Genomic DNA, 247,137 nt, shown 5'->3' on the forward strand with positions numbered 1-247,137 from the left:
AAAAGTGACACAAGAACAAATAGAAAAGTTTTCTTTGTGGGTTTTTTTTTCACAACTATTCAATTTCTTTAATAGGTAGAGGACTATTTGAGTTATTTGTGTCTTCTTTCATAAGCTTTGAATTTTAAGCTGTGAAGAAATTTGCCTATTTCATTTAAGTTGTCAAGTTTATAAGTTTACAGTTGCAAGTGGTATTTATTATCCTTTTAATGTCTGTAGGGTTGGTAATTATGTCCCTTTTGTGTCTTCACTCTTTTTTTTTTTTTCTCAATCAGTTTGGCTAGAGGTTTACCAGCTTTACGAATCTCATCAATTAACCAACTTTTGATTTCATTGATTTTCTCTATTGTTTTTATGTTTCCTATTTCACTGACTTCTGTTCTTAACTTTATTGTTATTCTGCTCACTGCTCACTTTGGGCTTGATTTCTCTTCTTTTTCTATTCCTTTTTGGTTTTTTTTTTAGAGAGAGAGATGGGGTCTCACTATGTTCTCAAACTCCTAGGCTCAAGCAATCCTCCTGCGTTGGCCTACCAAAGTGCTAGGATTACAGGAATGAGCCACTGCACCTGGTCTCCCTTTTTTTATTTTAAGGTGGGAGCTGATAAAGGACATCTACAAGAGAAACTTAAAATTAATATCATATTTAATGATTAAAAACTGAATGATTTCCCCTTAAGATCAGGAACAACACAAGGATGTCCACTCTCACTATTTCCATTCCATATCATAGTGCAGATTGAGTGGAATAAAGCAAGAAAAAGAAATAAAAGACATACACATTACAAATAAAGAAATAAGCCTATCTCTATTTACAGAAACCATAATTTTCTATGTAGAAAATCCTAAAGAATCTATTTTTAAAAAAGACTAGAAACCATGAGTTTAGTAAGGTTTCAGGATATAAGATAAATATTTTAAAATATCAATTGCATTCTATATAATAGCAGGGAAGATTTAGAAATTGAAATTTTAAAGCAGAATTACTTACAGTAGCATCAAAAAAAAAAATACTTAGGCTGGGCGCGGTGGCTCACGCCTGTAATCCCAGCACTTTGGGAGGCCGAGGTGGTCGGATCACAAGGTCAGGAGATCGAGACCATCCTGGCTAACATGGTGAAACCCTGTCTCTACTAAAAATACAAAAACAAAATTAGTCAGGTGTGGTGGTGGGCGCCTGTACTCCCAGCTACTCGGGAGGCTGAGGTGGGAGAATGGCGTGAACCTGGCAGGCAGAGCTTGCAGTGAACCGAGATCGTGCCACTGTACTCCAGCCTGGGCAACAGAGCGAGGCTCCGTCTCAAAAAAAAAAAGAAAAAAATTACTTAGAGATAAACCTAAAAAATAGTGTAGAAGCTGCACACTAAAAAGCATAAAACATTATGAAGAAAAATTAAAGAACTACATAAATGTACTGAGTTGACAGATCAGGATACTCTATATTGTTCAGATTTCAATCCTTGCCTAATAGAGCTACAGATTCAATGCATATCCAGTCAGTATCCTCTCAGGTATTTATTTAAAGAAATAACCAAGTTTATTGCAATATTTATATGGAAAGAAAATAAAAAACAAAGAATAACCTATTTTCCCACCAGGCATTCACAGAGTTCCTATACTCATATTTCATACTATATTTAGGATTTAGAATTTCCCCTAACTAAAGTCATTTGCTCTATGCTCATTGCTTAATATACTGTACATTGGATGAGTGTACATTTTTTAAAACACATACAATCATATTTTATTAAAAGCAATGATTGACATAAATACATTCAATTAAAATAATTTTTTGTTTGGCCTGTTGGGAAGAATCAAGAAATTCACATATCAATATATAAATTTACCATGTAACCCTTTATCTAAAAAAGAAAAGTGTGAATCTATATTTCCTTACTTGTAAGCAATAGAAGTAATGAGGATATTCTTCTGCATATTTTGCACGCAGCTTCTGTCACTAACATCTGCTGCTCTTTATATGATGCTTATGTGAAGATATGTGCCAGTTATGGTAAGCTCTATGAAAAAAGGAAGATAGAACATGTGTGAACCAAAACCGTAAAATATGAATATCAGGATCCTATTTTTAAAGCACTGCCTATGTGTTATTTCATCACGCATTTACCTCTAGTTTTGACTTCACCTATTTATGTGAATGTTTCCACAAAGTAATTAACCAAAATCCATGTCATTTGGCCTCTTCACCCCGTACATTCTGCCAACACTTACTTGACCCAATCATCTCCCACATCCTGTGTGTGGCGTGTCTCCAAAGCCTCCTAGAAATTCAGGGTTGATTTCTGCTGCACCTATTTGATTAGCTCATTTTGCAAGTTTCTGGGTCGATGCAGACGATCACAAAGCCCGCTTGGCCAAGGGACAGAAATCAATAAGGAGGGAGACAGCAGGAACGACAGGGGTCGGGTTCAGAAACCTTGCCACACAGTGCGCTGGCTTTGTTGAGCTTCATGGCACAGGCCCATGTTCTGTAAACTTTTCATCTGCACACAAATTGCATTTCACAGCGATACTAAAAGGGTGGGTTACTGATGGTGCATGTGGGAGGTATGTGCACAAATCCTGTTATCAGATAATGGGATTACCATGCATGCCTCCTGAGTATGCTTTGAAAGTTTACTCCCGAATCTACATATACAGCCATGGGCCAGCCATTTTATAGCACAACAAATAAAATTGCTGCCAAATCACTTTTAAAGTGGCTATTATTGTCATTATTTCTGTCATCACTTCTGAGTTGGGCTGTAGCAACAGCCATATCCAGGTAAGCAGTGTTTTCATCATACCCCCACCCACCCTGAGTAACACCAGATTGTTTCTTAGTGTTTGTTCTGAAGCCTATACAAAACTATAGGCCTTGAGGAAATAAAGAATAAAAATCAATGGGGAAAAAGGAAAATGCCAGGTATTTTAGCAACACAGATAAGATGTCTTCTACAAAACTTATAACCAAAAAACTATTTTAAATGGTCATTTACCATTCATGTTGTCATTGGCTTTGGTGTAAGTTTTCACTTAGTCTTAGGTTATAGGCGGCACAGGTGCAGGTTCCAGCTTGTACCCATTTCAAAAATTTCATGTCCAAGACTCTTGCCCTCTTGTGGCTAAAAAGACCTCATACTGTGCTCCAACTTCACTACTCCAGGTGGAGAAATTGTTCTGTGTGGGAAGACCAGGCCATAATCCTCAGGACTATGGTAACTATTGATCAGAATCCCTGAACCAACAGTCATAATGCACAATCTATCTGTTAAAATAAAACTTTTTTTTTTATTTTTTGAGACAGAGTTTGCTCTGTCACCTAGGCTGGAGAGCAGTGGCACAATCTCAGCTCACTGCAACCTCCACCTCCTGGGTTCAAGCTATTCTGTCTCAGCCTCCCGAGTAGCTGGGATTACAGGCATGCACCACGACACCCAGCTAATTTTTGTATTTTTAGTAGAGATGGGGTTTTACCATATTGGCCAGGCTGGTCTCGATTTCCTGGTCTCAAATGACCCACCTGCCTTGGCCTCCCAAAGTGCTGGGATTACAGGTGTGAGCCACCATGCCTGGCCAAAAGAAAAACTTCAGACAGGCAGGAGCAATGGCTCACGCCTGTAATCTCAGCACTTTGGGAGGCCGAGGTGGGAGGATCACCTGAGGTCGGGAGTTTGAAACCATCCTGGCCAAATGGCAAGACCCTGCCTCTACTAAAAATACAAAAAAAAAAAAAATTAGTCAGGCATGGTGGTGTGGACCTGTAGTCCCAGCTACTCGGGAGGCTGAGGCAGGAGAATCGCTTGAACCCAGGAGGTGGAGGTTGCAGTGGGCCAAGATTACACCACTGCACTCCAGCCTAGGTGACTGAGCAAGACTGTCTCAAAAAGAAAAAAAAAGAAAGAAAAACTTTGGAAAAATTAAATTTAAGAAAGTTAAATTGAGCAAAGAACCATTTAAGAATTGGGCAGCCCCTAGAATTAGACTAGGTTCAGAGCAACTCCAGGACTGCCACATGTTTCAGATCATATTTATGGACAGAAAAAGGAAAATGATGTACAGAAACAGTTGGATTGGTTATAGCTCAGCATTTGCCTCATTGAAATACAGTTTGAACAGTTGGCCCCTTTGATTGGCCAAAACTCTGTGATTGGTATAAGAGGTAGGTTATAGTCTGTTTACACATTCAGCTAGGTTACAGTTCACTATGTATGGAGAACCCTTTAAGCTGAATTTAAAATATATAAGGAGACAGCTTTAGGCTTGACTTAATTTAGCAATTCCTCCTTTTGGTTAACCTCTCAAAACTGATTTTTTTTTTAGAGATTTTTTTGACCCCTTTGAAAACTTTAGGCATTGATATCGCTCTGTCACCATCATAAATGGACTTATTTGGTCTCAAATCCCACTAACAGTGGATTTTGTAAGGTGGGAATAAACAGAACAATAGAAAAAATACTGATTAACATCAGGCTACTTCAGCCTACTTTTTTGTAAGGGCTAGAGGAGACTTCTTTATTATGCTGGAATCTCCTGTTTTCAGGAGGGAAAACAAAAACTGATCTGTTTTAGGATGCACCTGCTTCCTCAAAGTTTCCATTTGATTACATCACATTTAGCATGAGTGACTCCATTTTGGTTTGGTTTGTTGGGGCCTCGTGCACAAGCTCAGTCCAAAATAATGGCTACTCATAATTTTGTTCAACAATTCCCCCCTTTTGGTCAGGTTCTTACCTGGGTGAGAATGTGACAAAAATGTAAGGCATTACCACCACTTTGTTACCATCATTTTGGGTTTCCAGTCTCAGCATGTCATTCATAGGTTATGGTGCCCTTGTGGTTGTGCATTTCTTTGAGTTTTTGTCATTCCAGTCTAAGAGAAACAATTTGACATTTTATAGATAGCTGTGGGCAAATATTTACAACTTTCAAGAAAATACAGCACACTGGGGAAACTACTATCATGACCATCAGGAGGTCCAAGAGTTTGGAGTATGGTCCTTAGCCAGGGTCCCCATGAACCAAACCAAGTGAAATCAAGTAGATCAAAGAAAGAGCCAAATGAGGAGACTGCTCATTTTAACTGAGCAGCCTGTTCATTAATCCCCTGCAACCAAGTCTCTGCAATGTCTGTGTATTCATCCACATGCAACAAGAATGTCAGCAACTGCATAGATTCTTACATTTTCAGCCACTAGGTAATCTAGAACAATTCTATTATCTAACACATCTATAGCAAGAGAATTTAAAGAAGTCTGTTATGCAACCATAGCTTTTGCAGTAAGATCTAGTATAAAGCCTATTAAGAGGAATAAATTTTTAATTTTACATCATTTACTCCAAATCATGGAAAAATAGACCTAAAAAATGATGCCCTTTCAGAAGTGTGAAGGCCTCCTGGCAATGTTCTCTTTAACCTCTGATAAAGGTTAAGAGGAGTGAACCCTGTTCTGTTTCTCACTGATTATGGTTTGCAACATATCAAAGATTTTTCCCTCAAATGCAATTTTATTTATTTGGAAATTATTCAGGAACGCAAATAAATTCCTTTTACATATTTATACTTAATGGATCATTTTTACTACAAATCATATGACGAGAAATACAGTATTTGTATAAAGATAAATATACAATTTAGCGAGTGATATATCTGATGAGTATATAGTTTTACCTCAGTGAGTTTCTGGGGTTTTTGTTGTTGTTGCTGTTTTGTTTCATTTTTATTGTTTTTTGAGACAGAGTCTTGCTCTGATCATGCCAGACTGGAGTACAGTGGCATGATCATGGCTCACTGCAGCCTTAACTTTCCGGACTCAGGCAATCCTCACACCCTACCCTTGCACATAGCTGGGACTACAGGTGCGCCACTACACCCAGCTAATTTTTTTATTTTTTGTAGAAATGAGGTCTCGCTATATTGCCCAGGTTGGTCTTGACATCTGGGCTCAAGCAGTCCTCCCACCTTGGCCTCCCAAAGTGCTGGGATTACAGGTGTGAGCCACCATGCCTGGCCCTCACTGAGTTTTAATTTGCATGGTCTTGATTACTAATGAGTATAAATGCCTTTACGTATATTTATTGGCCATTTGGATATTCTTTCTCATGCATTGTCTGTTCCAGTCTTTGCATTTCCCTATTGGATTGGCTTTTTTTTTTCTTATTGAATTGTAGATCTTTTTATATTTGGGATATGAGCCCTTTGTCTGTTAGATGTGTTACAAGTATTTTCTCCCTGTCTGTGACTTTTGTTTTCATTCTCTTGATGTGCCTTAATATGTCTTCTGACACATATAGTAAAATTTAACAATCTTTTTTTCCCCAAGCCCCATTGAAAAATATCTTTCCCTGGCCCATGAGCATAAAGAAATTCTTTTTTTTAATTGTTTATTTCCATAGGTTATTGGGGAACTGATGGTATTTGATTACATAAGTTCTTTAATGGTGATTTATGAGATTTTGGTGCATCCATCACCTAAGCAGTATACACTGCACCCTATTTGTAGTCTTTTATCCCTCGCTCCCCTCCCACCCTTCCCCCTCAAGTCCCAAAAGTCCGTTGTATCATTCTTATGCCTTTGTGTCCTCACAGCTTAACTTCTACATATCAGTGAGTACCTCTGATGTTTGGTTTTCCATTCCTGAGTTACTTCACTTAGAATAATAGTCTCCAATCTCATCCAGGTCACTGCAAATGCCATTAATTCATTCCTTTTTATGGCTGAGTAGTATTCCATCATATATGTATATACCACAGTTTCTTTATCCACTTGTTGCTTGGTGGGCATTTGGGTTCGCTCCACGTTTTTGCTATTGTGAATCATGCTGCTATAAACATGCACGTGCAACGATCTTTTTCATAAAATGACTTCTTTTCCTCTAGGTAGATAGTAGTGGGATTGCTGGATCAAATGGTAGTTCTACTTTTAGTTCTTTAAGGAATCTCCACACTGTTTTCCATAGTGGTTGTACTAGTTTACATTCCCGCTAGCAGTGTAGAAGTGTTCCATGATCACCACATCCACGCCAGCATCTACTGCTTTTGATTTTTTGATTATGGCCATTCTTGCAGGAGTAAGGGTGATATCACATAGTGGTTTTGATTTGCATTTCCCTGATCATTAGTGATGTGGAGCACTTTTTCATGTTTGTTGGCCATTTGTATATCTTCTTTTGAGAACTGTCTATTCATGTCTTTAGCCCACTTTTTTATAGGACTGTGTTTTTCTTGCTGATTTGTTTGAGTTCATTGTACATTCTGGATATTAGTCTTTTGTACAATGTATACATTGTGAAGATTTTCTCCCACTCTGTGGGTTGTCTGTTTACTCTGCTGACTGTTCCTTTCACCATGCAGAAGCTCTCTAGTTTAATTAAGTCCCAGCTATTTATCTTTTTTGTTGCATTTGCTTTTAGGTTCTTGGTCAAGAAATCCTTGCCTAAGCCAATGTCTAGAAGGATTTTTCTAATGTTATCTTCTAGAATTTTCGTAGTTTCAGATCTTAGATTTAAGTCCTTAATCCATCTTGAGTTGATTTTTGTATAAGGTGAGAGATGAGGATCCAGTTTCATTCTCCTACATATGGCTAGTCAATCAACCCAGTACCATTTGTTGAAAAGGGTGTCCTTTCCCCACCTTACATTTTTGTTTGCTTTGTCAAAGATCAGTTAGCTGTAAATATTTGGGTTTATTTCTGGGTTCTCTATTCTGTTCCATTGGTCGATATGCCTATTTTTATACCAGTACCATGCTGTCTGGGTGACTATGACCTTATAGTATAGTTTGAAATCAGGTAATGTGATGCCTCCAGATTTGTTCTTTTTGCTTGGTCTTCCTTTGGCTATGTGGGCTGTTTTTTGGTTCCATATTAATTTTAGAATTGTTTTTTCTAATTCTGTGGAGAATGATGGTGGTATTTTGATGGGCATTGCACTGAATTTGTAGATCGCTTTTGGCAGTATGGTCATTTTCACAATATTGATTTTACCCATCCATGAGCAGGGGATGTGTTTCCATTTGTTTGTGTTGTCTATGATTTATTTCAGCAGTGTTGTATTCCCAGGTCAATGGAGGATCCTAGAAGGATTGTGGCTGTCTCTACTGTGTCATGCAAGTTGTCAGGGAAATTGGGGAAAGCTGGCAGTCACAGCCCTCGCCCAGCTCCCCTGTAATCTGAAGGGCCAGTCTCATTCCCACCGTTCCTCCACCAACAGCACAGAGTCTGTTTCCAGGCTGTGGGCAAGCAGGGCTGAGAACTTGTCCCAGGCTACCTGCCTGTCAGCTGCAGAAGCAAGTATGGATTTCCTTCTTCCCCACCTATGGAGTCTGCACACTGGAGTCACGCCCTCCCCTGAGTTCTGGCCAGGAGGCTTCTCAATTAGTTCAAATTGTTACAGAGTTCAGCTGGAGATTTCCTTCTCCCTGTGGCCTATTCCCAGGGCCTCTAGCTGCCCTCCCAAAGGATCCCTGTGAGGCCAGGAAGGAATGGCCTTCCTGGGGACCCAGGAGCTCCCAGCGCCTTTCCGGCTGCTTCCTCTACCTCTGTATTTTGCTCAGCTCTCTAAATTGACTCAGCTCCAGGTAAGGTCAGAACCTTCTCCCTAATCTAGACCTTCAGTTTCCCTAGTTGGGGTGTGTGTTCGGAAGCAGATGATCTCCCTTTCCCACTTCCACATTTTGGGCACTCACGGTATTTGGGGTGTCTACTGGGTCCTGCAGGAGCAGTCTGCTTCCTTCAGAGGGTCTGTGGGTTCTCTCAGGTTTCCTGGTTTATTCCTGCAGTCGTTCCAGAGCTAAAATTCACAATGCGAGCCTCCACACGCTGCTCTGTCCGTCCGAGTCAGAGCTGCAATCTAGTCCTGCCTCCTGTCCCAAGACAGTCTTTTAAATCATCTACAAAATCCTTATTGTTTTGCATTTGACATCGAGAAGGTCTACCTTTCACCTAAAATGTACATGGGTCATAGTGTACATTATGGGTCCAATATCTTTTTTACTCTTTCTTTTCTTTTTCTTTTTTTTTTTTTTTTTTGGCATTTATGGCCTATTTGTCCTAGCATCTTTTATTCTTTTATGGAAAAGATAGTCCTTTCCCTACTGCTCCACAGCAGTAATCAATATAATTAATTCATAAGTATATATATGAGTTTTAAGCTCTCTATTTTGTTCATTTATCTATTATTAAACCAAAGTGATGCTTCATAATTACCAATGCTTTTAGGTCTTGGTATCAAGTAGAGCAAGTGTTCCCACATTAGTCTTCTTCCTCAAGAATATCCCAGCTATCCTTGGCCCTGTGCAGTTCCATATAAATTTTGGGATTAGTTTGTCAAGTTTACACACACATGGAGAAAAACATTGTCGCTATTTTTGACTGGGATTACATCGAATCTGAAGATTAATTTGAAGAGAATCAATATTCTTTAAATGTTGAGACATCAACTCCACATCTATATTCAATTATTTAAGTTGCCTTTATTTTCTCTTATTAAATTTTATAATTTTCACAAGGGTTCTGCACATTTTTTAAAGATTTATACCTAGGTACATGACTTCTTATGCTATTTTGAATGCTATTTTTTATTTCATTTTCTAAATATTGATTGCTGATTATAGACTTGCAATTAATCTTTACACTGATTTTGCATCCACTGCTGAATTTGGTTATAAGTTCTAATAATGTATTCATAGATTCTTTTGGATTGTCTGTGTTACCGTCATACCATCTTCAAATAATGACAGTTTTGTTTCTCTCCAATCCTTGTATTTCTCTCCCTCCACCCCGCGTCACCTTATCTTACTGCTCTAGTGCTGAGCTGAAATTCTGAATAGAAACAGTGGTAGCGGGCTTCCTTGTATTTTTTCTGATTGTCTCATTTGCACCCATGGAATTTTTGTTTATAGAGGTGAGTGAGTGACAGCACAGAGAGATTAATGCCATTGAAGAAGAATTTATTTTCCAGGAAAACGGGACATGCTACACCACACAGGCCCACTTGGGGAGCACCAGGTGTGGTCAGGAGGCAGCAGCAGAAGCAGGGGAAAGCCCAGGCCAGAGCCTGTATTAGGCTTCCTTGGGAAAGGCAAGGCAGGGCAGAGTCAGCAGTTTAGGAATGGCAAATTTGAGTAAAAATCAGCAGGCTTTGGGGTATAGGGAGCTCTCTAGTTGGCTCGTACCTGGCCCTGCGATGATTTAAAGCAGGGGAAATGTTGGCGTGGTATGTGAGAGTTTGATAAAGGGGAGTGGTTGGTTTGCATTTTAGAGGCCTGCTCCCAAGTTGTTTACTATTTTGAGAAATTAGCTAGCCCTGGGAGGGCAGTCTCTCCTTGGCCAGCAAGATTTTTAAGAAGTCAAGACGTCATAAGATACTGAAAATGAAAACATAATAAACACTGATCCAAAAGAGAAAGCTTCCAACATTCCATTCAGGTTTTTTGTTTTATTTTGTTTTAGATATCCTTTATCCTAAAAAGGTTCTTTTCTATTCCTCAGTTTTCAACAGTGTTTTTCCTAATTATGAACAGATGTTGGATTTTATCAAATATTTTTCCCTGAATCAATTGATTATATGACTTTCCTCATATCTAGCAATACGAATACTCAATATATTGAACTTTTAACGTTAACCAATATTTTTATTTCTGAGAATAAACCCAACTTGGACATGATGTACTCATTTTTATACATTGTTAGATTTGGTTTGTCAACATTTTGTTAGAATTTTTGCAACTGTACTTATAAGAGAAATTGGTCTGGTTTTCCTTTTTTGTGCTGTCCCTATTGGATATTGGTACAAGGTTATGTTAGCCTCCTGCAATTAGTTGAAAAGTATACCTCAGGAATATTTACCAAGAAAGAGTTGGGCGGGCATGGTGGCTAAGCCTATAATCCCAGCATTTTGGAGGCTGAGGTGGGTGGATAATTTGAGGTCAAGAGTTCAGGACCAACCTGGCCAACATGGTGAAATCCCATCTCTACCAAAAATATGAAAAACTTAACCGGGCATGGTGGCACACACCTGTAATCCCAGCTACTTGAGAGGCTGAGGCAGGAGAATTGTTTGAACCCAGGAGGCAAAGCTTGCAGTGAGCCAAGATCATGCCACTGCACTCCAGCCAGGGCTACAGAGTAAGACTCTGTCTCAAAAAAAAAAAAAAGGCCAGGCGCAATGGCTCACACCTGTAATCCTAGCACTTTGGGAGGCCAAGGCAGGTGGATCACTTGAGGTCAGGAGTTCGAGACCAGCGTAGTCAACATGGTGAAACCCCGTCTCTACTAAAAATACAAAAATTAGTTGGACATGCTGGCAGACGCCTGTAGTCCCAGCTCCCCTGGAGGTGGAGCTTGCAGTGAGCCCAGATCATGCCACTGCACTCCACCCTGGGCGACAGAGTGAGACTCTGTCTCAAAAAAAACAAAAAAAAAAGAAAAGAAAAGAAAGGGTTAATAGAATATTGGCATTTTTTTTCTTGTTTGGTAGAACTGTCCAATTAAGCCAATCAGGCCTAGAATCTTCTTTACAGGAACAACTTTAACTGGGATGTCATTGCTTTAATAGTTATAAAAGTATTTCAATTTTCTATTCTTTTTTGTATCAATTTTGATAAGTCAGTAAGTTTGTGTCAGTTTTTAGAAGTTTGCTATTTTTCTGGACATTTCATCTAAATTTTCAATTTTTTGGCATAAGCTTCTTCATATTATCCTTTTATAATCTTTTTAATGCCTGCAGGATTGGTAGTTTTTTTGTTTCTGATATTGTTTATTTGTTCTTTCTTTTTTTCTTGATAAATCTCACCAGAAGTTAATCAACTTTTTTAGTCTTTTAAAATAACTCTCTTTGACTTTGGCAGTGCTTTCTATTAAACATTTGCTTTTCTCTTTATTAATTCATGTTCTCATCTGTTTGACTTTCTCCCTTCTAATTTCTGTGGATTTACTTTTCTGTTGTTTTCTAAGTGTTTGAGATTGATGTACAGCTACATACATTTCAACCTTTTTCCTTTCTTAATACATACATTTAAGGCAATAAATTTTCTGTTAAACTGTTCTAATTCCATCTTTAAAATGTTTAAATGTACCATTTTTACCATTATTCCGATAAAAGTATTTTCTAATATTTCCTGTGATTTCTTCTTAGAGTCGTGGGTTACTTAGAAGCATACTGACTAAACTCTAAGCAAATAGGAATTTTTTTAATTAATCTTTTTTATTACTGATTTCTCTAATACATTGTACTAGAGAACATATTCTATATGATTTCAGTACTCTCACATTTATTAAAAACCTTCTTTACAGCTGCTGTGCATTGTCAATAATTGCATATATTCTGCATGACTTTTTGAAAAGAATATGCAATACATAGTAGTTGTTGTATGTCTGTTTGGTCAAATATGTTAAGCATATTGCTCATATCATTTCTATACCTCATGATTGTTTTCTCAATGAGTGAAAACATGTATTGAAATCTTTATGGTGAACTTATTTCTTCTTGCAGTTCTGCCTGGTTTTCCTCTCTATATGTTGATATGGCCATTAAAAGCACGCAAATTTAGAATTGCCATATCTTCCTGCAGAGCTTAACCTTTTATCATTATGAAGCAAAGCCCTTTAATTCTAGTAATGCTTTTTCCCTAAATTCTATTTTGTGTGATATTACTGTAGCTGCTCCAGTTGTAAAACAAACTGGGGAGGAAGGAGGAGTAAGCATTTCACTTTCTATGTTTCTGTATCATTATCATGTTTATCCTTTATGGATATAGATTTGGATATATCTATATTTGTGGATAAATATAAAAGATTGCTTGAAAAAGTATATATGTGTATATATAGTCATACATACAGTTCTTTAACTGGAGCATTTAATCCATTTATAATTAATGTAATTACTGTTGTCTTAGAGCTATATTTATCATCTTACTGTATGCCCTCTGTTTGTATAACAGCTCTATGTTCCTTTTCCTTTCTCTCTTCTCTTGCATTCTTGCGTAGTGATTGCTTGGGGGTTTATTTATTTTGTTTTGTTTTTATTGTGCTATTTTCCCTGTTAGTTTGAAAGACATATACTCTTTTTAGATTTTTTTCTTTAGCGATTACCCTAGAACTTAAGAAATAGATCCTTAATTTCTGATGCCTAATGAATTGAAAAATTATTTGTAGAACTAATTGAATGGCAACAGTAGCATTATAATGTTCCAGGTGTTATTTTTATCTGCTCCATTCAGGCACCTAGAGGCACTAGCAGTCAGCATCACCTTGCTTGGGATTTTCCAGGTCACCCATATGATCAGAAAGGTGTAAACCATACACGATCTGCTTTACTGCCGGTGTAATTTTATTGCTATGTTCCCAGTCGAAAAGGTAGGAGCGGGGTGTTATTTATCAGGACATGTGCACTTTGCACACCCTGGATTCAAATCTAGCACCCCTAGCTCAGGAAGACCTCAGGTCTGCCTCACAGCTGCCTTTTCCGAATCAACAGCAAAAGTGATCCAGTGGTATATTCACACCCTGACCTCCCACCCTCTGCTAGATCTCAGTCCAGTCATTGTTCACTGTGTTGTTTAGTCTTTGATGTATTTTAGAAAAAAGTTTAATACATTTCATTCAGCTCTTTAGTTGCAATGCCTGAGAAAAATTACCCTCTCAGTTCCTGCCCCTGAAGTTCCTGGAGCTACCTATAGCTTGGTTACTCCTCTACCAGTACTTACTGAGAGCCTACTATCTGCCTGACCCTATTCTATGCTCTAGAGATTCTGCAGTAAAGTCCAGGCCTCAAGGAGTTGACATTCTGGCTGAAGAAAGAGATGTTAAACAAGTCAACTTGTCTAAATAGATTGAGAGGGTGAACTACACAACGTCCTGGCAAAGAGCTTCTTAGGCAGGTGAAACAAATCCCAAGGCCCTGAGGCAGGACAGTCAGAGTGCCTGGAGCAGACTGAGAGAAAGGAGGGTAGCAGAGATGAGGTCAGGGTGGCCAAAGCCAGACTGCATAGGGACTGGTAGGGTTTTATTCTAGGTTTAATGAAAAGTCCTTAGTGTGGAAAGATTTGAAAGACTTGTGTTTGTATTAAGTTGCTCTGGTAGCTTTGTGGAAAATAGCCTACAGATCTTTTCTCTGATTCTAATCTAACACACTCCAATACATTTCTTTTCCCTTCTGAATTAGCTACAGTCACATAACCACAAAAGAAAAAAAAAATCCTAAATAATATACCTAGAGTGGTGACTGCAGAGAAACATGAGGTATTTCATTCGATTTGGAGGAAGACAGTGAGGACTCCTATTCATATTCCAGGCTGGGAAATTAGCAGCCATGGGTGTACAGGACTCAAGCCCTACTACGGCAAGTCTGGCCTCCCGAGACTCTGACTCCTTCTTTGACACAGCCACACCTACAGCAAAAGACTTGAGCAACGTGCTGCTGCCCAGCCCCAGGTGGTTCTAGGAACCAGCCACTCTCCTGAAACAATCAAGGCCCTGATTTCAACCTAGATCACCTGTTCTGATTTCTCCTCCTTCATCCCCAGTGGGCACGTTGTTACCCTCTGCCACCCAATGCTTCGATTGAGATCATCTGTGTCACCTGACATGTTCTCAGAATAGAAAATGATCAGGCCCTGGCACCAGGGATAAAAGTTACAGGTAGCAGATAGGTAACCCCTGAATAGTAGCTGAACACATAGTCAAACTTACTACTGCGGAAACCAAACACATTCATAGACTGGTGCAAAACTTCATAGAGCAGTTTTTGACCGCCCTTGAAAAATAAAGTGGGAGAAAGCAATTATGGCATAAATAGGCCGATGCTCACGTGAAAAACTCTGGAGAAAGTGGTGGGCCGGACACAGTGGTTCATGCCTGTAATCCCAGGAATTTGGAAGGCCAAGGCAGGTGGATCACCTGAGGTCAGGAGTTCGAGACCAGCCTGACTAACATAGTGAAACCCCATCTCTACTAAAAATACAAAAATTAGCCGGCTGGGTGACTGTAATCCCAGCTACTCGGGAGGCTGAGGCAGGAGAATCACTTGAATCTGGGAGGCGGAGGTTGCAGTGAGCTGAGATCGCACCATTGCACTCCAGCCCGGGCGACAGAGCGAGACTCCGTCTCAAAAAAAAAAAAAAAAAAAAAGAAAGAAAGAAAGAAAATGGTGTCCTTGTAATCCCAGCACTTTGGGAGGCAGAAGCGAAAGGATTGTTTGAGCCCAGGAGTTTGAGACCAGCCTGGGCAACATGGCAAGACCTTGCCTCTATTTTTGTATTTAATAAATTTTTTTAAGAAAATGGTTTCCCATTTCTCAATTTTGTGTGAACAGATGCTAAATATCACATATACTAAGATGGGCCATGAAGTCAAAGTAACCGTTTTTATTCCCATGTATAGCAACACTTCATCTCCTCAGAATCCAGCTGTCTAGACATTTCAGCTATCCAGAATGTAGATATAAGAAAGGCGGCAAACAAAAACGTATCCAAAGAATTCAAATATATTTAACAAGTTTTACATTTTAAAGTATCTCTTTTATCTCAGGTTATTCACATTTATCTCAGTTCTCTTTTATCTTAGTTCTTTTTTCCCTGAGTTGTTCACTACATCTTGATGTTAGAGGTGAGAGACGGGCTACCATAGGAAACAACCAGAAATAATAGTCTGCTCTCTAGAGGCCAGAGTAAAAATTTGAAAATACAGATGCAGCATCTCAAAAAATACAGCAATTTTGTCTCTGGGCAAACAGCACTACGATTTTCAGTGAAGGCATTGCAGCACTGTATGATAGCTGAAGTATACAATGATTTCCCTTAAAGATCAAGATCAATGCTTGAGCATGGGAGGTCGAGGCTGCAGTGAGTCATGATTGCACCACCGCAATCCAGCCTGGGCAACAGAGCAAGACCCTGCCTGAAAAAAAAATGTCCAGAGGTCCAGATCAAGATCAAGAAAATGTTAAGTTGTTTTCCTGGAAGGGCAAGAAATGTGTATTGCATTATAGAACAAATCCCACTAAAACATAACCAGGATTCATTTTGTAAAGTGAGTGAATGTGAAGGTATAACTCACCTGTTCAAAACACCATTTTACTTGGAGTAACTTTTTTTCTTCTCTTCACATGTGATTAGATAAGCTCTAATAAACTAATTGTGTGGTGAAGAACCTGGGTTCTGATATCAGACAGACCTAGACTCAGTTAACAGCTGTGTGACTTCGGACAAGTTACTTAACTTCCCTAAGCCTAGGTTCCTGATCTCTAAAATGAGATTATCAGTACCTCCCTTACAAGGTTAACATGAGGATTAAGTAAGATGAAGCATTGTGAGGCACTTCCGCTTCACAGTAATTGCTCAATAAATGAAAACTATTACTTCTACTATCTCAATACTGGAGACAGCACTGCCTAATAACTATGGACTCTGCAGCCAAAATGCATAGGCTCAAAGTTCAAATCCTGGCTTGGCTACTTACATAATAGTGTGACCTTGAACAAGTTACTAAATCTCTCTGCGCCTCCATTTCCTGGTATTTAAAATAGAGACAGTGATTGTACCTACCTGATAGAGTTGTGTAGAGGATTAAGTGAGCTAAGGCAGGGGTCTCCAACCCCGGTGAGCGGTAAGAGAGCATTACTGCCTGAGCTCCGCCTCCTGTCAGCTCAGCAGTGGCATTAGATTCTCATAGGAGTGTGAACCCCACTGTGAACCGCGCATGAGAGGGATCTAGGTTGTATGCTCCTTATGAGAATCTAACTAATGCCTGCTGATCTGAAGTGAAACAGTTTGGTCCCAAAACCGTCTCCCCAACACACAGTTTCTGTGAAAAATTGCCTTCCATGAAACTGGTTCCTGGTGCCAAAAAGGTTGGGGACCGCTGAGCTAGTGCATTAGAATTGCTTAGATCAGGGCCTGGTGCATAGTAAGCACATTTAAGTGTTGACTGTCATTGCTGTTAATGACTGATCATGCCATTGTTAGGAAGCACTTTTCCTCCTTTGATTTAGCCATGACTTCCTCCTTTGTCCTCCCCTGGCAATCATGTCATATACAAAGTCCTTTTATGTGTATCATCCCAAATGAGTCTTAGGACATGATGCCAATGTTTATAAATTTCACACAGGTATTTGTCCAAAACAATATTTAACTGAATCATGAATCCTAGTATCAAACAAGTATCACATCACATAATAATACATTTTTAAAACTGAAAGAAACTAACATCTACAGTTAGAAAAATACGTTCCTCCAAAGCAACATGGTATTGGTACAAAAACAGACACATGGACCAATGGAACAGAGTAGAGAACCCAGAAATAAAGCCACTATCCTACAGCCAGCTGAACTTCAAAAAGTCAACAAAAATAAAGGCCGGGCGCAGTGGCTCACGCCTGTAATCCCAGCACTTTGGAAGGCCGAGGCGGGCGGATCATGAGGTCAGGAAATCGAGACCATCCTGGCCAACATGGTGAAACCTTGTCTCTACTAAAATACAAAACATTAGCCAGGCGTGGTGGCACGCGCTTGTAGTCCCAGCTACTTGGGAGGCTGAGGCAGGGGAATCACTTGGACTGGGGAGGTGGAGGTCGCAGTGAGCCAAGATAGCGCCACTGCACTCCAGCCTGGCGGCAGAGTAAGACTCCATCTAAAAAATTAAAAAATGAAAAAAATAAAAAATAAAAAGTCAACAAAGTTAAGCAATGGGGAAAGAGCTCCCTATTCAATAATGGAACTAGAATAGCTAGCCAGCCATCTGCAGAATAATGAAACTAGATCCATTTTACCTTATACAAAAATTAAATCAAGATCTATTAAAGATGTAAATGTAAGACCTCAAACTATAAAAATCCTAGAAGAAAACCTAGGAACTACCCTTCTTGACATCAGCATTGATTTATGGCTAAATCCCCAAAAGCAATTGCAACAAAAACAAAAATTGGTAAGTGGGGCCTAATTAAACTAAAGAGCTTCTGCACAGCAAAAGAAACTCTCAACAGAGAAAACAGACAACCTACAGAATGGGAGAAAATCTTCACAAACTATGTATCTGACAAAGGTCTAATATCCACAATCCATAAGGAACTTAAATCAACAAGCAAAAAACAACCCCATTAAAAAATGGGCAAAGGACATGAACAGATACTTCTCAAAAGATATGCGAGCAGCCAACAAACATATGAAAAAATGCCCCACAACACTAATCATCAGAGAAGCAAATCAAAACCACAATAAGATACCATCTCACACCAGCCAGAAGGGTTATTATTAACAAGTAAAAAAATAACAGATGCTGGAAAGGCTGCAGAGAAAAGGGAACACTTATACACTGTTGGCAAGAATGTAAATTAGTTCAGCCACTGTAGAAAGCAGTTTGGAGGTTTCTCAAAGAATTTAAAACAGAACTACCATTCCACCCAGCAATCCAAAATCCCATTACAGGGTATATATCTAAAGGAAAATAAATTGTTCTACAAAAAAAGACACATGCACTTGTATGTTCGTTGCAGCACTATTCACAATAGCAAAGACAGAAGCAATCTAGGTGCCCGTTAATGGTGGACTAGATAAAGAAAATGTGGTACATGTGCTTCATGGCACACTATGCGGCCATAAAAATGAACAAATTCTGTTTTTTGTAGCAACGTGGATGCAGCTAAAGGCCATTATCCTAAGTGAATTAACACAGAAATAAAAAAAAATACCGCATGTTCTCACTAATAAGTGGTAGCTAAACATTGAGTACACATGAACATAAAGACGGCAACCACAGACACTGGGTTCTACAAGAGGGAGGAGGGAGAGAGGGGAGTGTAGGCTGAAAAACTACCTCATTCTATGTACTGTGCTCACTACCTGGTGATGCAATCATCCATACCCCAAACCTCAGCATCATCACACAATATACCCGTGTAACAAACCTACACTTGTATCCCTGAATCTAAAATAAAAGTTGAAATTATTAATAGAGAGAGAGAAAAATGGAAGCAAGGAAGGAAGGAAGGAAGAGAGGGAGGGAGGAAGGGAGGGAGGGAGGGAGGGAAATAGGTTCCTTATCTCTCTAATTCCTGGAGATTATAGCTACTGAGCCTAATTTTGAAATCAGTTTAAATAGGTGCAGTTTCTCCCACTTAGCATAAGGTGGCACCAAAGGATGTTTTAATTTGTTGCTCAATGCCTTGGACAAAGTGCTCCAGCTAGTCAGAATACCTAGGAATACAAGCAAGATCTTCTGAACTAACTGAATAACCCTGAGAAGCCTCAGTTGTCAGCAGCTTCCTCGAACCTTTTGTGCCCAAACTTCTGAAACTGTTTCATCTTGCGTAAGAACAGAAAAGTTCTCTTACAAAAATATGCCTAAAAATATCCTACTGTTGAACTATTACTGGGGTCTATTGTTTGACACCTGCCAGGAAGCTGTGCTTCCTGGTAAACAAAAAGTAACCCATGTACAGTATAGGAAAGCCATCAAATTTAAAATACTAACAAAAAATCATCAGTACTACAACTCAGAGATAACCATAGCCTCTCCCCAAAATTTCGACCTCCCAAATTGCCTATTTCTCGCTTCCCACATTTTCTCTTTCCCAATTTCAGCCTCCCAAGTTCTCTACCAATATTTTCCAGTTGTCTAAATTCACAATATTTGAGACATTTTATTCTTTCCTAACAAAAATAGTAATATCTCCCCTAGAACTGTATTGTTTTAAAAGTGCTTAATCGTTGGAGATCTGTGGCACAGCCATGTGAATATACTTAACGCTACTGAACTACACATTTTAAAATGGTTTCAATGCTAAATTGTATGTTTTTACCATAATTAAATTTTTAAAAATTGTTTTCAAAAAGAAAAAGTGTTTAACCATTAACATTTTTATACATTTAGTTCAAATTAACTTAAGCAGTCCTGTCCATAGTACATTGAATTGTACATAATACATTGCATTTAAAAATGGGCCAATAAGCAAGCTTATGCTAATAAAATAAATAAAATAACCTTGTGACTTTGGGACTCACTGGGCATGTGTTCCAAAGAGCATACCATGCCTAGTGCTGAGGGTATCAAGAGGGCAAGATAAATGTGAAGGTTAAGAGTAGCCCTTCAACTTCAACTGCAATTTCTCCAGCGAGTTAGCCACAAGGTCCAACTGACCACAGGTGTCTCTTTAGATTAGGTGGTGAGAAAAAGACTGCAAAAGTCCTAGTCTTTGGCAACTACAAGATCATTGAGTGTCTACGTTGTGAGGAAGGAATAAGAGAAAAAGTGAACTAGTTTGTGGTCAGTCCGAGACCCCATCTAGATTTTAGGATGGAGTGGCAGTGAGGGGTTTTGTAGGAGGGGCTTTCACAGATGGAAGTCATACCAAAGTGAGAGTCTATCATCTTAGAATCTCCAAAGGCAGATGGCATGGGTTCAAACCCTAGCTCTGCCACTTACTAGGTGTGTGGTTAGCTTCACAAATAACTTTATCTTAGTGTGTCTACTATCCTCCTCTGTGAAACAGGAACTACAATGGTAATAAATTAGTACCTATCTCATAAGATGGGTAAGTAAATTAAAAGAATTAATAGTGTGAGGCCAGGCACAGTGGCTCACACCTGTAATCCCAGCACTTTGAGAGGCTGATGTGGGCGGATCACCTGAGGTCGGGAGTTCAAGACCAGCCTGACCAACATGGAGAAACCCCATCTCTACTAAAAATACAAAATTAGCCAGGCATGGTGGCGCATGACTGTAATCCCAGCTACTCAGGAGGCTGAGGCAGGAGAATCGCTTGAACCTGGGAGGTGGAGGTTGTGGTGAGCCGAGATCGTGCCATTGCACTCCAGCCTGGGCAACAAGAGCAAAACTCTGTCTCAAAAAAAAAAAAAAAGAATTAATAGTGTGGCACTTGACATACAGAAAGCACCCGTGTTAGCCAGGATGGTCTCGATCTCCTGACCTAGTGATCCGCCCACCTCGGCCTCCCAAAGTGCTGGGATTACAGGCTCAAGTCTGCTTTTAGCTTCCCTATCTTAGTACACCTAAAAGGGAAAGGAATGTGCTTATTAAGGCCCACTGTTTCACTGAGACCCACTGTATAGGTGTGAAGTTTGGTGATTACCCAGGAGACTTTCCCCAGCTCCTTCTGTGTGGGAGCTGTCTTATCTGTGTTTTACTGTTTGCTCTTTCAGGCTGCTTGTTGTTAGAAGAGAAGTGACTTCTTTGAACTGCATGAGATTAGAAAGGGAGCTATGTCTGAGCTGCTTTTTGTTAAAAGGAAAGTTTTCTGCCAGGGACTCACCTAAATAATTTCTCTCTGCCTCCTATAACATATTTCCCCCCTCTGAAATGGAATCCCTAACTGCCGTTAGGGGGAATTGGGTGATGACTTCTTCTGGCTACTTCCTGCTGAAGAGGGGCATTGTGTGGGGAACAGCAGCTAGGGCTCCTCCTGGGGTTAATTTAAGGGTTCCTGGTAGAAGGGAGGTTTCATTTTCAGCTTTATTTAAAGCACCATTTGAAGCTTGGTGGTTTCTAGGTGAGAAGAGATAAAGTTTACAAGGGGGTTTAGAATATAGGGTCAACTGTGAGTATTAAGACTGCCATTATTAATGGGGGCACAATAGGCCATAACCATGACTACTGAGTTTGTTTGATACCTGCAAGCCATTTAAATGGGTTGTGCTATTGTAAGTTGGTGTATGGGGCTTGGCTTTGTTTAGCTTCCTTGGTCTCACTTTCCCTGAAAAAAAGGAAACCTTGGGGTTATAGGTTACCTGTCAGTATTTGTAGGATAATTGCCCAGAACTAGAACATGTTTCCAGATTTTTACATTACCCGTGCTTTTTTGTTTCCTTTGAGCTGCAGCCAGAGATTGACAGAAATAAACAGGGTTGGTTTAAAATGTAGGCAAGAACTTAAAAACAATTAATGAGACTACAAGCCAATGACAGATGTATAAGTTTTAAAACATAATTTTTCTCTCTTTAGTCCTCATTTTTGTTAAAAACAACTTATGGTAGGACTGAGCTGTTTGCAAAACAGACTTTAGTTTTAAACTTGGTCTGATTATTTGCATAAAGTCCAGCAAGAATAACCATCTTTTAGATCAGCTTTGATGGAAACTTTTTCCATAAAGAATCTCAGATAGGACCTTTTAAAGCCAAGCCCAGGAATGGGTTGAAACCTTTAAATACATGCAAATTGGGTAAACTTCTTTCTTCTTGAGGTTCCAGGTGCATGGGGTTTCTAGGCCTGTTAGAAAGTGACATTCTTTACTCACCGCAGGCTAGGAGCCCGGTACTGAGAAGCTGTAGTCTAGGTATGAGGCCAGTTTCCTAAGGTGCTTTTTATTGGCTTTGCTAGTCAAGCCTGACTCCTTAAACGGGAACACACCCTTCCAGTTAAAGCCTTGGTAAAACAACCAGTTTTTCCAATTGTGTCCTGTTGCAAAAGAAAATGGATTCTTGTTGCATTGATGCAAACTATATTGTTGTAATTTAAGAATACTTATAACTAGTTTTCAAATTCTAGAGGAACTAGGCAGAGAGAAACAAACACACTTCAAATCCTATTTACAGGAGTATACTTTACTTAGTTGTTAAAGGCTGTAGCTAGCTCAAGATAAGTTTCCTTGACTCTGAAAAATAAAATAAGGATTAGCGGTGTTCCAAGCAAAAGCCAAAAACTTGCTTCTGTTTTCCATTAGTTCAGTCCATTCTATTAACTTTTGTTTTGCTTGATATTTATAAACATTTCAGCTTTTCATGAGTTCTGTATTTTTGTTGTTGTTGTTATGAGAAACCCACATTTGAGAGCACTTGTTCAAGTCCCACAGCTTGATTATAAAACATCTTTTGAAGAGAATTAAAACAAAACAACAATTATCTGTAAATGACAAAATGTCCAGTTTGGATACTGTCAGAAACACAATTGACAAAGAAACTTGGTTATTTTTATGATTTACAATAACCCAGCATAACAACCTTAATTGTGATTGATTGCACATATTCAGACACTAGAACCCTAGACATCCCATACAGTTGTGGAAAACATGTTAATATTATTCCCTAAAATATAACCTACTAGACATCATTTTGTCAATTCCATGTACCTAAACATGTTAAATAATCCTGTTTACCTCTCTTCTGGATGCTCCATGGGCCCTCTGCAACACCCCAAAGCCAAAGTTTAGGAAAGACAAACTTCAGACTAAAGTTTGATTTTGGGAAGCCTGTTAAATATATTCAAAATTCAAAACACTTGATATTATGAAATAGAATTTTAGATTACCATAAGTTTTTTTTATTTGTTTTGTTTCGCCAAAATAAGTCAAAAATTTGAAAAAGCAAAAACCATTCATCAGCCTTTTCTATTACATGAAAATCCTGTTCAAGAGAGAAGGTTAAATTTTACCCTTGCATTAGTATGCTATTAATGTTAACACTAATTTTTAATGAATCCTTATAGACAATCCTATTTAATTTTAACCAGTTTGACCATGAAGTGAGATTTTCACAGACCTGTTGACAAGTTTTCACAACCCTTGACAAGTTTTGGTGAAGAGTAGATTAGCATTGTAAGAAAATCTTGTCGTGCTTTTGTTTTGTGTTTAATTTACAGAAAAAAAAGCATATAATACCCTTTTGAATTTAGTTAATATGGTCACACACGCAGTTTCCTTTGCAGGACTAATTTTTACAATCTCCTCACAACTTGCTTTAACCATCCACTTTATTTTATTTAATTGTAAGACAATTCTTTATTCCTAAGCAAAATGTATACTTTCATGCTATCATATAATTTTTAACTAAAAACATGTTTTACTGTTTTTATATGTCTTGCATGCAAATCCATGTTCAGTAGTTTTAATTACATGTCATAATGGTAATGTTTAGCAATTTTTAACTTTAATGTAAAACCTGCTACGTTTTTTAAATTATGCGCTGGATGCAGATGAAGTTTGACTCCTTCTAGCATAGTTAGGGACATGGCTACTTCAACATGTTCTTGGCCTTACCAATTGTGAAGCAGGCAAGTTGAAAGTTCTTAAAGGCTAAGGAAGCAGTTTACAGCCACGCGCGGTGGTTCACGCCTGTAATCCTAGCACTTTGGTAGGCCGAGGCGGGCAGATCACAAGGTCAGGAGATTGAGACCATCCTGGCTAACACGGTGAAACCCTGTCTCTACTAAAAACACACAAAAAAATTAGCTGGGCGTGGTGGCGGGCGCCTGTAGTCCCAGCTTTTCGGGAGGCTGAGGCAGGAGACTGGCGTGAACCCGGGAGGCGGAGCTTGCAGTGAGCCGAGATCAGGCCACTGCACTCCAGCCTGGGTGACAGAGCAAGACTCTCTCAAAAAAAAACAAACAAACAAAAAAAAGAAGCACTTTACAACCTTAAAACATTTAGCAAACCTAGTATCTGACCTGCATAATTTAGACCACATTTTTACACCTTGAAGACATTTGTATTTTACCAATAATTCCTAAGACCGCTTTTATTTTTAAAGATTAAAGTCATGTGAACTGAAAGGTACCACAGCTTTTACTTTTCCTTTAAAAATATTTGATTTAAGTGCTTATTTTTCTTAGGCCAATTAATTAGAGCTCTTTTTAATAGACATTGCACACATAACACATATATAACCACACAGACAAACAGAATAAGATCCAGTAGTTATAAAACTTACATTTGCCAATTTCCCAATTAGATTATTGGCCTCTAGGTGAGGCCCTATAAGAACAGGGCTAGGAGTACAATTTCCAGGGCCTAATAAACAAGCATAGCCAGAAGACAAGGACAGATTTGGAGAGGTACTTATTCACGTCTAATTCCAGGGGTTCCATAAGGAGAACAGAGATTTTTCCCAGAATGGAATTTGTGGCACCTTTTCTGATGTCCCAAGGCAGCCCAGGCCACCAGAAGTCATTCTAGGGGCTTTCATGCATGCAACAAGAGTGGCAAGACAGAGTGGAGAAAAGTAATTCAGTTGAGTGAGAAAAAAAACCTTTTCCAGGAAAACTAGATTTATGAAGAGAAAAACATGAAGGCCTTTTGGATGTACTTATAGCTTGGATATCCATTTTTAATTAAGCTGAGTGCTCTTTAAGAAAATCCTTTTTCACGAATTAACACTTTGCAGATAAGATAAACAGTAATTCTTACCATTTGTTTTTCCAGTTTGCACCACTACCTGTTCACAATTATGTTCAGGTTCTCCAGTTTTCTCTGGGAGAAAGTGACTGGGCTCAGGCAAGGGCGGGTTTTTAACTGGACTGCAGATCCCTTTAGCAGCAAAGCTTGATATTTGAGGAGGCAATTGTCTGTTAGCCAGAGACTTTCCTTAGTGGACAACATTCCTGTTATATTGTGTGGGGTTAAACGGCGAAGTTATTTCTTTTTTGTTTGTTTGTTTTGAGACGGAGTCTCGTTCTGTCACCCAGGCTGGAGTGCCTTGGCGCGATCTCGGCTCACTGCAAGCTCCACCTCCCGGGTTCACGCCATTCTCCTGCCTCAGCCTCCCGAGTAGCTGGGACTACAGGCGCCCTCCATCACGCCCGGCTAATTTTTTTGTATTTTTAGTAGAGACGGGGCTTCATCGTGTTAACCAGGATGGTCTCGATCTCCTGACCTCGTGATCTGCCCGCCTCGGCCTCCCAAAGTGCTGGGATTACAGGCGTGAGCCACCGTGCCCGGCACAGCTAAGTTATTTCCCATGGTTAACCCAGAGGTTTCTGGCACCAGCAAAGCCACCACTGTAACTGCTTGGAGGCAGGCTGACTATTCTTAAGCCACCAAGTTAAGGTCCTTGCTTAAGTAACCCACTGGCTGTTGAGCTGGACCTCAAGCCCTAGTTAAAACTTTCAGGGCTATTTCCTTCCTTTTCAATACATAAAGATTAAATACCTTCCCTATGGGAAGACTAAGAACTGGTCCTTTTTTGGGGGGGGGAGACTGAGTCTCGCTCTGTCGCCAGGCTGGAGTGCAGTGGCGCTATCTCGGCTCACTGCAACCTCTGCCTCCTGGGTTCAAGCGATTCTCCTGCCTCAGCCTCCCTAGTAACTGGGACTACAGGCACGTGCCACCACGCTCAGCTAATTTTTGTATTTGTAGTAGAGACGGGGTTTCACCATGTTGGCCAGTATGGTCTCGATCTCTTGACTTTGTGATCCACCCTCCTCAGCCTCCCAAATTGCTGGCATTACAGGCGTGAGCCACCTTACCCGGCCAGAACTGTTGCTTTAAGTAAGGCTTGCTTTAGCTAGTTTAAGGCTTTTGTGTTTTTAGGTTCCTAAAGGGGGTTGAGTTTTAACTGTTTTTCTTTTATGAGGTGGTATAAAGGATGAGCTACTTTCCTGTGCCCAGGTACTTACAGTCTACAAAATCCAATAATGCCTAAGAATTTTCTTAACTGTTAAAGGAAATGGGCTTAATCCTTTCCTCACCAGGTGCTCAGGTCCCTTTTGATAAGACCAGAACTAGGTACTTTGCTGAATTCTGAGAGAGCTGAGCTTTAGATTTTGAGACCCTATTCTTCTTTTTTTTTTTTGAGACAGAGTTTCACTATTGTTGTCCAGGCTGGCCTGCAATGGTGTGATCTTGGCTCACTGCAACCTCCGCCTTTTGGGTTCAAGAGATTCTCCTGCCTCAGCCTCCTGAGTATCTGGGATTACAGGTGCCCATCACCATGCCCAGCTAATTTTTTTTTTTGTATTTTTAGTAGAGACGGGTTTCACCATGTTGGCCAGGCTGGTCTCGAACTCCTGTCCTCAAGTGATCCACCCACCTAGGCCTCCCAAAGTGCTGGGATTACAAGCGTGAGCCACCGCGCCCGGCCAACCCTATACTTCTTTCAGCTAAGAAATTGAGGAGAATCTAAGTGCCTTCCTGAGACTTTCTTGATTGGGGCACAGAGGAAAGTGTCATTTACACACTGCAAGACCCTGACCTGAGGATGGGAGAACTTAGAAAGGTCCTTTGACAGTGCTTGTCCAAACAAGTGAGGGCTGTTTTGAAATCCCTCAGGCAGCACCATCCATGTTAACTGGGCGGTCTGACTGGGGGGAATCCTCAAAGGCAAACAGGTATTGAGAGTCAGGATGTAACAGTATGCAGAAAAAGGCATCCTTTAAATTTAGGACTACAAACCATTTAGTTTCCTGCGGTATCTGTGCCAGCAAGGTGCAGGGATTAGGGACCACTGGATGAATTGGGACTATGGCCTCATTCATGAGACGAAGGTCCTGAACTAGTCTCCATTCCCCATTGGGCTTTTGCACTCCTAGTATCGGGGTGTTGCAAGGACTGCTGCAGGGTCTGAGGAGGCCCTGCATTTTCAGGTTATTAATAATAGCTTCTAGCCCTTTCCTGGCTTCTGGCCTTAGGGGATATTGTCTCAGGTTAGGAAAAGAGGGTGCATTTGAACTGGCCTAGCAGTTTTAGCTCAACCCATTCTTTCTTGAGTTGCCCACACTTTTAGATTAATATTGGCTTCCACTAAGAGAAGACAAAGAGTTTATCCTGGGGCCACGAGGATGCAGACCCCCATGTGGGCTGAAATGTCTCTATCTAATAAACGAGTGGGACGGTCAGGCGTAATCAAGAAGGTATGTGTAGATAATAAGTACCCACAACTACAGCTAAGGGGTTGAGAGAAATGTCGGATTAGAGTCTTTGCTGAGATACCCACCACGGTTGTGCTATGGGAAGAGGGGAGGCCTGGATTGGAGAGGACAGAGAGACTAGCTTCAGTATCCAGGAGGAGGCCCACCCTCATCCCTTCAATTTCCAGAATCACCCAGGGCTGCTGAGCATGATGGCAGCCTGAGCCGCTGGAGCTGGGGGTTTGAGCCCCAGAATCCATCAGTCCTGCTGGATCCTCTGTGAGACTGGTTCTGGACCAGGTGACTTCTGTCCCCAGGGGCAGTCTGATCTCCAGTGATCTCCACCACATGCTGGACAGCATTGAGGTGGCTTTTTCTTGTTGCCTAGGCAATTCTTAAAGTGCACTGGCTTGCCACACTGATAGTGATGAGTGGATGCTCCTTGGGGATGCTGAATTCTGCAAGGCTGCAAAGCGGCCACTAGAGCCTTAGTCTTTCTCTTGTGCTTCTCTTTTTCTCCTGGGCCTCCTCCCGGTCCCTATTGTAAAAGACCGAAGTGTCCAACTTCAGGAGGTCTTCCAAGGTACTACCCGGTCCTATGGCCTGTTTCTGTAGCTTCCTTCTAATATCTGGAGCTGCCTGCTTTTCAGCTGCAGTGTGGGTTTGGCTTAGAAGCAGCATAACGTCCCTGCATGTGAGGTAAAGCACTTGAGTTACATTTTGGAAGGCCTCAATATACCTATCAGGGTCATCAGAAAACCAGCCCAAGTCTCCCTTTATTTGCCTAGGGTTCTGTAATGAGGAGGGAACAGGTACCTTAGTGATGCCCCTTCCATCTGGCATTTTTTTGTAGGGGTAGGAGTGAAGCTGGGGCAGTGGGGAGCTTTGCAGATGGTGGAGCTGGAGGAGCTGATGGCACAGTTGGAGGGGGCCCAGATAAGGAAAACTAGAAGGACTGGGACACTTAGAAGCCGCCTCCAATGGCTCCTCCAGAACTTGCTTTTCTAACTTAGGGGAACTACTCTCCACAGACACCTGCCTGATATGATTGCCAAGAGGGCTGAGTCAACTGTGCAATACTTGCAAAGGTCTGGATTGTCCCGCAGGGCAAATAAAGCCTGTACATAGGGGACCTTGGGCCATTTGCTCTCCCATCTACAGAAAAGATCTAATTGTTGGATAAGATTAAAATCAAGGCTCCCTTCAGCTGGCCAGGTCTGTTCATTCCTGAGATGGTAAGAAGGCCACAGCATTGTGCCAAAAAAAAAAAAAAAAAAAAAAAAAGCTATTATTAATAATAGCTTCTACCCCTTTCCTGGCTTCTTCTAGGCCTTTCCTGACTTTTTCTTCAAAGTTTCAGGGTCAAAGGAGTCCCAGTACTTCAGAATGCACGCCAGAGGAGTGCAGGCCGAAGATGGCTTGTTACCCATCTTAAAAAAGAGGTAAGAATCAAGGTGTTCCTCAGTCTCCTGGTTCTTTTCAGTGTGACCCAGGGTGGAGGGGACACAGTGTGAGCATCCTCTGACTGTTCTCCCTCCCTACTTCCTGGGTCCTGGCACCATAATTGGTACCCCATGGTTGCAGGCGTGACCCCCAAACATGGTACCAGAGGACCTAATCAATGGGGCTAGTCATGTTTACCCCAAGTGAGTTCAGTCCTCTGCCTAATAATTGGGTAACTACCCTCTGACCTTCTAGACCTGTGTGACCTGCGTGGCTCCTTGATGGATGGGTCTCGGGAGAGATTATGTAACAGTTGCTTTGAGCAAGGCCCCTTAATGGAGGGAGTGCACTGGACTGAGCTTTGTACTCTGCTACTACGGCCCGGACTAGAGAAATTATTCTTAGGTGGTGGTTCCAGTCAACTTCCCAACATAAAATCCCCTTTCTGGCCGGGCACGGTGGCTCATGCCTGTAATCCCAGCACTTTGGGAGGCCGAGGCGGGCGGATCACCTGAGGTCAGGAGTTCAAGACCAGCCTGGCCAACATGGTGAAACCCCGTCTCTACTTAAAATACAAAAAATTAGCTGGGTGTGGTGGGTATGCACCTGTAATCCCAGGTATTCAGGAGGCTGAGGCAGGAGAATTGCTTGAACCCGGGAGGCGGAGGTTGCAGTGAGCTGAGATTGCGCCATTGCACTCCAGAATGGGGGACAAGAGAGAGACTTCGTCTCAAAAAAATGAAATAAAATAAAAACAAACCCCCTTTCTATTTAGATGCCATTATAGTTTTAGGTAAAATAGGTGTCTTAAGAGAACATAAGGGTCATATGGTGGCCTTCCTGCTAATAGAGTATTGAGACTAAAATTCGGATTTGGAGGATATGTTCCTCCTCACTGCTGAAAGCAGAGTTCTTCCGCCCGCAGAGGGGGCATAAGGTTTGGTCTCTATTAGAGGCGGCATAAGGTTTGGTCTCTCCCGCTCGCAGAGGCGGCATAAGGTTTGGTCTCTCCCGCTCGCAGAGGCGGCATAAGGTTTGGTCTCTCCCGCTCGCAGAGGCGGCATAAGGTTTGGTCTCTCCCGCTCGCAGAGGGGGTATAAGGTTTGGTCTCTCCCACTTACAGAGGGGGCATAAGGTTTGGTCTCTCCCGCTCGCAGAGGGGGCATAAGGTTTGGTCTCTCCCGCTCGCAGAGGGGGCATAAAGTTTGGTCTCTATTAGAGGGGCATAAAAGGGAGAAGAACTGGAAAGCTAGAGGCTTTTGGCAAACGGCAGGCAAGTTTCCCCCTGGAGAGGATTCCCATTCTACTAGGTGACGCTAGTGGAACACCAGGCAGTAACTTTGCCTCTGTATGCTCTTTAAACAAAGAACAGAGAGAGAAGTTTGACCTGTGGCAAGCTGTCCCCACAGCATACCTCCTAGCAGGAGAAAGTTAATTCGCGTCCTAGAGGGACTATCCAGTCCGACTGGGCAGTGCTGGCTCCTCATATGGGAAAAGAAACAGCCTAGGTGGACAGAGGGGCTTTTACTGGGGGGAAAGTAACCTCCCACCCAACCCCAGGAAGTGCTATGGTTAGGAGTTAAAGAGTCTGAGATCTGGATCATGAAATCCTCCTGTCTGTAAAGAGTCACAGAAACAGCAATCCCTTGACCTGCATTCCTGGTTGCTAAGGTGGTTGCTAAGCCTGCCTAATTGAATTATTTCCCTGGGCTGTAAAAACTCCCGCAGCATTGCATAGAGAGAGAGGATGGGAGGTATGGTGAGTGCCGGAAAGGAAAGGAGAAAAATAAAATTTGCGATAGGAAAGCCTGGAGATCCTGTGGCTGACACCCAGTCGGGCGGACGGAGCCTGGGATCAGTCCAGGAACCTTTTGAATAGCACCAGGGTGTGGCCCTGGCCAGAAATTCTCAGTTGCTCCAAGACCTATTCCAGCACCACAGCCAGGCTCTCCGTGAAAACAAAACAAAACAAACAAACAAAAGTTTGGACAGAGCCAACATTCCCAGCACTCTGAGGGCACCGGGGGATTGACTAGGTCCTCCCCAGCAAGCCTCACATGAGTCTTTAAGACCGGCGGCAGGCTCTCGTGGCTCCTTAATCGGCCATCAGATGCCCAGTGTTTTCGATAGTTCTTTGAGAGAATAAAAAACTGAGGCTGAGAAGCCTCGGAAGTGAAAGGACAGAGTCTGCTCCCCTACTCACCCTTCCGATGAATTCACCTTCAAATCCCAGATAGGCCCCCAAAATGAAGCACCCTCATTGTCTGGGGGGTAAATACCAAGGCTCTTGGTCTTACAGCCAAGGAGATTGAGGTCACAGACACACACACAGACAGAGTTTGGAGCAGGAGTTTCATAGGCAAAAGGAAAGAACAGCTCTCTGTTACAGAGAGGGGTCCTGAGAGGGTTGCCAAGGTAGAGCAAAAATGTCAGGGTTTTTATAAATGCGATAGTGAGGAGGGGGCTCATGAGGAGGGGATGTCTTATCCTCCCAGGGCCTGACGGTTCAGTTGGGACCAGATGTGCTATCTGTATCGACCAGAGGTTTTATCAGCTCTCATCCCATTTCTGGGCCACATAGGCTGACTTTTAGTCTGTGTTTCTTTGTCTTGCCTAATCTATCTGGAAGGGAGAGTTTCTGTGTCTGTTCCCATACATCTTCTTGCAGCTGCAGGCATACCCCTCAAGTCTGCTTTTAGCTTCCCTATCTTAGTACACTTAAAGGGAAAGGAATGTGCTTATTAAGGCCCACTGTTTCACTGGGGCCCACTGTATAGGTGTGAAGCTTGGTGATTACCCAGGAGACATGCCCCCACCGCCCCGCCCCTTCTGTGTCCGAGCTGCCTTACCTGAGTTTTACTGTCTGCTCTTTCAGGCTGCCTGCTTTTAGAAGAGAAATGACTTCCTTGAACTGCATGAAGTTAGAAAGGGAGCTATCTTTGAGCTGCTTTTTGTTAAAAGGAACGTTTTCTGCTGGGGACTCTCTTTACCCTGTCTACCTAAATAATTTCTTTCTGCCTCCTATAACAACTTGGGCCTGGCTGTGGCTCCCGGAGATATGGGTTTTAGGGGAGTCATGAAACCCCTCCCAGCCTCCTCTATTCCTCTGTCAGTTTGGAGAATATCTTCACTGCCTCCTTCACAGGTTGTTGGCACAAGAAAATTAAATGGTATGCATTAAAACACCTGTAAAGCAATAACGATTACAATATTGCAATCTAGATACAATCTAGATTAATAATATAATCTAGATACATATTATAATATTTTTATTTGTATTGTTTATAAAATGTCTCATAGGTGAAATTAGTCAAGTGGAAAATATTGGCACAATTTTCTAACAAAATAGGGAATTTGGGAGGTTGAAATTTCATGAAGGGCATAAAGATAATCCAATCAAATCTGCAGCTGTGGAATAGAAATATTCAGAAGACTAAAACTAAAGAGCCAGATCTTGGGGCCAGGTGTGGTGGCTCCTACCTGTAATCCCAGTGTTTTGAGAGGCCAAGGTGGGAGTATCACTTGTGCTCAGGTGTTTGAGGCTGCAGTGAGCTGTGACTGTGCCACTGCACTCCAGCCTGGGCAACAGAGCAAGACCCTGTCTCAAAAATAAATAAATAAATAAATAAATGGATGGATGGGTGGATGGCTCACGGAAAGTGAAGGTGGCAGATTAGCTTCCCCAAAATATGCTGCTTTGACATAAGAATTATTTTGAGCTAAAGGCACTTAAAAAAATAGCAGATTCAGAAGAGTATTCTAATGTTCCCCTTTTCTTCCTGAAAAACTCCTTTGTGCAGGTCTGGCATGGTGGCTTACTCCTGTAATCCCAGCACTTTGGGAGGCTGTGGCGGGTGGATCACCTGAGGTCAGGAGTTCGAGACCAGCCTGGCCAACATGGTGAAACCCCATCTCTACCAAAAATACAAAAATTAGCCAGGTGTGGTGGCGGGTGCCTGTAATCCCAGCTACTTGGGAGGCTGAGGCAAGAGGATCACTTGAACCTGGGCGGCAGAGGTTGCAGTGGGCAGAGATCACACCACCGCACTCCAGCCTGGGCAGCAGAGCAAGACTTTGTCTCAAAAAAAAAAAAAAGAGAAAGAAAAACTCACTTGAGAAAAATGCCCTCCTTGTATCTCCTTGTTCGATGGTGGAGTCATAGCCAAGAGAATTCTGTACAAACAGACCTTGTTAAAACAATTCTTATCTTCCTTTAACCTTCCCACATAATTTAGTTATCTGCATAACTGGCTATCTTTGTTCAACCTAATATAAAGGCATTTGGGTTTTCCCACTTCTTTGCATCTTCATTTCCTTATGAGGGCTCCAGTGTCACACAAAACATATTAAATTGTATGCTTTTCTTCTGTTAATCTATTTTATGACAATTTAATTCTCAGGCCCACCTGGGAACTTTAAGAGGATAGTGGTTAAGTTCTGTCTTCCTTACAAAATGATTTTTTTAAATTCCGTCATGCATTGTTTGAAGAGACATAATTAAAAACAAATTGAACCACTAAATGAAAAGGCTGATTTCTGGTTAAACTAATAGTTTAATACATACATCTATTTCTTTTCTAAAATGTCACTAAGTGAGGAAAAATGTATAAATCCATAAGGACAAAGAGAATAGGAGAAGAGACAACAGTAGATATAACACTTTTTTTTTTTTTTCTTTGAGATGGAGTCTTGCTCTGTCACCAGGCTGGAGTGCAATGGCGCTATCTTGGCTCACTGCAGCCTCCGCCTTTCAAGCGATTCTCCTGCCTCAGCCTCCCGAGTACCTGGGATTACAGGCGCACACCACCAGACCCAGCTAATTTTTGTATTTTTAGTAGAGACGGGGTTTCACCATGTTGGTCAGGCTGGTCTCGAACTCCTGACCTCGTGATCCGCCTGCCTCGGCCTCCAAAGCACTGGGATTACAGGCGTGAGCCACTGCACCCGGCAGACATAACACATTTTCATACAACAAAAAGCAGATTGTCTAGCTCATTTCTCAGGAAAAGAGCTACCACATTGTAGGAGGGGATCCCCAGTAAAAGCAAACCACCTTGCGCTGTATAACAGTCAAGAAGCTTACAGTGGAGAGCCACAGAAGGCAAGAGATGCTGTGAAGGTCAAAAAGCAGAACATTAGTTGGAAATCCATACATGGACCATTGGTGGACCCTCCATCCCCACCCCCAGTATGGCTGTCACTCAAAGTGTCCATTGGTTGGGGGGACTAGGGGTGGAGAGGAGCTGCCTGTGTCCAAAGTTAATGCTTTCTTGTTGTTCATTTAAAAACTGTGAGGCCGGGCACGGTGACTCATGCCTGTATCCCAGCACTTTGGGAGGCTGAGGTGGGCGGATCACCTGAGGTCAAGAGTTCGAGACCACCCTGGCCAACATGGTGAAACCCCATCTTTACTAAAAATACACAAATTACCCAGGCGTGGTGGCTCATGCCTGTAATCCCAGCTACTCGGGAGGCGGAGGCAGGAGAATTGCTTGAACCCGGGAGGCGGAGGTTGCAGTGAGCCAAGATCATGCCACTGCACTCCAGCCTGGACGGCAGAGGGAGACTCTGTCTCAAAATAAATAAATAAATAAAAACTATGGGACCTGTGCATTGAGGGAGTAGACTTAGTATTGAATCTCAACATCACCAATCCCATCTTCCCAAAGGGAGGTTAGGAAGGGGAACAAACTCCCTTCCCAGAAGCAGTATTTTAGTTACTGCCCAGTCTTGTAAGTAAAATCCCCTCCCGACCCCAAACCCGAAAATTGAGAAGCGAAACTTCTCAGACATTCAGAAGGATGAAGAAGTGGAAAAGATCTCACAAGCAGAGGGCTAGAAAGAGCAAAGTATCATACTGCTGTTCAGCATGGTTTAAATGGATGCAAAAATGGCAGTCAACACTTTAATTTCTTTGTATCCTAAAGTTTCTATCTCTTTGCTCACAAACTAGGAGCAACTCAGAGAAAGGAGTCACTCTTGATTTTGGTTTGTGACCCAAACACAAAAACTGAAACTTGGAGACAGAAAAAGAAAGATAGGAAACCACCAGCTTTACATCAACCCAATCAGACACATCTAAAACACTCAGTGTGACTCTTTTTTCTGAAAGTGGGCCAGGCGCGGTGGCTCACGTCTGTAATCCCAGCACTTTGGGAGGCCAAGGAGGGCAGATCAGGAGGTCAGGAGATAGAGACCATCCTGGCCAACATGGTGAAACCCCGACTCTACTAAAATACAAAACATCAGCCGGGCGTGATGGTGCATGCCTGTAGTTCCAGCTGCTCGGCTGAGGCAGGGGAATCCGTTGAACCTGGGAGGCGGAGGTTGCAGTGAGACGGAATCGCGCCCCTGCGCTCCATTCTGGCGACAAAGCAAGACTCCGTCTCAAAAAAAAAAAAAAAGAAAGTAAACAGTCTGAGAAAAGGGAAGGTAAATGTCTGTTACCCACCTTCTCACTCTTCATATCTTAGTAAAGGACCCTAGAAAATAATCAGTAATATTAGCTTCTATCTGCAACCCCTCTTGCTATGTCATCAGGCAAATGCCAACCTCTTTGTGACTTGTTTCTCAATAGTAAAATGTATATAATGATAAGTAAAAGTGCATAATCATTAACAGGACAGGCTCTCTAAAGTGAGACAGAGCTGGGCTCAAATCCCAGTGTGCCTCTACTTACAGCTGAATGGTGTTAGGCCATTCATTACTTAATGTCTCTGAACCTCAATTTCCCCATTATAAAATGGCTTAATAGCAGCATGAGAACTGTCGTGGGTTGGGGGGAGGGGGAGGGATAGCATTAGGAGATATACCTAATGTAAATGATGAGTTAATGGGTGCAGCACACCAGCATGGCACATGTATACATATGTAACTAACCTGCACATTGTGCACATGTACCCTAAAACTTAAAGTATAATAATAATAAAATAAAATAAAAATAAAAAATAAAATAAAATGGCTTAATAGTATATATGCCATAGAGTCATTGTGGGGATCCAATAAGAGTATGTAAATAAATCTTTTTTGCTATATGCTATGGTTTGGATATTTGACCCTTCCAAATTTCATATTGAATTGTGACCACCGACCAGGTGCAGTGGCTCACACCTGTAATCCCAATACTTTGGGAGGCCAAGGCAGGAGGATTGCTTGAGCTCAGGAGTTCAAGACCAGCCTGGGCAACATGGTGAAACCCCATCTCTACAAAAAATACGAAAAAGTCAGCCAGGCATGGTGGCACACGCCTGTAGTCCCAGCTACTCGGGAGGCTGGGGCAGGAGAATCGCTTGAACCCTGGAGGCAGAGGTTGCAGTCAGCTGAGATCGAGCCATTGCACTACAGCCTGGGTGTGGCAGCAAGACTCCGTCTCAAAAAAAAAAAAAAATTAGCTTGGTATGGTGGCTTACGCCTGTAGTCCCAGCTACTAAGGAGGCTGAGGTGGGAGGATGACCTGAGCCTAAGGAGACTGAGGCTGCAGTGAGCAGTAATCACACCACTGCACTCCAGCCTGGGTAACAGAGTGAGACCCTGTCTCAAAAAACAAAAAACAAACAAAAAAAAAACTGTGACCACCAGTGTTGGAGGTGGGGCCTAATGGGAGGTAATGGGAGGTGTCTGGGTCTTGAAGGCAGATGACTTGTGAATGGCTTTGTGCCCTCCTCATAGTAATGAGTGAGTTCTTGCTCCATTTGTTCCCACCAAAGCTGGTTGTTAAAGACAGCCTGGCACCTCCCCACCTTCTCTCTTGGTTTTGCTCTCACCATGTGACCTCTACATATACCAGCTCCCCCACCCCTTCTGCCATAAGTGGAAACTTCCTAAAACCCTCACCAGAAGCAGATGCCGGTGTTGTGCTTCTTGTACAGCCTGCAGAATCATGAGCCAAGTACATCTCTTTTCTTTATCAATTACTCAGTCTCAGGTATTCCTTTACAGCAGAACAAATGGACTGAGAGACCATGTAAAATAACATTGTAAGTTTCCAGAGATTAGGACCTAGCTATCTTTGGGGCCATTATACAGGCTGCAACTTGATACAGGCTGTATAATGACCTCAAAGATATCCAGGTTTTAATCTGGGTGGGTACTCCGGAGGGAAGACTCCCACCCCCACTCCCAGTGCCCTTCTCTGTTGGAGCTCCACCACCTGCGTGCATGCTCTGGCGTTTGCAAGTAGAGCCCCAGTGGGGCAGGCAAGGCACAGGGGACAAAGCAAAAGCAGCAAAGTATGCTTTAGGGGAGAAAGGGGAAATCTACAAAGTATGCTTTAGGGGAGAAGGGGAAATCCAGTGACATTTTAAAAACTTCATCAAGTACATTGAACACAAAACGATCCTGCCAACCTGTCTCTCCCTTATCCTACTTCATCCTGGGTTAAAATCAGCTTCATAGGAAAATACTTCTATCCTGGCTATGGCAAATCAAAAAAGAAGCTTCATAAGTCACCCCGTCATAGCATAGTCTTCACGAAGCCTGGGAAAATGGCTCTTCAGAGTCATTGCTGCTTTTGCTCTGTCGCCCCTGCCTTGCCTGACCAGCTGGGGCTCTATTTGCAAATGCCAGAATGTCCAGGCAGGTGGCAGAACTCCAACCGAGAAAGGCACTAGGGGGGTGCGGGGGGATTCTTTCCTCTAGAGTACCCACCCAGAGGCCACCCAAGGCCTGCACCAGAGGTTGGGACTACGTACTGTACTGTTCTCTCCCTTGGGTGAAGACTGGGCGTATGAGGCCCTCTGTGTAGATAAAGAGCTTCCATTTAGACAGCACCATCTAGCATGGTTCCCTTTCATGATTTTGCAATGTTTTTGCTTTTAATTTAGCAAGGCTTATGGCCATGTAGTTCCCAAGCCGTGTCATTCTCAAATATTTCACTTGCCGTATCTTACAGACTCAGGATGCTCTCAGTATGTGTGAGGGGGCCTACAAGTGAGAAATGAGGGAAGCAGAGAGAGCCACATTTGTTCAGTGCCTACTATGCACCAAGCACTATCCTAGGGGATTTACTTACGTCATTTTATTTTGTTCTTACAAAAACACGTCATGCACATGAGGGAGCTGAAGTTCTGCTAAATTATAGGTTGTTATTTTCTCAAAATCATAAAGTTAGTAAGAGGCAGAGTTTGGAGTCATACTGAAGTGTGTCTGCCTCCTAAGCCACCATGTTTTCACAGCATCCCTCCACCTAAGGGGAGGGGAGGGGAGAAAGCAGCCAACCACAGCCATGACTCCAGTTTCGCTTGGAGTTCTTGAATTACCAGCAGTGGATTCCTCCTTACCTATAGGCTTGTACTCCTAGCCACCAACCCAATGGCTAAATTACAAGAACACAATTGAGAAATTGCTCAGCAAACTAAAATCTAATCTATTCTGCTTTGTATGCCAACTGATTGCCTTATGGACCAGTGGTCTCCAATATTTTTTTGAATGTGTATCTTAGTAAAAAACTGTTGATCACATACCCTCAATAAACCTGTGTTTATTTTTTAGAGGCTATCTGAAAAATAGAAAAAAACAAAAGTGAACATTCATAATATGATATTCTAGCAGTTAGAAGTTTTAATATTTTTCTTTCCACGTTTGCATGGGTCAACTTGCACTCATTGCTGTATTAACAGTCATTAACCCGGAAGACCACTGTCATATTCAGTTACTGTTGAGATGCAAACCCACTGCTATATACCAAGACTCATCCGTCAACATTTAAGAAAACCCTACCTAGCAATGGTTATAAGTACCTATAATGGAAGACTACTATTTCAGTAGCCAAAAAACTCAGGTGACTTCATGGCATCTTCCACATTGCTAATCAGAATCCTCCTAGATCCTTTCATGCCCAAGTGGCATTCTGGTCCCTAAATGTAGGGCACATTTGCCTAGCTCCTTCCTAAATGATCTGATTACCATAGTTAATTCGTTTAAAAGTGGGCCAGAACTGAAGAACATACCACAAAAACTCAGATTTTCGTGTAAACTTTCATCATGAAAAACGTGCCCTGAATTTGAAGTGGAGAAGAGCTTGAAACTTCTTCATTTCTATATTGTAGAAAGTTATTTGGTCACAAAAGAGCATCCACTCTGCATCCCACTGAAGTCTAATTTATGTTTCTTGGTCACAAGTTCCTCTTTGGGATGCCTACAGCTCTAATCCCTGAGTGAGGAGGCTACATGTCTTATCTTTTTAAGTACCCCTTTCCATGGCTTGTCTGAGCTGAGGAGAGAGTCTGCCTAAGAAGGACCCCACTAACAGGGAGTTCCCTCTCCTGAGCCACAGGTGAGGTGTATCCAAATGAAGGGAGTATATCGGGCAAAGCAGCCAGTGGAGTGTGTGCAGTTTGGGGGATGAGAAAACGGATCAGGAAAAAGGTAACTGTCGAGAGAAGACTGTTCAGGAAGGTGATCAAACAAGGAGAAGGGTCCATGGCAAACATCACAAGTCAAATTTCAAACCCAAGAGCTTAAAGAACCTGGGGATTTCAGCAGAGCCAAAACTGGATAGGCCATCCGGGCAAATACCAAAGAGACTGTTCTCTTCAGGCGGCTTTTACATGCTCACTGAGACACGGCAGAGGGAAGAACAACTCCAAGCTGAAATGCCCTTGTTGTCAAACTTTCTGAGCCTAGGATCAATGGGGACTTTCTCAAAAATGAGATTCTAGTTCAGTATATTTTGGAGGGGGACAGGGGATGGAGACTATGAATCTGGATTTTTAACAAATACCCCCAAGAAATTCTCATGCAAGTGTTCCATGGACCAGGTTTTTAAAAGCACTGAAATTAGTTATTGTCATGCTCAGGTTAATAGGCTCCATTAAAAAAAGTATCTCCCTGGGGTTTAAAGTGTATATATACATAAATGATTTAAACTATCATATAAGTTAATACATACTTTGTATTTTTCCCACTGAAAGAGGTACCCCAAAATTATCCCCTGTCAAATTAAATACTACCAATAAAAAAGTTCAGTACCAGGAGGCAAGGAGTGTAGTGAATGACAGGCAATAGTACTTATGATACCCTCCTAATGGCAGGATGCTGCAACATAAAACACTCTTTAAGAGTTATCTTACAATTAACTGTGTCATAGGGCACAAAGCTGATCCGTGTAGAGTTTATATTAGCCCTGTAATAATTTCTATTTCTCTTTATAGTTATCTCTCTTTCTTTTGCATAACTCATGGTTCAAAGGCAATACAAGCATCTCTCTAACATTAAAATCAGTTTAGTATTTTAAGACTTTGAGAGAAAGGACCATAATAGGGTTGCCAAGTAGTATTCGGATCTTGCAACAACCAAGAAAATTACAAAGACTTGGAGAAAACAGTAAAAATAGCAGTGAGTTGATAGTAAGCACTCTATTGTAAAGGAAAAGATAGTGGTGATATCAGTCTGTTAAAAATGTGGATTTCTTGTTTTTAAGGCATGTCAGCTCCATTTCTAGGGCAGTGACAGCCAGCAATGAAGATTCAGCAGTACAAAGGGTATGGGCTTGATGTTTGGCTAGCGTTAAAGAAAAAGTCTTCCTAGGTTCTGATAATAAAGAGTGAAACCTCTATGGTGCTTTTTTTCATGTGTCTGTTCATTTTTATGGGAATATGGTATGAATTATAGTGCTGGTTTCTGTTGGAATTCAGTCTATTTCCTTGTTGTTTTCTGTATCCTAACATTCTGCAAAATATTTGATATAACTGCCTGCATGACTATGATATTGGCATTCCTTCAAATGCGGTAATTTACTCCAGTACTTAATGCTAGCTTTTACTGAACTATTTATTTGGCTACATGTGCTGTCACTACCTTTATAGAAAGACATTCAAATTTATGTTGCTGCCTGCTTTGTGCCCATTTTAATTGATATATTTACTTTTTACAGACTATGCAGAAATTTATTCTAATATATTTTGTATTGTAACTCACTTTTTAGTACTAGTATTTCCATTAGAAATAGCAGTACAAACTGTGCTAGTACAGTTCCATTATTTTTCCTTTTGCAGCACCACATGTATGGCAGAAGGCTTAATTAACCAGTCTATTTGTGATGTTTTATTTCTATCTTAGGTACCAATATTTAATGGTAATCAACATATTTCGTTAGAGCTATGTATTTTATATTTTTCAAAGGTTAATAGAATATTATATGTTATACTGTACTACATAAACAAAATTATATCTTCCCCTAAAAACATTTTAAAATCACTTTTAATAAAAGTTTAGAGATAAGGCCGGGTACAGTGGCTCATGCCTGTAATCCCAGCACTTTGGGAGGCCAAGGTAGACGGATCACCTGAGGTCAGGAGTTTGAGACCAGCCAGGCCAGCATGGCGAAACCCTGTCTCTTCTAAAAATACAAAAATTAGCCAGATGTGGCGGTGGGCACCTGTAATCCCAGCTACTCAGGAGGCTGAGGCAGGAGAATTGCTTGAACCCAGGAGGCAGAGGTTGCAGTGAGCCGAGAGATTGCACCACTGCACTCCAGCCTGGGTGACAGAGCGAGACTGTGTCTCAAAAAAAGAAAAAAAAGTTTAGAAATAAGTCTCCTATCGAGTGTTTGCTATGCTGCGGGCAACTTTTTTTTTTTTTTTTTTTTTTTTTTTTGAGACGGAGTCTCGCTCTGTCGCCCAGGCTGGAGTGCAGTGGCGCGATCTCGGCTCACTGCAAGCTCCGCCTCCCGGGTTCACGCCATTCTCCTGCCTCAGCCCCCCGCGTAGCTGGGACTACAGGCGCTGCTGCGGGCAACTTTATGCGGGTTATTTTATTTAATCCTTATGATAACCTTAAGAGGTAGGTACTATTATTATCCCTATTTTATATATGGTGGAAGTAAGACTCAGTGAGAGGAAGTGACTGGCCCAAGTCACACAACCAGTAAGTGGGCTTTGAGGAGGACACCAGGAGCCCGTAGGCTCTGCCCCTATCTGTATAATCCTATCTGCCCCCAACGGGACGCTTCTGGCTTCTGCTGTATACACCGAACGAGGAAAAGAGTAAGTGAAAATCTTAGATTCCCATGCCTTGTGATGTCAACCGTGAGCAGAAAGAGTCACAAACAGGAGTCAGTCCATTTAGGTTCTATTTCCACCTCCAATTCCTACACCACTCACCAAGTGAACCCAGACACGCCACCACCTTCTCTAGTCTTGAGTGTCCTCAAAGTATCAATGAAGCAGCTAGACTGGATGAGTATCGAAGGCCTGTCAGTTCTAAATGCTAGGAATTAACTTTCCTGTCATATCTGTAGTTGATGGGAAGCAGTGCTGGAAAATTTCACTTCTCTTAGGTGCATTCAGTCCTGTCCTCATAACATTCCGACCCTACACTCTTAATCCAGCACTTATTCTACACCAAACATTAGACACCATCTCTAATTTAACCCCTCAAAGAACTTGAAAATGTCAGTGGCGTTATTCCCATTTTATAAGAAAGGGAATTGAGTCTCAGAAAAGGTAACTAATTTATCTAAAGACACACATAGTAAGTAAGTAATAGAATTAGGAGGCTGGGTGCAGAGGCTCACACCTGTAATCCCGACACTTTGGGAGACCAAGGTGGGCGGATCACCTGAGGTTGGGAGTTCGAGACCAGCCTGACCAACGTGGAGAAAGCCCGCCTCTACTAAAAATACAAAATTAGCCGGGCGTGGTGGCACACACCTGTAATCCCAGCAACCTGGGAGGCTGAGGTAGCTTGAACTTGGGAGGCGGAGGTTGCAGTAGCCGAGATCACGCCATTGCACTCCAGCCTGGACAACAAGAGCAAAACTCCATCTCCAAAAAAACAAAAAATAATTAGGAGTAGGCCCCAGGTTTGTCTCCCTCCAAAGCCCACCATGGACCATCACACTTCTTTGAAGTAACTGCCTCCCTCCAGCTGTGCTACACATAGATTCAATGTGGAGATGGGAGAGATCAACCATGGTAACTGTAAACCTTCCCTCTTTTCTATCTGTGGCTACAATTTCGTGAATGAGAATGTGTATAGGGTATGACTTGTAACCTTTCCAAGCACTCTACTTCCTTCCTCTTCTGTCCTCTAAGATGGCTAAGATAAACTGCTTATGAACTATTAAGCAGAATGCAGAGCCAGGAACAGTGGCTCACGCCTGTAATCCCAGCATTTAGGGAGGCTGAGGCAGGTGGATCATCTGAGGTCAGGAGTTCCAGACCAGCCTGGCCAACACAGTGAAACCCCATCTCTACTAAAAATACAAAAAATTAGCTGGGTGTGGTGGCGGGCACCTGTAATCCCAGCTACTAGGGAGGTTGAGGCAGGAGAATCGCTTGAACCCAAGAGGCGGAGGTTGCAGTGAGCCGAGATCACACCATTGCACTCCAGCCTGGGCAACAAGAGTGAAACTCCATCTCAAACACACACACACACACACACACACACACAACAGAATATTCGGTGTAGGGGACTTAAAACACTTAGGTTCTGCTCTAGCTTTACCATTTATGTGACTTTGGTAAATTCAGAATCTCTGTGAAATAGGATTGAGTATATTTTCTCTGCCTATCTCACAGAACTATTATGAAAAAAAAGCAAATTTATTCTTCCATTAACAAATATTTGGCAAACACCTAATACATGAAAGGCACCGTTCTAGATGCTAGACACCCCACACATGTCCAAACACCCATTGAGTGTGTTGACCCATCCCAGCAGAGACCCACAAGTTGTGCACTTATTACAACCTTTGACCCTGGGTAATCTCATCTATCATAGTCAGATGATCTAACTCAATTATGTCATCACTAGTTCATGATACTGAGGTGGTTTCAGCAATTTATTTTGCAAGAAATCATTGTTTTCCCACACTCTTTTGCTCCTACAGGTACCAGCTTGGACTTTTTGGCGAGTTCCCTTACGCTTACACTTCTTTGAAGTAACTGTCTTTAAGTAAGAAAGTTTTAATGAGAGTTCTGCCCTGCTTTACTCACCTGCCCGCCCAGTCCTTCTACCATCTGTGCTTTTTATTTCCTTATATAGACCCAAGGACGGGTGTGCCCAAGAGCACAGAAGGTGCCAGGAAGGAGCAATGTTAAAGAGGTTTACATGCCAAATGACTGGATCAAAAAGGGAGGAAAGGCCATCACAGCACACCATTAGCACAGGCTGCATTTCTGGGGAAAAAGGTATTGCCTTGAAGAATAGTTCAATTTTGCTAGAGAGAGAGAGAGAGAGAATGCAGCAACCTTCATCAAACATAGGCATAATGACTCGCTCCTTTCCAGCAGGTTTCACCAGTTCCTCCACCTTTCAATAGTCTGACCTGATAGTAAGAATCAAGGGTGGACTACTTCCTGGCTCTGCCTCTGATTAAATCATAGCAAGTTTTTCTTCTTGTTGTGATGAATTTATTACTCACCAAAGTAAACCACAGCTGCCAAACTTGATAATTGACTTCTCTGGGATTCTCCCAGAAAAAGGTGTACATCCTTCACAGCACACAGTTATGAAATTTATGTCACCTTCAATTAAATCTGTATTTTTACTCTATATAAGTGATGACAAGTTGTGTTGTACGTATTAAGTCATGATGAGATTGCATTATCTACTTCTTGTCATAAAAACACCAACAGTTGCCCCATTTTCACTGAAAGTTAAAAGCTAAGGTATACAGCAGAGACTGTGTGTCCTTTTAAATTTTTTTCCTAGCTCAAACATCAGTTTGCAGTAACATAATCTTCTGTGAGGTCTCATGGGGAGTAAAGCAATTTGGACATCCCCACTGCAACTTGATCCACAGACACTGTTTAATGCAGCAGACATCTCATGTTACTGTCTTATCTATGCTGGAAACACATTAGAGATGCCTCATCTCCTCTCCCTTCGGCTTCCAAGCATCTCTCCTTACACCCTTTCTTTCATCCTCTTCACCAGTCTCAGACAGGGAATGTACTACTCCCCTCTTTATCTGTTCTCTCTACTACTGTCGGTCTTACCTTCTTCCTTATTCCATTGACTCTCTCTCTCTCTTTCTAGTAACTTCACTTAGTTAGTGTCTTCTGGTTCACTGCGGCTTCTCTCTGTCTACCCTTCAGAAAAAGCCTCCTTGGCTCGCGCGGTGGCTCATTCCTGTAATCCCAACACTTTGGGAAGCCAAGTCGGGCAGATCACGAGGTCAAGAGATCGAGATCATCCTGGCCAATATGGTGAAACCCCGTCTCTACTAAAAATACAAAAATTCGCTGGGCATGGTGGCGCGCGCCTGTAGCCCCAGCTACCCAGGGGGTTGAGGCAGGAGAATCTCTTGAACCTGGGAGGCAGAGGTTGCAGTGAGCCGAGATTCTGCCACTGCACTCCAGCCTGGCAACAGGGCAAGACTCTGTCTAAAAAAAAAAAAAAAAAAAAAAAAAAAAAAAAAAAAAAGCCTCCTCTGCCCTAGAAACAAAAAACCTTGGTGAAGTTGTTCCATTCGTACACTACCCTGCTCCTCTCCTTCGTTTCTCTGCCAAACTTCTGTTCTCCACCCACTGCTTCCACTTTTATATCATCCATTCGGTTTAATCATCTTCAACCTCAAGTTCCAGTGAATCTACATTGTCCAGTGATGTTCATCTTGTCTATCTGCAGTTTTCTGAAGCTGATGATCCCCTTTTTGAAGGATTCTCTTTCTTTGAATTCCAAGAAGTTTTCTAATCCTCCCATCTCTGTTTTCTTCATTCTTCATTCCTTTCTTCTCTACAACCGCTCCCCCAGAAATCTCACCCAGACTCAGGTCTTCTAACTGCTCAATTCAAGCCTTACAGGGCACTTTTAAGTAGCTGTGCCTACCTAAGCGGCATGTCACTATTTCACAGACTTTGCTTCCTGAACGGCAGCAGGTGGAGACTGGATGTCCGGTGGGGAAAAAAGGCCTGACTCATTCCTAGCCCTGTTCTCCCTGATGTTCCTGTCCATCAGCTCCTTGCTCATTCTACTGTTACAGACTCACCGCTCTCACATCACCACATTGTTCCACCTTGGCGGCACATTTATTTATTGTATCTCGGATCCTGAGTTTTCTCCTGAAGTGTAGTTCTACATTTTAACAACTTCCTAAATATTTCCCCTTGCTTTTCCTATCACTTCAAACTCAAAGCATATGAATAAATGTATTTACCTGTGGGGGAGTTGGGGGAACATGGTACCCTTTCTGACATTATTATATTATGTCATGATGAGATTGCATTACCTACTTTTTGTTATGATAACACAGACAGTTGCCCCATTTTCACTGAAAGTTACAAAGCTAAGGTGTACAGCCAACTATGTGCCCTTTTAATTTTTTAAATGTTAATATTTTAATTTTAATGTTGACAAATGTTATCAATTTTTAATTTTTTAATTTAAATTTTAATTGTTTAATTATTTTAATTTTATAATTTTTAAATTATATAAAGATATATATTTTAATATATATTTTTAATTTTATTAAAGAGTATAAAAATTATATAAAATTAAAATATTTTTAATTTTAATATTTTAATTTAATTTAATTTTTTTTTTGAGATGGAGTTTCACTCTGCCACCCAGGCTGGAGTGCAATGGCACGATCTCGGCTTACTGCAACCTCTGCCTCCCGGGTTCAAGCAATTCTCCTGCCTCAGCCTCCTGAGTAGCTGGGATTACAGGCCAATGCCACCATGCTCAGCTAATTTTTGTATTTCTAGTACAGACAGGGTTTCACCATGTTGGTCAGGCTGGTCTCGAACTCCTGACCTAGTGATCTGTCCGCCTTGGCCTCCCAAAGTCCTGAGATTACAGGCATGAGTGACTGCACCAGGCCAATATTTTAATTTTAATATTGACAAATGTTATCAATGTCATTATCATTCATTTAGTCAATCTCAAAAACCAGTCATTTTTGCTCCCTCCTCGTGTTCTAACTACCAAGCCCTCTTAATTCTTTCTCTGTGCTTCTCTTTTCTTTCCTTACCATTTCCAGTGCCACCACCTTGCTTTCTGTAATCCATCTGCTACTGGCTTAATCTTCATAAAGCACCAGTCACAAACATTTAATGCCTACATTAGTCAGAAGTTTTCCATCATAAACAAAAATGCCAGTTCAAACAAAAATGTATAAAGAAAATTTGGCAAACACTTAAAAGAAATAGCAAAAATCTTCAAGCATGGTTGAATCTAGATACTCAAGCAACGTCATTAGGAATCTCTCTCCTCACACCCTTGGGCTGTTGGTTGGCTTTACTCTCAGACGCATTCTTCCTGAGTGTTGACGAAAGAGTAGCTACCACCTGTAGACCGATACTGTGAAAGTGCAGCATCATTAGCAGAAAGAAAGAGTACTCTTTCCCAATTGTCCAGCAGAAGTACTGAAACTGACTTCCATTTGAAAGAGCAGGGTCGGCCGGGTGCGGTGGCTCATGCCTGTAATCCCAGCACTTTGGGAATGTGAAGCAGGTGGATCACGAGGTCAGGAGATAGAGACCATCCTGGCTAACACGGCGAAAACCTATCTCTACTAAAAATACAAAAAATTAGCCGGGCATGGTGGCACGTGCCTGTAATCCCAGCTACTCGGGAGGCTGAGGCAGGAGAATCACTTGAACCCGGGCGGCGGAGGCTGCAGTGAGCCAAGATCGCACCACTGCACTCCATACTGGGCGACAGAGTGAGACTCCATCTCAAAAAAAAAAAAAAAGAAAGAGCAGGGTCATAGGCCCAACCCTTGAATCAGGAGGGTAATTTTCGTGCGTGTCCATGTGAAGAGACCACCAAACAGGCTTTTTGTGAGCAACATGGCTGTTTATTTCACCTGGGTGCAGGTGGGCTGAGTCCGAAAAGAGAGTCAGCAAAGGGTGGTGGATTATCATTAGTTCTTATAGGTTTTAGGATAGGTGGTGAAGTTAAGAGCAATGTTTTGCGGGCAGGGGTGGATCTCACAAAGTACATTCTCAAGGGTGGGGAGAATTACAAAGAAACTTCTTAAGGGTGGGGGAGATTATAAAGTACATTGATCAGTTAGGATGGGGCAGAAACAAATCACAATGGTGGAATGTCATCAGTTAAGGCTATTTTTACTTCTTTTGTGGATCTTCAGTTACTTCAGGCCATCTGGATGTATACGTGCAAGTCACAGGGGATGCAATGGCTTGGCTTGGGCTCAGAGGCCTGACAGTAATGTCAACCCACTGCATGGATTAAGAGTAGAAAAAGCATGTCTCCCATAGAATATAAAGGTACTAGTACCAAAAGGGAGCATGGTTCTGGGTAAACAAAAACAACCAACGTCCAGTTGATTCTCCCACGACTACATGGTGACGTTAAATTCCCTTAGTCTGACTGACATTCAAGATCCTTGTACCCAATGTGGCCTAAAACTTCCTTTTCTATTTCCTCATGCCTTATTCAATGCAAAGCTTTCGCTTGAGCCAATCTTAACTATTTGTTATCGCCTGCTATCTCCACGGTCTTTCCTATCTCTATACCTTTGTTAATGTCACTAGCCCTACCATGTCTTCAAATTCTGCCCATCCTCCAAAACCAAGATTAGGCCACCCTCTTTCTGGTCTACTTAACCCTCCCAGATTGCAATACTTTATGCTTTTATTGACTCAATTAATATTGATTGACTACCAGATGGTCAGATAGGAGACCATGTCTGTTGTCAGATAGTAAACACTTAACCAAAAGATTGATAAAGATAGAAAAAGCTGATATGAAAGTGAATACTTATTTAGAATGGGAAAATAAATCACAACTAATTATTAATTTTGAAAAGCTGCCATGTCACAAACACTACAAGATCCAAAAAGCAACAATATTTTTATTAATTAACTGCCTGGCCCCCCACTATAATACTTGTTTGCTACATTTTTGGCTGTGTATTCTTTAATCAGCTCTTCATTTGATAATTGCTTTGTAATATTTTCTGTAAAGAAAACAGAGGGGTAACTCAGTATTTCCTCTAGCCTGGGTGAGCTTTTCTGCTTTTTTATTATTGATATATTTCAAAACATATTTCAGCTTCATACTTCACATTTGGTAATGTCAGATAAATATTTAGAATGCCGTCAAATTTGGGGAAAGTGCTACTATCAAGTTTTTAAAAGCCTATGATCTTTAAGGCTTTGAAAATTTTTCAACAGACTAGTTTCTGGCTCTTAATATTTAAAACCTTGCTACTTCTCCACAACCCACTCCCTCTAGTGCTGGGTGCTATGGGATGTACACATATCATGATGAGAATTCTGGTCCTGCTCTTTTGGGTGAAGAATGACAAGTGAGTCACCAAGAGGTTCGAAGCCATTCTGTTTCTATAGTGGAATGGCTAGCAATCACTTTACCCATGGGGGTGACAGTGAACATACAAATATATCTTATTAAAATCTTCACTAACTATATTTCTAGCTTAACTGTCCCTTAGCTGGATCCCAAAACTGTTCACGGCCCCTCCAAGGCCATGGGGAAAAGTGTTATAGACGGGAAGTTGGAGTGGAAAATTATACCAAATAAATCTATTATGGCTAAATATGTGACTATTGAAATTTTTAAAAACATATGACCATACTGCCAGGAAAAAATGTGAATCACTTTGAAATGGACCAGAAAAAAGAAGGTAATGAGAGCCTTATTGGCACAGCCTACTTGGTTTTCTATACGGGATTCTATACATATAGAATCCTACTTGGATTCTATATGGGCCTGTGTCTCTTCATAAATGATTGCTGTCCATAGAAACGCAAATGCATGTTACCTTGTGGAATACTATCGATTACTGCTCTGTGGATACTTACTACTTTTTGAGTGTGTAAGTGCATCTGCACAATCCTAGTTGCATATATACATATATAAAGTGTGTGTGTATATATATATGTGTGTATACATATATATAAAATGTGTGTGCATCTATATATAAAATGTGCATATATATACACGTATATAAAAAATGTGTGTGTGTGTGTGTGTATATATATATGTGTGTATATATATATATATATATATATGTATATATATATATATATGTATGTGTATATATATATATATATATATATATATATATATATATATAGTGTGTGTATAGGCCGGGCACGGTGCCTCACGCCTGTAATCCCAGCACTTTGGGAGGCCGAGGCTGGCAGATCATGAGGTCAGGAGTCCGAGACCAGCCTGGCCAACATGGTGAAACCCTGTCTCTGCTAAAAAATACAAAAAATTAGCTGGGCATGGTGGCGCATGCCTGTAATCCCAGCTACTCAGGAGGCTGAGGCAGGAGAATCGCTTGAACCTGGGAGGCAGATATTGCAGTGAGCCAAGATTGCACCACTGCACTCTAGCCTGGGCAACAGAGTGAGACTCCGTCCCCAAAAAAAAACAAAGTGTGTATATATATAAAATGTGTGTGTATCTATAAATGTGTGTATATATGTAAAATGTGTGTATATATATGTGTGTACGTGTATATATAAAATGTGTGTATATATATAAAATGTATGTGTGTATATACACACACACATTAGATATATGATGTATATGTAGTTCAAATTTTCCTTCAAACCAGTTGTAATCTCTTATTTGTTCCTTTATTAATCAATGAATTAAATAAAATTTTTGATACATGTTCATTTCATCTCTATGAAAGTCATGATTTTACCTTTAGAAAATGTATCCTTTATCTTTTAGCAATATACCAATATAAACACATTGCAAGATAGAGCTCTAGTGATAAAGTTTCCTTAGCTTCATGGAAAGCCAACCTTGCTTCTGGCTCTGACATTTTGTGACACAGGAGACTAGGGTCACTAGGGTGACCTTGTGTGCTTTGAAAGGCACCTTAACTTTATGTCAAATTTAAATTTTAGGAGGGAGCCAACAAGAGAAACAGAAGGAGCTGTGAACTGACATGATCATATTCAGAGCAAGAATAGTTCCCAACACCATCCGAGATTGTGTGGAGCACCCAGGAATCAAATCCCAGGGGTTTTCTTCTACCAGGTTTCTTCCCATATTCCCCTAAATCTGACTGGGAACTCTTTATTCCAGAGCCCCTCCCTTCCTTTTTTCTTTTTATTTTTTATTTATTTATTTATTTTTGAGACAGAGTCTCCTTCTGTTGCCCAGGCTGGAGTGCAGTGGTGCGATCTGGGCTCACCGCAACCTCCGCCTCTTGGGTTCAAGCGATTCTCCTGCCTCAGCCTCCCGAGTAAGTGGGACTGCAGGTGTGCACCACCACGCTCAGCTAATTTTTGTATTTTTAGTAGAGATGAGGTTTCACCATATTGGCCAGGCTGGTCTCGAACTCCTGACCTTGTGATCCACTCTCCTCGGCCTCCCAAAGTGCTGGGATTACAGGCGTGAGCCACTGCACCCGGCCACACCTCCCTTCCTAAAGGAGAACATGCCAGATCAGCAAGTACAGGTATCCAGCTGCTGAGGTTTGTCCCATCACCTAGACTAGTTTGACAAGTCCTTCTGGGTTTAAAGAAGTGCGAGCCTAAGGGAACTGGCGCAAAAGTCCAAGGGAATGCTTGTAGGAGCAAAAGAGTGATGCTGAGTTAAAATACAGCCTCTTAAATGATGAACTATAGAATTCTAATACCTGTTTACTAAATGATGTTCCCCAAACAATTAATACCTATACCTATCAGTTCTCAGACTAGAGTACCGGCAGCCACCAGCAGACCCACACCTGATCAACCGAGAGCATTAACTCTTTCCTCTTCCCTTTAACTGAGCTGAGAAAGGTTGCAATTTTTCAAGGTGAATTTTAATTTGTGAAATTCAAACTAGTGCTGTCTCTTTAGCAGTCTCTCATTAGAGCTGAAACTCAACTTTCAGGTCCCATTCTTCTTGTACCCGATAGTGCTTCTTCCGTGGAAGAAACAGACCTCAAAGAACTGTGCAAAGGCCTGGCCCAGAATAACCTGAAGCTTTTGAAAAATGCAGGCCTCCATCCTTGATCCTCGATCATTCTTTTGAATAGCTTTAAGGACCAAACTCCGTGGTTAATACAAATGTAGGAGAAATAGCCCATCAGGAGCCAAAAAATTTCCCCAGGTTAATGCTATGTAGAACACTGTAGTTGAGTCGAACATTCTCCAAATTCTTCCCGAAGTACAAGAGATAGTAACAGTTAACATTTATTGAATGTCACTATGTGTCAGCCTCCAGCATAAGCCCTTTACTGGTGTTTACCATATCCTAGATGAGTCGATTGTAAAGGCTTTGTAAGTATTAGCTATCATTAACTCACCTGGAAGGGTGGTAAGGGTTAGAAGTGGTAGATAGCTAGTGCCTGGCACATAGCAGGCACTCAGTAAATGTTTGCTAATATTGGTTTATACAGAATGCTTGAAAACTATGACTTTTAACTGGAGTGATTCTTTTATCTTACATGGAGAGATGTACATAAAGATGATAGTAACTATTTATCTCCAGTGAGTTGTAGCGGAGACTGGATTTGTTTGTATGGCCCTGAGGAAAAGATTTTTTTTAAGTTGGTATACGTCATAAGGAGCTGGTAAAAGGAAAGAAAAGGAGAGAGAAGAGAGAAAAGGAAGAGCAGAAGAAGGAAGTTAGGAGGTACGTTTAGAAGTGATGAGCTCTTAGCTATCTGTGGGGCTGTTCTGGAAGGGGCAGGACAGACTTTTTGTTTTTTTGTGTGTGTGTTTTTGTTTGTTTGTTTTTGTTTTTGAGACGGAGTCTGGCTCTGGCTCTGTCACCCAGGCTGGAGTGCAATGGCATAATCTCTGCTCACTGGAACCTCCACCTCCCGGGTTCAAGCGATTCTCCTGCCTCAGCTTCCTGAGTAGCTGGGATTACAAGCACCTGCCACCATGTCTGGCTCATTTTTGTATTTTTAGTAGAGATGGGGTTTCACCATGTTGGCCAGGCTAGTCTCAAACTCCTGACCTCAAGTGATCTGCCTGCCTTGGTCTCCCAAAGTGCTGGGATTACAGGCGTGAGCCACCGTGCCCAGCCAAGTTTTTGACAAGGATAATTATAAGGAGAATTCAAACACCAAATAAGCTTGCAGATCAAGGAAAATTTTACTCTAGCCTAATACCAAGTGCCGTCTCAAATCTACCTGGATGGCTTGAGATATGAGAGTGAGCACCATGGAGATTTTTCAAGGGCCTCCAACTTCACAGGACAAAGAGTTTTACAACAAATGAAATGCTGATCAATTAAGAAAAGGATAAGTGTTATTCCTGAATAAACAATAGGTAATTTCCACACCATTTATTTTTAAAAGCTCCTTGGAATTAGCAAGAGAGTGAACTTTCCCCTATCAGATCAACATTCCCGAGGCCAGTACTAAGTTACTTTTTTTTTTTTCCTTTCTGTTGTCAGAGGACAGTGGACAATATTTGTAAAGCATCAGGTTCCTTTTCCTCTGTTGATGGAACCTAATGCTCTCCGAGTATTGCAGTGATGTGGAACCAATCTAAATGCCCATCAATGACAAACTGGATATGTGTGAAAATTTTGTACATATATACCATGGAATACTATGCAGCCATAAAAAGAATGAAATCATATCTTTTGCGGGAACATGGATGAAGCTGGAGGCCATTATCCTTAGCAAACTAAACAGGAACAGAAAATCAAATACTGTAAGTTCTCACTTATAAGTGCAAGCTAAATGATGAGAATTCATGAACTTAAAGAAGGTAACAACAGACTGGGCATGGTGGCTCACACCTGTAATCCCAGCACTTTGGGAGGCCAAGGCAGGTTGATCACCTGAGGTTAGCCTGGCCAACATGGTGAAACCCCATCTCTACTAAAAATATAAAAATTAGCTGGGTGTGGTGATGGGTACGTATAATCCCAGCTATTTGGGAGGCTGAGGCAGGAGAATTGCTTGAACCCTGGAGATGGAGGTTGCAGTGAGCCAAGATCATGCCACTGCACTTCGGCCTGGGTGACAGAGTGAGACTTCTTCTCAAAAAAAGAAAAGAAAAAGAAGGGAACAACAGACACTGGGACCCATTTGAGGGTGGAAAGTAGGAGGATGCAGAGAAGCAGAAAAAATAGCTATTGGGTACTAAGCTTAGTAGCTGGGTGACAAAATAATCTATATAACAAACCCCCATGAAACCAGTTTACCTATGTAACAAACCTGCACATGTACCCCCGAACCTAAAATAGAAGTTAAAAAGTAAAAAGCATTATGGAATTTGTTAGTTAAATAAATGTGAAAATGAAATTCTTAGAATATGCTGGACTTTTTTGTAAAATGAAGAATTTCTCCTCCTGTAGTAAGGAATTCTACACCTATAGACATTTTAAAAATAAAACACTTGACAAATATATAATGATACTTTTATTATCAGTCAACGTAGTCCTTGACAAAGTGAACTTCGTTATAGAACTGTTTTTAGGAAAAAAAAAAACAGAGCTTAAAAAACAAAATATATGTTAACTGGATAATATGTATTTCTGTAGGCTGGGTGCAATGGCTCACGCCTGTAATCCCAGCACTTTGGGAGGCCAAGGAAGGTGGATCATGAGGTCAGGAGTTCGAGACCAGCCTGGCCAACATAGTGAAACCCCATCTCTACTAAAAATACAAAAATTAGCCAGGCATGGTGGCATGTGCCTGTAGCCCCAGCTACTTGGGAGGTCGAGGCAGGAGAATCGCTTCAACCTGGGAGGCAGAGGTTGCAGTGAGCCGAGGTAGTGCCACTGCATTCCAGCCTGGACAACAGAGTGAGACTCCATCTCAAAAAAGAAAAAGAAAAAATATATATATACATATATATTTTTCAATAAAATATTTTACAAAAATATGATAAAAGTTTATTGTAATATAATCAGATTTCTGATTTTCACTCGATTTAAACCCAACCTAATGGCAAATGCAAACCCTAGTAAGGCATTTTGTGGAACATCATACAGTTAACTCACCAACAGATACCTTGGTGTATAGTATGGTATAGTGGTTAAGTGAGTTGGCTTAAGAGCCAGACTGTCTGGTTCAAATCCTGACTCTATAACTCACTAGCTATTGACCTTAGGCAAATTACTCAAACTTTAATGCTTCACCTCCAAAATGGACATAACCAGTATCCACTTCATAGGGTTGTTTCAAGTTAATAAAAGGAAAGCACAGGCATGAAGTAATTGGCCAGTCAATGTCAGGTATCATTGTTATTAGGACCAATTTTTTTTTTATACAGGGTCTTACTCTATCACTCAGGCTGGAGTACAGTGGAGGGAACACAGCTCACTGCAGCCTCAACTTCCCAGGCTCAAGTAATCCTCCCACCTCAGCCTCCCAAGTAGCTGGGACCACAGGCGTGTGTCACCACGCCCAGCTAATTTTTTAATTTTTTTGTACAGACAGGCCCTCAGGATGATGCTCAGGCTAGTCTTGAACTCCTGGGCTCAAGTGATCCTCCTGCCTCAGACTCCCAAAGTGTTGGGATTACAGGCGTGAGCCACTGCGCCCAGCTAGGACTAATATTAAAGAAAGAAGAAAACACATTACTCTTCAGAAAGGTTGACTGAGATGCTAAGTTAAAATACAGAGCCACAAATGAGCAACTGTAAAATCTGAATGTCTCTGTACTAGATGTTCCCCAAGTAAAAATACATATGTTGGCATAAAAAGCCAATATTGTATTTTTGGAGACATAGATTTTCTTTTTTGCTTTTTAGCATGCATACAATGAGACAAACAGTACCTTTCGCTACATATGTGAAGGTGTAGGTATTGTTTAAGAGGTGGGTATTTATCAGAGAATTTCATGGGGTATTCCATGTGATCTCAAAGTGAACTTTTTCCACTCTAATGATTGAGATCATACCCCATAGCTCTTGAAGACAATCACATTTGATAACACACTGTGGATTTTCTGAAACTTCATTGTTATCGTAAGAAGTAAATATGTCAAATATATCATACACAATAATGTTTTCACAAAAGAATGTATAACAGTTGTTCGTAAATAATTGGTGGGATGGATTGTATACCATGATTATTCCCAGTGGTGCCTTGTTTTATATAAAAAGCATTAATAATAGCTAACATTTACTGAGTACTAAATATGTGTAAGTAATAGTTTATGGGCTTTACATGTATTTTCTCATTCTATCCCCATGACAGCTGTGAAGTAGATATCATTATTATTCAAATCTTTTTTGTTTGTTTGTTTGGTTAGTTTTTGTTGTTTGTTTTTGTTTTTGAGACGGAGTCTCGCTCTGTCGCCCAGGCTGGGGTGCAGGGGTGCAACCTTGGCTCACTGCAAGCTCCTCCTCCCGGGTTCACGCCATTCTCCTGCCTCATCCTCCCAAGTAGCTGGGACAACAGTCACCCACCACCATGCCTGGCTAATTTCTTTTTGTATTTTTAGTAGAGATGGGGTTTCACTGTATTAGCCAGGATGGCCTCGATCTCCTGACCTGGTGATCTGCCAGCCTCAGCCTCCCAAAGTGCTGGGATTACAGGCATTAGCCACCGAGCCCAGCCTATTATTCTAATCTGATGGAAGTTCTGAGAGGTTAAGAAGTTTGTTCACTATCACATAGAAGTTGTAAAGATGATTCAAAACCATGCAGTCTGATCTCTTAACCCATATTATTAACCATCTCATTATGCCACAAAGACATAAACTATCAGGTATCTCTTCACTTTTCAAAAAAAGTTTACTCAAAGTTTTATCAGCACATCCTAATGCTTTTAAAATATGATATCACTTATAAAACCCTGTATCACACACATCTCAGGAGCATACAATTTGCATAAAATTATTTTTTATCAGTTCACTCTGGAAAAATAGCATATTACTCTCCTTTTAAAATAATTTTTACCTTCAAATCATCTGGTTAAATGCTTTTAAATCAATCTATACATGATTACTCACTTAATGTACTTGAATTACAAATCTAAAACGCACAAAACCAAAAATATCATTTTCTATTTGGAGATGCATATATATGTAACAGTTTCCTGTGATAGAGGATACTGCAGGGTATAAATAAATTTCAAAAAGGCTATGATTAGTATCTTTAGAGAAAAAAGATAAAACACTGAATCCATGAAACAAAAACAGGCTCACATTAAAACAAGAATTCTTGGAGAACAGGAAATGTGCAGCAGCCAGCTTCCAAGATGGTCCCCAGTGATTGATTCCCGCCTCCTAAAACTCAAAGCCTATGTTCTCTCCTCCTACACTGTATCAGGGTTGGTCTTCTTGACCTATAGAATACAACAGAAGTGATGTTATTTGACTTCTGAGACTGAGATGTAAAAGACGTTGTGTTTCTGCCTTGTTCTTTCTCAGGTCACTTAACCTTGAGAAGCTAGCTGCCATGTTATGAGGCTGCTCAAGTAGCTTTATAAAGAAGTCCACACAACAAAGAAGTGAGGCCTTCTGCCAAAAGCCATGCAGATTACCATCTCAGATGCCCATCCTCCAGCCCCAGTCAAGCCTTCAGATGATTGCAGCTCTGGCCAATGTCTTGACTGCAACTTCACAGGAGTCCCTGAGCCAAACCACTCAACTAAGCTATTCCTGAATTCCTGGGCCATAGAGACTCACACAATACATATTTGAAGGCTTAAGTTGCTATATTTTGGGGTGATTTGTTACACAACAGTAAATAACTAGTACAAAAGATTACTTTAAATTAAAAATACAACAGCAGGAGTTAAAAATACAATAGATGTTTAAAGATAAAGTTGAGGAAATCTCCCTTACTAGAATAAGTGGCAAAAAGGTAGAGAACAGGACAGATAAGATTAGAAACCTAGAAGACAAATCTACCATATCTAACCAGAAAGAGTTCCAGAAAGAGAGAACAGTAAAAAGGGGTGAGGAGGAAAAGGAGAATATTATGAAATAATTTTGTAAATGTTTCAGAAGACCATGACTTTCTAGATTGAAATAATCCACTTGGTCCTCAGCAAAATGAATGAAAAACCCATGGAAATCAAAGCAAGTGATTATGAAATTCCAGAATCTCTGAGTGTACAGAAAGATGCTGAAAACTTCCGTGAAGAAAAAAACATGTCACATACAGAAAATCAAGGGTTAGACTGACACTTGACTTCTCACCATAACATTAGAAGATAAAAGACAATAAAGCAAAGCCTTCGAAATTCCAAAGACAGATGATTTCCAACCTATGTTTCTATATCCAGTCAAGCTATCAATCAAGTATGAGATTAAATAGTCATTTCATATATGTTACTCAAAAACTTTATCTCCATGAATTCTTTCACATGAGGCTACTGGAACACGTGTAACTATTGAAATGAGGTATTAAATCAAGAAAGAGAACATATAGGAGGGGGAATTAGGGGGAAAAAAGAGCACACAGTCTTGATGCAGAATTTAGAATTAAAGGTTTATATTAATTAACATATCAATTCATCCATCTCCTTTTAAAAGGGAAACTCCTGCCTGGCCTCCCCCAACCAGGGCCATTCTCAGGTGGGTTGGCAACCTTTGGGTAAAAAGTGTGGCCTGCATCTTCTATTTTTCCTAGTCAATTCCATTCTCACTCCCTAGCTGCTGTTTCAACTGCCCTGAGGTTGGGGTGAAGGGCATGAAAGGAGGGCAGGTATGTTCTCACTTAGATGGTACTATTGTACATTGGCTTCACACTCTTTGAGCCTCCTGGACCATTTCTTTAAGGGTGTTTTTTTCTCAGAGGTGCTTTCATTAGTTCCTTGGTGATTCCCTGGCATGTGAAGCTTTTCTGCATAGCCTTCCGTTTTTTTTGTTTTTGTTTTTGTTTTTGTTTTTTTTTTTTGGAGACAGAGTCTCGCTGTGTTGCCCAGGCTAGAGTGCAGTGGCGTGGCCTCGGCTCACTGCGACCTCCACCTCCCCAGTTCAAGTGATTCTCCTGCTTCCGCCTCCCAAGTAGCTGGGATTACAGGCACCCGCCATCAAGCCTGGCTAATTTTTTGTGTGTTTTTAGTAGAGACAGGGTTTCACTATGTTGGCCAGGTTGGTCTCAAACTCCTGGCCTCAGGTGATCCCTCCACCTCAGCCTCCCAAAGTGCTAGGATTACAGATGTGAGCCACCGCACCCAGCCTCTGCATAGCTCCATTGACTTAAGCAATACATTTCTAGTCTGGCTGGTCACTTTGCTCTTTCCACAGCCTCAAGAATCTGGTGGTTCATCTCTAGTTTCTATCTCCTTAGTTCCCATTGCCTCTCTAAAGGGCTCAATTAGACAGAATCTAAGATAATTCCCAAGACATTTCACTCTCTCTTGCACAGTGCACATCTAGAAACATTCTTTACCAGAACAAACTCTGAGTAGCCAGGACATTCATAATTTAGAGACAATGTTTCCTCACTCCCACAATCAGAGAAACTAGTCAGCCACAGGTGTGAGTCACACATGAGTCTTTGTGCCTTGTGGCTCAAGGACACGTCAAGCTCTCCAAATGGTCCTATTAACGTATCTCTCATTAGACTTGAGGTGAAGGGGGAGGTGCCCCACATTCTTCTCCCATATTTATTTATTTATTTATTTATTTATTTATTTATTTATTTATTTTTGAGACAAGGTCTCACTCTGTCACCCAGGCTGAAGTGCAGTGGCATGATCTCAGCTCACTGCAACCTCCACCTCCTGGGCTCAAGCGATCCTCCCACCTCAGCCTCCCGAGTAGCTGGGACCACAGGCTTGCACCACTATGGCTGGCTAATTTTTTTTTTTTTTTTTTTTGTATTTTTTGTAGAGATGGGGTTTCGCCATGTTGGCCAGGCTGGTCTTGAACTCCTGAGCTCAAGCGATCCATCCTCCTCAGCCTCCCAAAGTACTGAGATTACAGGCGTGAGCCACCACGCCCGGACCTCCTCCCATCTTTAATAGCTGGGAATCAGCACAGCTTTGCCAAAGAAATTTATTTCACAAAATCCTTTTCCAATCTTCACTCTTTATACTTCTCTATCTTCCTTATGGGTAAGGGATTATCTGAATCATGAAACCGGTATATATCTACACAGTTTTTTGGGGTTTTCTTTGGAAATTTCTTCTTGGTCTAATACTGACACTGGAATTTCATATCGATTGTATGTCAGTGCCTAAATCAAAACTTCCAGTTCCACCAACTGTCACACTCACATGATCATCATAATGTAGCCTGAATTTTGATTTAACCAGGATTATGACACAATTATATTTACTATAGTGGGAGAAGAGGGTTGGGGGGGACAGTATCCAGTAGGGAAACAAGCTAAATCTTCATCTTCCATAGAACACTGTCAATTAAAAATTTAAGAAATAACAGTATATTATTTATAAATACGGAAGCAAATGCCAGAAGAAATTGTTAAAAGTGTTGAAAGTGGTGGTCTCTGGGGAGTAGGGCTGGGGAACCAGCAGTTTTTTAAGATCAAACAGCCGTAAGTGGTTTATAATAAAAAAGAGTGTTTGACTTCATAAACGAGGCTCACGTGTTACTTTAATAAATAATTTAAATTAGCAAAAGGGAGACATCTGGATTTTTTTTCCCAAAACATATAATAAAAGGCAAACAGCAGTGGCATAAAGTATATAATAAAATGTATTTTTTTCAATTAAGGAAAGAATTTCCTGTGAGTGCAGTTGTAATCTGTATCACAGCAAGAATGATACATAGCTATGTCCCTGGAATGTCTAACAGGAAGAATGTTTACTTATATTACAAAGGAGTGCTTTGGAATCTGTTTTCCCCTCATACACCAAATAAAAATGTCTCTACCTAATATAAGAAGTTTTAAATGACCCCATGAACTGCAGTTAAGAAAGGAAATGCCACCAAGAAAATAGGGGACCAAGAGTGCTCAGATTTGAGCAAGACTGAGGTCTACACATCAGTCACCCTTCCCCATGTTCCCAGGTACAGCTGATGCCTGGAGTTCGTCAGCCTGGTAAATAGAACAATCCACCTCAGCTAATGCAGGGATAGTGTCTACAAAGAATTTAAAGAAAACTTTAATGCATACATTAGCAAAGGCTTAAGAATCCAATGTAAAGGGACCCTGTTATAGCAAACTGACATCCTTACTAGACAAGGCCAGTGTGAACCTCACACAGAAAGGGATCAACAGAACCTGGCGGGAAAGGAATGCAGATCAAACCTCAAACCAGGCTACAGGTACCTCCCAGTTCCAGGAGGCACTGGAAATGTATGTGAGAATCGTGTATTTATCTTTAACATAGTTTACAGCAAAGAGTTTTCATGCTCAAGTAGATTTAATCAAACATAAATGCTTTTACTGTCCTTATAAAACCCCAAGTTAAAAAACCTCTCTGAGCAATTGGCATAGATCTGTGTCTGGATAGTTTTTGAGACAGTGTCTCACTCTGTCATCCAGGCTGGAGTGCAGCAGCATGATCTTGGCTCACTGTAGCCTCGACCTCCCAGGCTCAAGCGATCTTCCCACCTCAGCCTCCCGAGTAGCTGGGACCACAGGCGTGCGCCATCACACTCAGCTAATTTTTGTATTTTTTGTAGAGATCGGGTTCTGCCATGTTGGCCAGGCTGGCCTCAAACTCCTGGACTCAAGCAATCCACCCACCTTGGCCTCCCAAAAAGCTGGTATTATAGGTGTCAGCCATCACCCTGTCCCTAAATTCTGATTTATTCAATTATCCTGCAATTCTCCTTCAGTCTCAAGCAAGAAGGAAAGTCCTTTGTAACTTTTTACCTAAGGAATTTTTACAGAGCCCAAAACATATACATATGAAGTCAGGGGCTCTTCTGGTCTCTGCAAAACCAAAGTCCATAGAAGACATAACCCTGTGTGTCTTGCAGTAGAAGTAGAGAGTAAAATATGTTTAAGAATGGGAGAGAGAGAGCACAGATTCTGGAGACTGGACAGGGGACAGACGTTGGTGGGTTCTGAAAAGTATCAGGAGCCTATACATAGCTTGATAGCCATGTCCAAATGACGAGGAAAGATCTCCAAGGGGAAGGCTTGTCATCCTCCTAAGGAGAACAGACCCCCAGACACAGGGACTCCCAGGATCCCCAAAGATTCTCCTACCCCGGGCATGGTCCAGAAGCAGCTAAGCACTTAAACCTTGCTGGTGAGACACAGGTCCATCAGCAGAAACCAGCATGAGCCATCGCTCACTAAACAGAACGATCAGTGTTCCCCCAGAATCTTAGCATAGTCCCACGGGAAGAGCCAGTCATGACAGTGAATACTGTCCCTGTTCTGCAGGATAGGGGCTCAGAGTCAGATTTCTGTTGATTTGAGGAAAATAAGGAAATGCGATATTTTCTGCACAGCTGAGCTCGTGAACTGGAATTCATTCCCACAACAGACAGGTATCTGGAACAATGGATACTACCTGACTGCCTGACTACAGGCACCGTTTTCATGTCCAGTGGAGATAAAAATCAGATAATTGACCCCTCTTACAGAATGATGTCTTAATAAATTTCAATGAATAAATGGAGTGGAGAAGTTTTTAAAAAGTAATTCCTCATTGGGAGCAGTTATCATCCCATTTCTGACTAGTTAGGTATATTGTTTGATGGATTAAGTTTAAAGTGTGGAAAATAGGTAAATCAGTCCAGTTTGTTAATTCTGATAGTTCAAATATGGAATGCATTTATAGTTACAGTATGTATCATGAGAACTTCAAGAGATTTAAGAATACTATGAAGGTATATTTGCCTCTAACAAAGAACTCCCCCTAAGATCAAAAATCGATTCATGGTTCCAGCATACCTCTTATTGCTTAATAACATTATAGAGGAAAGGAAGGTATATTCTACATGAGTCAATTAGATTTTATTTCTTTTGATCCGTATAGAATCCTTAGTATAATTATTAAAATTCACATTGGAAAAAAATATTTTAGCTAATTTTAAAAGACTCCATCAAATACTTTCAATTCATTAATTTAGTGGGGTTCCCAAGCCTAATGTTTTCATGCCTTTGTAATTTCAAAAGCCATAGTTAGGGAGTTTATTCTTAACATAACAAGAAATTTAAGACATCGAGATTAGTGCAATAGACAAAGTATGAGATACTCTCTCTTGATCTAAAGCAAAATCAATCGGAACAGATTCCTTACCCAAACCAGAAGCATTAACAAAATGTAATCTGTTAATTGCAAACAAACTAAAATTATTAAATAACCTGAAGTTAAATTACATTTCTCATTCCAGAAATATAAATACTAGTAGGTTTTTTTTCCCCTTGGCATTACAAAATTATATGGAAGGAAGGAAGAAGGAAAGGAAGGGAAGATGGGAGAAAGGGAGAAGAGGAAGGCAGGAGAAAAGGGAGAAAGGAAGGGGCTGCCTTGCCTTAACAATCTTACAATCCTTTTTTTTTTTTTTTTTTTTGGTCTTATTCTGTCACCCAGGCTGGAGTGCAGTGGTATGATCTCAGCTCACTGCAACCTCCCCACCTCCGGGGTTCAAGCGATTCTCCTGCCTCAGCTTCCTGAGTAGCTGGGACTACAGGCACACACCACCACACCCCGCTAATTTCTTTTGTATTTTAGTAGAGATGGAGTTTCACCGTGTTGCTCAGGCTGGTCTCGAACTCCTGAGCTCAGGCAATCTGCCTGCCTCAGCCTCCCAAAGTGCTAGGATTACAGGCATGAGCCACCTCGCCTGGCCTCTTTTTTTTTTTTTTTTTTTTTTTAAACAGAGTCTCACTCTGTCACCTAGGCTGGAGGGCAGTGGCTTGATCTCGGCTCACTGCAACCTCCGCCTCCTGGGTTCAAGCGATTCTCCTACTTCAGCCTCCCAAGTAGCTGGGATTACAGGTGCCCGCCCCATGCCCGGCTAATTTTTGTTTGTTTGTTTGTTTGCATTTTTTTTTAGTAGAGATGGGGTTTCACCATATTGGCCAGGCTGGTCTTGAACTCCTGACCTCAGGTGATCTGCCTGCCTCGGCCTCCCAAAGTGCAAGGATTACAGGCCTGAGCCACCGTGCCCAGCCCAATCTTACAATCTTATTGAGAGAAAAAAATACAACTGAAAAAAAATTAATAAACAAAGCAACACAATCACATGCTAGATTAGATGCCACAATCAGCTGATACATCATTTCACTAAACAGGCTGAAAATTAAACAACCGTTCCGTTTTGTGTATGTGGAATATTTTATTATCAATTATTAGGTGCCCAATGTATGTCAATATCAAATAAAGGGCAAGGAACCTGGAAAAGAATTGAAGACAGATTAAATCATTCATCAAGAAGTGGTTCTCTATTGATTTCACTGAAACCCAAGGTTACCTTTAATATTTTTATGTCTCCATTTTTTGGAGAGTTTTTTGGTTTTAATTTTCTTCTTCTCCTTTGCATTTCAGTCTTCTCCAGCAACAAAAGCCAGTAGGCCCAGGTAGTAGCACAAAGTGTTCAAGGTAAAAAAGACCTGAGTTAGAGTCTTACCCGGACCTTTCCATAACAACATTTTGTTTGTTTGTTTTGCTTTGTTTTTTTTAGAGCTGGAGTCTCGCTCTGTTGCCCAGGCTGGAGTGCAGTGGTGTGATCTCAGATCACTGCAACCTCCACCTCCCAGGCTCAAGTGATTCTCCTGCCTCAGCCTCCCAAGTAGCTGGGACTACAGGCATGTGCCACCACACCCAACTAATTTTTGTATTTTTAGTAGAGACGATGTTTCACCATGTTGGCCAGGCTGGTCTCAAACTCCTGACCTCAAGTGATCTGCCCTCCTCGGCCTCCCTAAGTGCTGAGATTACAGACGTGAGCCACCGTGCCCAGCCCCGTGACAACTTTTGGGAGAAATTTACTAATTTGAGTCTAGATTGGTGTATTTCTGGATATGGTGTCTTAAAACCAGTTAAGCATGTCATACTGAAAACAAAATTAAAGTTACACTTTATTAAAAATCATTGTTTTTTGTGTCTGCCATACATAGTCTTGGGCTAAGGAGTTAATTCCGTTTGTCTCCATTTCTTCACAGGTAAAGAGGAGACGTTAGTGCTAAGCTCACAGAGTAAGGATGAGAAAAGTGCAGTTAAGAAGCTAGCATCTGGAACAGACAAGGCGTGGAATCAGATCAGTGGTGGCCGTTATTCTTTCCCGTAAAAAAGTGAGGATGTCTATTGTAGAGCAGTGTTTCTCAAGCTTTAACGCGTATATGAAACATCTAGGATATTGTTAAAATGCAGATTCTGATTCAGTAGGTCTGGGGTAAGGCCTGAGATTTGTCATTTCTAATGTTGTTGATTCAGACACCACTCTAAGCAGTACAGTTTCGGAGGTAAAAAGAACGTGGAAATGTCAGAGGAGAAAGATTAACGTGAAGGGAAATAAACCAACATTTATAGAATGCCTACTGTATGCCTAGAAATATATACATAAAATATACATAAACACATTTTTTTTTTTTTTGAGATGGAGTCTCACTCTGCCAGCAGGCTGGAGTGCAACGGCGCAATGTTGGCTCACTGCAACTTCTGCCTCCCAGGTTCAAGCGATTCTCCTGCCTCAGTCTCCTGAGTAGCTGAGACTACAGGCGCCTGCCACCATGCCCAGCTAATTTTTGTATTTTTAGTAGAGACAGGGTTTCACCATGTTGGCCAAGATGGTCTCGATCTCCTGACCTCCTGACCCTCCCGCCTCGGCCTCCCAAAGTGCTGGGATTACAGGTGTGAGCCACCGCGCCCAGCCAAACACACCTTTTTTCCCCTCATTTTATCCTTAAAATAACTCTGAGAAGTAGGTTTTATTTCCTTTATATACAGCAGGAAATTGAGAATCAGGTGCCCTTGTTCATAAGAGATTGCTATAATCTAAAGTTCACATTCACTGCACACCTTGAGAGAGGACACTGAGGTAGCCACATCAACGGAAGTAGATAAGGACAAAGGAGTCTAAGTGCGAGAGAGTGACCACATACGGGCAGGCACCAGGGGCCTGCCGAGGGAAAAGTGAAGGGGCTCAGGGATGTGTGAGTACAGAAACAGACTGCAGGGGTAATAAACCGCCTTGTTCCCAAACACCTTTAAAAGCCAGGCTAGCTGCCGTTCTAAGTCCATCACCTTTTGGGTCAAATCATCATTGACAACGCACTGATGCAACTGTCGCCTTCCATGCAATAAAAAAATGGATCTGGTGCGACTTCACCTCTCCAATTTGTTTCTATGGTTACCAAGATAAGGAAGAAAATGCAAAGAGGTAAAAAAAAAAAAAAAGAACAAAAGTCCTGCAATTCTAAAGGGACTTTCTCCACCACTGAGCTTGGCAAAGAGTTCATATCTAATCTAAGTTCAACACTGCACTAGCAAACAAGAGCTGGAGCCAAAGTTATGAGTCCATGATTATAATGAGGTCTAACAGGTGAATGTCACATGGCAAGAGAAAAATGCTGCCATAAGACAATTGCAGTGTTTAGGTTCCATAAACTGTGAACTTCATTTAGGGCAGACACAAAAAACGTAATTGTTTTTAACAAGCTACAACCTTAATTTTGTTTTCAGGATGACATATGTAACTGTTTTTATGGCTCCATATTTAGAAATATACCAATTTGGGCCCAAGTTAATACATTTCTTCAAAAGTTGTCATGAAACCTATAATTGTTAAATAGAAAGAATTCACGTAATCTGTTTCATTAAACTACCAACTCCATTCCTTGAGGATACAGAGCCTGGGATTAATTGGATTGAATAATTCCTCCTCCTTGCCTGCATGAGTAGGACCTAGCTGTGATAATCCCTCATAGTAATCATGATCAAAGAATCAAAATAACACCAGGAAAATGGTAAAGGAACGTGATCAAGAGAAAAGCAGGACCAACTTCATGACAAGGGAAACCAACACGTATTTAGTCTACATAAATGAATTTTATTTAATCTTCACAAACTTGTGAGCTAGGTAATGATATGCCAATTTCACAGATACTAGGACTGAGGTTCAGCTAAGTTAATTAACTTGTTCCTGATCATACTACTAGTAAGTGGCAGTTAGGATTTAAAAAGACAAGGGCAATGCTCTTACAAAGCATATAGGGATTGTAATACAAAGTGTTGGCCGGGCACGGTGGCTCACACCTGTAATCCCAGCACTTCGGGAGGCCAGGGCGGGTGGATCACGAGGTCAGGAGTTCAAGACCAGCCTGGCCAAGATGGTGAAACCCTGTCTTTACTAAAAATACAAAAATTAGCCAGGTGTGGTGGTAGGCACCTGTAATCCTAGCTACTCAGAAGGCTGAGGCAGAGAATTGCTTGAACCTGGGAGGCAGAGGTTGCATTGAGCCGAGATCACGCCACTGCCCTCCGGCCTATAGTCCCAGTCCCTGTAGCTGGGACTACAGGAGCATGCCACTTCACCCAGTTTATTTTCTACTATCTTATCAATAGAGCGAGACTCCATCCAAAAAAAAAAAAAAAACAGAAATGTTACGTGGGACTTTGGAAAGTATTAACAGCAATCTCTCCTGTGTACCATCAACTCGCATCACTGGCCTCCTTTCTGAGGCACTGGGTGTTAGTTCCAGGCCATCCTGACTAGAATGACTCCAACTGTGAAATCCATCACAGGCCAGGCGCGGTGGCTCACGCCTGTAATCCCAGCACTTTGGGAGGCTGAGGCGGGCGGATCACGAGGTCAGGAGATCGAGACCATCCTGGCTAACACGGTGAAACCCCGTCTCTACTGAAAACACGCAAAAAAAAATTAGCCGGGCGTGGTGGCGGGCGCCTGTATTCCCAGCTACTCTGGAGGCTGAGGCAGGAGAATGGCATGAACCCGGGAGGCGGAGCTTGCAGTGAGCTGAGATCGCGCCACTGCACTCCAGCCTGGGAGATAGAGCGAGACTCCGTCTCAAAAAACAAAACAAAACAAAAAAAAAAAAAAGGAAATCCATCACAATTGGCTGAAACCTTTACCCCTCCCCAGCCTCAGCTTCACTCCTACAGGCTTCTCCCATGGGGATGATGCTCATCTGCTCCCCTGAGCTCCCCATGATGAAAAGCAAGCCCTGGATGCCCACATGAGCACCAAGGAGCCACTATTTCTATCTAAAATTTTAGACTGAAATTTCACTAAAAATGACCGGGTTCATAGCTGGCCCTTGGTGCCTGGTTGTACCCCCTTCCTGAATCTCTGTGGGATTGGAGCCCAGCTCTGAACCCCAGGAAGCTGGCTGGGGACCGCACTGTCTCCTGGGTACTGCTGGCCGTTTCCAGAGCTGAACTATGGTATGTCTCATCCCATCATGAACACACCTCTCTGGTTTACAATCTAGTCCCCACAGCATCCAAAACTACTGCTGCCTGCTCTGTCCCTTCAAATTGGATTCCATTCGGCCACTGACCCCTGCATGAAACAAACGATCTTTGTTGTATGCCATTACCCTCCAACCTCAGCAAGGTATTGTCGAGCTGTTATGTTTTCCAAACCACCACAGGTACACCCTAGTCATAATATCATTAGCCAGTAAGTCTCAAATCTGTCTCAGCTCAAAATTGCTCCTGCTTTCTTCCAGAAATGCCATTCATCCAGAATGCCATTCTGTGAGAGAAGAAGGGAGAGTGAGGGGCAGAAATCTTTTAATGAAAATGAAATATACCTACCCTAGCCTCTCTTGATTTAAACTTTTTATATGTAAATTTTACATGTATAATTAGATCAGTTTTAAATAATAGAATTATGCCTAAAATCTGATAATTATTTTCTACTCTCTTTCTCTTTAAAAAAATCTTTTTTTTTTTTTTGATATGGGGTCTCGCTCTGTCACCCAGGCTGGAGTGCAGTGGCACGATCTTGGCTCATTGCAACCTCTGCCTCCTGGGTTCAAGCAATTCTCCTGCCTCAGCCTCCCAAGTAGCTGGGATTACAGGCACGTGCCACCACGCCCAACCAAAAAAAAATCCTTTTTAGAGATGGAGTCTCACTATGTTGCCCAGGCTGGAGTGCAGTGGTTATTCACAGGTGTTATCATTGTGCACTGCAGCCTTGAACTCCTGGCCTCAAGAGATCCTCCTGCCTCAGCCTCCCAAGTAGCTGGGACTACAGGAGCATGCCACCTCACCCAGCTTATTTTCTACTGTCTTATCAGTAGATGTAAACAAAGTATTAGTATTCTAATGTGGAGATTTCAATTGGCTCAAGAAAGTTTCCAGGAAACACAAATTGGCAAGAAGTCCAATTTGAGAGCAATCTAGTTCCAGCATGCATTCTCTTTATGATTGAGCAAGTAGGCATAAAGGAGCTGCTTGTAAGGTAACAGTGGCTTCTTTTCCTTCCTTCCTTCCCTCCTTCCTTCTTTCCTTCCTTGTTTCCTTCCTTCCTTCCATCCTTATTTCCTTCCCTCCCTCCTTCCTTCCTTTCATATAACCACATTTCTCTTCCGGAAAGATCGAACTCTTAAATATGACCTCTCAGGCTTGGCTCCCAAGTAAAACCAATTCAGAGAAGGGATAAAATAGAAGAGCTCGGAGTTAATTATTTTGAGCAATCCTTAATTGCATTAGTGTGTGAAAAACCAATAGAGAAATGAATCACTATCAGAGATCTGCTACTGGGGTCAGAAACAGATATTATTGATCTAAGATAAGAGAAAAAGGGTTGTGACTCCAGTTTGGACATGCATATTTTTATTCAGCATAATTTTGCTCAGAAACCCACCCTTCAAAGACTCTGTAAAGGCCGGAAAGAGAAAAAATGAAATTGCCTAGGAAAACATGAGTTCCTCATAGATATTAAAGTAGAATCCTTATCAATCTTACAACTAGGTAGAGAAGGCCAAGCAGCAAGAAAAAAAAAAGTAGAATAGGTATTTCTTTTGTGTTGATGCAACGTGGAGCTTGCCTTAGGTGAAGGTCTGAAAGAAAAAAATCTGTCTGTGATACCCTACCAAAATATATTTTTGTGTTAAAACTAGTTTCTGGATATCTTCCTGACTCTCCTACAGGTTTAGACACCACTTCTTTGTACCCATTACGCTTGGTACATGCCTCCAATACAGCAGGTATTATAGTGTCACAGTTTTAGCTTGTCTGGCTCCCAACTAAGCTACTTGGGGTCAGGGACTATTTGCTGTGCCTAGCATAGGGTCTGCCAATGTGTACTAAATTAATAAATAATTTTATTTCATGAAATAGTAGAAGGTCTGCCTTTCTGTCAATGGAATTATATTGTAAAAAATGATGATGACAAAACTTAAGCCTATTTCCTTTAGCTTTTTGTCCAAGACAAAATCAAACATAGCAGGTAGGACCATCTGCTCATGATTTTTGGAAGCACGTTACTTCAGGAATTGATTCATAGGAAGAAAAGACCACTTTCCTATAAAGTTATTATATGTCAGTGTTGCAAAATTTAGTGGTAATTTATACGACCTTCTTTCTATTTGGGTTTCTTGAAATACATTTGTATTAGTCAGAGTTCTCCAGAAAAATAAAACCATAAAATATACTTCTATATCTCTAGAAAGGGATATATTACAAGGAATTGGCTCATATGATTATGGAGACTGGCAAGTCCAAATCTGCAGGCAGATTTGCAAGCCCACCAGGCAGAGAGGCAAGAGAAGACCCAATGATGTAAATGAAGTCTAAAGGTTGTCTTCTGGAGAATTCCCTCTTACAAGGGTCTTTAGCTGGTCTTTACATTCTAGTCTGGTCTTCAACTGATTGGACAAGACCCACCCACATTATGGAGGGCAACCTATTTTACTCTACCAATTAAAATGTTAATCTCATTATTCTGGGTGGTCTTTGAGAGTGTTTTTGAATGTTTGACCAGCTGACACATAAAATTAACTATCACAACATTCATGTGTCAATGTTTGAATAGGCAAGGTTTGCTGTGTATTGCTGCGCAGAATGAAGGTTCAGAGTAAATCTCAATTGAAGAGGATACTGCTAGTTTTGTGCAGTTGTACCTAACATGAGCTTTTGCTTCAGAGAGACTGGGGTCTAGGATCTACTATGCCAATCTACTATCTGTGCGACACTGAGCGAGTTATCTAAAGTTTGTACACTTCAGTTTCCTCTTTTGTACTTTAGGAGTAATAATAGTACATAGTACCTATTCATGGAATTCTGAGGATTAACTGCACATAAAGCACTTAGCTAAGTACTGAGCACATACACAGAAGTCAATAAATGTTAATTGTTGTTATAGTTGTTTCTGTATGATTTTTTCCTCTGGCTAAATGGTCTATTCTTCAAGGCAGATTTTTTTTAGCCTCTCTCAATCACACTCTACGCTTAATGCATTATGTGCATTTGATAAGTTTAGCTGCTCTCAGATTCTATGACTCTACTTTTATGATAAGAATACCAGGGTCAGGGGTATATTTTAATAGCAAAATTTGTCCTTGTGTGTATGTGTGTTTTAAAAAGAAACCAATGTAAAAAATAGCTCATATGCTACTGAAGGGTGGAGGATGCTAGACAAAATCCATGAAACAGAAATAAGCTCTAAATAGGCCCTGGTGAAGAAAGATAAGGACCTTCAAAGGAATAAATAAATTTACAAACGGAAAGATCTGGAGCACACTAACAGCATTCTGCAGGCTTTAGTCACATAACAAAATCGATGTGAGTTCTATTCAAAGAAACTCCAGATTATTTTGAAGCAAACTTAAGATACATCATTTCTTCTATATATATTTCAATATCCATCTATAAAAAGGACTTCCCTTTTCAAATAGCTACAGTGCCTCCACTCCCCTAAGAATAAAGGAAAATTATTTAATATTACTAAATATCAAGTGCTCACATTTTCCTTATTGTAACTATACAATCATTTAAAAAAAAAGTTTGTCCATATCTAGATACAAATAAGTCTGCCTGTTATTGGTTGATATATACCTTGAAGTTTGTTTGTTTTTTTAATCCATAAATTTCTCCCTAAATTTTTCTCTTTTTTTCCTGTAATTTTACTGTTGAAGAAAAAGGGTCATAGTCTTACAGAAGTCTCCACTGTCTGAATTTGCTGACAATATCTATGGAGACATTAAACATGTTCTTGTAGCCTGAGTATTTTCTATAAATTAAAATCTTAAACTTGATAATTTTTAGATTTTGTTTTTGGTGAAGGACAAGATTACCTCATAGGTTTTAGGTGCTTCCATCAGAAGCTACATAGTGTCTGGTTGTCTCCCTGGGATGCTAGCAGCCATATTGAGTAATGTCTACTTAGTGAGATCCTGATTCTGCTATTCCTTCTTTATTTGTTGGCTATAATGCTGTAAAACATACACTTTCCCTCATCAACCATTAGGTTACTTTGAGGCACAGGTCATATTAGGATCAATGGCTATTGAAACCATACCCTTATTAAAAGTTTGGTAACTAAATTTTATAAATTTGACATTACCTTGTAGAATCAATCAGTTACTCACTGTCAGCTGCTGAATTGTGTCTATAGTCTCTATAATGCACGTTTGTATTATGAAATAGGTACTCACTTTCTTTTTTTTTTCTTTTTCTTTTTTTTGGGGGGGTAGGGGATGGGGACAGAGTTTTGCTCTTGTCACCCAGGCTGGAGTACAATAGCGCAATCTCGGCTCACTGCAACATCTGCCTTCCAGGTTCAAGTAATTTTCCTGCCTCAGCCTCTGAAGTAACTGAGATTATACACACCCGCCACTATTCCCAGCTAATTTCTGTATTTTTTTTAGTAGATTCAGGATTTCGCCATCTTGGCCAGGCTGGTCTCGAACTCCTGACCTCAGGTGATCCACCTGCCTTGGTCTCCCAAAGTGTTGGGATTACAGGCATGAGCCACCGCGCCCGGCCTATGAAATAGGTACTCATTTTCAGTTAAGGTTGATGAAGGAGTGTGGTAGATGATCAATCAAAATTTTAATCTGTAGCCTAATATTAATTATTTAGTTAACACCAATGTCTTATTATTATGGATAAAGATGTAATGGATGGGGGTATTCATGTATCTATGTTTTCATTTCTTTTGGATTATTTCAAAGTAGAATTACTAGAACAAAGGACTTTACTGTATTTATGGCTATTGTTCCTTATCGCCATATTTCTTTTCAAAAGGAATGTATTAATTTACAGTGCCATCAAGGATGAGTACATGGCCAGCTCCAGTGGCTCACACCTGTAATCCCAGCGCTTTGGGAGGCTGAGGCGGGTGGATTGCTTGAGCCCAGGTGTTCAAGACCAGCCTGGCAACATGGCAAAACCCCATCTCTACAAAAAATATAAAAATTTGCCCCGCATGGGGGCATGTGCCTGTAGTCCCAACTATTCTGGGAGGGTGAGGTGGGAGGATCACTTCATTCTGGGAGGCATAGGTTGTAGTGAGCCTAGAGGGTGCCACTGCACTCCAGCCTGGGAGACAGAGTAAGACTCTGTCTCAAAAAAAAAAAAAAAAAAAAAGTACAGAATTTCACTTTAACATTGATTGACAATTGTTACAATAAAAAGCTCTACATTTTTGTTTTTTCGTAGATATAAAATGATATTTCAAAGTTGTTTTCTCTTGCATTCCTTTCATTACTGTCAAGAATGAACATTTTCCATGTATTTATTTACTAATTATATTGCCTCTTGGATAGAAGAGATATTTTTCTTAAACTATGAAAAAGCATGTCTGAACAAGATAACTATATAATGAGAGCAGGACATTTCAGAATCTGGTGAATTTTCAGTTTTCATGAATTGGCTTAGTAGGAAGGTATATAAATATTTCTCATTTTAATTTACTTTTTTGTAAAGTTGGACTGAATATACTTTAGCCACAACAGAAGGTTTTTCAGAAAATTCCATGAGTGTGCATACCTTAAATTCTTGTGAAAAAGGATGTACCCAATAATTACATTAGGTATTTTTAAAAGCATAACTTTAAAATACATATTTAGCATTACAGACTAAAAATTAACCCAAGATTATCCCTGAATCTTCTTACATTTAATTATATCCCCGAATCTGTGTCTTAGTCTGTTTGGGCTGCTGTAGCAAGATATATTAAACTGGATTGCTTATAAACAACAGAAATGTTTCTTACATTTCTACAGGCTGAGAAGTCCAAGATCAAGGTGCTAGCAGATTCCCTATCTGGTGAGCATTCACTCTTCCCTTCATAGATGGTGCCTTCTTGCTGCATCCTTACGTGGTGGAAGGGCAAACAAGCTTCCTCAGGCCTCTTTTATAAAATGCTATAAAATCCTATTTCAAAGTTGTTTCTGCTTACATTCCTTTGATTACCATCAAGAATGAACATTTTTCCATGTATTTATTTACTAATTATATTTCCCCTTGGGTAGAAGAGATATTTTTGCTGAACAAGATAACTATAATGGGAGCAGGACATTTCAGAATCTGGTGAATTCTCAGTTTTCATGAATTGGCTTAGTAGGAAGACATATAAGTATTTCTCATTTTAATTTCCTTTTCTGTAAAGTTGAACTGAATATACTTTAACCACAATCCCATTCATTTGGTCATGACTTAATCATCTCCACAAAGGCCCCACCTCTTAATACTATCACATTGGATGTTATGTTTCAACAAATACATTTTGGAGAGAGACAAACATTCAGACCATAGCATTTGGAATTGGGAATAACACAACTATTAGCCTCTATGCATTCCTATTTAGGGGGATAAATGGAGTGAATGTAAATTAAACTTTTTTTCTTACAAAAAAGCAGTTCTAAAACTCAATTTATTTAGCAAACATTAATTATCTCATTGGATTTCTTGAGAATGGGAATGGGGGTAATGTTTTGGGGAGGAAGCTTCTCTGGGGGTTGGAATACATGATGACATTCCCTCTCATTTTGTTTTTCCGTCAGAAAACCCAGTGGATTTGACAGGAAACCTGTGGCCAATCCAGATATAGGTCAATGGATCCTCCTCCGGGGTGGGGGGTGATTTTCCAAGCCTAACCAGGGCTCTGGTAGAATCCAGAGGGTCATACGAGAGAAGAAGGGGGTTCTGGGGAAGACATTGACAGAACAGCTAGCCACACCTGACCCTAGTCTAGACCTTGCATTGGAGTCAGAGTTCTCATTGGCAAGGAACCAAATTGACTTTAGCTTGTTTAAAACTGACAGAATTCTTGCTTATCTATTTTGAACAATTTCTTGGCTTTAGCAATTTTCTTGACCCATAGAGACACAATCACAGTGTTAGAAAGCCCAGGTGACAGTGATTTTACAGAACATTTTCTATTTCTGTAGGGCCACATTCTGATTTTATTTCTAGGAAATTTAATCAGTTATTTCCCTAGGATATAGTGGACTTTTCTTCTTTTAATTGGCACCTTAGTGCCCAATTAAACAAGCATGCTAATTAAAACAGTAATAATAATACAGAATTAACTTTTGACGCTAGTGAATTTATCAAAGGCTTAGGTATTAGGAAACTCTAATATTAAACCTAGCATGTTATTGACACACTGTATTTTCATTATCCCTATTTCTTCTATTTTTGAAACTAATATACAATTGAAAATTAAATCAAAATAATTAATAGCTAAACATTCAACAATTGCTCTTATAAATAGTACATAAGGGGAAAAATAGTACATGGAAGATCAGGTGCAGTGGCTCATATCTGTAATCCCAGCACTTTGAGAGGCCAAGGTGGGCAGATCACTTGAGCGCAGGAGTTGGAGACCAGCCTGGGCAACATGGCAAAGCCCCATCTCCACAAAAAATGCAAAAATTAGCCAGGTGTGGTGATGTATGTCTGTAGTCCCAGCTACTAGGAAGGCTGAGGTGGGAGGATCACTTGAGCCCAGGAGGTCAAGGCTGCAGTGGAGCTGAGATCTTACCACTGCACTCCAGCCTGGACAAAAAAGTGAGAGCTTGTCTCAAAACAAAACATATTTCTGTTTTCATATGTCATTCTGTTGGAAGGTTTGCTAAACTGAACATTCTACATCTGATCAACTTCAAAATATTGATAAGACAAGTTTGCTAATCCTGTGATGTTGGAACAGACTCTATAATAAACAGTCATTACTCCAAGTCTTTCCCAGGTAATCCCTTCTGTATTGACGAATGTCAAGGAAACCTTTTCTATTCTAAAATTTTCACACCTAGTGAACAGGGTGTGCTCCAGGTCACACTTCAGCTGCAGAATGTATTATAAACATGATGGGTATGTACGGCATGACATCCGGGAAGTTCACTGTTTCCTTCAGGCTGTGTAGACCTCACTTATTCCATCTCCATTGAACTATGTGGTAGCTAGTACAGTTCCTAGCACATAGAAGGTGTTCATAAATATGTGTTAAAATGATGGTTGCACTTGCACAAATATGATGATCTCTCACAAGAGGGATGGAGGCAGCTTGCCATACTGAGAGTATCTTCTATCTTCCTGACTACTAATACATGACTGGATCATTTCGTCTCAGAATGTGGCCCTAAAGAAAACAGAACTTCTCATTATTTGGTTGACTTCAAAAAATGATACATAATATTTTATATATTTATGGGGGTACATGTGATATTTTGTTACATGCATGAATGAGTAATGATCAAGTCAGGGTATTTGAGGTATCCATAACCTATTTATTATTTTTATGTGTAAGAACATTTCAATTCCTCTCTTCTAGCTACTTTGAAATACACAATACGTTGTTGCTAGCTATGGTCATTCTACTCCGCTATGGAACATTAGAACTCATGCTTTGGAAAAAATAATAATAATAAATCCTGAATCAAGGACCAGATTAGGAAAAAAAAAACTTATACCTTCTATCTAACTATATATTTGTATCCATTTACCAACTCTGTTCATCCCCCCTCCCACCCACACACCCTTCCAAGCCTCTGATATCTATTACTCTACTCTCTACCCCCATGAGATCAACTTTTCTCGCTTCCACGTATAAATGAGAACGTGTGATATGTGTCTTTATGTGCCTGCTTATTTCACTTAACATAATGATCTTCAGTTATATCCATGTTGCTGCTGATTACATGATTTCATTATTTTTACGGCCAAATAGTATTCCACTGTATATGTATACATTTTTTAATCCATCCGTCTGCTGATGAATCCTTAGATTGAATTCTTATCTTTGCTATTGTGAATAGTGCTGCAATAAACATGCAAGTGCAGATATTCCTTTGATATACTGATTTCTTTTCCTTTGGATAAAACCCAGTAGTGGGATTGTTGGATCATATGGTAATCATATTTTTAGTTTTTTGAGACATCTCCAGACTATTTTCCCTAGTGGCTCTCCTAACTTACATGCCCACCAACCACGTATAAGAGTTTCCTTTTCTCCATATCCTTGGCAGCATCTGTTATTTTTTTGTCTTTTTATTAATAGCCATTCTAACTGGGGTAAGATGGCATCTCATTGTGGGTTTGATTTTCATTTTCCTGCTAATATAAAAAAAGTTGAACACTTTTTTCATATTCCCGTTGGCCATTTGTATAGCTTCTTCTGATACCCACTTTCAAAAATTTTTCAACTTTTAGGTTCAGGAGGTACATGTGCATATTTGCTACATGGGTATAGTGTATGATGCTGAGGTTTGGGGCATACATAATCCCATCACCCAGGTAGTGAGCATGGTACCCAACAGGTGATTTTTCAACCCTCATCCCCTCCCTCTCTCTCCCATCTAGTAGTCCCCGGTGTCTGTTGCTCCCAACTTTATGTCCATTTGTATTCAATGTTTAACTCCCTCTTTTAAGTGAGAACATGCAGTATTTGGTTTTCTGATCCTGCATTAATTTGCTTAAGATAATGATTTGACCACTTTTTTTTTTTTTTTTTTTTTGAGACAGAGTCTTGCTCTGTCACCAGGCTGGAGTGCAGTGGTGCAAACTTGGCTCACTGCAACCTCCACCTTCTGGGTTCAAGCAATTCTCCTACCTCAGCCTCCCGAGTAGCTAGGACCACAGGAGTGCGCCACCATGCCCTGCTAATTTTTGTATTTTTAGTAGAGATGGGGTTTCACCATGTTGATTTGCCTACTTTTTAATGAAATTATTTATTTTTTACTGTTGTTGTTTGAGTTCCTTGTATATTCTGGGTATTAGTCCCTTATTGGATGAATAGTTTGCAAGTATTTTCTCCCATGCAACAGGTTGTCTCTTCACTCTGCTGATTGTTTCCTTTGCTGTGCAGAAGCTTTTTAGTTTTATGTAGTCCCATTTGTCTGTTTTTGTTTTTGTTGCCTGAGCTTTTGAGATCTTAAAAATAAAATCCTTGCCTAGGCCAGAGGTGTACAATCTTTTGGCTTCCCTGGGCCACATTAAAAGAATTGTCTTGGGCCACACATAAAATACACTAACACTAACAATAGCTGATAAGCTAAAAAAAAAAATCACACAAAAAAATCTCATAATCTTTTAAGAAAGCTTCTGAATTTGTGTTAGGCCACATTCAAAGCTGTCCTGGGCTGCATGTGACCTGCAGACCGTGGGTTGGACAAGCTTGGCCTTACACCATTGTCCTGAAGTGTTTTTCCCATGTCTTCTTCTAGTAGTTTTATGGTTTTGAGTATTATGTTTAACTCTTTAATCCATCTTGAGTTGATGTTTGTATATGGTGAGAGATAGGGGCCCAGTTTCATTCTTCTGCACATGGCTATCCAATTTTCCCCGCACCATTTATTGAAGAGAGTTTCTTTTCCCCAGTGTATGTTCTAGGGGAAGATCTGTTGGCTGTAAATATCTGGATTTATTTCTGGGTTCTCTATTCTATTTTATTGGTCCATCTCTTGGTTTTTATACCAGTGCTCTGCCATTTTGGTTGCTATAAGCTTGTAATATATTTTGAACTCAGGTAGTATGATGTCTCTGCTTTGTTCTTTTTGCTTAGTATTGTTTAGCTGTTTGGCCTCTTTTTGGTTCCTTGCATATTTTAGGATTATTTTTTCTATTTCTGTGAAAAATGACATTGGCATTTTGTTAGTGATTGTGTTGAATCTACAGATTGCTTTGCATAGTATGGTCATTTAAACAGTGTTAAGTCTTCTGATCCATGAGCATGGAAATGTCTTTCCATTTGTTTGTATCCTCTTCAATTTCTAAATCAGTGTTTTGTAGTTTTCTTTGTAGAGGCTTTCATCTCCTTGGTTAAATTTATTCCTGGGTGATTTTTTGTACCAGTTGTAAATGGGATTGTCTTCTTTTTCAGCCAGTTTATTATTGGTGTATATAAATGGTACTGGTCTTTGTATTTTGATTTTGTATCTGCAATTTGCTAAATTTGCTTATCAGATTTAAGAGTTTTTGGTGGAATCTTTAGGCTTTTCTAGGAAAAAGATCACATCATTAGTAAAGAGGGACAATTTGACTACTTCTTTTCCTATTTGGATGCCTTTTATTTCTTTCTCTTGCCTGATTGCTCTGGCTAGGGCTTCCAGTATTTTGTTGAATAGGAGTGGTGAAAGTGGACATCCTTAACTTTTTCCAGTTCTTAGAGAAAAGGTTTTCAGCTTTTCGTCATTCAGTTTGGTGTTAGCTGTGGGTTCGTCATATATGGCCTTTATTATGTTAAAGTATGTTCCTTCTACATGATGTTTGTGAGAGTCTTTATTATGAAGGATGTTGAATTTTATCAAATGCCTTTTCTGCATCTATTGAGATAATAATTTTTTTTGTCCTTTATTCTGTTGATGTGATATATCATGTTTATTGATTTGCAAATGTTGAACCACCCTTGCATCCCTGGTATAAATCCCACTTTATCATGGTTGTTTGTTTGTTTTTAATAGTTTGAGGAGAATTGGTGTTCTTCTTTGAAAGTTTGGTAGAATTTGGCAGTGAAGCCATCTGGTCCTGGACTTTTCTTTGTTGGGAGGATTTTAATTATTGATTCAATCTCATTATTCATTATTAGTCTGTTTGGGTTTTCTATTGCTTTCTGATTCAATCGTGGTAGGTTTTATGTGACCAAGAATTTATCCATTTCATCTGGGTTTTCCAATGTATTCATATATAGTTGCTCATAATAGTTCTGACTATCTTTTGCATTTTTGTAGTATCACTTGTTATGTCGCCTTTTTCATTTCTGATTTTATTTCTTTGGATCTTCTCTCTTTTTTCTTAGTCTAGCAAATGATTTATTAATTTTGTTTATCTTTTCAAGAAATCAACTTTTCATTTCATTGATCCTTTGAATGTTTTTTGTCTCTATTTTGTTTATTTCTGTTATGTTCTTTGTTATTTCTTTCCTTCTACTAATTTTGGGTTTGGTTTATTTTTACTTGTCTAGTCCCTTGAGATGCATCTTTAGGTTGTTTGAAACCTTTCTACTTTTTTGATTTAGGTGTTTATTGTTATAAACTTACCTCTTAGCACTGCTTTTGCCATCTCTCATAGGTTTTCGTATGTTGTGTTTCAGTTTTCATTCATTTTTAAATTTGTTCTGGTTTCTTCCTTAATTTATTCCTTGACCCAGTGGTCCTTCTAGTGCATAGTGTTTAATTTACATGTATTTATACAGTTTCCAAAGTTCCATTTTTATTGATTTCTAGTTTCATCCCATTGTGATTTGAGAAGATACTATAAAAGATGTGAATTTTAAAAATTTGTTGAGACTTGTTTTGTGTCCTGACATATGGCCTATTCTGGAGAATGTTCTATGTGCTAATCAGAGGATATGAACTCTGAAGCTGTTTTATTAAATGATCTCTAAATATCTATTAGGTCCATTTGGTCTAATGTGCAGTTTAGATCTTTCTTTGTTAATTTTCTCTCTAGATGATCTATCTAATGATGACAGTGGGGTATTGAGGCCCCCAACTATTATTGTATTGTATTATATATTGTGTATCTCTCCATTTAGATCTAATAATATTTGCTTTATATATCTGGGTTCTCCAGTGTTGGGTGCATATATGTTTAGAATTGTTACATCTTCTTGCTGAATTGATGTCTTTACCATTACATAATTATCTTCTTTGTCTCTTTTTGCTGTTTTGGAATTAAAGTCTATCTTATCAGATGTAAGTATAGCCACTCCTGCTCATTTTTGGTTTCTGTTTGCATGGAATATCTTTTACCATTCCTTTACTTTCAGTCTATATGTCTCTTTACAGGTGAGATGAGTTTCTTGTATGCAGCATATGGTTGGGTGCCATGCTGTTGTTGTTTTTTTAATCCATTCAGCCAGTCTATATCTTTTAAGTGGAAAGTTTAATTTGTTTGCCGTCAAGGTTATTAATGATATGTGAGGGTTATGTGAGGCTTATTCCTGTGGTTTTATTAATTGATTTCTAGTTGTTTTATGTGTCCTTTATTACTTTTTTTCTCTAATTGTTTATCATTGTGGTTTGGTGGTTTTCTGCAGTGGTAACATTGGAGCATTTTTCTCCTCCTTGTTTGTGTGTCTTCTCTACCCATGGTTTTTATATTCTCATGATGGTAGATATTGTTCTTTCACTTTTGGTTGTAGGACTCCCTGAAGCATTTCTTGAAGGGCTGGTCTAATGATAATAAATTCTCTCAGTTTTTGCTTACATGGGAGAGATTTTTGTTTCTCCATTTGTGAAAGACAAGTTTTCTGAATATAGTATTCTTGGTTGATAGTTGTTTTATTTTGTTGTTGTTGTTGGTTGAGATGGAATCTCGCTCTGTCACTAAGGCTGGAGTCCGGTGGCACCATCTTGACTCATTGCAACCTCTGCCTCTCGAGTTCAAGTGATTCTCCTGCCTCAGCCTCCCAAGTAGCTGGGATTACAGGTGACTGCCACCACACCCAACTAATTTCATATTTTTAGTAGAGATGGGGTTTTGTCATGTTGGTCAGGCTAGTCTTGAACTTCTGACCTCAAGTGACCCACCCACCTCAGCCTCTCAAAGTACTGGGATTACAGGCATGAGCCACTGTGCCTAGCCGACAGCTGTTTTCTTTCAGCACTTTAACTACATCATCCCATTCTCTCCTGGCCTGTAGAGTTTCTGCTTATAGAGAAATCTGTTATTGCTTCTCAGCCTTTTAGCTGAGATCAAGTGGAGAAATCTGCTAGTCTGAAGGGAGTTCCTTTATAAGTGAGTAGATACTTTTCTCTTGCTGTTTTAGAATTTTCTTTGCCTTTGATATTTGACAATTTGACTGCAATATGCTATGGAGAAGATCTTTTAGAATTGTATTTATTTGAATTTGTACTTATTGTCAGTGGGGGCTCTGGTAAAATTTTGCTGGGGACTGGGACACTAGACGGGACATTCTTTGGGCCCCAGTGATGCAGTGGTACCTGTCCTGGGGCCCTAGGGCATTGCAAGTTGGTACCAGTATTAGTGGGTCCAGGCATGCCAATTCTTGGGCCTCCAGGTGGCTTGCTTGGATGCCAGGAATGGTGGTGATGGGTGGGTTCTCAGGCCATGGGGCAGCAGGTGTGACATGAGTGATGGCAGTAGCAGTGGTGGGACAACCCTCTGGGACTCAAGCAGTCTGCATTGGTGTTGGTTGTGGCTGTGATGGGCTAGGTGAACCAATCCCCAGACTCACAGGGTAGGTGCCAGCTGTGGTAGTAGCAGCAGATTGTGTGGGCCTCACTTCAGATCCTGGGAGGACTACTCAGCTGTAAATGGTGGTGAACTGGGCTGGGCAATCCCTAGATCCCCGGATGGCATGCTTGGGTACTGGGAGGGTGGTAGAGCCAGGCTGGGTGGACCTGTCCTCAGGTCCCTCCACCAGTTATGCATGCAGGCACTAGCTATGGTAGGTAGAAGTGGGTGACCTTCCAGTCATCTGTGATATGCTCAGGTGGGGGCTGCACTGGCTCCACTGTGGCCCTCCTACTAGAGAGGGTGAAGTTTCTCTAATTAGGGGTAGCCATAGGCAGGTGGCTGGTGAACGTGCACTTTTCTCACCCTTCAATGCTGCAGGGGTGTTGGCCCCAGGGCAAGATGCAATCTGATGGGATTTGGGCTCTCAAAATGGCACCATGCTGTAGCTGCTTAGGACTTTGCTGTTTGTGGGACCCAGTATGAGCTTTCTCTCTGGAGTAGTACCATTGGGTACCATTGGGTGGTCTCCAGGCAGCCCAAAAAGGCCAAGGGGCTCTCCTGTGGCTAGGATTGCAGGAATCCACCATGGGAATGTGGACTGAGGGGTCTCTAACTTGCCGTTTCCTGCATTAGGAAGTCTCTCCAGGCTCCCAGCCAATCCCAGCTAAGCAGGTTGCCTCACATCTCTCTCTTTCCTTGCCTTTGGTATTTCCCACCATTTCTCTCTTGAATTCTAGTGTTCTCTCTTAGATTATCTATTTGAAGCATATTTATCTACTTGCTATTTTGGTTCTTCTTTGGTTCTCTTTGTGGAAGAGACAAATACTAGATGTATCTAGTCAGCTATCTTAAAACTCCTCTACGTGATTTTTTTTCCCCAGACACTCCTGAGGTTCCCAGGAAAAAAACAATGCAAGGAAATGAGGATACCACAATCATCACTGGCTCAGGCCTCTCCAGGGTAGTACCAGAGATTCAGCCCTCCCCTTACAAGTCCCTTCTGTCTTCCATTAGGTCCTCAAGCAATTCCCACAAAGTGCTTGCTCTAGTACTCAGTAATCAAATAGCTTCCACCTTGGCTTCTCCCCATCAATCCTGATCTCTTTGGGTAGAATGGTGAGGAAAAACTCCAGCTTCAGTTGTGTTCCTACAACTTTCTGAGCTCAGATCCTTCCTGCAGCCACCTTGAAGTTGTGCAAAGGCGATGCTGGGGCACACTGCATTCCTTTCCAAATGCTACTAAAAGTCCCAAGATTAAACATCACCAGAGAGCTGTGCAGCCACAACCTTAGGGCCCCAGGTGTTGCTCAGGGCCCAGGGGAGAGAGCAGGTGGGTATTTCATCCCTGCTGCTGCTTTGGGGTGAGGTTGCTTGGTGCTGCTGGGGATTGACTCCTCTGCTGGTCCCAGGAGCCTCAGATAGAGCCAAAATCCTACTGCAAACTTGAATGCAAGTGTAAGAATATGCGGGAAAAAAAAAACTCATTTTCTCCTACTGTACTCTCACTACACAGAAGACTTCTGTGACCCCATATGTGTGTAGCTTTTCCAATTCAATTCAATTCTGACATTATTTACCTGCAGATAGCATCAGATCCCTCAGGTTGAGGGCTCAGTCCCACAGGAAACCCCTCCATTTCAGATGCTAGTTTTAAGCACAGGTTGTGGCCTGTGCTTCTGACTGACCTGCTATAAATCAGGTTTCCCATGCCCCCCCTCCCCCCGCCCCAGCTTAATTAATTTGCTAGAGTGGCTCCCAGAACTCAGGAAAATACATATTTACATATACTGGTTTATTATAAAGGATACTATAGGCCAGGTGCGGTGGCTCACACTTATAATCCCAGCACTTTGGGAGGCCACGGCAGGTGGATCACCTGAGTTCAGGAGTTTGAGACCAGCCTGGCCCACATGGTGAAACCCCGTCTCTACTAAAAATACAAAACTTAGTTGGGTATGATGGTGGGCACCTGTAATCCCAGCTACCTGGGAGGCTGAGGTAGGAGAATTGCTTGAACCCGGGAGGAGAAGTTTGCAGTGAGCAGAGATTGTGCCACTGCACTCCAGCCTGGGTGACAGAGCAAGACTCATCTAAAAAAAAAAAATTATATATATATATATATATATATATATATATATATATATATATATATAAAATCTCATTAGCACACAGGATTTTAGGAGCAATATGCCAGGAAATGGGGGACAAGATTAAATATATATTTTGTAATATCAGAGCAACCGATGGGTACACGCTGTCCCAAAGAGCCAGGCTGCCTTTAGCTATAATGCTGAGGCCTCCATTAAGAAAGCTTCTTTGGCCTGGCACAGTGGATCCTGCCTGTAATCTCAACACCGGGAGGCCAAGGCAGAAGGATCACTTGAGGCCAGGAGTTCTCAACACAGTGAGACCTGTTTCTCTAAAATATTTAAAAATTAGTCAGGCATGGTAGCACATGCCTGTAGACCCAGCTACATAGGAGGCTGAGGCGGGAGGATCCCTTGAGTCCAGGAGGTCGAGGCTGCAGTGAGCTATGCCTGTGCTACTGCACTCCAGCCTGGAGTGAGTAGACCCTGGACAGAGTGAGACGCTGTCACAAACAAACAAACAAACAAAAACAAAAAGAAAACTTCTTGGCTCTGTGACTTGATGCCAGACATATCTTCAAGAGATCTGCCTCTTCTATTTCCAAATACCACCCTTTCACCATGACCACAGTAATTCTGCTCTTTCCCCTAGTCAAATTTTCCCGCTTTGGTGAACGGACGTGGCATACTCAGCTCTGGGAATTTGCTGCATTTTGTTAAATAGAAGTGTGCTTTGTAGTCGGCAGAATTGTCGGTTCATGTGTCGGTCTAAGTTACTGACTTCAAAAGATATACCGAACTGTAATAATAGCATTAGAATTTTCTTAAATATTAAGGACAAGATTATATAAATGACTTGGACATGATGTACATTAAATTGGAAGTTAGCTTTTTATCAGGAATGGAGAGAAAGACATGGTAGATGAGACACAGAAGTAGAGAAGCAGAACACAATAACAAAGATTTTCAGCCTTTGGTCTTTGGATTTTAGACATTAAATTATATAAAAGTAAGCATAGTTTAAAAGTATATTAAAATGTTACTTTTATAACTTACCATTCTTGATGTGTTTAACAATTAGCCTAAATACCAAGGCTGTTTATGTGGGGACATAGGCATAAAATGAATAAGGTAATTTTTACTTATAGAGAGATTGTTGCAAAATAACACAACATGGGCTAAATTAGTGAATATAGGATGAGAGCAAAATAATGCAAAACAATACCCATTATCAATCCAGTACTTGTATGCTCATTATTATGTCTTGGAACCAGTTAAGAGAACAGTATTTTCACAGCTTTAAGATAAGAATGAAAAGCATTAAATCCATCGCACAAGTAGCCGGACACAGAGTACAGAGTTCCAAAGCTATTCACAGTGGGCCTGGGAAGTGCCCATCAATGGTGAGCTGGTATTCTCCATTTTTTAGCATACTATACTGGTTAAGAGCAAAGATTTTAACCTGAGAGAGACCTAGGTTTGTGTTCTGGTTCTGACAGTTCATAGATGGGTGATCTTAGGCAAGTTGCTTAACTTTTGTGTACTTATGTGATTTTCGTCACCTGCAAAATGGGAACTATAATACCTACGTTCCTGTTAATAGTCAAAATATTTAATGCCTGGTACATCTTGGGCACCAACCAATCAGAATGGACTCTGGTATTGCCTTGATGTTGGGAGCACCTGCTGTGCCCAGTGTTAACCCTTTAGTTTCAGAATTTGAGGACAAGGTTGAGGGGTCCCCAGGAGAAGAGTTGAGCCACTGGAGATATAGGGTGTGGTGTGGAGGATACTTGGGGAACTCAGGGCACTGAGTTCTTCACTGACCACTATGGAAGTATTTCAGTACTTTACCAACCATTTTAACCATATGGCTGATGTAACTATAAATAAAATATAGTTGTTGTGAGAATTAAATGATACATGTAAAGCACTTAGTTCATACCACCAAGCTTAACAAATGGTAGCTATATAATAGTTAATAGTGTCATAATAGGAATAAAATAATGCCCTCATTGGGATTAGAGAGGATTAAATAAGATAATGTGTTATGTATTTAGTTCAGGGCTTGGCTCCTAGTGAGTCCTCAACAAATAGTAGGCATTATTATTATTGATTCTATTGTTGTTGTTTAATACCTGGTATGTGGATTAAATTGTATACAGTGGATTACAAGGCCAATCAGGGCCAAGAAAATGTGGACATATAGCTACTAAATAATTGCTAAACTCATGCTGTGAGATTAAATAAGATCATGGAAAATCATATAAAAAAACAGTGTATAGTTTTAAGAAAAACAAAGAGTAATTCCTACAAAACAATAATCTGGGAATACATCTTGTTTGTCATATAGTGAAAAAGAAAATTAAATTAATAAGCATAACTGGATCTAACAAATTATTGGCTACAAATCCAGAAAAGGCACAATATAAAGGAACTGACAATAAAATAAAGTCAATTTTAGCATTCTTGAAGCAACTTGAATCTTGATTATTACTGATAATTTAAAATTTAATGATATATTTTCACATCTCTGGGACTTTAGAGATAAAAAACTTTTTTTTTTTTTGAGACAGGGTCTTGCTCTAACACCCAGATTAGAGTGCAGTGGTGCAATCTTGGCTCACTGAAGCCTCAACCTCCCAGGCTCAAATGATCCTGCCACTTCCACCTCCTGAGTAGCTGGGACTACAGGTATGCACCACCACGCCCAGCTAATTTTTAAAAAATAGATAAATAATATTTTTGACCAAATTAACAAGCAGATAATAATTTTTCCTTATTAAAATATATCAGCTCAAATCTTGAGTCTTCAGAAAGCTTTGTTAAACTATACAGTTTAATCCTTCCTCAGAAGGGTATACAATCCAAAATGAAGTGACTGTTTTAAAATCATCTGCTTACTCTTTTTTTAAAGTAAACATTCAAAACAGGATAATTTAATAGATTTGGGGTTTGTGGGTTTTGAGCCTCTATTGTTTCTTGGCCCTCAAATCAGTTATTACCAAACTGCTAATTTTACCACGATCTTAAAGTCTCCAGTGAACATTTAGTGGTCTAGTGGTTTGGAAAATGTGGTTGAGATGAAGTGAAACTCTATTGAACTTACCTTCAACTGAAATTAATAGTTTCTTTTTAGGAGCTTTATCTCAGGCATGATAGTAAAGGTGAACAGATGATTTTTTTTAATTCATAAGGTAATAATCCTCACCATCACTACGAGGGAGGTATGTGTGAGGGAATCGACCACCGAAAGCAGCACAGAGCCAGAAGTGAGGGTCTCACTTTTTTATTCAAAGATATTTTTCCACATTTGAATGGTAAACTCAAAGCTAATTTGCATTACTGATTAATCAATATTGTACCACAAGTTCTTTTATAGCCTCAAAAGGATTTTTTCCACTCAAGTAAGCCTGAGAGAACAAAGGTTGCTATTCATATAAACTCTGTTTGAACAGATTTTTTTAAAAACATTGTGCTTACAGTAATCAGATTGCACACCAGTATTAAACATACAGTGTGCGTATATAATTTTCTGGCTTCTGTTGATCCATCAGCTTTCTAAAGGCTCAGTCTATCTGAATGATGACATAAAGACAATTGCTTGCAGAGGAGGGAAACTGAAACCAATTGGGGATAAAGATAATAAAGATAGGTAAGAGCAAGATATTGAAGATCTACTGTCATCCACAGAGATAATATTTTGTTGGAGAGAGAACTATAAAGAAGTAACAGACTTTGAGACTCCCCTCACTGTATATTCACAAAAGATGTCTTTCATTCCACAAGCATTTTCTTTGAATATCATATAGAGGCCTCATTTATTAATAACTAAATTTGTTATGAACCAAACTTCTGTGTTAGTTACAAGAATGTACACTGTTTAATAGTGTGATTAGAGTCACATTTAAACTGCAGGTTTTTTTCATTTTTTTATTTTTTATTTTTTGTAGAGATGGGGTCTTGCTATGTTGCCCAGGCTGGTCCCAAACTCCTGGTCTCAAGCCATCCTCCCACCTCGGCCTTCCAATGTGCTGGGATTACAGGTATAAGCCACACTATGCCTAGCCAAAACTGCAGCTTTCAATAAGTAGCCAAATCTAACAAGTATACTTTTATTCTCAGTCTAACATTTAATCAACAGAAAATTGAGTCAGGTGAGGAAAAAGGAGTTAAAGAACAGGCTGTACTGTATATGCTTACCTCTGATATAGAGGACAGTCTCAATCATTATTATTAAATGAAATATTCATATACAAATTAATACCACTGCATCCGAGTTATGTTAAAATAGATGCTCAATAACAGCAAATGCCTCACTTTGAAGAATGCACGTACTTCCTGTCATTTTCCCAGGTTGGATTCAGTGGTCCATCTCCCTGGGCTCTAACCCAAGGGTCAGGGAGATGCTAGGAACTGGGATAGTGGGAAAGGGCAGAGGGGGCAAGAGGAGGAAGGAAATCCAGGAAGATGAGACTTTTGGATGTCAACTGGAGACAAATTCAAACATGTTTGGGGATTAGAATCGGAGCACTCATTTTAGGGAAGCTGGTGGGGACAATACCAATGCTACAAACCAAGTATTTTATCAGAGTTTTAACAGCAACTTGATAAAAGACAACAGATGGAGCTAAAAATAAAAATGGTGGATGCAACCTAAAAACTGGCATCTCTCTCAACAGACTATTGAATTCATTCACACAGGAGAAAAGTTGAATTCTCTTGTCTGACATATCAAAGCCCAATAAAGCAAAAACAAAATGTCATTCAGAATTCTAACGCAACCTTGTGGAATTCTCACACTCAATGAAGTTACCGTTAATTATTAATACTTAGTGGAACTAAAACCTATTAATTAGAATTCACATGTATTATTATATTACTCAAGGTTAAGTGATATTTACATCTTTTTGTACAGGTACATACATAAAAACAACATATATAAAATGATACAGAGGAAGACATGTACATATGTTTGTAAGTTTGAAAAACTGTTTACCTTTCCTATTATGATTGAGGGCTTTTTTCCCTCCTTTTTCCACAGTGATTGGGGAAAGTCAGAGGGATGCATCTAACAGTACAGTCATCTTCTCTCCTTTACAATGATGATACTGATCCACCATCATATGACTGAATTGACTTTCTGGTCATGCTATTGATTCCACTGAGTTATGTGCTCCCTCTTTTTGCCTTTTGGGGCTGGAAATGCAAGCCATGGTAAGGGGGCAGAGATTTTCCCTCTGTAAAGCAAACGACCACTTCTAGGGGTTGAGCTACAATATTTTACCTATTTATAACTGTGGATAAAAATCAAGCAAGCTAAGTAACAAAGCCACATCCCCTCCCCCATCTTCCCCTCTCTGCACAAGCATACAGATACATAAATGCATGCACACACACACATTGACAACATCACTCCTGCTTTGTATAGATGAGATGCAATCTTCTGCAGACAGGCTGCTTCTTCATGCAAGGTCACTGGGTGTGTATATGCTGATTAGCAAGAAGTATTGCTCCATCCAATAAAGTTATTATGTCTCTGTTGAATGATTAAGGACCTGGTCAGTGAACAAGAAAGTCTTAAATGGGAGCTGACAAAACCAACAATTTCTAAACTTTATCTTTTACTCCATGTATCTATAATTTCCAACACAGGTATGGTCAGTACCTTTCTGAATACTCTCACCTACAATATTTTTATTATACTCAAGATGGTAGACATAAAATTGTGTGGCTGTTAATAACCTAATTCTGAAGCAGTGTCCCAGGTCTTAAACTATGAACTCCTTGAAGGCAAGGCCTATGGGACTCTTTACCCAGGCACCTAGGACAATGGCTAGTGTTTGCTACATGCTTAGCAAACATTTGTGGAATAACTGAATGGTGGCAGAAAAGGTGATGGTGGAGAGAGAGGTCCAGAGGTTAGTATCTGAACACCAGAATAGGAAAGTGCTTAGTATGATTTTATGAATGGGCCACATAAAACTGTCAGCAATTGATTGTAATGACACATTCATGTTGTATTTCACTAGGAATTATCTACAGGAAACCAATTTCCCTCACCAGAATAGCAACACTGAATAGTCTGCGAAGTCTCTGATTGAATCAGTATTGTATAGGAAAACACCTCTTACTTCATTTGGTCTTTTCAACTAGTAAGTCATCTTCTTTTACCCTTTTTTACTCATAAAAGTCCATTTTATCATTGATGTCTAGAAAATTCCCTGATTTCTTCACTGATCACTTAAAATCTAGTTTGGTTTTTTGTCATTTTGTTTTTTGGGTTTTTTTTTTTTTGAGATGCAGTCTCACTCTGTCACTCAGGCTGGAATGCAGTAGTAAGATCTTGGCTCACTGCAACCTCTGCCTCCCGGGTTCAAGCGATTCTCCTGCCTCAGCCTCCTGAGTAGCTGGGATTACAGGCACCTGCCACCATGCCCGGCTAATTTTTGTATTTTTAGTAGAGACAGGGTTTCACCATGTTGGCCAGGCTGGTCTTGAACTCCTGACCTCAAGTGATCTGCCTGCTGTGGCCTCCCAAAGTGCTGAGCCACCACACCTAGCCATAAAATTTCCTTATTCTTTATAGAACAGCTGGTCACACAAACGAACACTTGAGCTCTTGATGAATTCCACAAACTGAGTCCTTGCCCTCCAGAACAGTCTCATGGGGAAGACAGACATTAAAGAGGTTACAGCAAACAATTATATGATGACCAGTGTGCAAAGTACTTGGAGAGATACTGGATACTGTGGGAATGCTAATCTCTTGAACAACTAGCCACTTTCTTCCTGCCTCCCATACAGCAGTCTCTTTGAATCAGTATTTCCCAGTTCTCCACTTCCAACCCATGCTACTTCTTGCAACCTGAAAGAACAGTGCTTGTTTTCTCTTGGATTCAGCATATTTCCCTCTCTCTTACATTTTTTCCCCTCTTTTCACACCCTGCCTTACCTGGCTTCAGGCTTTACTCATCATTTTGTTTCTTTCCTGTCAATCTCCTACTCATACAAATTACATGTACAGTCATTGTAAAATAGTGAAAATATACATGTAATTGTGGTGGAGGTAAGGAAATTGAATAATCTTCAGATTAGATTATTTGAAGCTCATTACCTCATTTTAAAATTAGTCTTTGTGGCATAATCATGAATAATTATGTCTTACATTTTCCTTTATTTCTTCTATTCAAAAAATATTGAAGGTGGCTTAAAAATATATATACAGTATAATAAGATATAAAGGAAGTGAAGCAACCAACCAAAAAGAAATTAAGAATAGACAAAATAAGAAGTTGGGGTAAAAGTAATTCACAAAATATACACCATAGGGTCTGGGCACTGGCTAAAAGTAAGCCTCTGAATTTTTGAACAACCACCACAACAACGAAAGGAAGCACATTCAATTATATAATTCAAAATGCCCACAAGATTATAGTTGCTCAAGAAAAGCAGTTGGCCAGGAGCAGTAACTCACGCCTGTCATCCTAGCACTTTGGGAGGCCAAGGCGGGTAGATTGCTTGAGCTCAGGAGTTCGAGACTAGCCTGGGCAATATGGTGAAATCCCATTTCTACAAAAAATACAAAAATTAGCTGGGTGTGGTGGCTCATGCCTGTAGTCCCAGCTACTTGGGGGGCTGAGGCAGGAGAATAGCTTGAACCCGGGAGGTGGAGGTTGCAGTGAGACAAGATTGCATCACTGCACTCCAGTGAAACCCTGTCTCCAAAAAAAAAAAAAAAGAAAAAAAGGCAGTTATTTGTGGTACTAAATTTCTGCAGGCTCTTGTTAAGAGAACACAATGTGATAAGTTAGCGCGTTCTCAGATGCATCTCCACAGTAAAAACAGTCAGTCAGGGGTTTCTGAGGCCGCGTCTCCTACCATCCCTAGACTTAGGGTATTTGTGTGATCCTAAACAGCAGTTCGGTAAAAGTAATCATAGGAGGAATCAAAAGAAGACTATCCAAAAAAAAAAAAAAACACTTCTTACAATTTTTTTAAATCTAAAGATAAAAATTAGAACACCCAAATACAGTGCAGATTTCAGGAAATCTTCCCTAAGTGTTACTTCTCGCGACTCAGCATTTCTGAAAATATCCAAAAAGCAGAGTTGTGTCAACGATTTAGAGCATATTCATTTGCATTAGTAGTCATGGGAACTAGGAATGGGGTTAATGCTGTGTTATAAAAATTAAGGAAACAGAGGAAATATTTGTGGGGTAAGCCAAGATTTTCCTTAGACAGCAATTTTGGATCTATTCCAATAGAAATATGAGGGCAATGTAACTCCAAAGGTTTTTGCCGTTGAACACAACTTGGGAATGCTTTAGCCCAGAAAATCTATGAAGCAGCTGTTAGCAAATACCTACCTAATGCAGTCATTTTAATCAGAAAAAAAAAACTCATAAAATATCTAACCTCAAAAAATGAAACTTGTGACATCTATAAGATAAACTATTGTAAAACTAACGCCTCCTAGACGGCTAAGCAATTTGATCTACGGTGCAGCACAGATAGCCCAAAAGTTGGTTAAGCGCCGCAGACTGTCTCAACGATAACAGTTTTAACAATTTTAGTTCTGCTGCAGCTGATCTGAGGCCACCAATATTTCTGTCAGTAATTCAATCAGAAGCCACTTGGCTATTTAACTTCCTTCCCTCCTTAACCCAAAAACACATACAACAAAGTTCATTCATTTTTTCCCCATTCTGTCTTTCATAAGAGAGGTGATAGAACCCCACGTCCAGTTCATCCAAAGATAGTATCAAGTTATTGAAAGGCAACTTAAAAATGAGGAAGAAGGAAGGTACAGAACATATTTATGTTTTGTGTACTTTCTCACCTTTCAAAAAAGTGATCATTTTTGTGAGTTCTAATTCTCACATTGGCTTTGAGTATCAGTTCTGTGTAAGCATAAGTAGCCAAAAAATAAAGATGAATTCATATAATTGCCCACAATAGATATATTTGAGGAATTTTCAAGAAAAGATGCAAATATGCAATGAGATGTTGTTTCTGATGAAATTCTTCACAAGGTGATAAAATATGTAATCCCATTCAGTACAGAAAAGTTTGCTTGAAGTCTGTTCTTTCTTTGCCTAAAGTCTGGTCTGGAAATCCCGAAATGATAATCAGAAGGAAAATGCTTTTTAGATGGAATAATTTGTAACCTAGTACTAGATTGATGATTTTGAGGAAGTGAAAAGTTGTCCTTTTTTTTTTTTTTGAGATGGAGTCTCGCTTTGTCGCCCAGTCTAGAATGCAGCTGTGTGATCTCGGCTCACTGCAAGCTCTGCCTCCCGGGTTCACACCATTCTCCTGCCTCAGCCTCCTGAGTAGCTGGGACTACAGGTGCCTGCCACCACGCCTGGCTAACTTTTTTAATATTTTTAGTAAAGACGGGGTTTCACCATGTTAGCCAGGATGGTCTCGATCTCCTGACCTCGTGATCCGCCTGCCTCAGCCTCCCAAAGTGCTGGGATTACAGGCGCGAGCCACTGCGCCCAGCCAAAAGTTGTCCTTTTAAAAAATGAGCTAGAGCAGATTCTGGTGCCCATCTGATAGCTCCATCACTATAGAAATATTTAGGGCAACAGATTGGTGAGGCTGTGTCCTTCAAGCAGACTGACCCTTGAAGAGTTCTGAAAGGCATACAACAGGAAGTGCCCTGGATCTAAAGGATGGTGACCACCGGTCTCACTGCATAGTTTGGGATCTACTAAAGTTATTCAGTGTGCTTGGCTCTATATCACTTTGATGTTTTTCTCCATATCTACTCGGTTGTTGGCTTTCTTAGTTCATTTTACATTTACTGAGTACTCCTTAGACGCTGTGGGTACCAGAATGAATGAGCCACAAATGTCGACCTTAACAAGATCATAGTCTGTGCTTCCTATTGATGGTCCAAGATGTTCTCATCAAGAAAAACAGCCCTCTTTGTTTTGTCTGTGTTATAGCTGAGAATACTGTACTGAACTAGGAGATGTTTTTCTCTTGGGAATGATCATGTCTCACAATATAACTAGCACAGAATTACATTAACAAGTTTACTCAACAATAAGAACCATATTTACCATTTATTCAGTGGTTGTTATGAGATGCTGGTAAACTTACTCTCTCGGAGTTTCTGTTACTTCACTTGGTACAGCTTAACTTTCCAGTTTCCCTGCATCACAGCACAGCTTCCTGTAACAGTTTGTTACTTCTGGTTCTTTGCCAGTCCAGCACTTTTCAACTTAATGTTTCACTCTTGCAATAACTTCCTATCTGACCTTTCTTCTCTCTCCAACCTATCACATATAGTGTCTATGGACTAGTACTCTGATTTCATCCTGCCATTAACCTGATCAGAAAATTCCAGAGATTGTCCATTTCCTGTAAACTCTTATGACTAGACAGAAACTCACCCCACACTATGCCTCCCCTTACTTACCCAATCTCACCTCTTATTACTCCAAGTTAGTTGTACCTCAAACATCTTGAGCTTTCTTGACTCTGTATTTGCTCCTGCATTTCTTCCTGTTGGAAAGTCTTTCCCTCCTACCTTCATCCTCCCACTTTAAGTTCAGCTTAAATTCAGCTCCTTTCTTCTGAAGCCTTCCTCAACTGCTATTGCTCACATCAATTTTCTGAAATGAGTGTCTACTGTCAGTATAGTTCTTTAGGACTTAATCCCATACTGACTTGGATTGTTATTTAACTGATTCTCCTCTGCAACTTCTTTTTCTAACTAGATTTTAAACTACCCAGAGAAAAGAGGCTCACCTTAAAAGTTGCCTTTGTGTCTCCTCCTAGTTTTAGGCAGTTGCTATGCATACATTTGATGCTCAACACATGTAAGAAATAAGTGTGGATTGAATGAATTACCACTGGCTCCAAGCATTTTTTTCCCCTTTCCTTTATAGCTGGTGCCTGCCTTCTTAAGTCCTTAAGTTCTGTATTTAGCCATCTCAATGTTTTTCAAACCTTTCTAACCATAACCAATAGGAGGAAATTGCTTTTATATTGTGACCTGATGTACATGTGTATGAAAAATTCACAAAACAATACATGTAAGTACTTACTCTGTGTCATGTATTCTGCTGTTTTCTATTCTATTTTTTAAAATACAGATCATGACACACTAAACTGATTTCACCACCAAGTGGTTATAATTACAGTATTGTTGGGGCTCAGAAATCAATATCCCAAATATAGTGTTTTGACATGCTGAACTGAAGAAGCCGCAAAATCTCTCTGGCCTCCCCTCTTTGCTCCCACCATCTCTCCCAAAGCACACGATGAAGTTGAAGTTCCTTTATCTGCCCAAGATCTAGACCCATCAAAAGGAATAATTGTTTTTCCTTCCCTTCCTGTAAGACCAAGAATGTAACCACACCTAATAGACCCTTTGACAAAATAACATACAAGTTAATTAATCTCTGTTCCCTGATCCATTCATCTTCCCTAGTAACTTCCTCAACAGAATTCCTCTTCTCCCCACTCCCATAACCTGTTTTGCCAGGATGGTATATTAGCTTGTCAACCACTTAGGGGGTTGGCAATCACTCTATGATTCTCCCCATGTGCACACTGTGTGCACATTAAATTTATATGCCTTTTCTCTAATCTGCCTTTTGCAAGTTGATTTTTCTTCAAATCTTCAGAGGGCCAAGGGGAGAGCTTTCCCTTGACCCCTGCAGTATAAAAACGCTCTCCTATCTTATGCTCCTTGTAGGAACATGAGGTGTATAGTACTGCTCTTAAAAAAATGCTTACAATGGCCGGGCACGGTGGCTCACGCCTGTAATCCCAGCACTGTGGGAGGCCGTGGCAGGTGGATCACGAGGTCAAGAGATCAAGACCATCCTGGACAACATGCTGAAACCCCATCTCTACTAAAAATACAAAAATTAGCTGGGCATGGTGGCGCACCTGCAGTCCCAGCTACTCGGCTACTGGGGAGGCTGAGGCAGAAGAATCGCTTGAACCCAGTTGACGAAGGTTGCAGTGAGCCGAGATCAGGCCACTCCACTCCAGCCTGCCGACAGAGCGAGACTCCGTCTCCAAAAAAAAAAAAGGCTTAAAACACTACTTGGGCTGCTCATTCTGTTCCTGACAGTTTGAGCTTCAATTTGATCTTTACATAGTTACCCTGAGATTACTTCTTACCATATTCCACCAGAGCACTAGGAATCAACCCCTTCCTTCTCCCAACTTCTTCCTTTTGAAATCTGGGGCACAATTAAATAATGATACACAAAGTGTTCTCCAGATTGCTATTTCTTATGTTATATTGAAAAATTTTAGCGGCATATAAATAAAAATTTGCAGGCCTAATTTGTAATCAAACCATTTGCAGATGAATAAAAGTAGGCATGGCCATATTTTTATTTCTGGACGTAGCTTAAGAACATGAGCACTATTGCCTGACAATCCAGAATCTGAATCCTAGCTTTGCCAAATTAGTGTGAGCCTCCATTTCTGCATCTATACAAAATGGGAATAATACCTACTTCAAGGGATTGATTGGAGTTAAATTACAGCATACAAGTAAAGAACTTGATACAGGACCTGGGTGCTCCATGAATGGACACAGTGCTCCACGAATGGTAGTAAGGTTTTGTCACTAAATATACCTCAAAACTTCCTTTTAGGGTCATAAAGTAAGGTTTAGCCACAAGAATAAAAGTAAGATGACTTTTCAAATATCTAGCTATTTTTTGAAGTTGGATGATTTATAATATAAAATTCCATGTTGGTTTTACAGATCATAAATATCCCCAAAGAAAGATTCTATTTGTGGTGCTGGATAAGCATTATATAGTAAGAAATGTCTACTGAAACTAGAAGATTGAGGATGCATATTCAACGACCTGCCCAGTCATGCTAATCTCATTTAGATTTGTTCTTGCTTATTTTTTTTTTTTTTTTTTTTTTGAGACGGAGTCTCCCTCTGCCGCCCAGGCTGGAGGTGCAGTGGCGCTATCTCGGCTCACTGCAAGCTCTGCCTCCCGGGTTCACGTCATTCTCCTGCCTCAGCCTCCCGAGTAGCTGGGACTACAGGCGACCGCCACCACGCTCGGCTAATTTTTTGTATTTTTTAGTAGAGATGGGGTTTCACCATGTTAGCCAGGATGGTCTCGATCTCCTGACCTCGTGATCCACCCGCCTCGGCCTCCCAAAGTGCTGGGATTACATGGGATTACAGGCGTGAGCCACCGCGCCCGGCCGCTTAATTTTTTTTTTTAACCACAAACGTCTGTCGGTGAAGTGTGCTTTAATTCAGCAAAAATACAGCATTCAATACATATACATAACACAATATGTATACGGGGCTGCTTTTAAACAACGCCAAACCTTTAAGTCAAAGCCTTGTTCCAGTTGCTTGTATATTCCTTCTGAGCTTGTCATCCACACACTTTTTTAACCTAGGTCAAGTTACTTCTACGGGTGTTTTTGATTGCAGAAGTTTGGCAGTTAACAGTAAAGAACTATCTTTTTATACAAATTATCTTCCCCTGAACCTGTCCAATTTAGCACACGGCAAGACAGAATATCTCATCCATTCTCCTAGAAACACGGGTCCAGGCTGTACCAGGCTCAGGGGAGTTGCAACGCTTTCGAATCACTTAATGGGTGTGATCAAGATTTCCCTAGCCCCGTCTCAGCCACTTGCTAAAGAAGAGGCCTGACTTGTGTTGAGACGAAAGCTCTGGCAACTTGATGGAACCCAAACTGGGACTTCTGGGAGGATTAACTTTCAGTCACATACGTTCAGGACTGTGCGTATGCGTGTCGGGAGACGCGTGAACCAAAGAAGCCACAGAGCCCGAAAAAGACCTGCAACAGGAGGTAGAGACCGAGGATTCGGCCCCAAGCTGCAGACTCCGGAGATGGCCAGACCCACAGACACGACTTAATCCCACTCCCAGAACGGGGAGGAGGGTGGCAGTGGACAGAAACAGCGTTCGAGAACCCGGCACCTTTCCACGCTCGCTTCTTCCCGGACCCACAACACAGAAACCCCACCAACTCGGAACGGCGGCGGGGCGCGCCAGGCCCCCCTAGGTCCGCGCCAGGCCCCCCTAGGTCCGCGCACCCGCTTTCGTCACGTCCGGGGGCGGGCCGGGGCGCCGGGGGCGGTCCCGGGTGGAGCCGGGGGGCCGGGCCGCGCCGGGCGGGGCGGGGCGGGGCGGGGCGGGGCGGGGGTGGGGTTGCGTGGGTGCTTCGGGTGACAACGGTCAATAATGAAGGTGGCTGCGGCGCGGCGGCAGGCTCAGCTGCGCCGGGCGGGGGCGGCGCCGGGGCCGCGCCTGTAGGACTCGGGGCCGACGCCGCGGGATGGGGACGCGGCGCGGGGAGTGAGGCAGTGGCGGCGGCGGCGGTAAGCGGAACTTCGGCCCGAGGGGCTCGCCCGCTCCCGCCTGTCTTGTCGGCCTCCACCTGCAGCCCCGCGGCCCCCGCGCCCCGCGGGACCCGGACGGCGACGACGGGGGAATGTGGCGCTGGATCCGGCAGCAGCTGGTAGGTGCCCCCGCCCCTCCACCTCCATTCGTCCGCCCCCGCGCGGCCTCTCGGCCCGGGGTGGCGGGGAAAGGCCGGCGGCGCGGAGCCGGGAGGCCAGGGCGTGGGCGCCCGGCTAGGCCGCAGCGGAGACGGGCGCGGGGCCCAGAGCCGGAGAAGCCCCGTGCGGCTCCCGGGCTCGTCTCGCCTCCAAGCCCGGGCCGCCGAGGCTGGCGCCGAGCGGCCGGAGGCGGCCGCTTCTAGCCGGCGCTTCTCCGTTACTTCCTCCCCCTTGCCGCTCCGGGACTGCTGTGGCCAGAGGCGGGAGTCCCGAGCGGGGTGGCGGTGCCCCTAGAGGAAACAGGGCGAGGGAGCTGAGCGAGAGTAGGTCTTGGGGAGATGAGAGAGGCGTGCTCTTCCTGCCTCGAACAATTTGGGACGTGTTTGGGTGAAGGGGAAGCGAAGAACCTGTCTTCTGCCCCCACTCGTCACGGACTTCTGGAAGCGTGTCACGATTCAGAGCTGTGTTGATTCCCGAGGAGGAGGCTGTCGTAGGTAGTCTAGCCCTCTCAGCGAGAGACGTTTCTCCCCAGGACCTGGAAAGGGGAAAGACTGTGCCAGCTCCCGGTCTAGCTTCGGAAACGATACGTATTGTACGATAGTTATGAACGATACGTACTGTCGTTTCCTTCCTACCTCGTCCTCACCCCACCCCGAGTGAAACTTTTGGAGTGTGAACCTTACTTTTTTCCCGTTCTCCTCAAGGCAGTTTGAACGAGACGGGTTTGGAAGGAATAGTTAACTCTCCAGTATAATTGGAACATCTGGACACCACCAACAAAAAATCTTAGAAAAGGGTCATTTAAGGCCTATAAAAAGTGCCACCTTTCCCAGAATTAATTCAGAGAGAAAAATCTTATCTGCCTCCTGGCAGCTACAGCGCAGAAAGTACAGCACTAAGGCAGCTGTGACAATTAGGACAGAAATTGCCCCTGGCTGAAGAAGCCTAACCTTATCTGTGTGATGAGGCCGGTTACTATTTAATTTCTAAATCGCATTAACAATGCTTTTACAAGTTGGCGTTTTCATTTACTAATTCTAAAGGCAGTGGTAAAATTTAGTGAAACAGGAACTATTTTTGTGGGACGAAAGCACTGATAACTCTTTTTCCCTTCTGCTCTAGAAAAGCATTTTAACGTTAAGACCAAGAAGTGTGGTGTTTCAGAGCCAGCCTTCTGTTACTTCGTTTTGCAGCGGGCATCATTCTCAAAAAAGAAAAAAAAATTTATAAATAAGAACTGCCTACCACTCCCTCCTACAAATGTTGGGTCTCTATTTTTAGCATGGTAAATTCAGATATCCCAGATATATGCTTTATTAGGAAACCAAGCTAATGATGTCATTATAATACCATGTTGTTGTAATACTTCGGCTTTGTTGCAGTAAGCTGTAGCACAGTAATTTTACTCAGAAAGTTAATTATTACAGATTTGATCTTATGCTTTTGATTTGCCAAATCTTCTTGTATAGAGGGCTGATTTACCTGATGGTGTTTTTGTGTGGTAGGAAGATCATTTTAAAGTGGTTCTCTTGAAGCTTTTTTTAAAATATATTGAGACATCCTTTCTCACTGTTAGGTATTTTTCAGCCAGAATAAAATCCTGGTTGTATAACCACGCTCATCTTCAAGACACAAAATCTGGTAATGTTTTTTAAAATGGCTTCAAATGAACCCAGCTAAAAGGAAGGGCCGGAAGTTGTGTGTGGTTATTTTACAAGGCAGCCGTCTTAACAGGGATGGTTAACGAGTTGAACAAGTTGCTGTGCATAAAAAATGCTATCTCTGACATTTAGTTGCTCACCTCACTGGTTTTAAGTTATCAGATCCTCTAAGTATGTAATCATACTTGGGCCAATGTAGGACTTTGTGTCTCTGGTTAAGTTTGTATGGTCACGTAAATTAAACATCAAGGACCCTGGATACAGAGTAATGAAAGTATATTTTGCTATCCCAGTCATAGACAGCTATTCTAATTACTGCACCAGAAATTATTCAACTCAGGTAAAAACTAGTTTAGATTATACTTCCAGTGGCTTAGTGGATTGAATCACCACGACTTTCAGCAATGGTTTTATTTTAAAATGCAGATAACTAGGACAAATTTGGGGAAATTGACAAGCAAATCCTAAGGACAGGTTGGAGTTATAAGCATATTTAATTCATTATATGAATCCCGATTTTCAACTAATGTCTCACAAAAAAGTCCTTTTATTACAGAAACAATGCCTATGCTCTAGTAATTTCTTTTTAATTAAAAAAAGTGTGACTCCTTATGATGACAAAATATTTTCACTACTTGAGAAGATGGAAGAATCAGAAAGTTGACAGAAGCTTGATCTTTTCTATTGGGAAAGTAGACTGAAAATAAAAAGATTGGAATATCCTTTTTTGTTTTTTGCTTTTTGGCACACAATGTTAAAGTTATTTGACACTAAGAAAATTCTCTTATGGTGTCTTTGTGGTACAGTTAGTATTATTCAAAGTGTACTCATTTTCAGTACCATATTTTATGTATTAACTCATTAGAGATGACAATACCTTGATTATAATTATGGAAATGCCATTAGCTACTCACTGTATTCTAATATTTAGACCTGTACGGTAGCCATTAGCCACAAGTGGCCATTAAAATTAAAATTGGAGCCACATGTGGGTATTAAAATTAAAATTTGAATTCATGTGTCTATTGGCTGCCATTGGCTGCCATATTGGACAGTTCATATTTTCATTATCACAGAAAATTCTATTGGACAGCACCAATTTAGACTTTTAAATGAAAGTCTGTGTCAGTACATATTTGAATGTAATACTACATTTTTAAAGCACTTGCTGTGTGCTGGTATTAACAGATGCTGAATACCGGGGATACAAATGTTGGTCAGGGTCACACATACTCTACATAAGTAGACATTGGGTACATGTTGCTGAACAAATAATAGATGAGGAAAGAAAGAATGAATCTGTAGTGTTGTTTCTGTGTTTAGAGACAAAAATGACCAAATTTAAGATTGACTAGCCCAGAAAAAAGTTAGAAAATGAGTAATTACACAAAAACAGTATTACTAGGATAACCGTTTCTTAAATTGTTCCATAAATGTAATCCCTTTAGATTGTATTGGCGATGGTGGTAGGAGGCTGCTAAGATTGTCTTCTGATTAACTGAGAAAAATGAGAAGGTCTTAATTTGAACTCCCTCAACTTTCTGTTCTTCCTCACACTCACCGAACTTGCTTATATTTTATACTGGTACTTAATTCTTCCCTTCACAGTCACAAGGAAGATGCAACCCTCTTTTCCAAGATAACAATTCCACTTAAGCTTTTGATCCTTTTCTTTCATTCTGCTGTCCATACTCCATCAGTTATCATTAGTATGTTTCTTTTCTTTCTCTTTACTTTTTCTCTTAACTTGTGAACATGTTCAAGCCTCTCTGCTACTTTTTCCTGTACCTGTAACTGGCAAATTCTTTTTAATTTTCTGAAAAACAGATTTATTCTATAAAACTGTGCTGGCTGATGTATTTGGAATGTGGCTAGTTTGAGTAGAGTTATTCTTAACGTATAAAATACACATTGGATTTCAAAAACAGTATTAAAAAATGTAAAACCTGGCCGGGCAAGGTGGCTCATGCCTGTAATCCCAGTACTTTGGGAGGCCGAGACAGGCAGATCACCTGAGGTCAGGAGTTTGAGACCAGCCTGGTCAACATGGTGAAACCTCATCTCTACTAAAAATCCGAAAATTTGCCTGGCGTGGTGGTGGTGGGCACCTGTAATCCCAGCTACTCAGGAGGCTGAAGCAGCAGAATCACTTGAACCTGGGAGGCAAAGGTTGCAGTAAGCCAAGATCATGCCACTGGACTCCAGCCTGGGTGACAGAGGGAGACTCTGTCTCAAAAAAGAAAAAAGAAAAAAGAACTCTCATTTTTTTATTAGTTACATGTTGAGATATTATAATATTTTACATATATAGGTAAAGTAAAATAAATTTTTGGAATTTTGTTTCTTTTTACTTTTTTTTTTAAAGTGGTTAGAAATTTTAAAGTTACCTACGTGACTTGCATCTGTTGCTCATGTTCTATTTCTATTAGTGCTGCTGTATAACATTAAAAGTGAATTCCTGTATCCTGGTAAGAATAGTGAGATCCTGTCTCTAGGAAAGAAAAAAAAATTAGCTGGGCATTGTGGTACTGACTTGTAGTCTCAGCTGCTTGGAAGGTTAGGGTGGGAAGGTCACTTGACCCAAGTAGTTTGAGGCTGCAGTGAGCCATGATCATGCCACCACACTCTAGCCTGGGTGACAGAGTGAGACCGTCTGAAAAGAATAGTGAGCTCCTGTTTTTACAGAACACATTGTGGAAGTCTAGATATCTCACTTACTAGACTAGACTGTAAATATCTTAGGATAAGAACCATATCTTACTGTATTTATATTCCTTACACTCAAGACAGCAGTTGGCCCATTGTAGGTGTTCACCTGCCAAATGTTGGTTGAATAAATGAATGAGTGTCAGATCTAATTCAGCATCAGTTTGAAAATACCTGCATTCTCTGCCTCTTTTCCAAGGAATGAATGAAGGAATAGAAAAAGGAAGCACTGGCCTAGGGTGGTATTTTTTTTGTGGATAAGTTTTAACCTCAAGAATTAATGTTTAAGAACCTAGTTCTGTGAGCATGTGCTGCTTTATCTCTATTTTCAGACATATATTCTTAGATATGCAGTTTTGCATTTGGTTAGGAAGAGGATAGAGCATTAGAGGAATCTCAGGTATTCCCAGCAACACTGAAGTAGGGACCTTGCTCCAGATCCTCTAAAAAGCCTTATGATTACCATTATTGTCATTAAATGTTTTCTAGACCTGTGCTTTTCAACATGGTATCCACATATGGCTGTCGAAATGTAGGCACTTGAAGTGTGTCTACTCTGAATTGAGATGTGTGTGAATGAAATATGCAGTGGATCTTGAAGACTTAGTTTGGAAAAAGGATGTAAAATATCTCATTCATTTTCTAATTGATTACATGTTGAAATTATATTGGGTTATATAAATATACATATATTTGGTTAAATATTAAATGCTACTTGTTTATTTTTACCTTTTTTAAAATGTGGAAACTAAGAAAATTAACATGTGGCTTAGGCCATATTTCTGTTCTACAGCATTGTTTTAGATTATGGTAACGATATATAATGCCTGGCATAGGCAGAGTCAAGAAAGTTTTTGATTCTAAGGACTTTATGATTTTACCCAGGCTTTTTTTCTGTGAGTTTTCTATTTTCAGAGTGTTGGTCTGCATTATATCTAAGAGACTAGAAGCTGCCTGATAGACTAACTGCATCTGGTCCCTTGGAAATAATTTATCAAGTCAACATTGACTGCTGTGGGGTTCTAGATTTAGCCATGCTGTTTATTCTTCATTTTGTTTCTGCAGTTGTCTGAGTGCTGATCTTTTTTTTTTTTTTTTTTTTTTGGAGACAGAGTTTCGCTCTTTCGCCCAGGCGGAGTGCAGTGGCGCGATCTCAGCTCACTGCAAGTTCGCCTCCTGGGTTCCTGCCATTCTCCTGCCTCAGCCTCCGGAGTAGCTGGGACTACAGGCGCCTGCCACCACGCCCAGCTAATTTTTTGTATTTTTAGTAGAGATGGGGTTTCTCCGTGTTACCAGGATGGTCTCGATCTCCTGACCTCATGATCCGCCCGCCTCGGCCTCCGGAAGTGCTGGGATTACAGGCGTCAGCCACCACGCCCAGCCCGAGTGCTGATCATTCTAAGCAAGATAATATTCATAATTAGCTTAGTTTTTACTAGAAATGTGCATTTTTATTGTTTAATTTTAATTTTTTTATTCTCAAAAGGAAGTAAACGTGTATTTTTTTAAAAATATCAAAATGAAACTCAAGATTTGAGTTTATAAACATGGTTGAAAGATTTTATTCTCAGGTATTCTTTATTTTGCTTTTTTTCCTGGAGTTTCTCTGTTATAAAATTTAGCATAAGAAAAACATTCTAGGCCAGGTGTGGTGGCTCAAACCTGTAACCTCGGCACTTTGGGAGACACACAGGAGGATTGCTTTGGGCCAGGAGTTTAAGGCCAGATTGGGCAACATAGTGAGACCCTGTGTCTACAAAAATTAAAAATTAGCTTGGCATGGCAGTGCCTGCCTTTAGTCCCAGCTACTTGGGAGACTGAGGCAGGAGTATTGCTTGAACACAGGAGTTCAAGGCGGCAGTGAGCTATGATTGTGCCAGTGCATTCCAGCCTGGATGACAGAGTAAGACCCTGTCTCTAAAAAATAAAAATTAAAAAAAAGAAAGAAACAAAAACATTCTTGATTGGATATTTATATGGGAAATACTATGAGACTTATTTTTAAGCCAATACTTCAAGTTAGAAATTATATATATAATTTTTTTTTTTTGAGATAAGGCCTCACTTTGTCTCCCAGGCTGTAGTGCAGTGAAGTGATCACAGCTCACTGCAACCCCAAACTCCTGGGCTCAAATGATCCTCCTGCCTCAGCCTCCTGAGTAGCTAAGACTTCAGGCATTTGCCACCACACCCAGCTAATTAAAAAAAAAAAAATTTGTAGAGGTGGAGGTCTCACTATGTTTCCCAGGCTGGTCTCAAACTCCTGGCCTCAAGCGATCCTCCTGTCTCAGCCCAAAGTGCTGAGATTACAGGTGTGAGCCACTGTGCCCAGACAATGTTTGTATTTAATTTTTTTGCATATGTGGTTATAATGCATTCAGTAAACATTCACCTGTATTGTGAATGACATGCATTGAATTTCTGTTACTTCTCAGCACTTGGGAATGGCTCTGAGGGAACTGTTTGACTCTTGTGTGTGCTTAGGAGAAAACTAGAACACAAATTTTTTTGCTGACTGGCTCACTTAAAATTGTACAATTTTTAATTTTCTTATTTTCTTATCCTATACATGGTATTGGCAAATTCTTTTGATTTTTTTTTTTTTTTTTTTAAGACAGTCTCGCTTTGTCACCCAGGCTAGAGTGCAGTGGCGCGATCTCGGCTCACTGCAACCTCCGCCCCCCACCCCCCCAGCCCCGCCCAGATTCAGGTGATTCTCCTGCCTCAGCCTCCTGAGTAGCTGGGATTACAGGCACATCCCACCATGCCCAAAGGATTTTTTTGTATTGTTAGTAGAGACAGGGTTTCGCCATGTTGGCCAGGCCAGTCTCGAACCCCGGACCTCAGATGATCAATCCCCTTTGGCCTCCCAGAGTGCTGGGATTACAGGTGTGACCCATCCCACCAGGCCTTCCTTTGAAATTTTTAGCATGTAGTTTATCCTCCTTAACATTAAGTTATGGCTTATGCAGATAATCATACTTGTTTCTCTTTAAAACTATTAGATTGTCCAAAATTTAGATGAAGTACCAAATTAAGGATATTAATTAGTTAAGCTGTGTCTGTCTCCACATTTTAATTGGAAGTGAAGTTCCCCCTCAGGAAAGGAGGAAGAATAGGATGATATGCATAGGTATCAATCATTCATTCATTCACCTACATTTTGGAAAAGTTAGGAACAGAAACAGATGTTGTATATATGTAGCTTATTCTTACTGTGTGAAGCCGGTAAAGCTGGTGCAGGTTATTTTTATTCTTTCTTTAAGCATTATATTATAGAAAATTTCAATCACCTATAAAAGTAGAGATAATGGTATAATGAGCCCCTTTATGATATAAAGTTGGGCAAATGGTATAATTTATCCTTTACCCAACTTTTACAGTTATCGGCACATGACCAATCTTGTTTTATCTATTCCCCTCACCCACTATCCTCACTCCCTTTAGTGATTTTGAAGCAAATCCCAAACATTATATAATTTTACCCATAAATATTTCTGTATTTATCTCCAAAATCACTTCTTCCTTTCCTTCCATTCTCAAATTCTTGTTTTTACAAGTGTAGAAATTTTATTTTATGTCAGTTACATCAGTGATTATTAATATAAGTTAATGTAAAACTCTCCCCTTAACTGTTGATTTAATTCAGTTATATTAATAACAAAAGGTACATGCATAATATGTATTGCTAATAAATTTACTAAGAATCTGTCAAATTCTAAGCAGGAGATGTAGTTCTTTAAAAGTCAACTGCTCTTTTTCTATGGATACCTCTGTGGGGAGAAGAAATCAAAGACACATGAATCCAAAAATGCTTTGCTTCAAAACATCATGTTGTGCACCATAAATATACAGAATTTTTGTCAATTTTTTAAAAAATGCATTTTAAAAAGTGTTTTACTTATAACATGAATACATTTAAGTGTTTGGGGAGCAAATCATATCTCCCTTTTTGTTGTTGCTAAAGATGATATATCCAGAACCATTTCTCTCGTCTTTCTCTGCCACCACCCTCGACTAAACTACTGCTACCTCTTACCTAGATTATTGCAAAAGCTTCCTAGTTCATCTCATTGTTTCTCCTCTTCTGTCCTTGCAGTCTGTTTTCAATATACCCACCAGAGTGATCTTATTAAACAGGTTAGATCATATAATTCCTCTGCCTAAGATTTTCCAAGTGCTTGCTCTTTTGTTCAGAGTAAAAGCCAAAGTCTCTGCTTGATCTGTATGCCAACCCCTACACTTCTTCCAATCCATTTCTCATCCTCCATCACTGTTCTCTCACTCTTTATTCACACTAGCCTTATTGCAATTCAGAAGTCCCAGGCATACTTCAGTTTTAGGAGCTTTGTCCTGACTGTTACTACCTCTACCTGGAATGTTCTTCCTGCAGACATCTGCTGGCTCCTTCGCTCCTTTCAAGTCTTTATTCAAATATTGCGTTATTCATGAGTGAAGCTTTTTCCAGCCATTCAGTATAATGTTCTGACCCTCCCCATTACTTCCCTGTTGCCTTTCCTTGCTTGATTTCTCAGCACTTAATGCTATTTAACCTACTCCAAAACTTGCTAGTCTCATTTATCTCAGGAAGGAAGGGATTTTGTCTGCTTTAGTTTTGTTCTCCATTTAACAAAAGCCATTTCTCAACTCTGCATCCCCTTTTAGGTGACACCATTTCTTTCTCATGTATTCATGAATTGACTCATTTTCTGTAAGTGAATTAGTTTTCTGTGATAGCATGTTTGTTGCTAGGCTTTGGAACTACCAAAATGAAGTAATCCCTGCCCCAGCCAATCTTATGGGGGGTTGTTTTTTTCTAATGTATATTCGGATTGTTGCCAATTTTTTCCTGTTACAAAAAGTGTTACAATGACTGTTATTGTTTATTTATTTATTTATTTTGAAGTTAAATACCCAGAAGTGGAATTGCTGGGTCATGGGTCACGTACATTATGACTGTTACTAAATATTGCCAAAGTATTTTCTAAAACAGAGTTCTCCTTTCCCTACATCTTGCTCAACACTTTGTACTGTCAGACTTGAAAAAACGTACCAGTCTGATGGGTGTGAAACAGTGTCTCATTTTGTTCTAATTTGCATTTTCTTGATTGCTAGTGAGATGCAGGTATCCTCAATTTCATTCATATGAATGGATTGCCCGTTTTCCATTGGGTAGTTTGGCCTTTCCTAATTCTTGCTATAGCCTGGATGCCAATTCTTTGTTGTATATGTTGTAAATATCTTCTAGTCTGTTCCTTGTATTTAATTTAGTTTATGGTATCTTTTTTTATACAGAAAGTTTAAATTTATTTGTAGGTAAATTTATTAGACATATGATTTCAGCTTTTTATTACATATTTGACAATTCCTTTGTTATACTAGGATCATAAAGCTGTTTTTCCAGTGTTTTCTTCAAATTGTTTTAAAATTAGTTTTTTAACATTTAGATCTTTAAAGATACCTGGAATCAATTTTTGTATATGGAATAAGGAAGGGAATTTGTTTTCTCCCATATAGAAAGTTGTGTCAATGCTGTTTATTGAATGAGGCATCCTTCCTCCACGAGTCTGTGTTGTTTGCCTTCTCTGTCATAAGTGACACATTTACGACACGTACCAGCATTCTCTTTCACATACTCTGTCATATACCAGCATTCTCTTTCATATACCTTGGTCTCATTCTAGATTCTCTATTCCATTTCATTCATTTCTTGGTGCACAAATAATGCTCTGTCTTAATTATAGTATTTTAATGATAAGTCTTGGTATTTGGCAGGCAGAACCCCCACCTTCTTTTTTTTTCTTTTTACAATTATACTGAACTTTATTCTTCCATATGCCACTTACAGTGTTTGTCTAGCTCCATGGAAAATAGTTCTAGATTTTGATTAGCTTTGCATTGAAGTTAAGTTTCTTCATATTTTTCCCTTTGATGATTATAAGCTATGGATTGTATTTTCATTTTTATTCATTTTTCTAGTTATGCCTATAGTCATTGAGCATCTCTATACATAATCTACAAATAACATAGGAATTTAGATTTCTTTTTTTTTTCTTTTTTTTTCTTTTGAGACAGAGTCTCCCTCTGACCCCCAGGCTGAAGTGCAGTGGCGTGATCTTGGCTCACTGCAAGCTCTGCCTCCAGGGTTCATGCCATTCTCCTACCTCAGCCTCCCGAGTAGCTGGGACTACAGGCACCCGCCACCACGCCTGGCTAATTTTTTGTGTTTTTAGTAGAGACGGGGTTTCACCATGGTCTCGATCTCCTGGCCTCGTGATCCGCTCGCCTTGGCCTCCCAAAGTGCTGGGATTACAGATGTGAGCGAACGCACCCGGCAGGAATTTAGATTTCTTAACTCCAGTGTTCTTTCTCATCTTCTGCGTTACAGTTGCATAGTAGTCTGTTTTTTCTCTTTTACCAGCTTTATTGAGATACAACTCACATAACATACAATTTACCCTTATAAAGTGTATGATTCAGTTTTTTTCTAGTGTATTCACAGGTTAGTGTAACCATCACCACACTCTAATTTTAGGATATTTTTTCTTCCCAAAAGAAACTCCATACTCATTAACTCTCATTCCCCATTTTCCCAAACCTCAAGCCCCCAGCCTAAATCAACCACTTTCTGTTTCTAGATTTGCCTACTCTGAACATTTTATATAAATGTCATCGTACAATATATGTGGTATTTTGTAACAGTGTTCTTTCACCTAGCATAATGTTTTCAAGGTTCTTCTATGTTGTAGCATGTATCACTACTTCATTTCTTTTTATTGCCAAATAATACTCAATTTTATGGATATACCACATTTTTTAATTCATCCATCAATTGATGGACATTTGGGTTGTTTCTGCCTTCTGGGTATTAGAAATAACACGGCTTTGACCATTCATCTGTAAGTTGTTATGTAGGTGTGTATTTTCATTTGGGCTTATACCTAAAGAGTAGACTTTTATTGGGTCATATAGTAACTCTGTTTTTAACTTTGTGAGGAATTGCCAAAGTGTTTTCCAAACTATCTGGACCATTTTACATTCCCACTAGCAATGTATGAGGGTTCCAATGTCTTCATATCCTTGCCAACACTTACTTTTGTCTGTCTTTTTGATTATAGTCATCCTAGTGGGTATGAATAGTATCTTACTGCGATTTTGGTTTGTGCTTCCCTAGTGACTAATGATGTCCAATATTTTTTTATGTACCTGTTGGCCATTTGTGTATCATTTTTGGAGAAATGCCTATTCAGATATTTTTGCTTTTTTTTTTTTTTCTTTTGAGACGGAGTTTCACTCTTGTTGCCCAGGCTGGAATGCAATGGCACGATCTCGGCTCATGGCAACCTCCGCCTCCCAGATTGAAGTGATTTTCCTGCCTCAGCCTCCCAAGTAGCTGGTATTATAGGCGCGTGCTACCAGGCCCAGCTAATTTCTTTTTTTTTTTTTTAGTAGTGATGGGGTTTCTCCATGTTGGTCAGACTGGTCTCGAACTCCTAACCTCAGGTGATCTGTCTGCCTTGGCCTCCCAAAGTGCTGGGATTACAGGCGTGAGCCACCGCACTGGGCCGCTTGTTTTTAATTCGGTTATTTCTTGTGTTTTTAAAAAAATTCTTGAGTTGTAAGACTTCTTTATATATTCTAGATATAAGACCTTTATGAGATGTGATTTGCAAATATTTTCTCCCATAATGTGGGTTGTATTCCTACTTCTTTTTAAACTCAATGTTTTTTAGCATTAATTTTTAATTAATATGGTAATTTTGATTTAGCACAAGGATTTAGTGATATCTTTTACTCATTATTGTTTCTTGCATACCACCTCTTTCTTCTGGATTTAATTTTATTCTTGCTGAATAACTTCTTTAGTTGTTTCTAAGCAAGAGTTCATGAGTGGTAATGTTTTTATTTCATAGTCACTATTGAATGGGAATTTAGCTAGATACAGAATTCTAGATTAATGGTTACTTTAGCTCTACATATTGGAGATCCTACTTATTCCATTACTTTCTGACATTTATTATTGCTGTTATGAAATATGCTTTTAATCTAATTGTCATTACTTTGTTGGTATTATCTTTCACATTATTTTTAAGATTATCTCTTTGTCCTTGATATTTTGTAATTTTACTATGATGTATCCATCATGTTTTTTCAGATTGTTTTTCCTGCTCTGCATTTGCGTGTGCTTTCAATCTGAAGACTGTACAATTCAGAAAAATTTTTAGCCATTTTTTCTTTAAAATATTATTTCTCAGCCTTTAGTTTTCTCATTCTAGAACTCTTGCTTGACATATGTTGAAGCCTCTTAATTTGTTCTCTATGGCTCTTTTCTTATTCTCATCTCATTTTCTATCTGTGCTGTTTTCAGCAGAAATTTTTTTATTTCTAGCTTCTAGTCCACCAATTCTCTTGTTTTCACTGTAGTTTATCCTGTCTTCTGAATTTTTACTTAAATGACAATTTCTCATTTTCAGCATTTATTATTGGACCTTGTTCATTTCTGTCTGCTCTTTCTGCATATGTGCCTGATTTGTTTCGTAATTTTTCATTAAAAATATTATTCCATTATTCCTTTGGAGATCTTAAACATACTTATTTTAAAGGTACCCAGCTTTTTCCAGGCTTCTTTCAAAGGTGGGAGCAAGCCTGGACCCAAGCACAATACTACTAATTGAACCTGACTCTAGAACCATGGTGCAGAGGGGGTACTGCTGATTCTTATCCGGCTATTCTTATCCTATAGGAGTTGAACTTCAAACTGCTTATTTCCACACTGAGAGTCCCAGAGGCTCAGCTCCTGATTACAGAAATGATTATCTTATGTTAAGCTTGGCTAAGTATTAATTTAAAAAAAAAAAGACTATCTGTCTTTGCTTTTGTGAAGTAAAGGGAACAGTTCAAAATGTAGACCTTCCCAAAGCCAATAGCCAATTAGTGTCACAGCCAGGACTTGAACCTAGAGAGTTTTTCCAGGGAGTTTAGTAGTGTGGAATAGAATTAGCCGTAGTAGGGAGAATGAAATAACAGTAGCTTCCACCGTTATCTCTTAAATCTGCCTGAAAGTGAGATAAGACTACAGAATGCATTAGGGGAAGGAAAGTCTAGCAGTGGTATTCTGGAGATGGTGGTGACAAGTTTGTAGAGGAAAAAGAAAAAAAAATGATCAAGAGTTTCTAGTCCAGCCATGGCCATTCTCAAGGTGAAATATATTTTATTAGTTAGGCCTGGCTTATATCTTAATGTGTATCTCCTCTTACACATGTTATATAGTGTAAATGGCAATGTGTACGTTGATTTTAAACAGTGTGGCAAATTATTTTTTAGAGTTTTCGAAAGTTTTAAATTCCTTGGGAGCTCAAAAATTATTTTGACATTTGAGAAATTTGTGACCATGAAATAGGAATTAGAATTGCAGCAAAGAGATAAGGTGGTGCCCATTTTTAATAATAGCTCTTATCATATCCATAAGGAAATTATGTCATACTTTTAAATCTATTAAGATTATATTTTATAATATTCTGTAGGAAAATAAGTGAGTCATCTATGATTTAATGCTATTTTAGTCAAAATTGTACTTATTCTACATATTTTACTTTTTGTGCTTATTAAAAAGGCTTTTTTTAAAAATGAAGTTTTATTCAGGGGAGGGGCGTGGTTTTCTCATTTTGGTATTTCCATAGTTCTAAGCATATTACCTTGCTCATGATACTTATAAATTGAATTATAAGATCAAATACTAAGTGGCTTGATATTTCAGAATGATCAAACATTTTAACTTAACTGAGTAGCAAACACGTTTTTCTTTATAAGTGATACACATAGGTATTGTAAGATTTTGCTTTGAAGAGTCTTTTGCAATGAGTGTAATTGGCGGGTAAAGCTTGAGCACAATATAGTAAGTTCAAGTCTTAATCATATGTTACCTAGAACATTGTTTCTTCACTTTTTCATCTCCTGAACTACAAGGGGAATGTAGATATTCTTGCTTATTTTAGCTCTCCACTATGCTCTTTAAGGTACGATAAGTTCAGAAACAGTGAGAGTGAACCTGATTGTTTACTATGGAGAGACTGTAAAGTAGTTCTCTAATCTTGTGTTTTCCTGTTGAAGTTCCAGTGTTGTAAAGGAATTGGTTTCTAACTTAGATATGCAGGAGACCCTCATACCTTGTGGATCCAAATCTTTATGCAAAGTTAAAGGGAATTGATGCAGTGCTAACCTGCCAATGTTGATCAACATTTTTTTTCCAGCATATATTTGTAGTATTTTTTTTAAAAGGAAAAGCTGAAGTATCTTAGGAATGTATTATGAGAAAGGGAAAGTCAAAATTTCTAAAGAATGCTTTTAACAGTTTTTTTTAGTTGGTAGTCTCCCAGGCCATGGGTTCCATAATGATGATGTTTCATGTAGATTGAGATAAAGCTCTCAGTGGTCTATGGCAAAATGAGAAAAATGAGGTCAGTGTAATCTGTGTGTTTGCATAAATTTATAGATGTCCTTGTTTTTGAGTAATTTTTTTTAACATTTTAATATAAACTTTATTTTAGAATGGTTTTTGATTAACAAAAAAGTTGCAAATATAGTGGAGAGGATTCCTGTACCCTTCTCTCCCACCCAGTTTCTCTTATTGTTAACATTTTACATTACTGTGCAGCGTTTGTTACACCAATATTGATGTGTTGTTATTTAACTGCATACTTTATTTGAATTTTATTAGTTTTTCCCTAATGTTCTTTTTCTGGTTTAGTTTCTCAGACTTTAATTTAAAGTCTTAGATTGTTTCCCTTGCTTTCTTTTTTATTAATATTCTTGGTTGGAAAAATAAAAAGTTGGCAACCCTATGCCAGTTTCCTAATTTAAAAAAGTTTTACCGATCTGTGAAATCCAAAACTGTTCTCTCCTGTAGGAGATTAAAAAAATAGAAATCCAAAACTCTGAGAACCAATGCCTTTGGTTATTAGAAGTTAGTGTGATAACCATTAACAATTAAAGACTAAGTTTCCTAATTACATTTTATTTATATTCTATTTTATTTCTTTTATTTAATTTTAATTATTTTATTTTATTGAGACAGACTTTTGCTCTGTCACCCAGGCTGGAGTGCAATGGTGCCATCTCTGCCTACTGCAACCTCTGCCTCCTGGGTTCAAGCGATTCTCCTGCCTCAGCCTCCCAAGTAGCTGGGACTACAGGCATGTTCCACCACGCCTGGCTAATTTTTGTATTTTTAGTAGAGACAGGGTTGTGCCATGTTGGCCAGGCCGTTCTTGAACTCCTGGCCTCAAGCGATCTGCCTGCCCTGGCTTCCCAAAGTGCTGGGATTACAGGTGTGAGCCACCACGCCCTGCCCGCTCTGTACACTAATAAGCAATCCTGTACACATCCTTTGCTTGAACTGTCACCATTTTGCTTGCTGGGTTCCAATATCAAGTCCAGCCCTCTTTTCTAAGCTCTAAACAAGTATATCCAGTTGCTTTCCAGATTGTTAGATATCCATATGCTAGTTGTCTCACATTTAAAACAGAAAACAATCCTGATTTGATCTTAAGTATGTGAGATGAAATAGCTTAAGGCATAAATCACTAAGATTTCATCAATTCCATATGGGCAGGGACTAAATCATGTATTTCTTTCATCATCATTAGTCCTTAGCACATTACAAGGCACATAGTAAGTATTCATTAAGTACTCTTTGATTGGTTGCTAAAGTACATTTTTAAAAAATCGAATACAGGAAAATATTAAAAGGCAAGAATTGCAGATCAGCAGTAGAATTTTCTTAGTTATTATGCAGGGTAAATGAGCTGCTTTTTGAAATAACTGAAAATAAGCTAAAATTCTTTTGTTTTTTAAAAATACATTTTCAGCCGGTCACGGTGGCTCATGCACTTTGGGAAGCCGAGGCGAGCAGATCACTTGAGATCAGGAGTTCAAGACCAGCCTGGCCAACATGGTGAAACCCCATCTCTACTAAAAATACAAAAGATAGCCTGGCATCGTGGTGGGTGCCTGTAATCCCAGCTACTCAGGAGGCTGAGACAGGAGAATTGCTTGAACCCAGGAGGCGGAGGTTGCAGTGAGCCGAGATGGCACCACTGCACTCCAGCCTGAGCAATGGAGCAAGACTCCACCTCAAAATAAATAAATACATTTTTCAGAATTATGTGTGATCCAGTGATGCTAAGTAATCATTTCTCTGCTTAAAGTTTAATTTTCATAGCAATAGTTTAGGATTTACTGAGTCTTTTTTTTTTCTTTTTACCCTGTGTAGACATGCTTTACTTTCTTTCGAAGCATATTTCTCAGGTTCTTGATAACACATTTCTGACATATAAAATTAATTAGACAATTGTGCATCTTCCTCCCACCCTACTTTTTTCTACCTTTGTGTCTATTCTTTTCTAAGTGAGTAGGATTCACCTAGCATCTTTATTCTTTGACCTCAGTGCATTTTTTTGTGCTGTTACTGTTGAGAATGTTTTTACCTATACTTTATCCTACTTTTAAATCTGTAGTTGGAAATATTTGTTGTACAGTAGTTTCCTGGTTTGAGTACTGTCTGTACTGCTCATGTGAGATAAGCAGCACCTTCTAACTTGAGAGATAGTGAATACTTGTGGTATAACTTACATTTTAACATCCAAATACATAGTTGATTCTCAACGCTGTCAGACATATTTTCCCTGTTCGTATCAAATATTTTATAAATATTTCTTCCTTTTTTAAATCCTGAAATACAATTTAAATAAGTTGCTTATACAAGTAATTTTTTTAAAAATCCACATTACCACCCTAATTGTCATATGAAGGAAAAATAAATGAATACATTTATATTAAATAAAATCTATTTCAATATGTAAACAATCATGACTACACTGGACATAATGAATAATCAGATGCTGAAGTCATTGTGAATGCTCTGGCTCTAAAATATACTGCTAAAAATATATTGTTATGGTGACTCATAACATTTTCACTGGTGATGTGATTTTCTGAAATAGTAAACAGCACTTCATAAAAGTTCTGACAAAAAGTATAATCTTTCTTCAATTTTCCTGGTAATTGCATTCCTGGAAAATTCATAAATCCATATAAAATTTTTTTGTTTATGTTCAAATAGAAGGTTTGGATTATTTCAAAGGGATTTTTACAAACATGGCATCTGGAAATTGTGATGCTCATAGGACGGTTCTTCATTGGCAAGGCTCTGCAATCCATTGCAGAATGTCTAATACTTCTGCCTCACCCACCCAGTAACTAAATGCCACTAGCACCCCCCAGTCATTGTGAAAATCAATACCAACCTTATTTCTGAAAAGTTCCTAGAAGTCCACCTTCCTTCCTTTGGCTCATCCCCCCAAGAGGAGTTTTTTGAGGCATACACCTCTTAGCTATAATAGAACTAGTACATACAGTTTTCTATATGAGAGTAGCAACCAATCAGAAAATAATAGGTGGATAGAAAAGCCTGTAGAACACTAAGTATATGATTATTCGGGAACATTATTTCAGTGATATTATTATTTTGGTTGGTTTGCCCAATTTAAATTGTTTATATTACATTGTATGTATCTGATAACAGGAACAGCATATACTTTCATTGTAGGTAAGAGTATTATGTATTTTGATAAACATTAAAAATGTTTATGGCAAGATGGAAAGTAGGACAACTAGATTGTGGTGAGACTGGTACAAAGTAGTTGGTTTTTGTTGTTACTGCTGCCGTTATTTATTTAGTAATGGTTTCTTGGTTCAGACATTACTGAAAACAGGTTTCCAGCGTGTAAAATTAATAGCACAGTTGCATATCTTCCATCCACCTTTTTTCTACTTTTTTTTTCTTTTTTTTTTTTTTGCGTTAATTCTTGTCTAAATAACCAAATAGGATTCACCCAGGACATCTTTTTTTACTTCAATACATTTTTTAATGTTGTTTAGAATTTTGTGGTGTACATTTGTGACTGGTATATTTTTTAAATAGTAAACTTTGAAGATATTATGAAAAAGATATGTTTATTCATTGACTGTGTCTCCAGCCTATTTGCAGAGTTGTAGCCAGCTGTTGCTGATATACCAAGGAGGATTTAGAAAGCCATTTTCATTGCCAGCTTTGTTTATGATTGTTGGGGGAGAAGGAGGAAGCTCAGAAGTGTTTTAGATATGAGTGGAAATGTATTTTTACCTGTTTATCTCCAGTCTGGATACTGCAGCCATAAAATTTACTAGTTTCACTCCTTATCCAGACAGTGTTTAACTGGATAGGCAAATTAAAGAACTCAAATTTAGTGTCCTTGCTTATAGAAACCTTAAATTCTCGCTTACTAAAACCTGTGATCTTTCAATTTGATCTAAACTAAACCTTACACATTTATTTTTATCATAAATACCACTGTGTTTCCATACATGGAAACTACCAGTCCAGCATATAAGGGATATTTACTATCATGGCTGAATTATGGCCAAATAGGACTTGCCTGATGCAGAAAATCCACAGTGAAGTCCCAAATGGATGAAGTTGATTTTTAAAAATTGTGTGAAATATACATAATATAAAAGTGACCATTTTAACCATTTTTAAGTGTACAGTTCTGTGGCATTCAGTATATTCACATTGTTATATAATCATTACCACCATCCATCTCTTGAACTTTTTTATCTTCCCAGCCTGAAACTCTGTACTCATAAACTTGCCATTCCCTTCCTTACTCAACCCCTGGCAACCACTTTCTGCTTCTGTCTTATGAATTTAACTACTCTTATTCCTTATATAAGAGGAATCATGCAATATTTGTCATTAAGGTTGATCCTTAATGTATTTGTATTGACAAATACAATATTTGTCAATAATGTCCTTAAGGTTGATCCATATTTCAGCATGTGCCAACATTTTCTTCCTTTTTAATGCTGTGTAATATTTCATTGCCTGTATAATACCACATTTTGTTTATTCATTCATCAGTAGATGAACACTTGGATTGCTTCCACCTTTTGACTATTGTGAATAATGCTGCTTTGGACATGGGTGTAGAAATATTCTTCGAGCTCCTTCTTTCACTTCTTTGAAGTATATACCCAGAAGTAGAATTGCTGGATCTTATGTTAATTCTGTGTTTAATTTTTTGAGAAACTGCCATACCATTTTCCACAGTAGCTTCACCGTTTTACATTCCCCCCAGCAATGCACAAGGGTTCCAGTTTCTCCACATTTTTGCCAATACTTATTTTCTGTTTTGTGGGGTGTTTTGTTTTGTTTTGTTTTTGTAATAACTTTGTTAATGGATGTGAAGTGTTATCTCCTTGTGGTTTTGATTTGTATTCCCCTAATGGAAGTTGATTTCTTTGACCTTCAGGAATGGATCCTGTTTTACACCAACTGTAAAACTGTAATAAATAGCCTTGATAAAAATAAGACATATCTAGGAACACCAGAATAAAAAGTTTCCTGCTAGCCCCTCTTATACTAGTAATGGTATATTTCACTCTACAGAACCGCTTTAAAATTTTTTCCATTTCCAAATTAAATAACATAAAAGTTAAATTCAGTTTGGTAGACATTTGTTTTTTATTATTTTTATTTTTTATTTTTTTGAGGCAGGGTCTTACTCTGTTGCCCAGGCTGGAGTGCAGTGGCATTATTATGGCTCATTGCAACCTTGACCTCCTGGACCCAAGTGACCCTCCTGCGTCAGCCTCCCGAGTAGCTGGAACTATAGACACATGCTACTCCATCCGGCAAATTTTTCTATTTTTGTAGAGACAGAGTTTTCCCATGTTGCCCAGGCTGTTCTTGAACTCCTGGCTTAAGTGATCCACCTGCCTTGGCCTCCCAAAGTGGTGGGATTACATGTGTGAGCCACCACGCCTGACTGACATTTATTTTTAGTGATATTTTATATTTATTTATTTATTTATTCATTTATTTATTTTGAGACGAGTTTTGCTCTTGTCACCCAGGCTGGAGTACAATGGTGCAATCTTTGCTCACTTGCAACCTCTGCGTCCCAGGTTTAAGTGATTCTCCTGCCTCAGCCTCACAAGTAGGTGGGATTACAGGCATGCACCACCACACCCGGCTAATTTTTTGTATTTTTAGTAAAGATGGGGTTTTACCATTTTGGCGAGGCTGGTCTCGAACTCCTGACCTCAGGTGATTTGCCCACCTCAGCCTCCCAAAGTGCTGAGATTACAGGCGTGAGCCACTGTGCCCAGCCTTTAGTGATATTTTAAAGCCAAACTCAGAATGTGAAACTAGAGAATTTGAAACTCAGAATGTGAAAACTAGAGAATTTAATCCATTGAGTAAATATTCTTTAAAGAATTAATTTGTGTCAGACATCTAAGCACATGCTGCCCTTAAGAATTTTACAATCTGAGCAGAGCACAGTGGCTCACACCTGTAATCCCAGCACTTTGGGAGATTGAGGAAGGAGGATTGCTTGAGCCCAGGAGGTTGGGACCAGCCTGGGCAACACAGTGAGACCCCATATCTACAAAAAATTTTAAAAGTTAGCTGGGCGTGGTGGTGTGCATCTGTAGTCCCAGCTACTCGGAGGCTGAGATGAGAGGATCGCTTGAGCCTGGGAAGTCAAGACTGCAGTGAGCCGTGAATACACCACTGCACTCAAGCCTGGGTGACCGAGCAAGACCTGATCTCAAAAGAATCTTATAGTCTGGAGGGGGAGATAGATACAGAGACAAGCAATTAGAATTCAGTGTAATGAAATCTATACTGGAACCGTATAAAAGGTTTGGTGGGAGTAGTACATAACACATGCCTTCCTTTGTCTCTGAGGAATGAGGGGCATCAGCTAAAGCTCCACTGAGAAGGAAGCTCTTAAGCTGAAAAATGAAGGATGAGTAGGCTTTTCCTGGAGCCAGAGATGAGCTACCTTTAGTAAAACTTTGGCAAATGATTTGAGAATTTTTGAGTTATCTTTCACTAAGATTACTCTAGATTTTATATACTAGAGCTTGAAAAAATCCAGTCCCAACTCACCCCTGCACTAAGCCAGGGTTCTTGGAAGACCGGACTGGTCTGATAGATGGCAAACTAAGTTAAATCCTGAAGTGAAAGTTATGTAATACAAAGCAAAAAGCTGAGGTAAATTATAACTGTTTACATTGTGGGTGTTTTAAATTTTTCTCTATCACCTTAGTCTGGTCTGTTAACAGTGTCACATTATCTTGCCCTGACGGTACCTTTATATAGGTATATTTTACTGAATAGGTATATTTTATTGAAAGTTTATGTCTAGGAAATAGTAATTCACAATTAACTTTGTAGGTTTCAGTAAAAGACGTTAAATAATTCCTCCCCAGAAGCATTGGTATTTTTTTTTCCTAGGCATTTTCATGTGCCTGTATACTTTGAAACATATAGCCAGCAAAAATCACTTTCTGTCATGAATGTGATCTAAATAAAATTCTGTTCATTTATTTTAATAACCTAATACAGTTTTGACCCTGAAGCTGCTTGTTTTTGTTGTTTTGAGGTCTTTTGTTTGTTTTGATGCTTTTTCTTTCTGTCATAGAGCAAATAGATCATATGTAGGAATGCTAGAAGGCGCTGTGAACTCTAAGGATGATGTTTTCTTAGTTATATTAAAGAAGTATGACTAATTAAATTATTCATAACTATAGTTTTAGTCTCTTCTTAGCTCTTTTATTTGTAATGCTTATAAAATCTTTGGGATTTTAAGATAATGCAGAGGCTAATATACTTGGCCTGAAATTGAAAATGTTGAGATTCATTCCTAAGTATTGTTTTATGCCAGAGACCTCCTGCTAAAATTGATATAGCAGTTTGCTGATTTGATTTCTCCAGGTCTCATTCAGTTTGGTTACAAGAGGAGTCCCGTTCAAATCAATCCTGTCTTGTGTATTAACAGTACTTCCCCTGTCTGCCATCATGAGACTTTTTCCCCCTTAAATATTCACCCACTTTTTTTTTTTTTGAGTACCTATGGCTTTAACATATGCTCACAAGTCCAGTAAGAAAAAAAAAGGGATTTTGAATTTCATAATTTTTAAGAATATAATAGCTTTCAAATAGTTTAAATTTGTGTGCCTACAATACCTAAACTCTACTTTTTAGTAGACATTAACATAAAGCCAGGGTGGCTGGAATAGCATTGATCTATCTCAGTTCCTTTGCCTGGGACAAGATAAAATCAGAGAAGAAAGGAGCAGGCAAGCATTAAGGGGTGGAGGGTGTGAATGAGTAGCCTGGGATAACAAGAGAAAATGTATTATGTGCCAAAGGTTTCTGAACCTTGCCATGTAGCCTTGACCTAGTAATTAGAGAGTTCAGATTATATTTCCTTTACAGTGTCATAGAATTGCTGATAATGCTTACTAGAAATAGTGTGAAACTATGCTTGAACTTCATACTAAACGTGTAGTTACACAAATAATTTTGTTAATAGTTTGTTTTGACTCCTGTTAAAGAAGATAAAGGTGTCACTGAAACATAAAGATTCTCTTGAGGTAGTTTTAAATATAGAATTTCAAGCTAGAGAACTAATTACAAAGCAAGATTTTAAGTTAAGTACTTTTAAGCTTCTTTTCATCATGCAAAGCTCATGAAACCTATGTATACGCTTATCAGAAAAATGCACATATATGCAAATTTGCACACAATTTCAGGGATTCACAGAACTAAAGCCCATTTATGGATCCTGCTCTAAGTCACTTTCTTCATTTTTGGATAGTTTAGTTCTTTTATTTTTATTTAGATTGTGGCTAGTTTAATTTGTTGCAGCAAAGTTAATATTAAATACTAATGAACTGAAGTTATAAGTTTAATTTCCATAAGGGACATTTGGCTATACTTATACTATAGACACATATATTAAATTTACCTATTTTGCATATGAAAGAAAATAACACACGTACGTGCCCACAAATGCAGGCCATTGACTATAATATGATTGAGATTATGTGAATTAATGAAAAACCTCAGAATGCATAGGTAGATATTATATCATCATTGGGAATATGGAAAAGTTTGTCATTCTCCTTTTAAATTAGTCATCTTATTTTTAATTGGAATATAGAATTGCTCTATAGGATTTTTAAAATTCAGTTTAATTTATAATGTATTTTGAGGGGACCTTTTTTTTTTTTTTTTTTGAGACAGAGTCTTGCTGTGTTGCCAGGCTGGAGTGCAGTGGCGCGATCTCAGCTCACTGCAACCTCCACCTCCCGGGTTCAAGCAATTCCCCTGCCACAGCCTCCCAAATAGCTGGGACTACAGGTGCGTGCCACCACACCCAGCTAATTTTTTAATTTTTAGTAGAGACAGAGTTTCACCATGTTAGCCAGGACAGTCTCGATCTCCTGACCTCGTGATCTGCCTGCCTCGGCCTCCCGAAGTGCTGGGATTACAGGCATGAGCCACCGCCCCCAGCCAGGGGGAACGTTTTAATATATCCCTTTGAAATAATTATAGAACCCTCAGGAGTTCCAAAATTTTAGTATGTGGTCATTGGTTCTTATCATCCAGTAGAGACAAATGGGAAATGATGAGCATTTGCTTCATGTAAAGTATGTGCATTTATATGTTAATATAAATTCTAGTCATAACTGAGGTGTTGCTGTAGTTATCTTGCTGTTATTTTGGGTCCTTTTTTTTTGTTTCTTAACTTTAGATGTACATAAATTCCGGTCTTGTGAGAATTTAGCAAAAAATTAAACTTTTCTTTAAGTGGTTCTCAGTCTCAGTTGTCTTGACATCTTAAAGATTTACGTACTGTTTGAGGCCCTGAAATTTACTTTCTTTTTTAAAAAAACTTCATCCCAGAAGCTATAAATCAGTGTTTAAATTAGTGTTAAAGAGAAGTAATAACATATTAGTAATATTTTATCTGTTTTAACAGGCTCTTAAAAAGGTGTCCATCTGAATCTGTTGAGTTGAGCTGAAAGCAGAGTGATGCTGGAGAGAAAGATGGCAGAAAGCATATTAAGAGGCAGGAGCTAGTGTTTGGGGGGAGATGTTAACATGTTTGTGGAGTGGATGCTGAATAAATATGCCTCCTGCAGTCTAATGCTCCAGATACCTGTTTATAGGTAAACTTCCTATGAACCTCTTTTGAGAAATACAGCCCTAGACTAAAGGAGTAGCCTTGAAACTATTTGTTCATTCATTTGTTCACTTATTCATCTATTTACCAAATTGTGAAAAATTTTAAAGACACTTTATGAGGAAAATAAATATTTATGCCACCATATTTTTTCCTTAAAGAGACTGATTTTTGAAATCAGACACATAATGCTGCATTCACATCTACAAAGTGTGTTCATCACTATTGCAAAGTGTTGCAAAAGCAGGGTAGAAAAATCTTAGGACTTTAAATAGTCTGAACAAATAAACATGTTTGTTATGATGCATACAAATGCATTTGTACAGTCCTGTACTAGCTGTTTCTGAGATCACAGAATAAAAGTTTAAAACCAAGAATAATAACAGTTGAATACCATACATAACATTTAATATTCCAATGGACTAAGCAAAATATCCCTCTAGGTTACATGGGATCTCACACTATCTGTGTATGTCTGTGCGTAATGGAAATGCTACAAGGATGCTAAGCGTTGAATGGTAGCCAGATTGCTTACGTAGTAGGTTACTAAATTAGAGCCTTTACTAATATCTAAAAATGGATCATCATAGCTTATGAATACCCAAGTTTTATTGACCTTTTAATAACTGCTTAGTAGTACTAGTAAATAGCCCATGACCACTATGTAAAAAAAAAAAAAAAAGAAAAAAAGAAAGAAACCTAAGGAATTTTGAATCGTTTTCCTGTTAGAACCGAAGAAAGAAAGTCTTTCATTTGGATATTGCTTTCAGCCCATCAGTGGGTTCCCAAGATCTGCCAAAAGAGTCTTTTTTTCTTTTTTCTAATATTTCTTTTTTTTTTTTTTTTTGAGACGGAGTCTCTCCCTATGTCCCAGGCTGGAGTGCAGTGGCGCGATCTCGGCTCACTGCAAGCTCCGCCTCCCGGGTTCCCGCCATGCTCCTGCTCAGAGTAGCTGGGGCTACAGGCGCCCGCCACCACGCCCGGCTAATTTTTTTTGTATTTTTTAGTAGAGACGGGGTTTCACCGTGTTGGCCAGGATGGTCTCAATCTCCTGACCTCGTGATCCGCCCGCCTCAGCCTCCCAAAGTGCTAGGATTACAGGCATAAGCCACTGCGCCCGGCCTCTTTTTTCTAATATTTCAAAACCCTAGACAATATGCCGAATGTTAAAGATGTCTCGAAGGTTCACTTGCAACTGTGGAAGTGGAAATACAGTCCTCTAAGAATAAAGTTTCAGTGTTCTTGTTACCCGTGAAATCTTTTCTACCAGAGGTGATTACTAATATGCCTTGACAGATGGTCTTCTAAATCTGAGGTCAGAATATGAGTTCCCAAAGGCCAGGAATTACAGCATATTCATATCTCTATTTCAGTAAGTCAATTGATACTATAATGGCTCAAATAAGTGATTGTGTGGAATGAGTCTGGGCAAGACCCTACCTAATGCACTGTATGTCATCTGGGAACAAAGCTCTTTGCAACCAAGTCAGTCTGGGGATGGAAAAAGTAAAATAAATATAAACCTTTGCCATCAGATGTGGTAGGTGCTTACTAGGCTGTAGCTACACAGGACTTCCACATCACTGAGTAGAAATCCATCCATAGAAATGAAAGGGAAGGAATGCAGTAGGGATAGAAAATTTGTCCTCAAATACTTCTATAGGTCTCCCATATGATTTTTTTTCAATATAGTAGTATTTCTGACAGAGAATGAACTGTTTTTCATTACTAAAGGCATTACCTAGTTAAGTTTCTATCTGGAGATAATGTACCTGTTTACCTGTGAAAGAAAAAAAATAGGTGGCATAGCTCTTCTAATTAGATGGATTGAGTCTATATGCATTTTAAGGGCAATAGTAATATATGTAATCTGACCAGCTAAATAAAGCTAACAGTAAAGTATCATAACTAACCTGGTTGACTAGTATTTCTTTTTCTCTTGCTTGATTGGTCTTAGGGTTTTGACCCACCACATCAGAGTGACACAAGAACCATCTACGTAGCCAACAGGTTTCCTCAGAATGGCCTTTACACACCTCAGAAATTTATAGATAACAGGATCATTTCATCTAAGGTAAGAATTAAAATTTTTATTGTTAGGCCAGGTGCAGTGGCTCATACCCATCATCCCAGCACTTTGGGAGGCCAAGGTGAGAGGAGCGCTTAAGCCCAGGAGTTTGCGACCAGTGTGGGCAACATAATGAGACCTTGTCTCTACAAAAAATCAAAAAATTAGCCAGGTGTGGTGGCACACCTGTACTGACAGCTACTCTGCAGGCTGGCTTCAGCCTGGGAAGTCGAGGGTGCAGTGAGCTGTGATTGTGCCACTGCGCTCCAACCTGGGCAACAGAGTGAGACCATGTCTCAAAAAAAAAAATTATTATTAAAACTGTAGATATAGATCATTTTATTTTTAAAAGTGATTATATGTGTGTGTGTATATTTATTTATATCCTTACAAATTCAAGAAAATGGTGGTCGATTTATCTTAACCAAAATGGTTAACTGTAGAATACAAGGAGTGGCTAATTGCTGATACCAGTAGCCCACATGCCAAAAAATTATCTTTAGTTGCTAGTAAACTAAGGAACTAATATTTATGCTATGTACCAGAAACTATATTAAGTACTTCTCATATCATTTAATCCTTACAACAACCCTATGAGATAGCTTTTATGAAATCTATTTTACAAAGCAGTGTTATACTGATTTTAAATCAGTTTCCTCAATTGAAGTCCTAGGAAATGGAATAATTTTCCCAAGGTTGCTCACTAGTAAATGGCTAGATTGGATTTTTGGGGGTTTTTTTGTTTGTTTGTTTTTTTGAGACAGAGTCTCGCTGTGTCACCCAGGCTGGAATGCAGTGGTGCAATCTTGGCTCATTGCAACCTCCACCTCTCGGGTTCAAGCCATTCTCTGCCTCAGCCTCCCAAGTAGCTGGGATTACAGTTACCTGCTACCATGCCCAGCTAATTTTTGTATGATTAGTGGAGATGGGATTTCACCACCTTGGCCAGGCTGGTCTTGAACTCCAGACCTCATGATCCACCCACCTCTCCCTCCCAAAGTGCTGGGATTACAGGTATGAGCCACTGCACCCGGCCATAGATTGGAATTTAAACTCAGTTCTGTGTTGCTTTAAAGCCTGCTTCCTCCAATTTTATCACTCATTTGTACACATTTTATGGTGCCAAAGTACAGCTTCACTCTTATATATTCTTCCTTGTTTCATTTTTTCCTGTGGCATTTTTAAGTTGTCTTAGGTTATTCTGAAGCTAAAGACTGTAGAATAGTACTTTGCAGTAGACTTTTCTGTCATGATGGAATTGTCCCATATGATGGCCAATAAATTATACAAGGTTATCAAGGCCTTGAAATATGGCTAGTGCACTCAGAAACTGAAGTTTAATTTAATTTTTGTTTAAATGTCAGTAGCTACATGTGACTAGTGGCTTGGACGGTACAGTTATAGAGGATATGAGTCAAAGAGACTGAGGGTAAAGTTTTCCTTATATCATAACTACTGCCTGAAAGGGCACCTTAAGAAGCATCTTTGCATTGCTCCTTCCCTCTCTTCTAAAGCAACTAACATCTTTTCTCTAATCCTAACCTCGTCTTTCTCAAGGATGTTGTCTTAGGTCAGCAGTTCTTTGCCCTGCCCCATATTGCTGCCTTCACATTCTTTATGTGTATAACATACCCTTAGTGCCATCTCTCATTTTGGATGATGGTTCTAAAGCAGAAAGTAGGAAGAGGAGATGTCAGAATCCAGGATAATGGATGAGCTTTAGATTAGTGATACAGTTCTTTTTTTTTTTTTAATTATTATTATACTTTAAGTTCTAGGGCACATGTGCACAACGTGCAGGTTTGTTACATATGTATACATGTGCCATATTGGTGTGCTGCACCCATTAACTCGTCATTTACATTAGGTATATCTCCTAATGCTATCCCTCCCCCTGCCCCCACCCCACGACAGGCCCCAGTGTGTGATGTTCCCCATCTTGTGTCCAAGTGTTCTCGTTGTTCTGTTCCCACCTATGAGTGAGAACATGCGGTGTTTGGTTTTCTGTCCTTGCAGTAGTTTGCTCAGAATGATGGTTTCCAGCTTCATCCGTGTCCCTGCAAAGGACATGAACTCATCCTTTTTTATGGCTGCATAGTATTCCATGGTGTATATGTGCCACATTTTCTTAATCCAGTCTATCATTGTTGGACATTTGGATTGGTTCCAAGTCTTTGCTATTGTGAATAGTGCCGCAGTAAATATACGTGTGCATGTGTCTTTATATTAGCGTGATTTATAATCCTTTGGATATATACCCAGTAATGGGATCGCTGGGTCAAATGGTATTTCTAGTTCTAGATGCTTGAGGAATCACCACACTGTCTTCCACAATCGTTGAACTAGTTTACAGTCCCACCAGCAGTGTAAAAGTGTTCCTATTTCTCCACATCCTCTCCAGCACCTGTTGTTTCCTGACTTTTTAATGATCGCCATTCTAACTGGTGTGAGATGATATCTCATTGTGGTTTTGATTTGCATTTCTCTGATGGCCAGTGATGATGAGCATTTTTTCATGTGTCTTTTGGCTGCATAAATGTCTTCTTTTGAGAAGTGTCTGTTCATATCCTTTGCCCATGTTTTGATGGGATTGATTTTTTCTTGTAAATTTGTTTAAGTTCTTTGTAGATTCTGGATATTAGCCCTTTGTCAGATGGGTAGATTGTAAAGATTTTTTCCCATTCTGTAGGTTGCCTGTTCACTCTGATGGCAGTTTCTTTTGCTGTGCAGAAGCTCTTTAGTTTAATTAGATCCCATTTGTCAATTTTGGCTTTTGTTGCCATTGCTTTTGGTGTTTTAGACATGAAGTCCTTGCCCATGCCTGTGTCCTGAATGGGATTGCCTAGGTTTTCTTCTAGGGTTTTTATGGTTTTAGGTCTGACATTTAAGTCTTTAATCCATCTTGAATTAATTTTTGTATAAGGTGTAAGAAAGGGATCCAGTTTCTGCTTTCTACATATGGCTAGCCAGTTTTCCCAGCACCATTTATTAAATAGGGACTCCTTTCCCCATTTCTTGTTTTTGTCAGGTTTGTCAAAGATCAGATGGTTGTAGATGTGTGGTATTATTTCTGAGGGCTCTGTTCTGTTCCATTGGTCTATATCTCTGTTTTGGTACCAGTACCATGCTGTTTTGGTTACTGTAGCCTTGTAGTATAGTTTGAAGTCAGGTAGCGTGATGCCTTCAGCTTTGTTCTTTTGGCTTAGGATTGTCTTGGCAATGCGGGCTCTTTTTTGGTTCCATATGAACTTTAAAGTAGTTTTTTCCAGTTCTGTGAAGAAAGTCATTGGTAGCTTGATGGGGATGGCATTAAATCTATAAATTACCTTGGGCAGTATGGCCATTTTCACGATGTTGATTCTTCCTATCCATGACCATGGAATGTTCATCCATTTGTTTGTAGTGACACAGTTCTTAATAAATTATGCAAGAAATAAAAGCTCTTGAAAACTTTAGGTTTTTTTTTAACTTGGGGTATAATTTACATACAGTAAAATTTATCAGTTTTAAGTGTGCAGTTTGATGAGTTTTGACAAATCTGACCACCGCCATAATCAAGATGTGGAATATATCCATTGCTTCAAAAAAAACTTTCATGGCCTTTTGCAGCAGGTCCCCCTCCTCCTCACCCCCCAGGCACTAGCAACCACTGATCTGCTTTCCGTAACTATAGTTTTTTCTTTTCTAGAATTTCGTATAATACAACACAAGTCTTTTGTGCCTGACTTCTTTTTTCGTAACATAATGCTTTTGAGGTTCATTTTTGTTGTTGCAAGTATTAGTATCAGTAATTCATTCCTTTCTAGTGCATAGTTTAGCTGTCAGCCTGGAATTGTGTAGTTAATGTTTTGAATATAAGCCATTTTCTTTGTGTGGTTCTCTGACAATCAGTGTTTTCCCTTTACATTTCCAGCTGCTTTTCCAGCCCTGAACTCTAATCTCGGTCACATGTTGTTGATGAGGCTGTAGTTTTCCCCAGCTGTTTTGCAGCCATTGTTGTGTGTGGTAGGTGGATACTGTCTCCAAGCTAAGAAGCCAAAAATTCACAATTTATACTTCTTCCGTTTGCAATTTTTTGAAATTAAACTCTCTTCCCGTTTCCATCTATATTTTGGACATTTTCCAGGATTTGACATAGTTTTTGAAATGTAATCTTTATAATTCTTATCTGCTGGGAGTCCACAGGACCACTTCTTTGTCAATAGTGGAAACTGAGTGTCCTCCTAGAAAGCTTTTGGGATTAAATAAGTATCTTTAAATGACTGTCTCTGTACACAGAAGTATTTGGTTTAATGTTTTTGACCATATTTTTTAAAATGTGGATGTTTAAAGAAGTATTGCCTTTTTAAATGTTTACCATAAATGAGGACTGTCTCTCTCATTACTACCTATTACACCACTATTGCTTTCTTAAACTCCTTCCAAAACAGATTACCTGTTATTCCACAAACTCATGTTGAACTTTCCTACCACTGTGCCTTTGCTTTGATTTCATGTTGTTGGCCACAATTTTTAAAATGTAAATTTTATGTATTTGTGGACATTGTAGATTTTATGTTTTTGTAGAAAGGTAGAATTCATATCTTTGACCATAATTTCAAGAATGTAAATATTTATACAGATACTGTCACTTTTTTCCTGAGCATAAATGAAGCCTGTTTCTCATTACTTTCATTTTACTACCTTTCACTCCCCTGTTATTCTCTTGGTCACCTTCCAGACTGCATTGTTTTCTAACTCACAAAGCCATGATGAGCTTTTCTCCTGTCCCTTTGCTCATGCTGTCCTAGCTTCCTGAAATGTTCTCCCTTATTTGCCCTGGATTTTAAGCCTGTTGAATGTTCTTCTTTTAAAGCACATGTCAAATATGACCGTCTTGTTAAATTTTTTTCATATACTTTACCTTTGAATACAGCTATTAATGTTTTGTTCTTAATCTCCTCTACTTAATATTAAACATCTTATTTCTGTTTCTCTTATTGTGGAAGTGTCTTGCATGTTGTGGTTGTGTGGTATGTCTTTAACTGGCCATAGTAACTACATTATCTTAAATTTAAACTTTCTTTGGCCATGTGTAGTGGCACACACCTGTAATCCTAGTACTTTGGGAGGCCAAGGTGGGCGGATCACTTGAGGCCAGGAGTTTGAGAACAGCCTGGCCAACAGGGTGAAACCCCGTCTCTACTAAAAAAATACAAAAAAATTAGCTGGGCGTGGTGGCGGTTGCCTGTAGTCCCAGCTACTTGGGAGGCTAAGGCAGGAGAATGGCGTGAACCCAGGAGGCGGAGCTTGTAGTGAACGGAGATCGAGCCACTGCACTCCAGCCTGGGCGACTGAGTGAGACTCTGTCTCAAAAAATATATATATATATATATATATATACAGAAAAATTAGCCAGGTGTGGTGGTGCATGCAAGTAGTCCCAGCTACTCAGGAGTCTGAGACATGAGAATCGCTTGAACTCAGGAGGCGGAGGTTGCAGTGGGCCAAGATTGCGCCACTGCACTCCAGCCTGGGCAGACAGAGTGACACTGTCTCAAAAAAATAAAATAAAATAACCTTCTTGCAAAATATTTAATTTTATAGCCGTGTTTTAGTTTTCTTAGGAGGAAAATAAGGTCAATTATAAAGTCATATATGACTATAGAGAAGTTACACTTCTAATTCATTTATCTTAACCATTATTACATAACAAAGAGAACTTTAAAGCATAATAAATTATTTTCTTAGCAGTATTTTCATAATGTTTGATATTATGCTACTAGAATTCTCCCTCTCTATACAATAGGACAAGCACAGAATTTAGACTCATTCACAATCTATTACGCTTGTATTTTGGAAAAACTAGAAACAATTTCTACCATTTATGTGCTAGTTTTCATAAGAAATTTTTATTTGTTCTGAGTTGTTCCTTGTATTATTGAACTAGCCAAAGAAAACACCCTGAAACCAATTACTTTACTGCCAATTTATATAGCTGTTCTCTTCAGGATTCTGGAATACAAAATATATTGTTGCTGTTACGTTTCAAATAGATTGCTGTAAACTTAGGAGACTTCCAACCTTCCTTATAAGGTATTATACATTTGGTGACTGAAGAAGTTATACGGAGATACTCTGACAACTGATTTTTAATTCCAATTAAGATGACCTGCAGGTGACTTGACACACAATTACCATCTCATGTGTATACATTGAACATTGACTTCCTTTGGCTCCAGGAAGTATCTACCTCTCTTCTTTCTAGAGCCCTAAACATACTTCCCATCCTCAGATTCTGGAACCACTGCTGCCGCCACTACTCAGGGAAAATATGTTTCACATATTCCAGATTCAAACTGAAAATATAATTTCACCAAAGAAAGAAAGTTTGTTGCTATTGGACTAGTCTTTCCATATCCCTGGGTCAGATAGGCTTTTGTGGGCTTTTCTGGGAACCTAACTCTATTTATAAGGTTGTTCATGTGGGAAACAGTGTTTCAGGTCTCAAACAGCTAATTAAGAAGTGAACTTTTGACAATGAAAATCCAAAAATTAGAGCCATCTGACATGATACTAGGTAACGTAAAGTACCTCTTTGGAAATCTTGAATTGGTCAGTAACCATTGAGGCCTCATTGCCTGAGATCAGGATATTATCTCAGAAAAAACCCATTGTCAACCATATTTATTTATTCATTAATCTAGTCTGCAAAATATTTGATCTCCACCTATGTGCCAAGGAGTAGTATATGTGCTAGAGATAGAACAGTAAATAAAATGATATCCCTGGCCTCAGGGATCTTATATTCTTCTGGGAGAATGTACATAAAGTAAACATTCTATAAATCAATTTCCCTGTTTCATGTATGAAGTTATGTTGTGAGTTGTAACACAAATAAAATTTGCAGCATATTATTCTGCCCTTGTAATACAGCATTATAGGTTTTTGAGCTGAGTAATAATAGTAAGCACTTTTATAGCAATTAGTATGAGCCAGGTTCTGTCCTAAGTGCTTCTTCAGTATGTTAGCTGATTTGATGTTTATAGGAACCCTATAAGATATGATTAATATTATCCTCATTTTATAGAGGAGCAAAGTGGGACACGGAGAGATTAAGTCCAAGGTCATTTAGTGAGTATTACAAATAAAGATTTGGGCCACCACAGTTTAACCCCAAGCATCTATGCTTTTAACCATTGTACTATACTATCTTACCTTTTAAAATTGATATTGTGACAGATTTTCATATCCTTTATGAAATTTTCTTGGTGGTTATCGCGGCGATCACTTATCTAAAGCATTTTTATTTCTTTAACATTCTAAGTTATTTCCTCATTTCATACTAAACAAACAATTTCCTCTGTTTCTGATGCTAAACTAACTAAAATATAAATTGTATCTAGTATCTGCATTTCTATCAACTCATATTTATCTTTAGCATTAGGTTTAGTTTTGTATACCAAAATCCAAAATCAGTTATTAAAATGTTGTTTTAGATCTGCTTTCTCTAACTTCTAAAAAAACTAGAATTTAGTAGCAAAATTGTTGGGTTTCAGCTTATTCCATTTTTCAGAATTAAGCTAAAATTGCCAATAAATAGTAAAAGGAAGAAAAAAGGGAAGTAGAATAAAAGTCCTGAACTCTGAAAGCCAGATGGTTTCTGTAGCATATAGACTTACAGAATTTTGTCTAAGGGGTTAGTAAAACCGATTTTACTTTACTTCTTAATATTATGTCTATATACTTGATATTATTTTTAAATATTAATTTATTGATCTCTTTCTTTTTAGTACACTGTGTGGAATTTCGTTCCAAAAAATTTATTTGAACAGTTCAGAAGAGTGGCAAACTTTTATTTTCTTATTATATTTTTGGTTCAGGTAAGCTTTATTACTCAATATTAAGTTTGTAAACATAGTTTCTAAAAATATGTCTTAGAACAAAGAAAAATTACATTGTGTTGCTAATCATTTGACCATGTGACCATTTTTTCTGCAATGCTTCTGCATTGTATTCAGTGAATACAATGATCTGTCATATCTAGATTTCTAAAAGAAATAGCCTATAAACTTTAAGATCAATTGTATATTGTTTCATCAATAATGTGCTGTAGTACTTAGATTAACCATAATCTTAGCTAAGAGTGTAACCTAATATCTTTCAGATATTCTGCCTCAGAACATAAATGTTTAGGCTTTTAATATATAGTTCATGTTTTCGGTACATTTCTGCCTGTGGAATCATCTTTGTACAAAGTAAACTTTTCTTTGGCTTTTATTTTTTTAATTTAAATTTAACTTAAATTTAAGTTATTTAAAAGAATTGTAATTTTTAAGTATCCCTGTGGGTAAAGTTTTTTTTTTTTTTTCCAGGAGACCATTTTCTTTGCTTAAGTCTGTGTTTATTATAGGCTGTTAGACAGTTTCTTAATTTTCACCTTGTGCTTAAAAAAATTATATATGTATATAAAATCAAGAGAACTTGAGTATAAATCAAGATTTTAAAATAGTGATGGCCATTTTCCTTTAAAGAAGTTATTCTTTTCTGATAAAACTTGGCAATTTCAGTGTAGCATCAAATATATAAACTCTGAACTCTTCTCTCAGTAGAACCTGGGATTTCAAATGAAAAATTGAAACTTGTCAAATAATCATTTTAATGCTTTAGGAAACTTTTACTTTTTTAAAAAAAAAAATTGCTTTCTTTCATGAACAGACAAGGAACTTCTGATTTTCTGCCCATAGACCGTTCGCTTGGCTTTCTTGGAAAAGCAAGAAATGTATGCTAACCATATCCACGTAACATCCATACATTTGTGAAATCACTAGCTAAGATGAATTCAGCTTGTCCATGGAATAGAACAAATTTAATGGGACTATCCGGAGTAAAGGAACATCATTTTCCTAGTTATCCACCTCTGGCTTTGTTGGATGTAACAAAATCACTTATAGAAAAAAATTCTTTCCATAGTCCCATTCCTAGTTTTCTTTCCCTAGTGTTGATATCATTCTGAATCCAAGGGTAAAAATTGCTGACAGACTCTTCAGCATTTATCAGGATGTGCAAAGAAATGTGAAACGAGATCTGAGTAGCTGTAGTTCCACTCCTTGGCGAATATTGAAGAACTTTGTGTTTAAACAGAGTTGCTGAGTCCAGTCTAGCCATGTATGTGGATAGGCAATAGATTTAAATAGTCTTCCAACTCCACATAATAGCCAACAAAGTGAAGTTGTGAAATTGTGAACTAAAGTATACTCACTGTGTAATGTGAAATTTTAGATGTTAATAGTGTGATGTGCGCAATATAAAAATATAATATTCTGTATTCTTTTTTATAAATCTAGCTTATGATTGATACACCTACCAGTCCAATTACCAGTGGACTTCCATTATTCTTTGTGATAACAGTAACTGCCATAAAGCAGGTATGAAATACTTTCTTTTTTTAATTTTCCTCCAAGTCATTTAGAAGTTGCTAAATATTTCCACTCCAAAGTAACATTTATTGTTGTGAAAATAATTTCCATAAGAAAGCAGCAAATTTGTCTGATATGTAGTAAAATTAAACTGAATTAGCCACTCTGTTATATTTCAGGTACCTGGTGACTCATGGAATGATTAACATCGTTAAAATATGTAGTTCCCTTGACAGAGCTAGAAAGCATCCAAAAACAAGTATTGTATATGTATAAACCATTTATATATGAAATAGATTTAATTATAATCATCTTCGTAGAGTTTGGTGATATTTAAAGGAAATACAATTCAAAAGAGATGTTTATAGAGAGCAGGGTATATGCTTCTGGTATGAACATTTGTGAGTAAAAACTATGTAGTTCAAAAATTAGGCTGTGGTAGCACATACCTGTGGTCCCAGCTACTTGGTGGGCTGAGGTGGGAGGAACGCTTGAGCCCAGGAGGTAGAGGCTGCCGTGACCCGTGATTATGTCACTGCACTCCCACCTGGTTGACAGAGTGAGATCCTGTCTCAAAAAAAAAAAAAAAATGTATAGTCCTTTTCTACTGTTTACAACTTTCTCTTATGAGGTTAGTTTTTATGTATTTTCCCCCTGGGGAAATATTTTCAATCAGAGCATGAATTGACATTAAAATCTAGTTACAGAGAAACAAGGTTATTAGATAAATATATAGAATAAGAAGGAAATTCATAGAAATGTCCTGTTGATTTAGCTACTACTTCTCAAAAAGGTCTTGGCAGGGTTTCAGTTATACAGAGATGATTCCTTCCACTTGCAAGAGAATTAACTGAATTTTCTCAGGCAAATGTGAATTTTTCATTTTATAAGATGTAGGGATAAGGCATAAATTGACATGGAAATAAAATTGACAAACATTTTACAGTTCTGGGATGACGTATATTCTTTATTGCATACATAAGAAAGATAGGGGAGCCTATAGATTAACAATTAAATTATGCATCTACATGTCAGAGAATACTAGGCCACAGCTCTAAGTTCGATTTTACTTTCTTCACTCTTCCATTGGAGATTAAAATGTGTGTATATCAGTCGATATGCATTTAAATCACTCCATATAATTATTCACTTGATGAATATTTACTTTGATGAAATAAATGACAAACAGATGTCATTTATTTCAACAAAGTAACATGTTTGTCCTTTGGACCTCGTTTCTATATATACTTTCACCTTAGGTAATTTCATCCCATCCAGCAGATTGAAGTTACCATCTCTATGATGATGGTTCCCAAATTTATGTTTATCCTGAAACTATTCTTTGAACTCCAAACACACATGTACAACTGTTGGTACAACATTTCAACTTTGTCATCTCACAAGAATCTCAAACATGACTCTTGATTTTTTTCCCCCTCAAAAACTATACTACTAGTTCTTGTTATTCTGCAGTTTATTAAATGGCACTACCATCCAACCACCGCAAGCCTTGACATCATCATCCTTTGACTGTTCTGTTTTATCCCTACCTTCAAGATCTCCCTCATTAGTCCAAGCCACCATCATCTTTTGTCTGGACAATTGCATTCTTTTCTGAAGAGCTCTCTCATTTCTGCTCTTACTCTCCTATGGTTTTCACAGAGCAGCCAGATTGATCTCTTAAAATCAGATCACACTACTCTCCCACTTAAAGCTACTGAACAGTAGCTTTGCATCACCACTTTGACCAAAACATGTCTTTTCAGTGATCTACAAAGACATAAAGACGTACAGAGTCTAGACCCTGGTTCCTTCTTCATTTCCTACCATTTTTTTTTTAAACTCACTGTGCTGCAGCTACACTCCTCTACTTGTCCTCGAACACAGTAAGCATGCTCCTATCTCGAGATTTTATGACTTGCTGTACTTTCTTCCTGGAAAGTTCTTCTGCCAGATAATTGCATTCTCAATTCATTTTACTCTATACTTAAACTTTGACCACCATGCCATTCTTATTTCTTAGTCTGTCCTTTTTTTCCTTCATATCATTTATTCTTTTGTTCTATTGATAAATGTTGGTATTTTAGTTTATCCGTCACTTTCATTTGAATGTCTAGCTCTATGATGCCAGATAATTTATTCTATATACCTGCTTATTTCCAGTTAGCAGAACAAGACCATGCACATATTGGGCCTTCAGTAGTTGTTTAACAGATGAATAAATGAATGAATGAACTTATTGGATATTTTTAAAGCCATGTAAAATGTTGCAATACCTCTTGTCCTTATTTCCCAATGTATATTTGGCCAAATATGGACTGCATTTAACTGGAATATGATACCATCAACTGAGTTGAAAAAAAGTTGGTGAATTTTTGTTTACAAGTAAGAGTTTAATATAATCATAATAATAATTGACAATCAGTCTCCTTCCAAAATTGGTTTAAGTAAAAGTAAATAAAGGCAGAAAGCAAAAAGGTTATGCCTAGAACCTGTGTTAGTATGATTATTAAATATGAGTACTAAATTTAGATGAGAGCTTCCTAACTAAGGCAAAAGGGGGAAATATAAAAGGTCATATAGTTTTCAAAGAGAAAATTTGAACCACAAAGATTTTCTCCTTAACTCAAAACAAAATTTTGACACTCAGAGTTTTCTCTTTTGCAGCAACTATTCCTAACTTTTTCTCATTTAAATACACAGAATACTTCCATATATTGTTCAGATTTATGTATCTATTTATTACTGTAGATCAATAGAACAAATTTTGGAAAAATTGTAAAAGTGAAAGTTGCCATGTTCCAACCTTTCTTTCTTGTCTTCTCCCCTTTTAGTCTGCCTTTTCCCTTTATACTTCTATCAAAATAGGAAAAGGCTCCATTATCAATTACTTACACTTTAATATGAATGAGGTTGTCAGTTGTTTGCTTGTTTTTAGCTTCTCCCAACTGTATTTACATATTAAGCCTTCTCCCCAATTGTGTAATGCAAGATACAGTGCTGTAGGAAATAAGATAGTCTTTGCCCTCCACGATTCTAAAACCTATGAAATAGGAAGGTAAGACCAAATATAAAAATAATTATGGTTCAATAGAGTAGTAGTAAAATCCAGTGAGCTGTAGCTAGCTATTCAGAGAAGGAAAGGAACACTTCATCTGGATGATCAGAGACGGTTTTGTGGAGGAAATATTATTATTATTATTTTTAAATAAATTTAAGAATTTATTCAAGTAAGGGTCATATTTCAAATCAGTAGGTAAAATATCAGACAATAAATTGTGATATGATAATCACTTGAATATTTAGAAAAAATAGTTGGATTCATACTTCATACCATATAGGAAAATAAAACATTTGGATTACTAAGCTGAATATACGTAACTACAAAATAATAGAAGTAAATACAGATGAAATTTTATCTCATTTTCAATTTGGGAATTAATCAGTTAATCTACTGGTGTAAGCAAGGAAAGGTATCATATAGGAAAAATAAAATGTGAGTGTTTAAAAGAAGTCTGAATAATATTAAAAGCAAAAATGAAACTGAAAAATTTGTGTTCTGTGTAACAAAGGGCCTATGTCCTTAATTTTATCTTTTTTAGAGTCTCATTCTGTTGTCCAGGCTGGAGAGCAGTAGTGCGATCAGAGTTCATTGCAGCCTTGACCTCCCAGGCTCAGGTGATCCTTCCACCTCAGCCTACCAAATAGTTGGGACTACAGTTGCGTGCCACCACACCCAGCTAATTTTTGTTATTTTTTTGTAGAGACAGGGTTTCGCCATGTTGCCGGGTCTGGTCTCCAACTCCTGGGCTCAAGCGATTCTCTCCCTTCGGCCTCCCAAAGTGATGTAATTACAGGCTTGAGTCACCACGCCCAGCTGATCTTAATTTTAAAAGATATTTTACCAAGAGCACATACCTAAATAAGGAAAAGGCATGGATCATCTCCAAGAAAAGAATTGCCAAATTGCTGATAAATAGATGAAAATATGAATTCTCATGGAGGAAATATTATTAAGATGAGTTTTGGAATATGGGTAAAATGACAGTTGAGGAAGAAGATGAGGTAGAAATGAACTACTTGGGCAAAGGCCCAAGTGCAAGAAAAGGCAAGACCTATTTTGGGGAATTGTAAGTCTAACTAATGTTTGATCCTATTTAGGAAAGTACTACAAGGTAATAGAAGTATAGGTTGGTTCTAAATTAAGGAAGCCAGAAGATGCTTTGTTGTAAGCATTGAGAATCACTGAAGGGGTTCTGAGCAGGATAGAGAATCAAGACAATGCTTCGGGAAGATTAATCTGGCAGTAATGTGTAGGATGGATTAGAATTTATGAGCTTGTATTAAAAAAAGATAATGTTTGAATTATCGTTGCTCTGCTATTAATGTCATCTGACTGTAAAGAAAAGTGTGCTTTTGACAGTTTCAGAAAAAATATTTTGACTCTTAATTAAATTTCTCTAAAATGACATACTGCAACTTAAATAAGGCCAACATAATTTAGGTGTCTTAAGAGTGCTTTCCCACAAGGTTTCCACCTGAAAACAGTATACCTTCAAAATAGTCTTTCATATTTTGCTTTTTATTTTATAATTTCATAATATTTTAAAAATAATAGATGCACATTTTTTTAAGGGAAACAGCACAAAATAGAATATAGTAAGTCTTAGACTCCTAACTCCCAGTCTCCTAGTTCTCCTACCCAGGGAGCAATTATTTGTAAGTTAGTCCAGATATCTATGCAAAGTGTTCACATAGGCAAGCATATTTTTTCACAAATGGTAACATAGAACAAAACCTATTCTGTACCTTATCTTTTTATTCACTTACTCTTTCTTAGATATGATTCCATTATCTATACTTCTGCTGTATCTCTGAGTTCTTGAATTTTCTTAAAATGGCATAGGAAGTCTTTTCCACTTAAAAGATCGCCATTCCTTAATATTTAATCAAAAGATTCTTTGTGAAATGCTTGTGTCTGTTTCCTTCCTAGTGATGATCCATACAGGCTAACATATTTTTGTTAAGCACAGTTGACCCTTGAACAATGCAGGGGTTAGGGGAACCCCTTATGCAATTGAAAATTCATGTATAACTTTTGACTCTCCCAAAACTTAACTACTGATAGTGTACTGTTCATCAGAAGCCTTACCAATATCATAAAACAGTCGTTTAACACATATTTTGTATGTTATATGTATTATATACTGTATTCTTAAAGTCAGCTAGAGAAAAGAACATGTTATTAAGAGCATCATAAGGAAGACAATATATTTACTATTCATGAGGTGGAAATGGATCGTGTTTAGGGTCTTCATCCTTGACTTCACATTGAGTAGACTGAGGAGGAAGAGGAGAGGTTGGTCTTGCTGTCTCAGGGGTGGCGGAGGCACAAGAGGTAGAGGAGGTGGATAGGGAGGAAGATGATTTAAGTACACTCAGTATAACTTTTAGTGAAAACAATCCGTGTATGAGTGGACCTGTGCAGTTCAAACCTGTGTTGTTCAAGGGTCAACTGTACTAATTATAATTCTGTCAGTCTGTTGTTTAAGAAAGTAAAAGAACACAATCTCAGTTCCAAAAATCTGCTCATTTTTTTCTACGTATTGTCTGTAATGCTCTGTGAATTTATACTTTGTGATTAAAATATCATTTGTACATAGAAACAATAGAATTTAGTGATTGCATAGATGTTAGGAAAAGGGTAGGAATTAAGAATGACTCCCCAGATTTCTGGCAAGAACAGCTTGGTAGATGGTGATGTTATTTGTCAAGATGGGAAACATTGGACATGCAGCACACTTTCAGGACATCATCTGTTTGGTTCTGAATATGTTTAAGACATTTATGAGACATCAAAATTGAGATATTAATAAAGCAATTAGGTATTCAAGTTTGGAGTTCAAAAGAGATATATGGCTGGAGATACACATTTCAGAATTACCAGCATATTTATACTATTTGAAGACACAGGGATAGAAGAAATCTCTTAGTGAGAAAGAGGAATGTGAGAAAAGGATCCATAAAGGTGACATCGAAGGAGCCTCCCTAAGGAAATTGAGAAGAAATAACTAGAGGTCCTGTGAAAGCCAGGAAAATGTATATGACAAAAAAGAAGCAAGTGTTTCCAGTAGGAACAAATATCAGATACCTATGAGCATATGCATCCAAATAGCCTAATATGATTCTGGAATGTAGTGTTTTAGGGAAGTTTTTGAGTTTTTTTTCTTATTTGATAAAAGTATCTTCAAATTATACTGAAAAATTATTTTTTACCCTTTGGATATTTACAGGGATATGAAGATTGGTTACGGCATAACTCAGATAATGAAGTAAATGGAGCTCCTGTTTATGTTGTTCGAAGTGGTGGCCTTGTAAAAACTAGATCAAAAAACATTCGGGTATGCATCTGGTAAAGAATGGAAATCAACTTTATCTTGATATCACAGGACATAATTCTAATCTTGATACTACGTTTTAGTTAAAAGCCTACTTTCCTATGCTAAAATACTGTGATAGGCTGCTTCTTTAGAGCCCAATAAAAGTAAGTCCTTGCCTTTTAAAATTTATCAATTCACTCTTCCCCAAAATTCTTTATAGGTGGGTGATATTGTTCGAATAGCCAAAGATGAAATTTTTCCTGCAGACTTGGTGCTTCTGTCCTCAGATCGACTGGATGGTTCGTGTCACGTTACAACTGCTAGTTTGGATGGAGAAACTAACCTGAAGGTTTGCTTGCATATGTTTGAGTATTGCTCTTGGTGAACAAAGTGTCTTTGGATTATAATTATACTTAACTTTGGTTAAAGTAGTAAAGTTTGACCAGATTAAGGGGAAGTTTTTAAAATTACTATTTCAAAAATAAAAAGGTTTTAGGAAAGAATTGATGTTATATCTTTATTTCAGGGGTAGCCTCACATGGGTTTAATCCAAGTTAAAAACAGAAGGTGTTTTTAGGAAAAATATAATCTTTTACTATTTGTCGTACTTTTAAAAGATAAGGGACAAATTTATATTTTCTCAGTTTTCAGAGTGTAATCAAAGGTGAAAATTCACAGTTTTTCCTATTAAATTACTTATGATAAAGTAATAGTGACTATGCACACAGACTTAATTTCCTTATGTGCAAATGGCCTCTTTAGACAGGTAACGATAGTAGCTTCCTTTGCCCCTTGTTTATTTTACATGTTTCTTTCTCTTCTGTTGTCTAGCTGAGTGATCTCAAGTACAGTATGCCATTACTTTACCTATAAAAGAGATTTGAAATAATTGATATTGAAGGTCGCAATTTGGATCTGAAAACTCTACAGTTTAATTCATTTTTTTCAGACACATGTGGCAGTTCCAGAAACAGCATTATTACAAACAGTTGCCAATTTGGACACTCTAGTAGCTGTAATAGAATGCCAGCAACCAGAAGCAGACTTATACAGGTATGGTGTGATATTCAGTATACTTATTTTAAGTCCTATTTACAGACCTCATTTTTAAATAACCATAAACATAAAATGAAATCTTTAGCTAATTGGAGACAGTATTTGTGGGGTGGGTTGGTGGGAGATGCAATTAATGGTGAAAAAAACTAAGAGCAGAAATTGCTAGAATTCTAAGCAAAAGATAATAGTTCAAAGCCAGAGTTTATATTCACAAGTTTCTTCACATTACCTTCTATTTTGCTATGAACTAGCATGCTCACTTTGTAGCTATAACAGTAGTTATAGTAGACATAAGATTATTTTCTTAGAAGAAAATAATGATTTTTTTGGTGAGCTCCATGAAGCCAGGGACTATGTCTTTGTTTTTACCACTATAGAGGATACTGCTTTTAAATTAGAGGATACTACTTTTAAATTATAACCTTATAAAGTTTTCAATATTTTACTTATACGTAGCACATAATAAAGTAAAAAATAATTTTCTATAAATATATAACAGCTATGAGTTTCTCAAAGACAGAAACTATTATTCATCTTATTATCTATCACAATGAACACAAAATAAAAACTATTTTTCTAGTTTGTTAGATTTTTAAAGATCTTGTTTCTGAAAGGAGAGAAAGGAACAGAGGAACTAACTTCTTTTAACATTACAGTTTGCTAAACACAGTGTTGTATACCTTCAGTGATCATCTTCAGTAATCCTACCAATTATATGTGGGCTGTGGAATGGAAACAACTTTTTATTATTAAAAAATTAAATGATTAAGTTCATTTTTACTCAATAAGTGGTGGTAGACTATAAATTACAGCAACTTTGTAAAAATCACCCTCAGCTTCTTGTCATATTATATATCTCCCCCTGTTGGCTGAAATGTTTCAAAGTCTTTAGCCGTTGGCTTTTCCAAACTTCTTACGTATCTTTTTTTGGATCCGTCTTTATAATGGAGGTTTTCTCTATGTGATGTTATAAAAATTGTATACTTTCATCGAAGTCAAATGCAGTATAGAATTTGCCAAATAACTAAAAACTTTGGAATCATATGCTTTAAAAGCACTTGATAGACTGACTATAAGACATATTTAACTGTGAAGAATTTTAAGATTTCTATATTGCTGTTATATCCTGGTCTGAGGCAATGGCAGATTATAAAATAATTATTAAAAACCAGAAAATGGACAACTAAGAACTAAGCAAGCATAAGATTAATATGAGATGAAGTATAACTAATGCTTTGGTGTATGGTTTTTACATTATCTTGGAATATGGGGAGAAAGTTTGAAAAAACTTTTTTAAATAAACCCTTTCTCTTATTGGAAGTATGTGTTTTGTTTTAAATATAAGTAAAATGTAATCATGCAACAGGCTTTTATAGTAGAAAGAAAACTCGTAATTATATCACTACTTAAAATCTTTGAATGCCATTTTTATTCATTCATTCATTTAACAAATTGTTTAGCATCTGTGTGCTCATTGTGATAGGTGAATAAGATGAATAGGAATAGTTTCCCTCCTTGAGGAACTCATAGAAGTTAGAGACAGTATTTATATAAAATTATATCTTTCATTTTATTTGCTTGTAACACATATATGTGCTATATATTTATATATATATATATTCACATATATTACATGTGAAATATTGCAAACATTTTATATGTCCAAGTAGGAAAATGCTTAGATAGGTATATATGTAAATATTTAAAATCTTTTTAAAGAATTGAATGATATAGGTACATACTGAAATATAATGTTAAATGAAATAAGATACAAAGTTGGGGCTCTCATATGATCCCAGTTATGTAAAAATAATGTGTGTGCAATAGCAAAGACATGGAATCAACCTAAATGCCTGTCAGTGGCAGATTGGATAAAGAAAATGAGGTACATATACACCATAGAATACTATGTAGGCACAAAAAAGAAAGAGATCACGTCTTTTGCAGGAACATGGATAGAGCTGGAGGCCATTATCCTTAACAAACTAATGCAGGAACAGAAAACCAAATACTGCATGTCCTTACTTCTAAGTGGGAGCTAACTGATGAGAACACATGGGCACAAGGGAACAACACACACTGGGGCATACTGGAGGATGGAGGGTGTGAGGAGGGAGAAGAGCAGAAAAAATAACTGTTGGGTACTAGACTTAGTACCTGAGTGACAAAATAATCTGTACAACAAACCTTTGTGACACAAGTTTACCTATATAACAAACCGGCGCATGTACCCCTGAACCTAAATGTTTAAATAAATGTGTGTATATATGTACTAAATAGGTAGTTAGGTGACAAGATGGAATCATTGATAGCTGCAGAAAGAAAAACCTGGAGGAATTGTAGATCAAAATTTAGTAATATTCTCGTGGTAGGATTTCTACTGATTTTTAATCATCTTTTTCTTTTCCATGTTTTTAATATTTATTTTATTTTATTTTATTTTATTTATTTTTGATACAGCGTCTTGCTCTGTTGCCCAGGCTGGAGTGCAGTGACGCGATCTCAGCTCACCGCAACCCCCGGACTCCCGAGTTCAAGCGATTCTCCTGCCTTAGCCTCCCAAGTAGATAGGATTATATGTGTGTGCCACCACACCCTGTTAATTTTTTTTGTGTTTTTAGTAGAGATGGGGTTTCACCATGTTGGCCAGGCTGTTATCAAACTCCTGACCTCAAATGATCTGCCCACTTCGGCCTCCCAAAGTGCTGGGATTACAGGTGTGAGCTACCCCGCCAAGCCTAATATTTCTTTTAAGAATGTGGATTGGTTTTGTGATTTTAAAAAGTATTTTCCATTATAGTGAACGGTATTCTTGACCTTTTTTTAAATATTGCAAGAAGCTGAATTAATGATCATTTTAAATGGCTATGAATAGTCCAAGTGCATGTACTAGAACCTAACCATTCCCCAACCTTTCCATACTTGACTCTTTTCATTGTTTTGCTGTTTCAAATACTGTATGGTACCTCATTACAAGTAAATTCACCAATTCAAAATCTAGTGGTTGAATAGTTCATTGCTTTCTCCTCTTTGATACAATTTGCTAACTTGTCTTCCAGGACACTCCCCTCTCTTGGTTTACCTCCTACGTCACTATTCCCTCTGTCTCAGTCTCCTTTGCTAGTTTTTCCTCTTGTCCCAGACTTCTTCCTGTTAGAGTGCCCCAGGACTTGCACTGTTCCTTCTCTACCTTACCTTTCACTATCTACCCTCACTCCCTTGGTGATCTCACCCAACCTCCTGGCTTTAAAGACTGTCTACATGCTGCTGACTATCGGATTTATTTCTCTATCCCAGACTTCTTTCCTAAACTTCAGCTGCCTGTTCCACAGTTCCACCTGGATATTTAGTAGAAATCTCAAATTAATAATCAAGCTGAAAACTAAACTGCTAATCTTCCTGAAAGAAACCTTTTCTACCAGCAGTCTTTCTCATCTCAGTTGATACAGTCCATCCTTCCAATTGCTCAGGCCAGAAACCTTGGAATCAGCCATGACTCCTCACATCTCCTCTCCCTTCGTCTTTCTTCACCTCCTTACTCACATCTCACCCCAACCCATCAGAACATTCTGAAGGCTTACCTTCAAAATACATCCAAAATCTGACCATCTTTTCCTAGTTTTGTCTGAGCCAGTACCATCTCCTGCCTGGATTACTGCTATTTTATAGTCTGTTCTCACAAAAGCAGTCATAGTGTTCCTTTTTAAATGTAAGTCAGATCATGTGACTCTTCTGCTCCACCCTGTAGTGGCTCACCATGTCACTCAGAGTCAAAGCCCATATGTCTATAACCATCTCTAGGATCTGCCCCCATCCCCCATCCCCAACCTTTCTTCTCTGCCCTGTTTGCTGTCCTTCCACCTCTAGCTCATCCTGCCCATACACTGACCTCCTTAGTTTTCCTTGAACATACCATGTCTACTCCCACCTGGTCACTAGACCTAGCCCTTGTCTAACTCTTGAGTAACACCTTCAAGTCTGCTTAAATCACCTCCTCAATGGAGGCCTACCTTAACTACTTAGTACTCACGCTGATCCTTCTTATTCTGTTCTGCTGTTCTGTTTTCATAATACATAATATTTTCTAGTATAGTGTGTAATTTACTTTTTTATTATGTTCATTGCTTACCATCTCTCCCACTAGAATGTCAACTCTAGAGCAGGCATCTTTGTGTATTTTGTTCACTGATGGATCTCAAGCACCTAGAACAGTATCTGTCATCTTGCAGGCCTTACTGTGTATTTGTCAACAGTTGATAGAGTAAACATTGTTGTATACCCTTTGATTGAATTACAGGTTGAATATCCCTAATCCAAAAATTCAAAATCCAAAATGATCCAGATTCTTGCCATTTTGAAAACATTTTTTATTCATTACCTCATTCATAGCTGGAGTAGAGATAGCAAGAATTCTAAACTTTTTAAAGCTTAAGGACTGGTAAGTGTTTTTAAAATGATTTATAGCAAGAATATTGGACCATTCATATATACAAATGGTTGATTTTTGTTTCATGTGTAAGAATGGTGCAGGCCGGGTGCAGTGGCTCACACCTGTAATCCCAACACTTTGGGAGACCGAGGTGGGCGGATCATGAGGTCAGGAGATCGAGACCATCCTGGCTAACATGGTGAAACCCCATCTCTACTGAAAATACAAAAAATTAGCCAGGTGTGGTGGCGGGCACGTGTAGTCCCAGCTACTCGGGAGACTGAGGCAGGAGAATGGCGTGAACCCAGGAAGCAGAGCTTGCAGTAAGCCGAGATCACACCACTGCACTCCAGCCTAGGCAACAGAGCAAGACTCGTCTCAAAAAAAAAAAAAAAAGAATGGTGCAAAAAAACAGCCATTGATGTCATAAGTGATATTATATGTTTTTGTAATGTGAATTTTTTGATAGATTCATGGGACGAATGATCATAACCCAACAAACGGAAGAAATTGTAAGGTAAGAATTAATTTGTGTTATCTAATTACCTTTAAATGGGAACTGTTTGGGGGAGGGACTAGAAGTTCCAAAGGGAGATTATGTAAATAAGCAGCCCATCATGGGAAAGGGTTAATTTTGTTGTTTTTTGTTTGTTTTGTTTTGTTTACATTTAGTGGTTTATTATATCACTTCAGAATCATTCAGTGCAAGCTAGAGTGTTTAGTGGTCAACCCAGAACTGCTTACTTTTCTGATTGGTTTATCATATCCTTTATAATAAACCACTAAATGTAAACAAAGCATACAGATGAAGAGATGCTCAGGGCCAGATATTGGGGAAGGGTTGTGGAGCTTCCGTGCTCTCCCTGGGTGTGCCACTCTCCAGAAAACTCTGGAAGCCCTCCCAACCCATTTCTCTTGGTTTTTTTATGGAAGCTTCATGACATCAGCTTTCTTTACTCCGGAGTATAGGGCAGGAAGGACCCTCTCTGGGGATGGCCTTAAGACCCACAATTAGAAAGGTGGGGGAAGAGTAGAGTCCTACCTTGGGGTGAAAGGAGGGCAGGAGAAGGTCAGAAGCCTGCTCCTGAGGCTGAACACACCCAACATTATAACAAAAGACTGTAACAAGGGCTATGGGAGTTATGAGCCAGGGACAACGGATGAAAACTAATGTATGTATCATAACATCACAGGCCATCCCCTAGTTTTCAAACACAAATCCCTTACATCAAAAGAATATACAATTCAGAAGATATTGCCACATTACTAGAATCCCATTCAGTTGTTAATAATTAGTCCAGTCCATCATAGTGGATAAGTATCTCTCAGACTAAGGTCACTCAGGTTTGCAGGCTTCTTACCAATCCTCTCAGATTCCAAAAGCAGCTGTGGTCTCAGCAAATAGACAGCTTCACTCTTTCAGGCATCTGGTATTATTGAGCTAAGAGACAATGTAATCTCTTGCTCTGAGCCTCTTTCAAGGTGTTACTGTTAGATTTCCCTCACCTTGTAACCCATTTATTCATTCATTTACCCTCAGCTATTATTTCTCCTTTTCTCCATTAATACCCAAACTTTTCCAGGAAAGGGTTAATTTAAAAGCACTTTGCATTTCATCTGCTAGTAATTTGTGGCAGCAGCAAGTGAGGATGAAACAAATCCCATGAAATGATATCAAAATAATTTAGTAAGATTATTTGTGTTTTTGCATTTCTTTTTCTGATAATACTAGGTAGTAATATTAAAAGGAAACATAGCTGCTTTTTTGCACTCCTTATTCATTTAAACCGACGATGCTTAGTAAGTCTAGAATATGAAAAATGTTCTATATGATGTTTAACAAGTATAAGTGCTATGCTCTTCTTCACTTCAGAATCATTCAGTGCAAGCTGGAGTGTTTAGTGGTCAGTCCAGAACTGCTTGCTTACTTTTCTGATTTTTATTTTTCTTGATTGTTTCAGATTGTTTTCCCTCAATATTTGGGTTAATGAATGGCTCCTAAATGAAAGGCTTTGTGTCAGTTCAAAGATATGCTGATAGGATATGATTACGTTGTTACTCATGAGCGTTAACCTTATTTGGAATCAATCTTGGAATCAGCTCTTGAGTTTCTAATCGTATTTGACATTCTACCTCTTTTCTGGGGACATGTTCAGTTTATACTGGCTGCATGAAATAAGTCACTATAACAGAAAGAGTTGAGCATTTTTTAATGAAATCCTCAAGACAAGCCAGCAAAAATACCATACATTCACATTGATTCACATCTTTAATAAGCATTAACATAGGAGCATGTTCAGTAAACACTGTAGCAAGATCTTTGTATGTGTAGGATCCCTGCTGAATAACTATGACTTGGTTTATTTTGATTTTTATAGGGAAATAGTGAGAAATGTGTGGATACATAGTCTGAGTTGCATTAATATGTGAAGGAAAATAGCAGTTATATTACTTCAGCCCCTAGAATGGTTAAAAAAATGAACCATGTTCTCTACTAAAACAACCTGACCAAACTGATGAATTATCTTTTAATCTGAAGTTGTCATTATATCCCAATTTTACGTGCCAGTGTGAGCTAAAAGTATTTCTGTTTATTGTTAGAAGCAACACTGAGTGAAAAAGAGCTATTTTATAGCTCCTAAAATAGTTTTCATATTGATTTGGACTATCCATGGAGTGTACTCCAAATATGACTGTATTGGTTCTCCTTGCTTCATTGCAATTTTTTACAGTGTTTGGGTTTGCAGGTGTCTTCATAAATGGTTCAGATTCTGTTTGGTTTGGATAATTGTGTATGCATATTTCAGAAAACTATAAGGAATAGCAACAAAATAATGGCTTTTTAACTTTTCCATAGAAGATTCTTATTTTGCTATCACTAAGAAGATCAATTTCCTTTCTAGTTATTCCTTGTCGTTTTATATCTCCTTTATGGAGAGAAATTCAAACAGCAAGAAGACCTGTGCTTCAAGAAGTATGCAATGCAAGTAGTCAAGTTATACTGTGCGATCTTGCCTAGAAAAAGCACTAACATACCTTGTACATTGTATTTTATAATTCAGTATAATTGTGCAGAACTCATGAATTTATATGCAAATCATACTACAGTTTATGTTTACGTTGTTCTAATTCTTTATTTTCCCTTTCAAAGCTGTTTATTAACTTTGCTTTAAAATTTTAAAATTTCATCTTCTGCCACACATTTTTAAATCACTGCTTACTCTTTGATTTTGCTGAATTTTATGTTTAAAATTTTGAAACTAGTGGCTTTGTGACTGTATTTACATGCATAATCATTTTTCTGAGCCACTAATCTTAAAGCAGGTATTTGTTGTTACAGTAACTAACATCATGATTGGCCTAGGCAGCCTTTTTTTTAATTTTATTTATTTTATTTGTGTATTTATTATTTATTTTTTATTTTTGAGATGGCGTCTCACTCTTGTCTCCCAGGCTGGAGTGCAGTGGTGCAATCTCGGCTCACTGCAACCTCCGCCTCCAGGGTTCAAAAAATTCGCCTGCCTTAGCCTCCTGAGTAGCTGGGACTACAGGCGCACGCCACCACGCCTGGCTAATTTCTTTTGTATTTTAGTAGAGACGGGGTTTCACCATGTTGCCCAGGCTGGTCTCGAACTCCTGAGCTCAGGCAATCCACCCGCCTCAGCTTCCCAAAGTGCTGGCATTACAGGCGTCAGCCACCACGCCCGGCCCCTGGGCAGCTTTATAGTAGCTGCGATTTTGGTTTTATATGAAAGCGGTGTTATGGCTATAGCTTAAGTACCTTCTGCTGAAGATGCCATTTTAGAATTGAATTGAGTTTTTAATATATTCAGTGCTTTATGGTTATTTTCTTTTTTTCCTAGACCTCTGGGGCCAGAGAGTCTCCTGCTTCGTGGAGCCAGATTAAAAAACACAAAAGAAATTTTTGGTTTGTACATATTTAAACATTTTAAATTATTGATTTGTGTCGATGCTTTATATGAAGTACTTTTAAAAGTACAATGTTTGTGGTCTTTTGGTTAGATTATTAATTATTTGTTATTTATGATAATTTTCTTATAAAGTTTGTATTACAGTAGTCGTGTATTGTACTTTTGTTTTGTTGACGATCCCTGTTTTTTAATAATAGACTAGAACCTTGATCTTATGTTATCTTTATGGATACTTGTGAAACTGAGTGCAGATAATTTATATAACACTTCTAGTAATGGTGGGTGAGAACCAATATAATCTGGCATCATGGTACAGTAAACCACTTCTATAATTTCATTATGATTATTAGATTGGATTAATAACTGCAGATTTATCCATTCATACATTCATTCAACAAATATACTGATATCTGAATATATACTAGGTACTATTGGAACATACACTGATTGGATCAAAAGGATGAATAAGTACTGCTCTTGCCTTGGAGATCTAAATTAATACAGTACACTCTGAGTCAACTATAAGCAAATTGTGAAGTTGATGATAACCTTTAGCTGTTAGCTAGCTCCTCACATTTCAGGAATGGCCCAGTATCTTGGCCCGCTGTGTTACCCACTGGCTGTCTGCAGCTTGTGAGATCTTCTTTCTCATTTGCTCTTTTTCTGTTACCTGTACTATATCTTCTCTCTCAGTGTTAGACTCTCTGATAAAGAAGTCCATATATCGAGAAAAAAAAAAAAACACAAAATAGCAAGTGTTGATGAGGACGTGGAGAAATTGGAACCCTTGTACATTGCTGATGGGAATGTAAAACGTTGCAGCTGCTGCCTTGAAAAATAGTTTTGGCAGTTCTTCAATAAGTTAAATATAGAATTATATGACTTAATGATCCCACACTACATATATACCCAAAGTAACTGAAAATGAGTGTTCAAATGAAAACTTGTACAAGAATGTTCGTAGCAGCACTATTCATGATAGCCAAAGGTTGGAAATAGCCCAATGTTCATTAGATAATGAATGAATAAGCAAAATATGGTATATCCATATAATGGAATATTATTCAGCTATAAAAAGGAATGAAGTATTAATGCATGCTACAGTATGGATGAACCCTGAAAATACTATGTTGAGTGAAAGAAGCCAGACACAAAAGGCCACATGTTGTGTGATTCCATTTATTTGAAATACCCAGAATAGGCAAATTCATAGAGACTGAAAACAGATTAGTGGTTTCCAGGGGCTGGGGAGTAGAGGAGAATGGAGAATGTTTGCTTAATGGGTACAGGGTTTTCTTTGGGGGTGATGAAAATTCAAAATTATAAATGTACTAAGTGCCACTGAATTATACACTTTAAACTGGTAAATACATATGTTTTTCCACAATTAAAAAGAAATCCGTAAAAATATTCTAATAGCAGAAACCAGAGTAAACCTTGAGGGCTTTTAGATCCTCTAATACAACACTGTATTTTAAAACTTTTTTTTTTTTTTTTTTTTTTTGAGACAAGGTTACTCTGTTGCCCAGGCTGGAGTATAGTTGCACGATATCGGCTCATTGCAACCTCTGCCTCCTGGGTTCAAGCGATTCTCCTGCCTCAGCCTCCCAAATAGCTGAGATTACAGGCATGTGCCACCATGCCCGGCTAATTTTTGTATTTTTAGTAGACCATGTTGGCCAGGTTGGTCTCGAACTCCTGACCTCAAGTGATCCACCTGCCTTGGCCTCCCAAAGTGATGGGATTACAGGCGTGAGCCACTGCGCCTGGCCAACACATCTTTCTAGTAGTAACTTCGTCACTCCTGTTTACTTTAAAGTAAACCATAAGGAATGGGGTCCAAATTTTGTACACTCTTAAAAGAAAATGTGAATTTGAATGCCTTTAGATGGGTCCGTCTTCTGTTGTTTTGCCTCAGTACCACCTCTCCCTATTGGATCATTCTGGCTATTTTACCACGTTTCTATAATCTCTATTTGAGTTATAATACCCTGCCTTTAAGGAATAAGTCAAGATAAAACTTCCAGGACAAATATTTAGGAAGAGGGCATGAAAGGTTCTATATTGCTTTTCAAATTGTACTATTTAGGGATGGGAATGAATATTTATTGATCATCTCTCAGTTTTTAGGCATTTTGTTAATTTGTCATACAGACCTCACAACTCTATGAGGTATTTTTTCCCATTTAAAGATGGGAAGATTGAGACTCACAGAAATTACTTACCCGAGGATGTAGAACTAATAAGTGGCAGAGCTAGAATTCAAACCAAGGTCTAGCTGCAAAGTTTTTTGATAAGCTGGTCTCACCTAATTCCATTTGTTGTCCAGTTTTAGTCCCATTACTACTGTCATTCTTGCTCATCTCAAAGTCATTCAATAGGCGCACATTTTTTAAATAGCACTTTCCATGTGCTTACTTGATTTACTCTGACAGACTTCCATATTATCTCTCCAATGGTTATGGAATAATGTCTAGACCCGCGATTCCAGCATTCAGGGCTTTTCACACTGTGGCCGTAGTCCATTGTCCCAACCTAACAGAAAGTGCTTTTCCATATCTGTCTTTGTTAACACTGCTGTATTTGTAATGGCCTTCCCTGACACTGTTATCTTTCCAGATTCTTTTCCTCTGTCAATTCCAATTCAAGTAATAAATTTTTCCTTCAGGTATCTGTTACAACTCAGGAACAGGACTCCATGCCCTCCCCCATTTAGCCAGTTGAGTGACTGGGGCTTCCCAAAATTGGACTCAGAAAGCCTTTTAGTACTCTGAAAATACTTAAAGAAAAGCAAAATTATAACAACTGTCAGACAGTACACTAAAAGCTTTCATGCTGGTAAATATATTTATTTCTTGTGAAACATGCTAGAGGATTATTTTAAGAGACAATTTTGTTTTATTTTACAGGTGTTGCAGTATACACTGGAATGGAAACTAAGATGGCATTAAATTACAAAAGCAAATCACAGAAACGATCTGCAGTAGAAAAGTAAGAAAACTTTTCATTTATTTATATGTAATTATAACTATACATTTTTTATTCATTTGGTATAAAATATTATATATATAAAATATATGTTAAGTAAACAGAATGAAAACCTTGGGGACAGTGATAGTTTCTTATATTTTTACATACAAGTAACATTTTGCACAGTATTGGACATGTAGTAAATGCTCTATAGTATGACTTTTAAAATAAATACTATTGAATAAATGGTGGAATCACTTATCACACTAACGCAGATAACAGTTCTAAAACTGAAAAAAAAATTTAAATAAACAACTATTTGAAAACATTGGAGACAAACCAGAATCGAATAGAAATGGGCAAGGAGTGTAATCCTGAAAGATGATAGCAGCAAGGGGGAAAATTTAAGAGTATAGCTTTTTGCCTGAGGGCACTCCCCAGTTTATGTGCTGCTTGGGACATCAAAAAGTCTGAACTTTACTGGATAGAAGTATCAGAGGACAAGGTTAATAGCTGGAAGAGCAGCTGGAAAGTTAGGGGAAAATAATGTAAGGGGATTAGCGTTAATTCCCTTCTGTAAGCAATGAGATGTAAGCTACAGAATGGAATTAACTCTAAAAACTGCACATAAATTCTGCCCAAGTCCTTGGCTGACTGCTAGAACTATGCATGTGCAAGGGAGACAAAAGAACTCAACAGAATTTTACTGCTGCCCATTGCATTGGAGACACAGTTTGTTGAACTAGGTGAAGTTAACTGCCTACTGGAATAAAAATAGCACTCTTCTGAGGAACATAAAAGAATACAGACTGTCTACAAGGTATTATTATAAAGTCCAGTCTGCAATAAAAAATAAGCAGACTATGAAGAAAATGTAATTCATCCATAAGATAAAAAGCACTCAATAGAAACTGTCTCCAAAATGATCCAGATCTTGCATTAGCAGACAAGAACTTTAAAGCAGATATTATAAATTTATTATAAATATGTTTAAGGGCCTAAAGGAAAATTTGAATGAACATATGGGAAAACTCAGCAGAGAAATGAAAACTCTTGACTTGAAAAACATAATTACTAAAATGGAAACATCATTAAGTGGGCTCAACACCAGACTGAATAAATCAGACCAGTGAACTTGAAGAAAACACAAATTACTCAGTCGAAGAATGGAGAGGAAAAAAGATTAGGAAAAATGAACAGAGCTTCAGAGCCATGTGGGATAATATTAAGCTGTTTGGCATATGTGTAATTGATTCCCAAAAAAAGAGAAAAAAAGGACAGAATAAAAATATTTGAAAAAATAATGACTGAAAATTTCTAAAATTTGAGGAAAAAACTTCAGCCTACCCTACCGAGATCAGCAAACTCTAAGCAGGAAAAATATAAAGAAATATAAAGAAACCCACACCAAAGCACATCATGGTCAAAATACTAGAATCCAAAGAAAAAGAAAATATTTCATGGAGCCGAAGAGAAATGCATCACATGTAAATGAATAACAATATAAGTGATAACCAGTTCTCATCAGAAACAACGGAGGACACTGGGGAAAGGACATCCTCTTCAGGAAATGGTGCTGGGAAAATTGGATAGCTCCATGCAGAAGAATGAAACTGGATCCCTGTCTTTCACCATATAAATAATCAACTTAAGGCTGAGCATGGTGGCTCATGCCTGTAATCCTAGCACTTTGGGAGACCAAGGCAGGAGGATCACTTGAGGTCAGGAGTTCGAGACCAGCCTGGCCAACATGGTGAAACTCCGTCTCTACTAAAAATACAAAAATCAGCTGGGTGTGGTGGCAGGTGCCTGTAGTCCCAGCTACTCAGGAGGCTGAGGCAGGAGAATTGCTTGAACCTGGGAGGTAGAGGTTGCAGTGAGCTGAGATCATGCCACTGCACTCCGGCCTGGGCAACAGAGCGAGACTCCATCTCAAAAAACAAAACAAAACAAAAAGTGTATCAAAACCACAATGAGATGTCATCTTGCCAGCCAGAATGGCTATTATTAAAAAGACAAAAAATAAATAAATAAATAACAGATGCTGGCAGGGATATGGAGAAAAGAAAACTCTTATACGTGGTTGGTGGGCATGTAAGTTAGGATAGCCACTATGGAAAATAGCCTGGAGATGTCTCAAAAAACTAAAAACGTAATTACCATATGATCCAACAATCCCACTACTGGGTTTTATCCAAAGAAAAAGAAATCAGTATATCAAAGGAATATCTGCACTTGCATGTTTATTGCAGCACTATTCATAATAGCAAAGATAAGGATTCAATCTAACAGTCCATCAGCAGACGGATGGATAAAAAAATGTATACATACCTAAAAAAAAATGTATACATACCCACACAATGGAATACTATTTGGCCATAAGAAGAATGAAATCGTGTCATTAGCAGCAACATGGATGTAACTGAAGATCATTATGTTAAGTGATACAAGCAAGCACAGAAAGACACTTCATTAGTGGCACACACCTGTAATCCCAGCACTTTGGGAGGCTGAGGTGGGTGGATCACTTGAAGTCAGGAGTTCAAGGCCAATCTAGTCAACATGGCAAAACCCTGTCTCTACTAAATATGCAAAATTAGCTGGGTGTGGTAGTGTGCGCCTGTAGTCCCAGCTGCCTGGGAGGCTGAAGCAGAGAATTGCTTGAACCCAGAAGGCGGAGGTTTCAGTGAGCCGAGATCGCACCACTGAACTCCAGCCTGGGTGACAGAGCGAGACTCCATCTCAAAAAATAAAAAAAGACACTTTATAAATATTTTTCAAAGAACCAACTTTTGGCTTTAATTTTGTGTATTTTTTTTCTCTTTTCCATTGCCTTCAGCTCACATCTTCAATTAATTTCTTCCGTTTCTTCTCAATTTGGGTCTAATTATTTCTCTTTAACTTCTTGTGATGCTAGATGAACTCAAATGATTAAGTTTAAGCTTTCTTTTTCCCTTACATAAACAGCACAAAAGATGATGGGGGGCTTTAAATGAACTGTTACAAAGGTCTTACATTTTACATGAAGTAATACAATAGCATCTATAAATTACAGTAAGGTAAAGATGCATATTCTGACCTCTAGAGCTTCCATTAAAAACAATAAGGCAAAGATTTATAGCTAATAAGTTAGAGCAACTGAATATTAAAATGTTTGGTAAACACAGTAAACAGCAAGAAAGGAAGAACAGCGAAACAAAAAACCAAATGAGACAAATAGAAAACAAATAGCAAAATGGTGGTCCGAAATTTGACCAAAAATTACATGAGATATAAATGCATCAAACAGTCTGATGAAGTCAGAGATTGTCAGATTGGATAAAAGAGCCAGACCCAACTATATGCTGCCTAGAAGAAATACAGTTTACATACAAAGATATAAATAGGTTGACATCAAAAGATATACTATGTATATTGTAAGCCTATGAAAACTGAACACTAGAATAGTTCCATAATTATACATGGAAAGTTCATCTAGACAGAACATATGATGTGCCATAAAACCAATCCCAAAAGATTGAAATCATACAAAGTATGTTCTTTGACAATGAGGGAATTGGATTAAAAATCAATAACAAAATCTGCAAATATTTTGAAATTAAAAAACAACTCTTTTAACTGACTCATGGGTCAAAGGAGAAATCACAAAGGAAATTTAAATTTCTTCAAATAGAATGGTAATTGAAACCCAACACATCTACATTTGCAGACTCAAGGCAAAGCCCAGCTTAGAGGGAAATTTCTAGCTATAAAGTTGACAAATTCCTGCTGAGATTGACAGATTAAGCAAAAGAGAAGTGGTATAAGAGAAAAAAACTAAAAAATTATGAATGTCAGGGATGAAAGAGGGGATAGCTCCATAGATCCTACACATATCCAAGGATAATAAGGAACTATTGTGAACAACTTTTTGTCACTGACTTTTACAACTTAGATGAAATGGGCAGATTCTTTGAAAACACAGGTAACTTACCAAAATTGGCCCAAGATGAAACAGAAGGTCTAAATAACCGTTAAGTCTGTCAAATAGCTTTAAGTTATTATTAAAAAATGTCTCCACGCTAAAGATTTGCCTTTTCAACACATGGTGCTAGAACAGGTGGACGTCTGTATGTCAAAAATTCAATCTTCACCCTTACCCGTCTCCCGCATATACAAAAACTACTCAAAGTGTAAGATCTAAGCATAATAACTAAATCTGTAAAACATGGGAGAAAATCTTTGTGACCTTGGGTTAAGTAAAGATTTCTTAGATGGGAAATGTACGGAAAAGGAACCACCAAAATTGATAGCTTAAACTTCATCGAAATGTAAGACTTACACACTTAAAAAGGCACTGTTTATGTTGTGAAGATGCCAGAAACTAAAACCAAAAATTTAAAAATACAAGCCATAGGCCAGAGAAAATGTCTGCAAAGCATATATCTTGTAAAGGACTTGTACCTAGACTATCCAGTCTCACTACTTTTTAACATTATTTTAGAAGCCTCATTCAGTGCAACAAGTTAAAGGAATTAAAAGCCATAAGTACTAGAAAACACGAAGTAAAATTGTCCTACTGGAAGACACATGATTTTTCATGTAAACAGACGCAAGTATTCAATAAGAAAACTATAATAAGCAAGTTGGTCTCAGAATACAAGGTAAATAAAGAGAAATCTTTTTTATTTTTATTTTTTGGAGACAGAGTCTCAACTCTGTCACCAGGCTGGAGTGCAGTGGTGCGATCTCGGCTCTCTGCAACCTCCGCCTCCTGGGTTCAAGCGATTCTTTTGCCTCAGCCTCCCGAGTAGCTGGGACCACAGGTGTGTGCCACAACACCCAGCTCATTTTTGTATTTTTTAGTAGAGACAGGGTTTCACCATGTTGGCCAGGATGTCTTGATCTCTTGACCTCTTGATCCGCCTACCTCGGCCTCCCTACAGGCGTGAGCCACTGTGCCCGGCCGATAAATAATTTTTATATCTTATAATAGTAAGAAACAGTTAAGAAAATGAAATTTTTAAAAGGTTATATTTACAGTAGTATCAAAAAGCGTAATATATTTAGGAATAAGTTTTTTTTTAACTTGTGCAAGATTTATATAATGAAAATTACAAAACATGGCAAGATAAATTAAGAACTAAATAAATGGAGAAATCACATTAATAGATTGTCAAGCTCAGTATTGTTAAGCTGTCAATTACTGTGTAGATTCCCTCAGTCTCAAAATCACAGCAGTCTTTTTGTAGTAATTGACAAGGTAATACTAAAGTGTATATTGAAATGCAGTAGTCAAAATGCATATTCAGATGCACAGCAAAAACAATCTCTTAAGAAAGCTAAAAGATTTACCTTACCTGATTTAAATACTTAATATAAAGCTACAGTAATTACAGTGTGGTATTAACAAAGATGATAGTTCAATAGAATAAAATAGAGAGTTGAGAAGTAGACCATTCATGTGTGGGTTTGTTGATTTTCAACCAAGTAACAAGTCAATTCAATGAAAAATTTAGTATTTTCTACAAATGATGCAGCAATTGGATATTCAAATGAGAAAAACATGAAACTTAGCTTCTGCCTTATGCTGTACTCCAAAAAGTTTTGAAAACAAGTCATAGACCTAAATATAAAAGCTAAAATTACAAAACTTTTAGAAGAGCTGGGCGTGGTGGCTCACACCAGTAATCCCAGCACTTTGGGAGGCCGAGACGGGCAGATCACCTGAGGTCAGGAGTCCGAGACCAGCCTGACCAACGTGGAGAAACCCTGTCTCTACTAAAAATACAAAAATTAGCCGGGCATGGTGATGCATGCTTGTAATCCCAGCTACTTGGGAGGCTGAGGCAGGAGAATCACTTGAACCCTGGAGGCAGAGGTTGTGGTGAGACGAGATCGTGCCATTGCACTCCAGCCTGGGCAACAAGAGCGAAACTCCATCTAAAAAAACAAAACAAAACAAAACAAAAAATACTTTTAGAAGAAAACTTAGAAAGATATCTTTATGACTTAGAGTAGGTAAAGATTTCTTAGGATACAGCAAATATAATAATTAAAAATTGATAAATTACACTTTCTCAAAACTAAAAACTTCTGCTCATCAGGCTAAACATTTAAAGAAATGAACATACATGTTACAAACTGGGAGACAATATTTGCAAAACATGTATCTGACCAAAGACTTGTATCCTGAGTATATAATATATATGTGCATGTGTTTACACACACACACACAGACACACCTGCCTACAAATCAACAATGAAAAGAGAAACAAGCTAATTTAAAAAAATGGGCAAAAGGTGGAAGGTAACCACCTTTTGTCATCTTTTCAGCTGAAAATTACAAAACACTGAGGAAAGAAATCAAAGATCTAAATAAATGGAACAATATATCATGTTCATGGGTTGAAAGATTCGTACAGTAAAGATGCCAGATTTCCCAAATCGATTAATAGGTATAGTGCAATTTCTATAAAAATCTCAGCAAGTTTTTTTGTAGAAGTAGAAAATTTATTCTGAAATTTAGATCGAAAAGCAAAGGAACAGTTTTGAAAATGAAAAATAAAGTGAGAAGAATTGCTATTGATGTTAAGTGTTACTATATAAGCTACAGTAATCAAGACAATTTGGTGTTGGTTAAAGAATAGATACATAGATCAGTGTTACGCAATAGAGAACCCCAGAACAGACCAACACTAATAGGCCCAATTGATTTTTGGCAACAGCACAAAAGCAATACAATAGAGGAAGGGTAATCTTTTTCAACAAATGGTGCTAGAACAATTGGATATCCATAGCAAAACAAACAAACCCAAACCCCCACTGTATGTAAAAATTAATTCAATTAGAGCATAGATTTAATGTAAAACAAACTTTTAGAAGAAAACAGAATCTTCAGGACTTAGTGTTAGACAAAGAGCTAGAAGACATGACACTAAAAGCATAATTCCTAAATCAAAAAAATTAGTAAGTTGTAGTTAATCAAAGTTAAACACTTTGGTGCTGTGAAAGACCCTCTTAAAAGGATGAAAAGACAAGCTACAGACTGGGGAAAAATATTTGCAAACCACAAATCTTCCAGAGGCTTTATGTTTAGAAACATAAAGAACTCTCAAACTCAATAGTAATTCAGTGATCCAATTAGAAAATGAGCAAAAGACATACTTCATATTTCACCACATGCGTAATACATATTTCACCAGAGAAAAGCTGCAGATTACAAATAAGCACATGAAAAGATATTCAGCATCATTACCTGTTAGAGAGAAGCAAATTAGAACCACACTGGGATATCACCACACCCATTAGAATAGTTAAAATAGTGATAATACCAAATGGCTAGGAGGTGGAGAGACTGAATCTCTTATATGTTGTTGGTCGGAATTAAAAATAGTATACCCACTCTGGAAGATAGTTTGAGAGTTTCTTACAAAACTAAACATGTTTACCATATGACCCAGCAGTTGCATTCTTGGGCATTTAACTCAGAGAAATGAATTTTATGCTGACACAAAACCTCAAGCAGAAATGTACATAGCCACTTTATTTGTTACAGCAAAAAACTGGAAACAGCCTAATGTCCTAGAAATCTTTATTGAGCTTTTTTGTGTATCTGTTGCTGTAGTAGGTTTTCTGAGATGTAATTCCATCTCTTTTTGGAGATTTCAATCAAGTTGGAAGTTAAAACTAATACACAGTAAAAAAATTAAGTAATAGGAGCTGTGGTACTAGTTTTAAATTTAAATAAGGGAAAGTTGAATGTAAACCAATGTAATTAGGACAGACTTTAAGAAGGAGATGGATTTTGAGTTAAATTTTGAAAAATAGGTTAGTAATGTGGGGAAAAAGGAGAGTATGTCTGATGAGGGTAGACATGAGCAAGAAAGATGGAAATAAACCAGGCATTTCGTTGCCACAAGGAGACATGACTAGTTTAGTGAAAAGAGGTCAAAATTTAGACTCAGACAGATGTAGATTTGAATGTCATATCCCTTCCTTACTAGCTCTATGGGGCTTTAGACCAGTTGTTTTCTTCTCTTGATCCGGGTGTTCTCATGTATAAAAATGCGAGCAGTACTATAGGTGAAGTGCTGAATACTATGCCTAATAGATAATAACCAAACGAAAGCCAGTTCCTTTCTTACATTCCTTATTTACTGTCACAGCAGAATATATAGAGTTTACATTGGAACGTGGTGGAATATCAACTTACTCCATAGTTAAGATTAGGTTCAATTATGAAAGGCCTAGGGAGAAAAATCAGAATTCAGGCATTTTTCAGTCTTTTAAAGAGTTTTTACAAAGCTTGTGATTCACATTTTCCCTCAGTATTTGTTGGATGTGAGAGTTCATTATAATAACATAACTTGTTTTGCATACATTTGAATTTATAATGAGTTCCTTTAATTGTATTAATATGTTTTTAAACTTAAAGACATGTGGCATTAAGCTTACCTAATAAAGAGAAGAGGGATTCTGAAGTCAGTTCCTGACATGTGTGATTTTGGGATATTTACAGAATTATTTTTGGGCTTTGATCTTTGTCAGTTAAAAAGTGTATAATAATTTCCCCTTTACAGGGTTTTTGTTTGTTTGTTTGTTTTTTCGAGACAGAGTCTCGCTCTGTCGCCCAGGCTAGAGTGCAGTGGCACGATCTCGCCTCACTGCAAGCTCCGCCTCCCGAGTTCATGCCATTCTCCTGCCTCAGCCTCCTGAGTAGCTGGGAATACAGGCGCCCGCCACCATGCCCGGCTAATTTTTTTTGTATTTTTAGTAGAGATGGGGTTTCATCGTGTTAGCCAGGATGGTCTCAATCTCCTGATCTCGTGATCCACCTGCCTCGGTCTCCCAAAGTGCTGGGATTATAGGTGTAGTGAGCCACCACACCCAGCCAGGGTTTTCATATAGATTAGGTAAGGTGGTAGATGTGACAAACATTTTATAAAATTTTAATGCTATACAAATGCTATTTTTAGCTATTTACACTTAAGGTGGGTGCTGAAAATGTAAAAAAAAAAAACTTGGAATAATTACTTATGGCAAAAATAACTGACTAAAACCGTCATTTACTGTAAACATTTTGAATGGTAACATGGCTATATTAAATAGGCTTGTAACCTGTGTGCACTGGTTCTTTTATTGCTAATAAATAAATTCTATTTAACGGTTATTTCTTGAAAACAAAAACTGTGTATTTTAAAATAGTTACAGTAATACCTTCTATGTTTTAATATCTTCTCTAATACAAGTACTAATTTTCAAGCAAATGAATATAGTAATACATGATTTGTATGTTTTATATTCTCTTTTTCTTCCTTAAGGTCAATGAATACATTTTTGATAATTTATCTAGTAATTCTTATATCTGAAGCTGTCATCAGCACTATCTTGAAGTATACATGGCAAGCTGAAGAAAAATGGGATGAACCTTGGTATAACCAAAAAACAGAACATCAAAGAAATAGCAGTAAGGTATTTTATGGTGTTATTGACTGTGTCATAAAGGAAACTATTACTTGGCACAATTAGTGCTTTGGTAGTGACTTCTGATAGGAGAGACCACTGTAATCCTAAAACCGTTGGTACTGAAGGGTGACAAAAATGGCATTGCAAATGCAGAGAAGCCAGCGTGTTTGTACTGATACGCTTTTTGTAGTTTACGGCATAAAAAGTTGTATTCCCTGTGGCATGACTTGAATAGTTCAAAGAGGTCACAAATGTATAAATGTATTTAACATATAAATGTTATAACATTTAAATGTATAAATCCATCTATATTTGCATTTCACATTAATACTACAAACTCGGTTTTCTCTTCCATTTACTATGTCTTATAAATGAATCAAAGAGTAAATGGATGTATTTTTAATTTTGTCTTAATAATTCAAGGATGCTTGTTATCAGTCTTAATATGAAGTAATATGCAAATTATGTCATATATTTTAAATTGATTAAACATGGACTACCAAGAGAATTTAACCTATAATTTTGGTAAATAATTGTTCTCCAAATTTCACTTTAGATTAAAATCTTTGTATTGGAAGACAAAGTTGGATCTCAAAAAACTACAAAGCAAATAATCACAGGGTCGTATTTTTAATATCATTCACAATTAGGTACATTTCCTTTCACCAATGCATGTTGAAATATGGAGCCGCTAAAGCCATTAAAGTAGGCTATTCCTATATAATCTGCACTTAAGAGTTTTAATTTCTGGCACTTTTAACCTCACAGTTATTTTATAACTTTGTAAAGTTACACTCAACTTTTAGTAGTTATCTGATTTTGAAGGGTAATAGTAGAATGGGATAAGTACACTGCAGATATTATAATTATAATTTTGCCAAAGGTAGTTTCAGTCATACCAGGCTTTTTGTTAGCTTCTGAAAGTAACGAATTAACTTATTTGAATTTAACCTTTTCATCATTTACTTTATCAAGATTCTAATGAGCAATAAAATAACCAGAGGAAATGTAATGTTAAAAAGACAATTCAATAAATGAATTTCAATTCATGAGACTATTCTACCTCAGAATATAGTTGATGGTCTATGTAGGCATGAAACTTTCTGGTAATTTTCATCAGTAATACTGAAGAAATTCTAGTTTATTTTTTCTTATCAAACAATTATTTCCTTTTTTCTAGATTCTGAGATTTATTTCAGACTTCCTTGCTTTTTTGGTTCTCTACAATTTCATCATTCCAATTTCATTATATGTGACAGTCGAAATGCAGAAATTTCTTGGATCATTTTTTATTGGCTGGGATCTTGATCTGTATCATGAAGAATCAGATCAGAAAGCTCAAGTCAATACTTCCGATCTGAATGAAGAGCTTGGACAGGTGAAAATGATCCTAATATTTTGTTTCTCTGATTTGTTATTTTTATCAAAGCAATACATGGACAAAGATTAATGTAACAAGGTATTATGATGCTTATACCAAAAACAACCCCACTTTGCTCCACTCCTAGCTGTTCCCAATTTTTAAACCCTAAGTTGTTTCTTCTGTTATTTACCACTATATTTCTATTTGATATTCTTTCTTATTCTTAAGTTTTAGACATTATCTACTATGGAATATAAAGACATAACTCTTATACTACTCTTCCCACACACATACCCAGACACATATCCCTTTGCTTCTCCATAGCCCCCTAATACTATCATATCACAATTTGGGATTTAATAAATATTTTTATTAACATTATTATGATTGTTTTAATAGTGTTCACTAATTCCCGGTTCTATAGGTGTGTCCTGTAATACCATAATTACATTTCCCTTCTTATATATTTTGTTTTCCCAAGAGTTATTTGCTCTGTCTTTTCATTTCCTCAATTTCCATGTGCCACAAACAAGTCTCTGATAATATGTGCAGCATCTGTCTATATATTCAAACATACCAGGTAATCTAGAAGTTCCTTTCTTCCTCCCCGCCTTCCTTTTTTTTTTTTTGGTAGCAGTGTTTTTGGAGGCTTCCACCTTTCTGCTCCGATTGGATTATTCTTTACTCTTTCTGGGCTTGCTTCTCAGCTGTCACTCTGGACTTCACTTTACCATCACCCTGGAAATTCCTTTGCCTCTCTCCTGTTTTGGATCTCCTCTTTCTTGCATCCCATGTCTTCCTACCTGTGGCTTATTCTCCTTTGGTGCTGTACATCTTCTAATAACTTCCTGCGAAAGGATGTATCAGAGGATGATGTTTTGAAACTTGGCATGTCTGAAAATATCTTTATTCTCTTTTCACACTTGATTAATAATTTAGCTGTTATTGCATTGCAGATTGAAATCTTCAGAAATTTGAAGGGATTTTATTGTTTTCTAGCCTCCAGTGTTGCTGTTAGAGAAATCCAGTTCCATTCTGATTCCCAATTCTTTATATATGATCTGTTGTTTTATCTCTGGAAGCTTTAGGATCTCCTTATGCAATAGTTCTGAAATTCATGATGGTGTACCTTGGTGTTGGTTTTTCCTTTTTTATTTTTTGTTTCATGGGCAATTAACTCTGTGAGTCTTTTCAGCCTGGAAACACATGTCTTTCAATTCTAGGAAATTTTCTTGTACTATTGTTTTGATAACATGTCTTTCTGTGTTTCTCTTGTTTTGAAACTTACTATTTGCATGTCCTACCACTTATATTGACCCTTTAATTCTCTGACTTCAATTTTCAGTTTTTATTTATTTGTTTTTATATTCTACTTTCTGGTAGAATGCCTCTGATTTATCTTTTCAGTATCTTTTGATTTATTTCTGCTATAATATTTTTAATTTCTAATATTTTGGTATTCTCTGGATAGTTTTTTTAAATTGCCTCTTATCCCATTTCTTGAACATAATCTATTCTTTTACTTCCCCGAGGATATTAATGACAGTCAATTGAAGTCTTCTTCTGCTCCCTCTATTATCTTTGCTTGTAGTGCATTTTCCAGAACAGCCAGTTCTGCTATAATGTGATATATGCGTTCCTAAAATTCACTGCATAATGCAAAATTGCCTAGTAAAAGCCACAGGGTTTATGAGAGAATGGGATTAGGGGTACAACACAAAAACAATAATACTTTTTTTTTTTTTTTTGAGACGGAGTTTTGCTCTTGTTGCCCAGGCTGGAGTGCAATGGCACAATCTTGGCTCACTGCAACCTCCGCCTCCTGGGTTCAAGCAATTCTACCTCAGCCTCCCGAGTAGCTGGGATTACAGGCATGTGCCACCACGCCCGGCTAATTTTGTATTTTTAGTAGAAACGTGGTTTCTCCATATTGGTCAGGCTGGTCTCAAACTCCCGACCTCAGGTGATCCTCCCACCTTGGCCTCCCAAAGTGCTGGGATTACAGGTGTGAGCCACTGCGCCCAGCCTAATAATACATTTTTTAAAAGATAGGAACCTAATAAAAACAGCACTTGCCAAATTGTTCATGAATACACAAATGCTTCAGTAAATACGGCACTTACCTGGACCTGAAGTTTGCCTGTGGAAGATAGGCATCAGAAGGGTTGCAACTTAAGTGTTACTGTGAAGTGTGAAAGGGAAGGTTATCTGAAATCAGAGGGAATGTTGTAATACCAGATGTGGATGAGTGTGACTCATAACACATGGTGAACTGAGATAGCTAGTAACTGAGTTTTGGGCAAAATTTGCGCAAAGTTTTGATTATGCTCAAATTGTCTCTTATTGTATCTTATTGGGATAAATTTGTGTTTTCAAGACAGTGTTACAACAGAACTGATTATAATTTGTTTCAGATTCTACCTTTTATGTAACGAGTGATCCTCAAATGGATGCTAATCTTTGGCTATCATTTCAAATTTAAAAGTACTCTACCCAGGAGGCTGAGGTGAGAGGATGACTTGAGCCCAGGAAATCGAGGCTGCAGTGAGCCCTGGTCACACCACTGCACTCCAGCCTGGGCAACAGAGTGAGACCCTGTCTCAAAAAAAAAAAAAAAAATGAAAGGCTGGGCTCAGTGGCTCATGCCTGTAATCCCAGCACTTTGGGAGGCCAAGGTGGGTGGATCACTTGAGCCCAGGAGTTCAAGACCAGCCTGGAGAACATGGCAAAACCCCATTTCTACAAAAAAATACAAAAACAAAAAATACAAAAATTAGCTGGAATACAAAAATTAGCTGGGCGCAGTGGTGTGTGCCTGTGGTCCCAGCTACCTGGGAGGCTAAGGTAGGAGAATCACTTGAGCCCAGGAGATGGAGGTTGCAGTGAGCCCAGATTGTGCCATTGCACTCCAACCTGGGTGACAAGAGTGAAACCCTGTCTAAAAAAAAAAAAAAAACAAAAAAAAACTCACCACTAATATGCTTATCAGAAGCTATTGATTCAGTGGGCCACACCTTAAGGTAATGGGCTGACAGGCCCAGCAAGTAATATTTCTGCTGCTTATGACTGCTAGAGCTGGCCATTGGATATCTGTTTTTAGTGCACTGCCTCCCTTCTGTGTTCAGCTGTCTGCGGAGACCAGATTCTGTCCGGTTCAGCCTACTAGGGGAATACACCTTCCAGCTGTTGCTCCAATAAATGAGGGGCGTTCTGAAGTTTGCAACTTTTAAAGAGATTTCAGAATTTAAACTACTCCTGATAGCTTGTATTTTCAGCCTCATACTGTACTCCCACATTCAGGGGTAGCTGGTAGGTCTACTTCCTGAGCGTTTCTGAGAATGGGTTTTCTCATCACTTGGGTTTCAGATTCTAAGTTCTGGTAAATCAGTTACCACTCATTCATCTCCTTTTCCATCTTCCAAACTTGTGTCAATCTTCCCTCTCATGCTGACTTTTTTACCATTATTTTTGTTCTTTTTCTGTTTTTTTTTTATCCTCGTGAAGTTTTAAGAGAACCAGAGATAATTAAATGTGCTCAACCTGTCATGTTTAACCACAAGTTGATCCATTTAATTATTTATTTATTTATTTTTGAGACAGAGTCTCACTCTGTCTCCCAGGCTGGAGTGCAGTGGCGCGATCTCGGCTCACTGCAAGCTCCGCCTCCTGGGTTCACGCCATTCTCCTGCCTCAGCCTCTCCCAGTAGTTGGGACTACAGGCGCCCGCCACCACGCCTGGCTAATTTTTTGTATTTTTAGTAGAGATGGGGTTTCACCATGGTCTCGATCTCCTGACCTCGTGATCCACCCGCCTCGGCCTCCCAAAGTGCTGGGATTACAAGCGTGAGCCACCGCGCCTGGCCAATCCATTTATTTTTAGTAACATTTAGGAGGCCTTAATAATTTATGTTAAATATTAATTCATGTCACATTTCTTTAATTACATATTATATATGTAAGGCCTAAAGGCCCATTTTTACTTTTCTGAATAAATTTTTCCAATCTGCCTTTGACCTTTCTTTCTCAACTCTCTTCCCCTCCTTTTTCCTTCATGATAGAATTTTTGTTTTCCTGGAACCTCACATTGTGTATGCATACTCATGTCTGCTTTGTCTTTAAGAAACTTCTGGTGATTATTTCTTTAATTACTGATTTTCTCAGCCTCTCTTTTTGCTTTTGAAACTACAAGTATTTAATATATGTTTATTGCCTCTATTCCTATTTTGTCTTTTACCAGTGAAATCTACTTTATTTCATACTCTTCTATGCTCTTTCATTTCCATATTATCCAAAAAACAACTCTTAGGAAGGTTTACAGTGATGACCTGTTCATCATGAAAGTTAAAAGATTAAACTTCTTGATTTTATATATATATATATATATATATACTTTTAAATCAAAGTTAATTTATTTTATCCATCCCTACCATCTAATCTTTTTTCTAAAGAATCCTCCATGACTGATAGTGCAGTCTGTATTCTAGTAACCTCTGAGTATTATTTCTGTTTGATTGTTAATGTATCTTATATATTTTCTTTATAACTCATCCCTCATTCTTCCTGATCTACATGTGTGGGCTTTTTTTAATTAACTTGCATGGGGTCTTTAAATTCCAATTCAACATTGCAATAGATACTGGGCAACATTTAATATCAAATAGTAAAGATAAAGTATTCTATCTCTTATTTCCAGTTTCACCATTTATTTGCTTTTTGACTTTAGGTAAGTTAAGTAATTTTTTGCCAAATTTAACCCTACCTTTCTTTTTGTATATCGATCTTTTTATCCCGGAATTGTGCTGAACTTATATATTCTATTTTTTTAAGTCAGTTTTTTAGAATTTTCTGTATACAAGGTCATATCATGTGCAAATGGAGATAGTTTTACCTCTTGTTTTCCAATCATGTTAACTTTTATTTCCCTTTTCTTGCCTAATTGTCATGGCTAGAACCTTAAGTACAATGTTGAGTAAAAGTGACAAAAGCAGTCTTATTCCTGATCTTAGGAAGACAGCATTCAGTCTCTCTCCATAAGGTACGATGTTAACTGTGAGTTTTTTATAGATACCCTTTATCAGGCTGAGGAAGTTCCTTTTTATTCCACTTTGTTGAACGCCTTTATCATGAAGGGTATTGGATTTTTATCAAATGCTTTTTCTGTACCTATTTTGGTGGTTATTTTATCAATAAAATGAAGGCCATGTACCATTTTATTAATATGATGGATTACATTAATTTTTTTAAGTGTTGAGTCAATCTTGCAATTCTGGGATAAATCCCACATATTTGTAGTATATAACCCTTTTTATATGTTTCTGGATTTGATTTGCATCTCTTTATAAGGGATGTTGGTCTGTAGCTTCTTTTCTTGTGATTTCTACATCCCTTTTTAAAGGACTTCTTTCTCAAGTCATTATTGCAGTAATCAGATTTTCATGATGATCCTGGTTGGATCAAGACTTGACTGTTACATCCTTCTTTTTTCATGGACATACCTTCTTTTAAAGTAATTTTTCTGGAATTAGCCTCCAAAAGTAATAAAATAATTTGTCTTACTTACTTTTAAAAATATGTTTTTTTCTTTTAAACATCGATTTTTTTCACTAAATTTGTTTTCTGTCCTCAGTTTCAACTTCTCTCTGTTTTAGACAATTCGCACCTCTAACTTCTTGTGTTGCTGTCACTATCACTGTGTATTCCTGTTCCTAGCTCTGCACTATTTCTCCTCACTCCTATACCCTTTCCCATTCTACATTATTAAGCATCCTTTCCACCCTGCTTTAGAGATAATTCTTGAGTCCTACTACTTAAAATACCTTAGCCAAGAAAAAGAAAAGAAGCATTAATACCAAATTCTCATCAATTCTACAGATAAACATGTACGTAAAGATGCCACAATTCAAAATCTATGTAGCTTTAAACTATTTTGTGTTACCCTGTTTTCTTTCCTTGGCATCTATATTTATTTAATTATGCTTGGATTATAAGAATCTCAGCATCCATATATCAATATTAATAGATAAACTGGACTTCAGGAGAGCGAGGACAGAGATTTTTTTCTTGTTTAACATAGGACCATGAACACAAAGGTTTATTTTCTATCTCTATAGGTAGAGTACGTGTTTACAGATAAAACTGGTACACTGACAGAAAATGAGATGCAGTTTCGGGAATGTTCAATTAATGGCATGAAATACCAAGAAATCAATGGTAGACTTGTACCCGAAGGACCAACACCAGACTCTTCAGAAGGAAACTTATCTTATCTTAGTAGTTTATCCCATCTTAACAACTTATCCCATCTTACAACCAGTTCCTCTTTCAGAACCAGTCCTGAAAATGAAACTGAACTAGTAAGTAATTTTTAAATTAATAAATAAGGGTTTCATATGAAATAATTCTCTTCAGTAGATGAGTTGCAGGAAAAAAAGTTTGTGTCAGTAGAGCAAGGAATATACATTTGAAATTGATATATTTGATTCAACAATATAAAATATAATCCTAAGAATTTGTAGTTACAGCCCAGTTTAACTTGTTATTTAATACGTGTCTGCCTTAGCTCTTTGAGTATTTAAATGGAACGTAGTTAAGAAAAGCCCTTACTGCCTTGAAGTGAAGAAGACTTTCTTTGAAAAACAGAGCTTAAACTTACTTAATACTTTTTGAGACCTCACTTCTTCTATTAAAAAAGTGTTCCCCTCTACTTGCAATGTGGTTGTACCTCCTAAAAAGATGCTCACGTGTTGAAGGGTCCTAAGCAAATGTGACATTTTACTTTTTGAAGGCAGAAACAACCAACTGTTATTCAGGCAATCAAGGTTGTAGCACTCTTGTTCTAGATCTTAGAATTTTGCGTCTGGTTTCCTAAATGGTAAGTGGAAATGATATTTTTATCATGAATATTAATTACATTTTTACAGATTAAAGAACATGATCTCTTCTTTAAAGCAGTCAGTCTCTGTCACACTGTACAGATTAGCAGTGTCCAAACTGACTGCACTGGTGATGGTCCCTGGCAGTCCAACCTGGCACCCTCGCAGTTGGAGTACTATGCATCTTCACCAGATGAAAAGGCTCTAGTAGAAGCTGCTGCAAGGTAATTTAGTCTGATTTCCAAATCTTCGGAAAAACACCATTTAAATAAATGTAGCAATATTAGAATCATCATTTAAAATTTTCAAACATAAATTCATCATTTTAAGTTGTCAGAATTCATATATACATAAAAATAGAAGTACAATTTAAATTTTAAATGACAATTTGAAGTCATTTTATTATCAAGCTTGCATTGAGTCTTTTTTTAAGATCTCTTTGAAAATCTGATTACTATAAAAATCTGTGTAATAGAATTTATTAAAAATGCTTTTGTATATGTTGTACTACACCTACTCTGATCCTTCTAATCCTTCTAGTCCTTAAAAGTATATATATATGTGTGTGTATGTGTATATATATTTGTATATATTCTTTTATATATATTTTATAAAAATATATATAAATAATAAAAATTATTATATAATATATAAATAAAAATATATATTAAAAAGAATATATAAGAATATATATAAAATATATATATATATTTTTTTTCTTTTTTTGAGATGGAATCTCACTCTGTCACCCAGGCTGGAGTGCAGTGGTGTGATCTCAGCTCAATGCAGCCTCTGGGGTTCAAGCCATTCTCCTGACCCAGACACCTGAGTAGCTGGGACTGACTACAGGCACAGGGCACCACACCTGGCTAATTTTTGTATTTTTAGTAGAGATTGGGTTTCGCCGTGTTAGCCAGACTGGTCTTGAACTCCTACCCTCAGGTGATCAACCCGCTTTGGCCTCCCAAAGTGCTGGGATGACAGGCATGAGCCACGACTCCTGGCACCAAAGTTGTAATATTAAAAGGAAATATTTTTAAATGCATTTTGAACTTTGATTTTAAATGTTTTTATTCAAGTTAAGCTATAGTGACATTGTGAAATATGCAGTATTATTTCTTAAGTCTCACTTTTTTATCCTTTTGATGTCTAGGATTGGTATTGTGTTTATTGGCAATTCTGAAGAAACTATGGAAGTTAAAACTCTTGGAAAACTGGAACGGTAATTTTTTTTCATATATTGGAATGTTTTCTGTGTTAAGTGTATGTAGTATAGAATAAGGATCAGTAAACTGTAGCTCACAGGGCAAATCTGGCCTATATTTTCGGTTTTTCTACAGCCCACAAGTCACATTACTTTTTTTTTTTTTTTTGAGACAGAATCTTGCTCTGTCACCCAGGCTGGAGTGCAGTGGCACAATCTTGGCCCACTGCAGCCTCCACCTCCCAGGTTCAAGTGATGCTTGTGCCTCAGCCTCCCAGGTAGCTGGGATTACAGGCATGCGCCACTATGCCTGGCTAATTTTTGTATTTTTAGTGGAAATGTTGACCAGGCTGGTCTGAAACTCCTAGCCTCAAGAGATCCACCCACCTTGGCCTCCCAAAGTGCAGGGATTACAGGTGTGATCCACTGTGCCTGGCCCACATTACATCTTTAAAGTGTTGTTTTAAAAAGAGGTAAAATATGCAACAGAGACCATGTATGGCCTGCAAAGCCTGAAATATTTACTCTCTGGCCCTTTACAGAAAAAGTTACTGAACTCTGCTGTAGAATGATGTTAACATTATATTGTATCTCATCATAGTTATAACAATAGTATGCTTTGAATATTTCATCTATATTTTAGCTTAATGATTCTTAAATTTACTTATATGTTTATTTTTAGATGCTTCTGGGTAGTGAGTTTTATAGGTTCTACTCACTGAATAAAGAAAACTTTCCTTATATTTCCTGTGATTTTTATCTTTCAAACATGAAGGAACAGCTGTCTATATCTAGTTTTTCCATTCTTTGATAAATTAGTTCATGCTTAATATACTTACTCCTTTCATGGTTTTAGCAATTCTGATCATATGTCAATTCCAGCTGTGCTTTTCCAAACTATGCTTTTCCATACTAGATAGGGCCCATTCTTTGGCTACTTTCATGTGAGAGCCTGTCTAGCTTATTTTATCAACTTATAAACCATTATTCAACTCACGGTTTTTCTTTGAGATATGTAAAGATTTCATATGTAAATCACTGTGTAAGATTCATCTGGAAGACTTTAAGCCACACCTCATGTAGCCACACAAATTCTTTTACAGCTCCCTAGAGAGGCACGAGGGAATGGACCCCCGCACACACACACCCAGGTTCACAGTCACTGCTATAATGAGCCTTTGATATTAATGTGTGTTGTGTTTGTCAGGTGTATTAGGACAGAAAAAAGCGTTGAGAATCAGTTACCTTTTTTAGTCAGAAAAACATGGAGCTGGGCAGATCTGGATTCCAGTTCTTGCTCTGCCACTCACAAGCTTACCTGACTTTAGGCAAATTACTTAATCTTTCTGAGGTTAATAGTCCTCATCTATAAAAATGAGATAAGACCCACTTTCTTGGCTTCTCATGGATATTAAATGACATAAGGTGTGTAAAATACATGGCATTTGGTAATTACTCAATGTCAGTCTCTTCTGTTTCTTCCCTGTTTTGTTATTAATGACATGTAACCTATCATCATGAAAATGGGATTAATTCTTGTTCTAAATTAGCCATTTTATCTTATATATGGATTATTTCCATATAGTCACTTAATATTATTTTTAAAAAAGTAAAGTTTTTGTCTTTCTTACTTTCTTTTCTTTAGGTACAAACTGCTTCATATTCTGGAATTTGATTCAGATCGTAGGAGAATGAGTGTAATTGTTCAGGCACCTTCAGGTAACCAATCTAAACTTTCATGAATTTTTATTTATGTAATATTAAGAGTCTGATAACTCATTTTTTTTGTCTCTAGGTGAGAAGTTATTATTTGCTAAAGGAGCTGAGTCATCAATTCTCCCTAAATGTATAGGTGGAGAAATAGAAAAAACCAGGATTCATGTAGATGAATTTGCTTTGGTGAGTGCAAATTTCTGTGATTTAAAAAACTCTGAAAGATATATTTATGAAATATTTTGGACTTTATTTCTTATAATTTATCAAAAATTATGGACATTCTGCAGTTGTGTTACACGTGTGTTGGCTCCACATTCCTTTTGTGAAAACTGACTTTTAACGCAAGCAAAAATATATCTTCTCTTCAAACCTACTCTACAGTCGGGCCATTTCTGGTTACAAGGTCTACTCAAACTACGCTATTTTAGAAGAGTGTTTATTAAACAAACATAGGGGAATCCTAATGATGTGGAGAAACTGGAACTCTTACACACATATTGCTGGTAGGATTATAAATGGTACAGCCACATTGAAAAATAATTTGGCTAAGTTCTTCAAAAGGTAAACATTGAGTTACTATATGACACAGCAGTTCTACTCCTGGGTGTACACCCAAGACAGCTGAAAACATGTCCAGAAAAAAATTTATACACGAAATGTTCATAAGCAGCATTATTTCCAATAGCCACAAAAATGGAAAACCCCACATGTCCAGCTAACTAGTGGATAGGCAAAATGTGGTATATCCATATAATGGAATATCAGTCGGCTGTTAAGAGGAATGAAGTACCGATACATGCTACAACATGGACGAATCTTGAAAAGAGTGTGCTGAGTGAAAGAGGCAGTCAAAAAAGGCCTTATATTAATACCACATTTATATGAAATATCCAGAATAGGCAAATTCACAGAGAAAGCTCATTACTGATTGCCAGGGGCTGGAGGAAGGGCAAAAAGGAGAGTCCTCATGGGAGCAATGAGATATTGTGGATTTAGGTAGTGGTGATAATTGCACAACTCTGTGAATATGCAATATAACACTGATTTGTACTGTTTGAAGAGGTGAATTTTATGGTATGTGAATTATATCTCTCATTTACAAAATTTAAAAATATAGCGGAATCTTCTTAAAACAAAGAGCCATCATTCATGTAAATGGCAAAATTATTATGCAGTTCTCTCTCAGTCTTAGAACTTCATGATCTCTCATTTTTGCATTTCTGTAAATGTATGCTCCACACTCACCTCTGCTCATCTGCCTTCTTTAACAGTTTATGATTTTTTTCCCATTATTTGTTTCCTAATTGTTTATTTTCCAGTTTACCCACCACATCGTAACATCTGTGAGAACAAAGACATTGTTCTACCTTATCACCATTTTAATATTTAAAATAATGCTGGCACATAGTTTGTGCTCAGTAAGTATTTGTTATAGAATGAATTAATTCATATATTAATAACATGGTTTTTTAATTATTAATTAAAAGAAGCACATTTATAGGTATGGGTCATTTATAAGTCAGGGAATGGCAATATTTAGAAATCTGCTAAATAGGGCTGGGCGCGGTGGCTCACGCCTATAATCCCAGCACTTTGGGAGGCCGAGGCTAGCAGATCACAAGGTCAGGAGATTGAGACCATCCTGGCTAACAGGATGAAACCCCACCAGTAGTCCCAGCTACTCGGGAGGCTGAGGCAGGAGAATCACTTGAACACAGGAGGCGGAAGTTGCAGTGAGCCAAGTGCACCACTGCACTCCAGCCTGGGCAACAGAGCAAGACTCCGTCTCAAAAAAAAAAGAAAAAATCTGCTAAATAATGTTATATAGTATTTTTAAGTCTACGCTTTCCAAGTTGTTATTAGGATATTTATTATGGGGCTCAGCACAGTGGCTCATGCCTGTAATCCCAGCACTTTGGGATGCTGAGGCAGTATCACTTGTGGCCAGGAGTTTGAGACCAGCCTGGGCAATGTAGCAAGACCCCATCTCTACAAAAAAATAAAACATAGCCAAGCGTGGTGGCACATGTCTGTAGACCTAGCTACTCAGGAGGCTGAGGCAGCAGGATCACTTGAGCCCAGGAGTTCAAGGCTATAGTAAGCCAAGATCACACCACTGCACTCCAGCCTGAGCAACAGAGCAAGACCCTGTCTCTAAAAATAAAAAAGAATATTTATTGTTGGTTTTCTTGAGGAAAATGCATGTAGCAAGAAAAGGAACTTTTATAAGTCTTTAGATTCAGATATCAGCTTTCAGAGATGAATACTATAAGAAAACTTTGAGCCTAGTAGAACCAGATAATCAATTCTGATTCCAATTCACTGGTGAAGATATATTACTTAAAATCATTTATTTGGTAAATCTAAAAAGTATTTTTTATAATGGCCATTTTATTGACTTGTTTATTTGAAAGGTAAATTTTGTCATACAATGAATCTTTAGGAAATTATGGTCTCCTTTGCCTTAGAAAATTGTACGAAGTAGGTAAAAAATGGAATTGTAAGTTAAAACAGGAAGGTAGAACCTGCAGCTGTCTCTCTCTCTTGACAGTCTTGAAGGTATTAAGAACTTTCTGGGTTTCCATGTAACACAGTTTAAAAACCACTAATAGGATAGTCTTTATGATCTATTCTAGGCTCTAATATTCTACAATTCAGTGACCTTAATTATTTTGAGCAACTTTTTTTTGAGACAGAGTCTCGCTCTTTCGCCCAGGCTGGAGTGCAGTGATGCTATTTCGGCTCACTGCAAGCTCCACCTCCCGGGTTCACGCCATTCTCCTGCCTCAGCTTCCTAAGTAGCTGGGCACTACAGGTGCCCGCCACTATGCCCGCCTAATTTTTCGTATTTTTAGTAGAGACTGGGTTTCACCATGTTAGCCAGGATGGTCTCGATCTCCTGACCTCATGATCCGCCTGCCTTGGCCTCCCAAAGTGCTGGGATTACAGGCGTGAGCCACCGCACCCAGCCTATTTTGAGCAACTTTTTAAGAAAACATCAGAAGTTGAAAGAGGTATATGTGTCCCATAACTCAGATCAGTAGAGCTTTGTGACATTATTTATTTCCTGTCACTAGGTGATAGTACTTTTTAAATGATTTGTGATTGACTTTTGGTACTAGGTCTTCAGTGTATTTTGATGGTGACTTCTTGATTTTCTGTTTGTTGTTTGTGTTCAATTTTTGTCTTTAATTTTTATTTGTTTGTTTTAGAAAGGGCTAAGAACTCTGTGTATAGCATATAGAAAATTTACATCAAAAGAGTATGAGGAAATAGATAAACGCATATTTGAAGCCAGGACTGCCTTGCAGCAGCGGGAAGAGAAATTGGCGGATGTTTTCCAGTTCATAGAGAAAGACCTGATATTACTTGGAGCCACAGCAGTAGAAGACAGGTAAGGATCAGATAATTAAAAAATATTATTTTTCTCTCATAGGAATTTTTGTAACCAAGTATTCTAATATGTGACATAAATTCTCTTTACTAACATCCCATGATAAATTAATATATTTAAGATCAAAGTAGAGAACTAAAGCCTTAATTTTTCCCGGTCAGTATGTACAATTTTTGTTCAAGCTAGATACCTGAAATGGATGAAAGAAACCAGATCTCTACAGTTTTTTCTTATAGGCTTGAATCTTTAGAATACTCCTCAGCATGTCATGCAAACACTTGAAGCACCTGCTTAATTCTCCAGCCTTCCCTCCTACCACTGTCTCCTTCCACTTTATGTTTCAACAATACCAAACTGTCTCTGCATGCCACCTGTAGCTAAAACTATTCTGTTTTGTGCCTATGTTGGCCTTCTGCCTGGGTGATTCTTCCCTTCACCATCCCTCTGTGACTACCTGTTCATAAAGTATAGCTTAGATATTAGCTCCAGTCCAGTAAGACCTTTCCTGACACCTAAGAGGATTAAAAATTCTCTTCTTTGTGAAGTCTCATTGTAGGTAGTTCTGTTGTTGTCTTTGTGGCACTATATTATAATTATTTGTTTAAAGACTTCTCCTCTGTTAACCTGTGAAATCCTTGAAGTCCATTTATTCTTTGTCTTTGTTCCCAGAACCTATCTCAATGTCTGTTTCACAGTTTCTTAAAATTACCTGAATTCTGAGATTGAATTCTGCAGATTAAGTCTGTTGTTATGTTTGCCTCCACCACCTAGACCTAACGGTGTTTGCATATTTTTTAAATCTATGTTTTCATTTACTTTTTGGTTGTCCTTACGAGATTTCTGAGACTCACCTAAAGTTAGCTAGACCTTTATTTTCTACAGTCTGATTTTTTAACTATATGAGTGGTTTGAGATATTTTTTTAAATCAAAACAAAAAGGGAAAAATCTTCTTGTTTGAAATGTAAGACTTCGTAATAAAACAGGAGTTTATGAAGAGCACATAGTTTCATCCTATGAATAGCAACTTTGAAGATACATTCTTAAAATATGAAATTGTAGATTTTAACTGGTTGATTTTGTGTTAACCAGACAATCACCAATCTGTTTATTCATGTTTCCTTCCTAAAGAGAGAAAATTCCAGTTATATTGCTATATTGTATAATAACATTCCTAGGTCAAGTCAAAGAGTTTAGAATTATCCTTAAATATACTATGTAGTTTAACTTAAAATACAGTCATAAAAGTATTCTCTACTACTAATTTGTTTCTGTTCTTTTCAGACTACAAGATAAAGTTCGAGAAACTATTGAAGCATTGAGAATGGCTGGTATCAAAGTATGGGTACTTACTGGGGATAAACATGAAACAGCTGTTAGTGTGAGTTTATCATGTGGCCATTTTCATAGAACCATGAACATCCTTGAACTTATAAACCAGAAATCAGACAGCGAATGTGCTGAACAATTGAGGCAGCTTGCCAGAAGGTAAGAATATAGGAACCTGTATCATACCTTTCAGGGGTTAGCAAACTGTGGTTCCCTGGGCCCGATGATATAGCCCACTGTCACTGCCTGTTTTTTACAGCCTACCAGCTAAAAGTAGTTTTTACATTTTTTGATAGATGAAAAGAAATCCAAAGAAGAATAATATTTCATGAAGTGAAAAGTATATGAAATTCAAATTCCAGTGTCTATAAAGTTTGATTGGAACACAATCACATTCATTTGTTTACATATTACCAACGAGTGCTTTTACACTACAGCACCAGAATTGAGTAGTTGCAGCAGAGACTTTACAAAATACTCTCTCTTCAGCTTTACACTGCTGTTTGATACTCTACAAATCACAGTGAGATACATATAATGTGATAGTGTTTGGAGTGCCATGCATAGCACCATGTTGCAACATTTTACTGTTTTTTTTTATTAGTATATGGCCATCATGTCAAAACAAGAAAAGAAAAGTGGACTTTTAACATTATGCTTTTTTTTGAAGCACTGTGGATAGGGGATTATTTTATTTTTGAGTTAGATGGCAAAGCATTGTTTATTATGCATTGATATGGTAGCCGTGCTACCTGTTTGAAAAGACATTTTCAAAGATTAATTATAAATCTCATTACATACAGTTCTATCGTATTGAAATGTAAAAATCTCATTACAGATGGACATTAACAGATGAACATTTGCAATGTTAACTTTGAACCCCAATTAAACAAAGTACTATCCCTTGCCCAAAAGAAGTATTTTCATTCTTCTCATTAGTAAACCTCTCTTATTTAAAAAATTATACTCAATGATTACTACATTTTTAACTTAGTGAAAATTTTGTTGAGATTTTTTCCTCTCATTCTGTAACTACCTATATCCTCAATTTTGCCTCTTGGCCCACAAAACCTAAAATTGAAATATTTACTCTCTGGCCCATAACAGAAAACATTTGCCAACCCCTGATCTAGTTTGCATGACCAAACTGGGAAATTAAGCTGCATTTAATTGTTCAAGATTATTTCATAAGAATTTATACTCTAAATTCTGTCTTTTTTGTAAATCTGTCTTTTATAGGCATATCAAATTTTTGCCCTGTATGGGGGCAAATGATGCCCCATTTAACACAGTCTAATTTTTCACAGTAAACTAGGAAGGGCTTCATTTGAGCATCAGAGCTGCTTGTATGTAAGCATATTAGGTCTCCTGCAGGTTTCTGTTGTTTGCTGTCTTGTAATACTAATCCAGAAAAATAAATACAAAGAGACAATACCATAGTTGTTAATATACATTCAGTGTTTTATATTTATATTTTTTATGCAGGCATTTGTGTGATACCAAGTCTGGATTTCATCTTTTTAAAACCTATTTAAGAGATATTTTAAAAAGACCATGCAGGGGATTTTTTGTTGTTGTTGTTTTGTTGTTGTTGTTGTTTGTTTTTTGAGACAGAGTTTCACTCTTGTTGCCCAGGCTGGAGTGCAGTGACGCACTCGGTTCACCACAACCTCCGCCTTCCGGGTTCAAGTGATTCTCCTGCCTCAGCCTCCTGTGTAGCTGGGATTACAGGCATGCACCACCGTGCCCAGCTAATTTTGTATTTTTAGTAAAGACAGGGTTTCTCTACATTGGTCAGGCTGGTCTCGAACACCTGACCTCAGGTGATCTGCCTGCCTCGGCCTCCCAAAGTGCTGGGATTATAGGTGTGAGCCACTGCACCCGGCCCATATAGGGTCTTCTTAAAATATCTCTTAAATAGGGTCACACTGGATCTTTGAGTGCAAAAAGACAATTAATTTAGGTAATTATACTACAATTTGGGGACAGTGTCAACAACATTGTGGCTATTTAAACATTTAAATACTGCAATATCATGAACTCCCTAAAACACAGAAATTAATTGCTCAGAATCATTTACTTTATATATGCCTTTTTAAATATTTTTTTCTGACTGGGCACAGTGGCTCATGCCTGTAATCCCAACACCCTGGGAGGCTGAGGTGGATCGCTTGAGCCCAGGAGTTTGAGATCAGCCTGGTCAGTGTAATGAGACCCTGTCCCCACAAGAAATTTAAAAATTATCCAGGTGTGGGGGTGTGTACCTGTAGTCCCAGTTACTCCGAAAGCTGAGACAAGAGGATCACTTGAGCCCAGAAGTTCAAGGCTACAGTGAACTGTGCTCTTGCCTAAAAAATAAAAATAATTTTAAAAAATATTTTTCTGATTATAAAAATAATAAATGTCTACTTGAAAAATACTGAAAATTGTAAAGCTTATGCAGTGGTTAATAACAAAGTCATCAGAAGATTATTATTTATAATTTAGGCTATTTTCTTTAAGTCTTCTGTATATAGGTGGTTTTAATGAACATGCTAATCATTAGTATTTGTTTTCTTTTTTGTACAAAAGCTGTATTATAAAACGTAGAGTACACTCTTAAAGTGAATTTTAGGCTTGCCGTCTTAGTCTGTTTGTGCTGCTGTAACAAAATACCTGAGACTAGGTAATTTGTAAAGAACAGAAATTTATTTTTCACAATTCTGGAGGCTGGGAAGTTGAAGATGAAGGCACCAGCAAGTTGTATAGTGAGGGCTGCTCCCTGTTCCGAAATGGTGCCTTATTGCTGCATCCTTCTGAAGGGAGGATTACTGTGTCCACACATGGTGGAAGGGACGAAAGGCAAGAGAGGGCAAATCTCTGAAGCCTCTTTTATCAGGGCATTAATCCATTCATGAAGGCAAAGCCATTATGACTTAATCACTTCCGAAAAGGCCCCGCTTCATAACAATGGGGGTTAACTTTCCACATTAATTTTGGAAGGGATTCGACATTCAAACCATAGCACTTTCTATGTGAAATTTATGTTATATTTTAGAGATACCTTTTGATGGAATACATTTTATGAGATAACCATAGAAGTCAATAGGCCCATTCATTCACAGACTTTCAGGAAGTATCCTAAATCTTGATAAAAATCTGTCGCACAAAGAATTTCATGCCTTTGAAAGCTTTAGTATATATATCCATTCCTTCACAAAGATATATTGTCACCTGTCTAGGCATTTGGAACAGAGACGTAAGGTGTGTTGTTTATGCCTTGGATACTTACAGTGTGTAGGGAAAACAGAAAAGTAAATACACTGTCATAGTCCTATCCCTACAGAACTGTATCTGAGGCAAGAACAGAAGCTCTGGAAGGACAGAAGAGAGAAGCCTAGCCTAGACCAGGGGTACCAGGGAGAGCTCTGAACAACCAATGACTGTGTTGCCTCTTGTGGGGCGAAATGTTCACTGGACAGAGAGTGACACTAAGAAGCAAACGGGAGGCTGGGCACAGTGGCTCATAATCCTGATTTACAGGCACAGTGGCCAATAATCCCAGCACTTTGGGAGGCCAAGGAAGGTAGATCACTTGAGTCTAGAAGTTCAAGACCAGCCTGGGCAACATAGTGAAACCCCGTCTCTACAAACAATACAAGAATTAGACGTGTGTGGTGACACATACCTGCAGTCCCAGCGTCTTGGGTGGCTGAGGTGGGAGGATGTATTGAATCAGGGAGGTTAAGGCTGTGGTGAGTTGTGATCACACCACTGCACTCCAGCCTGGGTGACAGAGTGCAGCTGCTGTGTCAGACCCAGTTGCTGTGTCAGAAAAATAAAGGCAGCAAAGGGGGGGCAATGCATGCAGATTCCCAGAGCTGAGAGAGAGGAGGGCATATTCAAGGAAATAATTATGAAGTATGGCCAGGGAGTGGTATAGATGGGACAGGGTATGAAGAGTAGTGATGCATGAGGGCTACAGAGGTGAGTAAATGCTACCTACATGCCAGAGATGTAGGTGCTTTTCCATATTTCTTAAATATTATCCCATGGATTGTAAGATCATAATGTGATTCATGAAGCCTGTCCAGAGGAAAACCTAATTTCATGTGCCTTGGGAACTTTTCCTAGGAAAACTGATCTGCTCTGTCCCACTCTTGACTGCTAGCATTTCTGAGGCCTGTTCCTCAGGTAGTGCTTTGGACAGGCTGAAGACGTTGGAGGCAGCACAAGTTGCCAAATAAAGTTTGGCCAATAGGGAAGAAAAATTGTCTATATAGGTGTTGATTTCAGATATTGGAGAGTTAGTAATAATGAGAAAAATACATTTTATAAAACTTTATGGTATAAAGTGAATTGCTTACCACTTACAGCTACAGTACAACGCAACAGTGATTAGGCATACTATGAAAGACATTGCTTTAACTTATGAAAGTTTCTTATAAGACTAAAATCTATCAATATATGTTTAGCTTTTATAGCGTGCTCATTTAATAGTCTTCTCACTTCTTATTTTTAAGTGGAGGGATAGTTCTCAGCAGAGTCTGTTATTCTGTGAACCTTCGGTATTTTCTTGTGGTATATATAGCACAGTGCTGCACTGAGTACTGGCTTTCAGCGACATAAAGGAGTTTACATCAAAATGTAAATCTAGGTATACTTCCTTCATCAAGGAAGTATTATTACCAAAGGAGAATTGTGGGGGGAAGCAGTTTAATAAAATAGTGTGCTTAGTGATTTTGTTGATTTACATTCTGGTGTAGGCTCCTTATCTCTTCCTGGCAACAAATAGTTTGCCCACTTTCCAGCAGTGAGACTGTACTTGGAGTAGCACCTACGTAGCATATGCCCACACGTGAGGTGTTATCCATGTTCTACCATAGTAATATCTGGCATTACAATCCATCATCGGTTTCCTATTGCAAGACAGTGCTGTTCCTTCATTCTTTTCCTTGCTTGTTATGCATATCGTGAATCTTGCTCATGGGTTTTCCTGAACATCTTGATTTCATAGTTTTTTTTTTAATTAGGATTTGCTGAATGTTTAAATAATGTTTCGATTTTTGTAAGACTTTTCATACAATTTGGGAGAATATCCTCAGATTATGTATTACAATTCACATTTTAGAAAATATAATTACTGTATCTATATATCAGTTCATTGTAAAATTGAATATTAGGCTGGGCACAGCGGCTCACACCTGTAATCCCAGCACTTCGAGAGGCTGAGACAGGCAGAGCGCTTGAGGTCAGGAGTTTGAGACCAGCCTGGGCAACATAGTGAAACCCCATCTCTACTAAAATAACAAAAATTAGCCAATCAGTGGCTCATGCCTATAGTCCAAGATAGGAAGCTGAAGCAAGAGAATCACTTAAGCCCAGGAGGTCAAGGCTGCAGTGAGCCACTATACTCCAGCCTGGGTGACAGAGCAAGACCCTGTTTCAAAAAAAAAAAGAAAGAAAGAAAAATTGAATATTATCTGTTTTACTCATCAGTGACTCAATTCTGCTTAATTTTAAATTTAAGGTAGTAAAACAGTTTGTTTCCTGACATAACAGTCTTGTAACAGTAAGGGCTGTGGGTAAAAGATCCATCTTTCAGTAAGAATGTGTTGTTCTATATGAGTGTAAATAATACGGCTTCAAAGTATCTTACAGAGAATATAATTATTTTCTCTTTTAGAATTACAGAGGATCATGTGATTCAGCATGGGCTGGTAGTGGATGGGACCAGCCTATCTCTTGCACTCAGGGAGCATGAAAAACTATTTATGGAAGTTTGCAGAAATTGTTCAGCTGTATTATGCTGTCGTATGGCTCCACTGCAGAAAGCAAAAGTATGTATATATGTTATAAAAAAAGTCCCATAAAGCTATTTAGATATAAACATATTATTTAAAGTTAATGCCTTACATAGTTCCATTTGGTGATGTGCAATATATACATTTTGCTAGGAGTCAGTCACATCTCATGTTGTAAATTTTAATCATGTACATCAGACTTTTGGAATTCTCCGAGTGAGTTTCAACTATTCATAGTGACCCAGAAAACCTGTAATGAGTAGCAGTTTGTGATCTTGCAGAAATTAAACTGTGATAACCAATGTTTCGCAAGTTAGCTACTTAGCGAGTGAAGGAGCCTAGGAGACATCAATTATTTGCACCTTCAGATGGTTCTGTTGATCTCCGTTTATTCTTGCATTCTCATGAAGTGATAATTCTTTGTTACTTTTAGCTATAAAGTGATAAATAGAGCTTTAGTATAAAAAGTTGAAAAGCCAATTAACTTGTAATGTAAAGCTTATATATAGGAAATATTTAAATTTCAGCTACCTATGTGATTCAAGTGAAAGCCTATATAAACATTTTTTATAATTCTAAATTTGGAATTTGAGATCTTAGACTATTTTTCACAAATATCCTTTGCAGTGCACATCTAAATACTGATTATTTCCCATATAGGTCTAATAAATTAAACATCTAAGTTTTTGGGCTTCCTGGAATTTTGTTACAGTACTGATATTATGACAATTCATGTACCCCAGTCTATGGAGACTAAAACTGGAGACCAAACAGAGCAAATACCCAGGTTCTTTATAAAAGTACATTCAAGAATTCCAAAGAAACATTTCTTTTGAGTTCATTGAATTTAATCTTGATTGATTTTTTTAAAGTCTTAAAATTTTACTACAAGAGGAAACAATTATTTCTTTCATATCAAATGAAAAAATAATTTCTTAAGAAAAATTTTGCCTAACAGTTCAATTAAGTAGTCATTTTTTACACAATTATTATTAAGCCTTCTAAATATTTAAGCTATATTTAAAAGATTCTTGTTTCTCATCATAAAATCCAAAGATAATTCTCTGTTTTATTATAACATTTCTGAAAGACATTTCTAAAATCTTAATGGAGATACCCTCAAAAAAATGAACCTGCATATTATTGTCTAATAAAAAATTAAATATTTCTTTCATTAGTGTTCTTACTATAGTCATTTCAGATAAATGACTATATGAATGCAAGAAAATTGAACTTGTGTCATAAATAACCAATTCATTATGTCTTTCAGGTAATAAGACTAATAAAAATATCACCTGAGAAACCGATAACATTGGCTGTTGGTGATGGTGCTAATGACGTAAGCATGATACAAGAAGCCCATGTTGGCATAGGTGATTGATTTTTCCTGAAAAGTTTTTCCTGAACTTTTAAAGTTGGTGGTATTATTTGGTGGTTTTGAATTTTCTTTTTGTAGATTAAAGTGCGGTATCAAATTTGTGAATGAAAATTGCAACGTGGTAATAATATAGCACAGTGTGCCCCATCAGAAACTTACTATAATTAGGCCGGGCGCGGTGGCTCACGCCTGTAATCCCAGCACTTTGGGGGGTTGAGGCGGGCAGATCACGAGGTCAGAAGTTCGAGACCAACCTGACCAACGTGGTGAAACCCTGTCTCTACTAAAAATACAGAAATTAGCCAGGCGTGGTGGCACGTGCCTGTAATCCCAGCTACTCAGGAGGCTGAGGCAGGAGAATTGCTTGAACCCAGGAGGCAGAGGTTGCAGTGAGCTGAGGCTGAGGCAGGAGAATTGCTTGAACCCAGGAGGCAGAGGTTGCAGTGAGCTGAGGCTGAGGCAGGAGAATTGCTTGAACCCGGGAGACAGAGGTTGCAGTGAGCCAAGATTGCGCCATTGCACTCCAGCCTGGGCGACAGCAAGACTCTGTCTCAAAAAAAAAAAAAAAAAGAAACTTGCTATATATTAAGCCCACTATTTAATATATTTTCATTCCAAATTTTAGTTTCAGATTTTAAAGGAAATAAATACCACATTAGTGAATTTTATCTTTGCCGATTATTTTTCATAATAAAAGTAGCTTTATTTTTACATGTCATTTTGTACCTTTTAAAGTACTTTCACATGTTATTTTATCCTTTTTAAATTCTAAATTTGTGATTTACATAGTTGCACTGCTGGTTCTTGTTTTAGAATCTTACCGTTACTCAGTGTATTTGTGCATCTAAAGATCCTACAGCGCATTTTAAAGATAATTATAAAGACAGGAAATTGTACTAAACTGCGATAAACAGAACATCTCAAGTAGTTTTCTCATTTTAATAACCTTTATCCTTATTCTTTTCTATTTTTGCCTAAAACTTTTATTAGATTCAGACTGCTAATGTCATTTCATTATATTGAATTTATTAATCCTTTCCTTTTTAGCCATATACTCTTATTGTATAAATACAGAGCAAAATGAAAAGTGTGGGCATAGGATTTTTTTATGGAAGGATAAAATTTGAGAGTTAAGCTAATTCCTGTTCTGGAATAGTCTCTATAATGTGCTGGATGGGAAGTTATCAGGTCTGATATTTTCCGTGTGCCTCTTAGATCAACTCCTTCCTCTTTCAGATAATTAATTCTTCATTTTGAAAACTTAATTTTCCTTCTAGTTTGTATACCGTTATTTTCCATAAATTTTCATAGCAATTTGATGATAACTTCCTATACCATACATTTAAGGCCATAAAAAAATTACAGTATTTAAAACAGTTTAATTCTGTAATGATAACAGGCAGACCAGTGACTAGAATACATTCAAGCGTCTGGAAATTTAGAATATAACAAAGGAGATATTTCAAATAAGTAGCAAAACAAATTATTTAGTAGAAAAAAATGGATAAAACTGGTTAGTGATTTGAAAAAAAAGAGAAGTTGAGTCTCTTTCTATTATTTGTAACAAAACAAATTCAAGATGGATTAGGATTTAAGTAACTTATAAAGACCCTAAAAAGTAATAGAAGAAAATTTAATGAATAATTCTGTTATTTGAGGTATGGAAGAATCTTTTGAGGACAACACCAAAGCAATGAACTATAGTTAACTATAGGGAAAAGATCATGCAGAGGTAAAAGCTCCCAAAACAAATTTTAAAAACAAAGGACAAACTAGTAAAGAATATTTGTAAAATAGATGACAAAGTTGTAATAATCCTGGTATACAAAGTATTAACAAATTAATGAGAATAAGAAAAACGTTCCAGTAGAAATAATATGGAAGGATGTGAGCAATCGATTGTCACGAAAGGAGAAATCTAAAAAGAATACTAAATGTATGAAAAAAATGTTTAGTCTCTCTAACATTCCAAGGAATGGAAGTTAAAATTGCCTGTCAGATTGGCATCCATTATAAACATTGATAAACCTGGAGTTGGTAAATGTATAGATTAACAAATGATCTTATACAATGTTAGTAGGAGCATAAATTGGTATACCCTGCATTATTATTCCAAACAAAATTTTAAAGTATGCCTATTGACATTGCAATTATGAATGCAGGAATTTCTTCTAGTAAAAAAATGGAGCATGTTGATAAAGATGTACATTACAAGTATACATTTGAAGCAGTGTCCATAATCTGTTAAGCAACAAAAGCAAGTTGTAAAACAATCCTTTTTTTTTTTTTTTTTTGATATAGAGCTTCACTCTTGTTTGCCAGGCTGGAGTGCAATGGCTCGATCTCGGCTCACGGCAACCTCCGTCTCCTGGGTTCAAGCGATTCTGCTGCCTCAGCCTCCCAAGTAGCTGGGATTACAGGCACCCACCACCATGCCCAACTAATTTTTGTATTTTTAGTAGAGATGGGTTTTCACCATTTTGGCCAGGCTTGTCTCGAACTCCTGACCTCAGGTAATCCACCTGCCTTGGCCTCCCAAAGTGCTGGGACTACAGGCGTGAGCCACCACACCCAGCCTGAGCCACCGTGCCCAGCCTGAGCCACATTTTTATACGTGTTTTTGTATGTATGAAATACATACACACACAGACATGAAATAAGCAGAAAGAAAATTTCTAAAAGAATGCAGACTAAAAACAGCAGTTTTCTTTAGGGATTATGAATACAGGTTTTTTTCGTCACTTATACATTTTGGAACACTTTCATCCTTTTATGACAAAAGTTTTAGTTTTGAAAAATAATTTTTTAAAGTTGCTTCTAGATTGAAAATAAAAACTTGGCAATGACTCTTCTTCTCTTTTGAAACCTTAAGGATTATTGTAACCATTAAAAAAGTATTCATATTTGTCAGAGGAAATGTTGCACTGATTTCAAATGATATTGTATATTTTAAAAAATTTATTTATTTTAAATTCATATTTTCCTTTTAAAAAGCGCACTTTGACTTATTCATGGAAGTGTTAAGCAAACAAATGACTCATTTTGCTAAACTCAAATGACTCAATTTGAATATTTTTTATATTCAGTGAAAATAGTGAAGTTAAGTATTTTATAGCATTCTGTCCATCAGAAGTCTGTTACCCAGTACTTGTGCTTATTAGTGTAATAATTGATGTTCCTGCTAAATCCTTAACTTTCAATATTATTTTTTATATTGTATTTTATCTTTTTATATTCTAATTCTTTGGAAATTGGTGTTATGTGTCTGATAAATATCGTAGCCTTATATTAATTACATATTTAAGTAGAACAACCTTTTGGATATCTGCTATCTGCTGTATATTAGGATTTAATGTTCCTAAGTGCATGTTCAACTATTATAAATAATTAAGATATTTGCAGATTTATCATGAAAATTACAGTTATCAGTGAACATGTCTTTTGTCCCTTTTATTATAGGAATCATGGGTAAAGAAGGAAGACAGGCTGCAAGAAACAGTGACTATGCAATAGCCAGATTTAAGTTCCTCTCCAAATTGCTTTTTGTTCATGGTCATTTTTATTATATTAGAATAGCTACCCTTGTACAGTATTTTTTTTATAAGGTGAGTTTCATGCATTTAGAATCAATTATTGATATACTAATATGAAGTTTCAATTTAAGGAACATTATAACCTTATACATTTCTCTTTAAAATAGTTTCAATAAGTAAAAATAACAGTATTTTGTCATAAATCTATTCTATACTGACAGAAAGCAAATCAGTGGTTGCCTGGGGTCCAGGGGTTCCATGCAAATTAGAACATAGTACATTTGATATCTTTAAAGTTATTTTGTCCTGAACCAGCAATAAGTTTTAACACCAATATAATGGTTTTAAGTAGAGTTCTTAGCCTTTTTATGCCATGAATGACCTTTTAGTAGTCTAGTGAAATGTGTGAGCTCCTCAATATGGAGCTTTTATATGCATAAAATAAAATACATAGGGTTACGAAGAAACAAATTATGTTGAAATATTGTCCTATCTTTGGGTCCTTTTGTACAAGGTGGGAGTCTGCAGAACCCACATTAAGAGCCCCTGTTACCAATACATTTAATAACACCAGAGTGTACTATGTTGCATATATTTCTATAATTGATAACTACAATCCAGTGATAGAACACAAGTAGATTGCATATTGCTATAAGATGATGGCAGTTTTTTTCTAACTTATTTTTCTAGCTTTTACTTGTAATATGAGTATATTGAGATGGAAAGAAGTTTCGATAGTTTGATTTATTGTGTGTTTTAAACATTTTTGTGTTGTAAAGATACAGCCCTAAAGTTTGAGTAAATCTTACTGTACTATGTATGAAAAGTATTGAGTAATAGTTTGAAGGTTGTAAATTCAGAATTACAGTGTTGCTTGGCAGTGAGAGGAGTCAAGGGTTTTTTCGTTCTGATGTCTGCACTGTTGCTTAGAATGTTTTTAGACATTTTTTGATAAAATGGGAATCCTGCATTCCTGTTATATATGGACAAGTCCTTATCCTTTACTTACCATACTAACTGAGATTGTTTTTGGACACTTTAATAGCCATTTTTTTTATTTTTTATTTTGTCTTTGAAACCTAAATATTTTAATTATTTTCCATTTAATCTTGTTTTTCAGAATGTGTGCTTTATCACACCCCAGTTTTTATATCAGTTCTACTGTTTGTTTTCTCAGCAAGTAAGTAAATAGAAACTTGTGTTTTGTGTTTTGTCCTTTTAGAGTAATGTATGTATGTTCAGATTTTGATAGACGTTTGAAGGGACTTTTTTCATTTTTCTTAGTCCTGCAGGGAACCAGACAGAACTTTTCTGTTTAGTATATTTAACCAGCATGACATTCATAATATTTATTTATTCTGGTTTTCAGTTTGAGGTGAGTGTTAATACCAAAATGTAATTCTGGATGCTTTTAAAAATAGATAATAACCCTTAACAGCTTATGAGAGAATTTTGATAACTTATTTGTGATATTTCTGTAAAATCCAAATCAAGCCAGGCCAGATAACTTGGAGGTTCACCTCATTTTTATTTTTGATTCGAAATGTCTTAGGTTTGGAAGGAGCAATAGTGATTTAGTCCAGGGATGACATATAGGTTTTATCTCAGAAGCTACCTTTAAATAATTGATGGGGCACCTAGAGTATATTGAAAAGGTTTCTAAAGCTGCAGGCTCAGAGGGAAAATGTAATTTGTTAGCAATAGTTGTAATGGGCAGAGGGTGGGTCTTTGTTTGCATGCATGTCACATATTTACCAGTCCTGATCTTTGTTTTAATTTCTAGAAAAGAAAAATGAAATCCACATAAATTAAGTAACTTGCCTTGCTAACTTAATGACTAAACCATAACTTTGACCTACCGCTTCTGACTAATGTGGCAGGCACCCTTTTTACATACCATACTATACATCTCAAACTGATCAAGACACTAGTTCTAATTTATTGAAAAAACAAGAGCTTAATTATCTTAAGTTTTTCATGAGTTTTTCCTATTCTTAATTGCTGTTTTATCCTGTTTACAACCTGTAACTCTAAATTCCAAATATTTGCTTGGGCATTGATTACCGGTAAAAGTTTGTTTATCTAAATGAACTAAAGAATATGCTAAGACAATACGACAAGGAAAACTGACCTATTTTGATTAGGTTTTCTGGAGAGTTTATAGTGTAATTTGGGAGGCAGTATTAATAACAATAAAAACAATATGTAAAGCATAGGCAAAGTGCTAAGTCATTAGTACCAGCAGTGGTACCTGTGACTGTTTAGAGGAGCAAGATATCGTTAAGGACTTAAGCCATCGTGCAGAGTTTCATGGAAGAAGATAGTCTTGTTCAGTGCCTTAAAGGAAGTGTAGTGTGTAGACAGGGAGACAAAGCCATGAAAGGTAAACTGTATGTGTTGCATGTGGAAGGAGTAGTAAGATGCCTGGAATACATGGAGGAGAATTATGTAAAATTACTTCACAGTGATCAAATTGTGGAGAATCTTGAAATGTTGATCTAACTCACGATAATTCCAGAAGCACCTGATATAGCAAAATATTCCAGTTCTCACAAAGAATATCAACCTAGGAACATTATATGTTTATGTCAGTATTAAAAACAAATTAGAATTATTTAATTGGAGTTACTAAAATGGATTTCAGTATAAATTTTTAAAACTTTAATTTTGTTTTTAATATGCATAGTTGTGATATGCATAATAGTAATGCATAATTCAGAATCTCAACATTCCTACCAATTTCTCTTTCTAGACATTGTATGACAGCGTGTACCTGACTTTATACAATATTTGTTTTACTTCCCTACCTATTCTGATATATAGTCTTTTGGAACAGCATGTAGACCCTCATGTGTTACAAAATAAGCCCACCCTTTATCGGTAAGTATTTTCTGGTATTAAATGGCCTTATCAGTTTTTTTAAGTAAAAAATAAGCAGATTTATTTATGTCTTGGTGATTAATGCTTTACTAAGGAAAGTTCTTTAGTTGTCATATGATTTACAGTTGTTGAATATCAGAGAAAAAAAGGTTTCTTTCAAAGAGAAAATTTGAATAATTTTTCCAGTGTTTTTTTAAGAATGAGCACTTTCATCCTGGGAATGCACTGGGCAGTTGTGTAATTTGCACTTACTCTCGCAAACCAGTAATATTCTATTTCGTGTGCACAAAAGAAGTTATTCATAATTGGTAGTCTCTAGAGTTCCTAAAAGTTTTTTTCTACTATTAGCGAAATTTATGAGTAATAATTAGTGCAAAATCCAGAGGTGAGGACATTAATTCCCACCCCAGATTCTCTGCTTTATTCCTGCTTCCCCAGAACCAAGTAATCACAGAGATGTGATTGGGACCTGTTCCTCAGGACCAGCTATGGTATTCACCATAAGCTCTTATAGAGATAGCTATTGAAGTACCACTTATAGAGTCATCTCATTATCTAAATTTGGATTAATTTACTTCAATTCCTCAGGTTATCTAGGACAGGGCTTGACCTAAGATTGGCATAGATTGTTCTTCCCATAATAGCTATTATTAGAAGGGAAGTTAGGAGCATCAGTGCTGAACCTAACTCAGATAACCTCACTAAAAAGAGACCATTATGGCAGAGTGACTGAGTGTTAACAGAAGAATATAATAACAGATAAATCAACTTTTCAAAATTAAAGTGAAGTATTATGCCTATGTCATATTTCTTTTTTTCTTTTTTGAAACAGGATCTTGCTCTGTCACCCAGGCTGGAGTGCAGTAGCAAGATCGTAGCTCACTGCAGCCTCAATCTCCCAGGTTCAAGCAATCTTCCCGTCTTAACATCTGGAGTAACTGGGATTACAGGCACACACCACCATGCCTCGCTAATTTCTTAAACTTTTTATTTATTTATTTATTTATTTTAGTAGAGACAAGGTTTTGCCATGTTGCCCTGGCTGGCTTCAAACTCCTAGTCTCAGGTGATCCTCCTGCATTGGCCTCCCAAAGTGTTGGGATTACAGGCATGAGCCACCATGCCCAGCCTATCATATTTCTTTTTCTTTTTTTCCTTTTGAGAGAGAGTCTCAGTCTGTCGTTAGGCTGAGTGCAGTGGCATGATCTCAGCTCACTGCAACCTCTGCCTCCTGGGTTAAAGTGAGTCTCCTGCCTCAGCCTCCCAAGTAGCTGAGACTTCAGGCGCATGCCAACATGCCCAGCTAATTTTTATATTTTTAGTAGAGACAGGATTTCACCATGTTGGCCAGGATGGTCTTGATCTCTTAACCTCGTGATCCGCCCACCTTGGCCTCCCAAAGTGCTGGGATTACAGGCTTAAGCCATCGCACCCAGTCTTCCTATTTCTTTATCAAATGAAGAAATGTATTTGAATGTAGTATGTGAACTATAAGCTATTAAACAGATGTATGATATTATAAGCAGTGGTTTATAAATTTGGATTTATTTATTCTTTGTGCTAATATTTTCAAGCAATTTTAAATTAAAAATCTATCTTGTTTTTTAATTATCATATTATATTAATTGTTTAGTGGGCAAATAATAAATGATCCCTAATATGTTTCTTTTTCTCTTCTTTTTAACAGAGACATTAGTAAAAACCGCCTCTTAAGTATTAAAACATTTCTTTATTGGACCATCCTGGGTTTCAGTCACGCCTTTATTTTCTTTTTTGGATCCTATTTACTAATAGGGAAAGATACATCTCTGCTTGGAAATGGCCAGGTAAAGTATATAGTTTTTTTAAAGAATGCTTGTTAATATTTGATGGGTTTTTTATAGCTTTTGTCATAAAGTAAAATTTAATTTAAATTACAGAACTTCAAGTATTAAAATGCAAATATAAAAAGGTTTAAATTTTTTGGTTAAATAATAAAGTTTCATACAAGTGAAAATTGACAGGCAATACAGTGTAATCTTGAAATGAAACTCAAGTTACTAGACAGTTTTGCTATTCAAAAATTAGCTCACACAGGGGATATGTTATTGCCCCTGCATGCTCTTCACCTTAGTATTGTGTTTTATTGATAGCTGCCATTTATCTGGTACTTACTTTTGTGCTAAGTACTTTAATATGCCCCATCTCCATTAGTCCTCCCAATAATCTTATTAGAGAGGTATTATTACTCCCGTTTTTCAGATGACAAATGAGGACTTAGTGTTTGTTTGCTTTTAATTGCATTGTTGTTTGCCTAGGAAATGCTACCATATTCTTCATTGCACACTCACAATTCTAAATAGATGTCATAACTTACTGTTTAATTTGGCCACTTTTCCGAAGTGTGAAATTAGGAAAGAGTGCATTTTAAACAGTACACTGTTACACTGTGTTCTGATTGGAGTGCTCATGTTGAGAGACTCTTGGCAGAGCTAGACCTCTCTTTCAGGGCTTAACTAAATGGGTTAGGAAGGAAAGAAATGACAGCAGTGGTAGGGACTCTGGTGGACTGGAAATGGTTGTCACTCTTAGTTTCCCTTTTCCATTCCCATCACTTAAGTATTGCAAAATATGTTTGGAGATACAGACATACAAAATTTGCAATTGAAAGAATATAAAGTTTTATCTGCTCAACAGATCTTTATTGAAGGCCAGCTATTCCCAAGTACTATACTAGGCTCTGGTAAGTAACTTGGTCATGGAGCTTAGAATCTTGAAAAGGATACAGAAAATGAGCAAGTAAACTAATAACAAAATACACCGGTGTAATAAAGGAAATGGGTTTCAAATGTAGAGGCCTTAACCTTGCAAAATCCCTTTACCTTATAGAGTAGGGACATAAATATAATTGCCACTTCACTTTTGAGGACATATTTAGACTGATGTGGATGAAAATATGAATCTTGTAGCATAAAGGTTACAGCACTTCCCAAATAATAACTACCTTTTGTTGAGTTTGTTTCTCTATGCCTGGTACATTACATGCATTTGCTCATTAAATCATAACTCTGTATGAGAAAAATATCATTATTAATTTTCGCATGTTAGAAAATTAACCTCAAAGAGGTTAAGAAACTTGCCTAAGTTCACACAGTAAGCAAATTACAGTAATAGAATTCAGACTCAGATCTATCTGACTTTAAAACCTACATGCCTTTAGGAGATATACCTAATGTAAATGATGAGTTAATGGGTGCAGCACACCAACATGGCACATGTATACATATGTAACAAACCTGCACGTTGTGCACATGTACCCTAGAATTTAAAGTATAATAAAAAAACCTACATGCTTAGTCATGATTCTCAATTCTTCTGAGAAACAGCTGTTAGCCTGGTGCCCTTCTGCACAGTCTTACCATCACTGCAAGTGCCACCAAATATATAGACATATGAGTGAGTATGCTCACTTCCACCTGAAATAGTGGGGTGAAAACCGGACAGAATTAAGAGGGGAGGAGAGTTAAGAAGAAGGAAATTTCTATCTTCATCATTGGATGAAAAGGACGTTAAAGATCTTGTATTGCTAGTCACTACTTTTTTTAATTTTTAAAAGTAATATGTGCCCATTGTGATAAGTTTGAAGTTGGTAGGAAAAAGTATAAAGAAAATAAATCACATGGTGGCCCTCTACCCAGATATTATTACTTTTATTATTTTTACATACTTGTTTCAATTCTTTTTTGCTATTTTCATTAACCTCATAATTTGTATCCCCTTATTTCTTAACATTGTAGCCTAAGTGATTTTGTATGTTATTAAAAATGCTTCAAGAACATTTTTCATGATTACATAATACTCTATTACATTGTCATAATGTAAGTATTCCCTTAATTTGAGGATTTATTTCTAATTTTTAGTAACTTTTTAAAATAAAATCTTGAACATTCTTTATACAAAAGATAAAACCTTGAAGGATAAATTGTTATTGGCCATTAGTATAAAAGCTTTTTTCTCTTTACTGTCTATTGAAATTAATCTGCCACTCCCTACCTCCAATACTAGGTATAGTAGCAAAGCAGCACATGTTAGAATCAGAATTGGATTCATATCCTGGCATCTGTAGTCATCGTTTGAGTGACTTGGGATGAGTTAACCTCTCTCAGACTCAGTTTTCTCACCTGTGAAAAGGCACATAATCCCCACCTTATAGGTTTGATGTGAGGATTAAATGACGTATTATTTGTAGAGCATTAAGCATAGTGGCTAGCATATAGAAGTATTCACTACGTCTTAGCAGTGTTCATTGTTATTTTTACTGTTAAGTCATTATATTGGAAGATCATGTCCTACTCTATCCCACCCGGTCTAATTCTCCCAGAAACTCTCTCTTAACTGTGAAAATCACCTAGCTGGCTCTCAGAATGTGCCATGCTAATCTCTAATTCTAAGACATTACTTATGTTCCCTCTCTAGAATGCTCACGCTTCCCTTTCCCCAAGATTCCCTCACCACCACCTATTCTTCGCAGTTGAGCCCACAGACGCCTTTCCTTTTGGTCCAGCTCCCTCTTATGTGTCCCTGTGCTAAAAATCCTTTTAGACATCTGTCTAGGCCGCGTCTCATTGCTTAGCACTGAGTATGTTGAATGCTTCCTGTTTTCTAAATATTGTTATTGCATGCCCAAGTTATCAGTAAACAATTGGGGGCCTAGAGCAGAAAAAGTTACTAGAGGGAAGTGCTGAGAGGAGTGACTGGAGGCAAAGATGAAGTCATTGCAAACCAAGTGATCCTGGGAGAGGAGCAGGAGGAAGACTTGTAATAGTTTGGGTTTAAGGGTAGAACAATTCAGGGAAAGTTAAGACTTTATCCCTTTTTTTTTTGTATTAGGGTCTAGCAATTTTATGTTAATTAATTTTCAACAAATACTTTTGAAGTATTCACTAATTCTTTCAGTTTAGCTTAGGAAAGAACTAGTCATTCTTCATGTATTTATCTCAAATCTTTTTAACAGGCCTTTCTTTCTCTTAGTAAAGTATAAGTCTTGATCAATTTTCTCTAAGATTTGGAAAGACTGGAAGAATGTGTATGACCTGCCTGAGTTCCTGTCATGTGTGTCTCTAAAACTGCTTTTCCATGGGTACATCTTTACCTTCAGAGCACTATAAAAAAGATATTCCTTTACTATTACTCCTTAATGAGTTGCCAGAGAACAAAAATAATGTTAATGAGAAGGCTGAACTAGTGACTAATTTTTAATTTTGTTTTTTTCCTAAATAGTAGAAGAGTTAAACTCTCACATAAAATTTGCCTAGCCCTTATCCAGTCTTAAAGTAGTCACAGTATTTGAATCTAAGTATTAATTAAAAAGTAGGGCTTGTCTTAACAATACAGTAGTATTGTCTTACCATGGACATTTGTCAAGAAGTCATAGATTAGTAATTCATTGAATATGTTGTTTGAGTAATCTTTTCATTTTATTTTTTAAAGTTAAAAATAAGCTTAAGACTTTATTTTCTTGTTTAGTTTTTTTATTATTTACTTTTTTTTTTACATGAATAAGTTCTTTAGCGGTGATTTCTGAGATTTTGGTGCACCCAAGCAGTGTACATTGTACCCAATGTGTAGTCTTTTATTCCTCACCCCCCCACCCTTTTCCCTGAGCCCCAAAAGTTCATTGTCTCATTCATATGCCTTTGCGTCCCCATAGCTTAGCTTCCACTTATGAGTGAGAACATAAGATGTTTGGTTTTCTATTCCTGAGTTACTTCACTTACAATAATCGTCTCCAATTTCATCCAGGTTCCTGCGAATGCCATGATTTCATTCCTTTTTATGGCTGAGTTGTATTCCATGGTATATATGTATACCACATTTTCTTTATCCACTCATTAATCGATGGCCATTTGGGCTGGTTCCCTATTTTTGCAATTGCAAATTGTGCTGCTGTAAACATGGGTGTGCAAGTATCTTTTTTGTATAATGACTTCTTTTCCTCTGGGTAGATAGAGGGAGTGGGATTGCTGGATCAAATGGTAGTTCTACTTTCAGTTCTTTAAGGAATCTCCACACTGTTTTCCATAGTGGTTATACTAGTTTATATTCCCACCAACAGTGTAAGAGTGTTCCCTTTTCACTACATGCATGCCAACATCTATTTTTTTTATGTTTTTATTCTGACCATTCTTGTAGGAGTAAGGTGGTATCACATTGTGGTTTTGATTTGGATTTCCCAGGTAGTGATGTTGAGTATTTTCTCATGTTCCTTGGTCATTTGTATATCTTCTTTTGAGAATTGTCTATTCATGTCCTTAGGCCACTTTTTGATGAGATTATCTTTTTCTTGCTGATCCGTTTGAGTTGCTTGTAGATTCTGGATATTAGTCCTTTGTCAGAAGTGTAGATTGCGAAGATTTTCTCCCACTCTGTGCTTGTCTGTTTACTCTACTGATTATTTCTTTTGCAGTGCAGAAGCTTTTTGGTTAATTAAGTCCCATCTATTGATATTTGTTTTTGTGAGCTTAATACTTTATATCTGTAATCTGACAGGGTCAACTTTTTTGTAGTTGCTTTTAAACAGGGCTTCATAGAAGCTATTCTCCTGCCTCAGCCTCCCCAGTAGCTGGGATTACAGGCATGGGCCACCACGCCAGGCTAATTTTGTATTTTTAGTAGAGACAGGGTTTCTCTATGTTGGTAAGGCTGGTCACGAACTCCCAACCTCAGGTGATCCGCCTGCCTCAGCCTCCCAAAGTGCTGGAATTACAGGTGTGAGCCACCGCACCCAGCCTGTAAGCTCATCTTCACCCAGATCTCCAAAATGCCTTTGCCACTCACATTATCACCTACCAGCTCAAGTGCAAGTCAGAATGGAAAGAGACAGCAGTCTTAACCAGTTGATTACAGTTGAAATACATTACTTCGTATAATTTTACCCACAAAAAGCTATGTGAATGCTTTTGTATGGCTTCTTCTAGGACCTTGAATGGGGCCTATGCAAGAGGAAGCCCTAAATCCTCCTCTAAGGAAAATACCGTGTATCATACCCCAGTCTAGGCCCAGTAAAACCAGATACTGAAGGATAGACATGTCCTTACCACTTCCAGGCCCAGGTCCCCGGTTGCATCAAAGTATCTCTCCCAGCTGGGCACAGTGGCTCATACCTATAGTCCTAGCATGTTGGGAGGCCAAAGCAGGTGGATCGCTTGAGCCCAGGAGTTCAAGATCAGCCTGGGCAACATGGTGAAAGCCCGTCTCTGTAAAAAATACACACAAAAAAATTAGCTAAGTGTGGTGGCATGTGCCTCTAGTCCCAGCTACTTGGGAGGATTGCTTGAGCCCGGGTGCAGTGAGCCGAGATCATGCCATTGCACTCCAGCCTGGGTGACAGATCGAGACCCTGACTCAAAAAAAAAAAAAAAAAAAAAAAGGAAAGTATCTGTGTCCATACCTGTGAAAGAGGAGGATGGCACTCCTCCTGAGAGAGCTAAGTTGAGACCCACTGATCATTGGTATTTCTGGGTCATTTCTAGAGATGATAAAAGCAGACAGATAAGCACAGGTTCAGTATGACTTTTGATTCTCCTCTTGACAAATACATTCCCCAAATGCTCTCAAATAAAGGAATATTAATTGATGTTTCATTGTTGATAATCATAACTATTATTTACTGATTGCCTATTATATACCAGGTACCCCATTCTTTTTGTATACCCCAATTCTTATAGAAAACTGCGATTTATCCTCATTTTACAAATGAAGAAGGTGAGATATAGAGAGGTTAAGTAATTTGTTAAGTAAATGATAATTGTTAGAAATCTGTAATAAAAACCAGCCTTTTTATTAATTTTTTTGAACCAGTGTTAAGATAATGATTGTTAGGTTTGGAAGGGAAGGTGAGAGTTAAAGAAAGACACACACACAGAAAGAGGGAGGCTCAACAGCATGCAGGCTTTTTGTCTAGCATAAAACCTACAGAAGTCAGGGACCAGCCTAATGCCAGAGCCCACTGGCTGCTTACAGGCTAGGGTACTTACAGGTATGGGCAGGAGGGGTCTGGGCAGTATGGCTCGCTGCCCGGCAGGATATTGATAAGATGTTCCCATGATGAGGCAGTTCTGACCCTTGTTCTGGCAGGATGTCTTCGTGGTGTTCCTTGGACCTTTATCCAGCAAGATACGATAGGGCTCTTTCTTTAGTGGTCAGGTAGTTAGGCAGGATGTTTCTCATGTCCCGAACCCCCGTGAAATGTTGCACTTTGACCAAGGTCTGCAAAATAGCAGGGAGCTTACAAAACGATGCAGTTTGGACTAACAATGATTACTTTGTAAACTAAATTATTAAACTTCTGGTTGTATTCTTGTAGAGAAAATCCTGAAACTCTTTTGGGGTTCTGCGTGATTAATACCTTAGTAAGTTTTGGCTCTAAAGCCCAGGGGAAACTTTCTGACTGGCAGTAACTGCATTTTTACATGGAATCCTTTGAGGAGTAATTCCATGATCCATTATCCTTACTTTCAGATACAGGTTTTAAGTGTAAATTTCTTTTCTCCTGCTCTACTGTACTGTATCCAACAATACCGTGGCATGTGCTCTGCTGTAACGTCTGGTTGGAAAGGTTTCTGAAAATACTTGTGATTGAAAAGGATTTTGTTACCATTTTTACTGTGCAACAGCAATAAAGCAGTCCCTAATGACTACATTATTCTAACTAAAAATAGTCTGTGCCACACCATTCTAAACCCATCTTTGGGTTCCAGTCTGATAATGATATCTAAAAGATCATTGTCTGTAATAATAACACATGTAAATAATGCTTTATGCTGTTCTTCTCATACTTTTAACTTTATGAGTATAGTCACCAGTTTCAAATGTACCTGACTTAAATAATTCAAGGGATTTTTAGTAGAGAATTAAATGACTTTTTACCTGACATTTAACATTATGTTAACACGTAATGTAATAGTGTATTCTTTCTGTTTAGATGTTTGGAAACTGGACATTTGGCACTTTGGTCTTCACAGTCATGGTTATTACAGTCACAGTAAAGGTATGGTACTGAAATTAGAAATGTGGACACATTTTGCAACTGTTTACATAGTTAGTTAACTTTCTTCATTTCTTTAGCCATAGATACTTTCCCTTTTTCCATTTTCAATAACGATTAATTTCACTGGTTACTATTTTAATAGTTAAATTTTTGTCAAAAAAGTATTTTTAAAGTTTATTATTTTGGGAAGCCTCAGCTGATATTTATGATCACATTTTTAAAAATCTCTAAAAATTTTGCTTCTCTGTGTATAGTGCAAGACAGCGTAATTTGTTTTAGGCCATGGAGTTGAAAATAGAGTAATCACATGAAATTTGAATGCTGTTTCCTCAAAGAAGAAAAACATTATAAACTTGAAATTATTTCATTTTGTACTAGGACCTTTTCATTCATATTTATCTCTGAGGGATTTTGAGGGATTGTATCTGTCTTCTGAGAGACTTTTAGATACTTATGTTTATTCTTGAGTTTCATCTGAAAGGTTAAGGTAAAGCTTTATTTGTTTATATTTCTAAGGATATAAAAACTTTTTTTTAGATGGCTCTGGAAACTCATTTTTGGACTTGGATCAACCATCTTGTTACCTGGGGATCTATTATATTTTATTTTGTGTTTTCCTTGTTTTATGGAGGGATTCTCTGGTGAGTGAATATATTGTATTTTAATTGGATTGCTTCAACTATAATAAACATTTATTGTGATAGGTTACATTATGAACATATTCTGCTCGTAACAGATTTCAGACTCCTGGTAAGTTTACTTCTTCAGTTGATCTTACTGATATGGAGAGGAAAAAACTAACATTTATTGAATATCTACAGTTTTTCTAGATTTTTTTATATAAGATATTGATTCATCATAATAATGATCCCTGTTTTTTTCTGTGTAGAAACTGAGCCTCAGGGTCACAAAGACAAAAAAGTACCAAAGCCAAGATTTAAACCCCAATTGTCTTATTTCACAATTTTCTTTACACTAGTTATATTATGTATTAATGTATTATGTATTAATATATACAATAAAGTAAGTCACATAGAACCATTAAATATTAATCATTAACTTTTCTCACAAAAGTAAATAGTATGCATCATCTTCATTGATAGAATCAGATATTCAACTGGCTACTCAGATAGATTAAAAATTAATGTTTCTCCTAAGATTCTTTGGTAAGTGATGGACAACTGAAGGCTCTCTTTTGGAGAATTTATATTACATTTGCCTGCTATGTCTTTGATCCATTTATCAGACAAAAAAAAGCTTCTGAAGGTAGGCCAAAAAAATTTGGATTAGCTAAATATTAACTTCTATTTAGGATCATAAAAGGATACTCTTATGAATATTTCTATATTTCACCATATTCTTTTGAGGTAGTATATACAAAAACCCAAAAAGAATATCTTTATAACACTTACTACTATGTAAAACTAGTATTCATGAGTACATTAATTTTAAAATATGTTTTTGAAGAAGAGCCTCTGAATAAAGCTTTCATTCTAAGATTTGGATAATCGGCCTTCTAAAATATTTTATTACACACTTTTTCTTGCTTTACTTGGTCCCTTAAGTCCGTATTACTACATTATTCTTCTGATCCACTACCACTAAGATAGGGTTATCTGGTCAACTGCTTGCCATTTTCCTAATAAAAACTATAGTTGTTTTATTTTTAACAATTAAAGCTTATCTTGTTTTGTTAGTTCAGTTAATTAAATTATACTGATTTCAGTTTTGAACATTTTCTTGGTGTACTTGTTACTTTCAACTGTAGTGTCTTTATATGATGTCCTGATTTAAGTCTTTCAGTTTCCACTTTTATTAAGCACATTTTCTTTCTTTGCAGGCCATTTTTGGGCTCCCAGAATATGTATTTTGTGTTTATTCAGCTCCTGTCAAGTGGTTCTGCTTGGTTTGCCATAATCCTCATGGTTGTTACATGTCTATTTCTTGATATCATAAAGAAGGTCTTTGACCGACACCTCCACCCTACAAGTACTGAAAAGGCACAGGTAACCACTTTTTATAATAAATTCAATATCTTTTTAGTTAGGGATCTTTAATAATGAATAGCTGTCATTATAATTTGATTATGTCAGAAAATAGGAAATTAGCCATTCCTGTTTCAACTATTTTGTAACATAAACATTGTTCAGTGTGATATTTTTGAAGTTATTTCTTACTATTTCTATTAATTTTATGACTACTGATAAGTTATTTTTTTAATTACATTGTGTTGTTAATAAAACTTTATGTTTTTAGGTATGAAACTATCAAATTATATCCAGATAATAATAGTAAATATTTTTAAAGTAATATCACAGCATTCTATCATATATATATAATGAAGATCTATAGCCATGTCTTTAGAAACATAAGAATTTGAGTAATTTTTCTTTTTTTTTTTTTTCCGAGACGGAGTCTTGCTCTGTCACCCAGGCTGGAGTGTAGTGGCACGATCTTGGATCACTGCAAACTCTGCCTCCTGGGTTCAAGCAATTCTCCTCTCTCAGCCTTGTGAGTAGCTGGGATTACAGGCACCTGCCTCCACACCTGGCTATTTTTTGTATTTTTAGTAGAGACGGGGTTTCACCATGTTGGCTAGACTGGTCTCGATCCCCTGACCTCATGATCCGCCTGCCTTGGCCTCCCGAAGCGCTGGAATTACAGGTGTGAGCCACTGCACCCGGCCGAGTAATATTTTTTCTGATTATATTATTTTCACCAAAAAAGTATGAAATGAATTATTTAACCTAAATAATTTGTACAGAATAGAATTTTTTAAAATACATTATCTCACTAAACATTTATTAATAAATATTAAACCACAGCAAATATTAGCAGTATGTTACATAGTGCTTAAGAATCTTTGGGGCCTGATAGATCTCAGTTCAAATCCCAGGTCTTCCACTTGGTATCTCTGTGACTTTGAATCTCAGTGTCCTCATTAGTAAAATTATGATAGAAATATCTCTTTTGTTACCTTTCTAGTGAAGATTAAATGAAATAATTTCCAAATACTTAGTAGATGCTCAAGGATAGTAGCTATTTAGTTGAATGTGTCTTTTTTATATATTTGACTAGTACATGAGCTAGAAATCTCTCAGTTTGTCCTTTTAACTCTATCGTAGTATTGGATAAATACTCTAAAAAATATATTCTAGTCAACTCTTATGCCCTGAGTTTTTTAATCATTTAGTTCTTCCCAGGTTGAGATTTTTTAAACATGCTTGTAACATGCCAAATGAATTTTGGAAATTTAGTTGTATATTCATCCTACAAATAGAAAAACTACTTCCTAAACATTTGGTGATGTAAGTTAGGCTTCCTGACCAGTGCATTAGTTTTAATTTCAGTAGTTCATGTCCACAACATTTCTTTAGTATTTATTTGCTTTGATAACCGAATCCTAGCCAATATACACATTCACACCATTGAGACAGCATAGGCCTGTGAAGCCTGACAAACTTGAATTCAGATATTGTTTCAACAGTTCATATCTGTGTCCTTGATCAAGCACTTCATAAGCCTCAGTTTCCTCCTCTATAAAATCAGAAAAATAATTGCTACTTTACATGGTTGTTAGAGATAACGAGTATGAAGTACCTCACACTGAGCCTGTATATAGTTGATCCTCAGTAAAACAGTTATCATTATAAGTAAAATGAGGTTGAGAATGTTGCTCTGTTATACTGATCTCCAAATGGGGCTAAAACAATTTGCATAATCTGATTCCTCTATCTGTCCATGTGTATATATTTATATCAGTGTGGACAGACTTTTCCACTCTGCAATATATTACTTAAATATATATCAGAAAGTTTGCCTATCTTATTATTCCTAATCTTCTGAAAAAAAAATTCACAATAAAAGAGTACTATTTTTAAGGCTTTGTCCATTATACTTACTCTAGATCTTTATGGAGAATAATTTGTCTCCCTGTTTTGACCTAAATACAGTTATATTTCACCAAAATATATGGATGGCATTGTTTTAAATACTTAATTCTTGAGACCGGGTGCAGTGGCTCACACCTGTAATTCCAGCACTTTGGGAGGCCGAGGCGGGTGGATGGCTTGAGCTCAGGAATTGGAGACCAGCCTGGCCAACATGGTGAAAGCCTGTCTCTATTAAAAATTTAAAAAATAGGCCAGGCATGGTGGCTCACGCTTGTAATCCCAGCACTTTGGGAGGCCGAGGCAGGTGGATCACGAGGTCAGGAGATCAAGACCATCCTGGCCAACATGGTGAAACACCGTCTCTACTAAAAATACAAAAAAAATTAGCCGGGCATGGTGGCAGGCACCTCTAGTCCCAGCTACTTGGGAGGAGAATCATTTGAACCTGGGAGGTGGAGGTTGCAGTGAGCTGAGATGGCGCCACTGCACTCCAGCCTGGGCGACAGAGTGAGACTCCATCTCAAAAAATAATAATAAATAAAAATTTTTAAAAAGTAAAAAAATTAGCTGGGCATGGTGGCACACTCCTTTAGTCCCAGCTACTCAGGAGACTAAGGCATGAGAATCGCTTGAATCTGGGGGGCAGAGGTTGCAGTCCACCCTAGGCGACAAAGTGAGACTCCGTCTCACAAAAAAAAACCTTAATTCTTTATAAGAGTAAATATAGGTTCAGTATCCTTTATCCAAAGTGCTTGTTTCAGATTTCAGACTGTTTAAAATTTTAGAATATTTGCATTATACTTATTGATTTAGCATCCTTAGTACAAAATCTGAACTGCTTCAATGAGCATTTTCTTTGAGCATCATGTCTGCACTCAAAAAGTTTCAGATTTTGGATTTTCAGATTGGAGATACTCAACCTGTAATCAGATTTATTTATATTTATCCTTAGAAATTCTACTTTAGGCAGAGCATTTGCAAACTTACATGTTTTCATAGAGATTTCTTAATAATATAAAAGGTGATAATATTAGTTCTTGTTACCTTTCCTATAGCCTCTTTTTAAAGGAATACATAGGAAATATTTGGGCTACCTTAAGGTAGGCCATTAGACAAGTTAAAAGTGCTTTTATATATTTTGGTTCTTTCACTATAAAGCTAAAAATTGATTTAGTCTATTTGATTAAAAATGGAATGTACAGTGAACCAATCATTTTATCTATGTATAAAAGCTAGTATAGTCTTCCTTCTTGGCCCACCAAATTTCCTTCTAAATGACTTAATTGGATGTTCTAGGTGGTCTAATCCAAGAAGGAAGTCTCTACTTCTACTCAGGGATCTTCTAGCCTGCTGGGGTTGGTGTGTTTTTTCCTTTCCTTTTTTTTGCTTGAAACAGTATATGGTCATTGAAATCCTGTATGTAACATTATTCCTTTGCTACAGGCAGTAGTCATTATTTTAGCTTTATGTCATTCCTGATTTCAAATGGTGGAGAAATGGCTAGAAAGCTATCAGCTACTTCATTGTTTACCAAAAGTAGCTGGAAAAATCGTATCAAAGGAAGAGCTGTCAGCATGTTTTCTGAGCCTGGTTTTTCTCCAGAATAACAATGTGGTGTTAAGAGTGAAGAATAAATTCTTTTGATGGCACAGCCAACAGCCCTACAAATGTTAGTCATGTATGTGTATCACGTATGATATTTACTCCTCGTGTAGGAACAGATGTATTTACAAAGCTTGTCCTGTGTCTGTCTCTTAGGTGATGAATACAGCTCACTGACTTGTTGTGTGTCCATCCCTTTTCTGTCCACTTATAGATGTACTCCAACACAGTTGCTTTAAGTGACGAGTTCATCGCACTGCAGCCATTGTCGAGGGCAAGGAATCAGCTGAGCAAACTTAGGTAGAGTAGGAGGAGTAGAGCCTCATTAACTCTTCTGCATGCTAAAGGTCAATTAAACAATATCAAAAGATGGGCAGAGGCATAAATAAAGAGTGGGGCATTTTTGTTAGCATGGCCCTGTCTCTGAATAATTTGACCTTTATTAACATATACGTTAAAACCTAAAAAAAAAAAATCCATTTCCTCTTTGAGAAGAAAATTCAGATAAAAATAAAAATTCAACGTGATCACAGAACAGAGATCTATACCTTGTTAATATATTTTTACACCTTAACTACCTTTTCTAGTACAATTCTAATGCTTCTGCTTGTCATGTTATTCATATTTATGAATGCTCCTGCATGTTGAGTAATTAAAGCTACATATTTGGAAGTGAGAGTTGCCCATTTTTTTTATCTTGCCTTAATCTGTATTGTAAATACATGTGCATATTTATGTTTGTGTATTGTAATGGCTGCTGAAGCATTTCATATCCTGGCTACTATTTAGTGCATCTATAAATTGAACAATGTGTATGTATGTCTTATCTTTATCTCCACAGACAGATTCATTCTGTCAGTTTGTACAAAAAATAATAGTTTAGGAATGTCTTTTGATAAAAAGGGATGAAAGCTTAAATTCTAGAACTTTTTATATTAAGATACTAAAACTATGTATTAAGTATGGTTTGAAGGGGAAAAGTAATATAAGTTATTATTTTTCTTTTTAGAAATTGACACTTTTCCATTTCTTGCCCTGTTGGTTTCTTACAGATTCTTAATCATGTATTTTTTAATTATTTTTTATTCTCAAGGTTTCTGATCTTTCTCTATGTTCATTTGAATTTTAAATTCTGTTTTATTCTCAAGGTTTCTAATCTTTCTGTGTTCATCTGATCAAATGAATGGCTTTTACGAAGCACCACTTAAATAACCTTTTATAAAACTCTATGAGTTCATAATATTGAGCTGTTTAAAGATTTACTAAACCTTTCAGGTTTTTTATTATTAGCTTCAACTTTAAAAAATATTCTATTTCAAATTACAATGGTGTAATAATTACAGATGAGTATACAAATGGGTGTTTAAGTTGTAGTCAACTAAATTTTATATTTAAAATGAGAACTAAATTAAAACAAACTTAAAGATTTACCTTCACTTTTGGCTGAGCCAAATATGTGTATCACAATTTTATCAGTAGGTGACTTTAAAAACAGTGGCTTTCTATCACATTTTTGAGTATCTAATTGTTTAACTCTAAAGCAAAAGGAGAGCTCATTATTTAAAAGCACACTCTGGCCAACTGTTTTGTCATATAAATATAACTTTCATATTGTGACTAATTATATTTTTATGAAATCATATTTTCATATATCATACTGGCTTAAATCAAACCACTTTTTTTTTAGCAAAGCTAGATTTAAGAATAATGGAGAAAGGAGATCATAAATCAAAGAAATCACAGATTCTGTAATACTCTAATAAAACAGTAAGCTGAACATTCATCTCTGAAAGATCACAGTGAGAATAGGATATTGGTGAGATGTTCTTTCTGCAAGCCACTCTCCAATCAGGTGGTGTAACAAGTGGGAAAGAACACTGTTGAGAGAGCGGCAGACCTGAATGCTGGTGCTGCAGTTGGTACTACTCCCAGTGGGTCCTAACCAAGTCACTTCACCTCTGGGCCTCCAGGTTCTTCACCTGTCACATGATCATTTTACATATTGTGGTCTGTTTATTTACCATCAGCATCATAGAAGAGCAAAAAGAAGAAATACTGTGCTCCACTAAAAGCCAGGCTGAGAAAACAGTTACTCACATCGAGCAGTGAGTGACCACTAGGTGGGCATTTGTTCATAGCTGCATGGAGAACAAGTGCCCATATACATCTTTCTGCTGATGCAGCCTCTAAATTTTGAATGCATCAGTTTTTTAAACTGCACTGAGCAATATTCCATGGGTGTGATCCATAATAGCGTAACTATTTACTCCTGTGACAGAGAGGAAAACTGTATGGATATCAGATATCTTTAAGAGCTTTTTAATCTTTAATCAAGTTAGTACTTCTTAAGGATGATTAAGGCCAGGTAGTGGCTCACACCTGTAATCCCAGCATTTTGGGAGGCCAAGACGGGTGGATCCCTTAAGGTCAAGAGTTCGAGGCCATCCTGGCCAACATGGTGAAACCCCATCTCTACTAAAAATACAAAAATTAGCTGGGGTGTGGTGGCAGGCGCCTGTAATCCCAGCTACTCAAGAGGCTGAGGCAAGAGAATCGCTTGAAGCCAGGAGTTGGAGATTGCAGTGAGCCAAGATCATGCCACTTCACTCCAGCCTGGACAGCAGAGTGGGACTTCTTCTTAAAAAAAAAAAAAAAAAAAGATGAATTCAAAACTTATTAACAATTTTCTTTTGAATAAACAAAGCTCATTTTGATTATTTTCCTTTCCCCTCTTCCCCTGTGTTATAGGCAAAGCTATTAAGGTATCTTCACATAAACTTAGTATACCCTTGAAACCAAAAAATTCTGCTTAGTTTTTGTTTATGTCAGAAATTCAGCATTGCATCTTTCATAGAAATAATTATTGGTCAGTCTTAATCCTGGAAAAATACATAGAGATGAGGCAAAATTGTTTTTTATTCATTAAGGACATTGTCTTGTAATTTAATAAGATTTAAAATAAAGATGGCTATGGAAACATTTTAAACTTCCTTAGAAGATCTCTAATACAAATACAGAAAAAGAACTGAAATTTATATAAATTATTGACCCTCATTAAAAATCTGTTTCAAATTAAGGATTAAATTTCTTTTGTTAACAAATAGATCAGGTGAAGCCCTTTGCACACATGCTCAACATTTCTAAGGCCATGAAGTCCAGTTAGAGTAGAGAAGTCTTCTGAGAAGGGAAGCAGGAAAGGTGAGAAATTAGACATACCTTTTCAATAAGAACCCTAAATCTTGGTGGCAAATGAATTTAATAGAAGAAACTGAATTTTATTGAAAGAAATTTGGTTTTAACTTAGCTGTAATATATGTTTAGTTAGAGCTTTGTGCACTGAAAAATCATGGCTTTATTTTGTATGCTTGTGTTCCCCTTAAGAAGTTCCTGTTAGCCCTCTTTTGTGACAGTAAATGTACTGTTCTTTGAACATTCTTTTGTGCCTCAGATTGTGAATGCCAACTTGTTGCTTTGATCTTAAACCTCTATATGGTGAAGAGTATCATTCTGTAATATGAGACTTGTTGCTTTTCTGTCCTTCCAGATGGAAGAAGATAAGGGTTCAGTCAGCTCAGCATATGAATTTGCTGAAAGCCAGCACAGAGGGGAGGACAGTAGGCACCTGCTAGCTGAGGCTTGCAGCCAGCAGGACAGTTGTTGCGTGCACTAGGTAGTACTGCGCTGGACCTTCCCGGGGACTCATCCGCTAAGTTCTCATGCTTGGGGGACATGTCATGGGACACCTGACCTGACATTTCCATTTCTTTACTAGTTCCTTCACTGTTCCTCATATGTTGTTTTAGTTTCGTTGTTTTCCTTTTTTGTGGTCTTTACATTTTTTGTATGTCCATCCCTGAAAATTTTGTCAATCTCTCTTTAGAGTTCCAAAGATAAATCAGACTTCACCTCACATTCTAAGCTGTGAAGATATTCTCACAACCTATTGTCTTACATTCAAGAAAATACTCCTTTTCACTTCTCCTTTTGAAAATGTCATGCTATTTCTGTTATCTCTGAAATCATTTTCCCCCTTGAAGTTGTAGTTGTGTATCATTTACCCATCTTAATATAGTTAGATACTGAATTACTTATCTAAGTCACCTCTTAAGTTGAATGATCAAAGAGTAGGGTGCTTAGACTTAGTACTGAGAAATTTTCTGCTGACTGCTATTCAACAAACTTTCCATTCTTTTCATAAATTTTTTCTTTGAGACAGGGCCTCATTCCATCTCCCAGGCTAGAGTGCAGTGGCACGATCATGGCTCACTGCAGCCTCGACCTCCCGGGCTCAAGCGGTCCTCCCACCCTAGACCCCTCTCCCCCAGTAGCTGGAACTACAGGTGCATCCCACCATGCCCAGGTAGTTTTTTGTATTTTTTGTGGAGACTGGGTCTCGCCGTGTTGCACACACTGGTCTCAAACTCCTGGGCTCAAGCGATCTACCTGCCTCAGCCTCCCAAAGTGCTGGGATATAGGCGTGAACCTCCACACCTGGCTCATAAATTTTCATAGTTGTATCTGTTTTAAAAAAAAAAAAGAAGAAGAAGAAGAAGAAGGCCGGGCATGGTGGCTCACGCCTGTAATCCCAGCACTTTGGGAGGCTGAGGCGGGTGGATCATGAGGTCAGGAGATCGAGACCATCCTGGCTGACACGGTGAAACCCCGTCTCTACTAAAAATACAAAAACAAAAATTAACTAGGCGTGGTGGCGGATGCCTGTAGTCCCAGCTACTCGGGAGGCTGAGGCAGGAGAATGGCATAAACCTGGGAGGCGGAGCTTGCATTGAGCTGAGATGGCACCACTGCACTCCAGCCTGGGCGACAGAGTGAGACTCCATCTCAAAAAAAAAGAAAGAAAGAAATAAGAATTGATGAGAGCTTGATTTTCTCTTCTCTCGAGGAATAACCCTGACAACCATTTCGAGACCTAATTGGTATATGCAGAATATTTGGATTGGTAGTAATGATGGAGGATAAAATTTCCTGCCACTAATAATTGTATTATTTGGACTAATTGCTATTTTATTTATTGTAATTACTAGTCAAGAAAGTGCTGTTGTCTCATATGGGAGAAGCAGTGATGAAACTGTAACAAAGCCACTTGAAAATTGTAAATCTTTTAACCACACTATAAATCAGACCCTGGAACAGGTAGAATAATTTGAAGAATCTGGACTATTCTATAAGATACAGTTTTTAAATTAGATTAGTGGATTACCCTAAATGAAAAATTAATCAACTCTGTTATTAAATATCATCAGTTGAAAAGATATTCAAAAGAATTCTGAATTTTTATGTGTTTTGGTATGCTTCATATGATTATATTTACAGTATATTTCTCTTGCATTGTGCCTTGCTATAGAAAGATGTTTAGTTTTTTTTAATAGGCTCTGATCTGAGCGCCAAAGAAAGCTCACGTGAAGAGCTTGCTGCTGCCTAGGATTTATGTTATGCCTTGGATAGTCTACAAAGCAGATAATCTACTAAGACCTGACTAAAACTATAAAATTGTGTCCTCTGTAATAAAAGTTCCCCACACATTCAAGTTCTAGTGGATATTTCATATGATGTGGATCTGGTACTGCTTTGCTTTAATATGTCCATTAAATGTACAGTACAGCTGAGAATTGGGTTCTTAGAAAGTTCCCATTAAATAACAGGAGCCTTATTATGGTGACTTTTGCCAAGGAACGATAAGTGAATTCTCTCTTACAGCCTGTGACATTAATTTACCGTCTGCATTAAATTTGGGGATTTTATCATTTTTCACAGGTATTAATTTCTTCCTCACCTAAATTACAAATTCCTAGTCATATGTTGTTATTTATGTAACCAGTAGAATACATTAAAACAAAAGGCCCTTAGTCCTCTTTCAAACTAAGAATAAGCCAGATTATTAAAATAAATTTACCAAATCAATATAATTCTCATATTATTATTTTCTTTTTTTTTTTTTTTTTGAGCTAGACATAGGGTCTCACTCTGCTGCCCAGGCTGGAGTGCAGAAGCACCATCTTGGCTCAATGCGACCTCCACCTCCTGGGTTCAAGCAGTTCTCCTGCCTCAGCCTACACACGGGCTGGGACTACACACGCAGCTAATTTTTGTATATTCAGTAGAGACAGGGTTTCGCGTTGTTGGCCAGGCTGTTCTCAAACTCCTGGCCTCAAGTGATTCACCTTCCTTGCCTCCCAAAGTTCTGGGATTACAGAAGTAAGCCACCGCACCTGGCCCATATTCTTAGGTAAGTAATACATACAGAAATCTCCTTCTCTTAAGAAATCCCTAAAAGACAGTATGGAAGTATTTTATAACAGTCTTTCTAAGTTGTTTATTTTACTTAGAGGGAAGGAGAGAGAAAAGGGAGTTTAGAAGAGTGAATATGAGCTTGAAGAATGTTTTGGAGAAACAGGCCTTGAGTAAGATATACCAGTTACCCAGATTTCATCACTACCTGGCTATCTCCATTGCAGTTCTGAATTATGAGATGAAGCTCATTACTTGTTTTAGAGATTTTATGATTCTTAATCAGATTTGAAAATCAGTAACATTTGATTACTTGATTTTACATTAAAAAGAAAAACATTTCCTTAAACACAAACCTCTTCTTTTTTCATTTTTGTTTTTTAAAATTAGAGTTTAAGGCTTCTTTCCAAATAACTCCTTGAAGGCCATGCAAGGTGCTCACTTTGATTATCCAGTATATAGAACACCTTTAAGGGCAAAAGACCTAGCATGGTTAATTGTTTGACAGTTATTATCTAAACTTTAAAAAACAAAAACCTTTATTTGATTTGATAGAATGTCATAGGTGTGACTAAAAAATGTTAGAAATGTGAGACATTTTTCTAAAATTTATAAGATTTAAGGAAGGTTGTAAGGTTTCAGGAAAATATTTTGTATAAGCAATAAGAAATGTCTTAGTGTTTATTGTCATTGACATGAAAATAATGGAAATAAAAGCAGTGAGCCAGAATTTATTTCAAAAGGCAATTTCTGTGAAGATGAGCATTTTTATTATCTGTGCATAGTCATGTTGAATAGACATAGTTGTTTTGCTTGACAGCCTTTCTAGCACTAAATTATGTGGTCATTCCTGGGAGCAAGTGTGGTGGAAAGTGAGGCTTACCAATCACAACTTCTAGTAAATTAAAAGTTACCTCTTGGTACCACTAGGTGGGGTCTCACTCCCATTACTATGCTTTTTTTCCTTTTCTATTATTTATAAGTGGTCTCCCAAAACATGTAATGATTTCCCCCAAAAATGTAATGATTTCCTCTCCTTACTTTGAATGAAATGGGCTCTAAATGCTCCACTCCCATTCTCCTCACCCAATTATACTGGCAACTATGTCTATACAGGTACTCTGGCCCGAGCTCCCAGTTCCTGAATATTGAGATCAAAGATGTATATATGGGAAAGTAGTAGAGCTTGGAGGTTTGCTAGAGAACAGTATAGCATTTTCTATAGATAGCTTTACAGAAACACAGCCAACATTCAGCATTTTAAAAGCAGCTGAGTCTGGCCACGGTGGCTCATGCTTATAATCCTAGCACTTTGGGAGGCTGAGGTGGGCGGATTGTCTGAGCTCAGAAGATTGAGACCAGCCTGGGCAACATGGTGAAACTTCATCTCTACTAAAATACAAAAAATTAGCTGGGCGTGGTGGTGTGTGCCTGTAGTCCCAGCTACTCAGGAGGCTGAGTCATGAGAATTGCTTGAACCCAGGAGGTGGAGGTTGCAGTGAACCAAGATCACACCACTGCACTCCAGCCTCCAGCCTGGGCAACAGAGTGAGACTCGGTCTCCAGAAAAAAAAAAAAACAAGCAGCTGAGTTCTTTTTTTTTTTCTTTAGAGAAAAAAGGAAACATATACATACAAACTATATATACACATATATATACAGTTAGTTCAAAAAGTGATCTGAAGAAGTCATTTCTTAAAATTTTTGACATTTCAAGATGTTTACCTTCTCTGTTGGGATGTCCGTATTTTAATAACTGTCCTTCAGTTTTAAAGCAAAGGATGGCCAGCCCCAGTAGCTCACACCTGTAATCCCAGCACTTTGAGAGGCTGAGGTGGGAGGACCACTGGAGGCCAGGAGTTTGAGACCAGCCTGGGCCATATAGTAAGACCCTGTCTCTACTAAAATTAAAAATTAGCCTGACATGATGACACACACCTGTAGTAGCTACCCAGGAGGCTGAGGTGAAAGGATTGCTTGAGCCCAGGAGGTCGAGACTGCAGTGAGCTAGGATCGATTGTGCCACTGCACTCCAGCCTGGATGACAGAGCAAGACCCTGTCTCTAAAAATAATAAAAATAAAGTGAAAGGTGATGAATGCAAAGCAAGATGATTACCAGGGTCAGATCCAGACCAAGGCAGTGTCTTGCACATATATGGATACTCAAGCGCTGGCTACCTTCTGGGTGTCATCTCGATGAATTTCTCCCAGTTGATTGAGCACCAGCTTTGAGCAAAGCACATGTTGTTAAACTAAAAAGTGTCAGACAAGATCCTTGCTCTTTTGAGTTTCTGGTTTAGTTCTCTCCAAGTAAATGTGGTAAAGGACCAGTTTGTTATTTTCTTGTTTTGTTTTAATTTCCAGTTTATCTTGAGCCAGTGCTTTTACAAATACAATAAAAATGAATTATAGGAAAATTAAATCTAAAAGATATATAAAATAAGCCCCAATTTTTAAATTATTGAATTTAACAGTTATAAACATACTTTGTCCAACTGCTGTAAAAATTTCTAAGCTCTTATTCTCACAGATTAGAAATGCTTATTTCTTCATGGGCCAGTAATAGTGTTTATGGATCAGCATTGATCTATGGACCACACTGTGAGTCACAACTGGTCTTTTTGCAAGGGGACAGTACCACTCCCTTACACTTAGGCTAAGCTTCTGCAGAATACACACCACACTGCTGCCCACACATAGCCACTCTTTCTCCTCCTTCAGCCTGGAATATCTTTTCTCCCCCATCTCCTGCTATTGAAATGCCCCCCCCCCCCCCCGCCAAGTCCTTTAAGATGTATTTTAAATGCCACCTTTTTCATCAAATCTTCATGCCCTCCCACCAGTACCACTAACAGCAGCTGGGTTTGAGCTTTCCCTCCTATTTTCTGAGTAGTCTGCCTCTTATAATCATAAGGCAGGAAGTGCTATGGTAAAGGGGTTTGGGCTCTGCAAGCAAGGAAACCAAGATTCAAGCCCCAGATTAAGTGGGTGACCTTGAACAAATTCTTAACGGTTTCCTCATCTGTAAACTGGGGATGATCATGATGCCTATTCCTAAGGGCTGTTTAAGTTTTCAGTGAGACAATCCATGAGAAGCATCTTACATGCTTCTCTGGGGCATCACTGGGGCATACGTGTTGAGCACTCCACTAATGTAACTGCTGTTGGTATGTCTTCCTGACTTGTCCTCTCTCCCACCTTCTTCCTTACCTTCAGCGCACCGGATTGAGCACAGGGTTACTATCCCCTCTGGAAAGTGGCACAGTACCTTGCTCAATAAATAGAAGTTTAAGTGCTTGTGCCAATTAAGTGATACAAATAAGCAGTGAAATAGAATCAGAGAAAGAGATGACTCATAGTTGGAGAGGTGAGGGAAGTTTGATGGAGACGGTAGGATTTAAGCTGAACGCTGATGTAGGGGTCAGCATTCTGACCCTGATTGATGGCAGGCCCCGACACGTGCCCACAGGCAGGGAACACTGGTTGGCTGGAGTGGAGACTGCCCAGAGCATTGGGAAGCAGAGCAGGAAAGGCAGCCTGGGGTCAGGCTGTAAAGGGCCTTCAAGGCTTCATGGGGTGTGGGGCTTTATCCTTTGAACATGTAGGAGCCCTGGAGTCTGGGTTGCTACAAGGGGTAAATTTGAGATTGGGAAAACTGGAGTCCAGGGACCCAAAGAGAATACTGGAAAACTGATGAAATCCTGTTACCTAAACCAGCATTTCCTAAACTGTTCTCTGAATATGAATGATCCTCCTGGTGTTGCTTAATGTTTGCTGGTTGGGGGGTGGGGGTGTATGGTTCCTCCCACTAAGAAAATGAATGGAGAATTATGATATCTCAGGCTTCCCCCATGGAGATGACCATGTATCCTGACTTGACAGTCCTCTACTTTAAAAGTCTGTTTAGAACTTTGTTAAATTAGTGTTTCCCAAATTTAATTGAACACTGACCCCCTTTTTTTTTCATGAAATGTCTGTAAATATCTTACAAAACACAGTTTAAGAAACTGTGCCCTAAACAATTCTAAACCAAGAGTATTGTAACGAAAGAACAAGTCAAGTTTGGCTCTTTCTCAGTGCTTAGCTGATCCTAGGACACTGTCATCAGGCAGTTGCCAGATAAGAACCATGTTGTTTCACACTGTGTGGTGCTGAATCTTCTGAGCATGGATCTTGCAGGACATCAGCAGTTGTTTACATTCAGAATGCCAGGTTTCTGTTCCATCACGTCCGTCTCTTCTGTTCATTGTGAGCATCTCCACAAACATCCTCTGTTGCCTGCACCCAGCACATGGTGATTCCCAACCTTCGTGGAAGTGCAGCCCTGTATTTATTCTCCTTCTCTATCCTCAAAAGATGTGTTACGTAGGATGTTATATATGTAAAAGAAGTTGAATTGAAATAAGGTGTTTTTTTTAAAACAACAGCCCTTGAAAAATTTCGGAGCATCCTTGACAAACAAAACCAGGGTTGGGATTCATCGAGCTACGTGGTCATACCATCTTTTCCCCTCATTTTTACTCAGTTAAAATTGTTAGTAGTGTGGAATAAAATTATCTTGCTGGGCTATTTATGCCTGAATCAACATAAATCTTTCATACTTTCAGAAAGTAATTCAGTTTCAAATCTTGATAGTACTACTTATTCACTTGTTTAATAAATTTTAGTTTATTAAACTGTCAGCTAACTGTTAACAAAGCAGGATGAGCTGATGATGGGATGATTGCCACTTAAAAGTTTTTAGCAATTTATGATAAATGATGCTTTTTTCAAAGATAAGTATGGAGTGGATATATGTAGAGTGCTTAGAACCTGGCACATAGTAAAGCATACGTAAAGTGTTTGCTGCCATTGTTGTTGTTACTGAACATTGGGGTGAGGTCCTGCCTGATTGTTATTTCCCAGTCTTCAAGATAATTCATACTCCACTTATCACAATTGTTAGACATTTTTCATTGAAATTGCAGGCTAGACATTTTTCATTGAAATTGCAGGAGCATTTCACCTAAAGAAAAACTCCATGCAGAATTGGAATTCATTACATTCCTGAGTGGTTGATGGAAATCATTTTGACCATAATAAATGATTAAAATAAAACATTAAAAGTAGATTTAAATAATATCCAGCTTCTTAATTTATATAATTATTTTACTAGACCTCTAATTTAGGATACAAGGCTTTAAAATAATTTTGGATGGTTATACTCTAGTAAATTAAAGCCTTTCATATGTTTCCCATATTATAGAAAAACATGTAGGTTTATATATGTTACCTTTGATTTGAAAGTGCTTGTTGTAATGTTCTAATGCTTTTCAGAAGTCCAAATCTTTAAACAACTGATGTTTTCTGCTTCACCTCCCTCAGCTTACTGAAACAAATGCAGGTATCAAGTGCTTGGACTCCATGTGCTGTTTCCCGGAAGGAGAAGCAGCGTGTGCATCTGTTGGAAGAATGCTGGAACGAGTTATAGGAAGATGTAGTCCGACCCACATCAGCAGGTGTGAAATCTCTCTAAGTAGCCTTTGCTGCAGATGAGTATCCTATCTGGAACAGGATGAACCTGCCGCTCTAGATACCTAATAAATCAGCAGCTGGTTTTACCAACTGAAGCAGGAAGTCTGCTATTTATTAGCACTCTTTGGTGGTAGATTTCACTTTGTGGCTTTGGGGTAAGGGCTTTTTCACTCACAAAGGAAGAGAAAGCACCTTTGAAGAGACTTCATCTAATGAACAAAAAATTTTGTTTCATAATCTTTCTAAAATGTGCTCAGGAGGAGTGTGTTTATGGTACTCTTTTATGGTTTGTATAACTTTCTTTTTTAAATTATACTATTTCCTTTTTAATTTTTTTTAATTTTTTTGCTTTTTGTCTTTACAAAATAATCTCAACATAACAGTGAAGTCAAAGGCTTTCCTTTTCTTACTCTGTATGTATATTTTCCAGTTGGTTATTTGAGGCTTTGAGGTATTTATAAACACAAAAGGCTGTATTTCTGCTCCCCTACCTCTTCTTATGTCTGTAATGAAGTTTTGAAATGAGTCATGATTTTTAAGTTTCTTTTGCTTGGTATTTATTGTCTAATTAAAAGTGTATGAGTTAGAACAGGCTTTTTAAATTATGGAGTAAAAGAATCTTAGCATTTTTGTCCCCTCCTAAATCTGTTTCTTGAATGAGATTTATCACCACGCCTGCTGTTGTGCACCATAACAAAAAAAAACCACCTTTTGGTAAACACCATTTAAAATTCATTTAAACTTGCAATGGATTTATTTATTCATACATTCCCCAAGAGTTATATCACTATTTAGAGGATGTTAGGGGGTAGAAAGAGCTTTTTCCACACTTGGTGTTCTTTAGGTGAATGATACCATATTCTCAAAATCAGGGCAGCAGTACACGGTATGCATGGAGGTACAAATGGGCAGGGAGAGATGTTGGTTCCCATTGTCCCAAATGTGCTACATGAATATTAGCACTTTCTACATGTGCCAGGGCTTGGAAAAGGTTGGAAATTACCCCAGGAACAGGTTATAAAGAGTGAAGAAGGCACTACTCCTATCTACTGGAAAAAGGATTTTTATTATTTGGTTAGCTTTGTGTTTTAAAAAAATGATGAGTATGATATCATTCATCTGTTATAATATTCAGGTAACTTTTACTGGTGAACTTGTTAGTTCTCACTTTAGCTTTAGCTTAGCCATGCCTTTATGATACAACTGAATTTATAAATAGCATTCTTATGTTAACATAATGTCTGTGGTTTCAATCCCCGTTTATTCTGACTTGATTATAACATGTGTTCTGAAATATTTCCATAATGCTGTGATACCATTTTGTAGTAATTTCATTCCACGTAGAAGGATGAGCACTTAAACTCTGGGACTTTGTTATGATTTACATAATTGTATTATAAAATGTGGCTCTGTCATGTACCTAGGCCAGCAAATTTCCCAAAGTTCCAAAAGAGCTTGATTTATAATATTATTTTACCTAATAACATAGCTTCATTGCACAGAATCAAGATAGGAGTTAGACTAAGATACAATAGAACCTCTACAGAATTTTTTCAACTTCTCCTTCAATGGAAATTTCTCTTTAATGACAATATACGTTTTTGTTAATGATTTTTTTAAAACTAGAATTAATTTTAAATGAGCCCCAGATTTTTTCTGCTATATACATATATCCATTTTCTTGATATCGATTATGGTAATATGCCCCCATTATTCTTTACATAGCCATTTTGATGCAGCATTACCTCTTTTGAACCTGCCCCAGGAGTTATTGAATTTACTTTGACATGTTCTCTTGAAGGTAGCTGTTATCATGTATACTTCTTTTCACTTAAAATTGTGCCATATTGTTTTTTTCTGAATTTTTTTATTCTAATAAAATGTTTAACTTAGTAATTAATATCATATTAGACTATAAATGCCCTTCCAGTTTTCTCCAACATCACAGGTTATATTATTTGTTACTATTATTTTCTTACCCTTTTTCTCATGTGAATAATCTAGAAGGTCTTTTCAGACCTGTTCATTCTTTTCTAGGGGATAAAGTCATATAATAACACCAAGCTACCTGGTGCTTTTCAACGGCTATGTGAAAATTGCCATAGATGCATCAATATTGTATTTAAACTTTCAAAGTCATTTTGATACATAGAGTTCTGTTTTTGTTTACATATAATTGTATTTGTGAAATGTGTTGGGCATTTCCATTGTGACTTTAGAGCAGCATCTATTCTATATTTCTATTTCATGTCTAATTTAAGAGGTAGGGCAAGTCTGAGACTGCCATTCCAAGATGTAGAAGCCCTTAGCTGTGTGTTCCATTGACATAGTAAAGTCAAGAGTAATGGGCATCACTTGAGAAATGCCACCAGTGTTTTTATATGACAGATTTCTTTGGTGATTACATTTGTACCATCCAGGCACAAAAATTCGACTTACATTTTATTAATTGATGTTGTCAATGAAGTATCCCATATTGCAAGCTCAGTTTCAAAGAGAGCATCATGGTGCTGTATAAAGGATATGCCATGTTGCACCCTAAAGAGCTGGATTTCAGCAATAAAAGATTTTCTGTTCGTGTATTACTAACAGTTAAGCTACTGTATCCTCATCAAAACTATCTTCTAAATAGAAAGTAATATGTAGTTCAAGTGTTTAATGTTCTGTCAAAAATTATATTTAACATATGAATGCACATGTGTGCTTTGAAAAAAAATTTAGAATGAAGGAGACTTTTACCTAATAAGATTATTCTGTGTAAGCAATGTGGAAAGAAGAAAAACTAATATAAAGTATTGGCAGTTTGGAATTGGACATCTGACTCCGGATAATTGGAGTATTGATAGCTGTTATAGTTAAAAGTTATAGTTAAAAGTATACTTGTCCCCTGTAAATACTTACTCTTTAAGAAATTTTCATCTTCTCAATTTTATTCATTTATTCTGCAAATACTGGGTGTCCAATATATGTCAGACACAGTTCTAGATGCTAGGGAGACAGTAGTGAACAAGTCCTTCCCTAACCTAAGGTAGATACTGTTCCAGCTTTTCTAGAAACTAGTCGAATTAAAGTTGAGCTACATACAAACTTAGCATCTCTGGGAAAGAGAAAATATTTGACAAAGGTGAATTGGAGCCTTTTTTAATGCTCATCTCTTCCTGTAACATCTCTGTTTAGGGAAGGTGGGAACCCTGGAAAAAGTTACATAAAATGTATTTATTGTTAAATGTGTTTAGTCTCATAAGAAAAGCAGTCTTTCACTTGGTAATCCTAATACTGTCCTTGAACTAGGTTAGTCTATTTTAAGCATGGCAGGCTACTTTTGGTCTTGAGTTATTTTAGCTTAAATTAACTCAAGCTAATTTAAGTTTACAGCTGCACATAAAGTATTATGTAATGACTTGCTTTAGGGCCTTATCATTCAAACACCAGTTAACTTTTCCAGACCAGCAGAGGATCGTTTGTTCTTATTAAGTGAAAACGCTAGTGACCTACAGGTGTCTTTGATGCCTTTTGAATACATCATTCACTACATTCAAGCTAATTATGCTGAAGTCTTTAGAATAGGATTTATAGCTGAAATGAAATGACCAATAATAGGAACATACTACTGTTTCATTCCAAAGCCTTTGGTAAGTGGGATTTGGGTTTGTTTTTGTAAACTGAACTTTTCAGTAAAACAATGTGCATAACTCTTAATAACATACTTCTTATTGAATTGTTAACACTTTAAAAGCAGCTCATGCTTTACTACATATAGAAACTTTTAATGCTAATGAATGTTTGAATTTTGTCTAATATTTTTATATGATGACTAGAGTATTATTTTTCCCAAGTTTTTATATAATATAAATAGAAAGTTTGGGCATTCGATACTAGTATGAAGAACCTCTCTTTAGTATTTAAATGAATCAATCAGTGATTGCATTTGGGTCCTAAGTTTTAGAGTAAATTTTTTTTCTCAATTAAAACATAGGTCCTGGTGAGCCAAACTTTTCTCTTATTGTTACTTTAGATCATGGAGTGCATCGGATCCTTTCTATACCAACGACAGGAGCATCTTGACTCTCTCCACAATGGACTCATCTACTTGTTAAAGGGGCAGTAGTACTTTGTGGGAGCCAGTTCACCTCCTTTCCTAAAATTCAGTGTGATCACCCTGTTAATGGCCACACTAGCTCTGAAATTAATTTCCGAAATCTTTGTAGTAGTTCATACCCACTCAGAGTTATAATGGCAAACAAACAGAAAGCATTAGTACAAGCCCCTCCCAACACCCTTAATTTGAATCTGAACATGTTAAAATTTGAGAATAAAGAGACATTTTTCATCTCTTTGTCTGGTTTGTCCCTTGTGCTTATGGGACTCCTAATGGCATTTCAGTCTGTTGCTGAGGCCATTATATTTTAATATAAATGTAGAAAAAAGAGATAAATCTTAGTAAAGAGTATTTTTTAGTATTAGCTTGATTATTGACTCTTCTATTTAAATCTGCTTCTGTAAATTATGCTGAAAGTTTGCCTTGAGAACTCTATTTTTTTATTAGAGTTATATTTAAAGCTTTTCATGGGAAAAGTTAATGTGAATACTGAGGAATTTTGGTCCCTCAGTGACCTGTGTTGTTAATTCATTAATGCATTCTGAGTTCACAGAGCAAATTAGGAGAATCATTTCCAACCATTATTTACTGCAGTATGGGGAGTAAATTTATACCAGTTCCTCTAACTGTACTGTAACACAGCCTGTAAAGTTAGCCATATAAATGCAAGGGTATATCATATATACAAATCAGGAATCAGGTCCGTTCACCGAACTTCAAATTGATGTTTACTAATATTTTTGTGACAGAGTATGAAGACCCTATAGTGGGTAGATTAGATACTATTAGCATATATTAATTTAATGTCTTTATCATTGGATCTTTTGCATGCTTTAATCTGGTTAACATATTTAAATTTGCTTTTTTTCTCTTTACCTGAAGGCTCTGTGTATAGTATTTCATGACATCGTTGTACAGTTTAACTATATCAATAAAAAGTTTGGACAGTATTTAAATATTGCAAATATGTTTAATTATACAAATCAGAATAGTATGGGTAATTAAATGAATACAAAAAGAAGAGCCTCTTTCTGCAGCCAACTTCGACTTGCTCTTCCCTTTCTATAAGCTATATTTTAGAATAAAGGGTTTCAGTTAATAATCTTATTTTCAGGTTATGTCATCTAAGTTATAGCAAACTACCACAATACAGTGAGTTCTGCCAGTGTCCCAGTACAAGGCATATTTCAGGTGTGGCTATGGAATGTAAAAATGCTCAACTTGTATCAGGTAATGTTAGCAATAAATTAAATGCTAAGAATGATTAATCGGGTACATGTTACTGTAATTAACTCATTGCACTTCAAAACCTAACTTCCATCCTGAATTTATCAAGTAGTTCAGTATTGTCATTTGTTTTTGTTTTATTGAAAAGTAATGTTGTCTTAAGATTTAGAAGTGATTATTAGCTTGAGAACTATTACCCAGCTCTAAGCAACTAATGATTGTATACATATTAAGAAAATGGTTAAATGCGGTTTTACCAAGTTTTCCCTTGAAAATGTAATTCCTTTATGGAGATTTATTGTGCAGCCCTAAGCTTCCTTCCCATTTCATGAATATAAGGCTTGTATAATTGGACTGGCAGGGGAAAGAATGGTAGAGACAGAAATTAAGACTTTATCTTTGTTTGCTTGTAAACTATTATTTTCTTGCTAATGTAACATTTGTCTTCCAGTGATGTAAGGATATTAAGTTATTAAGCTAAATATTAATTTTCAAAAATAGTCCTTCTTTAACTTAGATATTCCATAGCTAGATTTAGGAAGATCTGTTATTCTGGAAGTACTAAAAGAATAATACAACATACAATGTCTGCATTCACTAATTCATGTTCCAGAAGAGGAAATAATGAAGATATACTCAGTAGAGTACTGTAGTGGAGGATATGGAAATTTGCTCATAAAATCTCTTATAAAACGTGCATATAACAAAATGACATCCAGTAGGCCTGCATTACATTTACATGACCGTGTTTATTTGCCATCAAATAAACTGAGTACTGACACCAGACAAAGACTCCAAAGTCATAAAATAGCCTATGACCAACTGCAGCAAGACAGGAGGTCAGCTCGCCTATAATGGTGCTTAAAGTGTGATTGATGTAATTTTCTGTACTCACCATTTGAAGTTAGTTAAGGAGAACTTTATTTTTTTAAAAAAAGTAAATGGCATCCACTAGCGTGCTCATCCTGAACTGTTACTCCAAATCCACTCCGTTTTTAAAGCAAAATAATTATCTTGTGATTTTTAAGAAAAGAGTTTTCTATTTATTTAAGAAAGTAACAATGCAGTCTACAAGCTTTCAGTAGTTTTCTAGTGCTATATTCATCCTGTAAAACTCTTACTACGTAACCAGTAATCACAAGGAAAGTGTCCCGTTTGCATATTTCTTTAAAATTCTTTGGAAAGTATGATGTTGATAATTAACTTACCCTTATCTGCCAAAACCAGAGCAAAATGCTAAATATGTTATTGCTAATCAGTGGTCTCAAATCGATTTGCCTCCCTTTGCCTCGTCTGAGGGCTGTAAGCCTGAAGATAGTGGCAAGCACCAAGTCAGTTTCCAAAATTGCCCCTCAGCTGCTTTAAGTGACTCAGCACCCTGCCTCAGCTTCAGCAGGCATAGGCTCACCCTGGGCGGAGCAAAGTATGGGCCAGGGAGAACTACAGCTACGAAGACCTGCTGTCGAGTTGAGAAAAGGGGAGAATTTATGGTTTGAATTTTCTAACTAACTGTCCTCTTTCTTGGGTCTAAAGCTCATAATATACAAAGGCTTCCAGACCTGAGCCACACCCAGGCCCTATCCTGAACAGGAGACTAAACAGAGGCAAATCAACCTTAGGAAATACTTGCATTCTGCCCTACGATTAGTACCAGGACTGAGGTCATTTCTACTGGAAAAGATTGTGAGATTGAACTTATCTGATTGCTTGAGACTCCTAATAGGCAGGAGTCAAGGCCACTAGAAAATTGACAGTTAAAAGAGCCAAAAGTTTTTAAAATATGCTACTCTGAAAATCTCGTGAAGGCTGTAGGAAAAGGGAGAATCTTCCATGTTGGTGTTTTTCTGTAAAGATCAGTTTGGGGTATGATATAAGCAGGTATTAATAAAAATAACACACCAAAGAGTTACGTAAAACATGTTTTATTAATTTTGGTCCCCACGTACAGACATTTCTCTCTTGAAATGAGTTATCTATTTTCATAAAAGTAAAACATTATTAAAGTGCTGTTTTATGTGAAATAACTTGAATGTTGTTCCTATAAAAAATAGATCATAACTCATGATATGTTTGTAATAATGGTAATTTAGATTTTTATGAGGAATGAGTATCTGGAAATATTGTAGCAATACTTGGTTTAAAATTTTGGACCTGAGACACTGTGGCTGTCTAATGTAATCCTTTAAAAATTCTCTGCATTGTCAGTAAATGTAGTATACTATTGTACAGCTACCCATAATTTTTTAAAGTTTATGAAGTTATATTTATCAAATAAAAATTTTCCTATATGATTAAAAGTGTTCCTTTATTTAAGCATTTTAAGCCTGTCTCTGTTTATCACAACCTGCACTGCCAAACTTGTTTCAAGTTACGTTTTACTGTATTTACCCTTCATTATAGTACAGGGATATCATTTATGCCTTTCACTGACTGCAGTTTTATAAAATGTAGTTCTTACCCAGCTTTTATAGATCATCATCAGTACAACTCCTGGAAAAGGCTCTGATAGGAATGTGCCAGCTGTAGATACCAGCATACCTCAACTAGAAATTGCGTCATTCATGAAAAGCCAGCCAAGAGCACTTGTGAATTTGGAAATGGCCTGGTTCATAGAAAATATGTGCTTTTTTTAAAATATGGAACTGATTGATTGATAGAATGTATACGTCCATATAAAATATTCCAGCTTCCTGACACCCAGTTATTTTCACTGCTTCCTCGGTTGCAAGTTAGAACAGACATAATTAATTGTCTAATCTACATCTGCTTAAAAAGTTAAGCTGTTGTCTGCCCAGTTTTTAGTAGTTGCAAAGGATGACAATGCATGATTTATGTAATGTATTTTTGAGATGTAATAAAAGAATACGATCGTAGACAAATCAGTTTAGGCATCTGTTTTTATATTTAAAAAGGAGTGTTTGGACTATCTTTAGGGCGACTACTGTCTTTAACTTCTAATATACAAGTAGAACATGATGAATAATGAATAAGAAGTTATTTAGGACAAAATTTTATTAGAAGCATCTCACTAGAAAATTAATTAGTGAATTCAAAAACAAGTCAAGTTTTATATTGAAGAGCTAACTGACTCAAAGGAAAGGCTATTATAAATTGAGATAAGTCACCACACCACTCTATGAACAGCCAGAGAGCCCTGTGATAAATCAAATTTTTAAATACTAATTTAAGGTAAAATGGTTTGTATTCAGATGTAATTTGTACACAGTAAAATGTATAGATTTTAGGATTATAGTTAGTTACTCACTTCTGATAAATCTCTACACCCATGTAACCCTTACCCCAAACCAGATTAAGAACCCTTCCGTCATTCCTCAAGGTTCCCTTATGCCTTTTGCAGTGCATTTATTCCCCTCTTGGTCCTGTCCCAGCAACCATTTTCTGATTTCTGTTGTCATAGATTAGTTTTGCCTACTCTTGAATTTTATGTAAATGAAATACACAGTGTGTCACTTTTTTGTCTGGCGTTGTTGCTCAGCGTGTCTGTGGGACTCATCTACGTTGTGCCAGGACCCATGGTTTTCTTTTTGCTACTCGGTAGTGTTTCATTGCATGAATGTACCACAATTTGTCTTTTCTCCTCTTTGTGGACATTTTTTTTTTTACAGTTTGGGGCTATTGTTAAATAAATAAAGTTATTATGAACATTCTTTGTGGACTTACGTTTTCACTTGTTTTGTGAAAGAACTAGGAGTAGAATTGCAGGGTCATAGGGTAGGTTTATGTTTGTTTATAAGAAACTATCAAAAAGTTTTCCACAGTGGCTGTAGGTACTATTTTACACTCCCACCAGCAACTATGAGAGTTCCAGTTGCCAACATTTGGTGGTGTCTTTTTAATTTTAGCCATTCTAATAAAGTATCTCACTATGGTTATCATTTCCATGATGATGTTTAATCCTTTTCATATGCTCATTGGTGATTTATGATTTTTTCAAAAGGTCTGTTCAAGTCTGGCCATTTTCTCATTAGTCTACTTTTCTTGTTACTGAATGGTAGGAATCCTTAAGGTAAGGATATAAGTCCTTTGTCTTATGTATGTATTGCTAGCATTTTTCCCCCAGTTTGTGGCTTGCCTATTTATTTTCTTAATTGTCACTCTGGGGAGCAGAAGTGTTGTATTTTGATGAAGTCCAATTTTTTTTCCTTTTATAGTTAGGTGATTTTCATGACTTCTAAAAACTCTGTCAACCCCAAGGTCATGAAGAAATTTTCCCATGTTTTCTTCTGAAAGCATTAGTCTTCTTAACTTCTTTTATGTTTAGGTCAAAGATATGATATCTCAAATTCATTTGAGTATGGTGCAAGGCGGCAAGGAATGAGGATCTTCCTTCCCTGCAACTCCCCCCCACCCCACAAGGTTATCTGGTTTAACTCCATTTCTTTAAAATATTCTCCTCCTCCATTGAATTGGTATGGTGCCTCTGTTTAAAATGAATTGACTTTTCTAAAAAAAAAAAAAAAAAAGGAAAACCTGATGATGTGGTTTTCATTTGTATTGCTCTGAATCTGTACATCAATTTGAATCTGTACATCATCAATTTGGAAAGAACAGCCATCTCAACAATATTGAGTCCTCCAATCCATGAACATGGTGTATCCATTTATTTAGGTTGTCTTTAATTTCTCTCAGTGATGTTTGGTAGTCTTTAGGTATCGGGCAAATACTTCGTTAAAGTCCTAATTTTTTATGATTTTTTATGCTATGGTAAGGGGAATCACTTTCAAATTTATTTTCCTATTAGCCTTACTAGAACACAGAAATAAAATATGAAATAAGGGGCCGGGCACAAGGGTTCATGCCTCTAATCCCTGCGCTTTGGGAGGCCAAGGCGGGCAGATCACAAGGTCAAGAGATTGAGACCATCCTGGCCAACATGGTGAAACACCGTCTGTACTAAAAATACAAAAATTAGCTGGGTGTGTTGGTGCACGCCTGTAGTCCCAGCTACTTGGGAGGCTGAGGCAGGAGAATCACTTGAACCCAGGAGGCAGAGGTTGCAGTGAGCCAAGATCACACCATTGCACTCCAGCTTTGGCGACAGAGCGAGACTCTGTCTCACAAAAAAAACGAAAAAAAAATAAGGATATGATCCTGGACAAATCAATTTTAACTTTGTTAACCTACAACCTTTCTATATTCACTCATTTGTTCCAGTAGGTTTTTTACTCCTTTTGTATAGAATCCTTTGGATTTTCACACATACAGTCACATCATCTGAGAACTAAAAGGTTAATTTTTTTCTTTCCAATCTTTATGCCTAAAATTACTTGTTACTGCCCCGCACACTGGCTAGTACAGTGTGCTATATAATACTGGTGCAGTGTTATATAGGCATGGTTAAAACCATGAATAGGTGTTGAATTTTGAAAAATGTTTTCCATTTACTGAGATGATCATGTGATTTAATTTTTTTAGTTTGATAATACAGTGAATTACCTTGGCTGATTTTGGTTTTTTGTTTAAGAGATGAGTCACCCCCTGTTGCCTAGGCTGGAGTGCAGTGGCACACTTATGGCTCCACTGCAGCCTGGAACTCCTGGGCTCAAGCAGTCCTCCCACTTCAGCCTCCCAAGTAGCTAGGATTACAGGCACACACCACCACACCCAGCCAATTTTTAAATTTTTTGTAGAGACAAGAGTATCACTATGTTGCCCAGGCTGATCTCCAACTCCTGGGCTTAAGCAATCCTCCCACCTCAGCCCCCCAGAATGCTGGGACTACAGGCATGAGCCACCATACCCAGTCTACCTTGGTTGATTTTCAAATGTTAAACCAACTTTGCATCCCTAAAATAAATCCCACTTGGTTGTGATGTTTCTTACTACACTATGACCACTGCCCCTCACCATTTATATCTACTTCCTCAGAAAATAGACCTACCTTTAAAGTATATCCAGAATTCAAATACATTAATATTTAGAGTGTTTGTCAACCTGGTTATCACCCTGGTCTAAGTCACCATCATCTCAGGATAATTGCATTAACTCTTTAACTGACATATTAGTTCCGTATTGCTGCATAAAAAATTTCCCCAAAATTTCGCATCATAAAACAATAGACTTTATCCCAGTTTCTGTGGATCCAGGATATGGGTGCAGATATCTGGGTACCAAAGGCTCAAGGTCTTTCACAAGGCTGCAGTCAAGCTGTCAGTCAGAGCTGCAGTATCACCTGAAGGCTCAGCTGAGATTAAACCTGCAGCCAAGCTCATTAATGCGATTGTTTGTATTATTTAGTTCTTTATGGGTTGCTGTACTAAGGACTTTCAGTTTCTTACTGGCTGGTTGGCCAGAGACTGCTCTCAGTTCCTTCCCTCACGGACCTCTCGAAAAGGCAGCTTACAAAATGGCAGCTGGCTTGCAACCAAGTGAGCAAGAGAGGGCATGCAAGATGGAAGCTATTTATAACCTAATCTCAGAAGTGATGCCTCATCACTTTGCCATATTCTACTCATTAGAAGCAAGTCAGTAAGTCCAGACCATACGCAAGGGGAAGAGATTACACAAGAGTGTGAATCCCAGAAGGCAGGGACCACTGGGGGCATTTTAGAGGCTGCCTACCGCAACTGATCCCCGACTTTCATCTTACCTCCACTCTACCCCCCGACACAACAGGATTTTTCTCAACACATCAGCTAAAGCAATTTTATTAAAACTTTAGTCAGGACTTGTTACCCCTTTACTTAAAACCCTCCAATGACTTCCCACCTCACTGTAAAAGCCACAGCACTAATAATAGCCTACAAGGCCATATACAATTTGCTTCCTGTTATCTCTGACCTCATATATTACTCTCCTTACCCCCTCCTCCCCAGCCTGCTAGCCTCCTTGATATTCCTTAAACACGCCAGACTCATTGCCAACTCAGAGCCCTTACAGTTTCTATTTTCTCTGCCTACAAAGCCTTCTCAGATATATGCATGGCTTACCACCTCATTTTTTTAGGTGTTTATTCAGATGTGTCAGTGAGGCCCTACCTGACCACCCTGTTTAAAACTGCATATTCTCCTTACCCCTATCCTGCTTCATTTTCCCTCTGCAGCACTATACATCACACTGTATACTTGACTGATTTTGTTTATTACATCCCCAACACTAGAATGTAAGCTCCATGAGGGCAACTATTATTATTTGTTTTGTTCACTGCTGTATTCCCAGAATAATGCCTGGCACATTAAGGACTTAAGAGACATTTCAGAATCACTTCTGAAAGCCATGGGGAGTTACCAGAGGATCTTAAGCCTTTTAGTCAAATCATCCTGACAACAGTGAGAAAAAGTGGCTGGAAGAGAAGCAGACAAAAGCCATAGAGAATATATAAAAAGCCACTGCAAACATCAAGGCAATGTGTGATGGGAATTCAAATGAAGGCGGTGGCACTAGGAATCAAGAACATTAGATGGACACATGAAATAGGCAAAATGTATGAGTGGTTCCAAAACTGATCTACAAATTCAACACAAACCCTATCAAAAAACCAGCTGGCTTCTCTTGCAAAAACTGACATGCAGATCTTACTATTTATATGGAAGTGCAAGAGACTCAGAGAGAAACCAAAACAATCTTGAACAAAGTTGGAAGACACACTTCTTGATTCTAAAATTTTACTATAAAGTTATAGTAATCAAGACTGTGGTTCTGACATAAGGAAGGACATAGACAATACAATTGAGGATCCAAAAATAAATCCACACATTTATAGGCAACTGATTTTTAGCAAGGGTGCCAAGACATTCAGTGGGGAGAGAACCATCTTGTCAACAAATGGTGCAGGGACAATTGGATATCCACAGGTAAAAGAATTAATTTGGACCCCTATCTCAGGCATCACACAGAAACTAACCTAAACAAATCAAATACCAAACAATAATCTGAAACTATAAAACTCATAGACACATAAGTAAAAATCTTCTGCCATTGGATTAGGCAATGGTGTGATACCTGAAGTACAAGCAACAAGAGAAAAAAATAGATAAAATTGAACTTAATAAAAATTAAACTTGGCCAGGCATGGTGGCCCATGCCTGTAATCCCAGCACTTTGGGAGGCCGAGGTGGGCAGATCACGAGGTCAGGAGACTGAGACCATCCTGGCTAACACGGTGAAACCCCGTCTCTACTGAAAATACAAAAAAAAAAAAAAAAAAAAAATTAGCCGGGCATGGTGGTACTTGCCTGTAGTCCCAGCAACTCGGGGGGCTGAGGCAGGAGAATCACTTGAACCTGGGAGGCAGAGGTTGCAGTGGGCTGAGATCGCACCACTGTACCCCAGCCTGGGCGACAGAGCAAGACTCTGTCTCAAAAAAAAAAAAAAAAATTCAACTTTTATGCCATAAGATGCTATCAAGAAAGTGAAAAGACAATCCACAGAATAGTAGACAATACTTGTAAGTCACATACCTGATAAAAGTCTAATATCTAGAGTATATAAAGAACTCTTACAAGTCAACAATAAAAGATAACCAAATTAGGCTGGGCATGGTGGCTCACGCTTGTAATCCTAGCAATTTGGGAGGCTGAGGTGGGAGGATCGCTTGAGCCCAGGAGTTCGAGATCAGCCTGGGCAACATAGTGAGACCTTGTCTCTACAAAAAAATGAGGCAAGAGGACTGCTTGAGCCTAGGAGGTCGAGGCTGCAATGAGCTGTATCATGCCACTGCACGCTCACCTGGGTGATGGGAGTGAGACTCTGTCTCAACAACAACAAAAAAAAAAAATTAAAAAATGGGCAAAGAACCTCCCAACAAAGAAAAGCCCAGGAACAAGATGACTTCGCTGGAGAATTCTACCAAACATTTAAAAATTAACACCAATCATCTTCAAACTCTTTCAAAAAAATTGAAGAAAAAGGAACACTTCCAAACTCATTCTGTGAAGACAGCATTACTCTAATACCAAAGCCAAAGAGGCTGTAATACAAGACTATAGGCCAATATCCCTGATGAATATTGGTGCAAACATTCTCAACAAAATAGTAGCAAATTATACATCATGACCAAGTGAAAGTTCTACCTGGAATGAAAGAATGGTTCAACACAGAAAACTCAATCATCAAAATACACCACATTAACAGAATGAAAGACAAAAACCACACGATCACCTCAATTGATGCAGGAAAAAACATTTGACATGATTCAACACCCTTTCATGATTAAAACACTCAACAAGCTAAGAATAGAGGGAAAGTACATCAATATAATAAAGGTCCTATATGACGTACCCATCACTATACACAATGGTCAAAGAGAAAGTGTTTCCTCTAACATCAGAAACAAGACAAGGATGCCAGTTTTCACCACTTCTATTCAACACAGTACTGAAGTCGTAAGCAGAGGAATTAGGCAAGAAAACTAGATAAAGTCATTCAAATTGGAAAGGAAGAAATAAAATTATCTCTGCTCGCAGATGACATGATCTTATGTTAGAAAACCCTAAATAGTACACACACACACACACAGACTGTTTGAACTGTTAAGTTCAACAAAGTTACAGGATACAAAACCCACACACCAAAATTGTTTGCATTTGTATACACTGACAATGAACAATCCAAAAAGAAAATTAAGAAAGCAATTTACAATAGCCTCAATAAACAACAACAAAAACCCTAAGAATAAACCTAACCAAGGAAAAGAAATTGCTAAAAGGAATTTAAGAAGACAAATGCATGGAAAGACATTCTGTGTTCAAGACTGGAAGACTTTGTATTGTTAAGATGTCAATACTATCCAAAGCAATCTACAGATTCAATGCAATCTCTATGAAAATGCCAATAGCATTTATTGTAAGAATGGAAAAATCCATCCTAAAATTCATATGGAATATCAAGGGATCCTGAATAGCCAAAACAATTAAGAAAAAAAAAAGGGAACAGGCTGGGCACGGTGGCTCACACCTGTAATCCCAGCACTTTGGGAGGCCGAGGTTGGTGGATCACCTGAGGTCGGGAGTACTAGACCAGCCTGGGCAACGTGGTGAAACCCTGTCTCTACTAAAAATACAAAAAAAAAATAGCCAGGTGTGGTGGCACACACCTGTAATCCCAGCTACTCAGGAGGCTGAGGCAGGAGAACTGCCTGAACCCGGGAGGTGGAGGTTGCAGTGAGCTGAGATCACACCACTGCATTCCAGCCTGGACAACAGAGCAAAACTCTGTCTCAAAAAAAGAAAAAGAAAAAGAAAACAAAACAAAACATAAGAGGAAAGCTTTATGACACTGGACTTGGCAGTAATTTATTGGATATGACACCAAAAGCACAGGCAACAAAAGCAAAGATAGACAAATGGGTCTATATCAAACTTAAAAACTTTTGTGCATCAATGAACACAATCAATAGATTGAAAGGCAATCTATGGAATAGGAAAATGTATTTATAAATCATATACAAGGGGTTAATATCCAGAATACGTAAAGAATGCCTACAACTCAACAACAATAAAAATATCAAATAACCTGAATTTTTTAAGGGGCAAAGGACTTGACATTTCTCCAAAAATGATAAGCAAATGGCCAACAAGTGTATGAAAAAGTGCTCATCATCACTAATAATCAGAGAAATGCAAATCAAAGTTACAATGAGATGTCACCTCATACCCATTAGGATGGCTACTGTCAAAACAAGCAAACAAAAACAGAAAATAACAAATGTTCGAAAGGATGTGGAGAGGCTGAATCCCTTGTGCACTATTGGCAGGACTAAAATGGTGAAGCCACTATGAAAACCAGTATGGCAGTTCCTTAACAAATGAAAAACAGAAATATCATATGATCCAACAATCCCACTTCTGGATATATATCAGAAGAATTAAAAACAGAGTATCAAAGCGATATTTGCACATTCATGTTCATGGAAGCACTATTCATAATAGGCAAGAGATGAAAGCAACTCAATGTCCATCAAAGGATAAACAGATACACACAATGTGTATATACCTACAATGGAATATTATTCAATCATAAAAGTGAAGGAAATCCTATCACACGCATCAACATGAATGAATTTTGAGGACATTATGCTAAGTGAAGTCAGCCAATCACAAAAAGTACTATATGATTCTACTTATGTGAGGCATCGAAAGTAGTCAAATTTATAGAAAAATTATGCAGATTTGTGGTTACCTGGAGCCAAGGGGAGGGAAAAATGAGGAATTGTTTAATGGGAATAGAGTTTCAGTTTTGGAGGATGAAAATAGTTCTGGATATCTGTTGTACAACAATGTGCAAATAACACTACTGACTGTAACTTAAAATTGGTTAAGATGGTAAATGTTATGCTTTTTACCACAATCAAAAAAATATTTAGGCTGGGCGCGGTGGCTCATACCTGTAATCCCAGCACTTTGGGAGGCCGAGGCAGGTGGATCGCCTGAGGTCGGGAGTTTCAGATCAACCTGACCAACATGGAGAAACCCCGTCTCTACTAAAAATATGAAAAATTAGCTGGACTTGGTGGTGCATGCCTGTAATCCCAGCTATTCAGGAGGCTGAGGCAGGAGAATTGCTTGAACCCGGAAGGCGGAGGTTGCAGTGAGCCGAGATCGCACCATTTCACTCCAGCCTGGGCAACAAGAGCAAACCTCCGTCTCAAAAAAAAAAAAAAAAAAAAAAAAAAAAAAAAAAATTTAATGGGCAAAGATTTGAATAGGACATTTCTCCAGAGAAGATATACAAATGCCAATAAGGACATGAAAAGATGCTCTGCCAGGCGCAGTGGTTCACGCCTGTAATTCCAACACTTTGGGAGGCCGAGGTGGGTGGATCACGAGGTCAGGAGACAGAGACCATCCTGGCTAACAGGGTGAAACCCCAACTCTACTAAATATATAAAAAATTAGCTGGGCGTGGTGGCACAGGCCTGTAGTCCCAGCTACTTGGGAAGCTGAGGCAGGAGAATCACTTGAACCCGGGGGGGCAGAGGTTGCAGTGAGCTGAGAGTGCACCACCGTGCTCCAGCCTGGGCGACAGAGCAAGACTCAAAGAAAAAAGAGAAAAGAAAAGAAAAGAGAAGAGAAAAGAAAAGAAAAGAGAAAAAGAAAAAGCTTCTCAACATTTGGGAAATGCTTATCAAAACCACAAAGAGTTATCACTTCACACCCACTAAGATTGCTTTAATCAAAAAGATAGACAATAACAAGTGTTGCTGAGGATGTGGAGAAATTGGAACCCTCATACTCTACAGGTAGGAATGTAAACTGGTACAACTGCTTTGGAAAATAGTTTCGCCGTTCGTCATTTGAAAGTTAAACACAGAATTATGATACGACTCAGCACTTCCAATCCTAGGCATATACCTAAAAGAAGTGAAAACAGATACTCAAGCCAATACTTGTACATGAATGTGCATAGCACCATTACTCAATATAACAGTAAAAAAAAATGCAAATCTGGCCAGGCGTGGTGCTCATGCCTGTAATCCCAGTACTTCAGGAGGTCGATGGGTGGATCATCTGAGGTCAGAAGTTTGAGACCAGCCTTGCCAACATGGTAAAACCCTGTCTCTATTTAAAAAAAAAAAAAAAAATAGCCTGGCATAGTGGTGGGCGCCTGTAATCCCAGCTACTCAGGGAGCTGAGGCAGGGGAATCGCTTGAACCCAGGAGGTGGAGGTTGCAGTGAGCAGAGATGGTGCCACTGCACTCCAGCCTGGGCAACAAGAGCGAAACTCTGTCAAAAAAAAAAAAAAAAAGGAAACCCAAGTGTCCATCGACTGGTGAATATATAAACAAAATATATATCCATACAATAACATTATTCAGTCATATAAAAGAATAAATACTGATATATCCTACAATACCCGTAAACCTTGAAAACATCATGCTAAGTGAAAGAAGCCAATTACAAGAGGCCACATATTGAATGATTCCATTTATGTGAAATATCTAAGATAGGCAAATCTACAGAGAAAGTATTTTAGTGGTTGTTAGGGACTAGAGGGAGGCGATAATGAGGAGTGACAGCTAATGGGTACAGAGTTTCTTTTTGGGGTGATAAAAATGTTCTGGAATTAGATGGTACTGACCATTGTACAATCTTGTGAAAATAGTAAAAGCCATTGAATTCTACACTATAAAGGGGTGAATTTTATGTTATGTGAATTATACCTCAATTAAAAATATTAGCAAATCCAATTCAGCAGCATATAAAAAGGATTATATACCATGATCAAGTGCTATTTGCTCCAGGAATGCAGGGTTGGTTTAACATCCAAAAATCAAAGTGATATAACATATTAATAAAGAAAACCACATGATTATCTCATACACAAATAGCATGTGATAAAAAAATAGCATGTGACAAAAATTCAACACCCATTCATGATAAAAATCCTCAACAAAGGCTTAAAAGAGAATGTACAGCTAATATCATACTTAATAATGGGAAAACTTAATGTTTTCCCCCTAACACTGGAAAAAAGGCAAAAGTGACATCTTCACCACTTCTATTCAACATTGTACTAGCTAATGCAATAAGACAATAAAAAATAATTAAAGGCACATTGATTACAAATGAAGAATTAAGCTGTCTATTCACAGAGTATATAATCTTGTACATAGTAAATCTTAAGAAATCAAACAACTATTAGAACTAATAAAAGTGTGTAGCACAGTTCCAGGATCCAAGATCAATATATGAAAATTTAGTTATGCACACTAGAAACAAAACAAAACATAAAACTAAAAAAACAAGTTTGCAACAGCATCAAAAAGAATACTTAAGGCCAGGCGTGGTGGCTCACACTTATAATCTCAGCACTTTGGGAGGCCGAGGCGGGCGGATCATGAGGTCAGAAGATCGAGACCATCCTGGCCAACATGGTGAAACCCCATCTCTACTAAAAATACAAAAATTAGCTGGGCATGGTGGTGCATGCCTGCAATCCCTGCTACTCGGGAGGCTGAGGCAGGAGAATCGATTGAACCAGGGGAGCTGGAGGTTGCAGTAAGCTGAGATCACACCACTGCACTCCAGCCTGGGTGACAGAGTGAGACTCCATCTCAAAAAAAAAAAAAAAAAGAATACGTAAAAAAATAAATTAAACCAAAGTACAATACCTGCAAACAGAACATCATAAAACTGCTTAGGAAAATTGAACATCTAAATAAATGACATCCTGTGTTTCTGGATTGGAGGACTCAATATTCTTAAAATGGCAATCCCCCTCAAATTAATCTATAGATTTAATGTAAGATTTCTAACCCTTGGCATTATTGACACTTAGGACAACTCTTTGTTATATGGAGCCATCCTGTGCATTAAAAAACGTTCAGCAACATCCTCGGCCCCACTAGATGCCAGTAGCACCACCCTACTCTAGTTGTAATAAAAAATGTCTCCAGACATTGCCAAATGTCCCTTCGGGGCAAATTTGCCCCTGATTGAGAACCATTCAACAGTGGTTACAATCTCCATCAAATTCCCAGCAGGACTTTTTAAAAAAGTTTTTGGGTTTTTGTTGTTGTCGTTTTCTAAGAAAAACTGACACTAAAATTCATACATAGAGGCCGTAGAGGCTTGGCATGGTGGCTCACACCTGTAATCCCAGCACTTGGGGAGGCTGAGGCGGACAGATCACTTGAGGCCAGCAGTTCAAGACCAGCCTGACCAACATGAAAAAAACCCATTTCTACTAAAAGTACAAAAACTAGCTGGGTGTGGTGGTGGGTATCTGTAGTCCCAGCTACTCAGGAGGCTGAGGTGGGAGAATCACTTGAACCCAGGAAGCAGAAGTTGCAGTGAGCCAAGATCACGCTATTGTACTCCAGCCTGGGTGACAGAGTAAGACTCTGTCTCAAAAAAATATAATAATAATAATAATCAAATGCAAGTATCAAGGACCTAAAGTGATCAAAAATTTCATAAAATCACAAAGTTGGAGAACTGAAAGCACTGATGTGAAAACATAAAGCTCTGGTAGCCAAGGCAGTGTGCCATAGGTTTAAGATTTGACCTCGAAATCCATGGAAAAGAAGGGAGCCCAGAAATAAACGCACACACACGGGCAATTGATTTTGACAAAGGTACCAAGATAATTAAGTGGGGAAAGGATAGTCTTTTTAATGGATAGTATTGGAAAAACTGGGTATCTTTTTGTTACTTCACATACCACATGTATAAATTAACTCAAATCCAATGAGAAACCTAAAATGAAGACCTACAAATACAAAACTTATAGAGAAAATAAGGACGGACCCAGTGGCTCGCACCTGTACTCCCAGCACTTTGGGGCACTAAGGCAAGAGGATGGCTTCAGCCTAGCAGTTCAAGACCAGTATGGCCAACATAGTGAGACCCCATCACTATGAAAACTTTACAAATTATCTACATGTGGTGGCACATGCCTGTAGTCCTGCCTACTAGGAGGCTGAGATGGGAAAATCACTCGAGCCTAGGTCGAGGCTGCAGTGAGCCATGACGGCACCACTGCACTCCTGCCTGATAGACCAAGACCCTGTCTCAAAAAAAACACGATTAAGAAAATGAAAAGACAAGCCACCAACCAGGAAAAAGTAAATACAAAATATATATCTAAGATGTCATCCAGAATATATTTTTTAAATCTTTTATAACCCAATAAAAAGACGACATATTCTAAGACAGCACTTGAGTTAATATCCTCAAGGATCTCTCAGTATAAAAATGGGTGTTTTTTACTAACAGAGCAACTGCAGCAAACAGACCAGGTCCTCTGCTATCTCAAAATACTTTGAATAAAGTTATCCATAAAGCACTGATATGTCCTACCTCCCCATCAGGAGGAATGTTGGCAGGTAACAGAAACATGGGATCCTGCTAACCACAGCTAATAAGCACAGAAGCCAGCCTGTTCTAGTCACAGGCTAACAGTTTCAAAAGGGATCCATCTTTTTGGTGGATTGTCATTTTACAGAAGACGTCTTCAAATTGAACAGAATCAAAGTGCTCATCAAAACGGGGATATCATGCTGAACCAATTACTACTTAAACATGCAATTGGCAATGGGAAATAGGTTGTGATCTCTGAAGAGATAAGTAAGGCTCTACCAGAAAAGATTAAACAGTCATCAGAGAAGATCCTGCCTATCAGAGCTTTAATAGCTAAACTGATTATTTGGATTTAGAACTTGAATTCCTTCCCACACAACTTTGGGAACTTGCCTTCAAAGGCACATCCTGGCACTGGTGTCTTTAGACCAATGGACAGACTCTTCCTAGGCCTGGTTAAAGAGGAAGACATTCTCCAAAGCAGTTACACAAATTTACCGGGATCTCTCACTCTGAAGTAAATGTACAAATCAAACAGACTCTCTGAGAGGAGCCGGCAATAACGCATAAATTAGCTTTTAGGAAACATTTTAAAGTAACCACTTTCTCAATCACTCTCCCTCTAGAAATAAATATAAAATCTTTCCTGAAATGAATGTAAACGTTGACTTTCACTTATAGAATGGAACACACTTCAAGTTCTATAAACGTTAAATGAAACCTACAGCAGGCCATGGATTTGGACTGAGCTCCTGCATTATACCCAACAGACCACACCGAAACGAAGTCACTCATGCTAAAGTTCCAGGCCACCAAACCAAAACTAAGTTGTTTATCTGAGCTTCTGATAAATCAGGAGAGAGAGATAACAGCCAAATCTCCAAACAGGCGAGTTTTAGCCTGCATGATGAGAAAGTCCCCTCTATTTTACCCTTACAAGGGAAGTAACCTGAAGTAACCTAATGTTAACCAACTGCATTTTGTATTATGCTGTTTCTTTGTTCCTGCTCAAGATACCTTATAAAAACTGACTGTTCTTCCATGCCCAGTGTAGATTTTTAGATAAGATGCTGCCCAATTCATAAATTGTGAATAAAAGCCAATTCGATCATTTAACATTTCAAATTTATTGGTTTTTTTTCACAGATATAAATATCAAGCGTTACTTCTCTCTAGAAAAACCCACAGCTCATCAGCTCAAGCAAGTTAGTGAACAAGGAACTGGCTGCAGCTAGGAAACCTGATCCAGCTACCTAAATCCAGGGGAAGAGAGTTATACAGATTTATTCCAGCTATGATAGGGTTGGTCTAAAGAACACAGCCTCCCTTGAATAAAGTCATAGCACTATTAAAAGTTAAGGGAAGAAAGTAGGCTAGGGAGTGTTCAAAGTGAAAAAATCAAAGGAAACAATTCTATTCCATCTGAATTCAGGCTTCCCAAATTCTTCTGTCAACTAGGTAGGGTATCAATACTTCATGTCATTATTTTCCCCCCGATAAGGATAGCACACAGAAACTACCAACCTATTCTCCCTCGCAGCTTAGCAGAGGTACAACAAGGAGGCCCAAAACTGCCTGTATCCAGCTAAGCGTGGGCTGGGCAGTAAATCTCTCAGACAGGAATGCTATGCAGAGCAGCCCCTTCACACACTCCTGCTAGTAAGAAAACATTGCAAAGTTACAGTCTGCTTGGCCTTAAGCTACTTTCAAAAACCACTGAAAACATATTCCCTACACACTCCTTCCAGATATGACAAAAGTAGTATACTTGTATCTTCAATATTATTAGCTGGATTTTCTACTTATTTACCAAGTTCCATTCATCAAAAATTAATAGAAGGTGCAGTGTTTCCTGTTTTTAAATGGGGAAATTTTGAAGAAGGAAAATTTACAGCTACATGTGTATGAAATAGAAATGCAACAATCCTATGTGTAATCAGTTCTCTCTCCAAAATCAGATAAAATGGGGAACTATGTATTTTCCTGATGCTTTCAAAGAACGTATTATGAAGTTCCACTGTACTGTCTTTAGATATGCATGCCTATATTTAATTTTTAAAATCACTATGGATATGTAATTCATATGCCATAAGACTGTCTTAAAATTTTTAGTATATTCACAAAGTAGTACAGTCATCACCACTAATTCTAGAACATTTTAATCATTCCAAAAAGAAACTTGTATCTATTAGTTCTCACTTTGTATTCTCCACCTCCAACCCTAGCCCCTGGCAACCGCTAATCTTTCTCTCTATAGATTTGCCTATTCTGGATGTGTCATACAAATGGAATAGTACAATGTGTGCCCTTTTGTGACTGGCTTAACTGAGCATGTTTTCAAGATTTATGCACGTTGCAGCATGTATCAGTACTTCCCTCATTCCTTTTTACTGCCAAATATTATTCCACTGAATGACTATTAAGATTGCACTTATCCAGTCATGAGTTAATGGACATGTAATGGGTTTACAATTTTTGGCAATTATGAATAATGCTGTAAATACACACAAATTTTTATATGAACATGTTTCCAATCCTCTTGAGTATATAACTAGGAGATTTGCCGGTCATATCCTAACTCTGTGTTTAACTATTAAATGAGGAATGGCCAAACTGTTTGCCAAAGCAGCTGCACCGGTTTGCAGTCCTATCAGCAACTTACAGATGACCCAGGGGCGCCACATCCTCAGCAACACTTGTTAATCTTTCTGATTAAAGCAATCCTAGCGGGCATGAAGTGTTATCTCATTGTGGTTTTGATTTGCATTTCCCTAATGGCTAATGATATTGAGCATGTTTTCACACCCTTAGTGACCATTTGTATATCTTCTTTGGAGAAATGTCCATTCAAATCCTTGGCTCAATTATAAATTGGGTTGTTTTTTCATTAAGTTGTAAGAGTTCCGGATACAAGTCATGATGTATTTTTAAGTTAAAGGAAAATCTGTTGATATAATAGCTTCTTATATACATTAACTTGAAAAATATATTCGTTAGAATTTTTTTATTAAGTACATCAAAATTTCACCTTACATTTGAAATTGCATAGAAATTTAAAGTGCTAAAGCAATCATTGTTTTTTCAAATAAATGAATTTGAAGCCAAAGAGTGGAGAGTGTGGGGATCCATTGGGTAGGACATTTGAGATCTATGCAATGTAGGAATCTTATTTGAATCCTGACTTGAATTGGAAAAAAAAAAAAAAAGGCACAACTTGAACACTGCTGGGTAGTTATTAACACTAACAAACTGTTAACAGTTAAGTCTAATAACAGAATTGTGGTTTTATTTAACAGTCCTTATCTTTTAGACATACATATTGAAATATTTACAAATGAAATGATTTGCTATCTGGGATTTGCTTCAAAATAAATAGGGGTTCAAAGATGAATGGCATTTAGATAAATCAAGATTGGCCATGGATTGATCATGTTAACATGAGTTCATTATGCAATTGTCCTTTTACATATACCTGACATACGCCATTAATTTTTTTAAAAGCACTCACTCCGATGTCTCCTATGTATAAGAACACAGGCAGCTGGCAGCAACTAAATGGTATCAACTAAATTTTTATAAATTCCAAGAGTCGTTAATTCTCAGCTATCTCAAAAGTAAAATCTCTGGGAAACTTAATATTAAGACAGTAACTATCTGCACACAGTAATCTGTACAAAGTTTAATTACCACCCCCAGTCATAGGCTAGTCGAGTAGCTGTATCAACCTTGGTACAAACAATAACAGAGCCAAAGCACCAGCCATCAGCACCACTCTTCGCTGACACATTTCTTCTCACCAGAGATCGCTGAGGGACTGGAACCCCCATTGGAAGTATTATTACCCTGACTACAGAAAATACTACCTCCAAGAGAGTACATGTCTACTAGAGTAACTAATTTTACAGCAATCCCTGAGGCCACTTGAAACTCACTCAAATTGCACATCCAATCGATACATGAGTTGGGATGCCTAGGTATAACTTACACACATAAAATATATACCCACCAGGATGGCTGTAATAAAAAAGACAAGTATTGGCAAGGATGTGCAGACACGGCAGTCCGCATGCACTGTGGCAGGAATAGTTCTAAAAGTACAGCCACTTGGGAAAAAGTTCAGCAGTTTTTTTTTAAAACATTAGGTATAAATTTACCACACAACCTGACAATTCCACAACTAGGAATCTGAGATGAAAACATGTCCACACAAAGACATTTATGAATGTTCATAGTATTATTCACAATTTAAAAAAACTAATTGTAGGCCAGCCAAATGTCTATCAACTGGTGAATGGATAAACAAAATGTGGTATATCCAAACAGTGAACACTAAATCAGCAACTAAAGGAACTACACGCAGGTATAAGCTACAACATGGATGAACCTCAAAAACATGCTAAGTGAAAGATGCCAGATATAAAAGACTAACTGCATGATTCTACCTCTGTGAAATTTCTAGAAAGGGTAAATCTGTACAGAAAGCAGATCAGTGTGGCTGCGTGGGGCTGGAGGCAGGAGCAAATTAACTGCAGAGCAGCAGGAGTAAATTTTGGGGGCTGATGGACATGTTCTAAAATTGGACTGCACAACTCTTAAGTTTACTAAAAACAATTAATTGTACATGTACAATGGGTGAATTTTACAGTGTGTAAATTATACAAAGCAATTTTTTAAGTACCATTGTAACAAAGTCTTAGAAATCACTATTTTAAAGCTCTGGTTCATAGTTCGTTCATTTGATATACTCAACGCAACGAAGTCTAATATACTATTAGGATTAAGAACATTAGCATTTGCTTGAAAACTAAACACGCTGCTTTCAAAGGATTCCAAGTACACCCATCTCTAAATCTTACTGATTAAATATTGCTCTTTTAGCTATAAGTCATGTAATTATGTGACAAAATTACTGTTAACGATTTAATTAGCATTGTCCCTTAGTCATTTCATTAATTGGTCTTCCCCCAACCTTATGCCCTATAGTATTTCTTTTTGTAAAAATCTCTTGCTTGGTATTGGGTATTGCCCAAGTTTTCCATCAGATATAAGGTTTTCTCAGAATATTTCATAACCTGAAATAAAATTATAATATTCATATGAACATGCATTTGAATATATATGTACTTTTTAAATATAAAATGAGTATGTTCCTTTTTGTTTGTTTGCTCATTAAACCACTTACATGCTGCCCCTAAGTTTCAAACACTTCATTGTTTCCAATCAGGCTTTGTTGTTACGATGTGGGTTGAAAATTCTTCTTTTCAAAGCAGTGCTGCCTTCAGTGATTAAGCTGGCATGAATTTCAGTCTGACTCCATTTCTTTCCATTCCGCTGACAGATATGCCAAAGAGGTAACAGTCCCTCTAAAGCCAATCATTAAAAAAAAATTTTTTTTTAACTGAGTATTTTTCCCCAAACCAAATCGAATATGAAACACTAACAGCCTACAACAGATAAAAGTAGAATGCCATAAAGGAAGTGGGAAAGGGCCTGCCTGCTATGGCCCTACCTCATGAAGGACAGCAGCCCCAGTTACAGCTTCAAGACCAATGCTCTGAAGTATTACAAGCTACATTATGATTTCTGCACAGCACGATGGCAAAAAATTAAACTGAAAACAATCATGAAGCACTTGTAAGTAAATAGAAAATTGGGCTATACTCAAAAACACTTTTAAAATCTCAATTTAAAAAATGGACAACTATAACATGATTCCCTTTAAATAATTTCCCTTTAAAACTCCATAAAGACATTACTTATTGAGAATTCCACTAACTACAAACGCTGTGCATCTTTTACCATAACTTCCTTATTTGTGACAGATTTTTCAAAATCAACCAAAGGAAAATAAAAAAACACATTAATAGGAAACACTGAACCTAGTCAAATAAATGAGTTGGTGAGCAAGAAATGCTACTTACTCAACAGGTAGGAAAGAAAATAAGATAGCAAGAATGCTCTGATAAAATCATTTATGTAACTATATTATGAGTTTGAAAAAACAGCACTATTTGCCTCCAGAAATCGGGTACAAATAAAGCAAATATTTAAGAAAAATGGCAACAAATAGCAAAGATAAACCTGGAAAAGGGCATTTGTACTATTAGGAACTTTCTCATTTATCTTAACTACAAAATATACACCCCTTTCCCTCAGAAATCGAAGATAAAGGTGTCATGATAAATAACTTCACCACAGTCCTATGAAATAAAAATAGAAATTATTGCTATATTATGATTGTAAAAATGGAGGCAATAAAGAGTTCAGAAATATACTCATTTATAATCAATTAAATGATGAGTCATAATTTGAACCCTAATTATCACATTATGTAGAAATCACAATTCAGGTTTTGTGTCCTCATTTATATGTTAAATAGTTCACATTTAAAAAAACATTTTATCATTACATTATCAAATTTGATAAAATCTTATGAAAACATCTAAGTATTCAATATAAATCATACTGTTAAAAGTATAAGGTAACATTAAAACTGCTGAGGTGCCAGATAAGTATTTTCTGTTAAATATACACAATTTAACATTTAGAACTACATAAATTAATTCTTGCTAAAAGTTGATTCAGTTTTACAAAGGCATACTTTGTGAACCATGGTGAATTTCCCCAGCACCACTTTTTAATTCCAAAACTCCTTCGATTAGGTTTAACTTTCTCCTGTCATTCATATGTGAAAATTACAGAAGGTTTACAATACGTAGTCTTAATAGTAACATGTTTAAAAACCTAAGCAAAGTGTACATTAAGTTAGCTACTACTACTCACTTCTTGATTATCATCAAATAAAAAATAAATGAACACTTCATTCATTTAAGTCTGAGGAAAAAATAGTGTACCTTGCTTAAATAAGAATTCCCCAGTAAAGATATCATGTAAAGGATTTCTCATGTTATTTTGTTGAGTAAATTTACTTTCTCTCATTAAAACTTTTTAAAAGTCTAAGGAAGGACATGTACTTATAATGCCATATTACGCAAGTACAGTATTGTTAATAAAGCAGCCCAGTATAGTTGTAAACATCTTAAATGTAGTAAACAAGACTTGGCATGTCTTTTCTCCCCAAAACATGCCATTACAATGCTCTTTCCATGAATAATTATTCTTCCTGGAAAAGTTTTCAGGTATATTTTAAATCTATAAAAAAAATACACTGAAATATGTGAAAAGATTTAGTCATGGCAATTTCACTGAAGCTTTTATTGCCTCTGTTGGTAATATGACAGGGACTGTAAGA

At 38.0% G+C, this 247,137-nt stretch overlaps 1 protein-coding gene across 6 annotated transcripts; it reads left to right on the forward strand.

Annotated features, from left to right (window-relative positions):
* The first annotated feature begins 98,581 nt into the window (after positions 1–98,581).
* ATP11B (ATPase phospholipid transporting 11B (putative)) lies at positions 98,582–223,847 on the forward strand. 6 transcript variants are annotated; one of them, XM_031009494.3, is made up of 31 exons: positions 98,596–98,896; positions 125,342–125,458; positions 133,225–133,314; positions 134,779–134,859; positions 141,144–141,251; positions 141,451–141,579; positions 142,180–142,283; positions 147,185–147,232; positions 150,579–150,643; positions 153,557–153,638; positions 162,920–163,070; positions 164,245–164,442; positions 170,538–170,780; positions 171,348–171,523; positions 172,453–172,521; positions 174,149–174,222; positions 174,299–174,402; positions 177,432–177,613; positions 178,896–179,099; positions 184,606–184,759; positions 185,994–186,096; positions 189,561–189,706; positions 190,755–190,814; positions 192,387–192,514; positions 194,202–194,340; positions 201,477–201,542; positions 202,080–202,183; positions 203,383–203,548; positions 207,252–207,337; positions 210,582–210,707; positions 218,649–218,777. In XM_031009494.3, the coding sequence occupies exons 1-30, from the start codon at positions 98,870–98,872 to the stop codon at positions 210,664–210,666; spliced, it is 3,489 nt and encodes a 1,162-aa protein (XP_030865354.2). In that variant the 5' UTR covers positions 98,596–98,869; the 3' UTR covers positions 210,667–210,707; positions 218,649–218,777. The 6 variants fall into 6 exon arrangements, with proteins under 6 accessions (XP_030865352.2, XP_030865354.2, XP_055237914.2 ...); XM_031009492.3 differs by lacking the exons at positions 207,252–207,337; positions 210,582–210,707 and adding an exon at positions 222,814–223,847 and having other exon boundaries at positions 98,582–98,896; positions 218,649–218,782; XM_055381939.2 differs by lacking the exon at positions 210,582–210,707 and having other exon boundaries at positions 218,649–223,847.
* The last annotated feature ends 23,290 nt before the right edge of the window (positions 223,848–247,137 follow it).

This window comes from Gorilla gorilla, chromosome 2, assembly GCF_029281585.2.
Source record: "Gorilla gorilla gorilla isolate KB3781 chromosome 2, NHGRI_mGorGor1-v2.1_pri, whole genome shotgun sequence".
In the NCBI taxonomy this organism is placed as follows: Eukaryota; Metazoa; Chordata; class Mammalia; order Primates; family Hominidae; genus Gorilla; species Gorilla gorilla.

Coding starts and splice junctions, on each gene's coding strand:
- ATP11B (XM_031009492.3), top strand. CDS start 98,870: ATGTGGCGCTGGATCCGGCAGCAGCTG. Junction 172,522..174,148: donor ACTCTTGGAAAACTGGAACG/GTAATTTTTTTT, acceptor TCTTTTCTTTAG/GTACAAACTGCTTCATATTC. Junction 201,543..202,079: donor TTATTACAGTCACAGTAAAG/GTATGGTACTGA, acceptor ACTTTTTTTTAG/ATGGCTCTGGAAACTCATTT.